This window comes from Stegostoma tigrinum, chromosome 7 (assembly GCF_030684315.1).
Source record: "Stegostoma tigrinum isolate sSteTig4 chromosome 7, sSteTig4.hap1, whole genome shotgun sequence".
NCBI classification, from domain to species: Eukaryota; Metazoa; Chordata; class Chondrichthyes; order Orectolobiformes; family Stegostomatidae; genus Stegostoma; species Stegostoma tigrinum.
In genome coordinates, this window is record NC_081360.1 from 27349640 (window position 1) to 27604497 (window position 254858).

General features: G+C 40.3%; 4 protein-coding genes and 1 long non-coding RNA gene across 20 annotated transcripts; 2 read left to right on the forward strand and 3 right to left on the reverse strand.

The window, feature by feature from the left end:
* Positions 1-3579: 3579 nt before the first annotated feature.
* LOC125454503 (uncharacterized) lies at positions 3580-8493 on the reverse strand. Its single transcript, XR_007248010.2, has 4 exons — positions 8413-8493; positions 8272-8295; positions 7494-7516; positions 3580-3829 (listed from the first exon to the last, which is right to left on the reverse strand). It is a non-coding gene; the product is annotated as an uncharacterized LOC125454503 (long non-coding RNA).
* A 9408-nt stretch (positions 8494-17901) lies between these two features.
* pikfyve (phosphoinositide kinase, FYVE finger containing) lies at positions 17902-137726 on the reverse strand. Of its 5 annotated transcripts, none has more exons than XM_048534186.2 (42): positions 137562-137726; positions 121591-121771; positions 116355-116549; positions 108590-108708; positions 106218-106389; positions 99344-99551; positions 87869-87955; positions 83082-83220; positions 81518-81675; positions 80015-80126; positions 72405-72552; positions 65159-65326; positions 64026-64088; positions 63142-63271; positions 61973-62153; positions 60764-60838; positions 60547-60654; positions 60193-60333; positions 59558-59684; positions 57270-58486; positions 51484-51584; positions 48161-48232; positions 47545-47716; positions 46187-46365; positions 45008-45121; positions 44807-44915; positions 44514-44668; positions 43862-43952; positions 42508-42568; positions 41238-41393; positions 40166-40286; positions 37333-37428; positions 37150-37233; positions 36558-36649; positions 36212-36376; positions 29985-30041; positions 28124-28300; positions 26235-26338; positions 23514-23642; positions 22714-22975; positions 20448-20530; positions 17902-19218 (listed from the first exon to the last, which is right to left on the reverse strand). In XM_048534186.2, exons 2-42 carry the CDS (start codon positions 121760-121762, stop codon positions 19201-19203), a joined length of 6318 nt encoding a protein of 2105 aa, XP_048390143.2. In that variant the 5' UTR covers positions 121763-121771; positions 137562-137726; the 3' UTR covers positions 17902-19200. The 5 variants fall into 5 exon arrangements, with proteins under 5 accessions (XP_048390143.2, XP_048390142.2, XP_048390141.2 ...); XM_048534185.2 differs by having other exon boundaries at positions 20456-20530; positions 41238-41390; positions 137562-137725; XM_048534184.2 differs by having other exon boundaries at positions 20456-20530; positions 137562-137725.
* idh1 (isocitrate dehydrogenase (NADP(+)) 1) lies at positions 137719-165867 on the forward strand. Of its 8 annotated transcripts, none has more exons than XM_048534195.2 (9): positions 137719-137846; positions 147280-147419; positions 150031-150322; positions 158727-158829; positions 158991-159168; positions 159601-159752; positions 160123-160263; positions 163479-163641; positions 165406-165867. In XM_048534195.2, the coding sequence occupies exons 2-9, from the start codon at positions 147295-147297 to the stop codon at positions 165494-165496; spliced, it is 1245 nt and encodes a 414-aa protein (XP_048390152.1). In that variant the 5' UTR covers positions 137719-137846; positions 147280-147294; the 3' UTR covers positions 165497-165867. The 8 variants fall into 8 exon arrangements, with proteins under 8 accessions (XP_048390152.1, XP_048390157.1, XP_048390153.1 ...); XM_048534196.2 differs by lacking the exon at positions 137719-137846 and adding an exon at positions 137864-137985; XM_048534199.1 differs by lacking the exon at positions 137719-137846 and adding an exon at positions 145871-145977.
* Positions 165868-166682: 815 nt separating this feature from the next.
* Positions 166683-208009, reverse strand: sgo2 (shugoshin 2). 3 transcript variants are annotated; one of them, XM_048534192.2, is made up of 9 exons: positions 207969-208009; positions 205628-205793; positions 198698-198873; positions 198222-198326; positions 196498-196565; positions 195547-195785; positions 185759-188515; positions 171841-172000; positions 166683-169578 (listed from the first exon to the last, which is right to left on the reverse strand). In XM_048534192.2, exons 2-9 carry the CDS (start codon positions 205767-205769, stop codon positions 169473-169475), a joined length of 3753 nt encoding a protein of 1250 aa, XP_048390149.2. In that variant the 5' UTR covers positions 205770-205793; positions 207969-208009; the 3' UTR covers positions 166683-169472. The 3 variants fall into 3 exon arrangements, with proteins under 3 accessions (XP_048390149.2, XP_059503110.1, XP_059503111.1); XM_059647127.1 differs by lacking the exon at positions 207969-208009 and adding an exon at positions 207363-207476; XM_059647128.1 differs by lacking the exons at positions 166683-169578; positions 171841-172000 and having other exon boundaries at positions 185662-188515.
* A 244-nt stretch (positions 208010-208253) lies between these two features.
* LOC125454375 (gamma-crystallin M2-like) lies at positions 208254-240539 on the forward strand. 3 transcript variants are annotated; one of them, XR_007247975.2, is made up of 9 exons: positions 208254-211744; positions 211901-212015; positions 212625-212715; positions 217776-217858; positions 219706-219793; positions 226404-226481; positions 234041-234125; positions 235230-235451; positions 235797-236823. XR_007247975.2 is itself a non-coding variant. In XM_048535060.2 (8 exons), exons 2-8 carry the CDS (start codon positions 211963-211965, stop codon positions 235854-235856), a joined length of 675 nt encoding a protein of 224 aa, XP_048391017.1. In that variant the 5' UTR covers positions 208254-211744; positions 211901-211962; the 3' UTR covers positions 235857-236823. The 3 variants fall into 3 exon arrangements, 2 of the variants coding, with proteins under 2 accessions (XP_048391017.1, XP_059503113.1); XM_048535060.2 differs by lacking the exon at positions 234041-234125; XM_059647130.1 differs by lacking the exons at positions 208254-211744; positions 211901-212015; positions 212625-212715; ... (3 more) ...; positions 234041-234125; positions 235797-236823 and adding exons at positions 238185-238260; positions 238340-238582; positions 240223-240539 and having other exon boundaries at positions 235431-235451.
* The last annotated feature ends 14319 nt before the right edge of the window (positions 240540-254858 follow it).

Sequence of the window (254858 nt, forward strand, 5' to 3'; positions counted from 1 at the left end):
AGCCTTTCCTCATAAGGCCTTCCCTCCTTACCAGGCAACATCCTAGTCAATCTCCTCTGCATCCTTTCCAAAGCTTCCACATCCTTCTTATAATGCGGTGACCAGAACAATACGCAATACTCCAAGTGCGGTTGCACCAGAGTTTTCACCTTGAAATCTGAGCCCCAGTAATTAAATCCCCCACTCTAGGGAAGGAGCTTCTTGCTAGCCAAAAACTATCCAACACTCTTGCTTTGAGTGTTGTTGGGGTTGCACTCATCCAGGCAAGTGGGGAGTATTCCCTCACACTGACTTGTGCCTTGTAAATGGTGGACAAACTTTCAGGAGTCAGGAGGTAAGTTACATGCTGCAGTATTCATAGATTCTGACCTGCTCTTGCAGCCACTGTGCTTATGTGGTGAGTCCACATTGAGATACAGAACCAGTATCTTACAAGATGAATGTGAAGTATGTGTATTTGGATACATGGTTTCCAAACATCTTCACTAGGGCTTTCTCCACATTATGTTTTCTTGTCCTAAAGGCTTGCTCAACAGATTGCCCAGAGACCAGACTGTGCTCTGCCAAAGGGTCCTTTTACTATGCAAACTATGTTACAAAACTCCAAAAATACTGGACTAACACAGATCAGGCGGCACGCTGGACAAAGAAACAGAAGCAAATGCACATGACTCTTCTGCATAACTGAGTTTTAAGTGATTCGTCACCCTCACTGAGCATGCAAGCATCCCAGAGCCATTGAAGGAACAAACAGGTCAGCACACCTGAGAAACTATGGGTGTGAGAGCACCAGCAACACCAAGCAAGTGACTGCTTGTGAGTGAATGAAGCAGCAGTCCCAGAGGATGATTAAGTGGTCAGACCAGCGATCTCAGATGGGGAGCAACATATCATCAAAGGATTCATGGTATGGAGAGAGCAAATGGACTTCAAATCTAGAGAATGTGTAGGTTATACATTTTGGGGAGGGAGGAGGGCAAACAAAGGAAGGGAAGATACAATAAACAAGAGACAGACAGTGGAGTTCACATGCACAGATTCATGGAAGTAGCCAGGCAGGTAGTTAAAGTGTAAAGACTTTCCCTTCCTGGACAAGTATTGAATACAAGAGCAGATATGAAATGCTAGTACTGGTTAGGTCACAACTGGAATTTTGCACACAGTACTGGTTACCATGTTACAGAAAAGGTGTAACTGCTGCAGAGACAGAACAGAGGATGGTTACAATGTGAGCAGTGCATGAAAACTGCAGAAAAGATTCGATAGACTGGAAGAGTTTTCCTCAGAGACAGAGGTCAAGTGGGGACTTTATCAAGGTATACTAAAGTGAGTTTGGATAGAGTAAAAAGGTCAATTACCAGGGAATAGACCGAAAAATATCTTCATGTATATAAATATGCATTAAAGCAGTTGTTCTGTACAGTAGCATAAGACGCAAACCAGCATTGGAATTTGACACAATCCAAACAAACCAAAGGCATTTCCAACCTATACAAAATTATATTTACATTTGAAACATCAGAGGGTCCAATTACAGAGCAAATGTCCATTTAACCTTTGTCAGAAAGACTATATACAATGGGTCTTTCCCCACTTGGGAAGCAACTGCTCCAAGGGTTAGTGCAAGGTACATACAGCCAGGGTGATGGGTGTCTGGAATTTGTTGCCCCTTTTGGTTGCAGAGCTGGGTTTAGCTTAACAGTCCTTTTGGTCGCAGCCACTAGTAGATCACAACTCATGAGTGAAAATGCTTGCTCAATATTTTAGTCCCTGGTTGTTGACAGTATGAGCTACTGCTCCTCCAGTAGCTGCAGCTGAAGACCTGTGTAAGTAGGTAACTTTATTACTGGATTTTCCTTCTGGATGTCTTTGAAGTTCACCAATAGACTGAAATTTGCTCACCCCCTCAAGAGACAAAAATTAAAAATACCTCCATCCTACAAGAGGAGGTTGAACAAGCTTATTGTAACAATTTCTGTTCGACAATTCATTTGACAACTAGGATGCATCCTAGTTTCACTCTACACTGCATGAGTCATGTCACAAGTGCAGAATTAGACAACAGTAAAAGGACAGAGCAAACTGGAAATAATTTTATACACAAGATTACCTAGAATGAAACCAAAACTTCCAGATATCGTAAACATTCTCAAGGACTTGCTTGCAGCTTATCAACACATCAGTGTCATAGCTCCATCTATTGGGAAGCTAACACAGTTAGCTTTGCCTACTGTAAAGAGTTGCATAAGCTTACCCATACCTCTATTTACCTGAAAATTCATTACATTTATACAGTAAGTCAGGTTCAAATAATCACAGGACTGATTTGATAGAAACCAATCCATCAGAAGTGATCGGAATCTTGTTGTGTAGGAAACAATCTCAAGGTTTACAGATGACACTAAGCTTGGAACAGTTGTCACGGACCCCGGTTCAATTCCAGCCTCAGGTGGCTTTATGGAAACTGCATTTTCTAATGTGCAGGTTTCCTCCGGATGCTCTATAGATGTGCATGGTAGGTAGAATGGCTGTACTAAATTGCCCAGACATTTAGGTTAGGCACAGAAAACCTGGGGTAGGGGAAACTGATCTGGGTGGGATGCTCTTCGGAGGGGTGGTGTGGACTTGTTGGGCCAAATGGCCTGTTTCCACACTATAGACATTCTATGGACAATGGGTGGGAGCAGCATAAAAGAGACATGAATCAAGATATGATAGATTGGTTTCTCCAAACATTAAAAGGTATTTGGAGCAGGGGCATTTCAAAATAAAAGCTTTTCTTAAATTTGAAGTTCAACGTTGAGACCAAAGCTGCCAAGAATCTAAATAGAAAATGTGTTGTTCCTTGTAAGATTGAAATAGGGTAACCCAGAAGCTGCATGAGGTGTCCCTCCAGCTCCATACTGTTATCTGACTCCAGCATCTGCAGTCCTTGCTTTAAATGAATGTTGACACAGTGGGAGATCAGAGTCTGCAAACTCCAATGTACATTTCAGAAAGTGATAAGAAAATCCAACCCTGAACCTTTTCCCTCCACAGCTACTCGCTACATTGAGCCTTCTTCCTCCCAATGTTATGTTCTGCTATAAATAATTCAGAATCTCTGGAGACATGCAACATTAACTCGAATCTCTAACCAATTTAAATACAATCATATAGCTCCATTCCATTAAAAGGTAAGAAAGGCATCAATAAATAACCTCAAAGCGCAGTGTAAATATGTCAATGTAGCTTCCAAGTTGGACCAATCTATTAGAAATAAACCCATCTTCATTAACGCAAAATAGGCAAATAAATAATTTACTGTCATTTGGCAGATCTGATACAACCTGCAAATAGAGTGATGTAAATCATGCAAGTTAACAAACTGCCAGTCATTAATCTCAGAACATTGCACAAATGAGGGCCTTGTGGATGCTTAAGTATCCACTAATCAGAAAAGGAATTAAATAACCAGGCTTCAACCATACAGAAGTGAAAATCAAGATCCACGGGTCCAAAAAAAAATCAGTAAATAATGCCCAAAATAAAAAGCCCAAGGTGACATTTCCGAACAGACTAGAGACCAATAAACCAAGATACAAATGAGCTTTTGTATTTTATTTCACAACTACTATACACAAAGGCACAGTACAACAGACCAATGTTCAAGATCTTCTCATGACCAGCATCTGAAGTGCCTCCAAAACGGATGATCTTCATGAAAGATGTAGAAAGAGTGTCACAGTCCATTTGCCATGTAAAGATTCAACAAAGCCTGAGCAGTACTGCATCTTCAGCAGTTGTTCACCTGGACCTCTGCCTCATCTTTCGCCTTTTACGCTTCAGCCTGCAGAGGTACAACATTAATTAGGAAAGATAAACCATGCCAATATAATCAAAGTTTGACTTGGGAGGATGGGTAGATGAAGCTGCTAACGAGCAGCGTAAGGAGCAACATCCTCCGAAAATAAAGATCTTCTTAGGAAAGCACCAAAAACAGGTGTCCCAAGTCAACAGCTGCAATGCCAATACTCAGATAGCCACAAAAGGGTTTATTGGCAAGGCAAAGCAGATTGAGAATTACCATCACTTTACAGGAGCATTATAAAATGAAACAAGGTCACCAAGCCACACAATATACCATATCAATGATGGTCAGGCAATCCAACATGTGGGTCTTAAGTTCGTCTCAAAGGCTTCAAATGACAACAATTAAGCTCAGGGGAAAAAAAAACAAAATTAGAGAAGCACAGTATAGTTGAGAGTTTTTTTTGGGGCAGAGTGGGAAAACAGGAAAAAGTGAAAACAAGGGTAAGAAAAAAAGGATGGATGTGCTGACACTAGCACATACACACTGGTTTAAAAATCACACGTGCTAATGGCTTCAGGGGACCTTCTCCACTACAGCACCACCCCACCCAAATGTATTCACACACTTTCACCGAACAGTTTCAAAAGAGTATGTTTCAACAATGTCACATGTACACTCTACACGATGTAGTATATGAAAACACCTGTGTTTCTGAATTAGCACAAATGGATAATTATCTGCTGTTGCAGGTATCAACAAATAATGCCTTTTAAACAGAATATTTGACTGGAGGCAGAAAATATTTGTAACTACAGATGTGACTCCAGGACATCATGGTGCCTCACTGGAACCAGGGTCAGGGATGTCACTAAGCAGCTTCAGGATGGTTACAAGTCAGAGGTAGCAGTACATAAATGATTCCAGAGTGCTAGGCTGTAGATTAAAAGCAGGGCCTTGAATGCTGTAATCTCTAGATTATTCCTGGGTGATGTGTTAGCAAGTAAAGGAGAATGGGGCAGGGAAACGCATGGCTCAACAGTAGTGTAGGATGGACAGTTTTAGATTCCTGGATCACAGCCCATTTTTGGGAAGGTGGAACCTCTACAAGAGCACCTGAACCACAACATTACCAACTTTTGACAGGAGCAGAGACGTCATATTAAAGGTTAGTAGTGGCACAGCATGCCTTAGAAAAGGAACCTAGGCAGAGTGAGTTCAAACATTTTGAGCCACAAGCGAGGCAAGGCAAAGCAAAGTTGGATAGCCTCTACTTTAATGCTTGGAGTATTATAAATTAAGACAAACAGGTTAAGACCATAATGACACCATGAATTTGTTGCTGCATTCAGAGACGTGATTGGGGGAGGAAGACTGGCAGGTCAACACTACAGGATGTAGAATCTTCACACGAGAAGGTGTCAAAGGGGAGATGGTGTCACATCATTGATTTAAAGGAATCAGTCAGTGCAGTAAGGAGGAACCTTATCTTGGGAGGCACATCAAATGAGGCATAGTGGGTACAGCTTAGAAATGAAAGAGTCATGCAATTAGGAGAGCATCACAGGTCCCAAAACAGTTAGTAAAGAGGGCAAATAAATAAACAAATTCACCAAGATGCATAAAAACACAGGGCAATAATTAGGAAATTTTGACTTTCAACATTAATTGAAATAATCATAGTACAAAGGACTTAAAAGAAATAGATGTCTTGAAATGTATTCAGGATAGCCTACAAGGGATGGTGCAATGATAGACAATTCTGGGGAATAAGGCCAGATAGGTGTTTGAAGTGGCAGTGGTAGAGCATTTTCTCGACCTGAGCACCATATGCTTTAAGTTTGTCATAGAAAAAGGAAAGATGGCCTACAACTAAAAGGGCTCTGGACTACAGGAAGCACATTTTATTTAAAAAAAGACAGGATCTAGCCAAAGTATACTGGGAACAAACAGCCAGAATCAATCAAAAGCAACTCAATGACCGTACAGGCCTAACAGCTCCCCTTTAGGGTCAAATGCAATAGCAACAAACCCAGAGAATTGCTGATGTCTAGAAATATTCAGGACTGGATAGAGGTAGGACAGAGGGAGCAAAATAACAGAGTACCTAGTAGATACTGGGAAGCCCTGGGGGGAAATTAAATCAATTAGAAGGGCAAAGAGGGGGCATGAGAGAGAGAGAGAAAAAGAATCACCTGCAGACAATAGCAGGGATAATCCCGAGACATTCTACTAGTATAAGAAGGAGAAACAACAAAGCCCATTAGGGACCATGGGAAAAATCTGCAGTTGGAGCAGGAGAATGTCTGCACAGAATTTGGGAAGATGGACTGAGCAGATTGATTAGGGACTGAGGAAGTACTGGAGGTTTCAGCAAGTCTAAAAAGAGGATAAATTCTCCATTCCTCCCACCCCAAGCCGCACCCCCAGCTACCTACTAACCTCATCCCACCTCCTTGACCTGTCCGTCTTCCCTGGACTGACCTATCCCCTCCCTACCTCCCCACCTATCTTCTTTACTCTCCATCTTCGGTCCGCCTCCCCCTCTCTCCCTATTTATTCCAGTTCCCTCCCCCCATCCCCCTCTCTGATGAAGGGTCTAGGCCCGAAACGTCAGCTTTTGTGCTCCTGAGATGCTGCTTGGCCTGCTGTGTTCATCCAGCCTCACATTTTATTATCTTGGAATCTCCAGCATCTGCAGTTCCCATTATCTCTGATAAATTCTCCAGGTCTGGACGGAGCTGAGACACCAATTAGGAAATTGTAGGGGCTGGCTCAAAGCTTTAATTCCTCTCTGGCCGTTGGGGAGGTGGCAGAGGTCTGGAAAACAGCAAACTTGATTCCACTTTACAAAGGGGATGATAGAGATAAACCAGGGAATTACAGATTACTGAGTATCACATATCTACTGGAGGAGATTCTCCGTTTAAGGAAAGGTTTGGTCAGGGATAAGCAGCTTGGTTTTTTTTGGGTGGGGTTTGTCGTCATGCTAAACAAATCGACCAAGCGTGTAAAGACATAGTGCAGTTGATGTACGTTATATTATTTTCAACAAGGCCTTTGACAAGATCCCACATAGGGGAATAGCTGAGACTTTAAAGGTTGCAAGTTTAACAAAGTACTCACGCAAGCACTTGAAATGCAATAACATTTAACGTTATCAGCCCAGCTCTGGAAGGTAAGCATAGCTTTGGTAATACTACCTCATGGACTTCAGGGCCACTTACATACTATAATTCTACACCAAATTACACAAAAAAGGGCCATACTTGGATTGATAGTCTGTAGTCACAAGAGGTGGTACGGTGGCTCCGTGGTTAGCAGTATTGCCTCAGTACTAGGGACCCCAGTTCAATTCTGGCCCCAGATGACAGTGGAGTTTACACATTCATCCTATGTCTGCATGGGTTGCTCCCACAGTTCAAAGATTGGCCTTGCCGAGTTCTAGTACTATATGTACGTGCAGGGTAGGTAGATCACCCATGGCAAATGCTGGGATCGGGTGGGATTCTCTTCAGTGGGGTGCTGTGGACTTGGTTGGTTGAATGGCCGGTTTCTGCACTGTAGGGGTTCTATGAGAAAGTGCATCGAAACAGCTTTGTGTCCATAATTAGTCAGCAATTGCTGCTAGTTAGCCATGACAAACAAATCATACAAAGAGTGCATGTGTCTGGAAAACCCGATTTGGACTTCAATCACATACCTGCGCATACGCTTCTTCCGCCACTGGAGGAAAAGAAGAGACAAACGTTACACATCTCATATTTAACTGATGCTTCACTAGAAATAAAATTGTTGACAGAGCTCCGCAGCAGCACGTGTTTCAAACTTGTAACATCAGGACACATGATGAAAACTTGTGAGGAGAACCACAGCAGTGTGAAGGGTATCTTGGAACTTCAGACATAGGACACCAAAAGTTGGTCAGTTTCACTTACTTTCTACAACGGGCAAAACCGACAAAAAACGGTTTTGCAACGTGACATAACATTACCTAGGAACTGTAATCGCAGGTAATCCTAAGGGGGAGAGCGAGGGGTAACGCTGCTTTGCGCAGAGTGACACGACAGCCACGTTGTATGCCCGAAGAGACCACCAAATGCAATCCCTCCGCTCCACACGTCCGCTGCGTTTAGAGCAAATGGCTTTGTTCTCTTAAAAAGAGAAGCTAGGTTTTCAAGTGGCACGACCCAGAATACAAATCTGGACACATCCGGTGGCCTACCGACGCATCATTAGCTAAAGCAGCCAGTTGTTCCAATAATGGGTACGGAATGGGTGGCCGCTCCTGTTCCTCAAATGGAACCTGGCGCAGGCCGCAGCGGGGGGGGGGGGGGGGGGGGGGGGCGCTCCCGGACCCATGTTCTATCCGTTTCCTCCTCGGAGCCGGTTGCAGCCCAAAAACCAGGCCCGAAGAGCCGCCGCTCTCCGCGAGAAGGGGGGGGAAAATGTGGGAAAAAAAACTATCAACGGACACGTACCTTCGCTCTCATGTCGTCAAGGATCTACAAAAAGAGAATGTAAAAGTCAGTGTGAGCGGATGTCGAGTATAAACGGTTGATATTAGTCGGATTGCACCAGCCCCCCCCGCGCCCGCAGCAACCAACAAACGGCCCGCTCACCTCGCAACCCCAGAACCGAAAGGAGGAGGGGCCTGCGGCTCGCCCGGATTATAGAGACAGGACGCATGCGCAAAAAGCAGCCGCAGCTCAAGCTCTCCCCGCCGCGCAGGCGCACGTGAAGTCCGGCAAAACCCTACCCCGCCTGCCTCTGCCGCCAGGGGGGCAGCGGTTTAGCTCCCCCGCCGGAACTCGGTGCAATGCCGACATCGCCGGCGCTTTTAAGGTTTTCATTCAGCCCGCTCCAGCTTAAGTAAAAACCCTTCTGTTGCCGGATGCACGGGACAATAATGGCTTCTGAAATTTTCAGGGGTCTATCACTGTGTCTTCCCCACTGAGATTTAAAAAGAAACAAAGTGTAATATAGAAGTATGTACAGAGATAAAAATGGAGAGACAAGGAACATAAATATTCTTCTACGTTAGCTGTAAATGGCAGTGTTTCTATGCCGACCAACTTAGACCAGAGTCTTAGTTCTAACTCATCGATACGGACCAGGTACCTTAACTGAGCTAGTTCCATTTGCCTGCATTTGACCCATTTCACTGTAATTTTTTTCCTGTATTATAATTGTATGCCCCTGTACCACTTCCTCCAACAGTTCATTCCATACATACACCATCCTCTGCGTGGAGGAGTTGCCCCTGAGGTCCCTTTTAAATCTTTCTCTTCTTACCATAAAACTATGCCCTTTACTTTTGGACTCCCCTGACTCTGGCGAAAAAAAACATCTTTTTGACTATTCATTTAGCTATCCCCTTCATGATTTTATAAACCCATATAAAAGGTCACTCCTCAGTTTCTGGCTCTCCAAGCAGAAAAAAAGTACCAGCCTATCTAGCCTCTTCTAATAACTCAACAACTCCAGTCCCAGCAACGTTTTTGTGAATCTTTTCTGCACCCTTTCTGGTTTAAACAACATCCTTCCTATGGCAGGACAACCAGAACTGCACACCATTTTCTGGAAGCGGACTCACCACTGTCTTGTACAGCTACACTATAACGTCACAACTCCTGTACTCAGTGCTGTAACCAATGAAGACAAGTATGCCAAACACCATTTTCACCACCCTGTCTTTCTAGGTCACCACTGTCCAGGAACTATGAACCTATTGCCCCAGGACCCTTTGTTCAACAACACTGCCCAAGGCCCTACCATTAATTTCTGCAGATCAAAAGCAAAAGGTCCTGCTGTCTGCCACAGATCAGCTAGCTGATCCCTGTCACTGATCCATCAATTCCACCATATTTCTGAAACTTATCTCCACTGGTACAATATTGTTTCTCTGGGAGACTGGATCCCTCATTTATGCATCTTCAGTCCTTCAGCTGAGGATTGTCATTTCTCCTCACTTGGTGGAGGTAAGAAGTGTTGCTATGGGCAGGGGATGGTTGGTGTGCTGGGGAAGAAAGGATGTTCATAGTTCAGGTTAACTGATTGGAATGTGAGAATGAAGAACAACAATGTGTCCAAATGCCAAACTGAGAGGAACAGACAATCCCACAGTGGTGGAGGCAGGGGATGGGAAGGAAACATGATAACAACAAATGCAGCAAGTAAAGCTAAAAGCAAGGGAAGGAATGATGGATTCTCAATATTTCAGTTTGATACGTTCAAATTAAGTCCAGAAGGTTGTAAAGTGCCTAGTCACGTTATATATTAGCAGTCTGGACGAAGAAAGTGAGGGTGCTGTTGCTAATTCTGTGTCATCTGCAAGAAAAGGTGGAGAGACAGGTAGTGCTGAGGAAGAGGGAACGCTGTAGAAAGACAAACTACGAAACCTGCACCCCCTTTCATAATATTTGGGAACTCAGTGGGCTGGTCCAAATGACACTCATCACTAGGGTTTCCTGTTAATAGACTAGGGCATTTTTTTTTCTACTCCTCTGAAAGCCTAGTTATTGTAGTATCCTAAGTTGTGCATCACTAATCAATCACAAGACGTGTGGCCAGTGTCAAAAGAATTAATTGGCTGACTAAACAAGCTGCAAGCGAGTAGGTCAGAAATTCCAATGTAGATATGTTTCTTTATTGTTATTGCATGGAAGCTTTCTATCAGAATTAATATGCTAAAGTACTGAAAAAGTCTCAAGACTATCTAGATTCAATAACTGTATGCTCCACAAAATGCTACAAATAGTCGTGCTTTTGTTTTGCTACATGTGATGTAAGCCCTTCTGCCAGAACACTAGTGAATCAGACATTATCTTTTTAAACTCCATAGGTTTACTTGAAAATTAATCTGAACTTTTCACTTTGTAAACAGATTATCCATACAGTTGTGAAAATGATTTTATTTAATGTTGACATGCGTTTCCAGTTTTGTGCAGTGGCCCAAATCATTCTGTCAAAGCTGATGTCATGTTCTGATGTAGTTAAAGTATTAGCATTTGTGCAATGGCAGGGATTTTGGTTTGCATTTATCAAAGCATTTGCTGTGGTTTCAGACTGATGACCATTTATTATAGCTGTATTAAGACTCTGAGACACAGCATCTTTTTACATCTCAGTTTTCAGGAATAAGGACTTTATATTTTCACTACTGAATGCTCTTTGTAGATGGACATACATGGAATAGTGTAGGTTAGATGGGCTTGAGATCGGTATGACAGGTCGGCACAACATCGAGGGCCGAAGGGCCTGTACTGTGCTGTAATGCTCTATGTTCTATGTTCTAAAGTGTCAGATGGAATACAATGTGGGAAATTATGAAGTCATGAACTTTGGTAGGGGACAAAAAAAAGGCACAGGTGTATTTTCTAAACGAGGAAGATAACATGTACACTTGTGATCCCAACACTAACTCCTGCGGAACTCCACTCCACTGGCTGCCATGCATGAAAAGACCCCTTTAACCCAGTCCCTGTTTCAGCCAATCTGTGCCAAGCATGTTGTTTTGAAAGCCAAATTTTGATGGAGGAACCCTGTTGCAACTTGCCAACTTTAAGGGCATTTAAATGGTCATTGGATAAACATATGGATGATAATGGAATAGCGTAGGTTAGATGGGCTTCAGATTGATTTCACAGGTTGGCACAACATCGAGGGCCAAAGGGCCTGTACTGCGCTGTAATGTTCTATGAGATGTTATTTGCCCAGTTTGCAGTGATTCACTGGAGCCCTGCAGCATGCCAAGGACAGACAAGCAGGCACGTGAGCAGGATGCAGTGTTAAAATAACCAGCTACGGAAGAGTCGGGGTCATGCTTGCACACAGACTGGAGGTGTTCTGCAAAGCAGTCATCTAGTCTGCATTTGGTTTGTCCAATGTAGAGTAGGCCACATTGAGTTCAGCAAATACAATACACAGGATTGGAGGGGTTACAGATGAAATGCTACTTCACCTGGAAAGATTGTTAAAGTTATTGGATGATGAACAGAGAGGAAGTGAAGGGGCAGGTATTGCACCTTCTGCAGTTACATGGGAACCTGCCCTTCATGCATATTTCACCTGCACCTCCAATCTTGTGGCCTACAGCCTTTGGAGAATTATTTTTGACATCTGTTTTAAATGGGCAACCCCTTATTTTTAAACTATGATTCCTAGCTCCAGATTCCCACATAAGAGGAAACATCCTTTCCACAACCAAGTGGTCTAGTCCGGTCAGGGTCTTAAAATATTTCAATTAAGCCACCTCTGACTCTTCTAAACTCCACAGGATACACGCCTAAACTTAGCCAGACAGTCAGCGAGTCATACACCCGGAAACCGAGTTCAACTTATCCATGCCAACCGGACACCCAACCCAACCTAGTCCTATTTGCCAGTATTTGGCCCAGATCCCTCTAAACTGTTTCTAATCATATTCCCATCCAGATGCTTTATAAAAGACAGTTATACCAGCCTCCCTCACTTCCTCTGGCAGCTTGTTCCATACACGTGCCACAGTCTGCATGAAAAAGTTACCTCTCAGGTCCTTTTTAAATTTTTCCCCTCTCACCTTAGTCCTATGCTCTCTAGTTTTGTACATCCACACACTAGAAAAGAGGAGCTTGGCTATTCACCCTATCAACACCCCTCATGTCTTCATAAACCTCTAAAACATCACCCCTCAGCCTCTGATGCTCCAGAGATAAAACCCCCAGCCTATTCAGTCTCTTTCTAAAACTGAAACCCTCCAGTCATGGCAGTGTTCTTGTAAATCTTTTCTACATCCTCTCCAGTTTAACAACATCCTTCCTATAGCAGAGAGACCAGAATTGAATGCAGTATTCGAGTATAAGTATATAAGTAACCTTACTGATGTCATGTACAACCACAATATGACATCCCAACTCCTATTTTTGGCGTTCTGACCAACGAAGGCAAGTGTACCAAATATCTTTTTCACCAGAAGGCAGCGTTTGGCACACTTCACTTTCAAGGAACTATGCACCTGCATCCTTGGTCTCTTTGTTTAGCATCACACTGCAGGGCCCTACCACTAACTGTGTAAATCATGCCTTGTTTGCCTTATCAAAATGCAACACTTCACACTTTTCTAAATTAAACTCCACCTACCACTTCTCAGCCCATTGACCAATCTGATCAAAGTCCAATTGTCCTCAGAGATAATCTTCTTCATTGTCTAGCTCACTACTAACCAGACGTCCTATATTCACGTGCAAATCATTTATATAAATGATGAAAAGCAGTGGACCCAGTACCGATCTTTATGGCTAGTAATAGACATCCAGTCTGAAAAGCAATCCTTTACCACCACCACCAGTTCTGAAAGGTCACTGGACCCAAAATGTTAATTCTGGATTTCTTTCCAGAGATGCTGTCAGATTTGTGTTTGACTCTGATTTTCAGTTTTCACAGATGTTTTTGGTGTTTTATTTGGTATTTAAGTCACTAACAAGGTATGAAGTTTTGCTCCTCTCCAGCAGGATTTCCATTTCAATCTTTTGTGTTCACCCAGTTCTGAGGAAGAGTCACTAGATGTGAAATGTTAACTGACTGCTCTCCACAGTTGCTGCCAGACCTGCTACCTTTTCCCAGCAATTTATGTTTTTTGTTTCCTTCTCTACCATCACCATTTATCTAATATCTTCAAGCCAGTTTTGTATCCAATTGGCTGGATCCCAGGTGATCTCACCTGATGAACGAGCCTACATGCAGGACCTTGTTGAATGCTTTGCTGATGTCCATAATACTGCTCTGCCTTCATCAATTTTCTTCCCCACTGCTTTAAAAAACTCAATCAAGTTAGTGAGAAATGATTTCCCATGCACAATGCCATGTTGACTATCCTTAATCAGTTCTTGCCTTTCCAGATGCATGCAAATCCTGTCCCTCAGAATCCCTTCCAACAACTTAGCCACCACTGACATCAGGCTCACTGTACAGTTCCCTTGTTTTTCCTTGCAGCCTCTCTTAAATAATGGTATCACATCAGGAATATCCAGTCTCTGGCACCTCATCTGTGGCTGTCAAGGATACAAATATCTCAGTTAAAAGCCCAGCAATCTCTTCCCTTGCTTCCCACAAAGATCAGATCCCAAAGATTTATCCACCTTTATATATTTTTGAGAAACCAGCACCTCCTCCCTGTGAATATGAACTCTTTACAAGACATCACTGTTTATTTCCCTAAGTTCCCTAGCTTCCGTGTCCTTCTCCACAGTAAATACCAGTGCAAAGTATTTATTTAGTATCTCACCCATCTCCTGTGGATCCACCTATAGACAGCCACGTTGATATTTAAAGGGGTCCTATTCTCTTTGTAGTTCCTGCCCTTAAATGTACTTATTGAATCTTCTTGGCTTCTCCTTAACATTATTTGCCAAAGCTAGCTAATGTGTCCTTTTTGTCCTCCTCATTCCATCTCAAGTATACCCTACTGCCCTTATACACCAAGATTTTGTTCGACCCTAGCTATCTATACCTGGTATACGCCTAGCTTTTCTTGACCAGAGCCTCTATCTCTAGTCATCCAATGTTCCCTACAACTGCCAGTTTTGGCCTTCGCACTAACAGGAAATACACTGCCTCTGAATTCTCATTATCTCAATTTTAAAGGCCTCCCACCTCTCAACCGTCCTTCTAAACTTTTCTCACATTAATCCAATCCTTCCATTTATCAGTTAAACCTTCTTTGAACTGCTTCCAATATATTAACATCTTTATGTATGTAGTGACAGATACTGTACACAGTACTCCAGATGTGGACTCAATAATGCTCTATATAACTAAATCATAACCATTCTATTCCCCTGCAATAAACATTCTATTAGCTTACCTGAATGCTTGCTGTACCTGTGTACTAATCTTTTGAAATTCATGCATGAGGAATGCAGTCAAACGTACTGAAGGAGACAAAGGGGAGGATGACAAGGGAAGCGCCAGAATGGAAGGTTGCATTATCTGAATGGTCATGATGGAGACAGAACCCAAAAGAATGGAGTCCTTACAGGAAATGGGCTGCCAGTGAGACTCAAGGCGGCTGTGAAAGTCAGTGAACTTACAATGAATATTTGTCGTCAGCCTAACCCGATAAATTCTACAATGGTTACACCAAAGAACACTTAAAATGAGAGAAAACACTGGAGAAATTCAGCAGATCTGGCAGCATCTGTGAAGAAAGGAATAGTTAATGTTTCTAGCCTGATATGACTTCTTCATAATTGTTTCTGGCATCTGCAATATTTTGCTCGTAAAGGAGGGCATTTGGCTCATTGGAAACAATGGCAAGTCCCTGCAAGAACATGTCATGTCAAGTGCTAATCATTCATCTTTTACCAGCAACCTTTTCTCTTTAGGCAATCTTGGTTCTCTTCACTTTCAACTTAAATCAGTCTTCCCTAGTTCTCAACCGTCTACCAATGTAAACAGCTTCTTCCTATCATGTCCACGAGTCTCATAATTTGAATATTTCTATCAAATTCTGTTCTAATCTTCTTGCCCAATTGGAAAATAGTCCCAGTTTCTCTAATCTATCAATTTCACACACATTCCTCATTCAGGGAATCATACTGAGCAGTTCTTGCAGTCCCTTCTGTAATGCCTTCATGTCCTTCTCAAAGGGATGTGTCCAGAACAGTGTTTTATAAACGTTTGTCATTACACAATTGCTTCTGTCTCCAGCGTCCCTAGTTGTAAGGCTCAAGATCCTATTTGCTTTATTGCTCACTATTTTAACTTACACTGGTACTTTGGATGATTCATTGGACTATCCCTGGGTCCCTTTGATCCTGCACTCTCTTTAAAGTGATGTTATATTGTCTTTCTTTGTACTTCCTACCAAAATGAATCAGTTTACATCTCTCCATTAAATTTCCCCTTTTCATTAGCCTGCAGTTCCTAACTTTTTCTTTCAACCCTTCCTTAAACATATGTTCTTCCAGCCACTCCAGTTGGACCTTCCAGAATCTGGGCAACTTAAGCAGATTACAGCTAGTGCATTCACTTTCTCAGCAATTTATAAAAATGATATGAGCATCCTGTGAGGACCCACAGGAATTTGCTGACTTTCAATTCTAATTAATTTTGCCAGAACTTTTTCTTTACAAATATGAACTTTTGAGTTACTTGCTTTCACCAGACCCTTGATTCCCGAAGATTCCTGTATATGGTCTATTTCAACGAAGGCAGTTGAAAAGTGCAGAATTTTAACTTCCAAGGGGAGAATCATCCAGGGCAATCTTTGTATAGTTTGGGAAAAATCAAATTAGCAAAGATGGTTCAGAGATATGTTTACTGCTTGTATTGAAAAAGGTTTCTCAGAAAAATTCATTGCAGAACCAAGCAGAGAACAGACTATTTAGAATCATCCAATCTGCTTCAGAATCTCCACTTAGGATGGAAGATATGCCCAAGAAAATCGCAGAGAGGTAAGTAGGTAACCTAACTGACGAAGTGAAGTATTCCTTGCAGAAGTCATGCTCCTATTAACAGTGCTAGCTGTTGTAATTTGGTAAGTTAACACAGTTTAAAGGTCCAAAAGCTGCTTTAAGAAACTTTTTCTCCTTGGCAACTATAAGTAGGTCACAGGGTAGGATGGCAGGCAGGTGAATCCGGGGTGACCGGGGGTGTGTGGCGGGAGCTGCAGTATTTGGATTTGGGCTATAGTACTAGCAAAAAGATGAGGACTAAAAATTGACAGTTTACTTGGGACTGATTGTCTGCACTCTAAGTGACTACAGAGGTCGGTAGATGTATTGGTTGTGATCTTCCAAAGTTCCCTCAATTCTAGAAAAGTGCCAAGCGGTTGAAAACTGGAAGTGTACCTCTATTCCAGAAAGGAGTGTAACAAAACAGCCAGGTAATCTAATGTGCATTAGATAAACACTAAATTCCATCAAGTAACTAGCACCAAGACATTTAGCAAGTCATAACAAATCAAAAGTCAAAAAAACAGAATTCCTGTTACTATTTACTACTTTTCTGTGCTCCGAACAGATCAACACTGGTTTTTATGCTGTACACGAGTCTCCTCCCACTTTTCTCCCTTACCTTCATTAGCTTAAAGTCAACGACCTCACATGTTCATCAAAACTGAAAGAACCACGAATGCGGGAAATCAGAAACATCAATAGAAATTGCTGGAAAAGCTCAGCAGGTCTGGCAGCATCTGTGGACAGAAATCAGAGTTAACGTTTTGCGTCCTGTGGGGGCACCCTTCCTCAGAACTGATGGCAGCTAGGAATAAGTTGCTTTTTATGCAGAAGAAAAGGTGGAGGGAGATGGTAAGGAGTAAATGATAGGTGGAGATAGAGACAAAGAGAGAGAACAGTTGGACAGAAAAGGAATGGATAATGATTGAGCTCGGAGAATGAATAGCTATTAATGGGGACAACTAATGGCTAACAATGGGTTATATGTAATAGCAGAGCATGTGACAACAAGGCCTGGTATTTGGGAATTGGGGTAAGGATGTAGATGGTGCCAAGCTCTAAAACTATTCAACTCTGTACAGGCTGAACATTTAACTAGCGTAAAATAAGGTACTGTTCTTCTAGCTTGCTGTGAAGTACTGCAGCAAGCCGAAGACAGAGAGATGTTGTAGTGGACCAGGATATCCTGTAGGCAATGGTCCTTGTCGAAAACTGACAGGGAAGGGTGATGCGTTTGATGGCAGCATCCTGCCAGAGGAAATAGTGGCTAATGATCCTTTGGGTGTGGATTCTGGTAGGATGGTAGGTGAGGACAAGTGGGACTTGATCGCTGTTATGGGAAGGAAGTGCAGGCTGAAGTGCAGAAGATGGGTCAGATCCGGCTAAGGGTCCTGTCAAAATGTTCATGAGTACTATTTCAAGAAGGTATGAAGAGTTCTCTGTTCAGTTCCTAGGTTTTGCTTTGCCAAGTGAAGTCCAGGAATGGTTTTGACACAGAACCCAAGCAGGTTTAAAGTGTTTATATTTCCAATGTTTGAAAAATCCAATCGAATATAAATAATTAAAAGGGCCATGAAAAATGGCAATTTAAGAAAATGCATGTGACCTGAACAGTACTTGTTACAAAATTAAAAATGTTGATGTAAAAATGTTCACATTCCATTGTTTGTCATATTTTATTCTTTTATTCAGTAGCACACTGTTATTGTCAAAAGTACCAATAAGGTCTCGAGTAACAAATGCATCTTGAACATTATAAAACACCTTATTGAATTTGAAGATTTATTGTATATTAGTGCTCCAGATTTCCAGAGATAGTTTCGGTGGTATTTAGTTTCTCTTAGACAATTCTCTAAAAACAACTTAGTAAATTCAGTTCAAAGATGTGTTGGACACCCTCTATTTTGAAACATGATCAAAAACAGTTTTTCAAAGTGCATCACTAGCAGTCGTCAAATTCGCCTGAATTATAATTAATTCAAGTTATTTATTATATAAAGTCACTTGCATGAACTTGGAAGGCAAAAAACTGAAAACACAATTTGTTACTTGTAACTATTTCTATTTACAAATTATTGTACCCGTGTTAGGAAAAAAAACAAGTCTACAAAGTGCACCATGTGGGCAAACACTGCAGTTGGAATATTCTTTAAAATTCATGGCAACAATTATGAAATTTCAAAACTTGATTGAATTTTGATGGTCCTGCAGCAACATATTGCAATGAGCGTGTCACATAAACACTGAAACTTTTCCAATCTTTTACTTACAGGTATATATTCTTAATATGAACACTGAAACAGTAAGTATTTTGTAGCTCTCAAAGAGTCAGGCAGATGATCTATATATAAAATGCCCCATTTAACACATGCCTTTTTTCTGTAGCTAACGAAGGTAATATAAATAGCATCTACAGTGTATGTGTGCAGTGTATGAGTACTGAACTAAATATTTGAGAGTAGCAGTTTGTGCTTTTGTTTTGTAAGGTAAACCTATTAACCTATTGCACTATTAAATAATGCTTTATTTTAAGCATGTTAAAATGGAAATACAGTTCAAGTTTTGCAGGTCACGTTCATGCCCCTCAAGTAGGACCATTTGAAATGCGAAGTACACTGTTTTGTGAAATAGTGGCTTTCATCTACTCAAAAATCAATGTAAAAATTAAGATTCTCCCCCACCCCCCAACCACTGGAACAGAATTATTTTCTGTTCTGATGCAATATTGTAATAAAACCTATATGTAGAGTGTTTTCTGCCTCAGTGCTGTCCATGTTCAAATGAAAAATCCACATGTTCACTCCTTCCATAGCATTTATCAAGTGATGACATTGAACAGTTTATTCCAACATTGTCTTGAATACCGCCTGTCTTTTCAGCAGCTCACACCGAGGCCTGTCCAATGTTCTGGGACCTTCAGGAAATACTTGTCCATTGCTTCGCAGAATCTTGTTCTGTAAAGCTCTGGGGAAACTACAGTCGGCATTTTTCCTGTGGGGGGGGGGGAAATAAAAAAAAAGTACTGTCATGTTTTTATAACAGATGGGGTACAAGATTTTATTTTTGACATATGAAAACCAGTGGCTCAAGCAAGGTGTTTTATTGACTTTAATGTCCACAGGTCAAAAATGAATAGAGTTTAAAAAAAAATCCCCACTTAATTTTAAGCTTATTTGCACCGAACATTGTGTGGTACGCAAGTAATTTATTGGATATGGCTGTTTACTGTCATGCATCACATTGTAAATACCCAAAGTCTCTATACGCTTTCTACAAGTTTCATACAATGGCTTTACTACCCTCACTGTAAAGGTGATGAAAACAACCAGAATATGGACATTTCCAGATAAATACATGATAATGTTAAATGAAATGAAAGCATCACAATTAACAAAAAGAAACAGTGCCTTTTTCACACCCACAAAATCCAATGAAGCAGTCCGAAACTAGGTCATGGACATCTTACATATAATTTGCAAGACAAACAAGCTTTTTGGCATGACAAATTATGCATGTTCATGTTCCACTTGAATTCAAGTAACTTTCATCAGAAGGTGTGCAAAACAAATTTGTTCTAGAGTGCCAACATCAAGTACCTTGCTCTACATTTTATCTCTTTCATTCTCTGTCACATTATCCAAGGGGCAGCACATCAATATGACATTATTCAACATGATCTACTTCACTGCACACTGAAAATGATAAGATAGGTCAGCTGAAAGAAAGTTGACCTTGTGGAAGTAGCATAAATCCTAACAGCTTAAAATAACTAACAGACAAGGGATTTTTTGGGCGACTTGTGACAAAAAGTTTATTCAGTTTTCCAGACAATATTTGAAGAAATGTGGAGTTAGGGTTCACCCATGACACTGATTTAAAATACAAATGTTGAAATAATTGCTGCTCTTGTAATAGTGACATGGAACTACAGAAAACTTTCTTCTGAACAGCAAGGTCAGACGTTAAATGGTTCCAAGTGAGCCCTGGAAGGCAAAGTTAGACTAAATACTATTCTGATGAAGGTTTGGGTAATATATAAAAAAAATTACAATTTTGGGACACAAAGGTGTTTCTTTTCATAAAACCAAGATTCACACAAAAAAACCCCACTAATTCCTTGTTTTGGTTCTTACCCGCACATTCATTCAAGGTCTATAGAAGATATTTTCTCATTATTTTCTTTAATCAATTGTACACAATGGCTGTAATCAACTACTTACAGACTCACCTTGTCCACCTAAGATTCCTGTGGACTTTACCACCATTTCAAGTTTCTTATCCCAAGTAAATGTCCTGATATAATCTAAATAAACCAATAGAAAATATTCAGGATGATGATTTAAAAGGGAAATAAACCAAAATCCGACCCCACCACCCAAGACATTTGTCCATCCCCACCGTTGTCTGCTTTCAGGAGAGACCACTCTCTCCGTGACTCCCTTGTTCGCTCCACAGTGCCCTCCAAGCCCACCACACCCGGCACCTTACCCTGCAACCGCAGGAAATGCTACACTTGTCCCCACACCTCCTTCCTCACCCCTATCCTAGGGCCCAAGATGACTTTCCATATTAAGCAGAGGTTCACCTGCACATCTGCCAATGTGGTATACTGTATCCATTGTACCCGGTATGGCTTCCTTTACGTTGGGGAAACCAAGCGGAGGCTTGGGGACCGCTTTGCAGAACACCTCCGCTCGGTTCGCAATAAACAACTGCACCTCCCAGTCGCGAACCATTTCAACTCCCCCCCTCCCATTCTTTAGATGACATGTCCATCATGGGCCTCCTGCAGTGCCACAATGATGCCACCCGAGGGTTGCAGGAACAGCAACTCTCATTCCACTTGGGAACCCTGCAGCCCAATGGTATCAATGTGGACTTCACCAGCTTCAAAATCTCCCTTTCCCCCACCGCATCCCAAAACCAGCCCAGTTCATCCCCTCCCCCCACTGCACCACACAACCAGCCCAGCTCTTCCCCTCCCCCACTGCATTCCAAAACCAGCTCAGCCTGTCTCTGCCTCCCTAACCTGTTCTTCCTCTCACCCATCCGTTCCTTCCACCCCAAGCCGCACCTCCATTTCCTTCCTACTAACCTCATCCCACCTCCTTGACCTGTCCGTCTTCCCTGGACTGACCTATCCCCTCCCCACCAATACTCTCCTCTCCACCTATCTTCTTTTCTCTCCATCTTCGGTCCACCTCCCCCTCTCCTCCTATTTATTCCAGAACCCTCACCCCATGCCCCTCTCTGAAGAAGGGTCTAGGCCCGAAACGTCAGCTTTTGTGCTCCTGAGATGCTGCCTGGCCTGCTGGGTTCATCCAGCTTCACACCTTGTTATCTAACATTTTTTCTTTACAATTTTACGGTTATCTCAAAATAGATTTAAAAACACAATAAGCAGTTGCATTCGAACTGCAACAGGTTTATTACGTACCAATGTACAATGGAGAACAGCAAAGATAGCCCACAAATAAAAGTTTTAAACTAGGAAAAGATGAATTTTTTTTATCATCAGAGGGATCTAAGGGACAGTAGCAAATTAGATACAAAATCGGTTAAGTCACAGGAAGTAAAATCTAATAGTTGTAAAATATTTGTGTGTTTGAAGGATTCTTTCCAGTAAATGTCTACATGACTGTCTACTATTTTCCTTACCATTCATACCCAATGATTTTGAATTAAATGCAGGATGTGTGAAGTTTTTAGATGATATTAAAATTGACTGTATAGTTAATAGTGAGAAAGACTGTTCAAATGGGTGGCAAAAATGGGAAACAGAATTCAATCCACAATGCAAGAGGTAATGCATATAGGTAACTATCAGATACTTGTGTTGCCAGAACTGGAGAATTTTAGCTGCAAAAGCAGGATCACACAGCTGGGATTGTTTTCTTTAGAATAGAGGAGGCTGAGAGAAGATTTATTTAAGGTTTATAAAATTGTGAAGCACTTAAAGTCAATAAAAAGGATCTTCTTCCCAAAGCAAAGTTGTCAATAATCAGGGTTATTAAGTAACTGCTGGAAGGTTAGAGAGGTTTTGAGGGATAAATTTTCACCTAGGTGCTGATCTGGCACTTAAAACAGCAGAAACCAAAATCTTTATGAATAAAAAATTAAATGAACACATGAAGAGCTTTAACCTATAGGCTACAGAGCCAGAGTATAAACTGGAATTAGGCTGGATAGCTCTGCTTTGGTTATTTCAAATACTATGGCCAAAATGGTCTCCTTTTCTACCATATCTTTCCTGACTTTTCCTCTATGGAGTTCCATCCAGTTTTTGAGTTGGAACTCTAGTACCCACTAGTTATGAATTGTTGCTTTAAAGGCAACTTTCTTTAATGACAGGAGAAGAGCTGTCAGCCTGCACAACTGTGGTCATCTTATTCTGCTCTTTCTCCTCCAATAATGGTGACAATATCTGCATTTTGCTGTGGTAAATAAAATAGAATAAGACCACAATTCACTTTCCAACACACTTACCGATAATTCCAACAACCAACTCATTTGTAAAATCATCTCTGCCCACTAGCAAGGAATAGTCAATTATAAGATGACTGGACAGAAAATATGCATCACTGTGAATGGATGCCCGTAGCACAGCTTTACAATGTGATCGAATGTAAAGAGGGTTATCACGAATCATTTTTAATAGGTTTTCATCCAGTAATACGACATCACATGTCTCTTTTCCAGTTTCAGTTTTAACGTTTCGATTCCTTAAAGAACCTTTTAAATCAAAAACCTGTATAGAAGAAACAATAAATTTAAGGACTCAAAAAAAAACGTTTGCATTCAGAAAAACAGAAAATCCAAAGGAAATTGTTTAGATTATTGCTACTATTTTTCTAATTTCACTGGGTTAAAATCTGGAATTCCTTCCCTTAGAGCACTGTAGGTATACCTACATCCAAAAGCTGGATCAAAAGAGACTACACAATATCAGCTAGGGATTGGTAAATAAATGCTGATCCACCGAGTGTGATCTACGTTGCATAAATTTTAAAAAAAGCTTTGGTGATCTTTAGAACTGATACGATTTTTTAAAAAATTAATCTCAGAATTATGTAGGAACTGACGCACCTTTGATTCAGAATTATTTCATTAGATTTCTCAGGAAACCAATTACCGCTATGTAATAGTTGGTATATAATCAGGTCACAGTAAATGTTTTTGTTTCCCAATTCTTTTATCACTACCCAAGTTGCAACATTTTATGGAATAATTTTAATTTAGAAAACAAATATTAATTTAAACCATTTGCAATTGTCAATACCATGTACCTGAGCCATTTTTCTTCCATAGAAGAGATTCTCCATAACCAAAAGATCAAGTTTCTTTTCTGTATTATTCTGAGAGTTTTTGTAGCCTATTCGATATACCCCCAGAATTTTGGCCAATGCTGTCGGTCTCTGTATAATAGTTCAGGGAGGAAAACAAAAACAGAATTTTAACATCCAATATAAAATAAATAATTTGATACATCAAAAGAAGTACATAGGAAATGGCAGGACCAGACCATACAACCTCCTTTGCCATTTGATGAAATCATAAATGATCTTCTACATCAACTCCACATTCCCACTTTATTCCCCAAATCACTTGTTTCCCTTGCTTCTGAAAAATGTTTTGATTTCTGTCTTGAATACTTAAATAAATAAACTACAAACTGTTAGCGCGGAGAATTCCAAAGATTCATCAGACTGAGAAGAAATTTCTCCTCATTTCAGTCTGTAGTAGCCAACCATTTATTCTAAGACAAATTCTACTTTTAAAGTCTCCAGGAGGTTTTTTTTGCGGGGTGGGGTGAAAGCTGTCCTAATATCGTATTCTTTTGATCGAAATATTTTTCTTTTACTGAATGCTGAAGAACAAAGCCCAAATTTTCCTCAACCTGCTCTCACAGGACAGCCCCATCATCCCAGCAATCAATTGCACACTGCCAATGCAAGCATTTTTTTTCTTCAATGAAGACCAAACCCAACAAAATATTTTAAGAAGGTAGCCTAGACCCTAATTTTCTCTTATTTTAAAGGCAAAGGTAATGTGCTGTGTTCTAGATGCAATTTGACTGGTCAAATTACTCGATATTAAGCAAAAATAAAACCCAAGGCCTCACAAACTGTTTATGTTACCACAGAGAGCTCGGTGCCTCTCATTCATTCAATCTCTCTCTTAAAAGAAACCAGGACAAAATATACCTCAAAGACACAGCATCGACACAGAAGAGACTTCGTTGCTCTCCAGTGTGGTGTCAGCAAAAATGTTATATAATTGCACAAAGACTGTTGTACTGTCACACACCAACCACCTTTAAATAGGAGCAAACATAGCATTTGCTTTGTCTGCGCAATAACTTTGTGATAAAGACAAAAGCAAACAGATACTTCTGCATATTCTCTACTAGTCTCTTGGTATTTTGAAAAAAAGCTTTTATAATTTTATCAAAATGCATAATGTCACATTTCTTCATTTTCACCTTGCACGTTCGGCTCACTGAGACAAATTCTTCTGCAGCCTCTTTCAGTAATCCTGAGTTTGCTTTTCTACTTAGCTTTTACCGTCAGCAGATGTGAATATATTACAGTCAGTACCCTGAACTAATTAAGTGTATAGATTGTAAACAGTTGAAATCTAAACATGATGTTTTGTAACATGCACAAGATCTAAATTATCAACTCGCAAGTGACCTCTTTATTCTGACTCTTACTGTTTGTGTTAAGATCTTTCATAAGTTTCACGTAAATAGCTTTTGTTTGTTTTATGTAACAAGCTCATGTTCTTTTGTTACAAAACATTTAGAGACACCAAGGTGATCAACCACAAAAACAAAATAAAGCTGTGATCTCTCAAGGAAGTTTCATTCTGGGATCTGGTGTTCCCAGGGTGCTCCTGAGATGCTGCTTGGCCTGCTGTGTTCATCCAGCTTCACACTTTGTTATCTTGGATTCTCCAGCATCTGCAGTTCCCATTATCTCTGATTACAATCAATCAGTTGGGATTGTAACATTACTACTCTCAATTCTGTAAGCCCTAATCTTGCAAAACAATCTTTTGCACAGCAGTATACCGAATGTCTTCTGAAACAATGTCCACAGGTTCTCTTTCGTGTACTCTGCTAATTGCACCTACAAAAAACATTACTAGTTTGTCAAACAATTTTTCTTTCAAAAGTGTGCAGACACTATCTAATTATACTTTGTTTTTACCTTCTTTGAGTTTTAAAAGAAGTTGTACGATTCAAATGTCAACTGTTTTTCTCTCTACAGCTGTTCTTGGAGCTGCTGGGATTTTTTTCTGTTTCTTTACTTGAAAATAGCCATTCCTGATGTCTTAAAGTTAAATAATTGGTCTAAAATTCTTCCATTTCCATATTCTTGAATTTTACAACAAAAGGTAGCCCACCATGTGTGCTGCGAGAATTGCAACAGTTTCCACTATGACTCGCCTTCCAATCTGCCCTCTGCAGATACGCAAGGGCCTGCATTTATATCTCTTGAAAGTAAGTGAGGTCAGATACTTTAATTTCTGGATTTGTTGCTATGAACTAATATTCAGTTACTTCAACATTACTTAGTTTTGAGTTTAGCGCTAAAATTTAGAAGGCCATTATGCAGTGAAACTGTGCAAACAGGCATCGACCAAATGAAAAGTTAACTACTTTTCAGAACTGATAGCTTAAAGGTTCAATTTTCATAGCAAGCAATCTGGATCAAAATCTTTTCAATGTTACATACAGCACTGATCAACAAACACAAAGATTGGGAATTAGCACAAGATGATAAAACTTAGCATTCTCAAACTAAAAATGACTACAGAAGAAAAATAAATACAAGATTTAATTATGAAATTTTGAGAGGTTAACAGTCTACTGACAGTCCACCACAGTATGATGCATAATACTGATGCCATACTGTAACAAGAAATCAAAGTTTTTAGTAGGAGAAACAGAATTAGCATAAAATGGGCAACCTCCATACCGCCCCACCCCGAACCTAATTTACCTTTTGCTGAACAGCAGTTGTAATATAAGTAAAATAATGAGGAGCAAAATCCAAGAAAGACTGGACTTCCAGTCGAGGCATCTGCTTCAGAATAAAGCGGTCATCTAGAAAAGATCATATTTTTAAAAATGACAAAAGTCAATGAATACATTGTCAGTATCTGATAATCAAGATGAAATACCTCAGAACTGACACTTTTTTCTTGGAAATAAACAAGATTTCTCAAACTAACATTTCAACTGCATTTTCAAAAAAAGTAGGACAGAACAAAAATGCAGAGTATAGTGATCTCAATTGCCTTGTTTTGCTTCAACATGGTTAATGTGATCTTCTGTTAGGTCTTGTTAAAATATGATTGAACTGCAAGGCACTGATATGCACCCATCCCTTCCTCCCACCCCAAGCCGCACCTCCATCTCCTTCCTACTAACCTCATCCCACCTCCTTGACCTGTCCGTCTTCCCTGGACTGACCTATCCCCTCCCTACCTATACTCTCCACCTATCTTCTTTTCTCTCCATCTTCGGTCCGCCTCCCCCTCTCTCCCTATTTATTCCAGAACCCTCACCCCATCACCCTCTCTGATGAAGGGTCTAGGCCCGAAACGTCGGCTTTTGTGCTCCTGAGATGCGGCTTGGCCTACTGTGTTCATCCAGCTTCACACTTTGTTATCTTGCCTCCTCTCAATGCTGTCACTAGTATGGTAAAGGCTCATCAACTTCTTTTCTTCAGTATAATTGTTTTTAGTTTTTAGTAAAGGTGAATTTAAGTGTGTGATGGTGGTGAACAGGGAAAGGTCATAATCGCTCAATTCTAAGAAAGTCAACTATTTTCAGCACTGCATGTTACACATTATACAGAAGTACCAAAATGGCATTACTGACAAAAGTTTACAATGATTCTTTAAAACCAAGTAAACTTCTGTTTTTGAAGTGAGCAGAAACTTCAAAAACTTTATAAACCTTATGAGCATGCATCAACATAGAAACTCTCAATTAAAGAACACTGGCATCTTAGGTCTTCTTTCGTATGCCATTTCACACATTAATTGATTTCTAAGTATATTAGAAATGTTTTGAATTCCTATCTCTCTATTCCAACAACTGTAGTTATGTGATTTCACAGGACAAGGTGATTTTTTACCAATTCTCAATACCTGCATTTACAATCAGTGATTTTTTAAAAAAAATTTGGTACTTAAACAATCAAATGGTACATTCTAGGAACGGGGTCTTTGCCCAACATTCATTCTGCGACCAAATGGTTACTTATCCCTTTTGTGATTTGTGGGACCCTGCTAAACACAGTTTCTGTGTTTACCTACAAACTAACACCTGAAGGAGGACTGAGGCTCCAAAAGCTTGTGATTTCAAATAAACCTGTTGGACTATAACCCGGTGTCGTGTGATTTCTGACCTTGTCCAACACCGGCACCTACAAATAATAGCAGCTGCTACACATCAGAGTTAAATTAGAATAGATCATTTTATCCATCCAAAATTATAAGAAAGATTCTAGGGAAATGCAAGTTATAATTTTACGGATTCAACAGAAATAGTACAAGTTTACACTTGGAAATTTTGTAACTCAGAGCTCTCAGTTTGTTATTATAGCTTTTACACATACATTGTGCATTCCAAAGATTCAAATTTAAGTTTTGTACTCTCCCAGTTTGGTAAAACAACAATTCCTCAACCAAGGAGCTGAAAAGAAACTTGCTACTATTTTATATTTATGTTATCTGAAGTATACTTTTGGAATACAAAGTTTGATATTGAAACTCCGTACAGTGCATCAGTAACTGACTTTCTAATTATTTGCATACCATGTTTCAGTAAAACTGTCTTATTGAATCTTCATCATTTCATTGAACCAACAAATTCTTTTACCTTCTGTAGCATAAAAGGCTGCTCCTGACTTGCCTCCTCGGGCTTGCCATGGTGCACAGTGAGACAGCGATCGGATGAAGTCATCCTCATTACTAGCCAAAATCACTTCTCGCATTTTGTGGAATTCTTCAGCATAATAAATTCTACAGTAAAACTTGGCACTGGCATCGGAAAATTCTATGCAAAAATATTTAAAGAAACATTCTTATAAACAAATAAATAATCACCTTGGTCAGCGAAAACTACACAGTCCATTTGTTCTTTTCCTCTGTGGCAAAAGATTAATTCATTCACTCATCACTGTTGCTGACATTGCTACCAAGTGGCAATTACACAACCATAATCTGCTCACTGATGTGCATTCGGATTTCACCTGGACCACTTGGCTCATTACAACTTTAGTCTGGACATGTAAAAAGAGCCAAGTTCAATAAGGGTGGTTAGAGTGACTGTCCTTGGCATTAAGGTAGCACTTGTCTGTGCCAGGTCTCCTGGATGGCCTGTAAAATTAGAGTCAGTGGGAATCGGGGTAAAGCTCTCCACTGACTGGAACTATGCCAAACACAAATGCAAATGGCTGTGGTTATTGGAGATGAATCATTTCAGTCCAAGTACATGTCAGCAGGAGTTCCTCAGGATAGCATCCAAAGACCCAACCATTTTCAAAAACTTCATCAATGACTTTGCCTTCATCATAAAGGTCAGAAGTAATATGTTTGCTGATAACTGCACAAAGTTCAGTATCATTCACACCTCCCCAGATACAGAAACAGACTGTCAATGTGCAGCACGACCTGAAAAATATCAGTGACCATGTCCAGCAAGAAAGAACTTAACCACTTCCTCCTGACATTCATTGCTATTTCTATTGCTGTATCTTCTACTAGCTACCATTCTTGAAAAACTAGTTTAACTTTATAAATGATTCAAACTACAAGATATGGGGAATTCTATGTGAATAGCCTCATGGGAAATAAGTGCCACTCTATAAGGCACAAATCATGTGTGATGGAATATTCTCCTCTGGCCTAGATTAGCAAGGTTCCAACACTCAAAGGTGGTTGACACTGAATCAGCACAGTTGTTTGGCAATCCATTCGTTACCCTAAACATTCACTACTGATGCACAGTAGCACCAGTGGGGACTTGGAACAATATTGCATTGGGGCACAAATCCTGGAACTCCATTCCCAGTAGCACTATGCAATAGAGTAAGCACTGGCTGAAGGTAGCAGCTCATCAACATCTTCCCCAAGGGCGATTAAAATGAAACACTGGTGTAGTATTAAGTCACTATACTAGCAATACCATGGCCCAGGCTAACACTGGACTCCGCGTTCATATCCCACTGCAGCAGCCGATGGAATTTAAACTCAATCAATAAAATCTGAAAATTGGAAACTCTTTCAGTAATAGTGACAAAGAAATTACCATTGATTGTTGTAAAAAATCATCTAATTCACTATTGTCCTTACCTAGCCTGATCCACATATGATTCCAGATCCAGTGACTCTGAACTGCCCCGGCAAACCACTCGTTTCATAAGCAATAAACGGATGGGAAGCAAAACTGGCTGATATTCCATGAAGGAATAAAAACCAATTGCTGGAAAGTGATCAGATGCAGGAAGTTCATTCCATTCTTTCTTTTCCTTGCTTTGAGGCATTCAGGGCAAATATATTCCTTACACTGAAGTCAGCCAAATTTGCTGCTAACTTGAAGCATCCTGATTTGTATCCGAGTCAAAATCATGTTGTGCATTAATACAGTTAGTCATTAATAAGTATAAATAAAAATGTATCTGACACTGAAATAAAGAAACATACTCTATGAAGTTCAAAAGGTTGTCAATAACACTTACGAAGTTCCACATGTGGGTTTCCAAGTTGCTTCTTTTGTTTGTCTCCATCACCGTCATCTAAAATAAACAACATTGAACAACTTGGGGAATATGGGCTGATGGATCTTAAACTCTTTTTAGCATTTAGTTCACTGTAGCCTGCGTAAAAGTTAGTTTGTTCACTTCACTAAAAATTTAAGAACATCATAAGGAGCTGGATGATATCATTCTTAACTCTCATCTGCATTTACATTATAATAAGACCTTGTCAAATTTCAGATCTGCAACCTTTACTTCATACACACAATTGTCATTTTAAGGCATACATTGGAGACAATTTGAAGCTGAAAACAATTTGTTGGTCAGATCAAGCAAACAAACTTATACACATCATCCAAATTAATATAAATGGGTTCATGTTAGTGATGTATGGAAGATTTTAAAAACATATTTCTATGTTCTAAATTTGATTCAATATACTAGATTAAGGTGATTGGATTTTGATGAACAGCATCAGTATCTTGATTACTGCAGTAAATGTAAGTGCAAAATTATACAGCAGAAATAATCAAATTAAAAGTAACTCATCATAGCTGCAAATCCAAAATCAGTAATTAGCCATCATACCCAGGTTTTCTTCCACTAACAAACAGTATATCCTATTCAATTCAATGAGAAAATTACACGCATCATAAACTTATCTGTGAGACCTATTAAAAACTGATTAACTTTTACTAGAAATATTGCTGACACAAAAGCTTTGTTGAATTTAGATCTTTACACATTGTAATTAGAGCTTAAACATGTATATAACCCTGGAAAAAACAATACTTTCTAAAGAAAATTATCTTCAGTCTTTTTTGCTGCTTCAGTCTTAAGTGGCAAGACTGTTTGGTTTCTTTGAGTAGTGGCAGAAGCCAATTAGTCAGGCTGAGCTAAACAACAAGTGCTTTGAAGGAATTTGAAGTTTAGAACTTCATGGAAGTGGTTCTAATCCTGACTTGCCAATTACATTAAAATATTAATTTTACATACACAAACATGCATCCAAGTTCATCATGTTAATGAGGTCATTTCTTACTTTTGTATCTGCAGAAAATCATTTACAGTGAAAGTAAACATCTTGACTTCTCATTTTGATATGTGTGCCATACAAATTTATTGACTCTGAAATTAGTTCTAATGCTTTTAAATTGCTTTGCAGAGATACTGTGTCTTTGGACACCAGAAGAACAGATCTCATTTTATCCATTCTTTGCATTGGTTTCAAAAGGTTTTAAAATCTTAAGAACTGCAACAATGCAAAAGCGACATCTTTCAACTAGTAGTCAAAATATGGCCAGCAAATCTTCTACAGCAAGTCCATTTATGATGTAATCAGAGATAATGGGAACTGCAGATGCTGGAGAATCCGAGATAACAAAGTGTGGAGCTGGATGAACACAGCAGGCCAAGCAACATCTTAGTAGCACAAAAACTGACGTTTCGGGCCTAGACCCTTCATCAGAAAAGGGAGATGGGGACAGCGTTCTGAAAAAAATAGGAAGAGAGGGGGAGGTGGATTGAAGATGGATAGAGGAGAAGATAGGTGGAGAGGAGAGTATAGGTGGGGAGGTAGGGAGGGTATAGGTCAGTCCGGGGAGGACGGACAGGGCAAGGGGGTGGGATGAGGTTGGAAGGTAGGAAATTGAGGTGCAGCTTGAGGTGGGAGGAGGGGATAGGTCAGAAGAAGAACAGGTTAGGGAGGTGGGGACGAGCTGGGCTGGTTTTGGGATGCAACTGGGGGAAGAGGAGATTTTGAAACTTGTGAAATCCACATTGATACCATTGGGCTGCAGGGTTCCCAAGCAGATTATGAGTTGCTGTTCCTGCAACCTTCGGGTGGCATCATTATGGCACTGCAGGAGGCCCAGGATGGACATGTCGTCTACCGAATGGGAGGGGGAGTGAAAATGGTTCGCGACTGAGAGGTGCAGTGGTTTACTGCGAACCAAGCGCAGGTGTTTTGCAAAGCAGTCTCCAAACCTCCGCTTGGTTTCCCCAATGTAGAGAATGCCACGCCGGGTACAGCGGATAGAGTATACCACATTGGCAGATGTGGAGGTGAACATCTGCTTGATGTGGAAAGTCATCTTGGGGCCTGGGATGGGGGTGAGGGAGGTGGTGTGGGGGTAAGTGTGGCACTTCCTGCGGATGCAGGGGAAAGTGCTGGGTGTGGTGGGGTTGGAGGGGAGTGTGGAGCGGATGCTCTGGAAGGCAGACAAGGGTGGGGATGGAAAAATGTTTTTAGTGGTGGGGTTGGATTGTAGATGACAGAAGTGTTGGAGGATGATGCATTGTATCCGGAGGTTGGTGGGGTGGTATGTGAGGACTAGGGGGATTCTCTTTTGGCATTTATTGTGGGGGGGGGGGGGTGTGTGTGTGAGGGATGAGTTGTGGGAAATGTGGGAGACTCGGTTGAGGGCGTTCTTGACAACTGTGGGGTGGGGAGGAGTTGCGGTCCTTGAAGAACGTGGACATCTGGGATGTATGGGAGTGGAATGCCTCATCCTGGGAGCAGATGCGGTGGGGGCGAAAGAATTGGGAATAGGGGATGGAATTTTTGCAGGAAGGTGGGTGGGAGGAGGTGTATTCTAGGTAGCCGTGGGAGCCTGTGGGCTTGAAATGGACATCAGTTGCAAGCTGGTTGCCTGAGATGGAGACTGAGAGGTCCAGGAAGGTGAGGGATGTGTTGGAAATGGTCCGGGTGAACTTGAAGTTGGGGTGGAAGGTGGTGAAGTGGATGAACTGTTCGAGCTCCTTTTGGGAGCACGAGGCGGCGCCAATACAGTCATCAATGTAACGGAGGAAGAGGTGTGGTTTGGGGCCAGTGTAGGTGCGGAAGAGGGACTGTTCCACATAACCTACAAAGAGGCAGGCATAGCTTGGGCCCATGCGGGTACCCATGGCCACCCCCTTTGTCTGTCGGAAGTGGGAGGAATTGAAAGAGACATTGTTGAAGGTGAGGACGAGTTCGGCTAGGCTGATGAGGGTGTCGGTGGAGGGTGACTGGTTGGGTCTGCGGGACAGGAAGAAGCGGAGGGCCTTTAGGCCATCTGCATGGGGAATGCTCGTGTATAGGGACTGGACGTCCATGGTGAAAATGAGGTGTTGGGGACTGGGGAATTGGAAGTTCTTCCTCTCACCTATTCCCTCCTCCCACCTCAAGCCGCACCTCCATTTCCTACCTGCTGACCTCATCCCGTCTCCTTGACCTGTCTGTCCTCCCCGGACTGACCTATCCCCTTCCTACCTCCCGACCTATACTCTCCTCTCCACCTGTCTTCTCCTCTATCCACCTTCTGTCCGCCTCCCACTCTCTCCCTATTTATTTCAGAATCCTCTCCCCATCCCCCTTTTCTGATGAAGGGTCTAGGCCCGAAACGTCAGCTTTTGTGTTCCTAAGATGCTGCTTGGCCTGCTGTGTTCATCTAGCTCCACACTTTGTCAATTTATGACGTGCACAGGTTGACGTCTGAGATCTCAACTTTTTAAACCATACATTTGCACCCATGAATTTATTGCTGTAAATTAATATATGTGTAAATCTGACCAAAGAAAATTAGGAGAAGCATGTTGGCAAGGGTATATCAAAAAATACATTAAACATTTGACAGCAGACAGACAACAGCTATAGTTGAAATTTTAAAAATCAAAAACTGATACATTTTTCTCAGGCACAAAACACTGAAGGGGAAAGACTAATCACCATGGTTAAAAAAGAAGTTAAAGATTGTATTACATTAAAGGAAGTTGCTTACAAGAATGCCAGAAATAGTGGTAAACTAGAAGATTGTGAACAGTTTAATACACAAAAGAAGGACCAAGATACTGATCAAGAACAGGGCAAGATACGATGAATGCAAATTAGCAAGGTACCTTAAGGAGGACTATAAAAAACTTTTATTGATACGTGAAAGGAAAATATGAGCAAGGATAAATGTGGGCCCATTATAGGCAAGGTATAGGAGAACTTACATTGGAGAATAGAGAACATGCATTAGTCAGTTATTTTGCATCTGTCTTCACAGAAGACAATACAGAATTCCAGAAACATGAGTTACTTGAGTCCCTTGGTCCCCTAAAGAACAAGACGACATTCGTTTTGTAAAAAGATAACTTGAAAACTAATTGGATTGAGGGTTAACAAATTTCCTTCACCAGATTAGCTTCATCCCAGTGCATTGAAACAGGAGGCAATGTATGCATTGGTGGTAATTTCGCACTTTTATAGATACTAGGCAAGGTTCCTATTGTCTGAAAGTAGCAAATGTAACTCCATTGATGAGGAGCAGGAGGAAGAGTGCACAGCTCTAGACATGTTAACGTGATGCCCATAGAAGGGAAATTGTTAGAATGTATTAAAAAGGATGGGGATAACTGAACATTTAGAAAATAATGGCAATTTGGGAGACTCAACATGGATTTATGAAAGGGAAATCATGTTTGACAAACTTGGTATTTTCTCAGGATGTTAAACGTAGTATGGACAAGAGAGGCAAAAAAGGAACCAGTGAATGTAGTGTATTACATTTTCATAAGGCTTTTGATAAGATTTCCATAGGAGGTTAATAAATGAAAACATACGAGAGTGGGAGAGGGAAATATACATGGATGGATTGAGAATTGGTTAACACACAGAAAACAGACCAGGAATAAACAGGCCATTTTCAGGATGGCACGCTGTTACTAGTAGAGTACCTCAAGGGTCAATGCTAGATTCACAAATGCTTATAATCTATGTAAATGATTTGGATGTGGGGATCAGGTAGAATATTACCAAATTTTCAGAGGACACCAAATTGAGTGGGGACATGAGAATGACGCAAGAGGCTCCACATGATAGATGGAAATTAATGAGAAGTTATTCACTCGAGTAAAAAATAATAGAGACACTACAGCGGGCATCCACAAGGATCGGGGTATCCTTACAAGTAATTAAAAGCTAGCATGCAGACGACAGTAAGCAATTAGGATGGCAAAAAAATATGTTTACATTCATTTCAAGGGAATTTATGTATAGAAGTAAAGATGCCTTGCTGTAATTGTACTCAGCCCATTAACACCTCACCTGGGGTACTGTGTACAGTTTTGGTCTCTTTATTTAAAGGAAGAGTATACTTGCCATAGAAGTAGTCAACAAAAGTTCATTACATAAATCCCAGGGTTGTTTCATAACAAGAGATTGAGAAAATTGGGATTATATCGTCCAGAATTTCAGACAATCAGGTGCTATCTTCTTGAAAATTATAAAATTCTTACAGCCAAGGCAATGACCGCAAGGAGCTTGATCACAGGACAAGGGGCAGCCTACTTAAGGTTGAGACAAGGAGGAATTTCTTTACTCAGGATGATGGATCTTGGAATTCTCTACCCCGGAAGGCTGTAGAAGCTTAATCATTAAGCGGGGTCAAGACAGAACATTTATAAGTTTCTGGAGACTAATGGCATTCAGGTTTAAGAAAATAGTGCGGGTAGCTGGCATTCGGGAGATTATCAGCCATGATCTAGAATGGCGGGGCAAGATCAATAGGCTGAAAGGTCTGTTTCTGTTTTTTTTTTAAAAAGGAGCACAGGAGTAGACCAATTGTTACTGATTTACTATGTGTTTGAAAAAGTACTTCAAATGGAGGCAAGTCTGTTATACACTTATTTCAGAGTGTTTCACAGACTTACCTACCTTTAAACTGGCTTTAAATACTAAACAAATGCATAAACTAATATAACCCCTTATTAAAGGGCTAATTCACAGGGAAGGATTAATAGCAGAAAGAATATCAGCTCAATAATTCTGGTAATCAAACATGAGACAGAATATACCAAGATAAAATGGTGTTTTTTTGGGTTGCTAATAACATAGTTATTAAGTATACTAATGAATAAAATTTTCTTATAACAGATGACTCAAAAATATCTTTCATACATTTATGCAATCAAATAAATTCTCCAGTTGCAGAGTTCAGGAAACTAAAACCCTTTACACCTCATAGCCAATTCTCAATGATTGGAGCCAATTGATTCTCATTATTCATTGCTGGTGAATAATAATACCACTGGAGAAAGAAGTGATTTTTTTTCAGCAATTGTTCCAATTTTAATAAAATTTTATACTGAAGTGAGAAGTACTATTAGTGATGTAGAATTCCAAAAGGCACATGAAGTTTCATTCGATTAGGTTTAATGTGTCAGTGACCAGCATTTAACTGTACCTTGTAACTCTGCAGCTTGATTCTCTGCCCTTTCTTTCCCTGATTGAAAGACTTGGTAATAAGCACTATCTGCACCTTGCAAAGTCTCTTTTCTCTGTACGGACAGATCAGGGCTTTTACCCCCTGGACCTCGGAAAAATGACAAAACTCCAGGTGTCTTTCTTGCTAGAAAAGAGCAAGACAATTTCTTTTTATAATTTCTAAATGGATTCTTATCCACTTTTGCTAATAACTACAAGCAGTAAGCCAGCAGTAGCACTGTAGCAAAAACTCTGGTGCTGCTGAGCCGTTATGCAATAATGCACTACAAAGCAAGTATTGTATCTGCCTTTAAAAGTAAACTTACATGTCTGCTCAGATTCTGTACTGCGATTTCCTTGATTGCTGTTGCTTTCTAAATGTCTTGCAGGACTGTTGGCCTTCGGTCTGTCTGCATTACTGAAACACAGCCAATACAAAGAGAGACATTAGGTATAAATATTTTCTTAAAATATATAAAAAGGTTAAATGGATGACACACATACATCTGGATTTCTTTTCATACATAGAAAGGAACAGAAACATTGCAGTGTTTTTCAGTAAAGATTTCAAGGCTATTTCAGAAGTTTGCTCAGCTGGTTCTAACAAAGATTGTAACTAGACAGCAAAGCTTTAATAAAGATTTTAATCGTACTGCTTAAGAAAAACATTGCACAGAAAAGAATAAAAGATGACCAAACATTTGGAAATTTGTAATAGCAGCCTAAAACGGGAAGAACTGAGATGAGCAACACAAAACAAATACTGTGGAAACCTATAGCCAGAACAATATTTAATGTAATAAGAAATTCCAAGATGCTTCATTAAAAGAAAAACCCTAAAAACAAAACGCTGTTATGATCCATGTAATTTGCCTTTACGGTGTTTCACATGCTCCCACTTCACCCCCATCCAATTACTTTGCTTGTTGTATTCCTTCATCATTCCCATTCGTCATGCATTCTCGTCCAAGATCTTCCACAGCATTCTTGTATTCCTTGCAACTATAGAAAACATTAAAATGTTAAAGGCCAAAGTTTACATTATGAACATAATGCACGTCAAAAAGAACAATGCTTTAAAACAAAAAACACGCATCGTACCTGAGAGCAAATGCAATGATCGAACTTGGCTCTTTCTCACATACTGTAATTGGTACACGTTCGTGGTCCCACATCAGGTAATGCTTATCAGGGTCACTGGTAAAGAATTAAAAATTCATGTAACAAACAAAATAGTTTAATATGCTACTTATACACACAACCCTGACCATAGACCGAGATTGTATTTAGAAATATTAAATACCTGAAGAAGACAAATTGCTTTAAAAATGCTGAGGAATCCATGTTTCATTGTATTGATTTTACGAGCATTCAAGAGAGGACAGCAAGAAAGAATGTAATGCTAATCTGTTGGACTTCTGAGAGGTAAAAACAAGATGTTGGAATAGGGGAGCCAGTGGATGTATTATCCACTTTTGCTAATAACTACAAGCAGCAAGCCAACTGCTTGATGGGCAACAATGTTTCACGCTGAGAGCTTGAATCACTTCTAATTCTTATTGTACTTTGGTTTTAAGTAACATTAAACATAAATTGTGCAAGTTGAAATATATTAAGCTTGATCTTTGCATCAGGGTAATCTAATGTTCACGATTAGTTACTTAAAGCGCAAGTGAAATGCACAAACGTTTTTGCACAGTAAGTCTCCAGTTCAGAACACAAATCAATTCTAGATATTCTGGTTTCACTCAAGTTATTGGAAACTAGGAACACAACATATAGAAATGAAATTGAAATTGTGATCGACTGCAACAGAAAGACGTCTTTTTAAAAAAAGTACATATGAGCATACAAAACAGAAGCATGCATGGGCTGTTCAGCCTATCAAGCTTACTCAACCATTTGTGAAAGTCATGGATGATCTGATAATTAACCTGAAATCTGCTTTCCCACTTGCCCTTGATAACTGCTTAGCCCTGTTTAACACTAACCTCTCTACCTCATTTTTAGGAAAAAACGAGTTCCAAAGATACACAGCGCCCCCTCCCCCTCACCGAGAGAAACAATTTTGTCCAATACCTGCTCTAAATGGCCACACTTGACTTCTCAAACAGTGACCCTTAGTTCTAAATTCACCCAAAACAGGTAATCTCCTCTCCACATCTATCCCTTCAAGACCCTGCAGGATCTTATCTGTTACAATCATTTTGCCTCTTACTTTTCCGAACTCCAGTGGATACATTGGACAGGTTGGCTCCGTTCCTCATAAGGCAAATCCCCATTCCACACGTTAGTCTAATAAACGTTCTTGGAGTTGCTTGCAGTACATCTATATCTTCCCTTAAGGGAATCAAAACTGAACAGTGTTTCAGATGTAGTCTCATGAGTACCCCTGCAACGGAAGCATAGCCTCCCTGCTTTTGTAATCAATTGCCCTTGTGGTAAATAAAGACATGCCCTTACCTTTCCTAATTACTTGCTTTAGACGTACATTAACCTTTTACGATCAATGCACCAGGTCATCCAGATATCCCTACATCTCAAAGCTTTGCAACCTCTTATCATTTAGATATGATTCTTTTTGCTAATTTGGACAACTTTATGTTTTCCCAACCTAAACTCCTTTGCCACATTTTTTCAAATTAACTTACCCTATCCACCCATCTATATTTTCGTGGTCTCGTGTCCTCTTCACAACTTAGTTCCCTTCTCTGTGTTATCTCTTCAACACAGGTCATTTACATTCAGTGTAACCAGATAAGATCCCAACAGGAATCCTTGTGGCATTCCACCTGTCACACCTTTTCAATCTGAAAAAGATACATGTACATCTACTCTCTGCTTCCTGTCGGCCAGCCAATCTTCTTCAATGTCAATATGCTACCCTCTCCAACATGAACTTTAATTTTACACAAAAAAACTTTAATGTGGCATCTTCTGGAAATCTAAATACAATATGTCCATTGGCGCTTCTATGCCAACGTCTTTTTTTACGTCCCCGAGAAGTCCAACAGATTAGCATTACATTCTTTCTTATTGTCCTCTCTTGAATGGTGCCATGGTCAGTTAACATACACACACACCGCAGTCCTGATTCTCATCCTAACTGGATGCAATAACGTCAAACTTTTTTTGGAAAATTGCAAAGGCTGAGCTGACTGCACTCCTTATCTGCCTCTCAGTCACACTCTTCTCCCTGAACTCCTTTCAAATCAGATGACCCAACTCCAAGGGATGGAACCGCTTTCTGGTACAAAGATTTGTTTGATTTGTCATGGTGTCTGTAGTTCAGCCTCCAGATCAAACCGAGTTGAAGCAGTTTGAACTCCAAATGCTTACGGCATATATGCTTACTCTGGATAAAACTGGCATCCAGGAACTCCCATATGCCGAAACTGTGAACATCACCTGTCTTGGCATCCTTAATATGTTCTAATTAATTATATTACTTTATTTTATAGTTAATTTTTTTTGTATGTTTTATTAACGTTACCACCAGTTGCTAAAGCACGTTGAATTTTAGCAAATAAATTAATCTTAGTTATTTACCAGATACTCACCAAAATAACTGTACTAGAATTCCTGAGGCTGAAAATGTTTTGAAAGCAAAAACAGAACACCTCTCTTCTTTCCTCCCAAAATTTCCTTAATCACTGAACTTCCATACTCTATAAATCATACTAAATTAGCTAGGTTTGTTCGCACCTAAGACAAAAGGCCATGCTGACTCACTTAATGAGGATGTAGTTTCAACTGGTTCTTAATTATCTGTTATTTCACTGATAGCCTTGTTAAAACCCTGCTTAAGGTTGGCAACTACAGAATTTACACTGTAAATTTCAGTTTAATACTAAGTACAAACTAGAATAGACTTTCTTACCCAACAACCGTATTTGACTTTAAAAATGTGTCGACAGAACAAAAAAAAACTTACAATGGGAAAGGAATGGAGTTGTAACTGCTTCCAGGAAGAAGATTTGCAAAAATAGCCTTCATAGTTGACTTTTCTTTTACTTGACTGTCACTGGAGCCCAAAAGGTGCCCATCGTATACATCTGCAAGTTTAACATAATATGTTAAAACTCATTATTTTGAGAAGGCTGTCACACAAATGCAAGGAGTTTAAAAGATGTCAAAATCTCAAATGCACCCCAGTACATTTCCACCTGGACTACTTGAAGCAAGATAACTCAATACGCAGAATGGCTAGTGTGTCAATGCTATTGTTTGCGCAAAAAAAATTGAACAAATGGCTTCATTTAAAGGCAGCATATTTATTATCCAAAATAAAGTAAATAAAAGAAGTTAGTTCTAGCAAAATCAGTCACTGACAAAGTGCAGAGACTCAATGTGCCAATTTCCTGCATGACAAACTTAAAAGTGCATTACAGGATATAGCAATGAAATTTCCTTGTTTCATTACATTCCTTTCTTTGGCCCAGAGATAAAACATGCAGCCTAATGTTGGGAACATGCTAAAGTATAAATATAACAAAAGTATAGGTAACAGTTTAGTTAACTGCATATTTGTAATTTACCAACTAAATCCTCAGTTTTTTTTTTAAGCCAATATTCCATGCTGTCATTCAAAAGAAACCCATGGAATTGACTGACTTTCAATTTATTTGGCCAAGTAAGCTTATTTGAAGTGTAACAGCAATATGCTAAAAACATTTTTTTAAAAATTTGCTCCAATGACTAAAGCCGGGTTTAAAATACAGGAGAGTGTTGAACACTCCTGATCTAGTTGTCACACACTGCACTATAAAAGTTATCAATAGTTAACATAGTAAACTTTTATTTTCAGCAATGCACAACAGAATAGCAGTCGGGCATGCAGCCCTCAAACAACACCTGCGGACAGAGGAACAGAATTAATTATTTAGACAGACATTAACACTCTTTCTTTGCAGATGCTAGTCAGGCCTGCTGAACAATTCCAGCACTGTGTTTCTATTCCTCATGCACGTCACTGATGCTGAAAAATCTTTTCATGAACTTCCTACCATCAGAATTGTTGGTATCCTGGTCACTGATAACAGACACTGTGGGAATATTGAGTCCAGCAGGTACTTGTTCAGTGCATACATCTGGGCAGGAGGGCAAGTGAGAATTGGCAGTGTTGGTAGAGTTAGCTGCCATGGTGGGCAATAAGCGATCTTCTGGAAGACAGAATTTATTTTCATCATACATTGGTTTCATAAGTTTGAGATCACAAAAGTTGATGCTAAATTAACTATTTTATTGCTGAGAAAATTACTTTTAACAAATATAAAAAAACTTAAAAAAAATACACCAAAATAAAAAAAAGTTAAACCTAAGCTTACAGATGGCCTACATCAGATAGCAGTGTTTGCTGCATTCGAAAGTACGTTATAATATATATATAAAACTTAACCCTCTTTATATCAATCATCCCTCTATTATACATGGTGCTTGAGTTGCAATGTTAATTCTACAATATACGGAATAGAACTTTAATTTCTGATCATATTGAAGATGTGTTGCAAACAAAATCATTCAGGCAGGGTAGTAGGACAAACATTGAGCTGTGAAATGATACATAAATTTGAACCCTCAATTCTCAAGTAACAACTAAATAGGGGCCTGTCTGTAAAATACTGTCTAGCAAAAACAAGGTGATCCCTGGAAGGGAATGTGTACCTTGCCTACTTGCAGAACAGAACACTGGGCGTTACAGAAGCTGAATCATAAAAAGGGAGAACTACTCCCCATTTTCCACCCAACATAAACAAAAAAAAACTGACGGAGAAAATGAGAGTACAACATTTCAGACGAAATTTTCTTGACAGATGTACAAATAACTCTCATTAGTTCAGCTGCCAAATATGAATGCACATCAATATTCCAAAACTAGGTTTCAGGTAAACTTTACTAAATTAAAGCAGGCTACGAAGTTTATTTGTTACTTTATTTTTCTCTTTGATTTACATTGCTTCCAAGATTGGGAAATTGAATTTTTAAAAATGATATAGCCACTGGAACAGAATGCAAGTAAGCTTCATGCAGCTTGAGATCAACTCCTGTACAGGAGCAACAAAACAAAATAAAAACTGCATATACCAGAATCCATGAAGATGAACAGCTCTGCCATGAAAAAGGCAGAGGCAATCTATTGCGTGATGAGGAGGCTTTAACCGATTAAGGGCATGAACATACCCACAGTACAGAATGTGTATTTTAGCAGAGATGCTTGGTTTATCGTAATGAAGCTCTTTGCATACTGATTAAATTTTGAAAAAGACCAAGCCAAACCTTTATCGCCATTTGGTAGCACTAAAGCTGAACTGCATGGAGACGTATCCAGGACACTGCTCTGTAAAAGACATTAATAACACACAATGAAAGAAATGGAAACTAAAAACATAATAAAAATTTGAAAGCTCAACAAACGGTCAGGTCAACAGTGCATTATGAATATGAAATAAGGTAGTTTTAAAATTGTTGGTTCCGATTGAATGTAAAACAGCATATTCTTAAAAAGGCAAACAATATGCAGCTATGTTGGACGCCATCTGGTTACAAGTCAAGTCACATTTACCATTTGAATGGAGGTCCAGGCTATGATTAATTGAAGCCTGTCATACGTAAAACAGCATATTCTTAAAAAGGCAAACAATATGCAGCTATGTTGGACGCCATCTGGTTACAAGTCAAGTCACATTTACCATTTGAATGGAGGTCCAGGCTATGATTAATTGAAGCCTGTCATATTCCACACCCGAACACAAAGAAACACAGTCAGTTGTCCTTGCTCTGTGAAGACATGGATTCCCAGGCAGACATGCTGGCAGCTGCCACTACAGGCAACAGGGAAAATATGTTCCCTACTAGGTACGAGGAAAAATGCTAATGAATGTTGCCCTCTGGTCAAAGCGAAGAAACCTACAGAGATCCAAGGACACTGGAAAGCAATCATGAGGATGAGCCTTACTGCAGGAAGTTGCTTTGGGAATTTTCACAACTATGGAAAAAGGACTTTTGATGGTCAGTGAACATTACGACTTGGTGAAATGGGGAGAAGTGGAAGCACAGTAGGAGCGATGTTGTAAAATCTGCAATTCTGCAGAGGTGTATATACATGATGCAGTGTTATTGGTTATATTAAAACATTAAAAAAGTTATTACTTCTGTAGATTAAAGCATTGCTTCCCAAACCTTTTGCAAACTGTGACTCTATACAGAGGTCTGAAATATTATGAAATTGTTATGACCACCCTGAGGACTTTGAGAGAAGCTGAGGGTAACACGGGTAGGTCGATCGATGACGGATGGGGATGGGGGAGTAGACCTGCAAAGAATAGGGAAGTGGTGGGGTGGGGAGGGGAATGCAGAGCATTTTGGAGTCTTTATATTAGATTTCCTGCACCTGCAATTCTTCATTTTATATTGAAATAAAGCAAAATATAAATAATATAACATGTGTGCCTTCAATTCAGAAAACAAAACACTTCTGCTTTGCTGACAACCACACTTTGGGATCAAGAAAGAAAGGAGAGAGTTGGACACTGAAGCACAGAGAATATAAGTGAAACTGTAAATGAAGTAAAGGGGGAAAAGGGTGCAATCATTAGTTGAGTTAATACAAGTTAATCAATAAGTTGATTACCTTGGTTTCTTCAGTTGACCTCAATCTACCAGGACTTGGTGGTACTGCTGGTCGTTTCCGACCCTTTTCTTGTTGAAACAGATCCTGTAGTCTGCAAGAAAGGGTTTATGTTTTTAAAAAACAGTTCAGGCTATACTATAAAATTTATTAGAATCTATTGAGCTATCCAAACAGGATAAACACTGCGCACCCTCAAAAAAAATTAAAAACAATAACTGGTCTTATCTGCACCAATTAGATAACTGGCAATTAAATATTATCAATCAATTGACGATACTAAACTATATTTCATACAGCTTGTAAATAAATAGGCTATCACCGTTATTTGTTATTCAATAACCACTCTTCTTAACCTTAAATATTTTTAATCAACTTGGTCAGTGATGTTAAGACACATCTTTGAAGTGAGAGAGGATGTGACCCCAGGTCTCTGGCTCAGTGGTAGAGACACTAAAACTACACCACACGAGCCTGAAAACTGAATTTCAATCCAAAGCTTCAATCTGCTTGAATGCAGTACAATGTTCTTTAGTTTTATGTGATATTAACAGTGTTATTGTAACTTTGTATTCTTATATGTAATGCAAATTATTAAAGCCAGTTATTTTGAACTGACAAGTATATGAAGTCATTATCGTAGCCTCAATCCCACCTGTTATTCCAAGCCTGTAACAGCTCACACAAATTCTGTTTCTTGGTAATTAAGCAATCGTCCAAAAATACCAACTGCTGAGGGTTGTCGACGGAGGAGGTCAGTAATCTTGCTTGAGTTTTTTCAAACCAGTTTAGAAACTCTGCCTCTTCCATCTGTATCCACAAAGAAAACACATCAGCCTCAAGAAGGAACAAGTTTAATGAGAGGGAAGGGAGCTTTAAACATTAGACAAAATTTTAAATATTATTTTACATATGCTGTGTTCAAACTGGTTTGAAAAATATAATTACTTCTTTTTGTGCAAACAAATCTTCAATTTTTTCTTCTCTTGTTTTGTTGAAGGTATCCGTTTTCAGGGACACCAGGCGATCGTCTACTGCTGAGTAGATTTGAGATACCCTGAAAAATAGCCAATATTCATTAATCACCATCTTTAATCAAATTATCCATTAAAAGGAAGAATTTTTTGCCAACTGGGTTCAAAAACTTACTTTTGTGAAAAATCCTTCAAATCCTGAACAATCAATTGCTTTGATGGCATTTGAGGTTTGATGTATATTTCTAGTGGGGGTAGGCAAATTTCAAGTATTCTGATGGGGGAAAAGCTGGTAGTAGAAAAAGTTAACATATTTGTCAGTCAATAGCAGCAATAATACATTTATCGTAAAAAGTAGTTTCTGAAAATGATGCAATTGAACATGTTTAAGATGCCACTAAAATAGCTCAATTCAAAAACAAGAAAAATGAATAAACTGAACACAGAAACATTATTCTGCAATGACCGTTGGAAAATTCTAGCCAATGAGTAGAAATGTTTTTGGTAAAGGGAACATTCCTTGTTAACATTAACAAGGTAGAACCGGGCAAGTTTGGATATCCTCGTGCCATTCCAATTTCTGACTACGACAAAGCAGTGACTGTGAGCCCATCCTACTTCATTGTACTCTGCAGGCTTCAATAGATTGCTATATAAAAAACAAACTGCAGATGTTGAAAATCTGAAGTTGTGAAGAAGGGTCTCTGGACTCAAAGCATTAACTCCGCTTTCGCTCTGTTGGATGCTATCAAATGTGCCGAGTTGCTCCAGCAATACATTTTGTATGTGTACATTGCTCCTGAAGCTTTTCACAAGGGGCTTTTAAAAATGTTTTGGAAATGAAGCAAGAGGAGTTAAATTCCCTGAGGTGCAGGATATTGAAGTTAGCTCCAATATCATCGATGACCTCGATATTATATGCTTAAGTAACTATATGACAATCATATTTTGGACACAATTGAGCAACCATACCAGCGCAGGGTATTAATCATTCTGGATAAAAGATCTGACACTTCGCAAATACAGCAAGTGATTGACAAAACACATCAAGGAACAAAAATCACGTAGATAAAGATAACATGTAAGTCTTATCTATGATTATTCCCTCAAGTGTAACTCTTATATGGATTTAAATAATTTGCTAAACATGCAATGCTCACAAAATAATTTGCAAGAAAATATGACAGGAATATTTCACATCTTCCATGAAGAACAACCAACTACTCAGCAGCGGATTTATATGGTTTCCTAAACATTAATAAAACGTCTTACGTGAATGTAAACAAAATTTTGATTTAAAGCATTGACTATGTGCACTGCATGCTAAAATAGATATGACTAGACTCTTATTTACCTGAATGATGCAACCATTTGATTATAGGAGAAATACTGGTGATAATCGTGATGCATCGAGTGACCACAAGGCTCCGCATTTGCTCTGCGGGTATACTGATAGCCATAGAATCTTAGCTCCAGATATTTGGCAAAGGACATAGACCAAGAATCCCTAGACAGCGGAACCACTGGAGTTACCTACAGTAATACATAATACATCACATACAGTGTAGAAAACAAAATATTTCTTCTACTGAATAAACTTTGGGCGAACACCACTTGACTTTATAAAACGGTCATGGTATGCAAGTGGCTATTTTGAAGATAATGAAATGTGAGGCTGGATGAACACAGCAGGCCAAGCAGCATCTCAGGAGCACAAAAGCTGACGTTTCGGGCCTAGACCCTTCATCAGAGAGGGGAATGGGGAGAGGGAACTGGAATAAATAGGGAGAGAGGGGGAGGCGGACCGAAGATGGAGAGTAAAGAAGATAGGTGGAGAGAGTGTAGGTGGGGAGGTAGGGAGGGGATAGGTCAGTCCAGGGAAGACGGACAGGTCAAGGAGGTGGGATGAGGTTAGTAGGTAGCTGGGGGTGCGGCTTGGGGTGGGAGGAAGGGATGGGTGAGAGGAAGAACCGGTTAGGGAGGCAGAGACAGGCTGGACTGGTTTTGGGATGCAGTGGGTGGGGGGGAAGAGCTGGGCTGGTTGTGTGGTGCAGTGGGGGGAGGGGATGCACTGGGCTGGTTTAGGGATGCAGTAGGGGAAGGGGAGATTTTGAAACTGGTGAAGTCCACATTGATACCATATGGCTGCAGGGTTCCCAGGCGGAATATGAGTTGCTGTTCCTGCAACCTTCGGGTGGCATCATTGTGGCAGTGCAGGAGGCCCATGATGGACATGTCATCAAGAGAATGGGAGGGGGAGTGGAAATGGTTTGCGACTGGGAGGTGCAGTTGTTTGTTGCGAACTGAGCGGAGGTGTTCTGCAAAGCGGTCCCCAAGCCTCCGCTTGGTTTCCCCAATGTAGAGGAAGCCGCACCGGGTACAGTGGATGCAGTATACCACATTGGCAGATGTGCAGGTGAACCTCTGCTTAATGTGGAATGTCATCTTGGGGCCTGGGATGGGAGTGAGGGAGGAGGTGTGGGGACAAGTGTAGCATTTCCTGCGGTTGCAGGGGAAGGTGCCGGGTGTGGTGGGGTTGGAGGGCAGTGTGGAGCGAACAAGGGAGTCACGGAGAGAGTGGTCTCTCCGGAAAGCAGACAGGGGAGGGGATGGAAAAATGTCTTGGGTGGTGGGGTCGGATTGTAAATGGCGGAAGTGTCGGAGGATGATGCGTTGTATCCGGAGGTTGGTAGGGTGGCTATTTTGAAGTACCTGTTTACACATTCTGCACCAAGAGTATGTTAGTATTGTGTGTTGATAACCAGGAACAGGAGAGTCCAGCTCTTTTGATACGATCTGTACACAACCATTGCCATGCACAAAACGGCGTATATGATGCACCATAGGTGTTTCACAGAACATGTTGGGACACTGATAGGAAGGTCTGCAAAGAAAAACAGAATATTATAATGTGTAAAATTCCCAATATTTAAAACCACGAAAGGTTTTGACATTTATAATTGCATGGCATTTTGGAATTTGTTACTATTTCAAGATCCTTTGTGATTCTGTTGATGTTTTCATCGAAAGCAAAGTGTCTTTGCCCATAATTAAAATGTTTCAAGAGTGTTCCGTTATGTTGGTTCTTCAAATTATGTACTGTATTATCCACTAGCAAGGATCGCAGTAGGAACTAGTGCAACCTAAATCATCAAATCATGCAAAGCAGTCAGGCAATTAGCAGCAAATCCCCTACTCTATTAAATAAATCCTTTAATTAATAAACTTTACATCATGAATTAAATGAAGTATTCGTTGTAAATAAATAAGCCACACTATTCATCCTGACTTATCAGACACAACAAATGTGGAGAACCATCAGACTCACCTAAAGCAGTACCTTTCCAAAAATATTCCCAAAGTCAGATCATTTTTTCCATAAAATTCCATTGTGACAATCCTAAAAGTACAACCAACATAATCAACAATTAAAAATATTTGATAAAATAAGTTCATTAATAACCATGCATAGTTAAAACAGTAATTATTTCAATTCATGTCGGAACAATCCATCACATTTTTTATATTTATGGTAATGCCTAACAATGTGGAAGTAAATTATTTCTCAGATGATCTGTACTGGAGACAAATGATTCTCAATGAATTATTTCCCTCATCCTCTTTACAGCATTGGCAAAAAAAAGCATTTCTGTGCGGATTTTAGGTGGCAAATAGGAGGAAAACATTTCTTAAAATATTTCAATATTGTGGGATTAAATTAACCCAAACATCATAATATGGATTTGAAAAGATTACCTATAAAATTGATGAAATGTACAACAACATTAAGAATTTACAAGATTTTTAATTGAAATGAAGTGTTATATCAATCAAAAAGCTTGCACATACAATGTGCTATTCAAAAATATAAACATTTCATTAAAAACAACATACTGGCAACTGAAAAGATCTCAACCTAGAAAAGAACATTACCTACTCAGTTTTACCTTTTCAGTTAAAATTTATAACCCTTTACTTCTGACATCATAAACTCAGCGCGCTTGCAGACAAGCTGCACTTTAGCCACTGCCTCATCAATGTCACCTCTTGTGTGTTGTGGTCATCCTTGAATCAGAAGTCAGTAGACTCAAGTCCTGTTCCAAAGCCTTTAGGGCAATAGTGAATGGAGTGTAATCCTGCTAAGGGTTGCAGCTTTCAGATTAGACCTTAATATATGGCCCAGTGAGTTTTCTCTCGTAATTATAAAAGATTCCTCGGCACTAATCAAACAGCAGCAAGGATATTTACTCAATGTTCTAGCCAATAACTATTCAATTAATATTGCAGAAAAAATATCAGCTCATTTGTCTCATTGCTACTTGTGCACACTTCGTCTGACATTTCGCTCAGATATCACCGTAAATACATTTCATTTGTCGTGAAGCAGCTTGAAACTAAAAGGACAAATAGAAATGCAAGTTCATTCTTCAACGCTGCTGCAGAGAAAGCTGTTAACAAGTTCTAAAGAAAAATAGATTGCATTTATACTGTGGCTTTAGCATACTAAAATTGCTGAGAGTGCGCGATTGTTTTCTCCAATGTCCTTTTAAAGAAGAAATGCATTCCTCTACTCAGTGTCTCTTGACTGGTTAACAAAGCACAGGAAATGAAAAAGCTAGAATGTCACACTTGGATCCAACATGTATTCACTACAAAGTAAATGTCACAGCCCTATTGATATAAAATGCAATATAATTAAATGTACAACATTAAATCATTCCATTATCACCTATTGCAAAGCCTCTTCTTTTCACAAAACAATAATGCAAGAGGCTGAGGAAGAACCACCAGCTACAACACTTCTTTGAAACGGATGGCTAGTTCAGGATTTAATCTGTGGTTAGATTGATGACAAAACTCTGAAATTAGTTTTTTTTAGGAACTGCTCCACCATAAGCCCACAACCAACATGAACAAATTACTGAAATTAGCTGATGTGGCACTTATTTCCTTACATTTCACTATGTCAAATGATTAAAGGATTCCCTAATTGTTCAATTAGGGGTGACTGGGCATTTACTGGTGATAGGATTTGCATTTTTTGCTAATAGATTTAGTACTAAAATATTAATTTGTTAAATATCACCGTCATGATTCCTTGTTAGATTTCTTAAAGACCAGTAATTTCAATTTATGCCTTCAAACACTTATTTCCAATCGTTATTTTTCTCTGTATAAATTTTCAAGAGGAATTTAATGTGTGCTTTTCATTTCTTGGCTAGCTATCTAAGAATTCTTTAGCGAGACTAGTTGCTTGGATAGCATGGTGATATCACAGTAGGACCAAGCTGGGAATCTATACTGATGTATGTTGCAACCCACTGCAATGTACTCAGTAATGGTTCTATGACTAGATCTCTCACTGCAGCTTTATTTAAAGTCATCTGTGAATAGCCATTTTTTGGCCCTGAAAACAAATTTCAAAGGTTCTCTTAATTCCATCAACTTTTATGTTACATATAGTTTGATACTTTGAACTCAAATGAAAGTAAGTATACAAAATGGCAACGTAGTCAGATAATTTGAATGAAACAACACTCAAGAATAGCAGATAGCAAGAACTGCAGAAGCTGGAATCAAAGTCAATAGTGTGGAGCTGGAGGAACATAGCAGGTCAGGCAGCAGAGGAGCAGGAGCATCCTGGTTAAGGGTCCCGAAGCAAAAACGCCAACTCTCCTGATCCTCTGATTCTGCCTGACCTGCTGTGTTCCTCCAGCTCCACACTGTAATGCTCACGTGTATATGGCAACACAAATATAGCTATCCCTACTTCAGATAATTAGGACAAAATAAAGACAAAATTAAGGGGTTTGTGGACCTTATTCAAACAGATTATAATTTTCAACTGGCCCCTAGGGTTCATTTCATGGACTATATATCAGATGTAAGCATTCCACCTTCAAACTACTCTACGAAGACTGAAGTTACCACAAAATTTGTTCTTACCATGTTGTTATTTACTACAAATTACATATTCAGCGACATACTGCATATACAAGGAAAGTGTAAACAGCACACTGGATGTTCATGCAAAACAATTATAAACAAATTCCAAAAACAAATCTAAGCATTTTCCGATCTTGGAACATTATCGCAAATATTTATACTGATTTTAAAAAAAAACTAGAAAAACTGTATTTGTACTGACAAATGAAGAACAAGGGTCAAAAATAAGAGGGGGCATTGGCAGCACATTTAAACAGGAAATAAAAGCATACATAGGACCAGGAATAGACCCGTTCAGTCCCTCAATCGCCCAAATTCCTTAATATCTATGCAGAACAAAAATGTTTCTATCTCATAATTAACAATGGATCCTGCATCTGCTGCTATTTGTGGAAAATTTCCAAACAAACATCGATCACCCGTCTGTCTGGAAATGTTTCCTAACATCACTCCTAGATGATCTGCCCCTCGTTTTCAGATGTCCCTTAGTTCTAGAATCCCCAAATAGTGGAAATAGTTTATCTTTATCTATGCTGTATTTTTCTGTTAATATCTTGAAACATTCCTCTTAACATTCCAAATCCTGGAGAAGACAACGCGAATTTCGATAGCCTCACCTCATAACCAGTCTAAAGTTCAAACTTATAGCATGTTTTTCCAAAATAATTTAAGACTAAATAAAGTGAAAGCAAAATGTTTACTCACCACGGACTAACACATGGATTTGGTGCATTGCTTGACTGAACAGAGGAACTACTGAAGAGAACACAAAGCTTCTGATGGTTTGCAGGGCTCAAACAGTCCACCTTGGAAACAAAGAAAAAAAAGACCTGACAAACACATTCCTACTAATAGTCAAAAACACTGCATTCATTCTTATGGTTTATGCAGACAAAAGCATCATGCTCACTCACCAGTGATTAAACTCAGTGCTCAAGCTTGCCATTGTTCGTACAACTTTTGGGTCTGCATGTTCACCCAGTGGATTCCTCAACCAATAAAAACCTGAATGACAAAGTTATCATAGAAGCTAAAAATTAATTTACCGGATTTCTGTTATAAAATTTTAAGGTTTTTTTTTATTCATCTGTGGGATGTGGGCATTGTTGGCTAGCCAGCCTTTATTACCCATCCCTAGCGGTCCTTGAGAAAGTGGCAGAGAGTTGCCTTCTTGAACCGCTGCATTCCATGTGCTGTGGGTGGACCCGCAATACCATCAGCGAAGGAATTCCAAGATTTTAACCCAGCAACAGAGACAGAAATATTTGTAAGTAAGCATGTGGAGTGGCTAGGAAGGGAACTTGCAGGTGTGGCTTTCCCATGTATCTGCTGTTCTTGTCCTTTGAGACAGAAGTGGTCGCAGGTTTGGAAGGCACTGTTTAAAGTTTGATGCAGTGCATCTTGTAAATAGCACACACCATTACTACTGACCGTCAGTGGCGGAAGACAGTGGATGTGATGTCAATCAAGCAGGCTGCTTTGTCCTGGTTGGTGCCAAGCTTTGAGCATTGTTAGAACTGCTCTCATCCACGCAAGTAGACAGTATCCCTTCACACTCTTGACTTGTGCCTTGGTGGTGGTGGGCAGGCTTTGGGGAGTTAGGAGGCGTGTTACTCGCTGCACTCTTCCTAGCCTCTGACCTGCTCTTGTAGCTGCTGTCTTTATATGGCCAGGCATGTTGAGTTTCTGGTCAGTGTTAACCCACGGATGTTGATAGTGGAGAATAGTAGGAAATTCAGTAATGATAACACCATTGAATAACAAAGGATAGCAAAGGTTGTTAGAGACAAGAGCTGGATTTTGTGTGACACAACTGAAACTTGTCTCTTATCAACCCCAAACCCAGATATTGTCCAGATCTTGTTGCATTTGAACATGGACTGCTTCAGTATCGGAGTTGTCGCAAATACTATTGAATTGTTCTTCAATCATTGGCAAAAATCCTCACTTCTGTCCTTATGATAGAGAGAAGGTTATTGATGAGGCAGCTGAAGATGGCTGTGCCTAAGAAATGATCCTGGGGGACTCCTGCAGCCAAGGTGACTGACTTTCAACAACCACAACCATCTTTCTAACTGCGAGATATGACTCCAACCAACAGAGATACCCAATGATTCCAGTTTTGCTAAGGCCCCCCGGATGCCACACTTGGCTGAATGTGGCCTTGATGTCAAGAGCTGTCACGCTCATCCCACCTCTGGAATGCAGGTTTTTGGCCATCTTCAAAACAAGGTTATAACAAGGTCGGCAGTTGAATGGCCCTGGCAGAACCCAAACTGTGCATCACCAAGTAGGTTATTGCTGAGCAGGAACTGCTTGATAGCACTGTTGACGACACCTGTTGATTGAGAGTAGGCTGATAGGGCAGTAATTGACAAAGTTAGATTTCACAGAACCTCAGAATTCCTACAGTACGGAAACAGGCCATTCGGCTCCACAAGTCCACACTGCCCCTCTGAAGAGCATCCCACCCAGACCCATTCCCCTACCTCTGTACTTCCCTTGTCTAACCCACCTAACCTAAACATCCCGGGTATGATGGGCAATTTAGTATAGCCAATCCACCTACCCTGTACATCTTTGGACTGTGGGAGGAAACTGGAGCATCCGGAGGAAATCCACACAGACGTGGGGAGAATATGCAAACTCCACACAGACAGACAGTCACCAGGAGGTTAAAATCGAACACAGATCTCTGGCACTGTGAGGCTGCAGTGTTAACCACTGAGCCACCATGCCACTTTGTTTTGTCCTGCTTTTGTGTACAATACATAACCGGGCAGTTGCCAATAATTGTAACTGTATGGGAAGAGTTTAGCTAAGGGAGCTGCAAGTCTCTGGAGTGTACACCTTCAGTGATATCGCCAGAATGTTGACAGAGTCCATAGCCTTTGCACTATCCAGTGTTTTCAACTGTTTTTTGATATCACGAGGAGTGAATCGAATTGGCTGACGATGGACATCTGTAATGATCGGGACCCCGGGAGGAGGCCGATATTGTTCGTCCAGTCAGAACCTCTGGCTGAAGATTGCTGTGAATGCTTCAGTCTTATCTTTTGCACCGTTGGTCTGGCCTCTTCATCATTGAGAGTTGGCATATTTGTGAAACCTTCTTCTCCAGCATGGTGTTTAATGGTCCACCATCATTCAAGACAAGATGTGACAGGACTGCAGCGCTTAGGTCTGTTTGTGAGATCACTTGCTGCTTGGCATGCAAGCCATCCCATGAGTAGTTTCACCAGATTGACACCACATTTTTAGCTATGCGTGGTGCTACTTCTGGCATGCTTTGCTGCAGTCTCCATGGAGCCAGGGTTATCCCCTGGCTCAATGATAATGGTTAAATGGGGGAAGATGCTGGGCCATGAGGCTGCAGATCATGCTGGAGGACAATCCTGCTGTTGATTGATCACAAAGCCTTATGGATGCTCAGTCTTGGGTTGCTAGATCTGTTCAAAGTCTGTCCTATTTAGTAAGGTCATAGAGCTACACAACGTGACGGAGGATATTCTCAATTCCTCCTAGAATATCTTTTATCAAAGCAGTTTCACTGCAGAAGACTTTTAGTTCATTAGTTTTGGCATTCTTAATCCTGGTGATTACTCAAGACTTGTTAGCAAAACTGTTCTAATGCAACAGAAAAGTTAAAGACAGTTTATTAAAGCCATTCAGAGGGAAACAAATCAAATCAACAAAGCTATCTTAATTGCTAAAATTGTAACGTATTCAAAATAATGGCATGTTATTCTCTTATATCTACAGTATGCCTGCAAATATGTTCTAAGTCACATCTGGCGCATGAATACACCAAATTCAGAAGGACTCAAATTTATCCATAATAAAAACTAAATGAACTGCAGATACTGTAAATCAGAAACAAAAAGAGAATTTGCTGGCAAAGTTCAGCAGATCTGGTAGCATCTATGAAGAAAATATCAGAGCTAGCATTTTGGGTCCAGTGACCACCGGACCCGAAATGCTAACTGACTTCTTTTCTTCACAGATGCTGCCAGATCTGCTCAGCTTTTCCAGCAACTTTTCTTTTAGCTCAAATTTATCCATGATCATATATCTTCGGACATTGACAAATTGCTAAACTTTCACAATTACATGTAGTTTAAGGACTGTCTACAAATATCAATCTCTTCTAGAATTCTTAGCATTTCAATATGACTGATTGGCTTGCTAGGTCAGTCCAGAAGGCATTAAGAGTCAACCATACTGTTGTGTGCCTTGACTCAAGTGGTGCAATTCAAAACCATGCCCCACCAGAAATAGCCAAGTCTTGTGGATTACTACTTCAGTCACATCGGCATTGTCAAGTTTAGAGTTAACAAAAGCATGGATGTCTGTTGCAGCAGCAGATAAGCTGAGAAAAGGCAGATTTCAGCAGTGACAGTTGAAAATACAAGGCCTTAGTGATAGCACGGTTCGATATTCAGAAGCTCAACCTGGGATCTAAGGTTGGGAACAGTATGGTTCATGAAATCATACAGTCACAGAATAATATCGCGCACAAGAGACCCTTCGACACGTCGTGTCTACACAGATGCGCAAGAAGCACTTGGCCTTCAACCTAATCCCATTTACCAGCACTTGGTCAATAGCCTTAAAATGTTATGACATGTCTAGCTCACATCCAGGTACTTTTTAAAAGGATGTGAACCAACTCACTTGAACTACCCTTCCAGGCAGCATATTCCAGGATGTCACCACCCTCCGAGTCAAAAAGTACTTATGCACTTTCCCTCTAAACATCCTGCTCCTCACCTTGAACCCATGTCCCCTCAACTGACTCTTCAACTAAGGGGAACAGCTGTTCCTTGTCGACTCTCCTAATGCCCTTCAATCTTGAACACCTCAATCAGACTTTCCCTCCATCATTTCTGCTCCAAAGAAAACAAGCCAAACCTACCCAACCTTTCTACATGACTTGAATTTTCCATCCAAGGCAGTATAGTGGTGAATCTCCTCTGCACCCCCTCCACTGCAATCACATACTTCCTGTAATGTGGTGACCAGAACTGCACACAGTAATTTAGCTGCGGTCTCACCAAAGTTCTATACAATCCCATCACGATTTCCCTGTTTTGTTATATACCTCAACTGATAAAGGCAAATCATTCCATATGCCTTTGCACTACCCTCCTAACATGCCCTTCAGCTTTCAGAGATCTATGGATAATCACGCAAAGATGCCTTTGTTCCACAGGAATTCCTAATGACATGCTGTTCGTTGAATACTTTGTCAAATTACCCATTTAAAGTGCTTTGAACATAAGATAGATTCAACCACTGCTCAGCATTTAATTCTATCATTTATCCGCCCATTTGACCATCCCATTTATATCTTCTTGTAGCCCAAGACACTCAACCTCACAGTTAAACGCTCGACCAATTGTTGTAACGGCTTCAAAACAATTTCCATAGAACATAATGGAATTGGTTGCTGGGGAACAATGTCTCCTGCAAAGTCAGGGTTGGGGGGTAGTATGTGCATTATTCCCAGTATTTAAATTGAGTAAATTATTATTGTTCAAACTCTATTTTAAATAAGCAGTCTGGTAAATTAGCAACATTAAAAGGAATTAAGAGGGATGGTGGCAAGATGAACCTTCATATCATCAGTACACACATGAAAGCTGATACATTGCTATTGAATGATGTTGCTGAGTGCAAACAAGTAGCTAGGAAGTATGAGTGGCAAAGGATAAAATTATTTGAGACACCAGAAGTAATGCTGGAAATGCTCAGGTCAGTGAATATTGTTGGGAAGGGATCAGAGTTAACATTTCAGTTTGATAACATTCCATCAGAATTGATTGAAATTAGAAACATTAAAGGTTTTGAACAAGTAAAGTTGTAGGGGGAAAAGTTAAAAAGGGAAAGTCTGTGACAGGTGGAAGAAAGAAGAACAGCACAATGGCTCAGTGGTTAGGACTGCCGCCTCACAGCACCAGGGACCTGGGTTCAATTGCCCAACTGCTCACCAGTGGAAATTTCACATTCTCCCCATGACTGCGTGGGTTTCTTCCCGATGCTCCAGTTTCCTCCCACAGTCCAAAGATGTGCAGTTTAGATGAACAGGCCATGCTAAATTGCCCATAGGGCCCAGGGTTGTGCATGCTAGGTGGGTTAACCATGGAAAACGCAGGGATGGGGGAAGAGGGATGGGTCTGGGTGGGATGTTCTTTGGAGGGTCAGCATGGAGTCAGTGAGCTGAATAGCCTGCTCCTACATTATAGGGATTGTACGACAAGAGTTGGTTATGCTAGATCAAAAGATGTGGCAATGGCACAGATCTGGTGAAAGATGCAGCCTAAAACAATAGCTGTTTTTCTCTCCACAGATGTTTTTTCTTGCACTTTCTACTTTTTGTTCAGTGGTTGAATCTATCTTATGTTCAAAGCGTATTTTTCCAAATTAGGTAGCTGATTAGAAATTTACATGTATGTCACAAATAAACTGTTTTCACAAATTAAATTCCTTACCTTTGACGCCCACACAAACTCATTTTGGGTTTGCCCTCGTAGGATTTCTTCTTCCCCATTTTTCATGGCTGATTTACTGTTATCCTCTTTGCTCTGCAAAAAATGATCCTCCAGTTTGTTCTTGATCCTACCACCTCTAGCTCGATAATCAGCTAAAAGCTTTGACAAGCTCTGGTTATTTCCTAAGGAATGAGTTATTCTGGTACTCAGCAGATCATGAGATGGAAGAATTTGAGTGCTTTTTGCCTGCATACTACCATTCAGACTCTGAAGGTTTGTCAAGTCCTTTAGTAGTTGTTTCTTCCTCCTACATTCTATTTCCTTTATATCTTTGTGCAAGAGAGGGGACCAATAGACTTGTTCTGGGAAGTAACCTCTTGTTGGACACTTCATACCTTTCTCAGTCAATAGGAACGGCTCTTTGAAAGTAATAAAAGGAGATATGCAAAGAATGACATCTTTAAGTTCCTGCTTGAATGCAACAGAGTAGGATTTCAACCTATCTTCAGAGGAAGTAACATGTTCAGTAATGAACAGATCTGTATCATCCTGAAGGGGGTCACGGAAACGTTTAGGCCTGTTTCCGACAGATGGTTCAGAGTTATTTAACAAACTGGGTTGTTCACGTAGGAATGCATGGTAAGCGTCTGAAGGTCCTTGGTCTTTCTTGCATTCAGATAAGATGGAATCTATTACAGGGGCATGGACAGATGATGTCAAAGGAGGGTCAAGAAAAGGTGTTTCAAAATCTGGAGGGGCCATATCAAGTGTGGACCCCTCAGGTTTTACAAAAATACTGTCTCTGGAAACACTTCTTCTCAATGGCTTCTCTTCTTCACAAAATGTGCTATCTTTTGGATAGTCAAAAGTGGCAGTTGGAGCAAATTCAGATCCCAATGAAATGTCTTCAATTGGACCATCGGAGTCCTTGGAAAGACTGCCAAAGTTCTCATCAGTAAACAAGTCCTGTCCAACATTTTCAGCAGTCTCGCCATCAATAATGGAATGAATTGATCCACTTTTAGATAAACTTGGAGGCATGGCAAACTCATCCATGAGAAAAGAAAGCTCCAGTTGAGAATGGTAAGCTACACAGATCATGAATATAATAATTTCTTTCACTCTTGCTAACTCATATTCTGAAGCACCCCTCAGCTTCACAGTGCAGCCCAAATGTTGGGGGCAACCTTCAAAAAACATAAGTGTCTTTATGTGACCTAGGTGAAGAAAATGGAAATAAATTAGTGCCATTTCCAAACTGTCTGTTACATTGCAGTAGCAAAGACACCCACATATAAAAAGCTGCCATCAGCACATTTTAATCCTGATCTGATGTAATCTGAAAATGTTCTTGATAATTTTTTTTAAAAAATTGTTCAGTTTAAAGCTTTTCGCCAAACTGTCAAAGTAATCCCATAAGAGGCCTTTCCAGATGGGTCAAACGGCCTCCTTCTGTATTGTAAATTCTATGATTTATAGCAGATTAAAAATCACACCCTATACAAGGCAAAATATGCATTAACACAAGAGCTGGTACAGTGCCACATCCCAATTTCTATATTGGCTGTTTATGCTATAATTTGGAATTATAAATACATCAAATAGTGAAAATGCTGGTTTGCAGATAGCATCAACCAATTAGCAACAAAAATCCTACCCCAACAATTCCCTTAATACAGGATCAATAAATTGTTACGTCTATTTTTGTGTTTTGCAGGACTCAATTTTTGCTTTTCATGAACAGCATGATTTTTAAAGAGTAATTAGTTGGAATTTTCTAAGAACAGATGATGATAATACAATACATTGGGCTGTAATAGTCTCTCAATTGTACCCTGAAGTTTACTCTGATTTTTAATTAATTGAAACTTCCCCAAATCAGGAAGGGAATAAAAAAAGCAAACACTGGTTTTGTGGATATTTATTGCTCGAAAGATAGCAACGTAGCAAACTAGAACCTTTGAACCAATATCCAGTTTGTGCCTTGTTAGCTGTAAGACCATTAACATAGCAAGATATGAAATATTAGAAAAATCCTATTTAATGTAAGCATTCTGTGAAAGGGGTAGGTGATTTGTATGCATGTATGTGCGCACGTATTAGATGGTGAGGAATATGATAGGGGACACATTAAGCGAGCAAAAAGAAAGGTTTCACTGCCACAACATTCTAAGGTGAAATGATTTACAAACATCCACTTGTCCAGCCCTCACGCAACCACAGCATATCCAACTGCAGGAAAAAAGAGGAAAAATGATTCTATAGAAGCAAGGTGCAAAATTACTTACCATTAGGAAGCTGGAATGGTTGAAGGAAAAATTTATGACATGTTCCAAGACGAGGCTTTGTAAGAAGTTGGTCCATTGACATGACCAAATCACCCTGGGTAACACGACTCACTCGCTCTAGCACTTGCTATGCACAAAAACAAATAAGATGTTCCCAGTATTCAGTTTCTCATTAAATAAAACTCGAAACAAAACTACTTACATCTGTCCCCATCAAAAACTGATAAATTATAAATTGTGCGCTATTTCTGATTTATTTTTGCTTGTCAACCCAGTGGTTCACTGTGTCTGCACATTTCACTACATTGTCCTTAGGTTAGCCCAAAGAAATTCAGCTAGCTTAATAATGTATTTTTTCCCAAATAAGATTTGAAACAACACCAGCTGTAATTAGATAGTAATATATGAACTGCAGTGAAGTTCCCCAAAATGCCACAGAAAAAGTACCTCAAGCAATTTTTATAGAATTTCAAACTCACTGAAATATTTATTCAATTCAAACATATTTTGAATACCTACAAGCGGTTGATTTCCTTCCCATTAAACAAAAACATGAACCATGTCAATTTGTACAGATAACGTATCACCAAAAAGTTAAGGTGTTAAACGCTGACTGGCAAAATTGGGAAACTTACTTGTTTCACATTTATCACTAGGGTAATTCCATTTTCCAGAAGCATATCTTGAGCAATACGAGAAACAGTCTTTTCCACAAGAACCAGATTTGGTCGAACATCCACTATTCGTTGCACATAATTCTTCAGAAATTCTCTTTCCTAAGTACCATGAGGATAACACTTAATCATGTAGAGTTTATAAATCACAGAGTAAGTGAAGATTTGAAAATCAAACCGAACTTTGTCTCAACAATTAGCTTTGTGCAAAATAATGCAGCTAACTTGCGTCCAAATACAGACTAGTATTTAGGAATGTACAACAGCAGTAAATTATTTTCACTAACAGGTTTCAGCACAATTTAAAACACAAACCTGTAGGACAATGGGATCTATGCACGTAAACTTCGTCTCCTCTCGATAGAGGTATTCAATAGAGCATTTCAACAGCAGAATCTTTGGATTTTTTATGTGAGGGTTCATCTGAGAAATACCAGAACAATAGTTGTATTACGAGGATACAAAATGAGCACAATCATTTCAAGTAACAAAAACTTTCAAATGTAAACAATAATTAGCAGATCACTATTACCTTTTTATGGGCTATGTTCTTGGTACAAACGAACCCATTGACCACTGCAGAATCAAATTTTTTACCACCTGGTATCTGCAAAGCAAAACAAAAAACATAGTAAATATTGGCATACATTTGATGTTTAGCGAGCAATTCCATTTGTTCTGAGGAAAGATCATTCGACCTGAAGTGTTAACTCTGATATCTCTCCACAGATGCTGCCAGACCTGATCTTTTCGAACAATTTCTGTTTTTGTTTAAATCCATTTGTTACTTGGAATTGAAAAGATTATTTTCAAATTAGTTTTATCATTAATCTATTCAAAAAGTGCATACAAGATTTGCATTTATGATTTTATTACTTATTCATTACGTAGCATTTGTTATAAACATGGACATTCAAGTGCTTTTAAAGTGTTGTCAATGTAGAAACACGACAGCTAATTTTTACACAGCAAATTCAACTGATAGAAATGTGATAACAACCAGATAATTTTCTTCTGTGATACTCATTGAGGGATAAATATTGTTCAGGGCATCAGGGATCCTATTCTCACCCTTGAAATGGTGGTATGGGATCACTTAGGTCCCTAGAGGAGGCCATACATAGAGGCAGATGTCTTATCTCAAAGCCAACACCTCTAGTAATACTGCACCAGATCTACGGCTTTGAATTTTGTGCTCAAGTAGAGAAGTGTGGCTTGAGCATAGAACCTACTGACTCAAAAGGAGAGAGCACAACCCATCAAACTACAGACAAGTAACAGCTAAAAACAAAAAACAATTAGAAGTTCTAGCAAGTAGAGATTTTTTTGGTGGATTCTGTTAACATGAATCTTTGTAAGCAGAACACATCTTTTAATCCAAAAGGTAATTTGTCTGGGTTTAGTTTTAAGTTCACTCGTGTAACACAGGCATGCCTGGCTGCCAATATTTATCCCCTGTCCCTTGCTGCCATTAAGAAGGTACTGCTGAGCTACCTTCTTGAACTGCTGCAGTCCATATTCTGTAGCTAGACCCATAAAGTCACTAAGGAGGGAATTCCATGGTTTTGACTCAGGACAGTGAAGAACAATGAAACATTTCCAAGTTAGGATGATGAGTGACTTGGAGAGGAACTCGCAGGTGTTGGTGTTCTCATGTATCTGCTGCCCTTGTCCTTCTAGATGGAAGTGGTTATGGGTTTGGATGGTACTGCATGTGAGACTCAGGTTCAGCATTTGATACCTTTTTTATATGAACAAATTGGCGGATATCCATGTCATCATCATTGTTCTTGACATCCGGACGCACAGCCTGTACAACCTGGCGGACCACAGGAACAATTATGTCTCTCCAGGACAGTGAGAGGGACTCACTATATAGCAGTTGCTGCAACAAGGCCATCATATGGCTATGGTTAGCTGAACTGGATGTGAAAAGATGATAGAACATAGAAGTCAATGAATTTTTGAATAACACACATGCAATAAAGCAATTAATTTTCTAATTTTCTATATTCTTATGGCAATGTAAATTTAAACTGAAAACTGCATGCATCATTAAAAGCACATACAAGACTAAAAACATTTGCCAACATTAGAATTATGCTTAGAATGCTAGCAATTATTAAAATAGTGATAACACAAACTCTAGCTTTCAAAGTAACATAAAAACAAAAAGTTTTCCGAAAACACTAATGACTGTGTAAACAGAAATGACAAGAAATGGGCAACTGTAAATTAACTATATTTTTCACATAGAGGGGTTAAACCTTTACAAAGATTACTTACTGTTCACCAGCTTTAAATGCAAGTTTGATTTCTTGTATATTGACATCAATTTAAATTGACTGCAGTGTTGATAGATATTTCTCCCAAGAATCAAGATGGCGCCAACACCAGATAACTGTTTGCAAGTTTTCTACAGCAGATTTTATTCTCACTCGTCTTATAACCATTCTGCACTTTTCAATCTAAATTCTAAATCTGTGAAAATTATTAATAACATTCTTGCTAATATTGACTATACTTTGTGCAACACCTGTGCAGTGTAACCTGTATGCTTTGTTCTTTCTAAAGCACCCTATGCCCTGTATGTCCTTGTTTGCTATGATCTGCCTGTATGCTCACAAAACAAAGCTGTTTACTGAACTTAGGTACATATATGGCTACAATAAATCAAACCAAAAACTTGTTTTTCCAGTGGTAACACAATTGCCGTAGAAATAAAAGATTTTAAAACAGTGCTTCATGCACCTTAAATATAAAAGTTGCATTGAATAGCAAAGATCATATAACGTACCAGAGGAAGTCAATTATTTTCTGCCTCATAGTGAAAAAAGGCAAGCTTTTATGTGGGAAAGATTGAATTAGAGCTACAACTGATCACATTGTAGCTTTAATATGTGCACTCACAGCAACCTCTCCATTGCTTGTTTCTCGCCATTTTCTTCCCTCAGATGTTCCAGGGAACTGTGATGCCAACCAAGTGGTGTAAAAAGATGATCTTTGGACTTTTCTTCAACACGACGATTAAAGAGAGATTCTGGAGATGTAGAGAAATAATTTAAAACATCTCCTCAAACTGCTTGGAAGGAAATATCAGAAATCAAGACCATGAATATTTCTCTCGTATATTTTAAATTCATCCAATATTCAACATCAACAAACCAATTAAATGGTCATCACATTGCTGCTGCTGGCAGCTGGCTGTGGCAAATTAGCTGTGTTCTACGTTAAACGGGTACACTTAAGTACATCAATGTCTAGTATTTAGGATTGTCTGGTGGTCATAACATTTTATATCAAGATTTTGGAATGTTTTAAAGTGTTTAACAAATTGATTAGCTTCAAAAGCAGAGTCACTGTCAATCAGGTAAAACAACAATAAACTGTGCACAGTAAAGTAAGTCAAACAGCAAATGACCAAATAGCCAATGTTTTTAAGTGACGTTGATCTTTGATATACGAGGAGAGATTCTTTAAATGGAGTTCAAGATTGATTACATTCACTTAGAAAGAAAGCAGGAATGTCTTAAACTTTAAAAAAGGCACTTTACTTGATATTAACCAAAATTAATTCCAAAATTTTGGGATGAATTTAAACATTCTGTCTCACGAAAGTATGTAAATTGAATAGATCAAACTCCTACTAGCAAAAACAACCAGTGTATCTTGCAAACCTTATTCAAGTCTTTCAGCTACTTAAGGAGGAAAGTTCATACTCAGAATTAGAAACCCCTTGAACAAATCATTGTTATTTGATTCTTTATAGGTGTTATACCTAAATGCTTACCTACCTTTAATAAAAGCATCACTTATGCCAATGACCTGTTGCACTCCATCTTCAGACACCAAGAACTCTGTCAAAGGGTATAATTGACATGGGTTACCAAGATGCAATACTAACAGCTGCACATTTGTCATCCACAGCATGCAGAACCACACACACAAAAGTTTCTAGAATTGACGTCAGCATTTTATTTTAATAAATTTGTTTATAGTAGTGCAATAAGGGCAGTTTGTTAACACAAAACTAAAGTTTGAGTACTTTTATTTTATACGAAGGTACTGCCCCCTTCACAAAATACTAAAACATTAGTCTTAGCTATGTACCATAAGGCCCTCTTTTAAAATGAAGAATTATGTGCAAATGTCAGCAATCAACAAACAACATGGATAGAGGAGACGAGACAAAGCTTGATACTGCACAACAACAAGATGAGAGAAGACGAAGACCAAAACCATAGATGCACATTACTGAACAAATTAGGGTGCCTTGCAACAATGACTTTAGCTTAGGGAGACTGAAATAAGGAGAGATTTGAATAGCAGCAGTACTGCGATTGCAAGTGAACGTAGTAACTGCAGTTCAAATTGACAGGCCAAGAAAGGAAAAAAAAGACGAATATAAATAAGGACACAAAAGATCATAATCAGCATAGCAAATAGGAAGTGACATTATTTGCAAAAAGTGCTTGGTTAGTCATTGTTCAAAAGCCGGCTGCAAAGCATATATAAAAATGATTACCATGCAGAAATCTGGTTTAAAAAATACAGCAATGAGAATAATATTCTTTTCTACAGGGACTAATAATAAAGCGATGGGCTAGGAGGAGGCAGCAGTGAACAGGAGGAAAAATAATGAGGACTGTTTCGTTGGCAAGCCAAGGTGCAAAGCCAGCCCACTTTTCACAGGCTTAAGGTTCACTCCTTCAATTAACATTTCGTTTTAAAAAGAACTGATCTCCTTCAAAGTAAACGTTGCAGTTCGAATTGCTAAACTAACCATAAAAGGTGTGAGCCATTGCTTCACCTTCAGTTCAAATATAGTTTGTTGTGGGTATTATCTTCATCCAAAACATTGGAGTAAAGAACTGAACTTCATTCCTACCACTGTCTCTTTCACTATGTTTCTTTCTCCCTTCCATACCTTTCTGATCTGCTGGATGTGTTGGGACATACGGGTACTTGGAATGTTTCTTGATATGAAAGTTGACATTGTCCAGTTCCACATTTAGGCTGATAGAAGCTGCAGAGTCGCTGTCCACGACTGACTGAAAGCTGCTTACTGATGTACGTTTGCTAGGGCTGGAAAAGCCTGTAAAAAATGATGATGACTGTGTTCGTGGAAATTCAAGCAAAGTACTTTCAGCTTATGACATGCAAATTGTGTAGCAAGCCACATTATGGCCTTTATTTAAAAAAAAACGTTCAACACCAAACCACTTGGCATTCAATTCCAAATCCATTTGCTATGATCCAATGTAGTCTGTATAGCAGTGGAGAGGAATCTATGGCAGAGGTGCCCAAAGTAGCAAGTGGTTCATTTGAGTAAAAAGTGATATCATATTTGCCCAAGGTATTTAGTTGCAATCCAAGATTGTTTCAAGTTGAAATGAAGCCATACTCACTGAAGTTAATCAACTGGCTTATACCTTAGACAAATTCCCATTTAGGTGACTGTGCATAGCTCACTGGTAGGTTAAATTATTAACCCATACCAAGGAGAGAATACCATAAAATGAGTAGTGAGAGGTCTCACTGATCGTGAAGTAAAAATCTGATAAGTCTACATTTTGCCATACAATGGCAAAACTTCAAAAAGATTGCCCTTGTTATCTAAAAATTATTTAACTTCTGTAAGAGATTATACAGTTGGAAATAAAACTAAAGATGTCTTATAATGTAAGCATCCACATTCTTCGTCCCCTGCTTTCCCACAGCTGTGGAGGCTTTTCTTCAACACTTTACAGAGTTCATTCAACTTTTAATCAGTCTGCAATGTTACAACCGCAACTCACTTTAATCACATGTAGGACATAGCCGATATTATGTCTAATATTAACCAGAAAACTGCATGCTATTATTAAAGCTATTTCACCTGACTAATTCAGTTTAGTAGTTTTCCACACTTCAAAAACACAAAAAACACTTATTTGTCCATGGAATGTGGACTTCGCTGGCTTGGCCAGTATTTATTGCAGATCCACAGTAGCTCTAGAGAGGTGGTGAGCTGCATTCTTGAACCAGGGCAGTCCTCGCGGTATAGAGGCATCCACTATATTGTTAGGAAATGAGTCTCGGGATTTTGACCCAGCAACAGAAGGAACAGAAATATAGTTCTGCTGCACAAGAACTTGGTGTGGAAATTCTAGATGTTGGCATTTCAATGCATCTGCTGTCTTCATCATCTTGTAGGCGGTAGTGGTCGTGGGTTTGAAAAGTACTGTTGAAGCAGCCTTTGAATTACACCAGTGGATCCTGGTGATGGTACATGCTGCTGCCACTGTGTATCAGTAACAAAGGGAGTCAATGTTGAAGATTGTAGTTGGAATACCAATCAAACAAACGGGTCTGCCCAGGCAATATTGAGGTTCTTGAGTTTTGTTAGCGCTATACTTATTTAAGTAAGTGAATAAAATTTTAAGGTCACACTTCCAACTTCTGCCTTGGAAATGTAGGTGAGGAAATTGGGAGACAAGAAGGGAGTTACTTAACATCGTATTTCTAACCTCTTGTTCTTGTAGTATTTACATTGCTAGTCCAGTTCAGTTTCTGGTCAATAGTAACCACCAGGATGTTGATGGTGGGGAATATTCAGTGATGGCAATGCCACCGAGTGTCAAGGGGCAATGGTTAGCTTCGTTTACATTGGAGATGAGGTCATTACTTAGCACTTGTGTGGTACAGATATTAATTGCTACTTATTTGTATGTTGTGCAGATATTGCTGCATATGGACACCATCTGGTTCAGTACCTGAGGATTTGCAAATGATGATGAATATTGCATAATCAGCAGTAAATATGCATAATTCTGACCTCATGATTGAAGCAGCAGCTGAAGATGGTTAAGTCTAGACCACTCCCCTGAGAAACTCCTGCAATGATGCCTTTGGAATGACCTCCAAAATCCAAAGGGCAGCACTTTCCTGATTCTGGGTCACCAGACCCGAAAAGTTAACTGATATTCTCTTCACAGATGCTGCCAGATTTGCTGAGCTTTTCTAGCAACTTCTGTTTCTGTCCCATAGACTCCAGTTTTGTTCAGGATCCTCAATTGAATGGTTCCATGATGTCAATGGCAGTCACTGTCACCTCAGCTCTGGTGTTCAGATCTTCTGTCCATGTTTAGACTGAAGCTGTACTAGGAGCAGCAGCAAAGACACCTCCGCAGAATACAAACTGAGCATCAGTGGGCAGGTTATTTGTTTGAAAGTGCTACTTATTTGTACTGTTGAAAATCCCTTCCATCAATTTAACAATGATCATGAGTAATCTCATAAAACAGAGCTAACCTGCCCTGATTTTTGTGAACAAGACCCATAAGACAATTTCTTCTACACTACCAGATGTCAGCATTGTAGAGCACTGGAACAGCTTGGCTAGAGGTGCAGTTAGTTTTGGAGCACAAGTCTTCATTCACATTCCAGACTGTTATCAGAGCCTTTAGCACTGCAGTATTCAGTTTAATGGTCCAGCAGAGTTGAAATTGTTTAGCCCTGTTTATTGTTTGCTGCTTTTACTGTTTGGTACCCATGTAGTAGTACCTATCACCAGACTGTCGTTTCATTTTTAATGGCTAATTTTTAATGCTACTGGCATGCTCCTGAAGTCTTCATTGAGTGCAAGGTTGACCATTTAGCTTGACAGTAACGGTAGAGTCGTGGATATGCTGAGCCATGAGATTGCAGTTATGGCAGAATACAATAACGCTGCCACTGACAGCCCAGTGCCTCATAGATGCCAAGGTTTTCTTGCTACATATATTCAAAGTCTCTCCTATTTAACAGTGGTTGTGCCACACAACATAATGGAGTGTATCCTCAATGTGAACATAGGATTTTGTCCATAACGATCGCACAGCGGTCAGCTCTAATGATAGGATCAGTGACATAACTACGGAAGGTGGTTTGGAGAGGACCAGGTCGAGTAGGTTTCTTCCCTCTCATCACTTGCCACAAACCCATAACTCAAGAAGCTCGACATCCTCCAGAGCAAAGCAGCATGCTGGATTGTTTGATTGTGATGCTTTTCACTCGGCTTGTCACAGATGCTTGGTAGTGTATACTACCTAAAGATGCATTGTAGAAATTCAGCAAGGCTCCTTACACAGCACCTTCAAAACACACGACTTCTTCCCTCTAAAAGGCCAAGGGCAGAAGATATACGGGAAGACTACCATACACAAGTTCCTCTCCAAGCTGGAAATATTATACCACTCCTTCAGTGTTGCTGGGAAAAATCTTCAAACTCTTTCCCTAACAGTATTGCGAGTTCACATATAGTACATGGACTGGAGCACTTCAAGGGGGCAGTTCAACATCACCTTCTAAAGGAAACCAAGGTTAGGCAATAAGCAGTGGCTAGCCAGCAATGACCACATCTCACAAAAGAATAAAAAGAAATTTAGGGCTTGACAAGTTCAATCAATAATGGTGCTTCCAAATCACTATTGGTGATGGACACTGACGTCCCCTACCAGAGTACATGGCATGCTATTACCACCTGCAGTGCTTTCTTCAACTGGTGTTCACCGTGGAAGAGTACTGATTCGTCAGGGGAGCGGAACTCTCATTTGACCTGACACCATAAGATTTCATGGAGTCCAGTGTCAACATCGAGCACTTCCAGGGAAACTCCTCCCTGACTGTGTACCTCTGTGCCACCATCTCTGGTGGATCTTCCTAGCAGTGGGACAGAGCATGCTAAGGAATGGCGATGGTGGTGTTTGGGACATAGCCTGATAGGAGAGGCTATTGCTTGATGAGCTATAAAGGACACCCATCTCAATCTTGGCACAAATCTTAGATGCTGATAAGTGGAACTTTGCAGGATTGATGGGTGGTCCATCCAGTTTTATTCATTTTCAAAGTGAGCGTGCAGAAAACCTACATGGTGGAAAATACAATAAGAAGTGAAAGGACAGGGATGGTTTTAATTACCAATTTAAAAACTTGTAGTAACAGTCTCATCATACACATAAATGTTTCATAAATCCACGGTAAGGCAATTTAATCAAAGTTCTCACAATTATGACCACTAGAGATAAAATAAGAATACAGAATGTATAAAACTGTACACATGCTCAATTTTGAGCAACCTCTCACTGCAAACAAAGCTTAAATTGCAAAAGTAGAAATAGAATGCAAGATTTACTACTTTCATTATATATTCTACACTACATTTGAAATAAAGATCGCCTGCAGACTGCAATAATCTTGTGACAGAAGGAGTGATTTGAACTCTTGGCTGCACTATAAACAGACCACGACAAGTGTGTGGATTGTGATGGTGCTTCAAGTCATTTGTGCTTTTGATGTTCAAGTATTTTAATAAATAGAATATACCAATCAGCACATGAGACAAGGAAATCTTATTAATACTCTACAAATACAAAAGTGGAAGTGGAAAAAAATACACAACTAAAAAAATAAGCACCACACAACAAAGTTAGAATTTAGTAATGAACAGCAAACACACATACAGATTTTCAATGTTTAAGCACCAGAGAAGCCACATTTGGCAAATGATTTTAACTTTTAAAAACCTCTCACTTACTTGTATCAATAGACGAACTTTTAAAACATTTTACTGAATGGAGTACATAAAATATAAATGCTTCATTACCAATAGTACAAAAAAAAATCAATGGGCATTTGTTCGGTCACAAACAAATTCTCATTAGGTACGCGCACCACTGAAACATTTACAAAATTGTAGTTCTAACAGACCTCAACATATCAGCTGTAGTTTTTTTTTGTTGTCTCTTGTTTTACTTTTTGACCTTCCTGACCCATGTACCTCTTGTAGGAAACAGCTTTAGGGGCCTCCCTTCATCGAGAAGTGATCATAACGTGCCTGGTGACAACCTTTGATCTTTCCGACTCCACCCAGGTGAGGAATTGTTTACCATCTTCTCAGCACCACACAGTAGCAGAACATGGAATTCCCGTTTCTGTCCATTTCTGCTATGATTCCAACAACTGTGCAGCTTCTCCCCACTCTAGGTTTTTCGTGAAATTAGAAAGTAGACACTGCCTGTAATAATTCACTCTCCTATGAGTTTCTGAAGTCTAGTGAACTTACCTGTCAGATCCTTTGTTACTCATTGGAAAACCCTGTTCTCTTTTAAGAGTCGTGAGGAAAGATATAGCTTACTTTAAAAAAATGCCATGATGCACAATGCTGTAATTAGATATATCTAGAAATACATAAGTTTGATATATTCCTCTTGTTTCAACCCTTCTATCGCAGTAATCTAAACAGCTTAGTTTCATTTTCTGTACAAACATTAGGTAAAGTAATTTACACTGAATACTGCAGGAAAGCGACTACAGATTAGGATTGGTTGGGGAGGCGGTTTATGGTGATGGAGGAACCTTGGTCTTTCACTCTGATCAACAGATAATTACTACCACCTAGCTTTGTGGAGGAGAAAAAGAACAAGATGTGTCGCTGGGAAAACTGACCATAACACCATGATGCAGGAAGAGAGTGGTGAGAGGTCTTTACTGGCCAATAGTGACATTTTTGCCAGATCATAAAACAAGAAACAACTAAATTATGTATCACAATACAAAGTAATGATCATGGGAGACTTCAACCTCCATACAGTTCTGTCAAATCAAATTAACAAAGGTACTCTGGAAGAGGAGTTTATAGAATACTTTTGCAACAGCTTGGTAGAATGATGTTAAAAGGAACCAAAAGAGAGACAAGTTATTTTAAATCTTCTATTGTCCAATATGGCAGGGTTAATTTGCAATCTCTGTGAAGGAACCCCTGGAAAAGTGTAACTGTAAAACAATTAAATTCCATATTAAATCAGAGTGATATGTTTGAGTCCAAAACAAGAGTGATTAACTTAAACAAAGCCAACTATAAGGTATGAAACGAAAGCTGACTAAACTTTATAAGGCAAACTAACTAAAAGCCTCTAAACAGTGAGATACTTTTCAAGGGCTGATTCAAAATGTTCAACAAGAATATGCTCAATTAGAAAACAAAAATTCAGCAAAATTAGTGGACTGGGGGATTTTTAGAAAGCAACAAAAAGGTGACCAAAAATTTGACATCTAAGCTAAAAAAAAGGACAGTAAACTAGCCAGGAACATAAATTCCAAGAGCTTTGACAAACAAGCACTCTGAAGAAGAGTGACTCAATTAAATTATTCTTTCAGAGACAGACAGGGTAATTATCGTGGTAAATGAGGGAATGGCAGAGAAGCTGAACAAACATTCACGTCTTCTCAGCAAAAGACCAAAATAATATATCAGAAATTCAGGGTAACCAAGAAACTAATCAGCATGACCAGCTTAAAAGTAATTAACATCAGAACAGCAAGAAGTACTAGAAAAATTTAAAGCACTAAAATCCAATAAACTCTCAGGCACGGATGGCCTACATCATAACATATTAAAGTAGATTGTTACAAAGTTGGAGGATGCACAAGATATAATATTCTAAAATTGTGTAGATTCCAGAACAGTCCCAGCAGATTGAAAGTTACAAAATATAACATTTGTTTAAGGAGGAGCAATGAAAACATGGAATGATTGGCTTGCTAGTACGAACAGCAGAGCAGGCTGCTAGGTTGACTGATAAGAACCTCATTCTAGTTGGTGTAATTGGAGTGTAATAGAAAAGGTTATTATAGTTGATGAGTTCATAAAAATGTGCTTTGCCAATTTCTCAGATATAGAACCAGCTCAAGTGTGTTCCAATTATTTACTGAATAAAACCTAAAGTCCTTCTGCTTTCTCCCTTCGTTTGAGGGGGAAAATATTCAGCAAGAGCTACTTATATGTTAAAAAAAAATTGCTGTCTGTACGCTTCAAATTAATTGTTCTCTATTTAGGCAACATAAATACCTCGCTGTTTGTAGGTACACCTGTAAGAAGATCTACCATCACAGTATGCTGTGTTTATCTGTCTTGCCCACTGTAGTGTGTCTATCACTATTCTTTGATGTCTATCCTTAAACTACACAGACCAATCCCACTTTCGTTCCCTTCTACTTTGCTTTCCTGAATAGACCTCTGAACCACTGGTCAAAATACTGAAATTCCAAAAAGAATTATTATTAAAATACTTCTAAAATATTATTAAAACACTTCTTTTCACCTCGGTGTTAAGAATTAACCTCGCCTCCTGCATCTTAAAAATGTAACTTACTTTGCATGATTTCTTCTCCATCATCCTGCATCTGCTCAGTATCGCTGTCATCAAACTTGATGTCCTTAAACCATGACGGTTCAGAATTGCCTTCCACCGAATTCATTGAATCACTGTCTGGAGACGGTGTCTCAGAAAACTCTGTACTCTGCAATGTAGATATTGGTTCTTAAAGCCAAAGTGGAAGATAAAGTGTTCTTCCTGTCCAAAAGATCTTGCTACTTGGTACGACAGACTTGAATGAGATTATTGGAAACAGGTTGTTTATAACTGGTAGTCTTCAATCTTAAAGTACTACATTTAACATAGACTAACTTTAATCAGCATGAAACATGAACATATAGGGGAAAAATACTTCCTGTTAGTCAATAACTTCCTTAGATACCACTTTCATTTCTCTAATTTCTTTATTGTTAATACCCAGGGAATATTGACATTTAGTACCTCCAGGTACTCTGAGAGAATATGGTAGAAAATAATATTCTTCCTTGCTTCAGAAAAGCGAACACAAAATATACGCATCATGCAGCAAATCAATTGACAAATCAGAGAAATCAAAGGGACATTGTCAAATGGAATCCTACACAGGCGACTGTGATACAAGTAGAGAAACATTTAACATGGTAAGACACACCATCACCTCATTGATGATTTTTCTCCCAAAACCCCAAGAGCGGGTCACCACTGGCCTTTCTTTCTCTGCCAACTGCACATAAGTGGGGCCTTTTTGCACAGAGGTCAAGTCCGAAGAGGATTTCGCATCTGATAGCCTCTCAATTCTCTTCCAGAACCACCATGAGAAAGGAAATCCTAGGATGTAGAAGGTTCAGAGCCTTCTGACCAAAGAGAGTGTGTCTTGTATCAGCATCTTCTCCAAGTCTGGCCCAATATATCCCTGGCCAAGTCTTTAGTATTAGAGTTTGGATGTCACCCTTGGAGAGCACCTGCCTTTAAGGTCCCTCACTAAATCTACTGTACCACTAGGGTTTTATTGTTTAGCACTGGCAGGCTACTTTTGGCAGCAGGAAGCAAACTTGGGGATCAATAGAGTCATACAGCATGGAAATAGACCCTTCAATCCAACTAGTCCATGCTACGTTTCCAAACTAAACTAGTCCCACTCGCCTGCGTTTGGTTCATATCCCTCCAAATCTTTTCTATTCATGTACTTATGCAAATATCTTTTCAATGTTGTGACTGTACCTGCATCCACCACATCCTCTGGTAGTTCATTCCACACAAAAACCACGCTGTATAAAAAAAAGGTTGCTCCTCATGTCCTCTATAAAACTTCCTCCTCTGATCTTAAACATGTGCCCACTTCTTTTTAAATCTCCTAAACCTAGAGAAAACACCCTTGCTATTTACCTTATCTGTGCACCTCATGCATGTTTATAAGCTGTGTAAAAGGTCACCCCTTAACGTCCTACACTTTCGTGAAAGAGTCCCAGCCTATTCTTGTAGCTCAACTCTCCATTCCCAGCAACATTCTGATAAATCTTTCTTAACCTCCTCTAATTTAATAATACGCTTCCTATAGCGGGGCAATCAATCAGAGCTGCACACCATACTCCAGAAAAGGTCTCACCAACATTCTGTGACAGCATGAACACTGAATATGGAAAACTGATTGGAGTTGGGACAGAGTTGGTATGAAAGGCAGCCAAATCCTGCTTCAGTAGTATTCCATGCTGAAAAGTAAACTTAAATAACAGTCCAGAAAAGACAGTAAACTAAGGGAATGAAAACAAGTTGGCTTCACCTGCTTTTAAATGTTAAAACATTTTAAACTTGAAGTTTACAGTGCGCGAAATGATAGCAGAGACATTATTGGATGCTTTCCAGGTTTATTATGAAACTTTAATAGTTGGGAAACAACCATCTGATAGTGAAAATAAATTAACTTTGTTAACTTTGTTTTTAATTTTAAAGAAAATGCTGCTGACAACGTTGAATGCAGCCTACACTTGGGTTTGGTAGAAGTTTGTGCTAAAGCCAGAACCACAACAGTTTGTTCCTCTTTCCTCTGTGACATTGTTTAAATCATTTGAAATGTTTTCTTGTTTTAGGAACTTGAAGATACAACCATCAACGGTGAAGTGATTAATGATTAGGAATAGACAACTGATCAGACTAGGATTAGAGGAGTGCAAATGTCTTAAGATCTAAGACATAGGTGCAGAATTTGGCCATTTGGCTCATCGGATCTACTCTGCCATTCCATCATGACTACTATGTTTCTCAACCTCATTCTCCCGACTTCTCCCCAGGACCCTGGATGCCCTGAGCAATTAAGAGTCTACCCATCTCTGTCTTAAACACACTCAATGACTTGGCCTCCAGAGTTCTTTGTGGCAATGAGTTCCACAGATTACCACTCATTGGCTGAAGAATTTCCTTGTCATCTCAGTTCTAAATGGTCACCCCTTCACTCTGACACTGAGCCCTCTGATCAGAGTCTCTCTTACTAATGGAAACATCTTCTCCATTTCCACTATTTAGGCGCTTCAGAATTCTGTACATTTCAATGAGATCCGCCCTCATTTTCCTGAACTCCATTGAGTTGAGGTAGTTCTCCCATAATGCGATAGTTGCGTTCTTGTGTGACCTTGTGCTATAGAAAAATCACCAAATATCGTGTTATAGGAAATTCACTATACTTGTACAGCGGGAAGATCACATTATCCAAACAGCATCCACTATTTATCAATTGCGTTACAGCCAATCCGCGTTAATGAAACACGCGTTATAGCAGAAGTACCTCTACAGATCAAAAGTTCTCAACTTCTCCTCAAATGCCAAGTCCTTTATTCCTGGGATGATTCTTGTAAAACCCCATCCAGACAGCCTTCAACATCAGAACATCTTTCCTTTGACACTGGGACCAAAATTGTTCATAATATTCCAAATGCTGCCTGAGCAGAGCCTTATTCAGCCTCAGCAGTATAGTTCTGCTCGTATATTCTAGCCTTGAAATGATTGCTAACATTGCATTTGCCTTCCGACCTGCCAACTGAATCTGCATGATAACCTTCAGAGAATCCTGAACGAAGATTCCCAAATCCCTGTGCTTCAGACTTCTGAAGCACATCCCTATTTAGAAAACAGTCTACTCTTCTATTCTTCCTACCAAAGTGCACAACCTCACACACTTTATTACATCTGCCATTTCTCCACCCACTCTCCTAGCCTGTCTAAGTCATTCTGTAGTTTCCCTGCTTCCTCAACGCTACCCGATTCTCCAGCTATTTTTGTGTCATCTGCAAACTCAGCAACAATGCGCTCAGTTCCTTCGTCCAGATCGTTAATTTATGACATCAATAGCTGTAGTCTTAACATGGACCCCGGCAGAACTCCACTAATCATTGGCTGCTATCCTGAAAAAGACCACTTTTATCCTTACTCGCTGTCTTCTGCTAGTCAGCCAATCCTCTATTCATACCAGTACCTTGCCCCTAAAAGAGCCCCATGGGCTTTTGCATGCTCCTGTGCAGCATCTTGTCAAAGGTCTTCTGGAAATCCAAATAGATTATGTCCATTGGTTCTCCTTTAAATAATTTGCTTGTTACCACATCAAATAATTTTAACAGATTTGTCAGGTATGACCTCCCATTGACAAAGTCATCCTGATTCAGCCCTATTTACCAGGAACTTCCAAACCCTCTTCAGTCTCGTGCTTCATAATGGACTCTAAAATTTTACCAACGACTGAGTTCAGGCTAACCAGCCTACAGTTTCCTGTATTCTGCCTTGTTCCCTTCTAAAATAGGGGTATTACATTCACTATTGTCTAGTCCTCTGGCATTTTCCCTGACTCCGGTGATTCCCGAAAGAATGCTTTGACAATCTCCTCAGTTATCTCCTTCAGAACTCTGAGGTGTAGTCCATTTGGTTTGGACCAGGTATCCACCTTCAGACCTTTCACCTTCCCTTTGGCGACAGCCACTGCTCTCACCTCTTCCCTGACCCAAAGCTCTGATATGCTGATGTTTTCCAGCATGAAAACTTATGTTAAGTACCTAGTCAGTTCCTCCGCCATTTCTTTCTTCCCCATTACAACTTCTCTAGCCTCATTTTCCAGTACTCCAAAGTCCACTCTTGCCTCTCGCTTATCATTTACATATCTAAAAACTGTTGCAATCTTCTCTTATATTATTAGCTAACCTGCCGTCACATGTAATGTCCCTCCTTATTCTTGGTGCAGACTCAACAGGCCTTTTCTGCAGCTGTATGAATCTATTGCTTTTTTTGAAAACAATGATCCTCTGCTGGTTTCCCTCATGCTTCCAATCCTCGGGATTTCCATTAATCTCTACCACATTTTTACCTTTTATCTTGCTTCTATGCTGTCCCTGACTTTCCTCATCAGTCACAGTTGCCTTGTCCTTCCTTTCATCTATTTACAAGGAATTTCTGCCATGCCTCCCAAATTAACCCCAGAAGATTCTGCATTTGCTGCTCCACCTTCTTCCCTCCTATGTCCCCCTTCCAATCAACTCTGACCATCTCCTTGCTCATGTTTTTGTAGTTACCTTTGCTCAACTGCAATATGATTACATCCAATTCCAGCTCAAACTGCAAGGTGAATTTGGTCACATATATGGTCGCTGGCCCCTAGGGGCTCCTTCACCTTAAACTCCTGAATCAATTCTGCCTCATTATATATCAAATCCAAAACTGCCAGCTTCCTAGGAAGCTCTACCACAAGTTACTCCAAAAAAAACCCATCATGCTGACATTTCACAAACTCCTTTTCTTGACATCTGCTACCAACCTGATTTTCCCAGTCCACCTGCATACTGAAATGGCCCATGATTACTGCAACAGTGCCTTTCTTATATGCCATTTCTATCTCCCGATTTATTTCCTTCCCCATATCCTTACCAATTTTTGGAGACCTAAATGCAACGCCTATCAGGGTCTTGTTTTCCTTTGTGGCTCCTCAACTGTACCTGCATGGATTCTACACTTTCTGACTTGATAATACTTCTTGGTGTTGATTTCATTTCATTTTTTGGAAGGTGATGGGGTTGGAGGAAATTAGAGATTAGAAGAAGCAAGGCTACATTACGGATTTGAGAACCAGGATTAAAAATTTTAAAATTAAGGCATTGCTTGACAGGGAGTTAATACAGGTCAGTGAGCACAAGGCCGATAGGGCAAAATGGGCTTTGTTGCGAATTAACTCTCAAGAAGCAGAGTTTTGGATGACCTTAAAATTAGAGAGGGCTGAATGCGGGAAACCAGCCAGGAATGTGTTAAAATATTCTAGTTTAGAGGTTACAACAGCCTGATAGAAAGGATCTGTAAAGGAATGAAGAAACAGTCAGTGATGCCACATTTATCTCTAATTTTCCTTGCTTGGAATGCCTTGCTAGGTCATTTAGAAGGTGGTTAACAGCCATACACATTGCTGTGCTGGATAAATGTGATCAGACTATTTAAAAGATGGGAACTTCCATTTTCTACGGAGATTGCTGAGACTGGTGGAGTTTTACACAATTCATGATTGTTTCATGATCTAAGTGAGGCTAATTCAGCTGCTGTGGAGGGACTTGTACCTGCATACCTATAACATTAGCCTGGGTCTCTGCATTATTAATCCAGTGACATTACACTGTCACCACCTCCCCTGACAAACAGGCAGAATGAGTCAAGGATGAAGTCAGGCAATGTCATGGAAGTGCAAATTTGTGGTCTCAGAATTGGCATGAAGTGGGAAATTCAATTTGAAATCAAATGTGATTCCAATAATACGAACAAACTGGCTTAATCTCAATTGTTGACACAAGACAGATATAATCAGTAGCTCAGGAATTTGAAGCAGGGACTGAAAAACAATGATTTCAGTTTTCCCAATATTTAATTGGAGAAAACTTCTGATCATTCAGTACTTTTTTTTGATAAGCAGTCTGATAAAATTGTGGAGGCGATGTCCGAGTGGTATTATCACTGGACTATTAACCCAGAGACCCAGGTAGTGTCCTCGGGACCAGAGGTCGAATCCCGCCATGGCAGATGGTGGAATTTGAATTCAATAAAATATCTGGAATTATGAATCTAATGATGACCATGAATCCATTGACAGTTGTCAAAAAAACCCATCTGGTTCACTAATGTCTTGGGAACCCTGCAGCCCAATGGTATCAATGTGGACTTCACCAGCTTCAAAATCTCCCCTTCCCCCATCGCATCCCAAAACCAGCCCAGTTCGTCCCCTCCCCGCACTGCACCACACAACCAGCCCAGCTCTTCCCCCTCCCCCCAATGCATCCCAAAACCAGCTCAGCTGGTTTCTGCCTCCCTAACCTGTTCTTCTTCTCACCCATCCCTTCCTGTCACCCCAAGCCGCACCTCCATTTCTTACCTACTAACCTCATCCCACCTCCTTGACCTGTCTGTCTTCCCTGGACTGACCTATCCCCTCCCTACCTACACTCTCCTCTCCACCTATCTTCTTTTCTCTCCATCTTCGGTCCGCCTCCCCCTCTCTCCCTATTTATTCCAGAACCCTCTCCCCAACACCCTCTCTGATGAAGGGTCTAGGCCCGAAACGTCAGCTTTTGTGCTCCTGAGATGCTGCTTGGCCTGCTGTGGTCATCCAGCTTCACACTTTATTATCTTGGATTCTCCAGAATCTGCAGTTCCCATTATCTCTGCTTTCCTTACCTGGTCTGGCTGACATGTGACTAGACCCACAGCAATGTGGTTGACTCTTAACTGCCCTCTGGGCAATAAATACTGCCTAACTAGTGATATCCTCATCCCATAAATGAAGAAAGAAGAAAACAAAAAATCATGCAGCAGTGGAGAAATCAAGAGAGGTGCGAGTTAACATACAGGAAACAGAGTTTTGGATGACCTTAAGACTAGGGAGGGCAGAACATGGTAAACCAGCCAGGAATGTGTTGAAATATTCTAGTTTAGAGATAACAACAGCCTGAAAGAAAGAGTCTCTTTATTCCTTTCCAAATGTGGCATTCCTGACGAGATCCATCTCTAATTTTAATGTGTGGAATGGCTTGCTAGGTCATTTACAAGGTGGACTGTTAGAAAAACTTTTAGGCCTGGATGCAACCAGTGCACATGTAAAAGCTAACAAAATGGGAGAGAGGTAAGGAGTGAACAGGGCAGCATGGTGGTTAAAATGGTGACTCAGTGATTAGCACTGCTGCCTCACAGCACCAGGGGCCCGGGTTCAATTCCAGCTTCAGGCACTATCTGTGCAGTGTTTGAACATTCTCCTCACATATGCCTGCGTTTCCTCCAGGGGCTCTGGTTTCCTCCTGCAATCCAAAGATACGCAGGTTAGGTGTATTGGTGATGGGAAGTGCAGAGCTACAGGGTTAGCAGGGGATGTTCTGCCAGAGGATCGGTGTGGACTTAGTGGCCAAAAGGCCAGCTTCCATGATTGCTTAGAGGGCGTCATAGTTATCTATGATCAGACAAAGTTGGAAATAGATTAGGGGGTGACAATACGTTCAAAGATTTTAAGAAGTTGAGTCAATTAAATCATTAACTATATTATGCATAAAATCTTCAAGTACATTTAATAATCGTCTCACCAAAAACTGGCGAAACTGAAACAAGCAAGTGCCATATTCACTTACTTGTAAAGGCCTATACAAGGCATATTCATCCCTGAAGAGCTGATCGTGATGGGTTACACAGTCAAACCATCGTCCATCCACTAATGCCTGACCGATGGCAATTGCCTGAGCTCTGAAAAAAGAGGAGATCACGGATGAAGTAGATGATCTGGTCACATTCAAATTCACAAAAAAAACACTTCTAAAGTGCTGCAGAGTAGTGGGCATGTTTGCGCGCAAATCCCAAGGTAAATTCATTTTCACGCACGACCAATTCAGAGAAAAGTTACCTCTAAAGATATTTGCTAAAGAGCCTATTCTGAGATGTTGTTACACACCTCTGGAACAGGAAGACCTTGAACCAAGGCCTTCTAATTAAGAGGTTGGGCCACTACCACTGCACCACAAGAACCCCATTTGACCACTAAAGATATTTTTAATCAACTTCTGGAGCAGGTAGGACATGAACCCGGGCATCCTGGATCCGGCCACTGTGCCACAAGAGCCCTTAAACACTCCTGTAAAGTTTGTTTCAACTTTCCCTTGCAGTACTTGTTGCTTATCAGTCTTGTGCCAGTATTTTGCCTTAAATGGTGTTGACTATGCGCTTTGGGCTATATTCACAGGCAATCCAACGCAGCGAAGACTCAATCCTGACAAGATGGGATTTAATTTAGGCTGAGTAATAATGACTTAAAATAATGCATGACTAGGAGCACAAAGTAGGGAAACTTTAGCTTTATGAAACAGTACATATTGCGAGAACTGTAAACTGCCTTTCCCTAGTTTGAGAAGTCATGTAGGATAGATAGCAAAAAGCTAGGACTTGCAGGATCTGTGCACTCTTATCTTTACTGCATTCTGCTTCAATTAATGTTTGTGCGGTTGCCTAAGTAACAACCTTAAAACACAAAGCAATTGTAGTTTGTTTCAACTTGTTTGTACCACTGCATAAATTCTGTTTCTTTTTTGTACTTGGGAGTTTTCGGACCTAGCTTTTTGTCAGCGTCGACTCTCTGACATCACAAATAAAATCTCTTTGCCTCAAAGTCTGGGCCTTTTGTGTGAGATTTAATCTAGTCTCTTCGACACCCTTAAGCCTGCTCCAGGATTTGAGAAAATAGAGGCTGATCCGATTGCCTTCAGTTCACAATTTTATTAGGCATGGTGTATTGCTGTGCATTCACTTCTGTTAATTTTTAATAGAGTTTTCTATCAATTTAAGTTTTCAGTTGCAATTGTTCGCTGGCCATCATGGTCATGCTTTAGGACATTTTCTTCTGAAAAGGAGGAAACAAGGAAAAGTAAAGATTCCACTTGCAAAACAACAGCTAATACTTTTTATTAGCTAACAACTCAGTCACCATCATAAACTGCTTTGTTAAACATGCTTTGTAATGTTGATAATTTGACCTTTGAGATGTCAGCAGAGCTTGAAATTGACCTTGCATTCACATTAATTGCTCATTTTCTTACTGGCTGATTTACATGTATGAGAGTTGCACTTCAGAATGTCTCAATTACCGTGTAGTAATATGTCCATTTCTAATCAACCAGTTCACCAGTTCCTTTCCTACAATGCAATTAGGATAAGTTCGCAACCAGTATCGATGATCCTGAAACTCCATGCCAGTGCTGTGATGGCAAATTTTCTTCCACAGGTCTTTGAGTTGCACAGAGTCCTAAAACAGAAATTAGAAATTAGAAACTCAAGATGAATTTTGGAAAAAGGCAAAAATACTTTAAATGTAATTTCATGTCAGAGTGGATTGTGTGTATCAATTGAAAAAAGAAATCCAACATTTTTCACGAGTACCAGGTATCTGCAAGCACCTCATTCAAAAAAATACTTTTGAAGGGTCACTAATGTTGTAACAGAAATGCAGAAAATCAATCTGCAGACAGCAAAGTTTCAAAAAACTTTTTGTGACACTGATTAAGGGATAATTATTGGCCATGGCATGTTTTACATCCACCTACAAAAGGTAGGCTAATCCTTAGTTTAATGTTTAATCCAAAAGAAAGCATTCTTGATAGTGTAGCGCTGCCTAAGATCTGTAAAGAAGTGTCAAGTGTGATTGGCATGCCCAAGACCGAAGGCTAGATGTTATGCGCCTCAGCCATATTTTCTGGACATGACAGCATATAAGATAGGTCAGATCCTTAGCCCACCACACTTCCATGCACCGCTGATCTGGCTTATTTATAAAATGGGTGTGAAAATTGGCAGTACACCCACCATGTGCAAATAATTGTTGAGATCAACTGGCCCAACAATACATTGTCAATCCCAAACTACAGCTCGCATGAAGAGGCAGACAGGAGGAAGGAGGCTATTTAAGTCATAGTCAGCATAAACAAAGTTAGCATGGGGTGGGTGTAACTCATCTGGGGTTGCCGTGTGCATATTCCTCCTAAAATACTACTCCATTCTTCCTTTCGTGCCACCTGCTTGGCAGAAACTGGCCACCTAGCCTCCATCCTTTGCCCCCTAGGATCCCTCCCCATTATAAAATACTGGCACTACCTTTTAAGGGCAGTCATAATCGAATTCTCAAGCCTCTTTCGGCAGTCAATGCCAGGGAAGATGGAACCATCTGTCCATCAGATTGGTTGCCAACTCCCAAGGCCCGGATTAAGTCTTTGAAGGGAGGGCAGAGGATTCTTTTTAGTTTTCTGGCTCACCAGTGACTTTCCCTTTGAATAGTCTGCAACCCTGAATTTGCTGCACTTGGAGTTGGATCTGAACTCACTGAGAATCAAGATTGCTAAGAATCAAGCTATGGACTGACATACAAATCACTGTAAAACAAAGCAAGTTAATTAAAATTCTGGACTGCAGAACACAATAAATAGTGCTCAATAATCGTCCAGTTTTGAGATTAATGTGAAGGGATGTTATTGACATAAATCAATATGAAACACATGGTAAAGTAACACAATTACATTCGAGCATATCGGGGATGAAAGAGACAAACAAAACCAAGTAAAACCATGTACTACAGCACTTTGCATTATACCACTGCACAGATGCAACACTTTGCCTCTCACATCTTGTCTAACTTCCAGAAACCATTAAAATAAGTACCAGAAGAATTTTTCTTTCATCTTCATTGGGGTCAGTTTTAACATATGCCCGAGAGGCTTGAGGACTGATCGAGCTGTCATATGAAGGAACCATGGGTGAAGCTGACCGGTCCAAAGAAAGATTGGTGATGCTGACAGACCTGTTAAGCAAAGGAGAGTAAAATCAACATAAACAAAACTGCTAAGGCTGGCAAATACATCCCTCATGATTAAACTGTATAGACCTGAGCCAATAACAGAGATAACTAATATCCTTACTGGATTTGATAACCTGTTGCTTTTTGCAACTATCTTTTTCTCTCAAGTATCAGTTTTGATGCAACTTTAATTAATTTCTCTGTGAAGCAAGCCGTCAGGATACTTCACGTAATAGTACGTTCAAGAATATGGGGTGGGTCTGTTGATCAAGATAAAACAACTATATTGAAAACATCAAAAAGCAAATTCTTTTAGCATGGTATGAAGCCAGTAATATTTGAACAAGCACTGGGGTTTCTCCAAAGAAGATGTTTCACCGAATAGGAAAGCAAACTAACATTTTTGAGATAGCATGAGAGAGAGAGAGATCTTAAATGTTTTCTAATCAATTACTTTACCTTAAAAAGGAGCAAGAATATAAAATATGAAAGACATAAAAGACAAGGTAGCTATACATTTTAGAATATGCTGCAAAGACTACTCATTCTGTGGAGAACACAGATTTTAGTTTGCAAAGTTCATGCTTGTAAAACAAGTTTAACACATGGTATAGTTTTGTACTGAGTTTAAATTAACAATATTTCTAAGATTGAGCCTATTATTGCAGGTGAAGTCCTATTGAATTGAACAGAACCTGGAGAGCATTCCCCAATGAAAACCAAGCCATTAAAAATTAAGTGTGGGGTTAGATAGCTCAGTTGGCTGGATGGCTGGTTTGCAATGCAGAGTTTGTCCAACACTTTAGGTTCAATTCTTATACCGGCTGAGGTCACAATGAAGGCTCTGCCAAGAATTTGATCTTCCAAAATGCATCACCTCGCATTTGCCCGGATTGAACTCCATCTGCCATTTATCTGCCCAACTCTCCAGTCTATCGATAGTGAAGGGGACTGTCAGAGATTACAGCAGACTATCAGCTACTCCACCAATCTTAGTGTCATCAGCAAACTTGCTGATCAGACCACCTACACCTTCCTCCAGATCATTTACATATATCAGTGGTCCCAGCACAGATCCCTGTGGAACACCACTGGTCACAGGTCTCCAATATGAGAAACTCCCTTCTACTATTACTCTGTCTCCTGTTGCCTAGCCAGTTTTTTATCCATCTAGCTAGCACACGCTGGGGTCCATGTGACTTCACTTTCTCCATCAGCCTGCCATGGGGAACCTTATCAAATGCCTTACTGAAGTCCATGTATATGACATCTACAGCCTTTCCCCCAATCAACTTTGTCACGTCCTCAAAGAATTCTATTAAGTTGGTAAGACATGACCTTCCCTGCACAAAACCATGTTGCCTATTACTGATTAGCCCATTTTCTTCCAAATGGGAATAGATCCTATCCCTCAGTATCTTCTCCAGTAGCTTCCCTACCACTGACGTCAGGCTCACCGGTCGATAATTTCCTGGATTACCCTTGCTGCCCTTCTTGAACAAGGGGACAACATTAGCAAGTCTCCAGTCCTCTGGGGCCTCACCCATGTCTAAGGATGCTGCAAAGATATCTGTTAAGGCCCTGGCAATTTCCTCTCTCGCTTCCCTCAGTAACCTGGGATAGATCCCATTCGGACCTGGGGACTTGCCCACCTTAATGTCTTTTAGTTCATGCTTGTAAAACAAGTTTAATACATGGTATAGTTTTGTATAGACTAACACTTCCTCCTTCTTTATGTCAACTTGACCTAGAGTAAGCAAACATCTATCCCTAACCTCAACCTCCGTCATGTCCCTCTCCTTGGTGAATACCGATGCAAAGTACTCGTTAAGAACGTCACCTATTTTCTCTGAATCAGCGCATAAAACTTTCCTTCTTTGTCCTTAAGTGGACCAATCGTTTCTCTAGTTACCCTCTTGCTCTTTATATATGAATAAAAGGCTTTGGGATTTTCCTTAACCGTGTTTGCCAGCAATATCTCATGTCCTCTCTTAGCCTCCTTAATCCCTCGTTTCAGATTCACCCTACATTCCCGATATTCTTGCAAAACTTCGTCTGTCTTCAGTCGCCTAGACCTCATGTATGCTTCCTTTTTTCTCTTGGCTAGTCTCACAATTTCACCTGTCATCCATGGTTCCTTAATCTTGCCATTTCTATTCCTCATTTTCACAGGAACATGTCTCTCCTGCACGCTCATCAACCTCTCCTTAAAAGCCTCCCACATATCAAATGTGGATTTACCTTCAGTTTCTCCCAATCTACCTTCCTCAGATCCTGCCGAATCTTGGTATAGTCAGCCTTCCCCCAGTTTAGTACTCTTCCATTGGGACCACTCCTATCCTTGTCCATGAGTATTGTGAAACTTAAGGAATTGTGGTCACTATTTCCAAATTAGTCCCCTACTGTAATATCAACCACCGAGCCGAGTACATTCCCCGGCACCAGGTCCAGTATGGCCCCTTCCCGAGTTGGACTACATACATACTGCTCTAGAAAACCCTCCTGGACACACCTTACAAATTCTGCTCCATCTTGACCCCTAACACTGAGTGAATCCCAGTCAATGTTGGGAAAATTAAAATCTCCTATCACTAGCACCCTGTTTCTCCTACACCTTTCCATTATCTATTTACATATTGATACCTCTATCTCACGCTTGCTGTTGGGAGGCCTGTAGTACAGCCCCAACATAGAAATACGAAGGGTGCAGTAACAGAGTTCTACCCATATTGCCTCACTGCTCGAGTCCTCCATGGGGCCCTCCTTCAGTGCGGCTGTGATATCGTCTTTGACCATTGCTGCAACTCCTCCACCCCTTTTACCTCCCTCTCTATCCCGCATGAAGCATCGATATCCTGGGACAACTAGTTGCCAATCATGCCCTTCCCTCAACCAAGTCCCAGTAATAGCAATAATATCATACCTCCAGGTACCGATCCAAGCCCTAAGCTCATCTGCTTTATCTACTACACTTCTCGCATTAAAACAAATGCACCTCAGACCACCTGTCCCTTTGTGTTCATCATCTGCTCCCCGACTACTATTCCCTTTAGTCACACCGATTCCATTATCTAGTTCCCTACAGGCTTTCATTTCTACCTCTTTTCAAACTAATGTGGCAGGGGGATGTGAACCAAATATTGGACAGAACAGTATAGACAGGGTGGATAGCAAAAAGCTTTTTCCCCCCCCACAGTGGGGGACTCAATTACTAGGTGTCATGAGTTCAAAGTGAGAGGAGGAAAGTTTAAGGGAGATATGCGTGGAAAGTTCTTTACACAGAGGGTGGTGGGCGCCTGGAATGCGTTGCCAGCGGAGGTGGTAGACGCAGACACGTTAGCGTCTTTTAAGATATATTTGGACAGGTACATGAAATGGGCAGGGAGCAAATGGACAGAGCCCATTAGAAAATAGATGACAGGTTAGACAGAGGATCTTGATCGGCGCAGGCTTGGAGGGCCGAAGGGCCTGTTCCTGTGCTGTAGGTTTCTTTGTTCTTCGTTCTTTTTCTCACAACTTGCCTGAAGTGTGGTGATCTCCAGGTTAAATTCACCATCTGTCATTGCCCTCTAGTGAGAGCAGCCTATGGACCTCTGGGATTGAGGCAAATTTTACTTTAAGAATTAAAAGGGGTCACAACATGCAAAGGCTTAAGCACTTGTGAAGCAGCAAATTCAACAGCTGGTTTTTACCGCTACCACATTGAGGCATCTTGCACATCAGCTGAGAAGGCAAACTTTGCCTTAAAGAGCTCAAGTGCAAAGCAGGCAGAAGACTCCTACAGTATAAAATGCTGTAGGAAAATAGTAATAGAAAAATGCAACATGCAAGCTTTCAAATCTTCAAATTCAGAATGGTCATAGCTACTTTTAACTGAATGGGTTGGTACACAGTTCTAGTAAATGGTGAAACCAATTAAACAAGATGTATATTTATCAGTACGGTTTCAAAAACACTGACTCATGTGAAGTCATCATATTAAAAAGTCAAGAAAAACCTGTAATTTGTTTCATCGAAAAGGACAAAAGTTCATTCAGAATTTTGAGTAATGTTTCATAGCAATGTGAAATATGAATGAAGACTTAAAAAAGGGGAGAAACAGACATCAAGTAGATACAAAATGTGACAATTAAATAGTTAGAAATAGGAGAACAGTTCATACTAAAATGTTTCGATCTTTCCATCCCATCTTGCTGCACCTTCTTTATTCTTCAAAGAAAATTTCAACAGAACTGATAATTCAATGTTGATTTCATACTAAAAGTAGTACATTTCTCTATTGATCACAAAATTTCAATAATGCAAGACTAGCGTATTTGTCACATTTTCAAAATGCTTAAAACATTTATACAATTGAAAAATATAGAATACTGATTTTCTTTTTCTTAAAAGTTCCCTAATCAATAATAAAAAAACTAACATTGAAGTTTCATTTCTACGTTTGTTCCTCCAAAAATCGACTTCGTAGCTATACGTCAAAAACGTATCCAAGAGACAAAATCCCTAACATTTAAATTCAAGGCTTTAAATGCTTCAATTATTGTTCTGGTTTTCGTTTTTCATATGAAGACCTTTGTGATTTCAAAAATAAATTCACACACAATGTAAAGAATGATGGCAAAAATGAACAGAGTATTCCTTTTAAACAAACCTGTTTCGTGCAGGTGACTTTCCTACATCCTCCTGCACAGTTGGGAGACGTGTTGTCAAATTACTCTGAGAATCCTGGTGACCCAAGCTGATTGAAAAAAAAAAGAGATAACATCATCAATTTCAAAATTAAATGTTGGCTGTCCTAGCTTAACAGCTAATTTAAAATTTAACAAGTGCATCACATATGCCGGAATGGTAAAAAAACAGCAGGTCCTAACACACTCACTCATTCCATAACTGTTTCAAACTCCACTGATGGTCCAGCAAATTTTTCAACATTAATTTGCTTATGTTATCAAACTATTACAAGATACATTTGAAAAAGAGTACAATAATGACTGATATTTCAATTACTGAAAAATTTTAGCTGCTGTTTTGTAATTGCAATTTTTTTTCCTCTTTCTTGATCCCTCCTTTCAGAAGGAATTGCTAATGTGCTATCTAAAGATTTTCTAGTCATGGTATCTTGATATTTCTTTTCCTTGTCCCTTGCGTGTGGGTTTCGCTAGCCCATCACAAATGGGCCTTAAACTTGGTAGCTTGCTACACATTTCAGAGGGCAGTGGACAGTCAACCAGATTGATTACAGAGTCACATGTGGGCTAGACAGGGCAAGATGGCAAATTTCCTTCCTGAAAGGGCATCAGTGATTCAGCTCGGAATTGCTCAAGTAAAAGGAAATCCTATTGGAAAGGAGCTAAAATGTCTGCACAGCAATGTATGCCGTCAAAAAATAAAGGGAACTGGAGCTATCGCATCACGTGGAACTATATACTCTAGGGATTCTGGTGACATGTTACAGAAAATTCAGGACTGGGAATTACAATTTACGTAAGACATTTAGGAAAAAAAAAGGGCGAAGGTATAGTGATGTAACTGCACTTAGAAGGGATAACACAATGGCAGTAGATAAAATATCAGCAAGATCAAAGCAGAATCTGAGTGGCTGAACACAAGACAACAAGGAATCAGATCAAATGGAACAGTTTATATACTGCATAATAGTGGAGAGGGTGTGGTAAAGGAGGAAATATACACTTTGGAAAATTGACCAAAAGGTATTGAATAATCAAGTACTTCAATTACCCTAATATTAATTGCATACAAGATACAGGCAAAGGGGATAAAGGGAATAAAGGGAATGGAGTTCATGCAATGGTGTATAGAACTCCTATGTAATCCAATTCATGTAAATGCCAACAAAAGAAGATTTGCTTTTGGTTCATTCCTCATTTTGAGACCCAAAGTACAAAAGTAAAAGATGGAAGACATTTAGGGAATAGTGGTCTTAATACAATCTGCTTTAAAGATAATAAATAGAGACAAACCAATGATGGAAACAACAGGAACAGATTTATGAAACACTGATTCCAGAGTCCCAGACTTTTGGGGAAATAAATGGGCAATGAAGAGGCTGAATAGCCTATTCCTGCTTCTGATTCCAATGTTTGTATTTATTTACAAATAACAACGTAGAGCAACAATGGATACAACTAAAAGCTATGTTCAAGAGGATGCAGGCAAAACACATTCTGCTAAATGAAAAGCAGAAATTAACCATTAGTAAATCGGGTGAATGAAGGAGGGTGGCTGGTGCAGGACTTTTGGTGAGGTGGCAACCTAGCGAGACAGCAGAGCCAGGCACTCCTGGTTGTGGTCGGCCCAGAACAGGGACTCCTGGTCACCAGCGAGGCAGTGACAACAGCTCCTGGTTGTGGTAGGTCCGGAGGCAGGAACACCTGATTATCAGCAAGGCGGCAGTGGCAGCAGCAGCAGAGTCGGGGGGGGGGGGGGGTGCCCGTTCGCTGGTCCAGCATGGGACCTGTCATTGGTATCCTGTCAGCAGCATGGGTCCAATAATCAAGAGATAGCACCTGAAGAACAGCAACTCCATCACTGGTGTATTTGTCAGTGGGGTGGCTCAGCAGTCATCCTTCGTCAGCCAGCTCATGGCTCGTGATAGAAGTGGCAGAACAAAGATGGACGTTCTTTCAGCTATAGTCTTTTATTCTTAAACTATTTAAAATGGCACCAGGTTATGGCGACAGTTGAAGCTTTTCACTATTTTGCTGCGTTGACCATTCCAGAGTACAAGTGACAAATCATTCAATCACATTTCCCTAACACCATTTCCTAACAAATACGCAATTTCCTTTGGTTCCTCTCACTAGACCCCGTATTCCCCAAACATTTTGGGCATTTGAGTCCTCGGAGAAAACAGAGCGAAAATATGTATTGAATTGGTCAGTTATCTCTTTGTTCCTTATGAAACTTCCCCTGCTTGTTTCTGACTGACCTATATTTTTCTTAACTTATCATTTTTATTCTCACAGACCTTTAAAAGCTTTTATAACCGATTTGTACGTTTTACTCAGTATTCCAATAACCAAGTAATTCATGTACATCATGAAAAAGCAATCCAAGCACTGTTCCTTGTGGAAAATGACTTAAATCTTAGGTACACCTTTCCTTAATCTAAATTTTATTTTTAAAATCAAAGCAGGCATTGATTCTCCTAGTCCAGGAGCCTCAACTTTGTTAAATCAGCCTTTTAAGTGATATTCATCAAAAGCTTTTTTGCAATCGACACAGACAACCACTGTATTCCTTTCACCTCATCTGTAACTCAAGTAAAAGCCCAATTCGATTGTGTTTGATCAATCTCCCTTCCACAAATCGGTGCTCAACCTTGTTCAGTAACTCAAACTTTTCAAGTTTCGCAATTTTTTCTCGAAAATCTTAGTCACCACAGAAGTGATCTTTGCCCATTCAGCTATTCATAAAGCACAAAGTAACAAAAAAGTGAGAAACTTCTGATTTACTGAAATCATGAGTTTGTGATCCTGTTATTAGTTTTCTTAAAAGTAAAATATGGGAATCGTTGGTGCAGTGGCAACCCTATTATAGTGCCTGGCAGGGCAGCAATGTCATCAGCAAAGCTCAAATCTATAAATGGGCAGCTTCATTTGCTCGTATCTTTTTCAGCACTCCTTTTCACCTCCCTTTAATTATATAAGTCTGATAAAAGCATTGCTTCCAGTTTTGCTTTTCTTGAAGTACCTTCATTTCTACTATAAAAGGTCCATATTTGGTCAGTGACCCAGGCTTCATTCAGAGATGCTTGATATCCAGACATCTTCTAGCCCTGCTACTTTTAATTCCTCCCACCTGCACATCACATCTAGGTAAGCTGAAAATCATTTTTAGTTTCAAGTGACATTGACCTACTGATATCAAATCTGTTCAAAATCTTTGATTCTTTCACCTCTTTAGCTTGGTCTTGATTTTTACTATTATCAAATGACAATCACTAAACAAGTTTATTCCTTTCTGCACTTTAATACTCTGTAAACAAGCAGTTCTCCAACTTGGTCCCATAGTTAACTGGTTAATTTGTGTTAGAGTTCTGTGGTCATTGGTAGTCCATGTAATTCTGTAAACGTCTTTACGAGTGAAGAATGAGAACCCAACCCTGAGATTATGTATTGCAAAATAACTGTATAAAGCTCTCTACCATGTAAGTATCTTCTAAATCTATAGGTGGGGAGGTGTGTGCGTGCACGCGTTCTAACAACGTTCAAAACCAGATTAGTCCTCACCCATTTCTGAATCCATGTCAGCCATGGTTTCAGTAATGTCACCTATCAGCAATCAGGCCCAGAATGGGTCATCATAAACACAAAAAAGAAAGGATGTCAGGAAACCCACTAGACAACAGACATTTATATCGGAAAAATGTTGACATCACAGAGGACTTCTCCTGTCCAGGCAGTCCCACTAATATGCAGGAAGCCATAGACAGAGTTCAATCAGAGAATCATCAAAATATCAGATTTCAGACTTCAACCTACTGAAAGATTTGAAACAGTTAAAAGGTTTCCCATTAAAACAAGCTGTACAATGCAAATATACTCTCTGCTCTGCTGTGGTTCTAAACCGCAAACTCGCTCTTTGCTCTATTGTATGGTTGTGAAACTTAGAACATGAAAAACCTGTCGTCAAGAATGAAACTGGATACTCTCATACCAGATTCCTTCAAAAATCTGAGGCAGACACTTGTGGGATCCCAAAAACAAAAACTAAGTTGATCAGAATAGTCTGCAGCTTCTTATGTCACCTGCAATAGATCACTCGACTGATTTGGGCTTGTCACTCCATTTCTGATACTGTAGCCCAGACAGCAGGTTCCTACCAGATTTGGGAGAAAAAGGTGACCCAAGATGAACTGGATGAGTCAGACTGTCAGTAGAGACCTCCAACTGAACAAGACGGTCTGGAGTGAGACAAGAACTTTAATTTTGGACACGATTGAAGAACATCTATTTTCTGCCTTAGACACAGGAACCGCTAAGTCTAAATAAGTATTCCAAGATTGGCGTAAAATTTGGGATATGATATTTCATGGCTCCTGTTTGTGCAAAAAAAAAGATATTAGAACAATTTTCACTATTAGGTCAGATTCTATTTTCAGTCGTGATGGAACGACTTTTGTTGTTCACGTTGCTGTCAACTGGCCAGATATTTTACAATTTTATCAGAGATCAAAATTGAAAATTTGCCATTTAGAACATAGAACAGTACAGTACAGCACAGTTCAGGCACTTCAGCCCACGATGTCGTGCTGAACCTTTACCCAAAACCTAATGTCTATCTAACCTCCACCGCTACCTTATACTATCATCTATTTGCCTATGTAATAGCTGCTTAAATGCCCCTAATAAGGCCAACTCCTATACCCACTCTGGCAACGCATTCCATGCCCCTATCACTCTCTGAGCAAAGAATCCACCTTTGACATCTCCCCGATACCTACCTCCTTTCACTTTAAAGCTATGCCCTCTCGTAAAAGCTACCTCCACCCTAGGAAAGAGACTTTGACTGTCTACTCTATCTATATCTCTGATCATTATGTACACCTCTATCAAGTCACCTCTCATCCTTGTTTCAATATGATGCCTTCTACATGAAGTTGTGGCACTTTTAAACAGGGCATGAAACAACTACCCTCTGATCAAACTCATGAGACAGATTCCAAATGAAGAAAATACAAACTAGGAAATATAAAATTTGTGTTAAATTCTGCACATTAAACTAAATAACAATTAGAAAGTAGATAGAGAGAGGAAAAAAAAGACAGATGAAAAGCTAAAAATGGGTCTTTCACCTCTTTAACAGTAACTTTGAGGAAATGAAAATCCACATTTACAAAAATTATTAGAATTGTGATCTAAATTACTCAATTATCATTTACCGTACTATGAATACTCCACACTTCTTTGCAACAGCTCTCATGTTTTCAGCTGTTTTACAAAACTAGCGGGTAGCATCCAAGATTCATGCACTTGATATTGAATTCAACATCAAGACTATCGAGGACAGCTCTTGTCAGAGTCAGTGAGTTCCTACCTCTGAGTCAAGGGGCCCAGGTTCAAGTTCCACCTGCTCCAGACATGTGCAAAAACATCTCTGAACAGATTTATTAGAAACTATTATCAAGGCTATTGGCAAGGATCACAACAGCACATCTTCAGAGGAAGAAGGATATATTTGACAGCAACCATTACATTCTTGTATCTAATTGCTTCTCGGTAAATACCAAAAATTGCTGTCAGATTTACTCAGTATTAAACATCAAGCAATGATTTCATCAGTATTACAACAAAATCTAGGTCTTTAAGTTCAGCATGCCTTTAATCTACCAATACTTATGAACAATAGAATTGCAGGTGCATCATATCCCATTGAGTCAAGATCATGGTGTTGGTATAAATACATGAAATCCTTCCACTTTCTGATTTAAAAAAAATGCTTTAAATATTTACAATGTCAGTAGTGAGCCAACAGATTGTTAGAAAACCCTGATTGATCAGTTTAGTATCTCAAGTGCTAAGATGCAATCTGAAGTATTGCAGCCTGTCAGATCTGACCATCTACTTTAATCAGAAGATCTATTCTACGTGGGACTTTGACAGAGGTTGATTTTGATGGTTGTTGATCACACTGCACCTCATGAAGTTAACCTCTGACTCTACACTAATCTTCTGAATTACCCATAAGAAGAAAAATTGGGAGACATATTCAACATTTTCTATGATGTATTTCAAAAATTGCAGAGTTTCTGGAGTTTTCCATTTTACATATGAACAAGAAACAAAAATAGGCCACTCAGCCCTTCCAGCCTGTTCTGTCATTCAAAAAAAAATCATGGCTGATCCGGTTTTATTTTCATTTCTATACTCCTACATATATCCAATAATCTTTCATGCCCTTGATATCAAGGATCTATATCTGCCTTAAAGATATATGTGAAGATTCTGCATGCACTGGTTTTTGAGAAAGAGAATTGTAAAGACTCTCAACCCTCAAAAATGTTTCCTCATCTCAGTTTTAAATGTTATAATTTATTTTTAAACAATGCCCCCCGTTCTATATTCTTCCACAAGAGGGAACAGGCTTTCTAAGTCCACCTAGTCCCCTTACGTTTCACTTAAGTCACCTCCAACTGTTCTAAACTCGAGGATACAGGCTAGCCTGTTTGACCTTTCCTCAGGAGACAATCTGTTTATTCCAAATGTTAGTCTAGTAAACTTCTGAACTGCTTGCAAATGTCAACAACCTTCTATAAAGTATTGTCATCTGTACTATACACACTACTCCAGATGAGGCCTCACCAATGCCCTGTATAATTAAGAAGTGTAACCTCCCTTTTCTTGCATTCAATTCCGCTCACAATAAACCATAACATTCTATCAGTTTTTCTGATTACCTGTTGTATATGAATACGAACCTTCTACGATTCACATACCAGGACATGCAGATCTCTCCACATCATCTCACTACTGAGGTAAGCGTTGTCATTCTTCCTGTCAAAATGAAGAACTTCACACTTTTCCGCATTGTACTCCATTTACCAGATCTTGACCCACTCACTTGTCAAAATCACTTTATAGGCTCTATGTCTTCTTCACAACTCAATTTCCTACTTAATCTTTGTGTCATCAGTAAATGTTGCTACCATACCATTGATCCTTCATCCAAATCATTTATATAAAAAGTGTAAAGAGTTGAGGCTCCAGAACTGACCCCTGTGGCACTATACGTGTGATATCCAGGCTGAAAAAGACCTACTTCCCCCAACTTAATAAAATGAGAGGCTGGATGAACACAGCAGGCCAAGCAGCATCTCAGGAGCACAAAAGCTGACGTTTCGGGCCTAGACCCTTCATCAGAGAGGGGGATGGGGTGAGGATTCTGGAATAAATAGGGAGAGAGGGGGAGGCGGACCGAAGACGGAGAGAAAAGAAGATAGGTGGAGAGAGTGTAGGTGGGGAGGTAGGGAGGGGATAGGTCAGTCCAGGGAAGACGGACAGGTCAAGGAGGTGGGATGAGGTTAGTAGGTAGCTGGGGGTGTGGCTTGGGGTGGGAGGAAGGGATGGGTGAGAGGAAGAACCGGTTATTCCAGTTCCCTCTCCCCAACCCCCTCTCTGATGAAGGGTCTAGGCCCGAAACGTCAGCTTTTGTGCTCCTGAGATGCTGCTTGGCCTGCTGTGTTCATCCAGCCTCACATTTTATTATCTTGGAATTCTCCAGCATCTGCAGTTCCCATTATCTCTGATACTACTTCCCCCAACTTTCTACTTCCTGTTATCCAGCCAATACGTCACCCTCTACATTTTGAGCTTTTACTTTCCACAATAACCTTTCATATGGCACCAAATGAAATCAAATTTTATCCCAGAAAGCCCTTTGTCATATTCCTTAATACCCACTCAATGGTGGCAACAAACAGAAGATGAGAAACAATGCAACTTTGCCTGATATCATTCAGCACATGGAACCAGTCACACTCATTTTGTGGTTTCACACAGCATTTGAAATTTTCACAGACCTTCCCAAGAGCTGCAAATCATTCTCGGTGGGATATGACAAGTTTAGAGTGAAGACTGATGTAGGAAATCTAAGGCTTTAGTAAAATCAATTAAACTAACTGCAAAGGATCCTGATACTCTGGGTAGTTCCAAACAATCCACATGTGCAAAAATCTGCTCATAGCGAAGGCACCTTGGTCCAAATTCTGCTTACTCTAATTTTCACCATCCACTGTGCTGTGAATAAGGTCAAGGATCAAAGCAGCACACTTTAAATTGGTATTGATAAGATAGTGACTGCCTTCCAATACTGATGAGAGGTGATGGTCTGAAATTATTAAAAACTCAAATAATGAACGATGAAGGCTCTGATGTTCTTAAATGGAAAACTAAGAGATAATAGGAACTGCAGATGCTGGAGAATCCGAGATAACAAAGTGTGGAGCTAGATGAACACAGCAGGCCAAGCAGCATCTTAGGAGCACAAAAGTTGACGTTTCGGGCCTAGACCCTTCATCAGAAATGGGATTTCTAGGCCCGAAACATTAAAAATGAGTTTTGGGCAGCTCACAGAAATGGGGAAGCGAGGGTTGGAGTGGGGGCGGGGGGAGCACAAGAGCTGGGAAATAATGAGAGGGAGGAGGGGTGGGGCTGGGGAAGGTAGGTGGGATGGTAACAGGCAAGTGCAAGTAGGGAGTGGTGGGAGAGGCGATGGACAGGTTGTGTCAGGTCGAGGGGGCGGGGATGAGGGGGCGGGTTGGTCCTGGGATGAGGCTGGGGGTGGAGTGATTTGGTCACGGAATGACCTGGTCACGGAATGACCATGGAATCTCCTCATCCCCAACCTCATCCCATGACCACCCCACCCTCTCATCGCCACCTCCTTGACCTGACACAACCTGTCCATCTTCTCTCCCATCTATCCACTCCTTGCGCCTCACTGACCAATCCCCAACACTCCCTATCTGCACTCGCCTGTCACCATCCCACTTACCTTCCCCAGCTCCAGACATCCCTCTCTTTACTTATTTCCCAGCTTGGCCCCTGCACCCTTCCAGCCCCATTTCTGAAGAAGGGTCCCAGCCCAAAACATCAACTTTCCTGCTCCTATGCTGCCTGGCCTGCTGTGCTTCTCCAGTTCCACACTGTTATATCTATTACAAGTTGTACTCCTGCACTCTTTCCAAAATGGCATCCATCTGATCCCCAGAAAAAGTAAATAATATTTTCTTAGGGTTGATGAATAGCCCTTTATTCAGTATAATTCGTAATCCATCAGCACAGCACTTTTACCATTTGGCAAATATCTTCAATCCTACACTCTACTTCATGCTGCATTACATGAGGTTTGGTTGCTAAACTGAATGATGGTATGGATCAGATGCCAGAGGATCCAGCAGGTTCAGGATCAGACTGAAGCAAGGTAATTTGAGAGTGATACACTGAATGTCAGTACTGTCAAAACAACACCGATTTAATCACAAATACAGCTTTGTTATAAATGCAAGTAGAAATACTATAAGAAAGAAAATTTACACTTGAAAAATTTCACTGAGACAGCTGTAAAAGCTATGGAAAAGATGCCTGATCAGCCTGACTAGCCACCACAATCGAAATATCTGATCCGATAAGCTTCCATTACCAGATTAGACCGCACCAACCCTAGACACAACTACCCACTCACCTATTTATATACCTCACATGCGTACCATCCTACACACCTGACACCTTGCCTCACCCTCCCTACGTACATTCATTCACAGGTATATTCATCTGTTCTGACATTCACACTGGACCATTAACTTAATGGCTGGGGCTGTTACAATGAAACATCCGATTTTACATCCACTGCCAACATCCCAAAAGAAACTACAGCATTGCAATAGACCTCTTTGGTGAATACTGTGTAACAAATTTCTGTAGCAATCATGCGTAGTTCCAGCAAGAACACACAGCCAAAGTTGAGATGAGTAAAAGTCGGAGTGGAGCAGTAATACAGTGACTGCTGCTTCACAGAATATCCTAGTCAAAATCTTTTAAAAGGTGACAGCAAGAATTGCAACAAAAGAACAGAAAAGAACACAAAAGTAGAAAAAGATTACATCTATACTCCAGCAAGAAGATTCCAGATCAATAAATGGTCTCCTTTTTTGGACGATTGCAAATTTTAAACCGAAGGACAGATATTGATTGAACGAATAAGAAAGAGCGAGTTACCTTCATTACATGAATTACTCCAAGAAATTATAGACAGCATCCTTCCAAATAATGAATTTCATATGAAAAATCTGCAAATACGTCTACTATCCATTATGTTAGTTACAAACAGAGAAAACAAACCATTTCCACTCCCCCTCCCATTCTTTAGATGACATGCCCATCATGGGCCTCCTGCAGTGTCATGATGATGCCACCCGAAGGTTGCAGGAACAGCAACTCATATTCCGCTTGGGAACCCTGCAGCCATATGGTATCAATGTGGACTTCACCAGTTTCAAAATCTCCCCTTCCCCCACCGCATCCCAAAACCAGCCCAGTTCGTCCCCTCCCCCCACTGCACCACACAACCAGCCCAGCTCTTCCCCTCCACCCACTGCATCCCAAAACCAGTCCAACCTGTCTCTGCCTCCCTAACCTGTTCTTCCTCTCACCCATCCCATCCTCCCACCCCAAGCCGCACCTCCATCTCCTACCTACTAACCTCATCCCAGCTCCTTGATCTGTCCGTCTTCCCTGGACTGACCTATCCCCTCCCTACCTCCCCACCTATACTCTCCTCTCCACCTATCTTCTTTACTCTCCATCTTCGGTCCGCCTCCCCCTCTCCCCCTATTTATTCCAGAACACTCACCCCATCCCCCTCTCTGATGAAGGGTCTAGGCCCAAAACATCAGCTTTTGTGCTCCTGAGATGCTGCTGGGCCTGCTGTGTTCATCCAGCCTCACATTTTATTAACAAATATCACTCAATTGTTTTACTGCCACTGAATTTAAAAATACAAATTAGCAGATCTGTCTCATGGATAAAATCAGAATAATGTGTGGTACATTGCACATGCCAGTCTTCTATAGCTGTTTTTCCTTCACATGTCTCAGTCAAAATTTTTGCATCATAAAACATTTTTCTTAAATCTTAATAAAAAACTGCAATTAATTTGGCACAGTTTTCACTGTTCTTAAATACCACAAAGCATCCTGCAGAAGCTTTCCATTAAATGTCTGAAGAGGGATGGTCAATGCAAGGACTATCAATGCTAGACAGAATGGAACCTTTACCCATTCTCCTCAATCAATTGTGAACATCAATATTTCAGAACTAAGAATAACGCAGGCCACAGGTGAGTAAAATTCTGATCAAATAAATATACCTTAACCAAAAATGTGATGCCTATTGCATCAGTGTTTCTAGTCCTTAAATCATTAGGATATTAGACAAAGTAAGATTGTCATAAATTTCCATCTTGTGCTGCGGGCCTCCATGCTAGTTATTGTTCTGTATAATAATTATTTATTGCTCTCGTAGCAACTTCTATCTGTCTCCCTCAGACAGAAAACTACATCTTGAGTGTGAAAGGATAGTTCAAATGTAAAATGCCTTATATATACCTCTGCCACACGAGGTCTTCTTCCAAAAATATATTTTTGATGACTTTTCTTCCACTTACAGGAGTTCTAGGTTCGACTGGATCCAATATGGATACAGAATACATTGAGTCAGTCAAAACATTTAGATCTTCACCGATGGAACTGCTGTCTGTGGAATGTGCATAGTTCAAAGCTATTTTACGACAGTACGTGCAAGCTCGAAGATCACCTGAAGAGAAAAAAAAAATGACTATTTTAGAATAGTATGCATTTCATAGAAACATTAGAGCAAAACAACAACTCAAAAAGTATTAAAGACAAGCTTCAGGCATTCATTATCAAAGTTTGCAAGCTAGTTTGATCTTTTTTATGTATCAACATACATTTCTGAAAGAAGTGTTATTGTTAACTGTGCCAAATACAGGAAAAATGTTTCACCTTGTGGTGAAAATTGGTCCACCCACAAGGTAAGATTAATGACTACATTTCACATGCAAGTGCTGTAGAACATGGATAAAATCAGTAGCACTTTTGCATCACCTGCATGCAGCAGTAAATTGCACATTTAATATCTGTAACTTTGTCAACATCAATTGTTACCGATAACTTGAGAGACTAGACTTTTACAACTTTTATATTTACCACTATATTTGTGTAAATTACAAGCCCATGATTTATTGCCTGAAAAGCTGATTCTTTTCTGTACGTTTAATGCAGACATCATTTAATTTTAAGAAGAGGAGATCAAACCACGCTGTGATTACTACTTAGGGCAATTACGACAATTCACTTGTTAAACGCACGAGTATCTAGATTTTTCATTCTCCAATTCTAGCAGCAAACTCCCAGTCAACAGATTGATGTGTACCACATGATACCGTGATACTTTCAAGAATGAATAGAGAGAACTTGGTTCAATTTAAAATGAAAGTTGCAACATTCACAGAGAAGATTAATAAATGATACATCAGCCAGCAAGTTTAAATGTTTTTTAAAAAAAAGACAGGAGAAAGATGTCTAATAAACTAAAAATGTGCAGAAAAATTAAATCCAGCAGCAGAGAAATTCTGAGTAAATGGCCTTGGCTAGATAATACGCAGAATAGATTAACAAACACCGTAAGAAGATTGGTAATCCTAATACCTCCAACATCAACTCATTTAATGCACTCAGAAAATCACAGAATTCTTACAGTGCAGATAGAGGCCTTTTGGCATCACACCTGGGCCTACATCCCCATCCTATTCCCATAACCCTGCATTTCCTGCAGCTAACCCATCTGGTCTGCACAACCCAGGGTGTAACGGAGTAATTTAATACAACAAATTCATGCAACCTATGCATCATTGGATTATGGGAGAAAACTGGACTTCCCGGTGGAAACCGACACAGACTCACTGAGAACGTACAATCACCACACAGACAGACACCCACGGCTGGAATCAAAACAGTGTCACTGGTGCTGAGGCGCAGCAGGGCAAACCAGTGAACCACTATACAGCCCCAGAGAAGTGAAAATAGATGATATTTCAAAATTTAAGGTTGGTGCACACACAAAAGGTAGACTGACTGCTCCACCAGAAAACCAAAACTTCACAGGGCCTGCCCCCGGAGATCCACAAAGTAAAACTTTCACCATTTTCTCATCCAATGGTGGCACAGTGGTTAGCACTGCTGCTTCATAGCACCAGGGACCTGGGTTTGATTCCACACTTGGGCAACTGCCTGTGTGGAGTTTGCGTCTGCATGGGTTTACTCCCACAGTCCAAAGACGTGCAGGCTAGGTGGATTGGCCATGCTAAATTGCCCATAGTATTCAGAGATGTAAAGATTAGCTAAGTTATAGGGGAATGGGTCTTGATGGGATGCTCTCAGGGTCGGTGTGGACTTGTTGGGTTGAAGGGTCTGTTTCCAGGGATTCTGTAGAGATTCTATGATTCTTCTAACTTGAAGAGAAGAACTTTCAATGAATGACTTTCATTAAAAATGTGACTTAAACATTGATAAACCTCAGCACGCCAGAAAAAAAAGGCCATTACAAAATTTATTGAAAGAAAACATCCTTTAAAAGACAACTGGCTACAAGATGTAGGATACAATAGTTCTACTTTGACAGATGATACAAACATAAAGCCATGGTGATATTCAAGAGCTAGATTTACACTTTAAAAAAGAAATTTCAGAAAATCACTGCTGTCCACATTCACGAAAAAAGGTTGGACTGATGAAAGTAGATACCGGGAATGAATCAAAGGATCATGAAATTTGACTCCAGGCAGAGTATGCAAAGAAAAGATTTTACTAATCTGGCATACTCTCAAATCTCACCTAGTCGATGGTGCATTGAATGATGTAAAAATCAACCAATAATGATGTAGCAGTTTTTCCAACAACCTTTTGTTGTTTACCCCGTAACATATGTATAAAATGAGTTCTCGAGGACTTACCTTGAGCTGAGAAACAATTGTATGTTCACATGTATAGAACCATAGAAAGACTGGAAATAAGATACTGACTAGCAAAATGGTTTCAGACCCATAGATGTATGGGATGAATTGGATCCAAAGAGTCCACATTTCAGATTTTTTTTTGACTATCAAATGCATATGATGGTATCAAGGGCAATTGTTTGTGAAATGAGGATATTGAAGTTACTGTTCTATTGTCATAGTGACACAGGAACCCTTATGTACTTACAGACATGCTGAACTTTTAAGTATGTGCTCTTAAAAAAAAAGACACAATCAAATGATGACTGCAGCTGTAAATATAGTGACCTTTGGAGAGAGAGAAATCCTAAGATATCACACCTGACAAGGCATCAGTGAAGCTTCAAACAGAAGGACATAAATGATGAGAAATACACAAGCTGAAATATAACCTTTTGGGAATCATTTGCAATTGTGAATATGTTGGGGAACAGATGAACGTCAGGACAAGAGACATCTTTTAAGATCTCCCTTTCAAGAAAACACAACAGGGATGAAAAATCAGTTCAATCTGTGTTAGTGTGTGCAAGTGAGCTGAGGTGCTAGTATTCCAATGGGTTGGGGTCATTGTGAGTACTAGCCTAGGTCTAAGAGCTAGTGTGTTGCAAAACCAATACAAATCGTAAGTAAAGGACTCTCTCACGCTGAATGCTGCAAGTCTGCTCAGTAAAGGTGGGGAGACAGTTCCCAGTTCATTACTTTTCACCTAGAAGCTTGACAATTTGAAATCAGGAACTGTAGCAACTTGAAGAATACCGTTCAGGGTCTGGTCATTACACAACAACTAGTGATGAGGAAGGTAAGGAAAATCCACATTATATAATTAGGGCATAGGGATGAAGTGTTTGGTGATTCAGATGGGGAATTTGTTGTGATTTTGAATACTGACAGGTTGCTAAGCTTTGAAATGCAGAGGGATCTGGGTATCCGAGTGCAGAAATCACAAAGAGTTATTCTGAAAAGAGAGCAAGCAATTGGAAAAGTGAATATAAATTTTATAAATTGTTGCAAGGGGAATTGAATACACAAAAGTAGGAGGTTATGTTTCAGTTATACATGGCATTGGTGAGACCACAGCTGGAATAGTGTACACAGTACTGGTCAGTTTCAGGAAGAATGTAAATGCATTGGAAGGAGTTCAGAGACTTACTAGATTAATAACTGGAATGGCCAGTTTTTTCCCCATGAGAAAAGCAGGATAGGTTGGACCTGCATCAACTGACATTTAGAAAAGTAAAACTAACTTGATGGAAACATACGAGATCCTGAGGGGCCTGATCAGGCTGCATGTGGAAAGGAAGTTTCCTTTCATGGGAGAAGCTACAACTAAAGGTAATCCATTTAAGACTGCGAAGAGAGGTATTTTCTCAGAAAGGCATGAGAATTGAAACTTTCTTTTTCAAAAAGGTAGTAGAAACTGAAGCCTTAAGATATTTTTAAAGCAGAGGTAGATAGATTTTGATAATGAAGTGGTGAAAGGGTATTGGGGATAGACAGAAGTGTGCAGTAATCAGATCAGCCACAATCTTATTGAATAATGGAGCAGGCTCAAAAGGCCGAGTGGCTATTCCTGCCCCTAATTCATACGTTCACATGTATGAAGAATTTCAATGTAAAGTATAGTATCAGAGATAATGGGAACTGCAGATGCTGGAGAATTCCAAGATAATAAAATGTGAGGCTGGATGAACACAGCAGGCCAAGCAGCATCTCAGGAGCACAAAAGCTGACGTTTCGGGCCTAGACCCTTCATCAGAGAGGGGGATGGGGAGAGGGAACTGGAATAAATAGGGAGACAGGGGGAGGCGGACCGAAGATGGAGAGTAAAGAAGATAGGTGGAGAGAGTGTAGGTGGGAAGGTAGGGAGGGGATAGGTCAGTCCAGGGAAGACGGACAGGTCAAGGAGGTGGGATGAGGTTAGTAGGTAGCTGGGGGTGCGGCTTGGGGTGGGAGGAAGGGATGGGTGAGAGGAAGAACCGGTTAGGGAGGCAGAGACAGGTTGGACTGGTTTTGGGATGCAGTGGGTGGGGCGGAAGAGCTGGGCTGGTTGTGTGGTGCAGTGGGGGGAGGGGACGAACTGGGCTGGTTTAGGGATGCAGTAGGGGAAGGGGAGATTTTGAAACTGGTGAAGTCCACATTGATACCATATGGCTGCAGGGTTCCCAGGCGGAATATGAGTTGCTGTTCCTGCAACCTTCGGGTGGCATCATTGTGGCACTGCAGGAGGCCCATGATGGACATGTCATCTAGAGAATGGGAGGGGGAGTGGAAATGGTTTGCGACTGGGAGGTGCCTCTTTGTAGGTTACGTGGAACAGTCCCTCTTCCGCACCTACACAGGCCCCAAACCCCACCTCTTCCTCCGTTACATTGATGACTGTATCGGCGCCGCCTCTTGCTCCCCAGAGGAGCTCGAACAGTTCATCCACTTCACCAACACCTTCCACCCCAACCTTCAGTTCACCTGGGCCATCTCCAGCACATCCCTCACCTTCCTGGACCTCTCAGTCTCCATCTCAGGCAACCAACTTGTAACTGATGTCCATTTCAAGCCCACCGACTCCCACAGCTACCTAGAATACACCTCCTCCCACCCACCCTCCTGCAAAAATTCCATCCCCTATTCCCAATTCCTCCGCCTCCGCCGCATCTGCTCCCACGATAAGACATTCCACTCCCGCACATCCCAGATGTCCAAGTTCTTTAAGGACCGCAACTTTCCCCCCCACAGTGATCGAGAACGCCCTTGACCGCGTCTCCCGTATTTCCCGCAACACATCCCTCACACCCCGCCCCCGCCACAACCGCCCCAAGAGGATCCCCCTCGTTCTCACACACCACCCTACCAACCTCCGGATACAACGCATTATCCTCCGACACTTCCGCCATTTACAATCCGACCCCACCACCCAAGACATTTTTCCATCCCCTCCCCTGTCAGCTTTCCGGAGAGACCACTCTCTCCATGACTCCCTTGTTCGCTCCACACTGCCCTCCAACCCCACCACACCCGGCACCTTCCCCTGCAACCGCAGGAAATGCTACACCTGTCCCCACACCTCCTCCCTCACCCCCATCCCAGGCCCCAAGATGACTTTCCATATTAAGCAGAGGTTCACCTGCACATCTGCCAATGTGGTATACTGCATCCACTGTACACGGTGTGGCTTCCTCTACATTGGGGAAACCAAGCGGAGGCTTGGGGACCGCTTTGCAGAACACCTCCGCTCACTTCGCAACAAACAACTGCACCTCCCAGTCGCAAACCATTTCCACTCCCCCTCCCATTCTCTAGATGACATGTCCATCATGGGCCTCCTGCACTGCCACAATGATGCCACCCGAAGGTTGCAGGAACAGCAACTCATATTCCGCCTGGGAACCCTGCAGCCATATGGTATCAATGTGGGCTTCACCAGTTTCAAAATCTCCCCTTCCCCTACTGCATCCCTAAACCAGCCCAGTTCGTCCCCTCCCCCCACTGCACCACACAACCAGCCCAGCTCTTCCCTCCCACCCACTGCATCCCAAAACCAGTCCAACCTGTCTCTGCCTCCCTAACCTGTTCTTCCTCTCACCCATCCCTTCCTCCCACCCCAAGCCGCACCCCCAGCTACCTACTAACCTCATCCCACCTCCTTGACCTGTCCGTCTTCCCTAGACTGACCTATCCCCTCCCTACCTCTCCACCTATACTCTCCTCTCCACTTATCATCTTTTCTCTCCATCTTCGGTCCGCCTCCCCCTGTCTCCCTATTTATTCTAGAACCCTCACTCCATCCCCCTCTCTGATGAAGGGTCTCGGCCCGAAACGTCAGCTTTTGTGCTCCTGAGATGCTGCTTGGCCTGCTGTGTTCATCCAGCCTCACATTTTATTATCAGTGTAAAGTATTATGGTTGATTCAGTATGATACATATTAATATTATGAAAGATGAAATGTATGTAGGTTACATTTTTAATTAAACAGTATTGTTTGTTTTGATCTGTTCCATTGCAACAATTCTGCACAAGCAGGAATTGTTCAGAAGTGTTACTGCATAAAAGAATCAATATTATGACCTGGCCTAAAAGACTAGTTTAAAATTAAAATTAACTTCCTCCAAGTATATATGACAAACAATGTAAGACAATAAGATATAGTAAGACAACTCAACCCAAGTTATGTTATCAATAAATCTTGCAATCACTGTTTTCGTTTTAAACGTTTTAATCATACTGCATTATTTCTTTCTCCATAAAGATGAAAAGCATGTTCATGACTTGAAGGTTATATTTAACTCACCATAACGTACATAAAACTAATCACTTGCTCTCTTCCAGTTGTTTAAATTAATCAACCAAATCAAATCATTGGCACATACTAAGAAGAAAAGTTGACTTCAAAATTGAGTTTTCTATTTACATACCAGCATAACCCATGAATTTCCCAGGTATTTCTTGATTGCAACAACGACTGCAAAAGATCTGTCCACACAAACGGCAATGATGTCGACGTCTGAAGGTGGTAAACTTCTCATTACAATCATAACACTCTTTACACTGACTATCAGGCATCCAGTACTGCTTCAGATCAGTATCCTGTTTTGCAAAACCAGGAAATAATCCAGGAATCAGAGGTTTTGAAGTATTAGAACTTACATGCATGCATTACAAATAAACACATCTTGTTATATTCTGTTATAACTAAAGCTTTTTTTATGACTTGCTCGCCGAGCTGGCTGGTTGTACCTTAGACATTTCATCACCATGCTAGATAACGTCATCATTGCAGCCTCCTCTGAAGCAATGTAGTTCTACTCTGCTTCGTATTTGTGTGATCCTGTCTGCTGAAGTGTTTCACGTCATTTTGCTTCTTTTTTTGCAAGGTTTTGTATGAGGTCTAATTCCATAAGTTTATTGCTTGCATTACCAGTGGAGAACCATGTCTCTAGGAATTCTCATGCGCGTCTACGGCTGGCCCGAGCTGGGATGGTCACTTAGTCCCAGTTAAATTGATGGCCTTCATTGTGCGAGTTTACTGAAATGAGGGAAAGTTCGTCATGTCATTTTGCTGCTAGCTGGTCTTTGTATCTTGATGTCTGGTTTCCTTCCTGTCTGGAGGATGTAATATTTTTGGCAGTCCTCGCACAGTCATTTGTACACTGCGTTGGTCCTGCATGTTGTGGGTATGGGGTCTTTGGTTCTGGTAAGTGTTCGTCTAACACGAGCCATGAGCAAATCGACACAACAAACTGTCCCTCATTTCAGTACACTCCGACAACGAAGGCTATCAATTTAATTGGGATGGCGTGACCATCCTGGCTCAAGCCAACCATAGACACACAGGGGAATTCCCAGAGGCCTGGTTCTCTACCTGTAATACAAATCACTAAACATGCAAAATTAGACCCCATATACAAGCTCTTGCAAAAAAGAACCGGAAATTACAAAACACCTCAACTGACCGGATAATAAGTACGTACAGTGGAACTACATCGATTCATTGGAGGCCGCACTGATGATGTTATCTAGCATGGTGACAAAACAGCTGAACTATAACCAGCCAGCTCAGCAAGCAAATCAACAAGCTCATCCACAACCCAAGCTACAAATCTTCACAAGAACCTTAAGCTTTTTCATGATTTTAGTTCCTCCTTATTTGGTACCTTGATATGCAACTTTGCTATAAACAGAACTTAAACTGTTCAGCATTACAATCTGAGCAAGAATGAAGGATGGACAGAAATCAAATTTTTGCAGTTATTGTAACAGATGCATCATCACTCTTATACACCACTATGGCACAAGGTGACGACAGTTCATGTAATAAAATTGTCTCATTTTTCACCTCAAACTACAATCATTTATTGATTTTTCTTGGAGTTCTTATGGTCAGTGATTTGGCTCTTCACTTCCTTAACTTTCCATTTCCTATCTGTTTAGGAGATCGTGTCAGTCATTCTCAGAATTAGGCCATTGGTAGCCCATCTTCTCAAGGGAAGTTATCAGCAAAAATGCTATTTATCCTTTCTGAAATACATTTCAAAGACATCAAACCTATCCATCAATGGCCACCTTCTCGGACTTTTTCCCTGGAGTATCGGAGATGAAGGGGTGACCTTACAGAGGTGTATAAAATCATGATGGGCATTGATAAGGTGAATAACCAAGGTAGGGGAGTCGAAAACTAGAAGGGAATAAGTTCAAATTTGAAAGAGGAAAGATTTAAAAGTGACCCGAGAGCCTGTTGGGGGCAGTTGTATGAAAAATATACTCCAGGAAAGATAGAAATACATTGTCATAACACTTGTTACAATAACTTCTGTTCTTTTTCTTGAAAAGTTTTGCAATGAATCCTTTTATCCAAATATTTGGCGTTGCCCACACAATTAAATAAGCATAAGATGACAAAGTTCTCTTTTCCAATTTCTTTGCAGAATTCTGCACAAATGTGCATCCTTCTGAGTGACTGTCTGCTCTTCAAAAGATAGGAACAGTGCATGACAGATATTCAAAGCAATCAGATATTGTACTTGTTACTGAAAATCCATTGGCCATCTCTGTTCTTTATGCCTTCAAAGTTTGGCAACAAACCTGTTGCCCAAGTATTAGCAGCATTTTCTGTTTTAATGTTTGATGCAATCTTTTCTATGAGGATAAAGTACTCTTGGAAGGTTCTATATAGTTGTTTAATGGGTGGCTATTTATTCTAGTCCTTCCTGCCTTCCGAGCCGGTTTTCCCTTTCTAGTTTTACATGCTGCAGGTTAACAATTTAACTCTGTTTACTGTGTACTGTACCTGGCTTCTTCCCTCCATTATTTCTTTCAAGCGCTTTAGAACTGTTGTAAGGCTCCTCAGTTGTACTGCTGTTCGAGGATCATGGCTTCCCATTGACACATCTGGTTTTCTTGGACCACCTAATTAATAAGACAAACACAAGCTTAAACATCAAACTAACTCATAGGATTACATCAGATACACAGCATAGGAACAAGCTACTAAGTTCAACCTGTCCATGTGAGCATTTCTATTTCTCCCTTACTTCATCTAAATTTAAGGTAACCCTTCCTTTCTTCCTCATGTGCTCAACTTCCCCTTCGATGTATTGATAATATCTGCCTCAACCGTTTCCTGTGGCCGTGCATGGTTCCATATTCTCACAACTCTGCATTAAGAATTTTGTTCAAGTCTTCTATTGAACTTCTTGGTCATTACTTGTACTGATTGCCTCTAGTTAGGCTGTTCTCAACAAAAGCAAATGTACTTTTTGTATCCATTATCAAAACTTTAATTATTTTAAGGACCACTATCAAGTCACGACATAGCTTTCATTTTCAAGAGAAGAGCGACCCATTCTTTTCCTGACTTACCCACATATTCCTGGCATCATCACTGCGAACGTTCTGTTACCTTCTCCAGCATCATTTTCATAACATGGCAAGTAGAACTGCATGCAGTACTTAATGCATAGAACTAAGGTTTGATATATGAGGTTAGCATAACTTCCTTTTTTAAAAATTCTATCCCCCTTAACAGAAATCTTATTGCTCAACATCCTTTTAATTTTTAAATGATACTGCCTATGGCACAACTTTTAATGATTGATTTAGTATGTGCACTCAAGCGATCCCTTTACAGTCTATCCCCACCTAGATTCGTACCTTCCAAGTAACAAGTAGCCTCCGTAAACTAGCAAAAGTGCTAGCTCAATTTTGTGTGTTCGGCTTCATTTGCCAGTTATTTGCCCATTCTGTAAGATTATTAATGCTCTTTTGTAATTTATTACAGTCCTCCTCAGTATAACACACAAACTTAGAAAATGATTTTGATTCCAAATCATTAATGTCAACTGTGAACAGTTGCAGTGCCAGCACTGACCCATGCGGAATACCACTTACCATGTTCGGCCTAGCCTAATTATCTTGTCTATCATGGTAAATGGGAGCTAAATAAATCTGCAAATTCATTGTTAACATACTAAAAAGCTTAATAACGTTAGACTACTTACTACCACAAAAGCTAATGGATAACTCTAACCATTTCAACTTCACTGGGCAAATGAGTAGGAAAGACACCCTTTATAAACCCTTACTGCCAAAGTACAGCTAAACAGGAAGTACACTTAGTAAAATTTAAAAACCATGTGCATGCCTAACTAGGAATGAAAATAGGGGGCATCACTGGAAATTAGATAGGACGCTCAAGATAAAATTTCAAAAGAGAAGTGAAAGGGAAAACCAGAAATAAGACACAAACCAAAGGAAATCTGAAACAATCTTGTAACCACTGTAAAAGGGAGCCAAGATATTGACAGCACGAAACTTACTACATTTGAGAAACTACGCAAAAGAAGTTTTTCTCTTTGGTACACAGGATAGCAGTTGAACAGATTTTCCCACAAATACATATACCCCATTAAAATATACGGTAAAGGTTTGTGTAAATTTCAAGAACTAAAGCTTAAAGAATTTTTAAAAATCATTTGAAATCTTCAAAAATACAAAGAGGGCAATTGAAAATATACATGCAAAATAAAAGTGGTTGTAGAAATTAGCACGAGTGCATTAACTTAATCAGGTGAGAAAAATCGCAAATGGTGTTGAAGTACACAATTGTCCAGATTTCCTAACGTAAATATGCTTTATCATTTTCACAGCAATGTTGCCAATTAATTATTTTTCTTCTAAAACAGAGAAAGATCCAAGATCACATTTGCATGGTTAACAATACAGTGGAAGCTTGTTTCAAGTACACCCCATCAAGTCAGTATTTGAGAATCATCAGGAAGCAGATTTTTACCCAGTGCAAGAACAATGGTTCCCATTAGCATGGAGATGCACCATATTGAAGATGCCAATGCCCAAACAGATTATGGAGTTATCAGCAAACGTGCCTCTCGAGTGTATGACAGTGTTACCATTCATTGTCCTTTTGGGCTTTTTAGTTTCTATCTTCAACCAAATAAGCAGACCTGAATTAACTTTGAACTGAAACCACAGACTACATATGTGAAGCAATTTTGATGGAATGTTAAACAAGAAAGGTTTCCACAGTTAAGGTAATAACAAAAAGAAATTATGTATTTTACTGTCTTAAAATAATGCTTTCAGTATTTGTTTTAAACTTCATTTTATAATTGACATCTTCAGATGGAAGTCTTTCAAATTTATTCCATTCCAAGATACAGTATTACACAGACGTAACAAATATTTGACTCTTTCCTCCCTCACAGTAACCTATCAATCAAATAACTTTCAAAATATGCATTTTTGTAGAGACCATTCATCCATTTGAGCAACCAGAAAGGTACTTACAATACTAATCAAAGAGCATCCCTTATGAAAGGAAAATTGGAAACCTGTGATCATGCACTGGCAAGAAAAATAAATTATAAAGCAAAGACAGCAATCACAACCCAAGTCTTGAGCCCATTAGATCAAAACAAAAAAAAACTTAAGAACAGTTACATCAAAAAATCCAAGTAAACAAGAACAAAAATATCACAATCTTCAAACCTGTCAGTTACTTTAAAGCAAGGCACATCCAAATCCAGAGAGCTACTCTCAGACAAAAAGCATGGTTTAATAAAAAAGCTGCTGGAACAATTAGAGGCAGAATTAAGCAGCATATTACATGGGAACTGAAAGCACAATAAAATAGGGTAAGGGAGTGTAAAAGAAAAGGGAAGTCGTACAAGAACTACAGGAAAATTTAAAGCAAAAGAAAGGCATGTTAAGCATCATAACTTCCAACAGTACTTACACACAAGATAGTGAGGGCAGTAATTCTTCATGCCAAAAGTCAAACTCAGAGGTAATTGAGGCTGTTAGCCTGCATGAGACAGAGAGCAAGAGAGTGCCAAGGTCCTGAGTTGGACCTCCTGAAATGCACCAATATCCCAAACAGCAAATGGGGTCCATAGCAGTAGGTTTAAAAAAAAAACAAACAGATGTGGCAGACATTAACATGGATTAACATAATATCTTTAATATTTGTGAGCTTCCTTAAGTGAAAGCGTGTGCCCTGACATATGCGAGTGTACAAATGTATGCAAATCCAAGAGTTGTAAGCAATTTAATCATCTGTAATAAGACAACAAAGTGTGAAGCTGGATGAACACAGCAGGCCAAGCAGCATCTCAGGAGCACAAAAACTGACGTTTCGGGTCTAGACCCTTCATCAGCCCTCTCTGATGAAGGGTCCAGGCCCGAAACATCAGCTTTTGTGCTCCTGAGATGCTGCATGGCCCGCTGTGTTCATCCAGCTTCACACTTTGTTATCTTGGATTCTCCAGCATCTGCAGTTCCCATTAACCCTTAATCATCTGTAATCTCATCTTTGACGTTAGATGTTTTTTAAACTTTTTAAAAAAATTATCTTCAGGCCACCACATTTTAAAATTCAGGAAATCCTCCTCAAGACCTCTCTACTGATGTATCTTCCTCCTGCTTAAAGATATTTATAAATTTTGACCAAGCTTTTGTAACCTGATTTGTGTTTCCTCAGTGTTAAACTTTGTTATGGAAATGCCACTGTGAAGCACCTACTTTAAAAGATTCTACATATATGAAAGTTATAGTTAGACTGGAAACGAGCATGTTTTCTCCTGTTGTGCTTGTCTGGTGTAGTTAGGAGTACTTTTCACAGCAGTCATGGTGGCACGTTTTTGCCAAGAACGCATAATCTCCCATATGACGGATTTATTTTGCCTCTTCTTTTCTCTCTTCACTCACATTGACAGAATGCTGGTCTTCATGGCAAGCGAAGCCTACAGCATGGTTTAACGAAACACAGTTTGAAGCAGCAATTTCAGACCACGGTCGGCAAAACTCAACTGTGGATGGTTGTCAAGAAATTTCTGGGATGCCTTATAGATTATACTGGAAGAAGCCCATACTGCCCATCTTGCTGATATCTTTCCTGTTCTTTCTTTTAGGAAAATGCAGCACTATTGGGTTTGACAGCATTCACCAAAGTACATGACTGCAATTTTCTTAACAATTGTAATGCATGAGATAGAACCTTTGGTGTTTGAACAGGAGCTGGTTTAAAGCCTGTCATAATTATCAATTGGATGATTTCAAGCATTAACCACAGAACACTTTTCTTCCTCCAAAACCACGTACCCCTCTATTTATTCCCTGCACGCTGACTGAAAAAGCTTTATTGATGAACACTTGTTAAAATTCATTCACAGATTGAGGGCGTTGCTGGCCAGGCAGCATTTGTTGCCAATCCCTAATTGCACCAACAGCAGTTAAAAGTCAACCACATTGCTGTGGGTCTGGAGTCACATGTAGACCAATCCAGGTAAGAGCAGCAGTTTCCTTCCCTAAAGAAGGTCAGTGAATCAAATGGCTTTTCCAACAATTGACAATGAATTCAGAGTCATCATTGGACTCTTAATTCCAGATATTTAGTGAATTTAAATTCCACCATCTGCTGTGGCAGGATTCGAACCTGGATCCCAAAACATTAGGTATCTGGATTGGCAGTCCAGCGATAATACCACTAGGCCATCGCCTCCACCCAGGGAAAAAAAACAGTATAGATTTCATTTATCTCAAAACTGCAAGAAAAGCTTTTAATTATACCACAGTTAACACTGAATTAATAACTACAGGGCTGGTTCAGCTACAACATTTATAAATCAATGGAAGAGAAAGGCTCAACCACACTAGTTTTTACAACATAATACCATTAAAACCATGATGACTATTATAGGAGCCACTGACTCTTTTTATCAGCATTGTAAAAGTTTGTGGAATAATAATTCTTAAGCTAGCTGAATACAGGTTTAGTCAATCCATACTGTTTTAATTGATCAGTTTAATCAGTTGGTTGCAATCCTACCTCACCTATTCAAGTGTCTGGATTAAATTATTACCACTATTTCAACTGCACAAGGAGCCAGAATAATTTTTTTTTGATGAAACTGAGTGAAAGTTCAATACAAATTGATTTAAAAATTACTGCTTGGAACTCAACTGTGGTTGAATTAACCCTCATGATGTCGAAGAATCTAAGACTAAGACATAGGAGCAGAAATCAGGCCACTCAGTCCATTGAGTCTGCTCCACCATTCAACCATAGCTGATTAGTTTCTCAACACATTCTCCCACTTTCTCCCCATAACCCTTGATCCCCTCAACAATCAAGAACCTAACTATCTCAGTCTTAAATATACTCAATGACCTGGCCTCCACAAACCTTCTGTGGCAGTGAATTCCATAGATTCACCACTCCCTAGCTGAAGAAGTTTCTCCTTAACTCCATTCTAAAAAGGTCTTCCCTTTACTCTAAGGTTGTGCCCTCCGGTCCTAGACTCTCCTATCAACGGAAGCATCTTCTGAACATCCAGTCTGTCCAGGCTAATCAGTATTCTATAAGTTTCAATTAGATCTCCCCTTATCTTTCTAAACTCCATCGAATACAAGCCCAGAGTCCTCAAACGTTCATCATGTGTTAAGCTATTCATTCCTGGGACCATTCTCGTGAACCTCCTCTGAACTTGCTCCAGGGCCAGTACATCTTTCCTGACATATGGGGTCCAAAACTACGCACAATACTCCAAATGTGGCCTGATCAGAGTCTTAGAGATTCAGAAGTACATCCTGCTTTTATATTCAAGCTCTCAAAATAAACACCAAAGTTGATTTGTCTTCCTAACTATTGACTCAACCTGCAGGTTTAACTAGAGAATCCTGGACTAGAACTCCCAAATCACTTTGCACTTCAGGCTTCCGAATTGTTCTCTCCCTTTAGAAAGTAGTCCATGCTTCTATTCTTCTTAACAAAGTGCATGACCTCACACTTTCCAACAGAGTACTTCATCAGCCACTTCTTTGCAAACTCTTCCAACCTGTCCAAATTCTCCTGCAGCCTCCTCACATCCTCAATACCTGTCCCTCTATCTATCTTTGTATCATTTGCAAATGCAGCCAGAATGCTCTCAGTTTCTCCGCCGAGATCATTAATGTGTAAAGTGAAAAGTTGTAGTCCCAACACTGACCTTTGCAGAACACCACTTGTCATTGGCTACCATCGGACATGTTTAGTTAAGAGGAGACATGCCAAGAGCGAAGGGAGTGCCACGGCAGGGTTAAGTGTAGCATTTGGGTGAATGAGTGGCTGAATCAAGGGAAAAGGGTGCCTGCCTTGCGGGGAGGGGTGCATACAGTCCAGAAAGCAGGGCAAATTGCTTGGAAAGTGTGATGCTGTTCACTAATGTCCCTTAGGGAAGGAAACTACCATCCCTACTTGGTCTGGCCTACATGTGACTCCAGACCCACAGCAATGTGGTTGACTCTTAACTGCTCTCTTGGCAATTGAGGCAAATGGTCAATAAATGCTGGCCTAGCTAGCGATACCCTCAGTCCATGAATGAATAATTTTTTTAAAAAATGCAAACAGGAGGCAGAGTGGGGAGAAAATCAAAGGCATTATTGAAATGCTCCAGAATGGGGAAAGAATGTACCCCTTCACTTACTTATCTTACCTAAATCCAGAATTTATATCCAAATCCCCATCTGCAATTGTAAATTCAAAATTTTTGTACAATATATTATTTTGTTTAATTTATATAAATTGCTTAACAATTATGTCATGGCAGCTAACGCTATTTTAAGTGGTTTCTTTTATTGCAAAAAAAGCACTAACAAGACAATTTAAAAGTAAACATTGTTATTCTACTCAGGCTGCTGAACTCAAAACCAGAGTGGGCAGGGGTTCTAACCACTCCTATTTGCATTCCTACACAGTGAAGAAAAGGACATTGTGGTTGGAACACAGTTGCAATTTAGAGCGCATAAACTTCAGTAACATGCAGAACACTGTGATGCATCACATAAAGCTATGTTAATCATATGGCATGACTATCATCCGTTGTTGCTTGCCGTTAGTAATGTGATATACTTCTTTTCTCGATTGCAAGAGCTAAACCTGCAAGATACATTGGTCATATATGCGTCTTTCATTAGCAGATAAATGTTTCAAGGAAATCATCTTGATATTGCATTGATCAATCAACAAACATCATGTGCTCCTGAGATGCTGCTTGGCCTGCTGTGTTCATCCAGCCTCACATTTTATTATCTCACATGCTGTTTACTACATTTGCAGTTACTGGCAAAGTACAGGTTTTGAACTGGAAGTTCCAGTTATTATTAAGCAAGACCAGGCAATGTTCTTGAAGGAAATCTAGGGCCTGTTTGAAAACAGCAAGCGATGGCATGTCTTCTTACCCAATAAATTGAAGCAATTGTAAATTAGAGTACTTAATTCAACACAAATTATGTTCAAGATACAAAAAAAGAGAGACAGGAGGTAAAGAAAAAAAAACCAGGACTGGAAAAGATAACTAAGACAGAATGAAGAATTGAATCATGCCTATGATTTTTAATTTTTAAAGATCATCTATAGTTAATAACTGAAACAATGAAACTCCACTCTTGTAACAGGCACTGAGGAGAAATTGTTTAGCAGCAATCAATACTTCTCACACTATTAACTTGTAGGCAATTGACAACACTTAAAATAACATTAGTTATTAGCTTTTCCTTACCTGCACCTTGAGATTTGACCATTGATGCACTAGATGCTCTCCGTGGGTTTTCCCTTGCCTGTTGCTTTTTGTAGGGTGATGATGATCTTAAATATGCTTGGTCATCACTTTGGTGGCTGGTCCAATTTTCTTCTCTAACCAGTGGTTCACTTTGAGTCAGGTCTGTTCGATATGAAGAGTTTGGTCTTCCATCATCTAACATTGAGGTGAGAAGGGGTAAGAGGATTCTCAAAAACATATCCAAAAGTAACAATTTTGATTTTCTAAATCAATATACAATTTGGTACAAAACAAAAACAAAATGATAAATATTGCCAACTCTTCACCTCCACAGCATCAGGCTGTTTACTTCCCATCTTCTGTATTGTCCAAGTCATTTTATTCAATAATTTATTCTCAGCTCGCATAATTTCAAATGTAGCCCCAGAAATCAAGATTGAACAACCTACTGGGAGACCAACATTACTTCTGGTTTAATTACCAAATGATGTGGAGAATAACACATCACTCCTTAATCCTGGTAACTTGTATAACTTGCTTTATACAGACCACTGAGGAGAATGAAGGGACCAAAAATAGAACCTTAGAGAAAAACTATTCTACTACATGTTGAATCTGTACTAAGTATTTTCAATAAAGATTTTGGACTAACTAAACACATATCCATTAACCAAAGCTGACAGAAAATACTGTTGTTACTCATGTACCTGGATTCACTGTAACACACGTACTTCTGAATAAAAAAAACTTTCATTGACCACTGATAATGGGAACTGCAGATGCTGGAGATTCCAAGATAATAAAATGTGAGGCTGGATGAACACAGCAGGCCAAGCAGCATCTCAGGAGCACAAAAGCTGACGTTTCGGGCCTAGACCCTTCATCAGAGAGGGGGATGGGGGGAGGGAACTGGAATAAATAGGGAGAGAGGGGGAGGCGGACCGAAGATGGAGAGCAAAGAAGATAGGTGGAGAGGGTGTAGGTGGGGAGGTAGGGAGGGGATAGGTCAGTCCAGGGAAGACGGACAGGTCAAGGAGGTGGGATGAGGTTAGTAGGTAGCTGGGGGTGCGGCTGGGGGTGGGAGGAAGGGATGGGTGAGAGGAAGAACCGGTTAGGGAGGCAGAGACAGGTTGGACTGGTTTTGGGATGCAGTGGGTGGGGGGGAAGAGCTGGGCTGGTTGTGTGGTGCAGTGGGGGGAGGGGATGAACTGGGCTGGTTTAGGGATGCAGTGGGGGAAGGGGAGATTTTGAAACTGGTGAAGTCCACATTGATACCATATGGCTGCAGGGTTCCCAGGCGGAATATGAGTTGCTGTTCCTGCAACCTTCGGGTGGCATCATTGTGGCAGTGCAGGAGGCCCATGATGGACATGTCATCAAGAGAATGGGAGGGGGAGTGGAAATGGTTTGCGACTGGGAGGTGCAGTTGTTTGTTGCGAACTGAGCGGCGGTGTTCTGCAAAGCGGTCCCCAAGCCTCCGCTTGGTTTCCCCAATGTAGAGAAAGCCGCACCGGGTACAGTGGATGCAGTATACCACATTGGCAGATGTGCAGGTGAACCTCTGCTTAATGTGGATCATTGACCACTTTTTTGTATTAAAACAGGAATTTAAATCATTGACTTGGGCAAGTGTATTTGGCAATTCATAACCTAAAACTGCTGAAGAAATCTGGTTGAATTTGGGAGGTGGTGACCAGGTGTACATATGAGGATAATGCAGTTTACGTGGCTTTCATCAAATACTTTACCAAGGTGCCACGTGAAATTATGACAAACAGTGTAAAAGTGCATGGGATCCAGGGTAACTTGGCAAGTTGAATCCAAAACTGGCTTAGGGATAGGGAGACAGACAGTAGTGAAAGAAGGCTGTTTGCATGACCACAGGCTGGTGTTCATTGCCAAACCACGCAGATCAGAACTGGGACCCTTATTATTCATGAGAAATAAGTAAACAAATAATATAGAAGAAAATGTAGGGGGAAATAAATAAGTTTGTGAATGACTCGAAGACTGACCAGGTAGTTGACGGTGAGGGAGGTGGTCTTAGGTTATGATACGATATATTTGGGTTGGTCACATGGGCAGATCAGTGGCAGATGGAATTTAATTCTGATAAATGTGATGTAATGCACTTTGGTGGTAGAAACAAGACAAGGAAGTGCTCCATGCATTGTAGAATACAAGTAAGCTCAGAGGAACAAAATGATCTTGGGAGACTTGTCCACAGATCTTGTATGCAGCAGGATGGTTCTTAGGCTAGTTAAGAAGGTGTATGAGACATTTGCCTTTATAAACTATGACACAGATTCCAAAAGCAGGGAGGTTATGTTGGGGCTGTGTAAAACTTTCCATAGGTCACAGCTGGAAATCTGGTGTATAGCTCTGGTTACCATACTAGAGGGAAGTTACGACTGCACTGAAAAGAAAGTGTGCTGAAGAGATTCATCAGGATGTTACCTGGGATGGAGCAGTTTAGCTCTGAAGAGGGGCTGGATCAGCTCAGGTTGTTTTCTTTAGAGCAGGGAAGACTGAAAGGGGGCCTGACTGGAGGTATAAAAATTATGAGGGGCATGGACAGGATGGAAAGAAAGTAGCTCCTCCCCTTATTTGAAGGGACAATAACAAGGGGGCATAATTTTAAAGGCAGGGGGTTTAGAGAAGAAATGTTGTTCACCCAGGAGAATCATGGGAATCTGGAATGGTCTACCTGGGAACATAGTTGAGGCAGGAAACCTCAACTTCACAAAGTACTTGGGTGAGCGCTTGATGTGTCATAACAGTCAAAGCTATGGGCCAAGTGTTGAAAAATAGGACAAGTGCAGATTTTGAGGCTGTTTTGTCAATGTTAGACTTGATGGGCCAAAGGGCCTCTTTTGTACTGCATGATGCTATGATTCCAGGATTCCAAGTATTTTCTACTTAATGTAATCAGCAAAATGTGGAATTATTGACAAAGCAGGAACTACAGTTACACTAATAAACTGTCAATTTGACTTAAGGTAGGGTATCGTTTTGCTGATAATTGGGCTTCAGAATGATAAACCCAAGACCTAATGAAGAATATAAAAGATAATGAGCCTTAAACCTGTATATGTGCATCTTAAAAGAAGCATGACAAGATAAAAGGAGAAACCATTCCTACCTTTCATGGCAAGTCAATGATAGGGCTTTAAAGGTGCCTTACCCCTCTGACCACTATTCAGCCACACCTCACCACCTTCCCCTTAAAAGATGGAGATGAAGGGCATGCTGACTTTTCTTCCTTGTATGAAAGGCACTCAACACCACATTGACCACCTCATTGGCAATCCAAACATTTTGATAGACCTGTATCAATAACAATCTCTGTACCCATTCTCAAAAGTGTAGACAGAAGTCAATTACAGGATTAGGCCTTAGAGCTACCAGGACACAAACAAGGGCAGACTATGGAACAGAACCAAGCATTAGTCCAACCAAAGAGGGGATTCTGGATCCAAACAGAGGAAATCCCAGACAAAGCTACTGATGTACAAAGGCAAATGCAGATAGGTTCGGTCCAATGAATGGAGAGGCCTCAAACAGACAGGATGTTTTGTCGGTCGGCTCCTACCTACTGAAGCACAGCACTTCACATGTGATGTAATGCTTGTTCTGTACTGCTAATACTACTAAGTCATTAACGCTTAACCTTGAACAAAATGTAATTAAAATATCACTGCCGCACCACAGTCACATCTGTGTTATAGACGATGGAGAAATGACAAGAACATATCCCATCCCCCAAACAACCTTCCTACCTCTTACCTGACTGAAGAAAGTTGTTTGAACAAGTAAATGTGTTTAACCCTTAGTTTTCTCCTAAGTTTAAAAGAATGATAAATATTTATTATTAAAGCACCCAAGTGTATATGCAACCTCTCCCACTCGCACATTATACAGTCATATAGCACCGAAACACCTTTCGGTCCAAACAGTCCATGCCAACCATAATCCCAAACTAAACTAGTCCCACCTGCCTGTGCTTGGCCCATTATACAGATATACACACCTCCCAAGGAAGGTTAGTAATTACGAAAGTAGCATCAATTTAGTTCCAAAAGTTTAGGAGTTCTTTCACACCTGCCCTTCCCCAAGCTGAAGACTCGAAAATGATGCATGCCTGTAATTCAGAAGATATGGCAGCATGTGTGGAGAAAGAAACAGTTAACATTTCCAATCCGGTATGAGTCTTCAGAGTTGAAGGAGAATCATATGTCAGATGCAGAACACTAATTCTATTTCTCTCACCACAAATGATGCCTGACCTGCTGAATTACTTCAACATTCTCTATTTGTTTCAGACTTCCAGCATCCATTGTATTTTGCTTTTATTCAGGCCTGCAATTATTTGTTTGTCCATTGGAAATGATTCTGGAGGTTATAGGAAGATGTGGTTTCCTGCTGCTCTACTCCAATCCTTAAACACTACCAAAGGAAAAAATAATACTTGTAGAAAAACCCTGCTTCAATTTAGCATAAAGATCATGTTCAAATTGAATTGCTGCCCACTGATGATTTCTCAGACAAGATAGTGTTCCTTCACTGGTCAGTGTATTTCTCTCACCATCTCCCAGAATGTATTCTACTAAACCTCATCAGAAACCTAAAATTCTGTCAATGACCAGAACATCTTTTCCACCCTCCTCACAAATGGTTTCTAACGGCTAGGTCACATAAAAGCGATAGGATCCTGCTATTGCTCATGATACACCATTGTGATAATGGAACAAAATAAAGGACTGTGGGTGCTGGAAATCTGAAACATAAACAGAAATTGCAGGGAAAATCTCAGCAGGTCTGGCAGCATCAGTGGACGGAAAACAGAGTTAACATTTTGAACTTCAGAACTGAAGAAGGGTCACCAGACCCAAAACATTAAGTCTGCTCTCTCTCTATAGATGTTGCCAGATCTGTTGAGTCTCTCTGGCAATTTTTGTTTTTGGTTGAGATAATGGAGGTTTATTTATACATTCTCTCCTATGTATTGACAGGAAAGAAAATACCCACCTGACCTCAACTCTATTTTTGAAAGTATCCATTTCAGGATTATATCTCAAGTTCATGCAGCAGAAACATGACATCAATCAGTGCAAAAGGAGAAAGATAATACAATTATTGGCAAAAGTTTTTCTGTACATTATCATTCAGTACTTCTGGTGATAGCACTTCGGAATGCTCATCAAATAAATAAAAACACTAAGCATAAGCTTCTCACCTTTGTTAAAACGAAAAAGGCTTACAAAAGAGCTGTAGGCTGATCTGAAGGGAGGTTCATCTTGATCCGGAGTCAATGGCTTAAAATGGGTGAGCTGAGATGGGCTTGTTGGAGAGTGAGACTGTTCATTCCCAAGCCCCAAAGCTGACGGGACTTTTTCCTCTGCTGCCATGCCAAATAACTGGGATAAGAAGAGAATAAACTCCATCAAAAACTAAAATTACAAGCAAACAACTTTTCAACTGTTATACTATATATGATGCAGTTGATTGTATTCTCACATCCCAGTCAGAAGATTGTGCGTTCAAGGCAAGATCAGAGATTGATACCCAATAATCCAGGCTGACATTACAGTGCAGTATTAAAGGAGTACTCCACTATTGGAGGACATAGCTTTCAGATGAGATGCTAAATCATGAACCTCACCTACTCATACAGGGTATAAAAGAAAGCATGCCAAAAGATTAAAGAGCAATAAGGGAATGATCACCAGCATCCTGATGTTTATCCCTAACTGAACATCACAAAAACAGATTATCTGGGAATTATCATATTGATTGTGGGGGGCCTGTGATTTGCAAACAAATCACTTTAATACCTCCTTACAACAGTGACAACACATTCAAAGTATTTCATTGGTTGTGAACTGCTTGTAGAACATCCACATTTGTCAAGTACAAGACTTACTTTCTTTTCCTCGGTTGGCCCCAAAGGACATAGATTGCAGCAGGTTACCTATTTTTTTCTAATCAACCTGTTCAGAGATGTTATTACACACTTCTGGAGCAGGAGAGAGTTGAACCCAGGTGTCTCTGGTCCAGGCACAGGGACACCACCACTGTGTCACAACAGGGCTGTACAATACTTATTTTCTTTCAGAATATCTGAGCAAACACAGTTCCTGGTATTTGGAGGTGCACAGGAAGCATAAACATTCAATGCCAGGGATTGCGTTGTGGCATTCATACACACCAAAATAACTAAAAACAGAAAGTGCTGGAGTTGCCTGACCAGCTTTGAAAGTTTGGCTAGTGATCAGCTGAGCCACTCAGATAAGTTGATCACTGTGTTGAGATAGCTAATCTCAGCTGGAGTAGGGCAAGAGTTGTTTTGCAAATCAAGTTTTACTTTAGAGAATCAGAAAAATTGGCTCAAGTTCATAATCCCATCAGCCCTAGTGTTGAACTCTGGCACAACCCATTGGTAAAGCTGAGATAGTAAGTGCATTCAACCACACCATTTGGTATCTGTCCTTCTACTGTCTATAGACTTTCTTACAATAATCTCCTTGTCTCTTTCCCCCTTTCAAATCTCCTTAAAACTTAACTTTCTCCATCAAGTCTTTGGAGCTACTCAATATTTCCTCAGCATCAATTGTCCTTAAGGCTGTTTGAACATTCTTCTGTGCAAGTTCTTTATATGGCTCATGTGGATTGAAAACAACCAAGGAAATTAAATAAGGCAAGCAGCTCATTTCTGAGTTGTAATATTCTGACATGAATATTGGCCATAGATAACGAGGTGGGGAGCTGTATGAACACAGCAGGCCAGGCAGCATCAGCGGAGCAGGAAAGCTGACATTTCAGGTCTAGCATTCAGAAATGGGGGAGGGGAAGGGGGCTCTGAAATAATTAGGGAGTGGGGAGACGGTGATGGAAGGTGGATAGTGGAGCAAATAGGTGGAGAGAAGAAGGACAGATTAGGGAGGTGGGGATGAAGCTAGAAAAGATAAGTGTAGGTAGGGAGTTGGGATGGGGGTTGGTCAGTGAGGTGAGAGGAACAGATGGGTGGGAGTGAAGACGGACAGGTTAAGGAGGTGGGGACAGGGGAGGGGGGTGCTGGTCTTGGGTCGAGGGAGGGGGTGGGAGATCTTTGAAGTTTGTAGAGTCCACATCGAGACCACTGGGCTGCAGGGTTCCCAGGCAGAATATATGAGGTGCTGAATACTGGCCATTTGCATGGGGCACCAGATGGTAATCGAGATCCATACAATTCTTCCCAAGCAGTTAGTCAACAGCCTCAATGTAACAATACCTTGCCACAAACTAAAACCTATAAGAACAAGGGAACAAACATGCTTTATTGCATTAGCACTGGAGACTCATTTTCATTAAAATTCCAAGTTATAGCTATTCCTTCTTTAGCATTCCCAAAAGTTAAAATGTTAAATGAAAACCGTTCACGTCTTCAAGCCTGCTCTACTGTTCAATAATACCATAGCTGATTTGATCTAACTTTACATTCCTGCATATCCTTAGTAATCAAGATTCTGCATCTATTACCTTTTGGGGAAGGGAATTTCCAAAGACTCTCAAAACTTACTTCTCCCTTTCAATCATCTTAAATTGGCAGCACTTACTTTTACGCTTTGGTCCCTCGTTCTAGATTCTTCCACAAGAGGAAACATCCTATCTATGCCCAGCTTGTGAAATCTCAATTAAGTCACATCTGTCTCTTGACAACTCCAGGGCCTGCAGGCCTAGCCAGTCTAGCCTTCCTCAAAAGTAGGCACTCAGTCCAGGTATTCATGCAGTAAACCTTCTGTGAGTTGCTTCTTATGCCTTAACATTTTCCCATAAATACGGCCATCAGTACTGTAGGTATTATTCAGATGCAGTTTCAGCAATCAACTGTATGAGTAAACCATAAGCTCCCTACTCTTCCATTCAATTCCCCTCACAATAAAGAAAAATGAACTTTCCTGGTCATTTGCTGTATCTGCATATTAACCTGGAACACATGTATAAGAACAACCAGATCTCTCTGCATCTCTGAACTCTGCAATCTCAAATTTTAGATGATATGCTTTTTTTTTGCACAGCCAAAATGAACAATTTCCCACGTTATACTCCATTTTCTAGAACATTGCCAATCACTTAACCTTATCGCTTCGTAAGGTCCTGGTGTCCTCCACACAACTCACTTTTCTACTCATCTTGGTGTTGTCAGCTTATCAACTGTAAAGTATTGAAAATCCAGCACCAACGCCTGTGGTACACCATTCAGGATTTCTGAAAAAGATCCATTTATTCCAACTCTCTACTTCCTATTTATCAGGCATTTTTCTCAACATGCCAATCTGTTACCACCTATACCATGAGGTTTTAATTTCTGCAATTACCTGTGATTCAACAGCCTCCACTTAATGACTCCATGGCACTCTACCTGTCTAGGTAAACATGGCTCGAACGACACTTGAAGCTCAAAACCATGCCATCCATCACTTTACAAATCAAATTCTCTCCACTAGTATCGCACAGTGGCAGTAGTGCATAGCTATACAAGATGAAATACAGTAACTCACCAAAATTTCGCTAACAGCATTTTCCAAACTAAAGACTTCCGCTACCTTGAGGAACCAAGGAAAACAAACACTTAAGAACACAAGATAATAAAATGTGAGGCTGGATGAACACAGCAGGCCAAGCAGCATCTCAGGAGCACAAAAGCTGACGTTTCGGGCCTAGACCCTTCATCAGAGAGGGGGATGGGGAGAGGGAACTGGAATAAATAGGGAGAGAGGGGGAGGCGGACCGAAGATGGAGAGTAAAGAAGATAGGTGGAGAGAGTATAGGTGGGGAGGTAGGGAGGGGATAGGTCAGTCTAGGGAAGACGGACAGGTCAAGGAGGTGGGATGAGGTTAGTAGGTAGATGGGGGTGCGGCTTGGGGTGGGAGGAAGGGATGGGTGAGAGGAAGAACCGGTTAGGGAGGCAGAGACAGGTTGGACTGGTTTTGGGATGCAGTGGGTGGGGGGGGAAGGGCTGGGCTGGTTGTGTGGTGCAGTGGGGGGAGGGGACAAACTGGGCTGGTTTAGGGATGCAGTAGGGGAAGGGGAGATTTTGAAACTGGTGAAGTCCACATTGATACCATATGGCTGCAGGGTTCCCAGGCGGAATATGAGTTGCTGTTCCTACAACCTTCGGGTGGCATCGTTGTGGCAGTGCAGGAGGCCCATGATGGACATGTCATCTAGAGAATGGGAGGGGGAGTGGAAATGGTTTGCGACTGGGAGGTGCAGTTGTTTGTTGCGAAGTGAGCGGAGGTGTTCTGCAAAGCGGACCCCAAGCCTCTGCTTGGTTTCCCCAACGTACAGGAAGCCGCACCGGGTACAGTGGATGCAGTATACCACATTGGCAGATGTGCAGGTGAACCTCTGCTTAATGTGGAAAGTCATCTTGGGGCCTGGGATGGGGGTGAGGGAGGAGGTGTGGGGACAAGTGTAGCATTTCCTGCGGTTGCAGGGGAAGGTGCCGGGTGTGGTGGGGTTGGAGGGCAGTGTGGAGCGAACGAGGGAGTCACGGAGAGAGTGGTCTCTCCGGAAAGCAGACAGGGGAGGGGATGGAAAAATGTCTTGGGTGGTGGGGTCGGATAACACAGTCACCTCTCCAAATCACATACTATTCTGACTTGACACATCACCACCATTCCTCCAAAATCTTGAAACAAATTCTCATTTAGCATTTTGGGCATTCAAGCAATTCAAGAAGACAGTTCACCATCATCATAACCTCCTTGGGAGCACTTCAGGAATTGGCAATAAAATGTTGCCAACATTGACACCCCAAAAAATAAACGCTAATGAAACAGGGAACATGATAATGCAAAATGTATCTTAAAACCTCCCAGCACAACAGCAAGAAGTGGATCTACTGCCCAACTCTAAAAGGTCTTTTCTTTTAATACCATATGGAATAAACATTTGAAAAAAAGTGAGCTAAATGAGCACATTGAACAGCACAAATACCCCCCATCTCCATATTGAACTTCAACAGAAAATAAATACTTCAGATAAGATCTTTGAAAAGGGCAGGGAAGTTACAAAATAATAGTAAGCATATCGACAAGGAATTTAACTGTATTAGAAAGAGGAGTTATCAATAAGAATGATCAATCAGTAAAAGCATTACGGGCAAGAGTGAAAAATGAAGACCTTATGTAGAATGTCTTATTTTTATTTTTTGTAGCTGTCCCTCTGCCTCAATTGGTTGGATTGTGGGTTATTTCCCTGCTGCAGTTCAGCTGTTAGTGCTTTGCTCCCACTGTGTGACACTTTCGATCGCAAACACAGACTTATTATTCAACCTGTTGCTGCCAATATCAAAGACCCATCACACCTCAGCAATGCTCTCCTACAAGATACAGAAGCTTGAACTCATGCACCAACAGATTCAAGAACAGCTTCTTTCCGGCCGTTACTACACTGATGAATGGGCTCTCTAAATTCAAATAATGCTGATCTTGCTTAGAGCACTCCCTGTGTGCCTCAGTTTTTTTTCACCCTGATCTGTATGCCCATGCTTACTATTAACTGCCTGCACTGCTTGTAAATAAAGCTTTTCATTGTACTTGGGTAAGCATGAAAATAAATAAATCAAATCAAATCCAATCACACCATTCATATGATCTTTTGATATCTCTGCTGTGGGTTCTGTGCCTGTGCATCTTTCTGCACTTCACCAGGCAGGCAAGGCCGGGCTTGTGATTTCAAGTAAATCTGTTGAATTGTAACCTGGTGTCATGGAAGTTTTAACATGACATGTTGTAAGTATAGATTGGATACAGACTTGACGGTTCCCAGAGTTGTAGTTTTCATCACTACAAGTTAGAGTCTGTGATAAACTAAGTGAGAGGCTTTAATTATTGTGAATAGTCAACAATAAGGTTATGTTATACCACTAACAAATGACAGGTAGAAGACCGACTGGTACGTCTTTAATCTTCCTCTGCTCCTATCTGAGGTTAAAGTTTGCACGTATATTTTCTGTTAGTTATGTTTCTTATATCACCTACCTTAGTTTAACAAGATATATAAATGTTACAGTTGGCCTATCTTTATTCATTTTAGCTACAAGCTTTCTAAAGTTGAACTGTTCATTTTCTTGATAATTCAAGAGTTTTACAACCACTCTCTTGCATGAAAACCCATTAAAAATACGTAAATCAAACCTTTGCCCTTTACTCAGTACATCTTCTTCATACTATCTTGCAATTTAACTTAAAGCATTTTTTTTAAGCTGTTACAGTGTAAACATTTTTGATTATACATTGTTCCGACTATTAGAGTATTTCTGTTTTGTTTGAAATTAAAGCAGGCTCAGGCTTCAGACAAAACTAAATGCTGAGTAAAAAGATATGTTAAGAGTGGACCAAAATCTTGAATTGACAGATTTCAAGAACAAAAATGATAGAAGCAGGAGGAGCCCATAAAGCCAAATGAATCTGCTAAACCATTCAGTAGGACTGTGACCGATCTTCAGTTTCAACTCCATTTCCTTACCTCCTCCTCATACCCTTGTTTCCCTGAAAAATATATTCAGTGATTTAGCACACACAAACACAATCTAAATCCTGGGAGACAGAACTGACCAGAACTTTCCGCACCCTTTGCCACTGTAACGCTGACACCCACCCAGCAATGTACAAAGTTGTATACAGAATCAGTGCTGGGCCCACTGCATTTCATCATCTATGTAAATGATTTGGATGTGAACATAGGAGGTGTGGTTAGTAAATTTGCAGATGACACCAAAATTGGAGGTGTAGTGTACAGCAAAGAAGACTACCAACAGAGTACAACTGGAGCTTGATCAGACAAACCCATGGACCAACGAATGTCAGATGGAGTTTATTTCAGATAATGTGAGGTGTTGCATTTTGAAAAGGCAAATCCGGCAAGGATTTAGACACTTAATGGTAAGATCCTGGGGAATGTTGCTGAACAAACAGACCTTGGAGCGCAGATGCATACTTCCTTGAAAGTGGAGTCGCAAGTGGACACCATTAGTGAAGGCGGCATTTGCTACTCTTGGCTTTATTGGTCAGTGCATTGAGTATGAGTTGGGAAGTCATGTTGCAGCTGTACAGGACATTGGTTATTAGGCCACTTTTGGAATACTGATGCAATTCCAGTCTCCCAGGTGTTATGAAACATGAAAAGGTTCAGAAGAGATTTACAAGAACATTGGCAGGGTCGAGCTTTAGGAACAGGCTGAATAGACAGGGGCTACTTTCCCTGGAGCGTCAGAGGCTGATGGATCATGGTGTAGGGGCTTATAAAATCATGATGGGCATGGATAAGGTAAATAGACAAAGTCACGTTGGGGGGCGTGTCAAGTTCAAAAACTAGACAAAAGGGCGAAGATTTATTTGGGACCTAAAGGGCAACTGTTTTCACACAGAGTGGTGCAAATGGAATGAGCTGCTGGAGGAAGTGGTGGACACTGGTACAATTACAACATTTAGAAGGCATCTGGATGGGTATATGAATAGGAAGGGTTTAACTGAGATATAGGCCAAATGCTGGCAAATGGGGCTAGATTAATTTAGGGTACCTGGTTGGCATGGACAAGTTGAACCAAGGATCTGCTTCTGTGCTGTGTCTCCCACCACCCTCTAACACACTGTAGGCTGCATATATGTAGAGATTAGATGAGCTGTTCTAGATTAATGGCAGACTTTCAAGTTCCTACAGATTGAGAGGGAAGCAGAGGTAGTATTCTGGAACAACAGTTCTTGAATTAAAAAGAAAGCCAGTCACTTTAGATGTACCACTCAGATTGAGCCTGAGTTAAGTTAATAATCTAACAAAACCTATTTTGGTCACAAATACCTAAATAACAGAATTCAACATTAGGATTCAGACACAAAACGAAGTGTCACGAGCCAACGTTTTAAGTTTAGAAAAAGTTTACTTTGGAAGGGTGAGCTTTGACTATACCAAAAAGTCTGGGTAAACTATCTACATTAACAAAGAGTATGCATGAACAGTGGGAGACATTCAAAAATGAATTTAGTAAAATTCAAGCCCTGTACATACCGCTGATAGGCAAGATCTCAAGTATAACTTTGAAAAAGTGATCGATTTGCAAAGTGAAGACAGCATAGAAACAAAATGGCTAACGTGACAAAAAAAAGTAGAGATTCCAAAGGTTGGAAGATTTATTAAATATAACAAAGGTACAACTGCGAATGTGGAAAAGCATCACCGATTACATTATTTCAGCAGTTGCTGGCTTCCAGACAAGAAGATACAACTCCCATGTATTAGAAAGAGAAGGGGGCATGTCAAGTTCATAAATGTCTTGCAGGTGTTGGGATAGAATGTGCCCAGCAAATGGAAGTTTGGGAACTTCTCCTCTCATACCTAGCTCTATAAACTTCAACAAAAAGGTGCATTGAAAAGTGTACAATCACATAAAGAAAGAAAGTGCAATATTTGAATTATTAAGTTCCAAATTTCCTTTTGGATTGTCCTGTCCTCAACATAACCAGCATATTAATTAATAAATTGGAACACATTAGCTTACAGATTTCCCTGCAGCAGTATAATTAACCACTCTGCAATGAAACAAGAAAGTTGACACAGTACTGTAAGTCAGTATCTATTAAGTTCTCCATACACAGCCCAATCCAGGTAGTTTACAATAGCTAGCACTATTACAAATTCAGGTACAACAACAAATTATATTACCAAAGGTCAAACGACAAACTGTTGCAGAACCATTTTAAATTTTAAAAAAAATTTAATTTGTGCTCTTTAATTCAAACAGCACAATAATAACTACTGTACACTGGCAGTGTTCTCAACTGCTGGAATATATAAGTACATGTGAAAATCTGTTTGTCAACCAAACAAATTTAAACAAAAGAACATAATAATCAAGAAATCAGGACACAACACAATTGTTGCTGTATCCTGTTGCTGAATTTAACTGGTCAGATTGTATTATTAAAATTATAGCAAGGTTAATTGCTTTCACCAATATTTTTGCAAATCAGAGGAATATCAACTGGGGGCAAATATGTCATTATTATGAAAAATCCAAAAGTTGCTGTACAACATGCACCACTCCCTCCTCAGCTACACAAAACAGCATCTCATCTTCTGAGATAGTAAGAACTGCTGACGTTGGAGTCAGAGATAACAGAGCGGAGCTGGAGGAACACAGCAGCCCAGGCAGCAAAGGAGTAGGGACGTTGACGTTTCGGGTCCCGACCCAAAACGTCAACTTTCCTACTCCTCTGATGCTGCTTGGCCTGCCGAGTTCCTCCAGCTCCACACTGTGTTATCTCATCTTCTGACTCACTTTGACCAACTAAGCACTGCGTCAATAAGTAAGATTTACTTTAAATTATTAAAAAAAACTTTCCCTTTATAAATTTTAGCCGAAATCCCACTCCATCGTTATAACTTACACTGTCCCTAAGTAGACGTTCAAATCTTCCTGAACCAGTCCAAAGAAATTCTTAGCTCTGCTCTTTTTCTTTCTCAGCCTGATTATTTTTAACCCCAGAAATGTCTTTCATAATACTTATTTTCCAGGAGGTTCTTCCTCTCACTTAAGCCAGATGAATCTCTAAGTTTGTTATTAAACTTTACTACTTGAGCGTTTTCAAACTGAGCATGAGCTTTCACCCACATTCTGAATTGTGAACCATACAGACTTACCAAGTATCTTTTCTCTGTCTCTCAGATCCTGAAAGGTTGACATGAATCTAAGCGTCAAGGCTATCTTATAGATGATATTTAAATCCAATCCTACAGTGGCTTCCAATGCATCAATTCTATGGAGATGAGCTTTTCAAAAGATAATGTGAATCACATAGGCTTAGTATCCAGGTAGAAACATTGACTAGTTATTCTTTAATTTCAAATAGAATAAAGTTTTAACATCTAATGGCAGGTGTGCCCAATCCCCCTTTAAGGGGGTCACCCCCCTTTCTGTTGGAGATCTGGGGGTACAGTGTTACATACAACAGTTTCAGACAATAAACATCGAAGTAGGTTCACAGGGCGCCAGGCCTTTCTTTGGTGGGCTGCAGGAAGCTATTTTTCATGTTTATTTGGAATCCAATTGTTTGCAATAGCCTGTCTAAGTTTTTTTTAAAACCAAAAAATGCTTTTGAATTCTTGTTTGCACATCGGCCTCACATTGCTAATCTATGGACACTCTGTGCAGATTAGAGGATCTTTTCACTGGCCTCCTCTTCGGCCTGGTCAGGGTGGCCACTGAAAGGTCCAGCCAGGAGATCATGTACAGGGTGATAGCTGGATATTACATCCCCTCCCAGGTGTCCGGATAGAAAACATGCAGAGTCTGCCAGCAAAAAAATGGCCGTTAGGAGCCAGCAGGTACCACCAGGGGCTGGCTGCATTATCAAAATATCATCACAGGGGATGATAAGTATCCGTTTCTCCCCTTTTTTGATACAGTGCCCACTTCAAGCTATCTAACCTGTACACTGTTTACTTTAAGACAGTAGAATGAAACTGTGTTATGAAGAAAGTACAACCATTTACAAAACTGAACTTTCTTAATACCTTCCCGGAACTTCGGTAGGCCTTCCTTTGAATCTTTTGACACTTGAGCCATCGAAGTTTGAAATCATCAGAATTCAGATCTGGTCACATGACCCTCCTTATTCCTATGATTTTTTCCTATACTGAAACACTAGTTTAACAGAGGCATTCAAAAGGGTATGGAGTTACCTAGAACAAAACTAAAGGGCAGAGCTCCATGGAAAAGATGGGGCAGTGTCACTAAGACAATTGCTTCTTGCAGAGGAACAGCACCGATATCATAAACCAAAAAGGCCTCCTTCCATAGTTCATTATGCAGAATGTGGGTGACTATTACAGCTTAGTGCAATTGAAGGCAATAACTGTTGTTCTTGACTTGGTAAAAATCACCCAACACACTTTAAAAACAATGAATTAATACATCTTTTCCCTTCCTTCACATATCTCATTTTCTAAAATGCCAACATCACAGTGAAGAACAATACCACAAACACTGGGATAACATTGGCAATAGCACACCTTGGCCAGGTACGCATTCCTCAAGGGCAAACCTGAACATTACAATCCTTTTTAAAATTTAATTGTATTGTCGTCATCATCTGGAATGCAGATATGCATGATCAACTGGATTACTGTTAAGCAATCCTGAGTGGATCTTGGCTAAATGTGACTGAAGTGCAGGTGGAATTGAGGTTGAGAGAACGCAGGGCATCAAATTCCTTGAAGTGACGATAACCGACAACCTGTTCTGGGCTTCCCACATAAATGCGAGAGTTAAGAAAGCACAACAACGCCTCTTCTTCCTCAGGCAATTTGGCATGTCTATAAACGTATCTAAATCAATTTCTACAGATGCAGCATTGAAAGCAAACTGCCCAGGTGCATAATGGCTTAGTATGGCAACTGTTCTGCCCAGGACCATAAGAAACTACAGAAGGTGGTGCACACAACCCAGAACATCAAAGAAGCCAACCTTCCATCCGTGGACTCTATTTACACGGCTTGCTACCACAGAAAGGCCACCAACATCAAAGACCCGTCACACCCTGGCAATAACCTCCTCCAACCTCTACTGTCAGGCAGAGGCACAGAAGCCTGAACATGCACAAGCAGGTCCAGGAACAACTTATTACTGGCCATCAGACTGTTGAGTGGACTCTAGTCTCAAGTAAACGTAACCTGCAATGTAACCTGTATGCCTCTAAATCTTTTTGATCTGTACATTCTTCGCTCGTTCTAAATTTTCCTGTACCCCTCGTAAACAAAGCTTTTCACTGTATTTCCGATCATGTGACAATAAAATCAGTGATGAAGCCAACAGTATCATTCGATTACTATGCTCCAAAACTGGCAAATTCACTTCTAAAACGGAGTAGTCAAATTAATTCCCTTTCCTCAATGAACTAATTAAAGCAATCTGCTCATTAGGTTCACTCCCGTCACCAGTGGAAATACAATTGGGACTTTTACAATTCCCCATGCTACAGCTTTGGCGTTATTGGCAACCTCAAACCACTTGCTCACCACGTAACTGTATACCCTATTTTGGCATTAAAGTTATCAAGCAGGATGACAGTTAACTCTGAGCAAATCATTGCTTGCTGCACAATGCAGAAACTCATGAACAGGCTTGAAATCAAAACTAAAAACTGCCTAGTCTACATCAAACTAAAAAAAAATTAAGCAACTGGTAAAGCTAGCTGTTGTATGCTACTCCTTTGCAGCAAATATTAATGATAACCTTCATTAAGTTGATGCTGCCTTTAAACCAAAAAGAGACAGACATTCTATTTACCACACAAATAAGTAACGAGACTACAAAAAGATGAATTGTAAATATGAGAGAGAGAGATGGGACTTTGGATGAGTATTTGAAGGTGACAGACATAAAATTGTCCAGCTATTTCCCGGCCACAAAAAAAAAACAAATCCAAACCAAATGCACCAGTTTATATTCAATCACTGCGCTGGAAGCTTTTATCAACAATGCTACCAAGGCACTCTTATTCATCAATAACCAACCTAGCAATGCTCAGTTTAAATTCTGTCGGTGACTTCCATTTCCAGATTTCAGCACAGTCTCTAATCAAATATTGACAAAGACCTGAATTTTACAGACAAAGTGAAAAGTGCTATCACAGAAGCATTCACTTAAGTTGTCAAAAAAAAGCACAATTAAAGTTGAAGTCAGTGGCAATGAGGGAAAATGGCACCATTAACTGGAGTTAAACCCAGCACAAAAGGACGTTGTTGGAAGTAAATTAATCTCAACCAGGACATCAAGAAGGTGACTTACGACCAGCTTCTCAAACATGATCAGGAATGAACAATAATTGCTGACCGTGACAGTAACATAAATATACAAGGAACCATTTAAAACCTTGTGGCTCTGTTCATTAATTTAGCTCCTCATTCCTGGTATTCTACAAAGAGAATATTTTACATGGAACACCAACAGAAGTCGCTGGAAAAGCTCAGCAGGGCTGGCAGCATCTAGGAAGAAAAAAAGTCAGAGTTAATGTTTCAGGTCCAGTGACCCTTCCTCAGAATTGCGAAATGTTAACTGACTTTTTTCTTCCTAGATGCTGCCAGACCCGCGGAGCTTTTCCAGCAACTTCTGTTTTTGTTCCCGATTTACAGCATCCACGGTTCTTTCAGTCTTTATATGGAATTTTTGCATATTCATCTCCATTCTGTTAATCTCAAACTGGATCAAAATGACTAGATTGCATTGCCGTCCTTTCCCAACAACGTTGCAATCCAGTTTTAGATAGGCCCTCATCCTAGCATCAGCAAATCAACTTGTCATATGGGACTCCCAATTTTGCTCTCAAATTATAGTCGTGCTAGTTACTGAATCTCCAACTACTAACACATTACGCCTTCCCTTCCAGCCATGGTCAACTTTTTGTTCCAAGTAAAAACACAACTTAAGGATTTTTACTGATCTCAAACAGTTACTTAATTGAAGGTGTAACATTCAAAGCACTGCTGATGCACAATGTCATGCAACAGAGACACAAATATGGTCTAACTCACTGACTGTGGAGCAAATGTTGCTTGGGGCAATATACAGCTGAAGGACACAGAGGTTGATAAGGTCAAGGACAAGAAAACAAAATTGTGGAAATATAGAGAAGGTCAGACAGCTGATCTGCTGCCCCTATAAATGCTGCAGAGGCATCATCTTGAGTCTTACTCTCAAACTTCCAGAATTTACATTGATCTAAATAAAGATGAAATTTAAAAATACAGTGACTTATAAATAGTTGACAAGGATGAGAATACTGGGAGTTTTTGCTGTAGTATAGGTGAAGATGCATGCTGCAGTAATCTAAATTAATTGTGATTTGCATATAGTGACACTAGAAAGGGGCCTAAGAAATGCTCTATCAAGTGATATGACATCTTTAAACAGGAAGGGTTCTACAAGACTTTCAAATGTCATCACAGAATCCCTACAGTGTGGAAACAGGCCCTTTGGCTAACAAGTCCACACTGCCCCCTGGAGCATCCCACCCAGACCCATCCCCCTATAACCCACACATCCCTGAACACTAGGGGCAATTTAGCATGGCCGATCCACCTAGCCTGCACGTCTTTGGGCTGTGGAAGGAAACCAGAGCACCTGGAGGAAAACCATGCAAACACGGGGAGAATGTGCAAACTTCACACAGATAGTCACCCAAGGCTGGAATCGAACCTGGGTCCCTGGTGCTATGAGGCTGCAGTGCTAACCACTGAGCCACAATGCCGCCCCAAGTGTTTAGATTAAACACTTGTTTTGAAAATCTATACCATGTAGGTATTATTTCGCTAGCTAACCACGTGGTTTCAAACACAAAAACAGCCTTAACCTAGAAAATCTTTAACAAGCTTGTAGAATAATACAAATTCATACAGTCCATCAACATACTCATTGTATGAACACACGCTCCTTCAACTGTCAGACAAATGAATATCTACTGGAAAAACACACTATATTATTCTGGGTAAGCCTTATTTACTTCTGATCCATACTAAAGGCATATAGCGATATTGTTTAGTCCAATAGTGACAAAAACTAGTACACTGGAGAGCTGATTTACATCTTAATTAAGGAAGCAGCACAAATATATTAACGTGAAGTTCAGTCAACTAAAAGCTTTACGTAAGTTAAATCACAATATTATCCACACAAATTAGTTGTGATAACCACTCTCAGGAGATAAAGACTTAATATCTAACACCAATAAATTTCCATCAACAGCATCTGTAAAAGTATCACCCATTTATCTACCACCATCTAACACAGATTTCATTCTTTTTTCTAAATGATGGGATAGCTGCCCAGTTTACATGCACCTGTAATTTTACCCAACGCGATGAATTTCCAAATCTAAGTGGTTGTTGTACATTCACAACAATAGTTCTAGCATTAATTTTTGAAGCACTCATTACTTTGAAACTCCCTCCAGAATTATTCCTCTATTTCTAGGCCCGTGTCCCTTTGACAGCTACTTGACTCGTGCCAGTATTAATTTGGCAGCAGCACACCTAATCAGTGATTTTCTCGTGGTTTAGGACATATTATAATTCACAAAGTATAACGATTGCTTAGGGGAGAAAGAATTAACCATCAACACCCAACTCAAAATAAAAGTTCTTGATATGTTCATTGGTTCTTGTCACTTATTCTAAATTCTGGAATCTCTTTGCTTCGTATGCAGTCCTAATCCTCAGGATAGTATTTCTCAGAAGGCTGGCAAATGTAGTTGGGTTCATTTACAGCTCGAGCTCTCATGCAGCCAAAATATTTTATTTTCCTCTCAGGGTTTACCAATCTACAACAACAAAGATAATACACTTTCCAACGGGGGGGTCCAAAACTATATTCTGTGGGCCACACTGTGAATCGTGGTACTCTGGTCCACGTCGTTCATTGAAGAGAACACTATACACCTTTACTGATATTCTTCTTTGGGTTTTGTAGATCTGGGCCGTTTAGAAAGGATTGCTCTTAGCGATGCTGTTTTATAATTGAACATATGCTAAGGGATGGGCAACTTGCTTCACTGTACTTAGTGATTAACAAAAACTTCAGATTCAAGAATGAATCCATAGGTATACAACAAGTAACCGACGAATCGCAAAAGCTTGAAAACCATTTTTATTCTATCCTTTGACGGCATCATTATCCAGGAGGCTGAAATTAGCCAAATGAAAGCGATCAATGACAACAGGTACGTTTCAGAAACAGACGCCAAACGTTATGTTGAACACTGCAGTACAAATACGCGCCCACAACACAGCGGAGAGAGGAGTTGCTGCTGATCACGAGACTGAACGCAGTCACATCACATGAAGGATAACCAAACCGAGAGGTTCCATCTCGACTCATTTCACACATATTTCTGAGCTGGGGGCTGCACTCTGCCTAAGCCCCACACCCAACCAGTAATATGAGCTGCTCCGGATCGGCTGCAGACTAGTGGTGAAGGAGCAGTACCAGTCCAACTCCCCTGCAAGTGCCACCTCCTTCCCCATCGGGAAGCTAATCCATCAAGGAGGGAGACGGGTGGAAATGAGGACACCAAAACAAACATCGACATCCCGGGCCAGGGCCTGAACGGCCTCAACTCAACCCGAGACTATTTCAGAGAGCCCTGCCAGGTCTACCGGGGCACTCACCTCTCACAAACTCCACACCTGTCCGACGACTGAAAAGCCAGACAGGCAAAAGAGTGTGTCCAGCTCTAGAAGCACCTCACCCTCACATTGTGTCAGTCCCTGAACCGCTCCCTCCTTTCACCGACATCAAACCAATGGAAGGCAGCCGGCGACGTGCGCGCTCCCCAGAGCGCCGATAACAGCGTGCACGCCGCCGACAGGCGAGCCCAACACTTCGCCTGGCTGCGGCAGCGTTTTCGAGTTGGTCCCACCCTCCCAACGTGGTAAATTTTCCACCATTGTAAGGTGGGTGTTATTTTTTATATATTCGTTCTTGGGGTGTGGCTGTCGCTGGCTAAGACAGCAATTATTGCCTGTCTGTAACTGCACAGGAGATCTGGGCAGTGCAACTTCTCCATGTGTTTTTGAAGCTGCATCTATCCAGGTAAGTGGAGGTATTTCTTTCACATTCCTGGCTTGTGCCTTGTAAATGGTAAACAGGCTTTGGGAAATCAGAAAGTGAGTTACTTACTGTAGACGTTCTACCATTTGATTCAGCTAATGATGGGGCACCTAGGACTGTTGTCGAACAGAGAAACCTGAGAATTCAGGTACATAATTCCTTTAAAGTGGTGTCACAGGTATACAGGGTGATAAAGAAGGCATTTGACATGCTTGCCTTCATTGATCAGAGCATTGAATATACGAGGTGGAACGTCATGTTGCGGCTGTACAGGACATTGGTGAAACCACTGCTGGAGTCTTGCATATAATGTGGTCATCCTGCTATAGGAAGGATATTAAATTGGAAAGGATATAGAAAAGACTTACAAGGATGTTTACTGGAACTGGGGAGTTTGAATTACAAGGAGGCATTGGATACGCTGGGACCTTTTCACCCTGGAGCGTAGGAAGTTGAGGGGTGACTTTATAGAGATTTATAAAATCATGCAGGGCTCAGAAAAGGTTACTAGCCAAGGTCTTTTCCCTAGCATAGGAGAATTCAAAACTAGATGGCAAAGGTTTAAGGTGAGATGTTAAAGATTTAAAAGGGACATGAGCAGCCACTTTTTCACGTAGATGGTGGTGTGTATATTGATGAACTGCTAGAGGAAGTGGTAAAGGCAGGTACTGTTACAACATTTGAGTCATTTAGACCAGTACATAAATGGGGACATTTAGGAGGATAGGGGGCCAGTCAAATGGGATGAGTTTAACTGAAGAAATCTGGTCCCCGTGGATGAGTGAGCGGTTTGTTTCCATGCTCCAAGATTCTATAGTGCTGGAGCCCAGTATTTGAATACTGGACTCATACTATTCCTTCACCTCTAGTCTACAGCTGATCCAGAACAATTCATATGCTGGTTGGATTTGGGGCTGAGGCAAAACCAACCCCCACTGGTCCAGTTCATTCTTAAAAACGGTAACCACATTTTGGAGTATTCAAGGATGGTAATGCCATTTGATGTCAAACATAATAACCAGACTCTATCATGTTGGAGATGGTCATTGCCTAGCACCGTGTGGGCAGCACCGTGGCTCAGTGGTTAGCACTGCAGCCTCACAGCGCCAGGGACCCGGGTTCGATTCCCACCTCGGGCGACTGTCTGTGTGAAGTTTGCACAGTCTCCCCGTGTTTGCGTGGGTTTTCTCCGGTGCTCCGGTTTCCTCCCACAGTCCAAAGATATGCAGGTTAGGTGGATTGGCCATGCTAAATTGCCCGTACTGTTTAGGGGTGTGTGGGTTATAGGGGGATAGTTCCGGGTGGGATGCTTCAAGGGGCAGTGTGGACGTGTTGGGCTGAAGGGCCTGTTTCCACACCATAGGGAATCTAATCTAAAAAAAATGTTAGTTGCCACTGATTCTCAAGACTGGATATTGTCCAGGTCCTGCTGCATATGGACATGGACTATTTGAGTATCTAAGGAATCACAAATAATGCTGAACATTGTGCATTCATCACATTCATTGGACAGTGGAATTGTCTGTACCTCTAAGCCATAAGGCCTGTTTTCAAATCCCATCTCTCCAGTAGTGTGTAGGGACATCTCTGAACAGATTTATTAGAAAAATATCTACACTGAGAAGCTGCTATAGAGATAGCTTGGGGCTGTAATTATTGACCTCCAACAATCTCAAACATGCGCTGAGTAAGACTACAACTGGTCATCGAATTGCTTGGGCCGCTTGATGTGAGACTCAGTCAAATGCAGACCTCAGGTCAAGAGCAATTATTCAAACATCAACTTTGAACTTCAGCTCTTACGTGAGAACTGATTTGGTAGGATTTCGATGCAGTGTAGTCGTCTTTTTCACTAAGTTTTTTTTTCTCTAACACAGTGGTCTTGCTGGAAATGATTATGATTCTGCATCATTGAAAATTATTCAGTTTGGGACTTTTAAAGTTTATATCAAAATCACGACACCAACACAGACAATGAAGATATGAATAACATCTTTATTTTGGTACATATGGCAGCTTTTATCCAACAATATGAGTACACATTCTCTGTTTGAATTTCTTGTGCCATATTCAGTTGAGTATTAGAAAAGAAAAAATAAGATGAAACAGAAAAAGGGCACATGTGATGATGTCAGATTGATAATACTTTAAGTGACAGCAAGGCTGTAGAGAGGAAGCTCAGAGGTAACATAAAAGGAAGTAAGAGAAACAGAGAGACTATGAGAGATGAATAGGAACTAACTTGAAAGAGAACCTAAGACATACAAATAATAAACAAAATCCTGTCCTTATGTTTTTAGATCAATGGGTGAATTTTCAGGATCCAGTTAAGAGTCAGTCATCCAGCACGGAAACAGATCCTTCGGTCCAACTTATCATTTGCACCAACCAGACATCCCAAACTGACCTAGTCCTGTTTGCCGGCATTTCATAGAATCTCTACAGTGTAGGAGCAGGCTACTTGGTCCATCGGAGTCCAAACCGCACCTCCGAAGAGCATCCCAGCCAGACCTTGGCTATTCACCCTATCCATACCCCTCATGATTTTACCAACTTCTATAAGGTCTCTCCTTAGCTTCAAATGCTCCACGGAAAAAAAAACTCAGCCTATTCAGCCTCTCCCTATAACTCAAAAATTATGTATTACCCAAGCCTGTGCTATGTTTGAAGGGGCAGCTGGGAAATCACTTGCCTTTGAATTAGGGATGATGATGATTTGTCAAGATTGCAGGGCGAAAAGGACACCCTCTTATAATAAAACGTAAGTCTTACAACACGATAGTCAGTGATGCATAACAAAGATAGAAAGTGCCCCACACTTTGGGCATAACCTTGAAGAAAAGGTAAGATCTGTTGAATTTAATAAGATTATAGATGCCAGACTGTCATCAGGAAGGGGCACTGCAGCCAATGCCATGTGCAGTGGTTGGTAAGGGCAGTTCCTAGCAGGACAGAGGATGCTTCCATCCCTGGCTTAGTTTCAGCTTCAGGGTGACAAACCAAATCATGAAGATTTTGCTGAGTGGACTTAATAGGCTACTTAACTGATCCAAAAAATACCCATTATTTGTGCCAGAAAGAAAATCAATGCCTTCTGCTGACAATTTTTGGGCCTCCCTGCTGCAGTCCTGACCCTAGTGAAAGTATAAAACACTGTTCTCACTCATCGCTCTTTTTCAGCTTCACTCTTTAAAACTCTCACTGCTGTTTTACTGCTCCTTCTCAGACTCACTCTTTAAACTTTTGCCACTGTCTCACTGCTCCCTGTCAAAAACTCATACTGTAAGTTGTTGCTTCTAACTCACTATATAGCCCAAGATTGCTCTTTACACTGTCATCAGCTTCATTGCTTTTGATTAAAGTCTCTTTATTGTCTCCCTCCCCGAGTTCATTTTTAATCTCCAGTTGCTATCTCACTCGTCCTTCTTGGATTCACTCTTAAACACTTGCTGCTATCTCACTGTTCCCTCTCAGGTTCATTCTTCAAACACTTGCTCCTGTTGCACTATTCCCTCTCAGACGGACTCTTGCTGATATTTTCTTCTCACAGGTTCACTCTTTAAACTCTTGCCACTGTCCTTGGTATGGAGATAAGAGCAAAATGTGCTTCAACTGCAGAATTTCTGGACTTTGGCCCAGATCTACTAACTTTGAATCCTCACTGCTTTGTGTGATTCAAAATCAGATTGGTACTGTTACTAGTAGCCTTTGGACTCAAAATAATTATTCACTAACAATTGCATTTTTCTCTTCCATGAAGTAAAACAAAGTTCCAAAAGCTGTTCATGGGAACATTAAGGAAAAATATCGGACACCAGGCTAAATGAGAATATATTAGGACAGTCAGATAACAAAGAAATTGGCCAGAGAGGTAGGTTTTAAGGAATACCTTACAGAGGAAAAACAGAGAGATTTCAAGAGGGAGTCCCACAGCTTAAGGCTCAAATATCTGAAGTTACAGCCACTACTGAAGTGATTGCAAGAAGCAGATTTTTGTTTTGTTAGGCGTGGAGTGGCGCAACAGCAAGTTGCAGAGCTGGAGGAAATTAAAGAAAGGAAGATACATGGATTTGAAAACAAATTGCTTTTTACACGACAGGCTTTGTTACAAAAGATATTGAACCAAGTTTCCTCAGAGTGAAGTACAATCATTCATTGTTTATTTATTCCAGAGAAACAAATTTCAGTTGTTTTTCTGCACGTTGTGCAGAATTGCATGTAGAAATCAGTTCCATGTTCATAAATATAGAGTTAAACTGGCTACTGAGGCAGCATAACAAAGTGTGAAGCTGGATGAACACAGCAGGCCAAGCAGCATCTCAGGAGCACAAAAGGTTTTGTGCTCTTGAGATGCTGCTTAGCCTGCTGTGTTCATCCAGCTTCACACTTTGTTATCTTGGATTCTCCAGCATCTGCAGTTCCCATTATTACTGAGGCAGAACATTTGCCCATATATGTCAGAAGAGGAATGTATCTTCTGAGCTGACAAAAAACCTTTAATGTGCTGAGGCGCTGGATGGTGATATGTGACTGGTTTAAACGAGGCTACGTGCCATCTTCAGTGAAATGAAATCAGCTGAATAAACTGTGCAAAATGGGGGAACACGGTGTGAAGCTGGATGAACACAGCATCAGAGGAGCAGGAAAGTTTGACATTTTGGGTTGAGACTTTTCTTCAGAAATGGGGAAGGGGATTCTGAAATAAATAGGGAGACGGGGGAGGCAGATAGAAGATGGATAAAGGAGAAGATAGGGTGAGAGGAGACAGACAGGTCAAAGAGGTGGGGTTAGAGCCAGTGAAGGTGAATGTAGGTGGAGAGTTAGGGCAGGGATAGGTCAGTTCAGGGAGGACGGACAGGTCAAGGAGGCGGGATGAGGCTAGTGGGTAGTAGATGGGGGTGGGGCTTAAGGTGGGAGGAATGGTTGGGGAGGCAGGGACTAGCTGGGCTGGTTTTGGGATGTGGTCGGGGGAGGGGAGATTTTGAAACTCATGAAAGGATTGACACATTCAAAAGGAAATCAAAAACCAGATATATATTATTAAGTCACAGAAGGTTCATGTCTGTGGGAATACCACAGGTGTGTTTTGTTCATAGTCATTTTTTTCCTTGAATAGTATCATATCATAATAAGATCAAAGCATTTCTACACTATACAATATAGGCAATTCTTATTTTCCATAACTCATGGCAGAATAACCTGGTCCACATGCACGGACTACAAATCTCTTTAATGGAAATAGAGTCATACAGCATGGAAACAGACCCTTCGGTCCAACCAGTCCACGCCAACCTTATTCCCAAACTAGACTAGTCCTACCTGCCTGCGCTTGCCCTATATCCCTCCAAACTTTTTCTATTTGTGTACTTATCCAAATAACTTGTAAACATTCTAACTGTACCTGTATCCGTCACACTTCCTCTGGCAGTTCATTCAACACATGAACTGCTGTGTAAAAAAAAAAAAGTTGCTTCTCATATCCTTTTTAAATCTTTTTCCTCTCACCACAAAAATGCCCCCTAGTTTTGAACGCTCCCCTCCCCTCTAGGGAAAGTATCCTTGTCATTTCACCTTATCTATGCCACTTATGATTTTATAAACCTCCATAATGTCACCTCTCAACTTCATACACTTCAAGGAACAAAGTCCCAGTCTCAATCCGAGGACTCCCCAACTCCATTGTCGACAAGGATCTCAACCAGGTCTGACCCATCTCCTGCACTTCTGCCCTCACCCCTTCTCTTCCGTTCCACAACAGCGATAGGGTTCCCCTTATCTTCACCTACCATCCCACCATCCAGAAGATCATCAGATGCCATTTCCACCATCTCCAGCAAGATGCCACCACCAGACACATGTTCGCCCTCCCCTCCCTTGTCCGCCTTCCACAGGGACCGTTCCCTCCGGGACACCCTGGTCCGTAATTTCTTCATCCCCAACACGTCCCTGTGTAACTGGCGAAGGTGCAACAACCTGCACATTTACCTCCTCCGTCCGCAGGATCCAAGGGCCCAAACATATCTTCCGGGTGAAGCAATACTTCACCTGCACTTCCCAGAATCTAGTCTATCGCATTCGCTGCTCAGAATGTGATCTCCTCTACATTGGGGAAACGAAGCGTAGATTTGGCGATGGCTTCGCAGAACATCTACGTTCTGCTTGCAAAGAAAACCCTGAACTACCCGTTGCCTGCCACTTCAATGCACCACCCTGTTCCCTGGCCAACATCTGTCTCTGGCTTGCCACACCGTTCCAGTGAAGCCCAACACAAGCTGAAGGAACAACACCTCATTTTCTGCTTGGGGATCCTACAGACCTCCAGACCCAATATTGAGTTCAATAATTTTAGGGCCTAAACTCCCCCACGTCCCAGCTCCCCATGCCACTCACCAGGCCTTGTTACCACATAGCCTACCATCACACACCCCCTGTTGTTAGTCACTAGCAATCCTCGTTAACAACTACTCATCCTCCCAGAGATTGTAGGAACCGCAGTGCTGGAGAATCTGAGCTAACAAGGTGTAGAGCTGGATGAACACAGCAGGCCAAGCAGCAGAGGAGCAGGAAGGCTGACGTTTTGTGCCTAGACCCTTTGTCAGAAAACTAGTAGTTAATTAGATAATTAACTATTAACTAGTTAACAGATAATGTTTGTTTCTGAAGAAGGGTCTAGGCCCAAAAACGTCAGCCTTCCTGCTCGGCCTGCTGTATTCATTCAGCTCTACACCTTCTCATCCTCCCAGCCTGGTAATTAGTAATTCCTTTGTCTATCCAACTGTCTTTCTCTCTGGGCTCTATTCTATCGTTTACCCACTGCCCCACCCACCTCCCTAATTTTTGCATATAAACTGACATTTTCCCAGCCCCCATCAGTTCTGAGGAAGGGTCACCGGACCTGAAACATTAACTCTGTTTTCTCCTCCACTGATGCTGCCACACCTGCTGAGCTTTTCCAGCAACTTTGCTTTTGTCCCAGTCTTTTCAGTCTGATTTATTAAAGCTAACTGACCGTCTGCCCATCAAAACTTAAGAAAACTCATTGGCATTTCACCAGAGACAACTCGCTCAGAACCAAGGCCAGTGAGATGCCCTTGAAGACACATTTTAGTGTGAAGGCTTCGATAAATTGTTGTACTTTTTTTCTGCAGCACGGTCTTGAGCCCATTTGGTACAACCCACTTACACCAAGATAAATTTTAAGCAATGGTATTAATGAAAACGAAAACACTGAGAGAGGGGTAAACACTGACCATAATATGCCTGTGTGCTGAACGAGGTACCTTCCCCCTTAGCAGAATTATTGTTCAGCTACAAGTTTCACGTTATTTTGTACTTAATTGTGGAACAAACGTGAATCGAAAAAAAAACACCGATAGAGATAGTCTTTCTGGAATTTTGATAATGCTTCAGAAGGAAAGAAGTTGAGAACCCCGGGCGAAGATTCATGAGAACAGTATTACTGCACTACCAACATAGAAGGCTGTCTGCGTAGCAGTGGGTACAACCCACATGCTCTCATAACTTTAGATTTACGAAGGTAATTACTGTCGCACCGATGTGGCCTATCCCATTGATTAGTTGCCACGGATGTTCGTTTGACAAGGAATTTCTTGACGGTTCAAGTTTTGGACCTACGAGATGGGTGCCCTTCCCAAGATCCGTCGTTGGTTGGTTTCCCCCTTCGCCTGCATCGCGGGAGTGTACATCACTGACTCGAAGCTGTAGGTGCAGCCCAGCCAGGAATGAGGAGCCGGAAAGCGAGCATCGCTCCAACTGTCCCACCGGCCTCGAGACCACCTGATGTGGTGCATCCCGATTGGACGAAGCCTGGCAGCGTGGGTGGAGACTGGCTGCGAGGTCCGAGCGGATTGGGCGGCGCTGTAAACACGTGGGACGGCTGGGTTCGATCAGTTAAGGGCGAGCTTTTGAACTGTCAGTGCGGAGTGACAACGGCTGTTGCTATCACCAAGGGAGGTTGGTGTATCCCCTTTATTGACACTGCGCTCTCGAACAGGTGAGGGATGTCTTCCCCCCCCCACCCCATGTGCAGTATTTCGGGAACGAGGCCACTCAAAATCGGTCGAAACTTCTAGGAGGTGAATAGACCCCTTGCCAGCACCTCTGCTGATAAGTCAGAGGGAATTCCTTCATGTTATTGTTTTCTTGCCTGCCCCCACCCGTCGACGATTCAACGGGCCATTTAAAGTTAAGAGGCGGTCGACATTTTCGCTGATCTGATCTCGAGAGTTCTCGTCTCTGGTTGGGGTTGATAAGGTTTCCAGTCCCACGTAACATTTGCAATGAAAACAAGAGGAGGAGGTGGGGGAATGTCTCTGTGGTGTCGAGTACAAGATCCGTCAAACGAGTGGTGTCAAACAAACAGAGACAGACGCCTGTGTAGAAAGTATTGCTGTTGGATAAAATTACATAGGTTTCTTTTCCCAACCTATCTGTCAATTTTTTTTTGCTCTTCGTTAGTCACTTGATTGCATTAAAAAGATGCAGGAATCGGCCATTTGACCGTTCCAACCATTAATATCTCGAATTGCCCCGTCCAGTACCTTCTGACATGTCTATTAATCCCTTCAGCCAACATCGCCTACAACCCCCCCCCCACCACCACCCTCTTACTAAAAAGATCCATTTGTCCAGCTTTGACTTGGGTATACACTGGATGATTTAAATATCTACAGCTCTGGTCGAGAATTTGAAAGGGTCACAGCCGTTTGACTAAGTTCCTCTTCCTTTTAGCCCTGATATTGAGAAAGTGACCTCAAGTCCCGGATTCCCAGAAATAGACTAGACAGCGTCCACGATATAGAAGGCAAGAAGTCTCCGCATATGCCCTCAGCTAGACTCCCACTCGCACACTTCCTAATGCTAAACTTTTGATTCATTTTACTGCGACCGTCAACAGTCTCTTAGAAGTGACAGTCTGCAGAATGCAACTGATTAGATGGAAGATCTTAAGGTGGATGAAGATCATAAAATGTGAATGTATTGTATTTTAAAATATTTGGAAAATGTAACACCAGTTTTTGGCATTCAGATGTTTGAAAAACCAGTTTCAGGGTATAAATTACATCATCTTGGAATCTTTGGTTTCATGACGAAATTTAGCTGTTGGAATTTGAGGTCAGATTTGGTAAGGATGATCTAACAAACTACTACAATCCTAGACTTAAGGATTAACACAAAAATTCAAATCTATGTAAGATATTGATCATAGAAAAGATACTCTGAATGGATTATTTGATGATTTTTGTTTCTTTGCAGAAACTAAACACAACAATGTCCTGTAAAAAGATCCAGGTTGGCTCTGTGGTAGAAATGAAAGGTGATGAGATGACCAGAGTTATATGGGAACTGATCAAAGAGAAGCTCCTCTTCCCCTATATGGAGATAAACCTACACAGGTTGTAATTTAGTGAACATTTAAAATATGGCTTTTATTAATTTAAACATTCTATTGGCTCAAAAAAGGAGCCTGTGAAATCCACATTTTGCTTCAAAATTAAAACATTTCCCAATATTTTCAATGTTTAAACAAACAGTTTTTGTCTGTCCAATGAAATAGAGATCAGTGATTATTGCACAATTTGGTGTCCGGGTGAGTAAACTTATAGAATTAAAAATTGCTGATTCATTGTGTAAATAAAAATACTTTGCAGTATTTTTCTCCAAGTATAAAAGTTATTCAATAAACATCAAACTTTTATCATTTACATTTTCAAACTGGTAATTTATCTTGTGTTTTCAGAATTTTCCAAGTACAGTGTGTGGAAAAATGACCAACAATATTTGATCGATGTATGTAAATAAAAGATTGTTTTCTTAATTTTGGCTTTTTCTTTTTCAGGAATGAGGTGAATACTGTTGAGTACTAGTTGTATCAAAGCTAGTATTATTTCCTTCTGTGGAAGGGTCACTTGACCTGAAATGTTAACTCTGAATTCTCTCCACAGATGTTGGCCTTCTGAGTTTTCCCAGAAATTTCTATCTTTGTCTCTGATTTTAAAGCATTTGCAGTTCTTTCAGGTTTTACTATTATTTCATTCCAGCTGTCCTTTGACCTCCACGTACTGCACCTATCCTGTCAGGTTACAGGAAAGGAAATAATATGTGGGTCATGGTTGATATGTGTCTTCCCTATATTTTTGCCACAATAAGTTTAATTACAGTGTTTGTTCTTTCCCCTGCCACACTCTACTATTCTGGTTGACATTGGCCAACTCCACTCAAAGATCAAGCATGGATTTTTTTTACCTTAGTACCATATCAGTTGTTCTGATAGGTGCATCGTATGAGAAGAAAGATTTATAATTTCCCTAAATTCTTTCCATTAATCAGTATATCTAACTTGTGCTTCATGAAAACATTTAGTAAACGTGTGTTAATGATTATTTATAGCTGTTGGACTTTGTTTTAAAAAATCATGATGCAAACTGATTTATTTCATTGAAGTATTTAAACAATTTGAAATCCACAAAATAAAATGTTTTCTGTGTGTGTGTGTGTGTGGGCAGGCAGGCAGGTAGGTAGGTGTATTTGGGACAATGGATCCAGAAGGCAAATGTCCTACTCCTGCTCCTAAGTCTTATGTTCTTAATGCTTTAATCTCAAAATGAATTTGGCTTTTTGGGAAAGAAGTTGGCTGTGGGCATTTTTTTTTTTAAATTAAGAAATTGCACAACCTCATCCTGCTTTTTATTGGTGTTTAAACAGTGGTTAGATGACTGTCTAGGAATTCTATCCTGTACCTGCTCTTACGTTATTTGCCTTTTTTTTGAATAGGGAGATGGAGGAAAAGTGTTTTCTCTAGAAGTCGGTGTTTGGAATAAATTCTTCATTCTTAGAGTTATATAGTGCTGTTTTGCTTTAAGAATTGTCTCTACCTATTTTTCTCTGTTCCTATCCATTCCATAACAGTATACTTTATAGTAGAAAAATTAGCCATTTTTCATCCATCCTTTGTTTGCAGGAACAAAATGATTTGACATAATGGAACGTTAGTTTTGTTCCTATCCCCTTCTTCATCTGAATATTTTTCTTGATTTAATTTTTGTGCCATACTCCCATCCTGATGTATTAGGATTATTTCAAGTTAAAAGAGAAGCAACCACAATGAAACTTTTCACAAATAAAGAATCAAATAAGTTTGTGGTAATGATAACCTATGGATTAGCCTACAGGTTCATTTGAGCATGGTTGGCCACGAACAGAGCCAGTGCAGAAGGTTGCCGTGGAGAAGCTCATTTTGGTCATTTCCCACCACCTGTTGGCTGCAGAAAGGTGTTCAAGGGTGACTAATGAGTGAATACTCAGACCATGAATCCTCCTACTACTACTTTACTATTCCCCAAAAAGCAAAGCGAAACAAACAAGGTGACCACCTTCAAACAAATCATAGAAAGTGCATTCATGGTTTTACAGACTGAGATTTATACTAGATGTCAAGAGATAGCTATGTGGAAAACTGACAGCAGTCCATTTATTAAATGTTATACTTTTTACAGGAAAAGGAATAAACACATTTACATTTAAATTGATGGTTAACTTAAGAAGAAATGTGAAGCAATGGTAATTTTCAAATAAATTTTTACTATATTCCTAATTCCAGTTTTTTGTCATCCTGATCATATACAAAATAATTTGGAAAATCTTGCACTATGGAATATTTTTTAGTAGTACGATATAAACAAAATTAATGTTTACATTAAATTTATTGTTTTATGCTGAAACCTGAGATTTGGCTCTGGAATACAGTTCCCTTTAATAGTGGATAAACAGTGGAACTGTTCCTTTAGATTTCTATTTTAGTTTTAAGTTTGTGTTTGAACAGAAACTTCGGTCACTTTTGAATGGACATAGAAAACCTTTCACTGGTGCAATAATAATCTGAAACCCTGTGTGCTTTCAAAGGAGAAGTACAGAAATATTCTTTTGGAAAATAAATATACAGTATTATGCATTTCAAATGGATCTTGTTTGAAAATAGAATATTGAATTGATTTTTTTTCATTTAAGTTATGACTTAGGAATTGAGAACCGTGATGCTACAAATGACCAAGTGACCATCGATGCTGCTGAAGCTATTAAAAAATATAATGTAGGAATAAAATGTGCCACCATTACTCCTGATGAGAGCAGGGTGACGGAATTCAAGTTAAAGAAAATGTGGAAATCACCCAACGGGACCATCCGCAACATACTTGGTGGCACAGTGTTTCGGGAAGCAATCATCTGTAGGAATATTCCTAGGCTGGTATCCGGCTGGATCAAGCCAATCATCATTGGACGTCATGCATATGGTGACCAAGTAAGCTGAAATATTAATTTTATTATAGTGTTGTAAAATTTATCTCTGAAAGATCTTTGTCTCACAGTTATTTTGATAATCTTTGAAAAAGGAAAAATATTCTAAGTCCTTGTGACCTTAACTGAACATAGATTGTATTCATTCATTTACTGACTTCAGCATTGTTGTTTTGAAGAATGCACAACATTTGCACCAGAATTTCTATCAAAACTGCTTTGTCGCCAGCAAAATCAAATTTTTGTTGCTCCTTATTTTCTTTTTCTGGGCTATCTACATTGGAACTACCTCAAAAAGCTGTTCACTCTTCTAGTGGCAAGAAAGATAGTTGTTCCTTAATTCTGGTGTCCAGAACATGTTATGCAGCAACAGAGCCAAGCTTTCACAGTACCTCTTGGGTCCTGGATAATGTGCAACAATACAGTCTTATCCACTGTGCTGAAACTAAAATTATGATAGCTGTCAATGACTTGCTAGTAAAACAATTGGAGCATTGGTTTGGTTGTAAGAGTATAAATTCAGCCATATTAATCGTCGTTTTACTTCACTAGGTGGATGGCCTAGATTATGGGCACATACATATACCTTCATTGATTAATGGAAAAGACAATGTTTTGGACTGGCATATATGTAAATCTAGAGATGACTAACATGTGAAATGTTGAAAAAAAACCTCAGCTGCTATTTGCTTTTATTATAGAATTCCTACAGTGTAGAAATAGGCCATTCGGCCCAACAAGTCCACACCACCCCTCTGAACAGCATCCTACCAAGATCCGTTCCCCTAATTTTCCATGTCTAACCCACCTAACCTAAACATCCCTGGGCGCTATGGGCAATTTAGCACAGCCAATCCACCTACCCTGCACGTTTTTGGACTGTGGGAGGAAGCCAGAGCACCCAGAGGAAGCCCACGCAGACACTGGGAGAATGTGCAAATTCCACACAGACAGTAGCTCAAGGCTGGAATCGAACCAGGGTCCCTGGTGCTGTGAGGCAGCTGTGCTTACCACTGAGCCACCGTACCATCCTGTTGGATAGCATCATGTAGGCCTCTGGGTTAGTCTGAAACACTCTTCCGGGTTAATCAACAGAGTCACTAGTGGCAATAAATATGAAGCTAAAAGTGTTCTGACAGAGGGTTTCAGCCCAAAACTTTGAATTTCCTGCTCCTTGGATGTTGTCCGACTTGTTGTGCTTTTCCAGCTTCACATTTATTGACTCTGGCTTCCAGCATCTGCAGTCCTTACTATCTCTGAATCATGTGGCAACAAACACAGTTTTTGAAAGGTAGAAAAATTAAATTACATCTTCTCATGAGGTTGATAAGATGTATGTGTTAAAAGCATATGCCCCCATATGAAATAAAGCAGAGGGAATATTTTATTAAAACCACTTCTTTCTCCCTTTCTCAAAAACTCTGCATATGTTTTGTGTGTGTGTGTGTATTTGTTCATATTTATTATAATAGAATCATATCAGAAAAGCACGGTACGTTTTATAAAGTTCGAAAATTGGGGTCTATTCTCTGTACTCATTATCCATAGAATACAACTGTCAAAGTCCCTTTTGTAAATCATTTCTACAAGTTTTGCTTCCTTTGTTGAACTTTGTTGTGGAGTAATTGATCATCTCTTGGTCTCTATTCATGAACTAGGGACAAGGATACCACTGTTAATGTATTTCCATGTTTGCTACTTCATCTGCCAAGTTTTAAACTTATTAAAAATTCATTTGAGATAAACAGCAAAGTCCACCTGATGGTTTATTACTATCTATGGTTTGTCACAGCGTTATAGAATCATACAGAACCAAAACAGACCCTTTATTCTAACGAGCCCACGTCGACTGTAATTCCAAACTAAACTAGCCCCGCCTGTCTGTCCTTGGTCCATATCCCTCCAAACGGTTTTGTTTTATTCTTGTACGTATCTAAGCATCTTTTAAGCATTATAACTGTACCCACATCGACCACTTTCTCTGGAAGTTCATTCCACAACGAACCACTCTTCGTGTTTTTTAAAAAAAAACCCCTCATGTCTTTTTAAAATCTTTCTCCTTTAACCTTAAAAAAAATTCCCCCTAACTTTCAAATCCCTCTCCTTAGGGAAAAGATTCCTGATATTTACCTTATCTATACCCCTCATGATTGTATAAGCTCTAGAAGGTCACCCCTTAACCTCTTACACTCCAAGCAAAATCATCCCAAGCTATCAGCCTCTCCTTTATAATTGAAACCCTCCATTCACAGCCACATCCTGGTAAATCTCTTCTGAACCCTCTTCAGCTTAATAATATCATTCTGTAACAGGAAAACTAATACAGGACATAGTATTCCAGAAGAGACCTCACCAATGCCCTATACAATTGTTGGGACTGTTGAGATGCCCTAACTCCTATACTCAAAGGTCTGAGCAATGTAGGCAAGAGTTTTAAACACCTTCTTACTACAGACTAACACATTTTTAATGGTAGTATTTAAACCCTGAGTTGAACCCTTGGAGCAAATGTTAATGCAGAACCTGCAAACTATGTTGCAATAGTAAGTATATAATCCTAACATGGCAAAATAATGATAAAGTCAAATATGAACTTTGCTTTGCAAAGCAATTTTGTATGTTTTGCAATCAAATTGGAGGTGAAGATGATTGTTGAAATTAGTGCACAGTTGTTAATTTTGTACGTATCCTTTATTTCCAAGAAATACTCAACTTTAAAATGTCTTTTTTTCTCACTAATATCTTTCTCAGTTTATACCAATCGTTTACAGTGTCTTGTATATCCTTGCATTTTATTTTTCTCTCTGATTTCTTATTTCCCTATTATATTGTTTTTCATTTTCTAGGTCTGCATCTTTGTCTTCTCACACTTTATCTTGGCTCATTTTTTAACTATTTTGTTTTCTTTCTTCATTCTCAGAGTAAAACTTATTTTCTCGTGAAAGGCATGCATATGAGAAGGCTTATCTATAAAAAAAAAGGAGAGGTTAACTTATATATGAAACTCCTTAAAAATACTTGGATGAAACAGGTAGTCAGATTCAGAATTAGAACTGAAATCAAGGCTTATTTACATCTTATTCCCTTGTAAATGGAGATGAGTGGAAAGAGATTGCCACTTCCTTTTAAGCCTTACTAACCAATGTCTAGATTTTAGTCATCTCAAAAAATGATCTCCCTTGTGTCAATTTTCATCGTAATATGTTCTTAATAAGAATATAAGGATAATTTCTTACTTCAAAGAGATATATAGTTGAAAGTGCTTGTCAGGCTGGAAGATTGTGGCTAATAACATTAAGTTTCTTAAATGAATCAATATTATTTTAACTGTAAGATTAAAATATTACAAGGGAATGAAATCAAAATGGTTTTCATTCAAATCTAAACTGATACAAAAATCACGTGCTGAACTTTTCATTAAACCTAGAGGTCTTACTGGTGAAACTGGAAGCAGGAACAGCTGCTGTTTAGTTCAGCGAAGTGGAAATTCTTTTCTTCATTATTTCAAGGCTAGTGTTTGTTGCCCATCCTTGATTATCCTTGAACTTAAAGGCTTGCATGTCCATTTCAGAGGTAAGTTAAGAGTCAGTTTTATCACACCAGGCAGTGTCTGGTGTGAATACTGTTGTTTTCCTCTGTTAGAAGATTGGTGACCCTAATGAAGAACAACGTCGGTAACCGTTATGCAAGACAGCATCTAGCAAACTATCCTGCAAGCATTTGATAACTCCATAAACACTGCATCAGTGGCTGAACAAGACATCTGAATTCACTGCCTATCTTTGCACTATTCGGGGTGCGGAGATGCAGCTGTGCATTGAAATGATAGAGGAGTGGCTGCGTGAAGCATCTGTACGCTCCTCTTGGGGTATTTCTGGCATTATTTCTGGCAATAGTTCCTCAGCTCATCCAACTATGACACCAGTGCCTCACTTGGTTGTGATGACAGCTAGGCTTTTGGAATTCTGAGTAGTCCTTGATATGCCAGCATCCACCAGGCTTCAGGCAAAGCTAGGTCAGCAGCCCGCCTCCACGTCGGCTGATGTTGCAGGAAGCACACAATTAGAAGCGCACTTCAAAGACTTAAGAAAAGTATCTAGCTGCATTCTTGAGTTAATAGAATAAAGCATGTTGTGTGGCACTTTTTCTTCCTTTTGTACATCAATAAGTATGGTATGGCGAAGTAAGAGATTTCTTTGCATTTCAGTGAGCTTCTGGGACTTCCAAATTGCCTTGACTTGGCCACTAAGTTTAATGAGGGGGGTCTAAACATGGTAAGATTGAATCATTGCCCCCAAAACTATCTAATGTTTTAGTGCATGCAAATACATGGCAAGATCAATGAACGAAGCAGCAAAGGGATGTAGAGTGCTGAAGTTTTAATGAACTACTGAAACTGACATTGAGGATGAAGTAAAATGTGCCTGTTTCAGTATCCCTAGGCTCCCCTGTGTTGATCTTGCTGCATCTTTATTGGCCTTAGATTGCTTAATATCCTAAGCATATTATCACCTTCCTACATTTCCTCATCATTGGAGCAGGCATCAAGCTGTGAGATATTCCCATTGTCAAAGAGTCAGTATTTTTGTTTGTGTTACAGGATGCAAATGTCACTGACTACTGTTTATTGCCCATTCCTAATTGTCCTGGAAAAGGTAGTGCTGAGCTGTTGTCTTGAACCTCTGCAGTCCTTGAGATGCAGGGACACTTAGAGATGCCAGGTTGTGCAGAGCACAGTACACTGCCATGGTATGCAACCCCAGGGCAGCCATTCTTTCTGCCCATTTAGAGGCCACTGCGTTTGCCTTCAGCTGCCTCCCTCCCTGATCTGCCTCTCCAGTGGAAGTCTCAAATCCAGAAGAATGAGGCCAGTGGCAGATAGATGTATTCAGGTACCCATAGCAAAAGAAGTGTCAACTCTAAGATGGCATTGTAGCAGTGTGCTTCAACAGTTTGGCTTTTCTTTAAATCCTTGTTCCCTATAACAAGTCAAAAACCTCTGTTGTTTCACTTTTACCACTAAGCTGTTCACAATGGCTGCTGTCGTTCTGAAAACTTACTACCGCCTTTATACTAGGCAAGGAACTGAAGTCCAATGGTTTTCATGCACATTTGGAAATATTGGAAAACCTTGTCAAACTGAAGTGTGAGAGTGCAAGGTCTTCTTTCCTTGTTGACCATTTTTCTGAAAATATGATTGTGATGTGGAGACATTATTTCACCCCTTATATCTACAGTCCACCCCCAATTGGCTAGGAAATTGGGCTCATTTTTTTAGTATTGACTTGTTCGTACTCACAAATGTGTGAAGTACTGTTCATACAATTATATATGGGCAGCATGGTGACTCGGTGGTTAGCACTGCTGCCTCACAGTGCCAGGAATCTCCCCATGTCTGTGTGGATTTCCTCTGCATGCTCTGCTTTCCTCCCACAGTCCAAAGATGTGCAGATTAGGTGGATTGGCCATGTTAAATTGCCCATAGTGTCCAAGGATATGCAAGCTAGGGGGATTAGCCATGGAAAATGCAGGATTACAGGGATGTGGCAGGGGTGTGGTTCTAGGTAGGATGCTCTTCTGAGGGTGAGTGTGGACCCAATGGGCCAAAACGCCTGCTTCCACACTGTAGGGATTCTATGAACATTTCCACTGGTCTGGTGAATATAACTTCCTTGTTAATTTCAAAAATACCATTGTCCATAAAATTTCTACCATAATTTTCTTTTCATGAAATGTTTGTCAAGGAATGCTATCAAGAGGTCAAAAACAAAATTTAATAAAAATCAAGGAGATGCACTTTGCTGACTTGGGGAATGGCCAGTGAAGATGTACAGAGAATAACAAATGTATAGAATATATAAGTGGGGCATGACATTGATGTAAATTGAAGAAACTACTAAATTTTCTTTATTCATTCAGGGGATGAGGGCATCACTGGCTAGGCCAGCATTTATTTCCCATCCCTAATTGCCCAATTATGAGTCAACCACATTGCAGTGGGTCTGGCGTGACGTGTAGGCCAGACCAGGTAAACGTGGCAGTTTTGTCCCCTAAAGGACTTTAGCGAACGAGATGGGATTTTATGACAATCGGCAATGGATTCACGGTCATCATTAGACCCTTAATTCTAGATATTTATTGAATTCAAATTCCATCATCTGCTCTGGGGGTTTCAAACCCAAGTCTTCAGAACATTACCTGGGTTTCTGGATTAACAGTCCATCAATAATACTGCTAGGCCATTGCCTCCCCCTAAATACCTTTCTGGAAGTAACTTGATCAGGAAATGAGTTGAAAATCCTTCATGTGTTCAGATGATGAATTATGAAGGATCAACTTCTCCACAATATTTTCCATGGATCAATAAAGATAACAAAGAATTATCACTGAATATCTTCAACCCTTAAGTGGAGCATCATACAATTGTTAATTTTCTAAATGGGACAGAAAATCATAGTTGTTTGCACACTGTACAATTCTACTTTTATTTGTACCTGTAATTGAGGTCGCTGGTCATCTGTCAACTGAAGAATGGTGTTATAGCTGACATCTACATAAAAAGTATTTTTGATGTCAAACGCTGGATCGTGAATAAGGACTTTAAATATGCTTTGAAAATATTAATACTAAGTTGAATTAATATCATAAATATTAATTTAACTTGGGGATGTTGTTCTCTTTTTGGCACTCCACGGTAATTTTCAAACGTAACATTGGGCTTGAATAGACTTAAACTAAAATAATAAGCACATGCGTGAATTTGCCCAGTCAGCTCAGTTGGTAGATGACACAAAGCTAGAAGGCGGGCACATTGTTAGGAGGATGAAGAGGTGCTTCACTGTAATTTAGACAAGTTGAATGAGAGGGGAAAATGCATGGCAGATGAAGTGTAACGTGGATACTTGAGGTTATAAATTTTAGTAGCAAAAACAGGAACTAAGATTATTATTGAATGGCAATAGATCAGGAAAGGAGGAGGGGCAACAAGACCTGAGTGTCCTTGTATACCAGTCACTGAAAGTATGCATGCAGGTGCAGCAGGCAGTAAAGAAAGAAATGTTTTGATGTTTGTAGTGAGAGGATTTGAATTCAAGAGCAGGAAGGTCTTGCTGCAATTATAAAGGACCCTGGTAGGATCACACCTGAGGTACTGAGTGCACCTTTGGCCTCCTTAGCTAAGGAAGGATGTTGTAGTTGTGGACGAAGTGCAAAGGAATTGTACCAGACTGATTCCTGAGATAGCAGGCATAATGTGTGGAGAAAGATTCCATTGTTTTAGACCATATTTACTTGAGTTTAGAAAAATGAGCGAGGATGCATATAAACCTCTAAAATTCAAATAGGGTTAAACAGGATAAACAGAAAGGATGTTCTTGATGACCAGGGAGTCTGGAATTAGGAGTCACTGGTTAATGATATGAAGTAGACCCTGAGATGAGGAGAAATATCTTCACCCGGAGTGGTGAGCCTGTGGAATTTTCCACTACAAAAAATGATTGCAGCCAAAACATCGAATGTTTTCAAGGAGTTAGATAGTAAATGGGCTAAAGAGATCAAAGAGTATGAAAAGCAAATGGGAACAGAACATTAATTGAATGATCAGCCATGATTATATTGTATGATGGAGCAGGCTGGAAGGGCCAAAACGCCTTCTCCTCTTCTTATTTTCTATGTTTCTATTTATATTATTATGGACTTGCTGTTAGACATAATTTGGTCTTGTAATTGAAGAGCCTGTGGATATTTATTGTTTAAGCTTGCGTGCAAGGAATGGCCACGTGGGTGAGCGATGACAGATGATCATGGATAACAGTGCTTCCCAGACCTATTCCAAGTATGAAAATCTGGGAGTGTATGGGAGTTGTTGAGCAGATGGTAATGGTGATCTTTATCTGTTGAGTGGAATGGATGGTGGGTTCCAGCTGCTGAGTGGGTTGAAGCTTTCTTTGCTAAGTGGTGGCAATGGGCTTCAGCTGGTGAGCAAAAATCTAATGGTAAGAATTTATCCTTGCAGTTTTGTAAAAACAAACACCTTTGCATGGGCCATTCTTTTGCAACAGCAATCTGTTCTCAAAGATCTGTCCTTTGGGTCATATCTGTCAACACAAAGAAAGTGAGCATTTGAGGAGCTCTTGCAGCAGTAGCCATTGAGCTTAAGACAAAAATTCTCATTCTTGCAACCACCCACAGATTGGGAAGCCTTGAACAGAAACAGAACAATTCAAAATATAGTGTTATATTGACTGGATCATTACTGCTTGCTAAGAGCCTACCTAGTGATTTATTTTAATCTGGGTGTTTTGGCTGATGAACTAAAGTTAAACATCTAATTGAATGTGGCTTGTAAAATATAAAGTCAAACCTCATTTTGGCTCTGATTTAGTCACGGATAAAAATTTTGTCCACAGTACAGAGCTACAGACTTTGTTGTGCCTGGTCCTGGTTCTGTTGAAATTAAATACATACCTGCTCATGGTGAGCCTGTCACCTACTGTGTTCATGATTTTAAAGGTAAGATTTGCATTGTTAAAATTAGCAATGTATGAAATCTGTGCTTTTACATATTCTGCACAATGCATAATGTGATTCTTTTAAGTTGAGTAGATTGTGTTAGATCTTATGTTTTCAGTTACTGATGATATTTAACTGACAGATAATGTTCATTGTTACAGATGGGGGAGGAGTTGCTCTGGGAATGTACAACACTGACTCCTCTATTAGGGACTTTGCTCATAGCTCCTTCCAACAAGCTCTCGCTAAAGGCTGGCCTTTATACATGAGCACAAAGAATACCATTCTGAAGAAATACGATGGACGATTCAAGGACATATTCCAGGAAATCTATGAAAAGTAACTCTTTTAAAGTAATGATCTCATTGTTTTTCTTTTCCTGCTGCCACACTCACTTTTTTTCCATACATTATTCCTTTGTTTTCTGGAAAGAAATCTTCCTTGAAGCTCCTTTTTAGTTGTAAAAGACGATGGGCGCTTTGGCTGTGGTTTATTTGCTTATGTCACTCTTTGGTGAACAAGAGACTGATTCACCTGTGGCAGTGATCCATAAAGAAGCCTGTGGACCAAACTGGCTAGCCCTATCAACTGAAGGAAGAAACAATGACAGGAGAATGAATTTAGGTTCCTAAAAAGAGGAGGGACTTGTAAATTTTATACATTTGGAAAACTTGACTTTATGGTACAGTTGTTGAGGTAAGAAGATTAACTAGATGTCATTGCTTTAAAGTAAAAAGATACTTTCTAACCCAGAAGGGCTTTCTCTTTCAGCAAATACAAAGCACAGTTTGAGGCCAAAGGAATCTGGTATGAACACAGACTAATTGATGACATGGTAGCTCAAGCACTAAAATCTGAAGGTGGCTTCGTTTGGGCCTGTAAAAATTATGATGGTGATGTACAATCTGATTCTATTGCACAAGGTATTCTTGCCAGTTTGTTTGTTATTCTACACTTGATAATATATAGTAACTAGCTAATTCTACTGATGAATGTCAACATTATATTCTACAGTTTGATTTGAAATTTATCAAAATAACTTGCAAAGTACATGTCAACTACACAAATGTTCTTGGAATACCACACTTTCCAATTTCAAATTAACACAGAAGGTAATTAAGATATAAATGGTCAAATTTGTTGAAAAATTGCTTCCATTTCTTGTATATTCTTGGTGCCTGTATTTGACAAAAAAATGAGAGGCTGACCTTTTTTCTTTTAATCACTTGTGGATTGTACTATAGTTTCTTGAATTTGTATGTCTTTAAAAGATTTCTTTGTAATTGTCTACAGGGTATGGCTCACTGGGAATGATGACGAGTGTGTTGCTTTGTCCTGACGGTAAGACAGTAGAAGCTGAGGCAGCCCATGGTACTGTTACTCGCCATTACCGTATGCACCAGCAGGGCAAGGAAACGTCAACCAATCCAATTGGTAAAATTATTTTGTTTTGTCTTATATAAAATTAATGACAAAGTATAACTATTCTATTTTGCTACTATTAACTGAGTTGCAGTGTATTACATGGTAGTCTCAAAATATACTAACTTGAAATGCATTTTATGTGATATTAGATCTGAGTAAAGTCCAACGTCTCCATTGTATGAGTTTATTCTAGGAGCTGATTTTTTTTCTTAGTTTATCTAAATGGAAGAAGTGGAAAAAAAGAGTTACAGCAATAATTCAGAATCATTTATCTTCATGAAACGAAGGTTGTACAGGTTTGGTAATGTTGATAAAGGAGATGAATTTCCATGAAGTTCTTCCATTCCATCCATTGTTTAGATTGCTGAGGAAAACCGGTGTAAGTATTATTGTATGGAGATTTTTATGGCTCATCCACTGAGACAAATTGGTGAAGTAGTGTGGAAAAAATGTTGGAAAACATTGTGTGGTTCTTGTGAAAGCTACAGCTAAAGGTTTGTGAAACCATGGTAAAGACTCTGTAATAAGTTGGTTATTTAACAGGAACCACAGGTAATGATGAATCATTGTATTTTTTCATATCTGTTCAAGATGTGGGAAATTCTGAAACAATAACATTTACTACCTAACACAATTACTTTGCGGACATGAACAGCTGACCACATCTTGTGGAAATTGTTATCATACAGCTGATGGTTATACTGGACAGGTTTGATTCCAGAGGGAAACTTGGCTTGATAGATCATAACTAAATTGCAGATATTAAACTTAACTTGTTATCAGTCACTGAACATACTACCAAGGCACTGATAATGTACTTTTAACGAAATTACATAAGTTTATTACTCAAAAACAAAAAAAAGGAACCAAGCTATAAGAATTTGAAAATGTATAAAAAGCAGAGAGATATTTAGCCATCTTATCCAGCGATTTCCTTCTGAGCAGTCAACCCCACTGAAGTGTCACTCTGATCTTCATTCTTTAATTTAATTCTCAACTGACAAGGTGGGGGTGTCTCAGTGGTTTTACTCCACATATGTCAGATTTCTTTGTGTGTTACTGTCTCTCCAAGACACACAAAACACCACCAGCTGACTGACTGACTGACTGACCTTTTCTCATTAAACTCTTTGAAAAGCTGACGGCTTTTCTAGCCTTTTTGTAAAACTAGGACTGCTAAAACAACTGAAAACTGTTTTCCAGCTCTTATAGCCTGAAGACTGCCAACGTCAAACTGTTCTTTGTGGTTTGGATTTTTTTTTAATCTGAACTGGAGCTGAAGGTCCCTTTCCATCTGTCTGCCCAGGTTGTAGATTTTAAAGTGAGCATTTTCAAAATTAGCTCATCAAGTAGCTTGTCTAACCACTTAACTAATTTCTAGAAGGAAATAACTTGTGCTCAAGTCATGTTTTCATGGAAATACTGTTTTGATCCATTGCCTAAAAAGACATTTCTGAATACTTGCAAAAACTGTAAACCAAAATCTCATTTACTTCTACTTCAGAAATGAAATTCCCTAAAAATAGTATATTACAAACCTTCATCACAAAATGGAGTTTTGCATGAACCACGTAGAGATGGTAGATTCACCACTCTATAAGGCATAATGAATTTGATGGATTCCTGGAAAATCTGACATCTTTGTGGGTTTTGTTTTCCTGGTATTGGATACACAATAGCAAATTTATTGAATTCACTTTCATAACTTCTGCCATTTAAGTCAGGGCAGCTGGGTTGCTGACTCTTTTAGGGTAATTACGACATTGCTGTGTATAATCAACATAATACTTTAGGCTGAGTATGGGGACTTTGCTATCAAAATTACACTGTTTAATTTTGTAGGTGACACCAAGTTTTATGGAAAGCATAATGTTTAGAAAAAGATTGAAAATTCAGGTGATCTAGATTCAGCAGTTAACAACCAGACAAGTAAATTTCAAATTGTTAGTTATTAAATACGATAATAGAAATGTATGAGTTTAGAACAATAGAACTTAATAGAAGGAAGTTAATTGTGTTGCCATTTTTTTAAAACATTGCAAAACTACTTACTCTGTCCTTCTCCTGATTCAAATATATCAACACTTCCTTGAGGGGTCAATGGTCTATCTTCAGAATTATTTATAGCGAAGTATTTCTTGCTGTCAACAGTCCACTAAAGAAAATTGTCTTAAAATTCATGACCCATTTGTGACCATTTTCAACTGATGACTTTCCAAGGAACAGAATTTGACCTTTTGTGTCAAAACACTCAGTATTTTATATGCAATATTTTATTGCCATTTCTCTCATCTCTGAAATCTTGTTCACCTTCCTTACAACACACAACTCCTTTAAATTTGTGAAACCTCCTCTTATCCCTAGTAAAATAGTTTGACAAGTTCCTTCTCGTCTCTCATTCCTTACTGCTTAAGCTAAATTTTAAATTCTAAATCCCATCTGCCACCAAAATTGCTTAGTCACAATTTCATGTTACTGCCATTCTTTATCAATTCTTACGATATCTCTCGAGTTGATTTCTCCAAAATTTTTCTTGCTGATCTCCCAATATATTCAAACTTACTCTGTTCTAAGCCTACTTACCAATCACAACTGTCTATGAATTACTTTGGATACCTATTTCTAATGGGTCAAATTTAAACTTGCCTTCATTTTCAAACCACTCAATTTCTAATTTACTTCAAACTTTACAATTTCCTCCAACCTCATTTCACTTCCTGTGCTGCTCTCTTCCAGCCATCAAGGATGGTAAAGCCATCGTAAGATAACAAAGTGTGAAGCTGGATGAACACAGCAGGCCAAGCAGCATCAGAGAGCTCTGATGAAGGGTCTAGGCCCAAAACATCAGCATCTGTGCTCCTGAGATGCTGCTTGGCCTGCTGTGTTCATCCAGCTTCACACTTTGTTATCTCTGGTAAAGCCGTCAGTTGCTTTAAACTAAGGCCTGGAACCCTCTACTTAAGATCAACAACAGTCTCTCTTGCTTTTAAAGTTATGTGGACATCTCTCCCATGATCATATCGCATCTCTTCTTTTATAATTTCACCTGTCAGCTATGAGTCTCCCAAAGATGTTTTCTTCTGTATTTAACATATTGCAATAATGGTTCAGTGCTTAACAGTCTGTTAAATTATACAGTTGGTTAAAAGTACTTTTGCCTAATAGTATGTTCTTATGCAAGAGTCTTCTCCATCAACTCTCTTCGTACTAATTTTTGTTTCAAGCTTCCATCTTTGCTTGGACTCGAGGACTATCCCATAGGGCAAAGCTGGATAATAACTCTGAGCTACAGACCTTCTGTACTTTATTAGAAGGAGTTTGTGTAGAAACTATCGAATCTGGTTTCATGACCAAGGATTTGGCTGCATGTATCAAAGGACTACCAAAGTGAGTACAAATCCTGCTTGAGGCTAGAAGTCTCATTCAGTTTAACGAATCTGTTTTTTATTCTTAACTCTATTACAAATGTGACAAGGTTTATTCTGGATTGTTAATTTTTAGTAATGGTACACTCATGATCAACACTACTAAATCACAAATTAGCAGAAATGTTTGTTATGATCTGATTCTCCAGCATCTGCAGTTCCTAGAATCTCTGAAACGATTTTAACCCCACTGTGAAGCTTCCTCTAAGGATGCCCCCCTTAAAGAAGTTACCCTCCTCCTGCTGGAAAGACCTCAGCGGATCTCTCTCCCACTGCAACTCTCTCTTAAACCCATTTCTGAAGAAGGGTCGAGGCCCGAAACATCAGCTTTCCTGCTCCTGATGCTGTATGGCCTGCTGTGTTCATCCAGCTCTATACTTTGTTAGCTCTAATGTTCTAGGAACTTGGGTTTGAATCCTGCTGTGGCAGATGTTGGAATTTAAATTCAGTTAAAAAAAATCTGGAATTAAGAGTCTAATGATGGTCATGAATCCATTGCTGATTATCAGAAAACCCATCTGGTTTGCTGATGTCCTTTAGGTAAAGAAACTGCCATCCTTAACTGGTCTGGCCTACATGTGATTCCAGACCTACAGCAATGTGGTTGACTCTTAACTGCCCTTGGGGATGCAAATATATGCTGCCTGTCCAGCCATGCCCTCCTCCCTTGAATGAGTAGAATAAGTACAGTAGTACGACAAAATCAAGGCATTTCCCAAAAACAAAACTTTCTACTAATTTCAGATATTTCTTTGTTGACATCCTGTGAGGACTTGTGTTTGTGCACAAATACCAAGACCCTTTGTGTTGCAAATTTTATCCATTTGCTTAATCTGTTAATGTTTTTCATAGTCAGTTTTTCCACCTATTTTTTGTACCGTCTGCAAATTTGGCTACATTTGCTTTCTTCCTTCAAGTCATAAGTATTATAAATAGTTGCAGTCCCAACAATGTCCCAACACGGAGCCCTAGTGGTCACAGGTTGCCCATCTCAAAAAAAACCCTAAACGCTATGTACTGTTCCCTGCTTTTTCGCCAATTCTGTCCATGACAATATACTTCTAACATTGGGCTCTTCACTAATGACTTAAACTTTTGAGGAACCTTGTCAAACGTCTTCTGCTCCCCCTGCGTAAGTCTAGTTGCGACTACTTCAAAACAAATATTAATAAATTAGAATGGTGTCTGTTAAAGAGTGGCCTATTAACATGCATTTGTTGTTTTTGTCATTAAGATTAGTTGTATTAATTTAAATACTTCAAAGAAAATTGATAAATTTGTTCTAATTTATTGATCCAAATCTCACCCCAGTAAAATTATTCTTGCTTTTATTAAAATCTGACATGTATGTATTCTGGTACCTAAGGCTGATGGTTTGTTTTTTTTCTTTGACCCCTTTTTATTAAGCATTCATAGATTAGTTGCTAATCATGCAACCTAGAATTTTCTATGACCAATTACATTGAATACAAGAAAAATCAACACTATTTAACCATCGGCATTTATGATGGAATATTGTCCTGATGCCTACTTCATTTGTAAACAGGTGGCCTTCCTGTATCTTAATCATCCTTGTTTTGTTCCATGCAAAAACTTAATACAAATGGTTGGAATATTATGAATTCTCAGGTGGTCTACTTAAAAATATCTAAATTTGCTTTGACTTTTTCAGCATGTTATTAGTTTAATTCTCATCTGAAATTCACTAAATCTTTTTGTTTTGCAGAGTGCAACGCTCTGATTATTTGAATACCTTTGAATTCATGGACAAGCTTTCAGAAAATCTGAACTTGAAACTGATATCACATAAGCTTTAAAACTGCATATGCATTGTAGAAGGTACACTACGATATTAGAATTAGCTGTCAACTGGTAGATTGTCATTTTTAAAATAAAAAATCCTAGAGAGAATAAAATATAGCCATAACTTGAATGTTAAAATTGCATTGAGGAGCATGATTGTATTTAAAAACTTTGAACACTTATTCAATAATAATATCAACCCGTTTGAGTTACTGCTAGTTTTGATCATGATGTTATACAGATTATTGAATGTATTTAATAGTGTGCTTACATTATAACACTTTTTCCATTACTTTTGCTGGGTTGGGGTATATACATAGTGCTTACAACAGACACCATGTAAGATGAAATTTTAATGCCTACATAAACATTTTAGAAATGTGAATTTCACGTATTAGTGACTGCAATATTATTTTATCATTCTATGTTCACTGCATACTCCAGTTTAAGACTTTTGGTGGGGGGAGAATTCAAGGAATATTGTGTTCAAAGCACTTCTTCATTTTAAACTATTAGCCTTGGGATAATTACTTCATTGATTTTTTTTTTCCCCCCCAAGCCCTTGATGTCAATATTAGATAGGGTGATGGTCAAAAAAAATAGTTGAGTGGTGGTTTCTTGAACAATGAGACCCTAGAAAACCATACTAGCCAACAAAGATGCTAACTTACTTACTAATATCATGGATATCTGACGTCAAGGACAGCTGGAATATTTTTGAATTTGGGTTAGTTACTGTCAACAAATACACTAAAGAAAATTAGGCTTTTTGCCTGGAATTTCTGCAACAATTCTTACTCTATCAGTACACTGATGGGAGACCCAAGAAAATACTTAAGATTCTCAAGGCTAACGTTTGTTTAAGTTAAAGGGTATATTTTGAACAAACGATTAACTGTTTGGTTCTATCTGGGTTTACTGCAACTTTAGCAACTTCAGTCTGCTTTTATATTGACAAGAGTTGTGAATAATTTTCCATCTGAAACTGCTAAAACAAAAATTTAGTTTATATAATTTTTCATTACCAGATATTACTGAAATAAAGTTTACTCAACATCTTGCATGTGTAAATTTGTATTTAAATTTAAGCAGCCACTTGAATATCTTATGGATAATGTTAAAGTTGATTAAATTCAGTATTTATCCTGTTTAAGAACACAACACAATATATTGACATAATTTCCCTAAAATATTGAGATTTATTCCAGAAAATGTTGAATACACACTTAACTGAAAGGAAGGGCAAGAACATTGAATTTTAATCAAGAAATGCAATCTAAAAGAACAAATTAGATCTAAAATACCATAAATATTAAAAACCCTCTGCACAGCCTTAACTCCCACCCTCCAGTTTGAAAATAGCACACGACGTAAGCTGCATGTTCCCAAAAACACCTGCCAGACAGAAATCAAATTCTGGCATGTAGTGGATATGTACCTACGTGCAATTTCTACCAGTCCGATATCTGTGGTTTTGCCACTCCTCAGCCTCTGGGCCCAGTACTGGACAACGACATCTGCTTGACTCCCTATCATTGGCACAGTTCACTTATGACACTACCCATTATTCCTACTCTGTTGAAAAAAAGATTTCCTTTGCTGTTGGTTGCAATGTTTTCTTGAATTGGTGTTGGTTAGTAAGAAGAGGCTCCTGTTCAGGAAATTCCAAGGCTGAAGTAATCAAAAGGTTAGTGTATTTCTTGGTGATCCAGCTTGGAATCAGATTTTTGAATCCAAATTCTAATTTATGGACCAATGTTTTTGAAAATAAGTTTAAGCATCTGAGATATGACTCATTTTTAAACAAATACATTTCATTTTCAGCTGAATTGTCTTTTTATACTTTTAGGCTTTAACTTTTAAATTCAAGGCTTAACCTCTTCCAAATTAGACATTACACTGTTTGCTCATACCTATTACACTTGGCTGAGAGCAGAAAGTATTGTATAAGGATCTGAAAATTTTTCAATGTTTCAAGAAGAACTAGTACTGTTTATTCAGCTAAATGAGGCCTTTTCTCTCCCCAAACATTTAGTTTCTGCTGAAATTTGCAAATTTTGAGAAGTTACAAACAAATTTCAGAAGCTTTGGTAGAACCAAATTTATTAAATATTTGATTTAAGTGGTTTTGAACAGGAGAACTTATAAATTGATTATACGGTTATTCTCTGTACTGATTCAAGTTTGAACTTTAGAAGCAAATTAGCTGATTTTTAAGATTTTATAGCACCTGTCAGTATCTTGTTTTTATCCCCCCCACCTGCCAATTAACTGAATTTCAATAAATCAAGAAAGCTTTTTTAAAAGACTTCATATTCTTGCCTCAAAAGTAGAGTATTTTGGATATTCCCATATGGATCACAGACTAAACTTTTCTGGAGCTGGGATAGTACATGTGCACACCTGCTGGCACCACCTTCTGCCATGCAAGATTCTTTTTTCAAAAAAAAAGATTTTTTTTACAGCAGTCCTTCCAAGGATGTGAGAGCCATTGACCAAACTAGCATCTTTGTTATTTTTTGACAGCACAACAGAAAATTACAAATTAAGATATTACTATTTAGTCTACCAATCATGTGTCTCTACAAATTATTTCACTCTTCATTCAGTTAGTGTACAGAAAATTAGGCAATAAGATTTTCAATTACAACAATAAAACTTGTAAATACAAAAAACTTATTTTAGGTTCTAGTTTCTTGTACATTGCTGGAGTTAACATAGATCTTATGGACATATGGCTGTATATTTCTTCAAGAAAATACAATAACAGTTTATTCAGTTAGCTATTACTTCACAAGGCAGAAAAATGCAATTTAAAAAAGTACACTTATAAATAATTCTTGACAATGAATTGTTAATCATATAAACTGAGTGAAGATCACATAAAAATGTTAAATGAACTGCTAATTTTGCAAACACATTGGGGGGAAAAAAAAATTCCATTTATTTTCAAAGTGTACAAAACCTAAAACTTATTGCATGTTAAGTCACAACTTTGCAGAGGTATTGCAGCAATTTTTGGTTATGTGCTTTGTCCTGTTTCAAAATTTTTTAAATCAATACAACAAGAGATGAAGACTTCCTGCACAAAAGGAAATAGAAAACAGTGGGGGCTGATTATCTCCCATTTTTGTTGTCTTAAATGATAGCCATAACATTCCCTGCGTCTCTGCAAGGCAGCCAGAACTAGGAAGAAGGCCTTGTTAATATGCAAATGGATACTACTGCATTCTCAGCATCTAGATGGCAATTAAGGGATAAAGTTAGCTGGAGCTTGTGCCCAGTGCCACCATTCAGTCCAACTGAATAGCAGCTTAAATGATAAGTCTTATGCAGAATCTGGAAGCAGCAGTCATGCCCCTCCAGGCTCTCAAAATAATCTGGGCCATGACAGAAGTGAAAGGCTGCCTGCCTCTACATAAATATTTACTGCCTACAGTACTAATGCTTGTACCACCACACCAGATGTTCTTGGTGACAGTTGGCCTGCCATTGAGCATGCTTTGCTCCCAAGTTACTACATAGATCAAAAAGCCATCTTGACCGAGATTCTGATCAGATGCACATAATTAGTATAAACCAACTTAGGTACGTGAACTTTATGGTACAATTGTACATTAACTGGTAATTTTCATATTAGTATTTTTACACTGGTTTTAAGTATTTTTACCATGAAAATGGCAATGCAGTTTGACAGACAGCTTAAAGTAAAGCAAAGTCATGATGCACCTCTAAGGTTCAAAGTTAGACACACAATCTTAAATGGTTTTATGTATTTCCTTGGAACAAGAACGCTCTCCTCTGCCAAGTTAGATAATAAACATGAGCAATAACAACATTACACAAGGTATACACTGCTATACATGCTGCATTTAGAAGCCATGAGAATTTCAGAAATTTTAAAAATGGAGGTAGCGCAAATATTACTCTTCAATCTGAAATTTGTCAGAAATTGAATTCTGTAAAGTTTTTTTTCCCCCTATATGCTCATTATTGTACATTTTGAACACTGCGTCTTTGTCTTTTCTTCTTATTTTTATATACAGGTGAGCACAGAAACCTGGAGTCTGTAAACTGATCCCCTCGACGTAGTTTTCTGCAAAATCAGCACATTTTGCACGATAGTAAATTACCAAGAGTTTTTCTTAAAACCTCAAGATAGTATCGACATAAAATTTCTTTTAACATTTTCAAAAATCTGTCCTGCAAAACATCTGCCTTTAAAATGATTCTTAATCCAATGGGCAAACCAAAGACAATGCAGTATGCCACAGTTAAAATGTAAGTGATGTACCATGTAAGGACATTATTAATATTAAAGATTCTGAAGTAGCACTGGGTGGGAGAAGACGGCTGTTGCTTACATAAATTGTGATGCAACAGAAACTGCATCTTGTAACCATGATGTAGTGCATTTCTACTCTTATGGTCAGAGCACTATACTAAACTAAACCATGTAGCACACTTCTAATGCCCTCTGTGTATTCCACTTACATGCTGAGAACCGCCATAGTAATGTTTATCTTGACCAACCTTCCTCTCAATTAGGGCCCAAAGAATACAGCTGCTACATTTGACTATACAATCGTCAGTGTGCTTTTAAAGTAACACTTTGTGGACTTCAAGATATGAAACATGACTTGTCCAAGCCAGTTAACTTAAATAATTCTTCAAACCCCTCTTTCATTACATGCTATCTTTGTAATCTCCTTCAGATTAATAGGCATGGGACATTGAGATGTGACCTTTATAGAGGTCTAGAGGGGCATAGGTAAGGTGAATACCAAGAGTCTTTTCCTTAGGTTGGGGGGAGTTCAAAATTAGGGTGCATATTTATGATGAGAGGAGAAAGGTTTAAAAAATGACGAGGGGCTTGTTTTAAAAACACAATAGTCGTTCATACATGGAATGAACAGTCTAAGAAAATGATGGATGCAAGTTCAGCTACACACTTAAAAGACATTTGGATAAGTACATGAATAGGAAAGGTTTGGAGTGATATGACCCAAGCACAGGCAGGTGGGACTATTTTTGGTATGGAACATAGTTGGCTTACACTAGTTGAACCAAATAGTCTGTTCTCATGCTGTATGACTACTCAAATATAGTTTCAACCTACTTCCTTACCACCTGTTGATTGATTTTGTTTATAATTCTAATACAACAAATTTAAATCAAAAAGAGGTTTCTCCTGTTGTTTTTACTTCTATGCTTTCATCATCTAAGACAACAAAGTGGGAAAATTTACACACTTCCTTCCATACTAAAACAGCTATAAGGTCACCCCCTCAATGTCCACTGCTCCAGTGGGGGGAAAAAAAGGCCCAGCCTATCTTTGACTCAGACGTTCTATTCCTGGCAACATCCTGGTAAATCTCTTCTGAACCCTCTCCAATTTAATAATAATCTTTCTGTAGGACGGTGACCAGAATCGAACAAATCTGCAGAAGAGGCCTCACCAATGTCCTGTTACAACCTTAATATGACATCCCAACTCGTACTCAAAGGGCTGAGCAATGAAGACAAGTGCGCGAAATGACTTAACCTCCTTGTCTACATGTGATGCAAATTTCAAAAAAATTATGTACTGGGTTTCCTGTATAATTAGTTGTTTATTAGCTTTTAGTAGTTTATTAGCTGTTCTCAAATGATGCTTATTTGCTGAAAATTCTAAAATTTTAGATGAACAGTAACATTGGTTAAGTCATGAAGAGAAATATTTTCATTTAAGTATATAATGTGTTGTTTGGAGAGAAGGCTCAAGATAATGGAACAGCAAAGATTTATAGTTCACAAGACAAAGAGCATCTCAAGTGATTATGATCAGAACAAAATAAGCTGGGTTTAGTATGAGGTATGGAATAGAAATTGCAGACACTGACCAATTTATATGGAACTAGTAAGATTACAATTAAAGTTGTTAAATCAATTTTGACCTTTTGAAAATGCATTGCTAGAATGGAGCGGCAACAGAATAGATTCACTAGGACATGCAAGAAGATAATCATGGAGATTTAGTAACATGAGATAACTTATTAGATTACAGGAAAATACAGAGCGATTTGGTAAAGATGTATAAAATTATGAAAAAGTGTGACAGTAAATAGTAACAGACTTTTCCATTAAGTAGCAATGCAGAATTAGGGGCAATGAATACAAAGATTTTTAAAAAAAGAACAGAAAGAAAGATAACATCTTTGGTTGAAAATGAAATGCATTTTATGGACATTTCTACAGAGTTGAATTTTTTTAAAAAATGCACGTTTTCCAAATTTGAGAAATGAACACCTGAATTTGAACCAATGAGAATTTTACTTTTGTATTTCAAAGAGGTGATAAACAAAATTAATTCACATACCTGCCTATTGATGGTTCTTTGTAATTTAACATTGCAACAGTTTGACGTTTGCTGCGCAAACTGAAAAGACCTTTGTTTTCTTCAGTGAGTTGCAACTGATAATCAAGTTTGTTCTGGGTTACATTTGTTACATCCTTCAGAACATCCCATTCTTTTTTCTCTGATGAAAGAAGGAAAACCTAATTTAAGACTGTAAAAGTCTCCAGTTATATTGCAAAGAATGACAATTATGATATAATATAGTATAGAGCACAGAGTTACTCACCATCGCATCGTTACACTTAAATTATAGTTAAATACAATGGGAAATGACCTATTATTTTACTCCAATGTAGTATGTAAGGCAACACTTGTGTGTGTGTGAGAGAGAGAGAGAGAGAGAGAGAGAGCGGGAGGGCGCGAGCGAGGGAGGGAGCGCGCGGGCGAGGGAGCGAGGGCGCGAGAGAGAGCGAGGGCGGGCGAGCGAGGGCGCGAGAGAGAGCGAGGGCGCGAGAGAGAGCGAGGGCGCGAGAGAGAGCGAGGGCGCGAGAGAGAGCGAGGGCGCGAGAGAGAGCGAGGGCGCGAGAGAGAGCGAGGGCGCGAGAGAGAGCGAGGGCGCGAGAGAGAGCGAGGGCGCGAGAGAGAGCGAGGGCGCGAGAGCGCGAGAGAGAGCGAGAGCGCGAGAGAGAGCGAGGGCGCGAGAGAGGGCGGGCAAGAGAGGGCGCGCGCGCGAGAGAGCGGGCGAGAGAGGGAGCGAGCGCGAGAGAGCGGGCGAGAGAGCGGGCGAGAGAGGGAGCGAGCGCGAGAGAGCGGGCGAGAGAGGGAGCGAGCGCGAGAGAGCGGGCGAGAGAGGGAGCGAGCGCGAGAGAGCGGGCGAGAGAGGGAGCGAGCGCGAGAGAGCGGGCGAGAGAGGGAGCGAGAGCGAGAGAGTGCATTGGTGGGGTGTGGCAGATGTCATGTCAATAGTTCTTTCACTCAGGGATATGGAGGGGTGCAGTGAGCACTTTTCAGAAACACAAGTTTACCACAACAGGAAAACATCAATTTGAAAAAAATTCCGAAGCAATAAATTAATCATTTAAATGACTAATGAATAAAAATGACCAAAATGTCAAGAAGCAGAGCCATGTTTTAAAACTTTCTTTGGCCTTTTTTGAAACTAAGCCAGAGAGCGAGAGAGAGAGAGAGAGAGGGAGACACAGAGAGAGGGAGGGAGGGAGGGAGGGAGAGAGGGAGAGAGGGAGGGAGGGAGAGAGGGAGGGAGGGAGAGAGGGAGAGAGGGAGACACAGAGAGAGGGAGGGAGGGAGAGAGAGAGGGAGACACAGAGAGAGGGAGGGAGGGAGAGAGGGAGAGAGGGAGGGAGAGAGGGAGGGAGAGAGGGAGGGAGAGAGGGAGGGAGGGAGAGAGGGAGGGAGAGAGGGAGGGAGAGAGGGAGGGAGAGAGGGAGGGAGAGAGGGAGGGAGAGAGGGAGGGAGAGAGGGAGGGAGAGAGGGAGGGAGATACACACACACACAAAACCCAAGGCCAAAGTCCAGATCACGAGGGAAGGGAGTTGGGACCAAGGCCAAGCCAACTGTTGGGATTAATGAACACTGTCTTTTGTGGAACTCACATGCAAGTACGTCAGAAGCCTTTTACTTTGGCTCCTCTTTTTCTGCATGCTTTCTGATGGCAGACACCCATTCTCTTTCTCTCATCACACCCCACCCTTAAGACTGACAACTTTAATTCAACTCCCTCTCTACTCCAGATCGCCAATTCACCTTGTCTCCCCACCCTAGACTGTCAGCTCTCATCCTTCCCACTCTCCAATGCTGCTCACTTCTGTTCTCCCAAGCATCCTGACTCTTTCTTCCTCAGGCAACCAAACACCTGATCACTCACATGCAGGCCAACACTTGTTCACCTGTGTTGTCCAGACTCTCTAGTTTCTGCCAACCAGCCAGTGACAAGACTCATTCACTGCTCCTTTGGCCTCACTGTCCATTTCCCCACCTCTCTTCCATAAACCACTGTCTCCCACAATCCTCCTATTCCCTGTGTTGCAGACACACTCCTGCAGCTCGTGGTCTTCGGCTGAGTGAAGCCAATCAATTTCTGCTGCTACTTTAATCTCTCGCTCTCCTGGATTAACAAGCTCCGATTCAACAAAGAACAACAAATGCAAGAAAGATTCCTGCAAAATCTCTCAATTACATTACGATATTTTAAACAATGGCTTAATGGGCCACTCAGGAACTTTTGCAAGCTGCCTATCAGATAAGGCTGATGTAAAGGAACAGTAGAAAATGGAAGAATACAAGTCCTTTAAAGGCTATTGTTATAACATTACCCATATATGAGGCCCACTGATTTCAATTGACAATTGACAGTTCAACATCTAACATTCAACAGGACAGAAAAATGACTACAGTGCACCACTAGAATAGGAAGTGAAGTCGTGAAAGCTGATGGAGGGCAAGGTCTAGATTTGTCCCAGTATAAACATCAAAAAGAAACTAACTGAACTAGGGTAGAGAAAAGGAATTAACTGGAACATGATTAAGACAGCAATTGCCTTTAATGAAGACTGTAAAAAGTACCTTTCTTAGAAAATTTTTTGTATTCAAAATTCACTGATTTGACAAGTAATTCATAAGTCACTGTTTAAACAGATAGTTTACAAGCACCATGTTGTAGAAGTAAACCAAAGTTAGAATAGCTTTAATTTAAAAGATTATAACCAAAGCAAAAGGAATTAGCAAGTGTATTGCCCACAAAACCTCAAATTACACTAAGTCATGAATTTCCAAAAAACAAAAATGTTATTCCAAATTAAGAACCCAAGCTACTGTTGATTAAACTTGACAACTAAATCTAATCAGAGCTCGAATACTGGATGAAAAACAAGCATCAAGAGCAAAGTTTGAAGACAGAATCTCAAACGTGATTTGAGTCTTTCTTTCTGGAACTAAAATGAAGGAGTTTGTAAGACTTCTTTCAAACACGTTCTGTCAAATGAAATCTTGTTAGGTGCTGTTATGCACTGTCATGACATCAGCTAATCTCATGCCACATTTTAATTTTGCTGATAAAGCAGCCACAGAGTACAGTGGTTTAATACATTTGCAATTTTGCTGGAGGAAGGTGTCTCAGCTTCTGAAACCAAACTCCTATTTCATGGAATTGAACCAATTTTGCCCAACTGATAAATTTTGGTCTACATTCCTACTATCACTTTACTAAGCACATTTTATCTGAACTTCATATCAAGGTGAAGACATGGAATTAGTCTTTATGTTTGGACAAATCAGTGAAGTTTTTGCAGTGGAGTCAGAGTATCTAATTGTACAGCATGGAATCACATTCGTCAGCCCAACTCATCTATGCCAACTAAATATCTCAAATTAATTTAGTCCCATTTGCCAGCATCTGGCCCAGATCAATCTAAACACTTCCAATTCACCTACCCATCAAGATGCATTTTAAATGTTGTAACTGTACCAGCCTCCACCACTTCCTCTGGCAGCTCACTGCATACATGCACCACCCACTGCAGCAAAAAGTAGCCCCTTAGATCCCTTCTAAATCTTTTCCCCTCTCACCTAAAACCTATGCCCTCTAGTTTTGGGCTATACCATCCCGGGGAAAAGACCTCGTCTATCTACCCTATCCATACTCCTCATGGTTTTATAAACCTCTAAGGTCACCCCTCAACCTCTAATGCTCCAGGGAAAATAGCCCCATTCTATTCAGCTTCTCCCTATAATCAAACTCTCCAAGCCTAACAATATCCCAGTAAATCTTTTCTGAACCTTGTCAAGTTCACAACATTCTTCGTATGGCAGGGAGACTAGAATTGCATGAATATTCCAATAGCACCCTAACCAATGTCCCGTACAGCCACATCACAACCTCTGAACTCCTCTCCTCAATGCACTGAGCAATAAATTTAAGCATATCAAATGCATTCTTCACTTTACTTTAGCAACGGAAAGGGATAGGTATATACCGCAGGGCAAGAGTTATAGCTGGGGGAAAAGACAATTATGAGGCGATTAGGCAAGACTTAGGATGCATAGGATGGGGAAGGAAATTGCAGGGGCTGGGCACAATTGAAATGTGGAACTTGTTCAAGGAACAGCTACTGCGTGTCCTTGATAGGTATGTACCTATCAGGTAGGGAGGAAGTGGTCAAGTGAGGGAACCGTGGTTTACTAAAGAAGTTGAATCTCTTGTCAAGGCGAAGAAGGAGGCTTCTGTAAAGATAAGGCGTGAAGGCTCAGTTAGAGTGCTTGAGAGTTACTAGTTACGTCAGGAAGGACCTAAAGAGAGAGCTAAGAAGAGCCAGGAGGGGACATGAGAAGTCTTTGGCAGGTAGGATCAAGGAAAACCCTAAAGCTTTCTATAGTTATGTCAGGAATAAAAGAATGACTAGAGTCAGATTAAGGCCTGTCAAAGACAGTAGTGGGAAGTTGTGCTTGGAATCCAAAGAGATAGGGGAGGGGCTAAATGAATATTTTTCATCAGTATTCACACAGGAAAAAGACAGTGTTGTTGAGGAGAATACTGAGATACAGGTTATTAGATTAGATGGGACTGAGGTTCATAAGGAGGTGGTGTTAGCAATTCCTGAAAGTGTGAAAATAGATAAGTCGCCTGGACCAGATGGGATCTATCCTAGGATTCTCTGGGAAGTTGGGGAGGAGATTGCAGAGCCTTTGGCTTTGATCTTTATGTCTGCATTGTCTACAGGAACAGTGTCAGAAGACTGGAGGATAGCAAATGTTGTCCCCTTGTTCAAGAAGGGGACTAGAGACAACTCTGGTAATTATAAACCAGTGAGCCTTATTTCGGTTGTGGGTAAAGTGTTGGAAAGGATTATAAGAGACAGGATTTATAATCATCTAGAAAGAAATAATTTGATTAGGGATAGTCAACACGGTTTTGTGAAGGGTAGGTCGGGGCTCACAAACCTTATTGAGTTCTTTGAGAAGGTGGCCAAACAGGTGAATGAGGGTAAAGCGGTTGATTTGGTGTATATGGATTTTGGTATAGCGTTTGATAAGTTTCTCCGCAGTAGGCTACTGCAGAAAAATCAGAGGCGTGGGATTGAGGGTGGCTTAGCGGTTTGGATCAGAAATTGGCTAGCTGGAAGACGACAGATGGTGGTGGTTGATGGGAAATGTTCACCCTGGAGTTCAGTTACTAGGGTGTACTGCAAGGATCTGTTTTGGGGCCACTTCTGTTTGTCTTCTTATAAATGATCTGGATGAGGGCATAGAAGGATGGGTTAGTAAATTTGGGATGACACTAAAGTTGGTGGAGTTGTGGATAGTGCAGAAGGATGTCAAGGTTACAGAGGGACATAGATAAACTGCAGAGCTGGGCTGAGAGGTGGCAAAAGGGGTTTAATGTGGAAAAATGTGAGGTGATTCACTTTGGAAGTAGTAAGAGGAAGAGAGAGTACTGGGCTAATGATAAGATTCTTGGTAGTGTGGATGAGGAGAGGGATCTTGGTGTCCATGTGCATAGATCCCTGACAGTTGCCACCCAGGTTGATAGGGTTGTTCGGAAGGCATACTGTGTGTTAGGTTTTATTGGTAGAGGGATTGAGTTTCAGAGCCTTGAGGTCATGTTGCAGCTGTACAATATTCTGGTGCGGCCACTCTTGGATTATTGCGTACAGTTCTGGGCGCCGCATTACAGGAAGGATGTGGAAGCATTGGAAAGGGTGCAGAGATTTCCCAGGATGTTGCCTGGTATGGAGGGAAGGTCTTATGAGGAAAGGCTGAGGGACTTGAGGCTGTTTTCATTAGACAGAAGGAGGTTAAGAGGTGACTTAAATAGAGATGTACAAGGTGATCAGAGGATTAGATAGGGTGGACAGTGAGAACCTTTTTCCTCGGATAGTGATGGCTAGCATGAGAGGACGTAGCTTTAAATTGAGGGATGATAGATATGGGACAGATGTCAGAGGTAGATTCTTTACTCAGAGTAGTAAGGGCGTGGAATGCCCTGCCTGCAACAGTGGTAGACTCGACAACTTTAAAAGGACATTTAAATGGTCGTTGGATAAACATATGGATGATAACGGAATAGTGTAGGTTACGTGGGCTTCAGATTCGTTTCATAGGTCAGCGCAACAGAGGGCCGAAGGGCTTGTACTGTGCTGTAATGTTCTATGTTTTATCCCATCCACCTGCAACTCTACATTCAAGGAACTATGAACTTGCACTTCACGGTCTTTGTTCAGCAATTTTCCCCAGGACCTTACCAGTAATTGTACAAGTCCTGCCCTGATTTGCCTTTCCAAAATACAGCACTGCACATTTATCTAAATTAAACTCCACCTGCCACTCCTCAATCCACTGGCCCATTTGATCAAGGTCCCGTTATTAGAACATAGAACAGCACAGCACAGAACAGGCCCTTCAGCCCACGATGTTGTGCCGACCGTTGATACTCATGTATGCACCCTCAAATTTCTGTGACCATATGCATGTCCAGCAGTCTCTTAAATGACCCCAATGACCTTGCTTCCACAACTGCTGCTGGCAACGCATTCCATGCTCTCACAACTCTCTGTGTAAAGAACCCACCTCTGACATCCTCTCTATACTCTCCTCCAACCAGCTTAAAACTATGACCCCTCGTGTTAGCCATTTCTGCCCTGCGAAATAGTCTCTGGCTATCAACTCTATCTATGCCTCTCATTATCTTGTATACCTCAATTAGGTCCCCTCTCCTCCTCCTTTTCTCCAATGAAAAAAGTCCGAGCTCAGTCAACCTCTCTTCATAAGATAAGCCCTCCAGTTCAGGCAGCATCCTGGTAAACCTCCTCTGAACCCTCTCCAAAGCATCCACATCTTTCCTATAATAGGGCGACCAGAACTGGACGCAGTATTCCAAGTGCGGTCTAACCAAAGTTTTATAGAGCTGCAACAAGATCTCACGACTCTTAAACTCAATCCCCCTGCTAACGAAAGCCAAAACACCATATGCTTTCTTAACAACCCTGTCCACTTGGGTGGCCATTTTAAGGGATCTATGTATCTGCACACCAAGATCCCTCTGTTCCTCCACACTGCCAAGAATCCTATCCTTAATCCTGTACTCAGCTTTCAAATTTGACCTTCCAAAATGCATCACCTCACATTTATCCAGGTATTCTCAGAGGTAACTTGCTTCCTATTTTGATGTCATCTGCAACCTTTGGGGCGGCATGGTGGCTCAGTGGTTAGCACTGCAGCCTCACAGCACCAGGGACCCAGGTTCGATTCCAGCCTCGGATAACTGTCAGTGTGGAGTTTGCACATTCTCCCCGTGTCTGCGTGGGTTTCCTCCGGGTGCTCCAGTTTCCTCCCACAGTCCAAAGATGTGCAGGTTAGGTGGATTGGCCATGCTAAATTGCCCGTAGTGTTCAGGGGTATGTGGGTTCTCGGGGGATGGGAATGGGTCTGGGTGGGATGCTTGAAGGGGCTTCTATACCTGACATATACTTCCTTCTTATTCTTAACCAAAGCCTCAATTTCTCTAGTCATATGGCATCCCCTACACCCACGAGCCTTGCCCTTCACCCTAACAGGAACATCTTGTCTCTGGACTCGTCTCATTTTTGAAGGCTTTCCATTTTTCAGCCGTCCCCTTACCTGCGAATATCTGTTCTCACCTACCCCCAAACTTTGAAAGTTCTTGCCTAATATCATCAAAATTGGCCTCTGTCCAACTTAGAACTTTAACTTTTAGATCCAGAGTATCCTTTTCCATCACTATTTTGAAACTGATGGAATTATAGTCACTGGTCCCAAAGTGCTTACCCACTGACACCTCAATCACCTGCCCTGCATTATTTTCTCAAGAGGAAGTCAGGTTTTACAACTCTAGCAGGTATATCCACATACTGCTTAAGAAAACTTTGTACAGACAAGTTACTCTTCATCCAAGCCCTCAACACTACAGTAGTCCCGGTCTGTTTGGAAAATTAAAGTCCCCTACTATAACCATCCTATTCTTCTTACAAATAACAGATCTCCTTACAAATTTTTCTCAGTTCCCCACTGACGTTTGGCAGATCTATAGTATAATCCCAATGAGATGATTTTCCCTTCTTATTTCTCAGTTCCACCCAAATGACTACCCCGGACATGTTCCCAGGAATATCTTAAGCACAGCTGTAATGTTATTCCTGAGCAAAAACACAACACCCCTTTCTATCCATCCTGTAGGATCTTTACCCTGGAACATTAAGCTGCCAGTCCCATCCACCCTTGAGCCATGTCTCTAATTGCTATAATATCCCAGTCCCATGTTCACCTGCCTTACTTATTAGACCTTCTGCATAGAAATAAGTGTACTTTAATTTATCAGTCCTAACTCATTCTCTGCTTTGTTCCTGTCTGACTATTTGTCTTACTCCTTTTCCCAACCATACTAGTCTCAGAATGATCACTTTCATCACCAGCTCCATGGTTCTCCTCTCTTCACGCACCCCACCAACCCCTTCCCGGGCTCATTAGTTTAAGCAGCTCTAGCAAATCTCCCCACCAGTATATTAGCCCCCTCCCCATTCAGGTGCAATCCATCCTGCTTATACAGTTCACTTCTATCCCAGAACAGATTCCAATGATCCAAAAATATGAATCTCTCTCCTGCATCAGCTCCTCAGCCACACTTCAACTGCTCTATCCTCCTATTCCTAATGGCACCAAGAGTACTCCTGATATTACTATCATTGGGAACCTACTGTTTAAAATTCCTGCCAATTTCCTAGATTCTCTCCTCAAGCTCATTCTCTTTTCCTTTGTCATTAATTTAAACGTGTATAATGACCTCCTATTGGTCCCTCTCCCCTTTGAGAATATTTTGCACCCCCTTCGAGATACCCTTGATCATGGGTAGTTTAATTGACAGTCTTCATGGACTTCAGTAAGCCTTTTAACACCACTTCCAATGGCAGACTGGTTAAGAAGCTGAGAGTGCATGGAATCATATGGCAAAGTGGATCAAAACTTGGCTCTGAAAGGAAGAGTGTTTTAGTGATTGAAAACCTGTGTCCAGTGGCATACCACTGTTCAGGACCGGGTCCCTGGCTGTTTTCAGTATGCATTAATACAAGTGTTGGAACAGGAGTAGGCCATTGAGCCCCTTGATCCTGCTCTACCCCTCAATTCGAGTGGTCTGTGGCCTAATTCCATATATCCGTCTTTGATCCGCAAACCTTAAAAAAAATTGTTGAGCAAAGGCATCATCCCAGATTTAAAATTAACAACTGATATGCATCCACTGCTGTTTGAGAGAGAGTTTTACACTACCTGCCATATCTAGGCATAAATGTGTCAGGTATAATTAGCAAGATTACAGACAACATGAAAATTGGTGGTGGGTAAATAGTGAGGACAAAAGGAGGAGGACTGCAACATGATGCAGGTGGACTGGTCATGTAGGGTGAATATGAGAAAGGGAATTTCATCCTAAAAATATGACAGTAGTGTATTTTGAAAGAGCTAACAAGGCAAAGGAGTACACATTGATTGGTAGGATATCAGGAAATACAGAGGACGAAAGGGACCGTGGTATCCACGTTCATATCCATATACACAATGAAAGCAGGACAAGTAGATAAAATGGTTGAGGAGGAATTTGGAAGACTCACCTTTAGTTGAAGCATTAAATACAAGAGCAAGCAAGTTATGACAGAACTCTATACAAGAGTAGTTAGGCCACAGCTGGAGGTCCAGTGTATGATTCTAGCTGCCACACATTAAAGAAGGATGCAACTGCACTATAGAAGGTGCAGAAGAGATGCAGCAGGATGTCGGAGCTGGAAATGTTTATCTATGATGAGACACCAGATAGGCAGGGCTGTTTTCCTTAGAGCAGAGAAGGCTGAAAGCAGATCTGACTGAAGTGTGCTGAGGGGCATAGATTGGGAGCAACTTTCCCCCTTAGTACAGTGTTCAACAACCAGGAAGCGTAATTTTAAGTTAAGGAGCAGATTGAAGCCTTTTTTCTCCCCACCCAGAGGTTAGTGGATATCTGGAGCTCACTGCCAAACCAAAATAAAAAGTGGTATAGACAAGGATCCTCAGGACATTTTACTGTTTAGATGGAGGTTGGTCAGCTGTGTTTACTGTTGGTTTGCAGCACAACATGGGTTCAATTCCCACACCAGCCAAATTCACCATGAAGCTCTGACTTCTTAACTTTGCCCCCTACCTGAGGCAGTTTAATCCAAAGGTTAGCATGACCACCAGTTGTCTCTCTAAAGAGAGCAGCCCTATGGTACTCTAGAACAATGGTAACTTTATCTTTATTTACAAGCCAAGATGTTGGAAAATGGGATTAGAACAGATGGATGCTTGATGACCAGCACAGACATGACTGGTGTTAAGACCTGTTGCCATGCTGTAGAATTTCAAACTCTTAGGTACCTATGCGAAGTTGCACTTGGTACAGCAGAACTGTGAATAAAAACAGTGAAATGACTAACAAATTTTGGAATGTGTCCGCCTCATCCCTTGCATTTAATGCCTCACTGGAGAATTGTTGGCCTTCATCTCTAGAGAAGGCACCGTGTCTTCAAGGAAGGATGAAGCGGTTTTGGAAGGAGCACCGCACAGATTCACAAAATGCAAAAAACACTTGCCCACCATTGTATCGTGACAATCAGCTGCCTCTGCAGCATTCCCCCCTTCTGTCAGTCTACCTGACAAAACTTTAATGATCTACCTTCTGCTAGTCCCAAGTTGCTTTTCTTCATTTAGGGAAGATAGAAGAGAAATTGTCTTGGAGCTCATTTAGTTCCTTCAATTTTATTCCCACTAAATAGGTGTCCCAATTGCCTCTCACTCCACGTAGTCATTTTTATACTTGTGGTTGAGAAAGAAGCCTATCAAAAATCACAATTAAACTTACTGAGACTACAAACAGAGAGATTGCGCGTGCAGTGTGCATGTAATCTATTCATTTCTAAAATCAGAAGTACTGCGAGGTCTCTATCGCCCCCATTTTTATAAATACACCATAGAAAGCATCCTATCCAGATGCATCACAGCTTGGCATGGCACCTGTTCTGTTCAAGGCCTCAAGAAATAACAGAAACTTATGAACGGACCCCAGTTCACCAGAAAAGCCAGGCTTCCTTCCACCAACTCAGTCTACACGGAATGCAGTCAACATAATCAAAAGATCTCTCCCACCTCAGTTATACTCTCCTCCACCCTCTTCCATTAGGCAGAAGATACCAAAGTTTGAAAACATGTAGCAATAAATTTAAGAACAGCTTCTTCCCTGCTGTTATTGGACTTATTATCAGACCTCTCATATTAGAATTAATCTTTCTCTGCGCCTTCTCTGTAGCTGTAATACTACATTCTGCATTCTGTTCTATTAGCTTGATGTACTCAGACCTCAATTTAAGCTCATCTTCTGCCGAAATCGTCATTCATGCCTTCATTACCTCTAGACTTGATTATTCCAACGTATTGTTTCTACCCTCTCTAAATGTGAGGTCATCCAAAACTCTTGCCCATGTCTAAACTTGCATTATCCTCCGACTCCGGATACAACGCATTATCCTCCGACACTTCCGCCATTTACAATCCGACCCCACCACCCCACACATTTTTCCATCCCCTCCCGTGTCAGCTTTCCGGAGAGACCACTTTCTCCGTGACTCCCTTGTTCGCTCCACACTGCCCTCCAACCCCACCACACCCGGCACCTTCCCCTGCAACCGCAGGAAATGCTACACTTGCCCCCACACCTCCTCCCTCACCCCCATCCCAGGCCCTAAGATGACATTCCACATTAAGCAGAGGTTCACCTGCACATCTGCCAATGTGGTATACTGCATCCACCTGTACCCGGTGCGGCTTCCTCTACATTGGGGAAACCAAGCGGAGGCTTGGGGACTGCTTTGCAGAACACATCCGCTCGGTTCGCAATAAAGAACTGCACCTCCCAGTCGCAAACCATTTCCACTCCCCCTCCCATTCTCTAGATGACATGTCCATCCTGGGCCTCCTGCAGTGCCACAATGATGCCACCCGAAGGTTGCAGGAACAGCAACTCATATTCCGCCTGGGAACGCTGCAGCCATATGGTATCAATGTGGACTTCACCAGTTTCAAAATCTCCCCTTCCCCTACTGCATCCCTAAACCAGCCCAGTTCGTCCCCTCCCCCCACTGCACCACACAACCAGCCCAGCTCTTCCCCCCCACCCACTGCATCCCAAAACCAGTCCAACCTGTCTCTGCCTCCCTAACCGGTTCTTCCTCTCACCCATCCCTTCCTCCCACCCCAAGCCGCACCCCCAGCTACCTACTAACCTCATCCCACCTCCTTGACCTGTCCGTCTTCCCTGGACCGACCTATCCCCTCCCTACCTCCCCACCTACACTCTCTCCACCTATCTTCTTTACTCTCCATCTTCGGTCCGCCTCCCCCTCTCTCCCTATTTATTCCAGTTCCCTCTCCCCATCCCCCTCTCTGATGAAGGGTCTAGGCCCGAAACGTCAGCTTTTGTGCTCCTGAGATGCTGCTTGGCCTGCTGTGTTCATCCAGCCTCACATTTTATTATCTTGGAATTCTCCAGCATCTGCAGTTCCCATTATCTCTAAACTTGCAGCATTTCTTTTATCCCTATTATCCCTCTGCTTAGAGCTACAATAGCTCCCATATGGCATCTTAATTTTAAATTTTTCATCCTTGCTTGAAAATACCTTCCTGATCTCAGCCTCCCTATTTCTCTTACCTCTAGCAATCCCACAACATTCCCAAATGTCTGCATTCACCTAATTCTGGCATGTTATGCACTACCAATTATAACAGCTCCACTATTCACTGCTCTGCCTTCAGTTGCCCCTAGCTCTGAAATTCCCTCCTTATATCCCCTACCTTGGTTTCTTGTTTTAAGTCACTTAAGGTCTACCCCGATTGAACTGCTGGAGATCTGCCCTAATTCATCATCATATGGTGTGATGTCATATCTTTTCATGAGTCTATGAAACACCTTGGATAATATAATATAAATTCATTTTACAAAAATGAATTGTAACTTAACCTTTGATAATCAGCTTACAAAGAGATCAGGCAAACTAAGGTTGGACTCCTAGGAATTTAGATAGTTAAAGAGTGATGCGATTAAAACTTATAATAAAGGCAGAACAGATAGGTGAGAGAGCGAGCGAGAGAGTGTACAAAGCTGAGCAAGAGATAACAAGGTGTAGAGCTGGATGAACACAGCAGGCCCAGCAGCATCAGAGGAGCAAGAAAGCTGACGTTTCAGGCTCACTTCTACTGGTTCAGAGGAGAAATTAAACAACAGCTATGTCTGCCTGTTCAGGAAAAAATAATACCTACTTTTCGGTTATTACATAAATTGTGCAGGTTGCTTTAAAGACAACTCCCATAATTTTCAAACTTTCACGACTTTTGGGTTACCACTTTACCCAAATATTATCCTGAAAAAAAAAGAGTTCCACAACAGTTTCATGGGTTGAGAGTTCTTTCACTGTCACAGTCCAGAGAAACATCCTTGCACCGTAGTTACATATTTCCATTATCTACCCCCATCTTGTCCATATATTCACTTATTTTTTCTCATGCATGTACCATGTCTCCTTTTAGAGAAGCTACTCACTCAAAATGATCAACACAATATAAAGAAATTGCTTAGTAATTGATTTATATATAATATGGTTATTAGATGAGGAAAGTGGGAACACAACCTCTGCAATCATCTAATCAAATCCCTTCGTAATTTTAGAGGCTAGAAGATTGCTTGAAAAGAGAGATCAAGGACTCTCAGAACTAACTCATTATGAAGTGTTTTAAGACAGCTGAGAATGAAATTGCACACATGTACAAAATAGAATGGCGATGTTCTAACTGCCATGCAGTAAATATTGTGCATATACACAGTTAATCATTTGACCAAAAACAAAGGCAATACCTTGAACTCTTGGGCACTCTGCAGTTAGTACACCCACAGCAATATCATCCCGTCCAGATAGCCATGTGACAAATTCACTGGAACTCCTGACAGAGATTTTCTCAGCATGTATGCTTTCCTCTTTTGAAGTAGTTATGCAAATAGGATTTAAAATTTTGTGGGTGTTCTGCTCACACTCTACATGTTCCTTCTTGACTTCACAGTGTAAAGTTTTTCTCGCTACCTGTATTGAGCAAGTTGGGTCTTCAAAATTTTTGCAAACTACAATTGTTTCATCTAATCTATTCTTCACATTGCTATGGTTTTCTGAAGAAATATCTGCATTTTGATGGCAGATTTTTCTGTTTCTATTCAAGTGCTGATTTACATCCATTTGATACGGCTTTTCACTTCGATTTTCCACAATTAGATTTTGTGGACTTTCAATGTTTTCTAGTATTTTGTTTGCCACAAAGGTCCTTTGATAATCTATTCCTTTTACATAATCTTGTGGCACGACAGATGTTTCAATGTTCCGTTTTGTGCAAGGAAAATGGTCAGCTATTGTATACTGTTCATCATCTTTCTCCTTTTTAATTAGGTTAGAGAAATTTTGTTTAAATTTCTTTCCTTTCTTAGGCACCGCAGCCTTGTCAGTTTTGCGCTTTTTTCCTATGTTTTCTCCTAAGGCATTACATGTCTTGTTGGCTTCTTCCATATTATCCAGACACTCACCGATCATTTCAGGACCATTTCTAAATTTCTCTCGTTTGGATGCTTTTTTGTCCTTTTTAGGTACTGCAACTATCTTTTGGTTATTATTATTCATATTGCTAACTTTTAAGTTCCCTAAACACTCAGCCACCTCCATTTCATTTCGCTCTTTGCCATCATGCCATATCACTGAATTAGTTGAACATTCTTTAATGGTCTGGTGTTGGTCACGTACAAGTGTCCTTTGGTTAACTTTGCTTTTATCACCAATATTTGTTTCTGAAGCATTACAGGTCTTGCAACCCTCCTCCAAACTATCTACAGATTCCTTTGTTACCATTACACTCTGTTTTGTAAGTTTCTCCTGCACAATTGGTTTAAGTGAAATACTTTCAACGCTGTTGTGCTTTTCTGTGACCACAAATATCCTTTGGTCAGCCTTACCTTTAGTGTCAGTATTTTCTCGTGTAGCATGGCAACTCCTGCAGCCCTCTTCCAAGCTATCTGAATATTTACTTTTTACCATTACACACTGTTTTGTAAGTCTCTCCTGTACAACTGGTTTAAGTGAAATATCTTTCATGCCATTGTGCTTTTCTGTGACCACAAATGTCCTTCGGTCAGCCTTTCCTTTAGTGCCAGTATTTTCTTCTGCAGCATGATAATTTGGAAGAGAGCTGCCATTATGCTTTTCTGTGACCACAAATGTCCTTCGGTCAGCCTTTCCTTTAGTGCCAGTATTCTTTTCTGCAGCATAAATGTTTGCAAGAGGGGTGCACGAACTATCTGAATATTCTTTTGTTACCACTACACTCTGCTTTCTAAATTTTTTTGGTACTATTGGTTTAGGGGAGTTGCCTTCAATTTTGTTGAGCCCTTCTGTCACCACAAATGTCCTTCGGCTAGTGCTCTTGTAATTTAAATTCCGGTAATCTTCTAATCCTAGATGTTTAGCCATTTCAACCTTGTGCTCTACTGTTTGCTGTGTAACTGGATTAGATGCACTTTCTTCAATATTGTTATACGTCTTTGACACAGTAAATGTTCCTCGTCTAATCTTTCCTTTTACATTACTAAACTGTTCCTGCAAAGTATCTGAAATTCCTTTGCTCTCTTCCTCATTATTTAGACATTCTTTCCTCTCTGGTTTATTGTAAATTTCAATAGCCTTCGATGCAAATAAATTACATGAGCTTTCCTTAATGCTGTCATGAATTCTGAATGTCTTTTTCTCAAATGTTCCTTTCATCATATTGTTTGTGTTATTTTTTGAAGCACTTTCAACTTGGCTACTCTCCTTCTGTGGATTTGGATGAATGTCCTCTTTATGCCCTAGCCAATTATTCAGTCCACTGCTTGGAATGCTAACATTGGGCTCATTATTATTCATAAAGGTTTGGTCAAAGACAGAAAATTCAGAACATTTTCTTTGTCTCTCTTCAAACAGATGAGAATCAATATTGCAATTCCTTTGAATGTCGTTGGAATACTTTCCCTTTGTCTGTTTTACTTTTCGCAGGGTTGCCACATTCTTTGAGGTTGTTTCAACTTCCTTATTATCTCTTTCAGTTTCTTTCATTTTGCCCTTTGTGGATTTTGTTCCAACAGTAACAATTTCTACTGCTTCACTTGTAGTTAGATCCATCTCTGCATCAAAGACAGTCACTTCAGGTTTCTGCTGCTCAAGTGACTGTTCTTCAGTGATCAGATCCGTGCCGCACTTCAGTGGATCAGGATGAGAGATGTGTAGCAGTGGAGAAGTTTCAACTTGTGGTCCACCCAAACTTATTCTGTCAAAATCAGGGGTATCACTGAGTTTAGAATTTCTTGAACAAGATTCTCTTGCCAAGGAAGTACGTTTTTTCTCCAGTAATTCCAGAGATATTTTAGAACCTCGGGAACTTGAATCTTTCTTTCTTAAGGTAACATTTTGACATGCAATTATAGTTTCATTCTGCTGAGTGCCAGGCATTTGTTCAGTAAATAATGTTTGTGGAACATTGAAGCTATTTGGTGAAGATATTTCAGAATTCCGATGAAGCCAGGCATGGTTTGAAACACTACCTAAAAATACATAAAAAAAGTTTTATTTTAAATTGAAAAGAAAATTTTCTACTAAACTCTACAGTGATGCAGAGAAAAACTAAAAGGATAATATTTCATGCCATACCCTTGGAAGCAAGGAAGGCATTTAATTAGGGAGAATGGTGGTGAGTGGTCTCTGATTGACAACCTGCCCCTAATGTCAAGATACCATGTAAAACCCACCTATGGCTTGTAAACTGCCAGACTAGCTCATAACTTGGCATGGTTCTTACACCAGCTCCGTAGCTTTTTCTTGGGGAGGGGGTGGGATTTGCCCTTCTGCCTCCCTAAAATTCTCCACTAACATCCCAAATGAATCAATTCAAACAGCCTAGAAAAGTGAAAATTCATAAGTTAACTCTATTTCCTAATCAAACTGAACTTGCAACATTGTTGATAAATCGAAATAGCCTGAAGCTGTAAATTGTGGCATCAGCCATGTCCTGGTTGTTTCACAACTGTTGTGGACTTAAGTTCCACTTTTGACATTGGAGCGCAAACAAAATTTAACACCGACATCCAGTAAGGTTGCTGAGAAATGCTGACTGTTGAATGAGATTTAAATCTGGGACCTGCCTTGTCTCTCCAGCAAATGAACAAGATATACATGCACTTCCAAAAAGAGCAGAGACTTAATTTTCTGAAGCAGGGCCCTGAACCGAAACGTCAACTTTGCTGTTCCTCTGATGCTGCCAGGCCTGCTGTGCTTCTCCAGCTCCACACTTAACTGACTTCTGCATGTGCAGTTCTTACTATCTGAGTGGCTTTATTCCTTGTGTCGAGGCCGATATTTATCTCAAATCAACATCATTCAAATCAAATGATTTCGTCGTCAACACATTGGCGCTTGTGGGAGCTTGCAGATTAGCTACTGCGTTTCCTGCATTATTCTAATGTGGTGGTTGGTTGGTTGGTTGGTTGGTTGGCTGGCTGGCTGGCTGAGCTGGTTCGTTGTTCTGCAGACATTTCATTATTCTGGGTAACATCAATGCAGCCTCCGATGAAGCACTGTTGTGTTTTCCCACCTGTTACTTGAACTCGGGTGTCCATCAAGCTGGATTACCTTACTTCCAGTTTTCCTTCGCAGTGCAGTGTATATGGGGTTGAGATCTGTGTTTTTTAAATAGCCTTCTTGGAGGAGTACCAGGTTTCTAGGAATTCCCCTGCTTGTCCCAGGATCCTGATGTTGTCCCAATCAAATTGATGGTTCTCCTTGTCCATGTGGATAGAGATGAGACAGCATTGGTCATGTCTTTTTGTTGCCAATTGCTATTCACATACCCTTGTGGTTAGTTTACTTCCTGTTCGTCCAACATAGTGTTTGTCACAGACTCTGCGGGGAATCTTGTATATGACATTGGTCCTGTCTATAGTGGGTAGTGGGTCTTTGGTTTGGGTGAGCAGTTGACAAAGGGTTGACATCAGTTTGTCTGCTACTGATGCCCAGTTGGTCGTAGGAGACTTGTGGTCAGTTCACATGCGTTCCCGATGTAAGGTAGCCTGATGAGCGTGTTGGGGCATGTAGTATCTTCCTGATGTTGTTCGTGTGATAGGCATCTTCTGACCCAGTTTTTCGGGTATCCATTGTCTTTGATACCTGAAAAAGGTGCTCCTCCTCTTCTTAGCATAGCTCTGTGCTGCTGCAATGTGTTGTTGTCCTTTTGTGGCCCATTCTCCATATGGATAAGAACTACCCATTTGATTGGGACAACACCTGGATCCTGGGACAAGCAAAGCAGAGACAAGCACGAGAATTCCTAGATGGACAGAGTTCAAATAACAGGAAGGAAAACACAACAGCGCTTCATCAGAGGCTGCACTGATGTTACCCAGCAGGGTAATGAAACGCCTGGGGAACAATGAACCTGTCTGGCGAGCCAACCAACCATAACATTCACAATCCGAGCTACAAATCTACTGAAACCATAGAATTACGACATCAAAAGTAGTTCATCAGCTATAAAGTGTTTTGGGATGTTCAGAGGCCTTAGATTTTCCCCACTGTATATAACATGTAGTGTTACATCAGGAAATGGCTAGGCCAAAACTTATGGCTTATCCTTACATGGTCTTTGAGGTAGTCATGGGGGGATGCCTTTGTTAATTCCAGAGTCCTCATAAGGACACCAATATTGCAGAAAGGAAGTTCCAAGATTTTGACCGAGTAACAACAAAAGCACAACAATTCCAGGCCAGGTTAGTGTTGCTTGGAGGGGAATTTGCAAGTGATGACATTCTTATCTAACGCGCCCTTATTTTTCTAGGTGCATAGGGTTGTATGCTTGGAAAGTGCAACTAAGAAGCTGGGGCAATTTGCTGATTTGCATCTTGTAAATGGTACATACTGCTGCCCACTATGTGTTGGTGGCAAAGGTTGAAAATGGTCGATGGGGTATTCGCAATAACATTGAACTTTGAGTGTGCTTAGAGTTGCGCCCATCCAGTATTTCATCCCATACCTTATGGTGAGCAGGCACAGAGGAAACAGGAAGCGAGTTAGTCACCACACAATTCCTAACCTCAAACACAATCTTAAATGGCCAATCCAGTTCAATTTCTGGTCAATGTTAAGCTGCAAGGTATTAATAGTGAGGGCTTCAGAGATAGTGATTCCACTGAATATCAACTGGAGATGGTTACTTTATCTCTTGTTAGAGATGATCATGCCTATCATTTGTGTTACTTGTCACTTTTCAGTCTAAGCCTGGACATGGCCTAGGCATTGCTGGATATGGACATGTGCTTCAGTATCGAAGGCATGACATACATTGCTAAACAGTATGTGCAGTACACATCTCCACTTCTGATCTTATGGTGGAGGGTAAGTCATCATTAAAGCAGCAGGAGATGACTGGACCTGGGACATTACTCTGAGGAACTAGGGGGTGACACGGTGGCTCAGTGGTTAGCACTGCAGCCTCACAGCACCAGGGACCCGGGTTCGATTCCAGCCTTGGGTGACTATCTGTGTGGAGTTTGCACATTCTCCCCGTATCTGCGTGGGTTTCCTCCGGGTGCTCTGGTTTCCTCGCACAGTCCAAAGATGTGCAGGTTAGATGGTTTGGCCATGGTAAATTGCCCATAGTGTTCAGGGGTGTGTGGGTTATAAGGGGATGGGTCTGGGTGGGATGCTTCAAGGGGCGGTGTGGACTTGTTGGGCCGAAGGGCCTGTTTCCACACTGTAGGGAATCTGATCTCTAATCTAACTCCTGTACTAACTTCCCAGAGATTAGTGACCTTACCACATCCATTTCTTTTGGACAAATATGGCCACAAGTCAGTGGAAAGTTTCCCCACCTCCCGCCAGATTCCTGTTGACTCCAGTTTCACTCAGGTCCACAATGTAACTTGATCAAAATGCTGCTTTGACGTGACCACAGTCAACTTCACCTCATCTCTGGATATGTTCCAACTAGTAATCAGTTCCACCCTTGCTACTCAGATTCCCATCCTTCGTTTTGCTGGGGTCCTTGCTACCAGAGTCAAATGTGAATTGATGTTAAGTTCAATCATTTTCACCTCATCATGAGTGTAAAGCTCTTTTACCTGTATTTGAATCATGGTGGTCATGCAGTAAGCAACTAAATGGCCCTGGCTTAAAAACAGTATCAGTGAACAAGTTACTGTTACTGTCCCTGGATCCAGGTGTTGTCCCAATCAAATGGTTAGTTCTTATCCATATGGAGAATGGGCCACAAAAGGACAACAACACATTGCAGCAGCACAGAGCTATGCTAAGAGGAGGAGCACCTTTTTCAGGTATCAAAGACAGGTAGCACTGTTATAGACCCCTTTTTGTTATTTTGCCATGATGGAGAGTAAACTGATGGGGTCAAATTGGACAGCGCTTAGTTTTACGGACAGGGCATATATGATCAGTTTGCTACCTTGTCAGATAGATACTAGTGTTTTCATTGTGCTGGAGCAGCAAAGTCAAGAACGCCATTAGTTCTACAGTACTTTTGTAGGAACTTTGTCAGGGTTCATAGCTTTTGCTGTGTTCAGTGCCTTCAGCCTTTTGAGGAGTGGAGTGGAGAGAATCAAATTGGTTGATGATTGACATCCATAATACTGGGAGATTTCAGGAGGAAGCTGAGACAAGTCATCCACTCAGCATTTCTGGCAGAGATAGTTTAAAAATCTTCAGGATCCACTCTTTTACATGTGTTGGGGTCTGTCAGCAATTAAGGATGGGGATATTTGTACAGAATAATCTTCCTGTCAGTTGTTTAATTGCCCACTACTGCTCATGATGTGTGGTGGATCTGCAGACATTAGAACTAATCAATTGGTTCTGGGACTGATTAATCATGTCAATTGCATGCTGTTTCCATGGTTTTGTTCGTGAGCAGCGTTGCCGTACAACTTTATCAGCTTGACATGACATTTCCTCATATGCTCTCCTGCGTTCTTCATTGAAGCAAGGTTCATCCCCCGGCACAAATGGTAATAAAAAGAAGAGAGTGTGGAGATATGCTCCAAATGAGGTACAGCTTGCAGTCAGACTTAATTCTGCAGCTAATGGCTTCATAGACGCCCAGTTTTAAATTGCTAGATCTAGTTGAAATCTATCCTGTTTAGCACAATGATAGTGTCAAGCACACAACACAAGGAATTGTCAATATGAAAATGAGACTTTGGCATCACAATGCCATGTACAGTGATCATTCCTACCTTTATTGTCATGGACAGATACAACTGTGGCAGATAGTTTAGGGATGAGATCAAATTGGTTCGCCCTCTGGCTGGTTCTCTCACCGTCACCAGCTGACCCCCTTTAGGATTTAGCCAGCTCAGTCAGCGCCACCAAGCCATACTTGGTAATAGACAGTGAAGTTTCCCACTATAACATTCTGTGCCTTTGCTGCCTTCAGTATTTCCTCTAAGTAGTGGTCAACATAGAGGAGTACTAATTGATCAGTCGACAAATGGTAATCAGCAAGAGGGTTTCTCGCACATGTTTGATTTGATGCCATGAGACATCATAGAACCTAGAGCTACTGCTGAGGTTTCCTAGAGCAACACTCCCTCCTAGTGTTTAGCACAGTGGTGTCACATTTGATGCATTGGGACTGTTTGTAGACCAGTGCATACAAACAAAAAAAAACAAAAACAACTAATCATCTAGACAATAAAGTGTGAAGCTGGATGAACGCAGCAGGCCAAGCAGCATCTCAGGAGCACAAAAGCTGACGTTTCGGGGCTAGACCCTTCATCAGAGAGGGGGATGGGGAGAGGGTTCTGGAATAAATAGGGAGAGGGGGAGGCAGGCCGAAGATGGAGAGAAAAGAAGATAGGTGGAGAGGAGAATATAGGTGGGGAGGTAGGGAGGGGATAGGTCAGTCCAGGGAAGACGGACAGGTCAAGGAGGTGGGATGAGGTTAGTAGGTAGGAGATGGAGGTGCGGCTTGGGGTGGGAGGAAGGGACGGGTGAGAAGAAGAACAGGTTAGGGAGGCAGAGACAGGCTGGACTGGTTTTAGGATGCAGTGGGGGAAGGGGAGATTTTGAAACTGGTGAAGTCCACATTGATACCATTGGGCTGCAGGGGTCCCAAGCAGAATATGAGTTGCTATTCCTGCAACCTTCGGGTGGCATCATTGTGGCACTGCAGGAGGCCCATGATGGACATGTCATCTAAAGAATGGGAGGGGGAGTGGAAATGGTTCGCAACTGGGAGGTGCAGTTGTTTACTGCAAACCGAGCGGAGGTGTTCTGCAAAGTGGTCCCCAAGCCTGCGCTTGGTTTCCCCAATGTACAGGAAGTCACACCGTGTACAATGGATACAGTAAAGCACATTGGCAGATGTGCAGGTGAACCTCTGCTTAATATGGAAAGTCATCTTGGGCCTGGGATGGGGGTGAGGTGTGGGGGCAAGTGTAGCACTTCCTGCGGTTGCAGGGGAAGGTGCCGGGTGTGGTGGGGTTGGAGGGCAGTGTGGAGCGAACAAGGGAGTCACGGAGAGAGTGGTCTCTCCAGAAAGCAGACAAGGGTGGGGATGGAAAAATGTCTTGGGTGGTGGGGTCGGATTGTAGATGGCGGAAGTGTCGGAGGATGATGCGTTGTATCCGGAGATTGGTGGGGTGGTGCGTGAGAACGAGGGGGATCCTCTTTGGGCGGTTGTGGCAGGGGCGGGGTGAGGGATGTGTTGCGGGAAATGGGGGAGACGCAGTCAAGGGCGTTCTCGACCGCTGTGGGGGGCAAGTTGCGGTCCTTAAAGAACTTGGACCTCTGGGATGTGCGGGAGTGGAATGCCTCATCCTGGGAGCAGATGCGGCAGAGGCGGAGGAATTGGGAACAGGGGATGGAATTTTTGCAGGAGGGTGGGTGGGAGGTGGTGTATTCTGGGTAGCTGTGGGAGTTGGTGGGCTTGAAATGGACATCAGTTACAAGCTGGTTGCCTGAGATGGAGACTGAGGGGTCCAGGAAGGTGAGGGATGTTTTGGAGATGGCCCAGATGAACTTGAGGTTGGGGTGGAAGGTGTTGGTGAAGCGGATGAACTGTTCTAGACACTTGGATAAGGAATAATTCCTTGAGAATGACAGAGTCAGGCTATACCTGACAAGTCTGTGGGCAAGTTCTCCCTAATCCTGTCACAAGCCCCTGGATGTTGTTAGTTAGGAGGGCTTGCAGAGTCAGTCGGGCTGGGTTTGCCTTTATCATTTCCAATGCTTTCTTAAGTTGATGCCAGATGGTTTACCTGGTTTAATTTCTTTCCCTAAACATAGTGGTTTTGATATAACAAAGTGACTTGCCAGGCTTTAACAGATGGCAATTCAAGTCAAAAAACCACAAAATATTATAAAAGTGCTAACTAAATGCAACTTGTAATTCACCCGCACTTTTTTTGCGCCATCTAGTTTTGTCCATTTAATTTCCTGGAACTATATTGGCTTACAGAACAATTGCTCAAGTTGTTGTTTAGACGTACATAGACAATGGGTATAATAAGCAATTGTCAGAGGTAAGAGCATTGAGATAATGGGGATCTTTTTTCTTAAAAATACTTGCCTGGACGATGTTGCCCAAATTCAATTTGCTTTCTGACATGTGGTTCATTGATTGAATTTCCATGAAAATGTTTCTCAGTAAAAGCTTGACATGTTGGTTCACTAGCTGAAGATACTGAATCCTCTACTGGAATTGCTACTTGTTTCAAGGGATCAATTGTGTCATCCCGGCTGGGATTAGTTTTGCATCCTCCTTCAATTCCAAATTCATGCGGAACCTCAGATGGTAACTTAGCATTTCTGTAATGAAAACAGGCAATCAGGAAGTCAATTTGTTTATTAGTGCATGTTTTATTTTTGCTTGTGTTTCACTGTACATCCAAAGAACCAAAATGGTTCTCAGCAATCAACTTAAGAGCTTTACACTATAATGTGACTTATAGTCCTACAGCATGGAACAGACCATTCAGTCCAACTTGTCCATAGTCGACCAAGTTTCCCAAACTAAACCAGTCCCACTTGCCTGTGTTTGGCCAGCATCCCTCTAAATTTTTCCTATTCACGTATCCAAATAAATTTTTGTTCACATCAAAATCTAGACACAGCTGACCAAAGTAACTTCAGGGATATGCTCATCTCGGCTAGGAGCTTCACTGAGAAAATCTGGGCTTCCACATTGAACCTAATCAAGTCACTAGCTAAAACTTGGAAACAATTTGTAGGCTTGTCTGCCAAGCTAAGAGATGGTGTGGAATGAGAGATAAAGAAATAATGCAAGTCAAAGAAACAGTTGCAACTTACCTCACAGGAAGCAAACTGCACCTCAGAATTCCTGTACAGTCAGAATTTTTTTTATTTGAACTTGTGTACTTAAAATTTATTAATTTGACACCACTGTAATTGAACCTCATTAGGCAACAGCAGCCCTGAATTTTGGAATACACTTCTTTAAGCTTTAAATAAATGCAACTGGCAGATCATTTTAAAGCATAAAAATTTGTTGATTACTTACAAGTTGCAGTTGGAATCTTCACTCACACGGTTACTTTTTTGGAATAACATACCATTCCACTGATGTTCCTGAAACAACACGGAAAACAGTAAATGCCTCAATGAGAAGAACACAAGTAGATAGAGTAAATGGTTTGCTTAATTTGCATTACTTTAACCAAAATGATATCTATTTCCAAATCACTTTTTATGTAACTGACAGTACACCATTTTTTATGGGAGTGATGGAGATAGGAGGTAGGACATGAAGAACTGAACACCCATCACAAAGCACAGCAGTAAAGGCTAAGCTCACTAGCTTTGTGCATTTCATGTTAAGTGAAGATCACACAAACACACCAGATTGGGGCACAATTAACCCTGCAGATGACTGGAAAAAAAAAAGAGAGAGAACAACACGGACAACCGTGCATCATTGTACATCACTGGCAAATGAATCTCAATTTAAACATGGGTGAGATGCTGCATTTGGGAGAATGGTAATGTGATGCTATGCTATATTCCTTGGAAAATAAATCAGGGTAGCAACAGAATCAGAGGTAGACAGACATTCATAAAATCAAAATGATCCCGGTTTTGAAAAAAAAACAGCATTTTGAGGAAAAGAGCTGAAAAGGATGATAAATTTGTACAGAATACTGGCTACATAGCGTGTACAATTCTGTTCTCCATATTATTACAGGGATATGGAGAAGTGGCAGTGCAAGAAAAGCATGCTTACAAAGATAACACCAAAAAAGAAAGCTTGTACTGGTCAGGAAGGACTAAACACGATGTAGCATTATCATCCATTGAAGTTTCAAGAGCTGACCTGAAGCCTTTAAGATTATAAAATATTTTCTAAAGGCAGATGTGAAGATGTTTCCATTTCGAGGAAAAAGTAAGACTAGAAGTATTTATGGGAAAGCCCAGTAAACATATTGGGAAGAAAAACTTATACCTGATAGGCAAGATGAAGATGGAAAAACCTTTGAATGGAGCACAGAAAATAACTTGGATCAGCTAAACCAAAATGACCTACTTCTGCACTGCAGTAATTCTTCTATTTGACTTAATAAGCAATTGATGCGATTGCCTAAAAATTTATGGTCATGTACCAGGACATCTAGATATCTATTACTGCAGACTTTCTTCAAATATATTGCTTTTCTATTTTTCTTGCCAAAGCAGACAATTTCACATTGTCAAACATGACACTCACAATCGACCAGATTTTTGCCCACTCTTTATCCAAATCCTTTTACACTGTGCCCACTTGCACCAAGCATAATTACACCAGTTGGATTGCACGTAGTTCACGAAAGGGATATAACATCACCTTCAAGGGCAATTATAGTTTAGCAGCAAACGCTAGCCTGATCAGTGATGTCAAAATCCCATGAAAGGATTAAGAAAGAATCTTACTTTCAAGTACCTATCCTATTCTCAAAGTTTCTATCACATTTGTTTCCATTGTAGTTTGAGGTAGTCTACTCCAGATCATAACTCATTGGATGGATGTTTTTCCTCCTTTGCTCTGTTTTTCTTTGTCAATTATCTTAACTTCATTTAACTACATTAAATGATAACAGGCCATTATTCCAACATAGTAATATTTAGATTCTAGTCAAAAAATTCAGCTTTGTGTAAGTTTGATGCAGTGCCTAGATTCTATTAAATCCTACAGTTTTAATTCATTCAATATGGAAATGTTCATAAAGAAACTGAATAAAGACAAGTCCTTACATCACGTTCACAGGTACTGATGGCAGTTGACAGGTAATCAGTAGCATCAGAGAAGCAGCTTTTTATCTTCATCAAAAATTCTTCTAAGGTTGAAAGTTTTGCATTCTGTTTCTCAAAAAAAATACAAAATCAGATATTATAATCAACAGTATTCAAGGATCTATTACACCCACATTCAAAAGTTAGATGCTGGCTTAACCTTTCACTGCCCTAAAGCTTATCCTTTTGGTCTGGGTCCAGGTCCAGGTCTCACCCCCCAAATTCTAGTGGATTCACCCACATCTTAAGGATTTGATGTAGAAGACTCTGTTGATGGGCTGAGAATCGAGAAGCAACATTGTAACTCCATCTTGTGAGAAACCATATTGAACAACAGTATCATCTAAATGGGAGCAGGGATCCCAAAAATGCTCAGTTACAATACCACATTAAAGGCAATTCACAATCAAAGAAAATTGAGAATTTGTCCTTTTTACCTGTGTAGTCAACCTTTGCTGAAGCATAACTATGTCATAATTTTGAGTGCATATTTCTTTTTGAAGAATTACTTTTTCCTGTTCAGACAATCTATACTTTTTCTTCTCTTCAGCAAGAGCTAATGCCAAAGCTTTATTGTTATTTTTAAGTGAAATCTTCATCATTGAGGAGTTGTCTGAAACAAAAAATGATTGCAATGGATCATGTTCAAAATGCAATGTTGAAATTATGATCTTTCTTTTAGCATCATCAGAAACAGCTGTGGAACCACTGCCTGCAGTAAGGCAACTTGATGAATTTAGACCGAGTGACTGTTGTGAACGTTGCAGAAATGACTTGAAATGAGTTGTTTGTTTCAAGAAACAAAACAGAATCAATGAGAAACAAAACGTCTAATCTATTTTAAAAATAAACATCTTCATACGGTTTATGTCTTTTAGAAGATTCAAGTCGAAGTTTGTTTTAATTTGTCTTCCCATTGTTCGCTGAAACTAGAAACAAACAGTCACAGAAGAACAACCAACCATAAAATAGTGGGTCGCATAAGGTGTACAAAATTAAGTGATAAAAACTGACCAAATAAGTCTTTAGGTAAATAGACTTGTGTGAGAATAATATTAATGGTGTCATTTGTGGAGCTGATTTCGTAACATCATTGTTTGCTCTATTAAACTAGCCATGTGAAGAGTAACCCAGTCAGCGGTAGACAAAAGTCTATTTGACAACACTTGACAAGATTAAATAGGGCAATTACGATACTTTGCCTCAAGTGTGATGGGGAATATATGACATATTAGAGACTCTCCATGGATATTCTTATAAAGTTATCATGGTCCGTTGCATACATCAAAACACTATACTGAAATCTATTAATTTGATTTTACAAAGAATCTGATGACATTAACCCTTAAAACTAGACAAGAGTCTATCATGGAAATCAAAAGTTAAGTTGATCAAACAGCAGGTTGTGCTAACATTGCACAATTGTAAAATTGCAACACAAAATCCCAAATCAAAAACCCAAAGATACTCTGCGTGACACACAACGGCTACAAAAAGTTAGTGCTGAATGCTGTAATATAGCTAATAAAGGTTCAAGTGCATTTGTAAGATAACTGATTACAACTAAACCATTTATTTTAATTTGCTGCTGTATTAAGCCAATGAGCAGCAGGCGATCAACAAATCTGAAGAGGAGTTACAAGATTTGTAACGCTAACTGCTTTCTTGCCAAAAAAATAATACCAGACTTGCTTATTTCTGTAATAATTATTGATTCAAAAACAGGGACGAATTAATGAAGTAGGCAAGTTGAAGTAGAAATCATGCCAAGAGACAGTGTGAAGAAACAGCTAACCAAAAGCAAAATTTAAAATGTAATAGAGTAGGCAATAAGAGGATTATAAGAGGAGCTGAGCGAAATGAGAAGGAAGTTCAGGAGTGGATCAGACAATTACTTTAGCCATTTCTAATTGATACTTCCACCTTCTCCAAAAAGCGATGAGGAGAAATATCTTAATCCAGAGAATGGTATAATTTGCTGCCAAAGAAAGCAGCTGAGGCCAACACACAATGTTTCCTAGGAGTCAGATATAGTTATTAGTGCTAAAAGGATTAAAGGATATGGGTAGAAAGCAAAAACAGGGCACTGAGTTGGAAAAGCAGTCTTGATCTCATTGCTTGTCAGAGAAGCCTTGAAGGGCGCTTATTTTCTATGTCTGCTATCCCTGCCATTCTCAGCCACTTCACCTGAATACACTAATTCTCCACAGAATGTCAAACAGTAATATTTACCAAATCTTACATCAGCAGTATTTAGTTATAAATTCCTATGCCTGAATTTGTAATGAGAAGATATTTGCTTAATGTAATTTTGTCACTGTAAATCCTCTCTTAGGGGATTTGCTGCATTACCACCAGTGTATGATTACGACCTAACAGTGTAACAAGAATTGCATTACATCTATGCAAGTAGCTCATCTAAGCATTCTTGACTGGAAGACTAGAAAATATATTCATACCATCGGTGCTATTTATATGGTTCTATTGATGGTGGCATTGGCATGAGACAGGAAATCAAAATGTTGAAAACATTTGATAGAAATGATAGCGGCAAGAAGTCACTAGTGAGAGTGGTGTATGGGTCCATCACAGTAACCACACAGAAGGATGGGGAATAACTGAAGAAATAATGACAGTGTCAGAAAGGTATTACAATAATCATTGGAGATTTTAAATTTACATTAACTGTAAAAGGCAAATGGGCAAAAGGTAACCCTGATGGTGAATTCATAGAATGTTTTCAAGATAGCATTTTAAGCACATGTTCCAAAACTGATCAGACATCAATTAATACTAAATAAAAGCCAAAGAAAAACTGCAGATGTCATAAACCAGAAACAAAAAGACGTTGCTGGAAAAGCTCATCAGATCTTGCCGTATCTGTGAAGACAAGTCAAAGTTAATGTTTTGGATCTCTCTCTGACTGACTGTCTCTCTGAACTTCCTCAGCAATCTAGACTAAATTTGGTATTGTGGAATGGGATAGAATTAGTTAGCGATCTCATAGTGAAGATGCTTTTATCGATAGGAAACAATACTTTGATTGAATTTTACACACAGTTTAAGGGAAAGAGGAGTGGGTGTGAGATCATAGCTTTAATTTCAAACCTCTACTTTCAATGGGAGGAGAGTTAATAACTACAGCGCACAAATTTAAGATAAATGCAAAAGAATCAGAAATGACATAGGAATGAAAATAATAAGTAGTGGAATGCCCAAGCAGAATCAACAATTATCAAAACAGGAATTGGATAAATATTTGAAGAAAGCTTTCGTAGGGCTTATGAATAGTTCTTTGCAAGAGTTGGCTTTGCCCGCAGCAGTATTACTAGAAATAACCACTTTGGGCAATGATTAACCTTCCCAAAGCACTGACACAGGCCTATTTTGGTTCTGTACTATTCTATAACATACATTGAACATCAAACTTGACGAAACAGGGAGGGTAGCAAGTGCACAGACCATATTCACTGTGACTGAGTGTGCATGTCTCACCGGGTGGTTTGGGAGCACCTCCAGCTAAGCCCTAAACGACAATTTCCAGATTGGTAGGCAAGAGACCCAACACAAGTCAGTCTTCAAAAATCTACTCACTGTTTTTAAAATCTACCTGTAGCAGGATTAGTGGGAATATTGACTTTGAACATAAAATAGCCTTCACAAAGGGCATTTTCCATTGTGTTTTATGGCATTTTATCCACACTAACAAACAATTTATTGAGTAGTCTCACAGCTAAAAGCTGCAATGTAGAGGTGCCGGTGTTGGACCGGGGTAGACAAGGGCTGAAATCATACAGCACCAGGTTATAGTCCAACAGGTTTATTTGAAAACACAAGCTCGCGGAACCTCAGCCCTTCTTCAGGCATTAGAACTTTGAAACCTCTTTTCATGTGATTGGAGCTAAAAGCTGGGCGCACACAAGACATTGTAGGCAAATCCCAGCAGGCCTATTCCACGTATCACTCACTCAATCACAACCTCCTGGGATCCTCGACATAATAGATCTCAATCTTCATCCATGAGTAGTAAGTAATTACTGAAAGCACTGAGCTAGAATTTCTGGCAATATCCCAGCTGTAGTGCTGAAAAGTTACGCTCTAGAACTAGCCATCCTGTCTAGCCAAGCGGATGCAATACAGTTACATCATTATCCACACAACCAATGGGGGATCCAGGCAGGTCTTATTCACAAAAGATAAATCACAGAGTGAATTCCCACCCTGTCAACCTCTGTCAATCAGCTGGAAACTGTGGGAGGAATATCGTTTGCACTATCAACACCATGTCACCAATAACCCATTCACTAATCCTTGATCTATTAAGATGCAAAGAGAGCAACTGCCCATGATATCACTGTAGCTGTTAAAATCATTCAGAATGGAAACAGCCTGTTCGGTGCAAATCATTCACACCAACCAGACATCCCAATCTGAGATAATGGGAACTGCAGATGCTGGAGAATTCCAAGATAATAAAATGTGAGGCTGGATGAACACAGCAGGCCAAGCAGCATCTCAGGAGCACAAAAGCTGACGTTTCGGGCCTAGACCCTTCATCAGAGAGCTCTCTGATGAAGGGTCTAGGCCCGAAACGTCAGCTTTTGAGCTCCTGAGATGCTGCTTGGCCTGCTGTGTTCATCCCACCTCACATCCCAATCTGACCCTGTCCCAATTGCCAGCATTTGGCCTACACCCCTCTGAACCTTTCCTATTCATATACCCATCCAGATACTTTTTAAGTGTTCTAATTGTACCGCCTCCACCATTTCCTGATAGCTCATTTCATACACTCTCTTCTCTCTGCATGAAAAAGCTTATCTTTGGGTCCTTTTTAAATCAGTCCTCTCTCATCTTAAAGATCTCTCCCCTGGTTTTGGACTCCCACACGGTAGGAAAACAAAATAAAAATCTAGGTTATTCACAGTCTCGCCTCATGATTTTATGAACCTCTAAGGTCACCCCTCAGCCTCTGATGCTCCACAGGAAAAAAACCAACATATTCAGCTTCTCCCTATAGCTCAACCCCTTCAGTCCCAGCAACATCTTTGTAAATCTTTTCTGCACCCTCTCAAATCTAACAGCAACATTCATATTGCAGGGAGACCAGAAGTGAGCGCAGTATTCCAAAAGTGGTCTAACCAATGTCCTGTACAGCCACAACATCATATTCCATATCCTCCACTCAGTGCATTGATCAATGAAAGTAAACATACTAAACATCACCTTCACCACCCTGTCTACCTGTTACTCCACTTTCAAGGAACTATGCATGTGTACTAAGGTTCTCTTGGTTCAGCATAACTTCCCAGTTAACTGAATGTAGCACTACAAATCCTCAAAACAAAAACCTAGTTATTCATGACCCTCCTACCACAAAGTAGAGGTTTCTCCTTGTTTTTCTTCATGATAAAATTCATGATTTTGAGTATTAACAGATTTTCTCCTCTAGGGCGGACCTCAGCTCCTCTAGTCTGTCCAGATGATAGACGTTACTGATATTGTATTAAATCTGGTCTGCACACCTTTGAAAGTATTGAGTGCTTAAGTGCAGTTTCCAGAATTCCTCACAATACTATACTAGTAATTGGGAAAACTTGCAGTGATTGGAGTCTTGCCTAGTACTCATGATGATTGCAGTTCTAAGAAACAAATCATCTCATTTCAGAACATTACTGTATTTTTCCAAGATGTACACCTTAAAACCAAACATTTTCAATCGCTTCATCACTATCGTTAAGATCAGAAATCAAGGTGTTCGTTGCAAGTAACAGTTAACGCCAGGCACATTTTGGAGAGTGTGTTTACTATGGTGCCACACAAATGGCTTCTGAACAAAGCCATAGTTTATGGAATTAAAAAAAGGGGACAGAAACAACAGATATAAAATTGGCTGAGTGACAAGTAGCAGATGGAAATGAATGCCTTTTAGTACTGGAGTGCCGTCTTCAAGGTTCATTGCTCTGAGCCTTGTTTCTCCAAATATAAAATGACCTAGACTGTGGAGTCCCAAAACAATTTCAAAGTTTGCAGCCAACATGAAATTTGGAAGCATTGTGAACTGTGAGGAGGACGGTGTAGAACTTCAAAAGGATTTAGAATCAGCCAACCGGTGGCATTTGAACTTCAATGTTGAGAAATGCAAACAGCCAATGTAAAAGAAAAAGAAAAAAGGAAAATTTTAATGGGGCGTAGGACAAGAGGTACCTGAATCAACTAAGGTAGCATGACTTGTTGAGAGCATGTTTAATGCAGCATATAGTACCCCAGCTTTTGATAAGAGTACAACAGAAAGTTATGCTGAACATGTATTGAACTTTCAAAGGATACTAGATTGGCCTCGCCTTGAGAAACTTGTCCAGCTCGGGGTGGGGGGGGGGGGGGGGGGGGGGCTGCACTTTACGAAAGACATAAAAACTACAAAAAAAAGAGATTCACAAGCATGACGTCGGGGATAAGGATCAGCAGTTAACGATAGACTGGACAAGTTAGATTTGCTTTTCTTAAAGAAAATAAGACTGAAAGATGATTTGATGGAGACATGCAAAAATCAAGAGGAGTTTAAACACAACAGACAGGGAGAAACTGGTCTAAGTCATGAGAAGATGGAGAAAGGTGAACAGCTTTAAAGAAATTCATAAAAGGAAAAAAATGAGAAAAAGATGTGTTTTCACATATGGAATGCACTCAGTGTGCTGAAGGCAGGTTCAATTTACACATTAAAAAGAAAAACTAAATAGTTAACTGAAAAAAGAAAGCCTGCAGGCTTATGGGGAGCTGGCAGGAGAATAACATTTCGTGAGCTACTCATTCAGAAAAAGGATACAGCCATGATGGGCCAAATGGCTGCCTTCTACATTGCAACAGTTCTGCAATGACCACCTTCAACAGCAGTCACCCAACTTCTCCACAGTTTTTAAGAACATCTAACATTTTTGAGAAGGTTTGTAGCTCAGGTTGTAAGTGAAGTTGTAGACTTGCCATCCATTTGAGCGAATAGCTGTACTTGCTACACGAATGCCTCAGCGAGCAAGTCTACAACCTTATCCCGAGCTATAAATCTTAAAAACTTTAAACATCTACAGGCACAATATCCTCAAACTGGCCTGCAGATGGGAGACAAATGCCATCTGTCTGAGCGCAACTCGAACTGTACTTCCTGCACAAACATCTCAGAACGAGCAAGTCTACAACCTGTTATTGACATCACCAATCAATCCTCTAACATCAACTTTCTGCTATCATTGCTAATGATAGAAAATCAATTAGTCACATAAGTATCAATATCAACAGATTAGTGCACAAGCAGGTTGAGCAATGTAAGATTTGAGGCAAGCTCGACAAAGTTTCAAGGGGAAAAGAATACTTACTGAGAATTTTGGTCTTAATCTTAGAAATCAAAGATGCATTATATTTTGTCTTTTTCATAAAGCAATTCCGGCGTTCCTTCATTTTACCAGAGAACTCCAAATGGTTGGTGGATACAGTTGCATTCATCATTTCACCTTCCATAATTTAAGTTGCTACTTTGTATACCTTAAAAAGGATAGACTACATTAATCGCATGCGATTCTGAACTCTCAAAATAATAAATATCCAATAAATGAAATACATATGTTGACCTATCACAAATATAATGATAATTCTACTTGTTCATACACTTAAATATACAGCACAAGTAATCTCAGTGTTATGTTCCATCCCCAATTCTTTCTGATTTAATAGCAGCGAAAAATCCTATGAGTTAAAATTACACCTACCTAAAAGATTTTTTTTGGGGGGGGGGGGCGCGCTAAGGAAAGAGGGTAGGTTCTCCCAGAAAATAATTATTATTATTTCAAACAATGTACAACAACATAAGGCTGTGGAGTAGACAAAGGAAATCATGGCAAATGTGATCACATACCAAACTGTGCTTTCATAGCATAAACCAACCTAAACAGAAAACTAGTAATTTTGGAGATTTAAAATTACTAAAGTGGCTAGATATAAATTTGTTTGCAGAAGTTCCAAACTTCCAATAGCCCTTCCATGTATTCCAGAAGATTAGAAAACTACCGACAAGTTGTCTTTTGGTTGTTTGGTTGTGTTCTAGACCTATTCACTACATTTTAATGGTCCATGTGTATTAATTCCACCACTAATCTTCATGTAGATTAATAGAACACCTACAATGTGGAAGCAGGCTATTGAGCCCACCGAGTCCTCAGTGACCCTCCAAAGAGTAGCCTACGGAAACCTAACACCTAGTCCTAGCCACGTAACCCTGCATTACAACCCCATATACAATCCACCTAGCCTGCTCGGCCCTAGACGCAGTATGGGCAATTTAGGATGGCCAGTCCACCGAACTGCTACCTTTCAGTGCCAGGGACCCAAGTTCAATTCCATCCTCAGGGGGTGGTATGTAGAATTTGCACATTCTCCCTGCATCTGCATGAGTTTTGTCCAGGTGGTCCGGTTTCCTTCCACATCCCAAAGATGTGCACGCTAGATGAGTTTGCCCTCTGCAATTGCCTGTAGTGTCCAGAGATGCACAGGTTAGGTGGGCTCACCATGGGAAATACAGGGTTACTGGGATAGGGTGGGGTAGTGGCAGGTGTGAACTGGATGGACCAAATAGCCTGTGTCCACCCTGTAAGGATTCTAGATGTAAGTCTGCTCACTGAGCTGGAAGGTTCATTTTCAGACATTTCATCACCATTCTACATAACATCAGCAAGTCTCCAGTGAAGCACTGGTGTTATGTCCCACTTTCTATTTATCTGTTTAGGTTTCCTTGGGTTGACGATGTCATCTCATGAGGGATTCTATGTAATTAACTTGCAAACATAACCCACTCATCCTGGGAACTGCCTGTACTTAGAACGAGTACAAAGTTTTAATATAAGGCTAGTGCAGAAAGTTGAAGTCAATCAGCCATAATCCTCCTGTATGGTGGGGCAGACTTGAGGAGACAAATGGCTTACTCCAACATTTTCTATCCAATCCAATGATGTGGGCCAAAAATTTAACCAATCTAACTGTATAAACTAATTCTGTCCACCAGACCAGATTATTACCACTACAATTTAATCCTATAATAGCGTAAAAACTAATACCTACCTTTCCAGATATCAAGATAAAGGCACTGATTGAATATTTACACATACACACCAATATTCTCCTTGCTCACAGTCAGCTTTCTCCACTCTTCCCCTATTTCTCTGTTCAGTCCACCTCTCTGCTCCTTTATCTCCCACCTTTCTGTCTACATTCCCACCAACCTTGCAATCAGTCACTATTTTCAGTCTCTATTCTCTCTCTCTCTCTCTCTCTCTCTCTCTCTCTCCCCCCCCCCCCCCCCCTTTAATATCATCTACTTTCTCTACACTTATACTCCCTTCATTGTTGGAGAAAGGGATTACAGATTTTCCTCTATCTTTTATTTCTTTATTCTTCCAACTATTCTTTCTGCCCTCCTTTATTCTACTTACTACCTCCCTATATCTTTAATTCCCTCACTCTATTCCTTTCACTTCATTCTCCTCTTTCTTTATTCCTCCATGTATATTCCCCTATTATCTACCTTTAACACTTCATTCTTCTTTTTCTCTATCCCTCTCACTAGCTCTCCAACTCTTTCTTTATTCTTCGCTTGCTCTAGCTCTTTACGCGTCTTTATCACCCATCTCCTACGTCTAGCTGTTTACCTCTCTTATTTCTCCTTACCACTCTATCAGTATTTTTCTCCTCCGCCGGTTAAAATCCACACCACGCGCCTCCAGTATCAAATTAAAAAATCAACAAGAGCCTCTCATTGGTGTTACAACGCGCAGGCGCGAGCGGCGTGCGCTCTCATTGGCCACCGGCGCGGGGGCGGGGACGGGCTGAGGTCACGGGGTGGGCTGCGCTGTGTTCTTATTAGCGGCGGGAGAGCGCTTTTGATTGGGTTGCCCTGTGTTACGTGAGGTTTGGGGGTGGGTCGTGTTTGATCACGTGATCTGTAGATGCTGGAGCTGGATGTGCGCAGCAGGGCAAGCGGCGTCTTAGGAGCACAAAGGCTGACGTTTTGGGTCTAGAACCTTCATCAGAAAAGGGGGAGGAGGATCAAAGATGGATCGAGAAGACAGGTGGAGAGGAGACAGACATGTTAAAGAGAGATAATAGGAACTGCAGATGCTGGAGAATCCAAGATAAGTGTGAAGCTGGATGAACACAGCAGGCCAAGCAGCATCTTAGGAGCACAAAAGCTGATGTTTCAGGCCTAGGCCATTCATCAGAAAAGCTTTTTTCTTTTGGATGAGGCTGTCAGTGGAGGGGGACTGGTCAGGCCTGCAGGACAGGAAGAAGTGGAGGACCTTTAGGCCATCTGCAAGGGGAATGCAGATGTATAGGGACTGGACCTCCATGGTGAAAATGAGGTGTTGGGCATGTGGAATTGGAAGCTCTGGAGAGTGTTGGGTGGTGTCAAAAGCAGCGATGGAGCCAGTAGAGGTGAGAGTAGGTGGGGAGGTAGGGAGAGGATCTGTCAGTCCGGGGAGAATGGACAGGTCAAGGAGGTGGGATGAGGTTGGTAGAAAATGGAGGTGCAGCTTGAGGTGGGAGGAGGGGATGGGTGAGAGGAAGAACAAGTTAGGGAGGCAGGGATGAGCTGGACTGGTTTTGGGATGCATTGGGGGGAGGGGAGATTTTGAAGTTTGTAAAATGCACATTGATACCATTGGGCTGTAGGGTTCCCAAGTGGACTATGAGTTGCTGTTCCTGCAGCCTTTGGTTGGCATTGTTGTGGCACTGCAAGAGGCCCAGGATGGACATGTTATTCAAGGAATGGGAGGGGGAGTTGAAGTGGCTTGTGACTGGAAGGTACAGTTGTTTATTGCTAACCGAGCGTAGGTGTTCTGCAAAGCGGTCCCCAGGCCTTCACTTGGTTTCCCCAATGTAGAGGAGGCCACAACGGGTACAGCGGATGCAGTATATCACATTGGCAGATGTGTAGGTGAACGTCTGCTTGATATGGAAAGTCTTCTTAGGGCTTGGGATGGGGTTGGATTTCACAAGTTTCAACAGTAGTAAATGAATTGAATATCAAGGGAAGATGATTGACAATCTTCTTGTTGCTGACAACCATTGTCTTGCATTTATACACCTGTACTGACTCTTGGGACTTGTCAACCTGAGTAAGAACACAGTTCTGCATTTGCTGGAGGTCTGAAATAAAAATAGAGTGCTGGAGAAACTCGGCAGGTTTGGCAACATCTCTCTTACAGAAACATGAACATACTGAGTTTCTCCAACACTTTGGTTTCATTACATATGAACCCAAGCCTGAATGTTGACCAGATTTCACTGGACTTGTACATTAGAGTATGTCAGGAGTTGTAAACGGTATCGTGCACTGCAGACAACAGTAATCAGCCCCAGTTCTGATCTTATAGTGGAGGGAAGATCATTGAAGCAGCTGAGGTGTTTGGATCCATGAGGTTACCCTGAGGAATTCTGGCAACTCTTCATTGTTTCACGTCACAACCAGCATGAGGGAAGATGGTTGTTGGAGGTCAATCAGGGCAGAAATGAGCCTCAAGTGTCTCGTGTTGACTGAGGCAGTATTGGGGTCAGGAGTTGGTGTTGATTGAGCTGAACCCAAATTGAATGTCAGAGAATATTAATGCTTTGTTTGAGCTGCTTGGTAGCATTGTTGATTAGAGGGACCTGATGGTTAGATATCACAGAATCCCTGTAGTAGGGAAAGAGGCCATTTGGCCAATCGAGTCTGAAGAGCATCCCCATAACTGCCCCCTTTCCATTAACCTTGCATTTACCATGGCTAATTGGTTACACATCTGTGGACACCACGGTTAAATTTAGCAAAGCAAATCCATGTAACCTACACATCTTTGAACTTTGGAAGGAAACTGGAGCTCCCAGTGGAAACCCACACAAACACAGGGACAATGTGTAAACTCCACACAAACAGTCATCCAAGGCTGGAATTGAACCCAAGTTCCTGGTGCTGAGAGGCAGCACTGCAAATTTGTCATCAAAGTTTATCTTCTCCCTGTTTGTTGTATTTTTGGTTTTCATTCGTTAGTCTTTTTAAACTTTCTCAGTCCTTTGGCTTACTTCTAACCTTTCCTACTTTGCATTTTTTTTTCCCTTGCAACTTGATGTTATCTGTAACTTTCTTGCTTATTTTATCTACTTGTGTCTTAAAAAATTTTGATAAGCACAGGAGTGACAGGTTAGCAAGAGGTTGGGCGGAATGTGGAGCAATCAGATTTTCCATGATATTTTTGAATCGTGGAGCAGGTCCAAGTGGCCCATTTCTGCTTCATATATTCTTTTCATATATATTGATTTCTGTTTGGGCTACAAAGTCTGTCCTGGAGTTTGTGCCATACACAAGTTTACACTTGATCTGACAGATGGCATTGTTCATCCTAGTATCCTCCTCCCTCTTCAATCAGAATGTGGCCGTTGTAAAACTAACTACATTTCTACGTTTTCTACCAGAAAAAATACATAATTGTTTTTATTCCCACTTAATGAAAAACAAGATTGTCAAATCTCAAAAGTAAAGAGTAAAGTGATAGCATCCTCATTGTCTGAACCTCCCATTCATGGTATAATGAACGGTGAAAGACAGTTTTCCGACATTCCGCTGCACTTTGCTTTTGCGAAGAATGAAGAAAAGTCCTTGTACAGTTTTGAATGACCTCATCTGAACATGAACAAGTTTGGTTTTGCAGATATTGAAATTTCATGATGTGTCAAATGACATTGGTATGAAAATGCTGAAGTGAAAACTTGGGAAGGAAACTTGGCAGGATTACCAACTGCTGACGTTGCACAAATGGAGTCATCTGGAATAGTCACTGTGTGAAATAAATTTGAATTATTTTACAATTTATCCAATTTGCCTTTTTTTTCTGCACACTGTGGAGTTAAATTGATTAAATAAATTATGTTTAACAGATTTAGTTGGTATCAATATTGATACAAGTGTTCTTTGAATCGCGCTAATTATATTTACACAAAACTGGGCCACAGTGTTATCAATATTCTATCAAGGCCAGTAAACATTTAATGAAAATGTCAGCAAGCTACCCTATATTTATGAAATAGATATTAGTTACTTGCCATCAATTTGAAAGTAACCCAGTGAACTATTTGACTGGTAGTATAATGCAGTGACAGACATGCATGAAATTTAAGACCAGGAGTATCAGTCCCAGGGTGCCTGTTTCTATTTGTGTTTACACCAAGGTTTCCTAGCAACAAGAAAAGTACTTTGGTCTTTTGAATGAGATCAGAAACCCGAGTATTGAGTTTCTGCGCCAAAGAAATTGTAGATACATTGCAGAATTCATGCTCTAGGTATTTATTCTGCAAGCACTTTTTGGCATTGGTAACTAAATTGCATTTTTGGAAAGTCTAGAGTTCATTGCATTTTCTTAAGAATTGAACTGTTGTATTCTTGCATCAAGTTTTTTAAAGATATTATTCAGGTAATGTATACTTGTTTTCAAGACTTTTACTGTTATGAGAGCAATATCTATGATTGAAAGCAAAATTGAAAATGGCCTCCAACCATTTGTTAGTGATTCCACATGTAAGTTTTGTAATGCTATTCTGTAAGTAAAGAAACCTAACCTTCATTACAGGGCATGAACTAAGGAATAGTCTCTGGTCTTCAAACCCGAAGTGATTTTTTTAGAGAAGAAGAATGTCACTGGACATGGAAAAACAACACATAAAGAAAGAAATTGAAAAATTGTTGTATGTATCAAATTGTTGTTTCCTCCTCTTAATGTTGTCTCTATTATATGTGCTTAAACAGCAACTTATGGATATAAAAGAGAGAAAAATATAATTTGAAGGCCAAACAAAGTGGTCAATGACTTCTGTTTTGTAAGCCTCAAAATGTTCTGGCAAGATCCCACAGGTGTTGAAAGCTTTCTAATGCTAAATAAAAGTGAACATTTTTCCTGGGTGAGATCTAAAATAATTGTTAACAAATGGTATGACCATTGTGAGTGCTACCGCTGAGTTTTCTCTTGCTGTGAGCCAGTAACTTTATATGCATACACTTCCAGAGGCCATTGATAACAATCGGGATGGGACATTTGTATGTCTTATTAACATGTAAATTCCATTCACTTTGAGACAGGGGCCTTGAGGTCAATTATCATTCTACAGTTATCAGCTAATAAGGCATAGACCAATAATCAAATGAAGAATCTCCTTCCTATATGGATTACAGTTATAGGGCAGTGGTTTTACCTAGTCATTAATGCTCAATAATCTTTCATGGGGAGGAAACTGCGCATAAAAGTTAAAGTGACCATCTGTTATACTTATGTAACTAGCATCTGTTTCTGTACAAAGGAAACATTACATTGGCACAAGACTTCGTGAAAACAGCTTTGATCCCAAGGGAAAAATTGAACCAGTGGAGTCAACCTACTTCAATGATTTGGTAAAGTTAATAACAAATTAGAGAATTACCATTAACTGGTTAGTCTGAAATAAATGTTAATTTGTTATGAATATTTGTTTAGCAGGAATTCATAACATGGCATCTACTCAAAACATTTTTTGTGGTTTATAAAAATGCAGACATCTATACCCAAACAATAATATTTGTGAAATACACTGAAAAAAATTTTAACTACTTCATTTTAACTTGTTATATGGAACTATCTTCGGTTTACAACATAGTATTTATTCAGAGTTAATGGTAACTGAAATTGCTTGCTAAATTAATTTTGACTAACCAATAGCTATTAACATTTACAGTAGCAACTTCCCATTAAGATGTCGCAGAGTATTGAGTGAGACCTATTTTATCAGTTATTAAAGGAGATGACAAAGTTTGTACTAACAATTATTTATGAATATAGTTAACAACATTTAAGTTAGTGATTAGGGTTAACTGATAGACTAAATAACATTAAAAAGGCTATTCAATTATAGCCAAGAAATTCAGCATTAACTGCTTGCTAAAATTCACATAATAATTGATGAAGTTAATTTGGGATTAGGCATCTTGGATATTGACAAACTAACCCCATATATTTCACAGACATCCTTTCAAACAGATTTGTGCCAAAATGCTTGTAGCCAGCCACATGTCCAGAAGTGTGAACTATCTCATTCTTTTTGGTTGACATGGATGAAATAGTTTCTTTGTTTTCCACGGAGAGGATTGTGGTAGCTTGAAGATACAGAGAACTCTGATCCTTATTGTTATCCATTCATCTTGGAACATCTCCTGGCTAACTTTACTTTTTGTGCAGGTATCTGTCCTTGAACTAGCTGTCTTAAATCTTATTTCTGAATCCAGGAAAACTTGTACTTTATTGTGACACACCTCTTAGCTTCTTAGGTCTTAGTAACAAGCTACAGGCTGACTCAAATACCTTAATATGACCTTTAACAAGCCATCTCTGGATCTATAGTCTTGATAATTTGTCTTCTATCACAGCATGAACCAATTGAACCAATTTGAGGTTTAAGAGTTTTACTGGCATTTGTTATCAGCACAGAATTCCAAATTCTGGAAAAGCATAAGCAATATCTTTCCTATTTCAAGACAACTTTCCGTTATAATCTCTTCAATGTAGACCTCTTTTCGCAATTACACAGACAATGTTACTGAAAGTCACTGAGGATAAATCTTACCAGAAATTGGCTTTGTTATTTTCATCACGTTTTTTGGAGAGTTTCTTCTTGTGAGACTCATACTATTTTATATAGGTCATGAGAAATTCAATTCAACAACTAAAAATTATTCTTCATGGTGTCCACTCATCTCATGCCAGCCCGATTTCTCCCACTCACCGTTGGCAGAAGTACTTACCACTGCTGGGATAGCTCAAGATTACTGGCACCATATTGAAAAGGCCACAGTGCACTCAGTTAAAAATGGGCAGTCCAGAGCTGCCATGCATTGTCGGACACTTTTGTCCTGGACATGGCAGACAAGGGAAAATCGGCACTGTGGACTGGGACCTGGAGGAACTGGTGAAAAGGGCAATGCAGGGGAAAGATGTCCTCTTTGCCCAGGACTGACAGAGAAAGTCAAGACACCAGACCCTGCTATCCTGTTCCCCCAACTGGGCCAGTTGTCTCAACAATCCAAAAGAACATCTACTAGTGCCATAAGAAGGTGAATCACTTTCTCTGCACCACCAGAGTAAGTGCCACCATCTTCTCTCAGCTAACAAGGCCCTGCTAGCTAACTCACGCTCACCTTCCACCTCTGTTATGCAATACCACTTTCACTATTACATGTGACATCTTCCTTACTGTCACTGACTCAATTCTCCAACCCCACTGAAACTGCAAGCCTCCTGCATTGCCTACAGAGTGCCTCAAGATTTCTCTCCACAAACATTTGTATCAATTTATTTAATCAATTTAATTCCACAGTGTGCAGAAAAAAGAGGCATATTGGATAAATTTTGATAAATTGTGATACAATTCAAATTTCAACTCACTCAATCCCTCCCAATGCAGTTGGGCCCTTTCTGCCTCAGGCATCCAAATGCTTGACTACCTTCATGGACAACTTGGTGGCCGACTTGAAGACCCAGATCTACCATTGTCAGTGCACAGACCTGCACTCCACTGTTCCAACCATTGGTGCTCAGCACCACAGCAAAGCCACAGGAGGGCAAGAGACCTTGAACTCACTTCAGGTGCCCCTTCCTCATAAGGATACAGGGTGGCGCCAGGAGGAGGAGAACCAAACACAGGCTCCTCAGTAATTTCTTCTCAGATCATTCCAGAGATGACTGGGCCTTCCATCTTCACCATACCTGCAACTTTCAAACCTCTGGGAGTTGAAGCTGGGCAGGGTGTACCTGTCTACGGGCAGAGCATGCTCAATTCTTGAGGCACAAATGCTCTAATTTTCCAAGACCATCAGGGTCTACTGCAGCAAAAGTGGAGAGTCCTTGAAAGACAGCAGCTCTGGCAGCATCTGTGGAGGAAAACAGAGTAGATGTTTCGAGGCAGTCACCCTTTGTCAGAGCTGAAGGTAACTAGGGAAGGGTAGCATGTATGCTGATGATATGGGAAGGGACAATGGTTGGGGATAATTTACAGAAGGTGGGCACTCTGCAAAATGTAAGCATTGTAACTGCCCCCTGGATAGTGGGTGCATGCCTGTAGCAACTGTTGCCTGTAGTCACAAACAAACTGGACACTGAGAGAGCAAAATGCCTTCCTGTTCAGGATCTGGCTGGATGATGCCAAGGAAACTGTACCGCCACCTCTAACCCAACCCAACCCACACCAGCATTACTGGGAAATCCTCTCTGGCTTTCTTGTGAAAAGTTATTGAATGACAGGAAATGGCTGGCAGATAGCTGGTTTTATCTTTACACATTAGTGGCCTTCAATTTGCAGTGAATATTTTCCTTCAACGCAATGGTTTTAACATACTGTTTGTGAAAAACTTTGTTCAGTTCTGTTTCCCATTTCCCTTTTGGGGTGTATTTTCACCCTACCTAAGTATTGAAGACATGCCTGGACTCATTATTGCACTGCACATTCACAGATATCCTGGTTTGTAGAAACTTTGCAGGAAAGTAATTGTTGCCAGCTTTCTTCTGATTGTTTTATCCAGTACCCCCTTTCTTTTGAATGCACTTTTTCCCATTATTTCTGATGGCCATCTTAATTCCTGTCCCTTCCCATTTGTCTCGCTTCAGCGACCCCCGATTACAATCTCCTTGGACATCTCTCCACCGATCCAACTCCCATTCACATTCAGTCTCATTCTTACTGCACTTCACATTCAGTTCCATTGCTGTTTATCGATTGTCACGTCACCAAGTTGTGCCGATGTGTTCCCCATCCTTCATATCCAGCTCCCAAATCCTCATTGTGTTCATAACTTTCTTATTCTTCCCTCTTCAAGTCACTTTGCTCCTTCCATTCCCCAAATCAGGTGATTTGAGTCGAATTCTCTTTCTTTGCCGCAACACACCTTTGTCTCAAACTTTTCTGTTGATCTCCCTTTTAATTGTACCTCAATTTAATACTTTGTCACTTTTAAGCTGATCCCCCTTTCAAATTCGCATATGCTTGCCCACTCCACCCTGTTATCTGAGTGAGACATTGTGGCTGCCTCAATCAAGTTGGCTAGTGGGCACAGTCAGCCTTCAACCAAGACACTATATGTGGAAGCAGGAACTCCTCTGACTGTCAGCTTTGATGAACTGCTCAACATGGTCAGCCTTCACTTAAGACATTAAGAAGCTGCACCAAAATCTACTCAGAGTCTGAAGGAGCCAAGTATTGTACTCACTAGAGCTTAAAGGAAGCAGTCTACACCTTCAGTTACAGATCTAATGCTCGAGTTGGAATTATAAACAAACATTTTTACCTGAAAGGATTGTGACTTTGGTTGCAATTCTAACGGATTGGGGTTTTCATGAAGTGCCAATGAATGCAAAAGAGAAAGGTGTGGTGATTCACTTGAGAGTTTCCAAGAAATTAATACCAAATGTTTCACGTGCCATCGAGAAACTGGCATCTTGCGTCCCACCCACTTAATTTCCACTGCTCTCCTTTCCAGAATTTTGGGGTAGGTCTGGAAGATCCCAACCCACGCATGCTGCAATTAGTTCACTTATACTTGATGGAAAAAGCTAAAAGCAAAATGGGAACTGGTCATTTATTTAAATTAGCATAGTATCATTCATGCCACTGTGCCAGTAAATGGCATCAAATGTACAGGAAACTTCAGCATTCATTCAGTTAGTCACTTTTCTTGACCTGATGAATCATAAAATGCTTTAAAATTATGTAATTATGTCTACCAAATTTTCATCTGTTAATCCTGTTCCATTCAGGTTTCCCAACATAGCTGCACTATTTCAGCTTTAGCTTCCCACATCTCGATCCACTCTATCACTATACAAGGATACCGTACCAATTTCTAGTCAAAAACAGCATGCAAATGCCAATAACAAAATTCTCAATTCATTACTGTCACTCAAAATAAATGATGCTTGCTGAATTGGTTTGGAATTTATGGAGAGAACATATGTTGGCAAATGGACTAGTCAATTTGTCAATCACAACATAAGCAGCCACAGTTAACATGAATTACTTGGCTTTTTTTTAATATTTGAGCTTACTTTTCAGAATGGCAGAATTTGTGGTTGCGCAATGCAAGTTTAATTTCTTGAGGTTTTGTTGTTTTTAAATATAACTTATAAAATCTTTAAAGTACACTCAGTCAGGTAATGAGGTTCTTCCAGTACTGGTGTTATAAATCAATAGTGAGGGGAGATATGTATAAAATATATTTAAAGGGTAAACTATATTTACGGTCTGTTTGGTTGGGGTCGACATTCACTGAACAAAGAAAAAAATTATTTAAGTGCTACTAAAATTGCTTTACGGTTAAATGGCTGTTCACAATAATTACTCTAACATGCACAGGTATAAACCCAATACAGAAATGATCCTATTGAATAGATTAAACAAATTGAAAATGATCTTGTAAACTTTATCACAAAGGCACATTATGATTTGGCGATCAACGTTGCTTTGCTTTGGCTAAATGAAGAGGAAGATCGAGAATTTCTTGAAAATGAAAAAATGTGAGTACTACCCATTGCCAATAAAGGACTGGTCAATAAATTGTATTTTGCAATAAACCAAGAGGTACGATCTCAGTCTTGATGTTAATATTGGATGAGTTACATCGTAAGCTGATGTTAATACTGGACGAGTTATATCCTAGGGTGAAACCTGGATTGATAAACCTTAATGATTCTTTTTAACCATGGAGGTCAATTATCAAACACATTGATAAGAAGCTGTAAGTGTACTTTTAATTCAGAATGAAATGTACCACACAAGGAAGAAAACTACATTAGACTAGGCAATATGTTTGGAAATATTGCAATACACACACTAGGTAAAGGATTCCGACTCACACTGTTCCTTCTATTGTAACAATATCCTTATAAACACCAAAACCTAGTGAAGATTCACCACTGACTCCTTGTGAAGGTTTCTTGCTCAGCCTGACACAGCTGCAACCAGTTTCATTCCACCAAATGCTTTTCTTCAGCTGGTAGCTCTCCCTGATGCACCTAACGTAAACTGCAACCTAAACTTTCTAGTGCTTTAACTTCCGAATAATCCTGAATTTGTGAAATCCATTTTTTCAACAATATTGTGGGATACCTCATGGGAGATTTTAATCCTCCTGCTTCCACTCTCTGGCGCGCACACACACACACACACACACGCGCGCACGCACGCACGCTTGCACACATACCTTTTTTAACATCTCAGAACAGTATGGAACACAAACATATAAGATATTAGTACTGTTAGCAATCAGTGTGCTGCTTTTATTAAAATTACTATTCAGAGAAGCTTTTGGATCCACAAAACAGTGACTGTTAGAACTAGCAAGGATGGACAGGTTAAAATGATTCAAAATTGTTAGTCATGTAGCTAATCTAAATTTCTATTGTGTGAATAACTTGTTTCCTCAAAATGCAAATTATGTATTGCACACTGACTTTCATTTTAATAAAAATAATTCTGGGCTGTAAGATATTTAGTACAGTTTAATCAGCTGTTGAAATGTGTTAAACCTGCAGTGTATTAGCAGCAAAATATTGCACTTTTTATATATTCAATGCTGTAACTTATGTATCATTCTGGAAAAAAAAATTGAAGGATGTTGTTAAGATATCTTGACTCATAAATTCATAGATATATACAGTACAGAAACAGATCCTTCAATCCAACTCGCTCATGCTGACCAGATATCCTAAATTAATCTAGTCCCATTTGCCAATATTTGGCCCATATCCTTCAAAACCTTTCCTATTCCTATACCCATCCAGATGCCTTTTAATTGTTGTAATCATACCGGCCTCCAACAATTCCTCTGGCACCTCATTCCATACACACACCACCGTCTGCATGAAAATGTGCCCCTTAGATCCCTTTTAAATCTTTCCTCTCTCACCTTAAACGTGTGCCGTCTGGTTATGCAAGCTCACCCTGGGGAAAGGAGCTTGCCTGTTTACTGTATCCATGCCCCTCATGGTTTTATAAACCTCAGTAAGTCCACCCCTCAGCCTTCGACACTCCAGGGAAAATAGCCCTAGCCAATCAGCATCTCCCTATAGCTCAAACTTCCAGCCCTGGCAACATTGTAATTGGTACACCAGTACAAATTTAATCTGAATATATCAACTAGATGAATTGAAATGTATTTAATGCAGGAGATGTGTTCTCCAAATTTTACTCCTTCCAAACCTCTCAGCATTTCTGTCTGTCAGTGCACAAACTTCATATGAAGACAGCAGAAGTCATACAATTGTTTCATCGCAATTTACAGTGCAGAATTCTACAATACAGTTGTGAACTGCCACATATGTTTCTCAGCTACACCTAATTCTATCCCCATCTGTGTTTCTAGAGTAATTTCACATCGTGCTAGGTCAAAATACCCAAATAAAATGGAGCGAGAAGCAATGATACTCTCTTCCTTTGCTGGAATTCTAATGGCAAGTCAATTTCTAATGTATGAATGGATGTATAATACTTTTATTGCAATGAGTAAAAATGACTTTTACATGAACAACACTAAAGCCATTTAAGGAATTCTTTCCTTCCTGGTGTCCCAGTTGCCCAACTCTATCATGTGTATGATCTAACGTTGTCTAAAACAGAATCAGTTTGCTTGGATCAGATACTTTGCACTCGGTTTTTGTCTCTTATTCCTCAAGGGATCCATGTTTAAAATGTACAATATAAAAAGTGTAAGTTTTAGTCTTTCAATGCATCTTCCATTGAACCACCAATTCAGAAACCCATTCTAAACAGGGTATTAATATGCCTGCTATCTTGGAAGTACGTTATTCCTGCATCCCACAAGATTGGAGCAGATTAATCTTAGAAATGCAAGACACACTGAGGGTTTTGTCTTCTCATCTTGAGTTGTGATGGAATGGAGACAGGACAGCACATAAAATTGCAGCTAAATGAAATGCCCAAAAGCTTCACCTCTGATTCCAGTGCCTGCTGTTTTAGCATAGCTTTGAAAGGGACGTGGGTATCAAACTGTGGCTGTCAAAGCTTCAGTTGGTATCAAACTGTGGCTGTCAAAGCTTCAGTTAAGCTCATCTAGGCTGTGGTAAAGGCCCTCCATTTTAGACATATTGCAGTTTTCCAGGAGATGATCATTAATCATGAGTCCTCAGCAATTATGTCCAGAAATGCATGCAAGATCCTTGGACACCACCTACCAAACCCAAGACCACTTCCATTAAGAAGGACAAGACAGCAGACACTTGGGAACACCATCTCCTACAAGTTCACTCCAAGTCACTCACCATCATGACTTGGAACTTTATCACTGATTCTTCACTATTGCTGGGTCAAAATCTTGGAACTCCCTGCATAACACCATTGTGAGAGAACCAACAGCACATAGACTGCAGCAGTTCAAGAAGGCAGCTCACCAGTACCTACTCAAGGTCGACAAGGGATGGGCAATAAATATTGGCCACATCTCATGAGTGAATAAGGGAAAAGTGAAGGCATGCTAGCTGGTAAGGAAGGTCTTTGAAACTTTATTTGAATTGTTTGAACTGGATGAAAGGGCTCTCGATATGTATTGAAAAGTTTCAGGAACTCATCAAAAAAGTGTGAGAAGTCAGGGGTCCAGCCCCTGTTACCCTGGACTAGGAACACAACCAGAAACATTGGAAGATGACTAATACTTGGCTACTAGGCCATCACCTGGCTAACAAAAAGGAGGTGTCCCAAAAATTGACTTACACAATTACAAATAGAAGCCATTGGGGCACTGGAGCAGCAGCATGCATAGCTAGGAAGGGTCATTGAGCATCAGGCATCCACAACTGGGGTACGATAGCCATGAAGGGAAACAGATAATTCAGAGTACAGGATCTATTGAAACGGATGATACTATCTGACCATGAAAAAAAAGCCAGCACGGAAAGTTGGGGGCTGTGGCTCTCCAAGAAGATGGCCACAGACATCTCCACCCTCATCAATAAGGAATGCACGCCTCACTCCATTAATGACCAGGCGCTGCCAATAATAGTCAAGGGAACTGCACTTTGAATTTCTTTGCCTCTGGATCATCTCAGGGCTTAGCTGGGGACCTGTGTGATATTTTGTATTTACCTGCAGACAAGTGCATCAAAATAGTCACAGAGATCCTTTATTGTCAAGGCTATGGTTGACACAAAATTCCCCCCAATGAAATCTCCCAGAACAGGACAGCACTTTGATTTGCTGCACCCACCAGATTCGTACCAGTGCACGGCATTATTTACCATAACCAGACAGCATTGGGCACCATTTGATAAAGGAACTTGGAAGGTCAGTAATCTCCCTCCAAGCTGTAGTCAACATTTGTCAGCAAACCCAATGCCTGCCATAAATTGCAACTGACATCATGAGTTTTAGAAAGACATGAATGCCAAGCCTTTTATTGAGCCCGCTCCAGAAATCAGCCCATCTCCACTTATGAGTCATATTTGCTGGAGTGCATCGCTGTCCCATCTTCAGGCCAGAAGGGGGTAGTTTCACGAGGTAGGGTCAGTCTCACCTCCCAATTTCCATCGCCAGAGAGAAAATCTAGCTCTGGGAAGAAGGTATGTGAAAACATATCTTATGATCCCACGATGCCACTGAAGCATCCTCCTAGATTATTAATAATGCCTCTCAAATTCCACCCTTATGTACTGACTGATCAATGCTGGGAACAGAAGCATGAATCCTGTAGCCTAACCAGTATCAACCTGGAGATGACAGAATCATTCATCTGGAACAAAGGAAGGACCCAAAGCATAGAGCGCAATGACACCCAAAAAAAGTATATCATGTTTACATATGGTAAATCAAAATGAATTTAAAAGAAGAGCAAAATTAAGAGAGTTGACAAATTGGAGCCCCATCCAGAAAAAAAAGCAAGTTTTGCAATAGTAATAGAGAATGTAAATACAAAACTACAGTTGTGCCTGAAAGTCGCTATAACAAGAAATGCTGGAGAAACTTAGGAGGTCTGACAACACTCGGGGATAGAAGAACAAAGTTAATATTTTGAATCTAGTAGGGCTCTGCCTATGTCAATAAACATGGTAATTTTCATGGGCAAAGTGGATGCTGGAAACGGGATACAACATAATAGGATAGAATATCTATGATCGTCACGAGTTATCCATTGTAGAAGTACAGTGAAAACTCTTAGGTACAAGTACCTAGGTACAAATCTTAGGTACTACAGAGGAATAAAAGGTAGTTGCATTATTTAACAGAGTTTTAAATAAGTTAGAAATAAGACATTGTTAAGCAATTGACATTATAGTCAGGTAAAAAATTTAAAACAAGCATTAAATTCCAGCCAAGTGCAGGGCCTCCACATGTGATCTGACCGCCCGCACCAGATCCCAGGCCAACAGCCATTCCCATTCCGCATCAAGCTTCCAGACCACTCTGTACTGGCACTCAGCAACTCCAAGGTAAGTTCCAGAACTGCCTCCGCACGCCAGTCTCCACCTGAGACTTGCTGTCCGTGCACTGCTTTGGGACTCGCTGTCCGCACATTGCTCCGGGATGCACTGTCTGTGCACAGCAGTGAGACATGCTGTCTGTGCGCTACTCTAGGACTCACTGCCGGTGCACTGCTCTGGGACTCGCTGCCCACGCTGCTCCGGTTCTTGCTTCCCTATGCTGGCTCAGGACTCTTGCCCGTGCTGTTTCGGGACTGGATGACCACACATTGCTCTGGGACTTACTGTATGCATGCTGTTTTGGAACTTCCTGCCCTCACTTTGCCCCAGGACTCTTTCGCCGTGCTCTGCTCTGGTATTTGCTACCCGTGCTGCTCCAGGACTTGTTATCCATGCTCTGCTCTGGGACTCACAACCCACACTCTGCTCCAGGACACACTACCCACGTTCTGCTGCAGGACATGCTATCCATGCACTGTTCTGGGACGCGTTGCCTGCACACTGCTCCAGGACTTGCTGTCCGCGCATTGCTCTGGGACTTGCTGTCCGTGCGCTACTGTAGGACTCACTGTTGGTGCATTGCTCTGGGACTCGCTGCCCATGCTGCTCCGGTTCTTGCTGCCCTGTGCTGACTCAGGACTCCAGCCTGTGCTGTTTCGGGACTTGCTGCCCACTCATTGCTCTGGGACTCACTGTATGCATGCTGTTTTGGGACTTGCTGCCCTCACTTTGCCCCAGGACTCTTTCCCCGTGCCCTGCTCTGGTATTTGCTACCTGTGCTGCTCCAGGACTTCTTACCTGCGCTCTGCTATAGGACTCACTACCCACGCTCTGCTGCAGGACCCACTACCCACGTTCTGCTGCAGGACCCTCTACCCACAGTCTGCTGCAGGACATGCTGCCCATGTGCTGTTCTGGGACTCGTTGCCTGCACTCTGTTCCAGGACTTGCTGTCTGCATATGGCTTCGGGACTGTCTGTCCGTGTATGGCTCCGGGAATTGCTGTCCACGCATTGCTCCGGGACTCTGTGTCTGCGCATTGCTTTGGTACATACTACCTGTGCTGCTGCGGGACCCGCTGCCCCCACGCTCTGCTCCAGGACTCACTACCCACGCTCTGCTCCAGGACTCACTACCCATGCTCTGCTATGGGACCCGCTGCCCCCACGCTCTGCTCCAGAATCCGTTGCCCATGCTCTGCTGCTGGACATGCTGCCTGTGTGTTGCTCTGGGACTCGTTACCTGCACTCTCCTTTGGGACTCACTACCCTGCTATGGTCCAGGACTTGCTATTCACACTGCTCCAGGACCCGTTACCCGCACTCTGCTCTGTCACTTGCTACCTACGCTCTGCTCTGGGACTCAGTACCCAAGCTCTGCTCTGGGACTCGCTGCCCACACACTGCTGCAGGACTCACTATCTGCGCTTTTCCAGGATCGGCTGTCCACGCTCTGCTCCAGGACTCGCTGTCCGTGCTATGCTCTGGGATTTGCTCCGGGAGTCACTCCATGCGCCGGCCACTTCTCCAGGATTTGCCCCTGGAGCTGAGTGAAAAGAAAAAGAAAGTGTAGTAAAAGAAAAATGAAAAAGAACAGGCGGAGCAGAGGATCTCCAGCCTGAGCATCCTAGTCTGCACCAGCTTACCAGAAATAGGAAATAAGAATAGAAAAGGCTGCTCAGCAGATTTGGTACCTTCTGTGAGAGCGATAAACAGAGTTAATGCTTTTTATCATGGACTTTGAGAAATGTTCGAAATGTAATCGCTTTTATGAAGGGTGGAGGGACGGGTAAAGATCAAAATGAGAAATATTAAATGATATGAGTTGGTTGGTACAGCCAAAGAGGGTAAATAAACTAAAATGGATTCACCAGGGGTATAAATAACAGGGTAATGAATAGCTGCAGCCCAGCAGCAAAAATGAGAAAAACAAGATTAAGGTCAATACATTGTGATCAGAGATAATGGCAACTGCAGATGCTGGAGAATCCGAGATAACAAAGTGTGGAGCTGGATGAACACAGCAGGCCAAGCAGCATCTTAGGAGCAGAAAAGCTGACGTTTTTAAAGGGTCTAGGCCTGAAACGTCAGCTTTCGTGCCCCTAAGATGCTGCTTGGCCTGCTATGTTCATCCAGCTCCACACTTTGTTATCATGCAGAGAAATGCAAACAAAATTGGGAGTGAGGAATGGTGGACAGAGATTACAATCCATCTCCAAAAGGATGTAAAATGACTAATGTTCTGTTCTTCAAACTTACTTTGTTGAACTGTGCATGTGAATTGAGGACAGGGATATCAGCATGAGAACAGAGTAGAAAATTAAAATGTGAGGCCACTGGAAGTCCAGTGTCTTGCTTGCAGACTGAATTGAGGCTATTTACAATGCAGTCACCTTGCCTCGTTTAGTTTCACCATCCTAGAGAAGCCCACATTATGAACAGTGAAGACTATATTAACTTTGAAAGAGGTACATGTAAACCAATGCTTCGCCTGAGAAGAGCGTGTGGGGCCTTGGCCTGTGAGGAGAGAGGGCATAAAAGGGTCAGGTGGTATATTTATTATGTAACTGTGGAAGTTAATGCTGAACTCAACCTATACAAAGAGGGTACTTGTGACCATTGTGAAGTTCTGTATAATAGTCATATTGGACTCAAAATATTATCTGTGTTTTTCTCTTCACAGCTGCAGCCAGGCCTGCAGCCAGTTTCTTCAAAACTGTCTGTTTTTACTTCAAATCGCCAGCATCTGCAGTATTTAGTTAGTTTTAGTTATATCCAATTTACTGATTGTGGTGTCAGAAGAAACTTATAACAAAGTAAGCTCTTACATTTGGTAGGCCAAAACTTGAGTACTACTAGAAAAAGATATTGTGTCAACACTTTTTGCCTTGCACTCATGACCTCAGATTGTCCTGATGAGTGCAAGATGAAAACCATTGACTAGTTGTTTCTTTTAACAGTAATGCTCAAGAAAACTTTGTATATTGGATTGAAGGATTTACTTTTGTAAGCAACACAAAAAGAGGACCAATTACTACAGCCAGACAGTGGGCCTTCCAACTAGAGGACTTGTCTTGGAATTGTAAAATTCACATGTGTTTGAACTCAAAGATTTTACAAGTGAAACTTGCTAGTTCTTGGCTGATTTGTTAACGGAGTTTTTAATTATGGGAATACCAGGAAGTAAAGATGGGAATGACTTATCATTGATTAAAGATGCAGATTGCTTGAAAAGTCTATTATTTTGTGTCATCCCAAATACTTGACAAAGCATTTGTAAAACATCAAGATGGGATAAAATGCCAAAAGCCTAATATGAGCAACCGATAATCATTTTGTTTATAATAATAGTCGTTTTCTTCAGAAATTCAGTTTTACTATCAATTGCAGGAAGTGGGTGTGCCATTCATTTATTTACCATTATTGCAATTAAAACATTTTCAGGAATCAATATTTTCAATATCTATAAATCATAACTGTCAATCATTTTAAAATGTGAAATAAGTGGCAGGCATATATATAATCTTCAGTTGAGTCCAAGCATGTTGTGATTTTAATAGTTATACTTTTTTGTCATTCTGGAATGCTTCCTTTTAAAAGATTCAGCAACTTTTTTTTCAATCTGTTTTCAGAGCAGTATCCCACTAGAAGATATTCTAAAGATTTACAGATATAAGCCCTCAATTACTCAGTTCTGTAAGACAGTTACGGTAAGATATCTTGTGGAGAGATAAAGACAAGAGTGACTAATTTAGGAGAAATTCATTCTTGGCTATTCAATAGATTTTCAAATATGCTTGATTCATTTGTTGTTGGAATTTACTTGTCTTTTAAGTCATGAAATTTATATTAAAATGGCACTCATTGTGATGATCAGTCAACTTTGAACTTTTAGAAACAGAGAGCCATAGTTCTAGGAAAAATTGTTTTGTGATGTTTTTCTCCCTATGTTCACGTGTGCAGCTCAAAGATGCACATCACTTTTTAATGTTGCCACTAGGTTGCACCCTTTGACCACAGAAGAAATCATCCTTTGCTGCAGTTAGCTCAAATTGTGCAGGTGCCAGTGTTTGGCTGGGATGGACAAAGTCAGAAGTCACACAACACCAGGTTATAGTCCACCAGTTTATTTGGATTCACACTAGCAGTGAGATCAAGGACACGGAGATCATACAAGTGGTGTGAGTGGAATGTCAGATGATAAGTATCTGCTGATGACCAAGAGTGTTAGACAGGGTGTAAAGTAGTTATAAAGTCAAGAGATAATGGGAACTGCAGATGCTGGAGAATCCAAGGTAATAAAGTGTGAAGCTGGATGAACACAGCAGGCCAAGCAGCATCTCAGGAGCACAAAAGCTGACATTTCAGGCCTAGACCCTTCATTTTGTTTCATTTTCATTCAGTTATAAAGTCAATGTCAGTGCTGTGCTAGCATGACAATCAGGCAAAGCCATGGAATATACAGAAGGTAACATCTCAGGTCAGATACTGAATTGTGGGTGTGAGGCTTTGATCAGAATTTGTCTCAGATTTTTAATAGGAATCAGGCTGGTTTTATTCTGAAAGGTGAAATTTATAAGATGCCACAATGACTGTCAATGACTACAGATTGTGTGATTTTTGACAAAGTAGAATGTTTCTTCAAATAAACAAGAATCTTGAATGAAGTTATTCCCTCATGTGTGTATGTGCGAGTGTGTGTGTGTGTGTGCGTGCGTGCGTGTGCATGTGTGTGTGTGTGCGAGTATTTGTGTGTGTGTGCATGTGCGTGTGTGTGAGAGAGAGTGTGTGTGTGTGTGTGTGTGTGTGTGTGTATGTGCAAGTGAGCGTGTGCGTGTGTGTGTGCGCGCGTGTTGTGTGTGTGCGCGTGTGTGCGTGTGTGTGTGTGTGCACGTGTGTGTGTGCATGTGTGTGTGTGCGCGCGCGCGCGTGTGTGTTGTGCGCATGTGTGCGTGTGCGCATGCGCGTGTGTGTGCACGTGTGTGTGTGTGCATGCATGCATGTGTGTGCGTGTGTGTGCGTGCATGAATGTGTGTGTGTGTGTGTATGCGCGTGCATATGTGTTTATTTCTTACCCATGAAGACTGCCTCAACCATGATCTTGGTTTTATGCAACGCTACAGGTGACCCCACCACATTATTCTGTATCTGTAAAATCTTCTTTACTGTCCTGTTTGTAATGATCTCTCTATCTTAATTAGTTTGTACAGTCTTGAATTACTTATTACACTCTCTCTCTCACACACACACACACACACTCACTCTCTCACACAACTACTGTCACACTAACACACACACACTCTGAAGCGCATACACACACGCGCACACACATACATTCGCACACGCATGCGCGCACAAACACACACAAACAGAAATCTATGGAGTGAATCATTTCATCGAAGATTCTTGTTTAATTGCAGGTACAATCTATTTTGTTCAAAAAACACACAATTTGTAGTGTCAGTCAGTCAGTATGACGTCTTATAAATTCCAGCATTTGAAATAAAACAAGCCTGATTAAAGGTTAAAACATTGAGACAGATTCTGAACAAAGCTTCACACCCACAATTCAGTGTCTGACCAGAGATGTCACCTTTTGTATATTCCTATGGCTCTGCCTGACTGACAGCACAACGTTGACATTGACTTCATGACCACTTTACACCCTGTCTAACACTTTTGGCCACCGCAGAGACTTATTATCCACCACTGTCTCTCACCAGTTGTATGATCTTTTAATCTCTCTGCCCTTGATCTCTCTGCCTTATAAACTCTATGTCTGCATGCCCTGCTCTCTCACTGCACCTTACAAAGAGAAAATGCTCGGAAAGCTTGTGAGATTCCAAATAAACCTGTAGGATTATAACTTGGTGTTGTGTGACTTCTGATGCAGTTGGCTCAATGCAAAGGCACAGACTGAATCATTACATAACTCTTTTAGTTAAAGCTTATTTCTCTAATATCACTAACTTAGTATAAGCCAGTGTTAGCAGTTAAAACATATACGTAAACTGTTGTGATTTTTTTCCACCTCTGTCTCTTTGCTCAATGTGGATGCACACACACACACAAACACACACACACACACAACACACTCAAAAATGTTCATACAGATCTGTAGTATTAATTCATTCATGAATTTTGTGAAAAGCAATCAAAAATCTTTTTTAGGATTGTGACAATTATTGACCAATTATACATGTAAATTTGATTTTCCATTGTGCATAGCTTCAAATTAATTTTATATTAACATTACTAGCTTAATGGCAAAATGAGAACCATTCTAGATCTGCACAGAAGATGTTCAACTCATTGTGATGGCCTGGAGTTGGAGAAATGGAAAGTAGTTTGAACTGTGTCTTAGTTGACTTGGATTTGCTAAAGAAAAAATCTTGAATGTACCTGCTGCACAATGATTTGTAGACCAGACATTTAAATGAACCATTTTTACTAGGAATGCTAAAGTTAGTTTGGGCCTCAGCTTTTATGACCTTGTATTTTTTTGAAAATTGCACAGTATCACTGAGAGTGCTATGAAAGCGGATGTATGACTTATTTTTATTATTCTGAGACGATCTGGAAACTTGGCAGATTACTGGTGTCATCGTGTGGAAAGCTAGGGAATTGATTGGTCTTGTAACAATTGTGATGTAGCAGCATTTACAAGGTGATTCAGTTCTGCCATCTGGTTGATTTCCTCAAAGTTAAGAGAGCAATAGATGACTCTCACATTTGACAGCATTTCCTACATTGAGCCGATTTCATGTCCCCATTAGAATGTGTGTTCAATGCATGTTTCTGTGAATAATGAAGCCTGCACGTCAATACCAAATTTTCAAGGAGTTTTCATAGTAACCTTTCCAAGAATTCAAGCACTCAAGCTCTGTTCAGGACAAATGACCAAACATTGGAATAGCAAGTCCCTGCACCAGCAAGAGTAGTCACTGGAATTGCTAAAGGTAATCTGAACCCTGGATTTTTCTCCCTTAGTAAACCTGGGAAGTCACTACATAGTGCTGTCACATGTTCTGACAGTGGTTGCTTGCTTGCTTGCCCTTCAATACTCTACTGTTCAGAAATGAATGGAAATAGAACCCTTAATTGAGGTAAGGGCCTGGTTGTGCATGAACCTGGAATTCAGATCCAAGGATCAGTGATTAACAGACTCTACTGTGCTGGCTGCTTGGAAAGTTTGTACAAGATCATTTTTAATGCACTTCCTTTGGATTTAAAAATAATTTTTACAAACTTGCATTACTGCTTTTCACGAAACTGCCTATTATTATTCTGATGCTAGCTGATGTTATTGCTGGACAAGTCAGACTCTAGGCTGAAATCTAGCTTGATAGATCATATTCTTTCTTTTTTGGTTTCAACATAGTGATCTTTCACTGAAACACAAACATACCATGCTGCAATTTTCAGGTTTAACAATAAAACATACATTGATGACGGAAGAGAAATGGAGATAAAATAGAATAAATCAAGCTATTTACACATAGCATAAATATACAGATTTCAAAAAATAAGGTAAAATGCAATCCTATTAATCCTAAAAGTCTTTTTTTACAGTACTTGCACTGGACAGTATTACCTTCCATTTTACACATATAAGGCTCAGTTTAACTGTGGCATCAATGCCCCAACTTGAGAATCTTACAACCTCTTTCTGGAGCTTCATGCAACTGAACTTAGACTTTCTCAGATTCAATTTACCCTTTCATGGTTTTGATCAAACACTCCTGGCCTGGAACTTTTAAACTAAATTCCTTACACTGAGGTAACCTCATCCTTAATAATCCTAAACTACCTCCCTTTCTCGGGAACAATTGTTACAAACAACCAAGACTGCTGCAAAATGCCCTAACCTAAAACAAAAAAAAACTTATTTCTTTCTCAAATCATAAGTGTTTTCCCTAGGCCAAAATAATTTCCAAAGTCTTCTATCTGAAAGCCTAATGCATGATACCATTTACTTTGCACATAAACTTTACCACAGTAAAGAATTTCCAATTAGTCTGCCTCAACTGTTTATCTCAGACTGTTTAAATAAAAATATTAAATAACTATGGCTGTAGAAATATCTACAGGTTAATCATTAAACCCATTCAGATACCTAGAAAATTCATGCACTACTAGTAGAAAATTCAAAAACCCCAAATTAAATGATTTAAAAATAAATTTAAAAATCTCTCATCCCATACATCACACATCACTCTCTGGAAGAATGAAGTAGTATTGTGTACAGGCATTTCCATTAGCCATCAAAAATGATCTTGATGCTAATTCTGTGTTACACTAATAGTAGTAGTATGTTGGCATTAAACATACAGTGAGTTACACAGCAACCTTATTTTACATTAGTTCGTGGACACCTTACCACTCAGTATCCTTTGCATGTGCAGTCTATAAAACATCCACACAAGAGCTTCTTTTCCAGGCACATTAATTATTTTCTAATTATATAGTTGAAAAATTAAGCTCCATTCAAATAATGTTAAGTCTTGAAATCCCAGAATGTTTAAAGCAAAATTGCAGGGTTGGGACCCATATAACAATTTCTTGCAAGTTGTTGGCCGTGTTAATCTCAAATCAAAGAATCATAAAGTTCAGAGACAGCCTTCAGTTTATTGAGACTGCATGAATACAAACTACTCTAAATCTACACTAGTCCCACTTCCCAGCACTTGGCCCATTGCCTGTTAGGTTATGACACATCGAGTGCTCATCCAAGCATTTTTTAAAGGTTTGAAGTTTCACAACTTAATTACCCTCCCAGGCAGTACATCTCAGATTCCTAACACGCTTTGGGTGAAAAAATAAATCTCCTTCCTGACTTTTACCTTAAAATTATGACCCCTCATTATTGACCCTTCAACCAAGGGGAACAGCTGCTTTCTATCCACCCGTCCATTCCCCTCAAATCTATACCCCACAATCGGGTCTCCCCTCAACCTTCTCTACTCCAAAGAGAACAACCTGAGCTTATCCACCTCTTTTTCATAGCTGAAATACTCCATCCCAGGCAACATCCTGGTGAGTCTCCTCTGTAATCCTCCCAGTGCAATCACATTCCTTCTATATTGTGGTGACCAGAATGTATGCAGTACTCTAATTGTGGCTTAACCAAAGTTTGCACAGCTCCAACTGCGCTTATAAACGATGCCTATACTGATAATGCAACTGTCCCCTCTGCCTTTTTAACTTCCCTATTAGCCTGTCCTGCCATCTTCAGGGATATGTAGACAAGCATCCTACTGTCCTGCCATTCATTGAGTACTCCCTTGTCTTGTTATTTCCCATAAAGTGCATCACCTCACACTTGTCAGGGTTAAATTCCATCTGCCATTGATCTGGCCATCTGACCCATCCGCCTATAACCTCCTGTAACCTAAGATTTCCTTCCTCACTGTTAGCCACCCTGCCAATCTTTATGTTATTCACAAATTTACTGATCATTCCCTGGCTCCTCCAGGGGAGTTCTGTTCTCTTTCGTTTATATATATCAGGAAAAACACAGAACCCAGAACTGATCTTTGTGGTATGCCACTGGGCACTGGCTTCGAGTTGCATGATGCAGAGCCATCACAAGATTCAGTGTCTCCCCTTCCATTGTAGAATGTTTTTTGCTGATACGTGGTCAGTTTCTTTGAAAAATAATTGACAGGACGACCAATCCCCATCTTGGCACAGGAACAAAAACAAAGTTGCTGGAAAGTTCTGAGGAAGGGTCACCGGACCCCCGAAACATTAACTCTGTTTTCTCCTCCACAGATGCTGCCAGATGTGCTGAGCTTTTCCAGCAACTTTATTTTTATGTCTGAAATTTACAGCATCTGCAGTACTTTTGGTTTCCCATCTTGTCACTTTGCATTCGATTAGATCCACACCACTGTCAATGACATCAACAGCCTGATTTACTGGCCTTGCATAATTAGGTGCTGGTAGTACCATTTCCGTTACCAGAACAGCTTTCATCTTTGCAAAGGCATTTTGACACTTATTTTATCAATAAGTCTGCTAAGGTTCAATAACAGTGTTGAAGTTCAGAATAAACTTGAGATAGAATCCACTCATACCGCCATAACTCAAAATTACATGTTTTAAAATCCTACAAAACCTGTACTTCCACTTCTGTAGGGGCCACTTAGCCTTGTCCCGTAGTTTAGCTCAAATAAGACAACCTTTACCTTGGCAAAATCACTGTTGACCTGTCTGAAATCCAAGTTGGCTTTTTGTAGCTGGTCCAACAGTTCAGTAAAATCTTATTTTTGCCCGGTTTGACTAAAACCTATTTGTTTATCTACATTAGTTATAAATGACTAAATCCTATGGATTCATTCATTGCAAATTGTGACAAAATAATGTCCTTTACCCTATCATTCGGCTATTCCTGACAATAAGCTGTACCCTTGGGAGTTGCGAAAGCTCCTTTGTTGAAAGTATTTCAGATTGAGATAGATAGATCTTGGTGTCTCAGGGAATAAGAGTATGGCGAGCAGGCAAGAAATTGGAGTTGAAACCCATGATCAGCTTTGATTGTATTAAATGGTCGAGCTGACATGAGGGGCCTATTACTGCTCCCCTGTTTCTCATGTTTCAATTATCTTCACAATTGGTGTATCTAGCTCCACTTTCTTTAGTTGCGGGACCACAGAAAAGTGTTTGGAATTGGTGCTAGTCCCAGCGATATGCAATACTGAAAAATTGGCATGTTTCTCAACTACCCTTATGTAAATGCCGAATTATTTTGACTGTATGGAAAGCAGCCAATGAGCTAATGTTCCAAGCAACTTTCACCAACAATTGCATTGCAAACCTGGTTACCATATTTTAAATTTTCCCAGCAATCAGAGCAGATTAGTCCAATTTATTTCTTTTTCTTCCTGTTTTCTGTGGAGAAACTCGGTGGAGATTTGAAATGCTTACAAGCAAAAACCATGATACAAAGTTTGCCTGAGCAAACTTTGTGCATATACTCAAATGAGCATGGTGCATTATTTACATTTTTGTCGATAAGTAATATTTATGAGATTTTTATCTTTATTTCAAGTATCGGGTTAGTATTGTTGTATGGCTTTCATCATTAATATCAACTTCCATTAAACAATTTCAAGTATTGATTAATATTTGTTGGTAATTCACCTAAATACGTGGTGTTGAGAAATTGAATCTGTAAGAATTAATTTGTTATTTCCTTGGGCCTTGTGAATGTTCCTTTTGAGAGAATGGTCACTTAGGGGAGACATGTCTCCTTTTTGTTTTCCAGAGACATGTTCAGTCATCTAGCATCTCCTTGCATCCTTTTGCAATGTTGACTGCTGCTTGTGCAGCAAAGCATGCCACAAAACAGGGTAAGTGGGAGTAGTCACTTGCCAAGCCCTTCGGAGTTAAATTGAAGTCTGTTTTATTACATAAGTAGCAACTCTACTTTTTCTTTAATCCTCTAAATTATGCCAACTTAGGAAAACTTTGATTTGCTATTATTTATTTCAGAGTTTGAATACCGATGGTGAGACCAGAACTTATTGTCCATTTCTAGTTCCTAAAGAAGGCACTGGTGGGCCGTCTGCATGATCAGAAAGCAATTTGAATCAATTAAGTAGCTTGCTAGCTTATTCAGAGGACAGTTAAGAGTTAAAAATGCTGATGAGGTACCATTTGAGTTGCGTACACAGCATATGTGTTAAAAACATTAATGAGCAAGATAAGATTCTACAAAGTTTGATAAATTCCTGGTCATTTCAAGAGACTTTCAAGAGGGCATTGAATAATTATTTGGAAAAATGGATATGGGGGAAAGGATGCTGGAGATTTGCATTAGGTATTGACACACACTTAATGAGCTGGCACAGGTACAATGTGCTGAATGACATCCTTTGCAACTGTAAAACTTTTGTGAATCTGTGATTTTACTGTTACTACCTTTTTTGATACCCTATTTCTGAAACTACCAAATTCTGGAACTGCTAGAGGTGGTGTTTGAACCTGTCTTATCTGGGCTATTAGTCCAGTAACATAAGCAGAATGCTACCATATCTTTACATCACTTCAATGTTTTTACTGTGTTGTGGTTTTGCGTTTGCTACCAAGGTGCAAAGTGCAGTTCATGATAAAATCCCAAAAAGCAATAGAAATCCAAAAAGAGAATTAAGTCAACAACTGTGGCAGCTGCTACTAAATTTCGTTTTGGAAATTTTACACATGGGCCCAATCTGTCATTTTGACTTCCACTCAATAAGCAAAGTTTTATTTAACTTGTCCATGCTAGAAACATTTTCAAACAAGCCAGTCATGTTGTGCAGGGCAGCTGGGGATAGGTAATAAATTACAAATGACTTATAAAAATGCTTAAAACCAGTAACTGGAAGGAGCACCAGCACAACTATCCAAACAATGCATTTCAGTGCAATTATTTCTTGTTATTTTTAGATGTTCATTTTTCTTATCCTAAACAGATATCAAACCTAAAGTGGGAAAAACTGCATCAAAGCAGAACTTTAAGGATCCTTCAACAGCATTTCAATCAGCTGGCCAGCCTCGTGATGATTGCGGTGTTATGCAGCAGAATGCAGAATGTACATTCAATTCAAAGACTTTTAAAGAAGAGTTGCAATTTTGATGGGAGTAGCAATAGCTACCAGAGCCAGGGATTCTATGTTTTCGATGGCTTGTTGAAGGTCAGTCTTATCAGCTATTGATAACTCACCTTTGCTGACATCCCTTTAACCCTTAGTTCACGTTTATCTATAAATTAAGTGGGTCTGGCAGTAGCTGTGGAGAGAGAAACAGAATTAACGTTTCAATCTGTTATGACTCCATTTCAGAACCTTCCTGAGTTCTGAAGAAGAGCCATACTGGACTTGAAACATTAACCCAGTTCTCTCTCTACAAATGCTTCAGACCTGCTCAGTTTATCCAGCATTTTCTGTATTTGTTAGAATATAGCAGGGTGTGCATATGGGCACGATGTTACTTAAACATTATTATAAAAATGACCATGGAATGCCATATTCTCCCTGCAGGACTCAAGTGACCAGTCTGAAGAAGAAATGCTAGACGACAAAAATCAGTATCTAACTTAAGTTTGGAAGAGGTGGATGATCAATTTGCTCCCATTAATGAAAACAGCGTCATATTTGACAAAGGATTGAAACAGTCCCTGTGCTGAAGAATTTATCATTGCAACTAAAATTTGCAACACAAATAGTTTTAATAGAATCCAAGCTTTTTGTCCTCTATGTCCCATATGGTATAATACAATGTATTTCTAAAATTGTTTCACTGAAAAATTGACTGAGTTTGCAACATCAAATATTGTGGAAAACTGAGCATCAGTAATTTCAAATTCTATTGTTAATTAAAAGTAGGAATGATGAGAAAGTGTGATAATGTGAAATATAGAGATATGTAATCGACGTGCAAAATGGTCGTGGGGTTATATGATGGATATGCAAGACAGAGAAATATAATGGCATTCACAAGATGGCGATTATGTAATGAGATTTATAAGAAGTTGTGTTGTATGGATATGCAAAGTTGGGACAGTGCAATGGGTAGTTAATATGTAAGAAAAACAGAAATTGCTGAAAACGTTCAGTTGGTTTGGCAGCATCTGTGGAGAGAAATCAGAGTGCACATTTTGGGTCAAGTAACCCTTCCTCAGAACTGACTGTCCTGAAAATGTTAACATTTTTTTCTCTCCATAGGTGCTGCCAGACCTGCTCAGCACTTACAGCATTTTCAGTTTGAATTTCAGATATCCAGTCTCTGTAGTACTTTGCTTTCTTTTTCTTGCTTTAGTTTGGCTTCACATTGATCACGCTTACCTTCCATTCGTGATATTTTGCGAGGGGGGCCCAGTCAGAAAGTTATCTTTCTGAGGAACATTTCTCATATGAATGAAAATATCTGAAGATCAAAAATGAACAGGAGCTGAAGTTTGTTCAGGATGTTAATCATTTTGATGGTGTAAATTTGTAGTCCCTAATGGACTCAAGTGTAAGAGCAAAATTAACTCTGAACCAATTAAATCTGTGTCATTGTCCTACAGTTTCATATACTGTAGTTCTGATGCTTTACTTGTGTCAATTCTTGGGTATACTCCTGTGGAAAGTTGGTTTTAAGATCAGCCATAATATAAATGAATTGGGATAGAGAATCAGGAGCTGAATGGCCATATGCTGAGGAGGCCAATATACGACCTAAATTTTACATTTCAATGGGATAGAAAAGTGGCAGTGTTTTGATTATCCTCCAAAGTTACCCTTTTCCAATCCTGAGAATTGCTGTCAACAGCTCAAAAGGCTATTGCAGTTTCAGGTTATTCAGTGTCACCAAGGAAAAATTAATGTAAAATGGGATATTTACAATAAAAATCATGGTTTTAAAATAGCTGCCAACCAGTCAAATATTAACAGTTCATGAAATGGTTCTTTCCTTGGTAACATTTTAAAGTTGCCACCTTTTGTCCATATAAACTCTGAATGCACAGTTAAGGTAAGAATCCAGAGCCCTGCAATGATCAATGGCAAATGCCCAGGTCCAGCAAGATTTGACTCATACCTCTTTATCACAGAAAACCAACAGTGGGCAAAGAGGCTTTTGGCCCATTGAGTCTGCATTGACTCACTGAATAGCATCCCACCCCAATTCAGCCCCTACTTCATCCTGTAACCCCACATGTACCATGGTTAATCCATTTAACCTGCATAAATCCTGTACACTATGGGCAAATTAGTATGGCCAATTCACCTAGCCTGCACATCTTTGAACTTTGGGAAGAAACTGGAGCACCCACACAAACACACAGAGTGTACAAGTTCCACAGTCACCCAAAGCTGAAATTCAGCCTGGATCCCTGGCATTGGGAGGCAGTAGTGCTCAACCCACAATCTAGGACCTTAAACTGCAATCAAACACCATGAACCTGATGTATTGTTTTAATTACAGTTTGGTTTGCACAAAGTTAGTGGGCATAGGAGGCGCGATGAGAACTGAGAAGCATAAAGCCTTGTACATTACACATTGTGAAATGTTTTTGAAAAGTGTGAAAAAGGCTTGCCAAGCATTTATTGCATAAGGGCACTGCCTCTTCGAAGCAAATTAAAGTATGATTGAATGCCTTCATTCAGAATAGACAGGACTCACTCCCAGTTGTCACACTGGTGATTCAGAATTTCTTTTGTCCAAGAGATTAATGTACTGTTGTATGTAAGCCAAAACAGAAAAGCTTATTTTGACAGAATTGATAAAACAAAGCTGCACAAAATTGTGATACTGGATTTTCCATAATGATGAATCAGGAATTATTTTCTTGTTCTGAGAACAGACTGCACTGGTCATACAAAAGAAAGGTTTTATACTAACAATGGACCAACATTACATTTCTTTTTGATGGAGTTGTATAAAAGGGCCCAGTGCGTTACTGCAAATGAAGTCTGGAAACGGAAGTTTTGAGATCCACGCAAATTAGACACAATGGGAAAGGTAAAGTTAATTTAAATATTAATTTAAATTAATATCTTGAATGTGTGCAGTCTGAGCTAAAGCATGCTTATTTTTGCAGGTTACCTTTTACGAGGACAGGAACTTCCAGGGTCGGCACTATGAGTGCAGCAGTGACTGTGCCGACCTGTCCCCTTACATCAGCCGCTGTAACTCCATCCGTGTTGACAGTGACTGCTGGGTTGTGTATGAGAGACCCAATTACATGGGATACCAGTATGTTCTGACCAAGGGAGAATACCCTGATTACCAGCGCTGGATGGGATTCAACGACAACATCAGGTCATGTCGCACTTACTCATATGTAAGTTACAATTTCTTGGACGAATTTTGTAACTTTCTCCATTTCTGAATTTTCACTCTTTTCTCTTGATCCGTTGGTATCTTACTATTTCAGATGTAACGTGCCCTGTAATGTGGTGGATGGTTACAAAACACCGAAGGAATTGCTTAGCTGCCAGAACCGTTTAACCCCTGAGTCTGTCGTACAATAAATTAATGTCTGGCCTGTAATCTAACTTCATATCCTTTGAGCTAACATACTCAAGTATTGTTGGATGACAAAATCCTATCAGGCTCGGATTCAAAATTAACAATTGATCCATCAACTGCAGTTCGTGGAGGGGAGTTCTATCCTCCTGCAGCACTTCGTTCATAGAAATCTTAATGACGTCCGTCCTTGTAACATCTGGTTCTAACTTTTGGCTTGTGTCCCCTAGCACCGGACTCCCTAATCAGCAGAAATAATTTCTTTGCATCTACCCTTACTAGCTGGGAACATTGATTAAATCACCCCTTAACCCTTCTAATTGCAGGGAATAAAAATAAACGTATTTGTACAATCTTTCTTCAAAAATTAATCCTTGGAGTCCAGGTGTTATTTTGTAGTTTTTGATAAACACTCCCACCAAGACCCGGATATGCTTCCAAAGCTAATACTGCCCAGAACTGCTCATAATACCTCAGGCATGACCCACCCAGAGCTTTGCATGGCTGAAGCGTAACTTCTATCTGCATGTATTCTCATTGCATTTTGTGTCAGTTGATCACATTGTATTGACCTTTGTACTTGGACTTCCCAGTTTCTTTTAGCTTCCACTCTCACTAGCATTTTGCCACTCAGAAAGGACTCAGTTTTATCCTTGTTTGGTCAAAAATTGAAAGCCTTAATTTTCTTGACATTGAAATCAATTTGCCACTGTTTAATTTATTAATACCTCTTTTTAATTTAATGTTGACTCTCTTGTCCTACCTGGAGCTGAAACGATTGCAGCATAAGTGAAAGGTCATTAGTTGATCACTTAAGAGCCTCAGTTGGTGGTGATTTGGTAAGGTGAGGCCAGAACTTTCCCAACCAGAACTTAATTTAGGCATAGGATACTCTGGTCTGCTGACTTCCCACCAATTAAAGTTCACTCCCCACCTCCAGGTCTGTCACTTCCAAAGAAGGAAGACGTAGATTAAGAGAAACAGGAGAAGCATGAAGAAAATAAACACTTTGAATGTGATATTTTGAAAATCTCCTGGAATTTATTATCTTCAGCGATGAAATTGAACCAATTAAATTGATCTCTTTCTGGCGCAGTCTGTGCCCTGAGGCGTAACTTTAACACTGATCAGACATTGTTGAAAACCTATTGTTTTTGAGTTCCACTTCTCACATTATGCAGTGAGTTTAATGAAAAATTAAACAATTGAGTAGAATAAATCCATCAGTAACCTCTAAAGGTTCACAGCCAATGGCCTAGCTCTTAATCTCGAGAATATGCTGCCTGCTTTGTGCATTGAAAATGGAGTGTACTATTAACATACTGTTATTTCGAAAGTATGATTCAACACGTTTTCGGCAGGTTTTATCTCTCGCGTATTTGCACATTGTTTAACTTATGTTAGTATTTTTGGCAGCAATTGTGCATTGGTTTGATGATTTTCTAAATCCTGTAGTCCAGCGATGGTGCCTACAGAATGAAGATTTACGAGAGGCCTGACTTTGGAGGACAGATGATGGAATTCACAGATGACTGTCCATCTGTCTACGATCGTTTCCGTTACCGTGACATCCACTCCTGCCATGTGATGGATGGTTACTGGATCTTCTATGAACACCCCAGCTACAGAGGGCGGCAGTACTTCATGAGACCTGGTGAATATAAGAAGTTTGGTGACTGGGGAGCAACTTGCCCAACAATTGGATCTTTCCGCCGTGTAATGGATTTCTAAATATTTTAAAAACCCCAATGCTGGTTCAGAAATAAACACCGCTTTGACTGCCACAACTATGAGTCTTCCATTCATCTTTATTAAGTAATGCAAATATTTCTCAACATTTTAAACTTGAAATTTTGTATCTCAACACCCGGCCATGATTCTGCTACATTGAATCATGACCGGGTGGCAGCTTTGTTTATTACGATGTGGAGATGCTGGTGTTGGACTGAGGTGGACAAAGTCAGAAGTTACATGCCATCAAGTTATAGTCCAACAGGTTTATAAGAAATCACAAGCTTTCGGAGTGCCGCTCCATTGTCCGGTGAAGCGCTCTGCCATTTCACCTGATGAAGGAGTAGCGCTCCAAAAGCTTACGATTTCAAATAAACCTGTTGGACTGTAGGTTGTGTTTGTTTGCTAAACCAGTACGGCATTAGACTGCCTCCAGACAGCTTGACAGCTCTGATACCTGTTTGAAATTCCAGTCAGCTCCTGAAAATTTGTCTGAGTAGGCCTTTAAAGAAATTTAACTGGCTTATCCCTGCCATTGGCCAATTCAGTTGATAGAATTGCAGCTTCAGAGCTGTATATAGGATGCTGCTCTGTCTTTAGATTGAAAATACATTTGGAATCGACGGGTAGCCCTGAAATCAGGCTCTGGAATAATATTATGCACACAATTACAGTAACACTAGCAATGCATGAGCTTACTTATGATGTTTACTAGTTACAGCAATCATGGTGAGGATTTCAGTGCCCAATGGCTGCAGCCCTCAGCAGGAGATCCAAGTTTTTGCAAGGCTAGCATCACTTGAAGATAGCTTGTACTAAATAAAGCGAGCAGGAGAAATGTAGGAGGAGTTAGAGACCAGAAAAGCTCCACCAGACCAGGCAGCATAGCCCAGACTTCCTTGAAGCAGGCCCAGAGGCTTTGATGCAAAAAGAAGTGTACTGGAGGAGAGAAGGCATTTTCGGAGGGCCAGGAGACCCTGCTGAAATTTACTGAGAAAGGTTGTGAGTGCAGGCAGTCATTGCAGTCAATGGCAGTAGGATAGCACCATGGACTTGAGTGCAGTGTGGAAAGAGATTCAATAGCCACACATGAGTTATAAAAAATGTGATAAAGGGAAGTGAGAAAACAAAGAAAATGTCTGCTCAACCAGGAGACAACATTTGCAGCGCTGTTCTTTTTTCTTCCTCTTCCAAATTTTTATTCCATCTGGATGCCACTCTCTGATATTTTCGTTGCAAACAGCCAGCTGATGAGAAGCATTGGTGATCTCTCTGCTTCCCTCACTCGCTCTTAATTATCATCCCCTAAATCTGCAGCTCGTAGTTATCTCAGGTCCAAATCTTTCATTATTATCAATTCTGCACAGCCTTTTCCTACCTCGGTCCCAAGGTTCACAAACAGGACCTGTTTGTCCTGGCAGACATATTGTTCTTCCTGCCAGATTACAGATTTCTTTCTTTTGCCAACTCCTTTTTGGCCCCTTATTAAGTCTCTCCTGATCTAGATCCATGACATTCTCCCACTTTTAACAGTTTCCCATTCCTTGGCCCTGACCATCTTTTTTTAATGATGAATGTGCAATTTGGAGCCCTAACCTAACCTAACCCTACCCCATGCAGACAAACTGAGGGCTGTTTGCTTCTTTCTTGAATAGAAGCCCAGCTAGTCTCCATTCCTCACCACCTTTCTCTGCCTGGTTAAACACATTTTTACATTAAAACTATCAGCCAGTTAGCCTATTACCTATCATTGGGAAAATGGTAGAATCCATTATTCAGAAGGTAGAAGCAGAACATTTAGAAAGTCATGATAAAATTAGGCAAAGTTAGATCAATTGATGAAAAGCAGATTGTGTTTGGCAATTTCACTGGAATTGTTTGAGGATGGGGAAAGTTTGAACACATTGTCTGTGTATCCATTAGAGTTTAGCTGACTGACAAGTGATCATCCTGAAATGTACAAGATCTTGAGGGTCACTGTGAGGAGATATTTCTTGTTATGGTATAGGCTTGAATTAGGAGACACAGTAAAGGGATTTCCATCTTAAAATGAACATAAGGAAGTTTTTAAGATGAAGGTAAGGAAGAACGTAACGCAGTTTTCAACGAGAGGACGGAAGTGAATTATCAAGAACAGACTTTGCTTTTAATTAATTGTCTGTTAAACTAGTTATAGAGATAATCAAAAAAAGCCTCATTGAGGCAGTTTTGGATTTTCAATTGGCAGGGAAAGGGAAGAGTGTCTGGAGTACAGCAGGGTTAACCTGGCATTCAGAGCCAGGAAGCATGAGAGCTAATGGAAGTCCTGAACAACTCATTTCAAAGATGGGCAACCAATGTTCTGCTGCTGAACCAGTGCCATAGATTCACTTTGCTATTTTGGGAAATTTCACTTTTCTGATTAATGAGTTTTAGAGATGGGCATTATGCTGTTGGCATCACTTTTGCAGGATAGGTTGGATGAGGTACACAATCCACCACTGATGAATTTTCTCATGTCATCGAGTCATCAGTTATACCCATGTAACCATCAAATTGCGGGTGGCATCTACTCCTTGTATCAATGTGTCATCAGCAATGCTGAGAGTCCAATATCAAAGTATCACTCTCTCTGTGTATGTCAGCATGCTGCTTCTGCATTCACTCAGAGTGGTGCAACACTAAGTTCTCTAGGAGGATGGCCACTCTCAATGGAAGAGCTCATGCACTCAGACTTCCGAGCCATAATGAGGCACACATGCTACGCAAGCTCTTCCTTGGCTGCCCATAGCTTCACAGTGCTTCAAGGAACTGCAAGAATCAGGATCTTATCTGCTTTTGATTCTCTACAAAGACACCTCTAGCCTGTGAAACCAATGAGCTAGTATGATGCCTTGCAGAGCTTGTTCGTGTCGGTTCTCCTCCTATCACACTCCATTCCATTTGCTCACAGCCGGTAGTCTGCTCACCCTTTGCTCCCCATTCTGAACTAGATTTTGATGTTCATGTGCCTGTAACAGTGCTCAAGCAGAGGCAGGATGAGACGGTGCATTGTGGATTGTCCCTTACTGAAGCAGCTGGCGACACCTACACTGTTTGAGTCTGAGGATTGCCAACATCAGCTCCAATAGGAAAAGCAAGAAGTGCACTGTGTTAATAGAGCACAAACAACTTTGCAGTTGCAACAGCATGACAGATAACAGTGGTTGATAAGTCAGAGGTGTTTTCTCCATGCAATAAGCCATTTGACTCCTTGAACTTGTACCACCATTCAATATTATCAGAGCTGATCCTGGACTTCAACTCCACTTGTCCTCTCACATTCAATATCCCTGATTTCTTGAGAGTTCAACATCTGTCTATTCCTGTCTCAAATATATTCACAGATGGATCACCTGCAGCCTCAACCTTTTATAATGTATTTTATTGACTTTGAAGAAGTAGCAGAGAGTAATGTATCCAAATGTGCTGCTGATGACAAAGACACTGGTGAGATTGTAAAAGCAGAAACAGATGCTAGAAATCTGTAAATAAATGCAGAAAGGGCTGGAAAAACTCAGACTCTATTTGTATCTCCACCGATGCTGCCAGAACTGCTAAGTTTCTCTAACACCTTCTGCTTTTATAAGTTTTCCTGTCTCCGCTTCTAGGGAACATATGTTCAGCTACTTGCCTCCTTTTGATACCATAATAATGAAACATCTCACAACCTGTTTTCATATTTCTAGCTAGTTTGCTCTCCTATTCAACTGTTCACTTAATAACTTCTTGGTGACCCTTTGCAAGTTTCTGAAACAAAAACTCTCAATTCACAGAATTTTCTTTGCAGCATTATAAGCTTCTTTCATTTTAACGCTATTCTTCATTTTCTGAGTGAAGAACACCTGACATTTTTTTTGCCAAGTCTTTGCTTTCAATTGAATATATTTTTTGTTGAGCACTTTGAATTGTATCTTGAAATGATTCCCACTGTTCATTTACTACCATTCCTTTCAGTCTATTTTTCTCCAAATAACCTGAGTCACTTCTCCCATCATACCTTGGTACTTGTCTTTAAGGTTAAATTTTTTGTTTGCAAGTGGAATTTGTCATTTTCAAGCTTGGCTTGGAACCCAACAGTATCATGTTAATTTGTTTTTTAGTGAATGTTTTACTATGACATTACCTTGCTTCATTACAGACTATCAGATTTGAGATAATTGTATCCCTAATTGGTTTCACAATGTATTACTCCAGCAAATGTTTTGCAAAAGCATTCTGCAAACTTATCTTCCAGACCATTTTTGTTGCTTTGGTTGTCTCAGCCAATATGATTGACTTCATTATCTTATGAAGATTAAAGTCCCCTAGAAATATTGTCTTTTTTAGAGGCTCCATTGCTTTCTCATTTTCTGCTTTGCCCACCATCATGATACTGTGCCGATAAGCTACTCCCATAAGTGTTTTCTGACTTTTTCTATTATTGGTTAGAACATAGAACAATACAGCGCAGAACAGGCCCTTCGGCCCTCGATGTTGCGCCGACCTGTGAATTAATCTAAGCCCATCCCCCTGCACTGTCCCATCATCATCCATATGCTTATCCAAGCTCTGTTTAAATGCCCGTCATGCGGCCGAGTTAACTACATTGGCAGGCAGGGCATTCCATGCCCTCAAATTTCTTTGGATTCAATACTGATTTGCATCATGATGTTCTGAGGCCAGTTTCTTCCTCATAAATCCTATAATGTTATCCTTCATATTCACACCTACCTATTTGTCATTCTTTCTGTCTTTCAGAAAGATTGTGTACACTGGAAAAGTTATTTCCTAACTTTGATCACTTTGCAAATGTGCCTATATATTGACACTTAAACAAACCTATTACTTCTATTTATGCCATTAACTCATTTTTCTTCTTGGAGACGCTTCATGCAATTAGATAAAGAGCCTTAGGAAATTATTTTTCTTACTTCTATTTCCTTCAATGATTTTATTCGCTGTTGCACACTTAATGCTGAATGTTGTCCATTTGTATTCCATCCTGCTTTTAACTACACTGCCATGGCAGTTCTTTATTGATTTATAAGTCTCACTTCAATTGAAACTCCTTACTCCCATAGCACACTTTGATCTATGTATTTAATTCTATAATCTGCTTGCCCCTATGCCAATTGGCTTATGCCTTCGGCAAATATCCATAGTTGGTTGCCTTTGATATTCTGTGTTTTAACTTGTATACAAAGTCTCTCAATAGAACATCATTCCTGGTTCTATCTATATCATTGGTTTTGATAAGGACTACGATGATTGAAGCCATCATATCAAGTCCAAGTTCCTCTGCAATCCCAGGGAGATTCCCTTAATCCAGTCCTGGGCAGGTAACTCGACCTTTGGAGCTGCAGAAAATGGTAGCTATCCCATAAATACACCGTCTCCTGTCTGTACCATTTTCATTTTCACTCCTCTACACTTAACTGACATCTTGCAATGTGGTGCCACGGTAAGTCTGCTCATTGTTCCTCAGGTCCTACAATCATCCACACAGGTAACAAGCACTTATTGCATAAAACCAGGGATCGAGTCCCTTCCATCAGTATACTTTATTTCCCCACACTTGCCTAACTCACAGTCCAACCCTGTGGTAAAGAATTCCAAAGATTCATGATCTTCTGAGAGAAGAAATTCCTCCTCATCTCTATCTTAAGCGTATCATGCCCTATTCTGATATTGCACTAATGTTGCACCAGCCACAGATACTTATTGCAAATATAGTTGTTGAGGACTGTAGTGCATTCAACAGATTCCCCAACGTCAGGCATACCATGCCATTCTTAATGTCTTCCAACCTGGCCGTCGCCAATGATTTGTGGAATGACTACCCAGTACACATTACACTACTGCTGCCCACACCACCTTTTGACTATTGTGTGCAGTTTCTCCTCCAGTGGGTTGAGGGAGAATGATGCTGAAGTGGACTGCCCTTCCTCAATTCTTACTCTGAACTGTTGTGCTCACAAATTTGGATTCCTTCGCATTGTCACCCCAAAAGTGAGTTTGGTGGGCATCCTGGTGATGAGTCTGGCAGCTACTGTGGAAATGTTGGAGCACAGTATGGAGTGGAGCTTTTGAACATGCTGCTGTGTGCAGAGTTAGAGGATCCATTGAGGCTATTGACTTCCTCTGCACCTGTAGCCTTGGCTTTTTGATTAGATTAGAATCCCTAGAGTGTGGAAACAGGTTCTTCGGCCCAACAAGTCCACACTGCCCCTTGAAGCATCCCACCCAGGCCGATCCCCCTATAATTTACACGCCCTTGAACACTATGGGCAATTTAACATGGCCGAGCCACCTAGCCTGCACATCTTTGGACTGTGGGAGGAAACCGGAGCACCCGGAGGAAACCCACGCAGACATGGGGAGAATGTGCAAACTCCACACAGACAGTCACCTGAGGTTGGAATCGAACCCAGGTCCCTGGTGCTGTGAGGCTGCAGTGCTAACCACCGAGACAACATGCCATCCTCCTGGGTCTTATTTTTAGCCAGGAAGAAATCTGTCTCTTCTCAGCCACAGCCTTGGTGAGGATCTCTTTGGAGGAATTTATAACTCCTGAGCTTGCCTGTACCCCTCTGACCCCTCCAACACTGGCCCAATCCTGAATGGCCTGCTGGGCAGATATTTCCACAGACAGTATGCAGGACTAGTCTTGCCTGCCGTTCACCTTGGCAAGTGCCCCTGTAGTCTTTTAACCCATATCCCAGTGGTGCCGATTGGCCACTAATCCAATCCATGGGGGTCAATCATTTATGGATTTGAAAATGCTGTCATTTCAGTTTCAGGATCAGGTCTGCTGTACCAGTCAGGCTCCCCATGCAGAAGTGAAAACGCGGCCCGTGGATTCTGCAAAGGTATACAGTCAGCTTAAGTGACTGCGCAAAACAATTGGCATAAGGAGTATAATGTGGAAAATGCACAGTTAGCCATTGTGATGGGAAGACTAGGGAAGGAGAATATTCATTTAAATGCAGAATGCTGCAGTACAGTGTGATCTGATGTCCTTATATATGAATCACAAGGGATAGAATTTTCCCAGCCCCTGAATGGTACAGAGAATGGTAGGAAAGTTTGGAGAATTGCATGAGATTGGCAGCATTGATCTTCCCAATGTTGATAGCAAGCATCCCATTTCCCAACCAGTGATGAACAGTGAGGCAAGATTCATACCTGCATAAGCATCCTTATCATTACTTCAACTTGCCTTATTGATATGCAGTTTCCCATTCTCCTACCTGATGGGTAGAGACAGTTCCTGATGGAAAGTCAGAGAGGTTACTTGGTGACTCAGCTCATTGCTTACTCTTCCTGCCCTCCATCATGAACATCAGATATTTATATTCCAGGGTAGACACCATGTACAGTGATCAGATGCACTCGCCCCTAAACTCCAGGATGTCCTGGGGTCCCCATTTGCAGAACTGCGGACTGCCTGCAGTTTGACTGGGTGCACAGCTGGCTTTTAAAGATGGCACCGATGCCAGGAATCCTGGGAGATAATGGCAGTGGGCAATGCTTCCAGCGACAATGAATAGGAGGATATGATGAGGGGAGCACCATCAGGATGTGGTGCATAGATAATGAGAAGAATTTGGGAAGATGGCAAGAGAAAACTCATCAGAGCTTACAGAGAAATCATCTATGAACGTCGTCAAAAATGTCACTTAGCTGATTTCTAGTAAAATTCAAAGAATTTAACTGTTTAGCAAATAATTGAGAAGGCAAATACAATGTTGGCCTTTATTGCAAGGGAATGGGTTATAATAGAGGCTGAGTCTGCCTAGAAAGACACAGGGCATTGATGAGACAACATGTAGAGTGCTGTGTATGGTTTTGGTTTCTCTTTTAGTGATTGATGATATACTTACATTGGAATCAGATCTGAGAATGTTCGCTAGATTTGAGGGTGATGGAACTATTTTAGAGGGAAGGATTAAGCAGGTTGGATTTATATCCATTGGATCTTACAAGAATAATAGGTGATCAATTGTAACATGATTCCAAGATGTCTTAACACGTTGGTGATGAAAGGATGTTTCCTCTTGTTGGAAATCTATAACAAGAAAGTCACGGTTTCAAAATAAGTGTTGTCCCATTTCAGATGGAGATGAAGAGAAACTGCTTCTCTCTTTAGAACCCCATGCCCGAAAAAATATTAATAGCTGGGTCATCGAATACATTCTGACGTTGGGTCACATAGAATTGGATTGACAAACAAGTCAAAGGTTGTAGGGAAAAGCAGGAAATTGTAGTTCATGTCACAATCAAAACAACCATAATCTTACTGAATGGTGCAGCAGATTCAAACAGCCAACTTCTGTTCCTATTTCTTAGATCTTATGTACTCTTCATTCAATAAATTGATGACTACATTAAATCTTTTTCCTTGTCATGAAGTGGAAAATGTTATCATTTTTTATTTTAATACCTGTATTTTCTCCACCTTCACCTAGCCGATCTTCAATCCTTCCCTTTCTTTTGACTTCTCTGTCTTCATTTCTTGGATTAGAGTCGAGATCAAAATTGACTAAAAGCTCGTTGGAACCCACAATTATCTTAACTGAACATTCTCCCACCCAGCTTCCTCTAAATGCACCATTTCATTTCCATATTTTCTTTGTAAGATCTATTCTCAGCATGCCACCATCCATGTCAGTGCATCTGCTCCACCTTCTTGTTCCTTCCTGTGATCTACAAGGCCTTGACTGTGTCCCACACTTTGAATTTCATGTACTTCTCTATCCCTAGGACTACAATAGGATTCTTCTTGTCCTCATAGTCCAGGAACCTTCTGGATTTGTCTTTGCAATTTCTTTATCCTCCAAGATGATACCAACACTAACAACCTCTTTCTCTCCACTCTCCTTTCCAAGCATTCCAAGGAGACAGTTCTCACACCAGTCCCTTGCTCTAATCCTTGATCTGTCATAATATCCACCCATTCAGCTGACTAGTGTGCCAGCCATCTGGGCATGCTTATGCATCCCCACCCTTGCTGCCGTGGCTCAGGTGCAATTGAAGACTACCCTGCAGAATGGCTGCCACCCTCCCTTTCCCTTCCCCATCATCAATTACAGTGGGCAGGCTGCATTTTCAAGTTTTATGTAAAGGTAACTGATTAAGCCTCCACCTTTGACGATTGCTCACGACTCTTAACTGGCCGAAAGCAGTTGCTATTGTATTAAGGGAATACTGAAAGATATTCATTTTAATGAGTCTCAGTTGAAGTGACTTTGAGACCAAAAGAGAAACCCAACTTCTGATTCTCACTACAGTGGTGAATATCTAGCTGTTGGCACACTTTGTTCTCTTTGTCTCTCTCTCTCTGTCTCTCTCTCTCTCCTTTCTCATAAATGCGCACACACAAATATTATCATGCTTTCTGGAGCTGTTACCACTATTAAAAATGATCTAGAGGGAGGCATATTGCCAACAAAAGTGACACAGAATTTAAGTGATTTAAAATGATTCATTTTATAGAATGACCTGCATCGATTCTTTTTTTCTTCATTTCTTTGGAATCAGTGCTGTTGTTTAGTTCCAGGGTGTGTCCAGGCTTCTGGTACTCAGAATCGTAAGGATCTGGGCAATCAGTTTTAATGTTTTCATGAGTTTATAAACAAGATATATCTCCAAAATGCAAAACCAATTACTGTGTGTGTTTTCTGCTCAGTAACTTTTTTCACATATTCTCCACCTCTGTAATGTTAGCTAATCTGCGGGCCTATTTTGCTTGCCTTCACATGGGGATTGCCAGTCTTCCATTAGTGCCCCTCTTTGTGAAGACTCCTACTCAGAAAAAAATAGATCTGGCAGCAATGAGAACAAAACTCATACACTTGAGTCAGGTTTCTTTTTTGTGAATAGAGCATACTACACAGGAATATTTTTCCTGACTTGGCGTAAAGCTAATTCACACATTAATGCTCTTTGTAGACTGAATGGGCCACAGAAAGCATAAAACCAGGCAACTGTTTGACTCAATAGTGCACTGAGAATTTCAATAGGGAATTCAACATGGGAAAGGTCAAAAATATTTCATAAAATTTTGATTTATAATTATCCATTTTTACAATTAATATTTACTCAACACTTTTAGTCTATAGTCACTAAAATGTAGTCTTCCCTAGTTAGGAGGATGGAGATGAGATTAGAAGATTAGATTCCCTACAGTGTGGAAACAGGCCCTGGGGCCCAACAAGTCCACACCACCCCTTGAAGCATTACACCCAGACCCATCCCCCTATAACCCACACACCCCTGAACACTATGGGCAATTTAGCATGGCTGATCCACCTAGTATGCACATCTTTGGACTGTGGAAGGAAACCAGAGCACCTGGAGGAAACCCATGCAGACATGGGGAGAATGTGCAAACTCTGCACAGGCAGTTGCCTGAGGGTGGAATTGAACCTGGGTCCCTGGTGCTGCGAGGCTGCAGTGCCAACCATTGAACCACTGTGCTGCCCCTAATATACTAGTGTTAACTTCAAGAATCAATACTGTATTGCTGTTAACAATTACTTTGTTCATAAAGCAGTTATATTGAATTAATCAATTAAGTTGGTGTAGAAGCAAAACCAACAAATTGAAATTTCATTGCATAGGAACTTTTAAATATGAAGTATGCTATGAGAATGCCATGGCAACAAACATTGTGGGTGATAGTGTAAGGATCTGCTTCCAACCTTGATTACAGTTCTCAAAGTAACTACAGAGTGGTCAAAGTGAAGCACATGACTAGCCCTATGTCTGTCTGCCTCTGTTATAAACAGAAATCAGAAACAGCAGGTACCTACGCAACAGCATTCCTGGAATGCAATGGAGAATACAGGAATGTACAATGTGATTGACAGGCCAATACAAGCTCTACATCAAACACAGCATATGCAATTCACAACAAATATAAACAGATTGGAGGAGAGGTTAGCTCATAATTTCCTTCGCTAAGAAACATGTGAAGCTGCATTATAGAATTATTTGTAAATATAACAAAGAAATATTAAAAGTGCTTAGTCTGTTTCCAACACAAATATGGTCACCATGATCCAGCCACGCATATGCAGTTCCATCCATGCCTTCCGTCCAATGTATTATCAGGGATTAGAGTTTTTGTAGTCAGAGTTATAATTTTTGATTTCAGTTTGCCTAAGTCAGTGAATTGGACTGATATTTTACAAAACCAAAAACACAAATTACTGGAAAAACTCAGCAGGTCTGGCAGCATCTGTGGAGAGCAATCAGAGTTAAATTTTGGGTGCAGTGATCCTTCTTCAGTTCTGCTGATTTTGTTTTTGATTTCCAGCATCCATAGATCTTTTAGTTTTCTTGTTCAATTAAATTTTACATGCTTACCTAATTCAGAAGCAAAAGCTAACATGACATATTCTGGCTTTTCTGCACTTGTGATAACCCAAATTCTTTAACAAAAGCATCTCCTGACTATTAATCAAAGTAGACAAGAGGAAGTTAATGTCACACACCTAATGTATTTACAATGAGAAGTATAGAAAATAAAATAATAATTTGTTTATGTCTAGACTTCTAAAAAGAGTTGCTCGATTCAATAAAATGACAGCTGATTAATTGTCAGATAACGTCATGCTGAAATGCCCCACCTAGCTATGGCATTGCCCATAAATGTAGCCTATAATAGTTACAGAAATATTCAATTTATTTCTCTCCTGCATGGACTTCTACTTATTTATAACAATTTCAAGGATCAATAATATACTTCCTGATTGCAGACTTTTATTGTGCATTATTCTTGGAAAAGAATTTGACATTCAACTGATTTTGAAGTGAAATGAATAATTTGTGCTTTATTAAATGATATTAAATGGCATTTTTGAAATAATTTTATAATTTTTTTAGAAGGTCTTTTAGTCCAGTGATGGATCTTACAGGGTTAGGATTTACGAGAGGGCTGACTTTGGAGGACAGATGATAGGATTCGTTGATGACTGTCCATCTGTCTACGATGGTTTCTGTTACAGTGACATCCACTCCTGCCATGTGATGGACGGTTATTGGATCTTCTATGAACATCCCAACTACAGAGGGTGACAATACTTCATTTGATCCGGCGAATGCAGGAGATACACTGACTGGGGAGCGACCTGCTCAACTATTGGATCTTTCTACAGTGTAATGGAGTTCTGAGTTGTTAATTAAAGATTTATTTTGATGGAAATTACTCAACAATAAAGATGATAATATTCCATAACATTTAAGGATTCTTTTTCCATGAAGCACTGCAGAGTTCAATTTTGAAAATGTTATGATCGGGGTACCATTAAATCTTGCAAGGGAACCAATTCAAGAACCACTATGCAACATCCATATCTAGGTAATGACCAGTCGGCCAATGGTCCCAAGTCAATTATCTTGCATGAGGTAGTGCAAATTGCACTAACACTTACATGATAAATCACCTATCTGCAAACTTGCTAAGCTACTAGACAGACAACTTAAAGTCACAAAATCCAAAATCATTAAATAAGAAGTCAGCCCATGAAATCTTGAACTAACATTCCTTTGTAAACATTTATGCTAATAATATAAGCAATACTTTAAAATTAGTTGGTAGGAATACTTTAGATATCTAAATTATTTCCGTTATAAAATATGATCTTATAATGGTAGCCTTTCTGCATCAAATTTATCATGAATAGGCTCCTATTATTTTGCAATTGAGAACACATTTATCCAATGTTGCCATACTTACAGCAAGTTTAGTTTAGATTCAGCATCACATCTCACAGATGAATGAATAACTTTGATGAGCATGTATGTTGAAAAATTTATAGTCTATTTACTTCAGGTCATTGCTGATAAGTTCACACTTGGTCACTCACACTTGTGTGAACTCATTTTATTTTGTCTGGTTTTACATAATAGCCAAACACTGCACAAACAAAGAATGCCTCAGGTCAATTTAGGATTTTCTTACTTAAAATAACTATTCATGCCACATGTCAAGCCTGGGTGTGTCTAGTTTTAACCACTGATATGGAGTGAGTTACCAAACTGCAAAAGATCCTTTTAAGTTCATTGTATTGTTACAGAACACCCTTAGTTATTTGCATTAACCTACCTCTTTCTGAATTTATCAGAAATGTTGAAAATGCTATTTTTCTAGAGCGCACAGATGACTGGGGGAGAAACTTAGTGTTATTCCACGTTATATCCTCCAGGGTGACTGAGTCATGAAATTATTCCTTAGAAGATTCATTCTAGGCCATTTACATCTCTATCCACTTTCTCAGGATTTCTCAAAATCAAATTCTTCCATATTTACTTGCAGACTTCCAATTTCATCTTCTACTGGTAATTCTGTCTGTATCTTCTCTTTGTGCACCTCTGGACATGGCATATTAAATAGATAATACAAAAATAAGATATTACTTACTCAGGTTTGTGAAAACACTGATAGTTTTTATTATGAACAGTCAGGCTGAGATTTCTATTTTCTCTCCTCCATTTAACTTTTTTTATTCAGATGGCCAGTATATGAACTACAAACTACCTATAGGTGAAGAGATGTCATTTTATTGAATACAAGACAGGATACTCCTATAATTATGCTGTAGGAAAATACTCCTTTGCATTTGCATCTCAATTCTAATTTACTCTAATCGGATGAAGAATTTCTATATTTTGTTAAATGGTCACTTGTTGACTCGAGCCCCTAATATCATGCAGCAGACAGAACTGCAGTATATTTAATAAAAATAAATCTCCTTTAATTTTTGCAATAGCTGGTAAAAACACTTCAACAGCAATGACAAAACATTAATTTCTGCGGAGGTAAGTAGGTAAAATATCCATTGCGCTTGAATTAGGATTTTCAGTTCAAAACTTGATAAACAAAGAGTTGACAAATTGGGCCCAGGATTCATGTGTTTAATTAGTGTGTGTGAGAAAGAAACAGGTAAGGAGAGACACCCAAGTTACCTCAGCTATGACATGTAAATAATTTAATATTGCTGTCAGAAAATCCTTTAGTTCACAATTAGACAACTTTTAAGCAAAAATCAACAATTGCTAATCATTTCAATGCAATTCCAACCCTCTCTACCAGTTGATAAAAGTCAAGCCATTAATTCTTAGGGACCAGACCAACATGGTTAAAAGCTGCAGAGTGATACAGGAGGATCAAAATAACATGTGAACTTCTACTTGAATTAGACATGAAATAACTCCAGAGATGTTGGTATCTGTCAACATGAACAGTTGTTGACTTTAGTATTGCCTCATGCAAAGTCTGTACCAGATTGTCAGTATCTCTGATACTTATCCATCCTATATGTCAGCCAGGGCTCCCTGGTTGGACCAGATATCCA

Bases quoted from the DNA above. Each gene is read 5' to 3' on its own strand.
- pikfyve (XM_048534184.2), bottom strand. From the start codon at position 121,762: ATGGCAGCAGAGGAAAAAGTCCCGTCAGCTTTGGGGCTTGGGAATGAA. The intron at 108,709-116,354 runs GTAAGGAAAAGC...CTTATTAATTAG, and splicing joins GGTCAAATCTCAAGGTGCAG to GTGGTCCAAGAAAACCAGAT. The intron at 62,154-63,141 runs GTGAGTGCACAT...TTTCACATCCAG, and splicing joins CAAGCAATGGAGAGGTTGCT to TTCAGCTAACCATAGCCATA.
- idh1 (XM_048534193.2), top strand. From the start codon at position 149,313: ATGAGTGAATACTCAGACCATGAATCCTCCTACTACTACTTTACTATT. The intron at 149,389-149,519 runs GTGACCACCTTC...TACTTTTTACAG, and splicing joins AGCAAAGCGAAACAAACAAG to GAAAAGGAATAAACACATTT. The intron at 149,584-150,030 runs GTAATTTTCAAA...TTTTCATTTAAG, and splicing joins AGAAGAAATGTGAAGCAATG to TTATGACTTAGGAATTGAGA.
- LOC125454375 (XM_048535060.2), top strand. From the start codon at position 211,963: ATGTCACTGGACATGGAAAAACAACACATAAAGAAAGAAATTGAAAAA. The intron at 212,016-212,624 runs GTATGTATCAAA...TTCTGTACAAAG, and splicing joins AAAGAAATTGAAAAATTGTT to GAAACATTACATTGGCACAA. The intron at 219,794-226,403 runs GCAAGTCAATTT...ATCTGTTTTCAG, and splicing joins CCTTTGCTGGAATTCTAATG to AGCAGTATCCCACTAGAAGA.
- sgo2 (XM_048534192.2), bottom strand. From the start codon at position 205,769: ATGGAAGGTGAAATGATGAATGCAACTGTATCCACCAACCATTTGGAG. The intron at 198,874-205,627 runs GTAAGTATTCTT...TTTTTGTTTCAG, and splicing joins GATTAAGACCAAAATTCTCA to ACAACTCCTCAATGATGAAG. The intron at 188,516-195,546 runs GCAAGTATTTTT...ATGTATTTTTAG, and splicing joins ATTTGGGCAACATCGTCCAG to GTAGTGTTTCAAACCATGCC.